General features: G+C 56.4%; 11 protein-coding genes across 28 annotated transcripts; 8 read left to right on the top strand and 3 right to left on the bottom strand.

The window, feature by feature from the left end:
- Positions 1-18,442: 18,442 nt before the first annotated feature.
- Positions 18,443-86,096, top strand: DNAJC4 (DnaJ heat shock protein family (Hsp40) member C4). Of its 3 annotated transcripts, none has more exons than XM_077821616.1 (7): positions 18,443-18,607; positions 27,527-27,665; positions 29,862-29,955; positions 63,513-63,718; positions 65,233-65,403; positions 83,918-84,000; positions 85,881-86,096. In XM_077821616.1, the coding sequence occupies exons 1-6, from the start codon at positions 18,577-18,579 to the stop codon at positions 83,964-83,966; spliced, it is 690 nt and encodes a 229-aa protein (XP_077677742.1). In that variant the 5' UTR covers positions 18,443-18,576; the 3' UTR covers positions 83,967-84,000; positions 85,881-86,096. The 3 variants fall into 3 exon arrangements, with proteins under 3 accessions (XP_077677742.1, XP_077677740.1, XP_077677741.1); XM_077821614.1 differs by having other exon boundaries at positions 18,460-18,607; positions 83,914-84,000; XM_077821615.1 differs by having other exon boundaries at positions 18,466-18,607; positions 65,236-65,403; positions 83,914-84,000.
- A 3,123-nt stretch (positions 86,097-89,219) lies between these two features.
- VEGFB (vascular endothelial growth factor B) lies at positions 89,220-93,947 on the top strand. The gene is given in 9 exon segments (XM_077822255.1): positions 89,220-89,291; positions 90,477-90,519; positions 90,868-91,064; positions 91,540-91,613; positions 92,011-92,043; positions 92,191-92,271; positions 92,632-92,757; positions 93,828-93,853; positions 93,856-93,947. Coding segments are annotated over 9 exon segments (744 nt in total).
- A 4,148-nt stretch (positions 93,948-98,095) lies between these two features.
- FKBP2 (FKBP prolyl isomerase 2) lies at positions 98,096-104,744 on the top strand. Of its 3 annotated transcripts, none has more exons than XM_077821418.1 (6): positions 98,096-98,289; positions 99,937-100,105; positions 100,379-100,491; positions 103,679-103,725; positions 104,270-104,305; positions 104,623-104,744. In XM_077821418.1, exons 1-6 carry the CDS (start codon positions 98,111-98,113, stop codon positions 104,682-104,684), a joined length of 606 nt encoding a protein of 201 aa, XP_077677544.1. In that variant the 5' UTR covers positions 98,096-98,110; the 3' UTR covers positions 104,685-104,744. The 3 variants fall into 3 exon arrangements, with proteins under 3 accessions (XP_077677544.1, XP_077677545.1, XP_077677546.1); XM_077821419.1 differs by lacking the exon at positions 98,096-98,289 and adding an exon at positions 98,800-98,974; XM_077821420.1 differs by lacking the exon at positions 98,096-98,289 and adding an exon at positions 99,361-99,500.
- Positions 104,745-106,582: 1,838 nt separating this feature from the next.
- On the bottom strand, positions 106,583-110,508 carry PPP1R14B (protein phosphatase 1 regulatory inhibitor subunit 14B). The gene is made up of 4 exons (XM_077821741.1): positions 109,512-110,508; positions 108,089-108,172; positions 107,400-107,432; positions 106,583-106,952 (listed from the first exon to the last, which is right to left on the bottom strand). The coding sequence occupies exons 1-4, from the start codon at positions 109,728-109,730 to the stop codon at positions 106,884-106,886; spliced, it is 405 nt and encodes a 134-aa protein (XP_077677867.1). The 5' UTR covers positions 109,731-110,508; the 3' UTR covers positions 106,583-106,883.
- Positions 110,509-116,216: 5,708 nt separating this feature from the next.
- PLCB3 (phospholipase C beta 3) lies at positions 116,217-139,047 on the top strand. 2 transcript variants are annotated; one of them, XM_077821686.1, is made up of 33 exons: positions 116,217-116,372; positions 120,146-120,223; positions 121,684-121,752; positions 122,468-122,608; positions 123,204-123,283; positions 123,530-123,583; positions 123,905-123,980; positions 124,063-124,163; positions 124,534-124,700; positions 124,866-125,012; positions 127,152-127,309; positions 128,655-128,737; positions 128,851-128,935; positions 129,273-129,459; positions 130,634-130,747; positions 131,063-131,133; positions 131,403-131,499; positions 131,787-131,871; positions 132,113-132,237; positions 132,547-132,701; positions 132,917-133,078; positions 133,240-133,339; positions 133,863-133,967; positions 134,188-134,279; positions 134,589-134,721; positions 135,070-135,105; positions 135,304-135,520; positions 135,739-135,883; positions 136,215-136,291; positions 136,378-136,467; positions 136,895-136,952; positions 137,197-137,283; positions 138,105-139,047. In XM_077821686.1, the coding sequence occupies exons 1-33, from the start codon at positions 116,274-116,276 to the stop codon at positions 138,258-138,260; spliced, it is 3,630 nt and encodes a 1,209-aa protein (XP_077677812.1). In that variant the 5' UTR covers positions 116,217-116,273; the 3' UTR covers positions 138,261-139,047. The 2 variants fall into 2 exon arrangements, with proteins under 2 accessions (XP_077677812.1, XP_077677813.1); XM_077821687.1 differs by lacking the exon at positions 130,634-130,747.
- Positions 139,048-140,839: 1,792 nt separating this feature from the next.
- Positions 140,840-148,290, bottom strand: LOC144267707 (sodium/calcium exchanger 1-like). 9 transcript variants are annotated; one of them, XM_077821900.1, is made up of 6 exons: positions 146,540-148,290; positions 144,117-144,223; positions 143,859-143,983; positions 142,886-142,985; positions 142,406-142,678; positions 140,840-141,216 (listed from the first exon to the last, which is right to left on the bottom strand). In XM_077821900.1, the coding sequence occupies exons 1-6, from the start codon at positions 148,288-148,290 to the stop codon at positions 140,840-140,842; spliced, it is 2,733 nt and encodes a 910-aa protein (XP_077678026.1). The 9 variants fall into 9 exon arrangements, with proteins under 9 accessions (XP_077678026.1, XP_077678031.1, XP_077678035.1 ...); XM_077821905.1 differs by having other exon boundaries at positions 143,859-144,007; positions 146,540-148,155; XM_077821909.1 differs by having other exon boundaries at positions 144,108-144,223; positions 146,540-148,128.
- Positions 148,291-155,908: 7,618 nt separating this feature from the next.
- Positions 155,909-157,812, top strand: LOC144268094 (glyoxal reductase-like). The gene is made up of 2 exons (XM_077822684.1): positions 155,909-155,948; positions 156,359-157,812. The coding sequence occupies exons 1-2, from the start codon at positions 155,923-155,925 to the stop codon at positions 157,221-157,223; spliced, it is 891 nt and encodes a 296-aa protein (XP_077678810.1). The 5' UTR covers positions 155,909-155,922; the 3' UTR covers positions 157,224-157,812.
- A 2-nt stretch (positions 157,813-157,814) lies between these two features.
- On the bottom strand, positions 157,815-159,795 carry BAD (BCL2 associated agonist of cell death). Its single transcript, XM_077822685.1, has 4 exons — positions 159,691-159,795; positions 159,292-159,449; positions 158,783-158,955; positions 157,815-158,186 (listed from the first exon to the last, which is right to left on the bottom strand). Exons 2-4 carry the CDS (start codon positions 159,413-159,415, stop codon positions 158,058-158,060), a joined length of 426 nt encoding a protein of 141 aa, XP_077678811.1. The 5' UTR covers positions 159,416-159,449; positions 159,691-159,795; the 3' UTR covers positions 157,815-158,057.
- Positions 159,796-160,257: 462 nt separating this feature from the next.
- GPR137 (G protein-coupled receptor 137) lies at positions 160,258-167,510 on the top strand. 4 transcript variants are annotated; one of them, XR_013346646.1, is made up of 7 exons: positions 160,258-161,651; positions 162,638-162,687; positions 163,385-163,610; positions 163,926-164,075; positions 164,483-164,611; positions 165,485-166,424; positions 166,796-166,835. XR_013346646.1 is itself a non-coding variant. In XM_077821804.1 (7 exons), the coding sequence occupies exons 1-6, from the start codon at positions 161,286-161,288 to the stop codon at positions 165,629-165,631; spliced, it is 1,068 nt and encodes a 355-aa protein (XP_077677930.1). In that variant the 5' UTR covers positions 160,258-161,285; the 3' UTR covers positions 165,632-165,675; positions 166,318-166,422. The 4 variants fall into 4 exon arrangements, 3 of the variants coding, with proteins under 3 accessions (XP_077677930.1, XP_077677929.1, XP_077677928.1); XM_077821804.1 differs by lacking the exon at positions 166,796-166,835 and having other exon boundaries at positions 165,485-165,675; positions 166,318-166,422; XM_077821802.1 differs by having other exon boundaries at positions 160,263-161,651; positions 166,318-166,424; positions 166,796-167,510.
- Positions 167,511-175,915: 8,405 nt separating this feature from the next.
- LOC144267800 (uncharacterized) lies at positions 175,916-178,710 on the top strand. 2 transcript variants are annotated; one of them, XM_077822106.1, is made up of 5 exons: positions 175,916-176,426; positions 176,618-176,804; positions 177,102-177,248; positions 177,907-178,062; positions 178,179-178,710. In XM_077822106.1, exons 1-4 carry the CDS (start codon positions 176,298-176,300, stop codon positions 178,047-178,049), a joined length of 606 nt encoding a protein of 201 aa, XP_077678232.1. In that variant the 5' UTR covers positions 175,916-176,297; the 3' UTR covers positions 178,050-178,062; positions 178,179-178,710. The 2 variants fall into 2 exon arrangements, with proteins under 2 accessions (XP_077678232.1, XP_077678231.1); XM_077822105.1 differs by having other exon boundaries at positions 176,576-176,804.
- A 4,286-nt stretch (positions 178,711-182,996) lies between these two features.
- KCNK4 (potassium two pore domain channel subfamily K member 4) lies at positions 182,997-190,250 on the top strand. Its single transcript, XM_077822371.1, has 6 exons — positions 182,997-183,200; positions 184,195-184,309; positions 184,464-184,624; positions 185,688-185,874; positions 188,679-188,818; positions 189,789-190,250. Exons 1-6 carry the CDS (start codon positions 183,012-183,014, stop codon positions 190,248-190,250), a joined length of 1,254 nt encoding a protein of 417 aa, XP_077678497.1. The 5' UTR covers positions 182,997-183,011.
- The last annotated feature ends 11,707 nt before the right edge of the window (positions 190,251-201,957 follow it).

Here is a 201,957-nt window from a genome sequence, read left to right as displayed (position 1 = left end):
AGCTCCTCATGGTCCTGCTGGCTCGGCCTGTCTGGGAAAACACAAGCGATTTTAAAAATAAAGCAGTAGAAAGAGAAAAAAAACCCACTATTCCACTCATTAGCAGCTCCATTCTGTCCCCCATTCCCAGCCAAGGTCCCCGGTCTGTGTTTCCCACTGTGATTAACGCTAATTAGTACCAATTACAAGTCAGATTAGATACAGCTTTTCTGGGGCAGATCTCTAATGAATGGAGCCATTGCAAACCTGGGGAGGGGACCTGCATGTGCACACACATGCGCACACGCACACCTCTCCTCCCACCGCTGGTGAGAGAACCCAGGAGTTCTGTTTCCTAGCCCTCCTGCTCTAACCATTAGACCCCACTCCCCTCCCAGAGCTGGTGAGAGAACCTGAGTCCTGACTATCCAGCTCCTGGGAGAGAAAAGTATCTTATGGTCAGCGGTGGGATAGTGAGAGCCAAGACTCCTAGGTTGTATCCTGGACTGTGGTCCAGTGGGCTAGAGCAGGGGGGATGGGCGTCAGGACCACTGGATTTTATCCCCACTCTGAGCGAGGAGTCAGGTCTTGTGGTTGGAAGGGGCCCTTTGAGTCATCCTGCACTCTGGGTGTATTTCTGCCACATCGTTGCCATGGGGACACAGTGACTAGTGTGACTAGTGTGACCCCTGCCCCAAATGTTCATCCTGGGGTGGGTGGGGTGAAGAAGTGGGAGCTCTGTCCCATCTGAGTCCATTGTCTATTCTCCCTAATCCCCCCCCACCTTTGGTGGCGGGGCCACACAACCATGAGACCTAACACCCCCCCACACACACACCCACACACCTGGACTCCTAGGTTCTAATCCTGGCTTTGCCAGCAACTCTGGGCAAGTGATTCCCCTCTAGGGCTAACTCTCCCTCCAGGTGTGTGTTCGTGGCTGGGGAGATGGACCATAGTGAGAGCTTCAAAGCTCCCAGATGGCAGGAAACCCCAGCCCTCTCCCCCCTGCATTTATTAACCTCCCTGTCACATTGTGGGGGGCCAGCTCTCCCTGTCACCCCCACTCCATGGGGCATAGCTGCCCCGCTCCCCTGGCTCCACTTCCGCTTGCCAGCCCTGACTGGGCTCATTGTCGCGGATCCCCCAGCCAGGGAACACGGGGGGCATTGTCCCCCGGGACAGGATGAGGTCATCGCAGCCATGCTGACAAAAGGGGGATTGTTGCCAATGGTCTTGTGCCCCCCCTCCTGGTCTCATTCCCACAACACCATTGAAGCTGACACAGAGCCCCAGATCTGCTTAGCTACTGCCTCCCCCCTTAGAGTCCCTGTGTTGGCTTTGAGCTGCTTTGCCTGGGCATTTTGCCTCATGTCAGCCATTGAATGGGCACATGCTGGGCATGGCAGGTCCCTTGGGAACTCAGAGCAGGCCCTTCACAGCCATTAAAATCAGTTATCTATGTGGCTACTTCAAATGCAAATGAGAGGAATGACTGTGGTGTGGTTAAGGTGCTGCATTGGGGTACAGGACATTTGGGCTCAATATCCATCTCTGCCACAAACTACCTATGTGACTCTGGACAAATCATTTTGGTCAAGATCCACAAAGGGACTCAGGTGTCTGCCTCTGTAGGTGCCTAAGTTCAACATTTAAGTGCCACTGACATTCCCAAAATCCCCACTCAGCTGCCACCTAACTCTACAGACAGTCACTAAGTCCTTATGTCACCCCACAGCTACTGAGAGCCCTTGTTCGTTCCTCAACTGCAGTGGGATTCTCAAACTTTACTAGACATTCCCCTGAGCAGGGTCCCATCCAGCAGGCGTGCTCAGAGCACACCTATCAGGCAGCGTGTGTGTAAAATAGCCAGGAGCTCAGTGGTCAGTGCACACGCCTGAGATGTGGGACACTCAGGTTCAGCTTGGTCTCCCACAACCCAGCAGATCACCCTGACCACTGGGCAACAGGTAGGCTTGGAAGGACAAGATTTTGATCAGCAAATATGGCCAGACATCGATTTCACCTACACACACAAACTTACAAAAATATTTCTATTGATAATAACTGCAATGTACAGACAGGTGAAGTAAGAGAAATGTGGCTTGAGAACTTAGAAGAGTTTGATTTAAGTATATTTACTTGGTATATTTGGACATGTGATGTTGACAATTGGTGTTTTAACAGTTATAAAGCTTTAACTTTTTGAAACCCAACGTCTGTTGCCATTAAATAATTATTGTCTAACCCCCCCACCCATTGTCTGATCTCTACCCATAATTTCCTGCAACTGTGAACACTTACATTGATTTTAAAAAAGCTTACAAATAAACATGGATATTATCTGTCAAACTTATATAGGAATTAGGCAGCAGAAGATGTATATATACGCATGCAAAAATCACACTCTGCCAAGCCTAGCTCTAGGGTACTCTTGGATGGGTCTCTCTCCATCATTCTCTTCTGTTAAAGCTGTTTCACTTTGAATAAATATTAAATATTTCTTGGAGCAGGGACCCAAACCTGCCTCATCCCAGGGGAGTACCCTAACCACTAGGCTATTAGGTATGATGGAGTTTCTGTGCTTTTATTCAAGAAAGGAATATCCTGGCTTAGTTGCCTGGCTGCAGGAGAGGATTCGTGGCTGAGAATCCCAAGCAGAGGGAGGTGCGTAGAGGGCCAGCTCAATGGGAGTTAGGTGCCTAAGTATCTTTGTGAATCTGGTCCCTAAGCTCCCCCCGTTTCCTGTGCACTTCACTCCTTGCTAACTTAGATGGGTCCCTGCTCACCCTGCTGGCTTCTGAGAATTCCTGTCCTCTGCGCTTAACTCTCCCCATATAGTGCATGGATTCCCAACTCAAGATTCAGGATGCCACTAGACAGCAAGAGTTAGGCATTGCAACACTCAGCATATGTCCCTTATTGGGTCTAGCCCTTCAGTCTCTCTGTGCTTCCATTTCCCCATCTGTAAAATGGGATAATAATCTGTCCTTTGGACTGTAAACTCTTTAGGGCAGGAACAGACTCTCGCTGTGTGTCTGTGCAGTGCCCGGCAGAATAAAGCACTAATGTTGGCCTGGTCCATGAAGCACCTGGCACAATGAGGGCCCTGATCTTAGTCAGGTTCTGTGCAGCATCCACCACGACAAGGGCTTGATCTCAGTCAGGGTTTGTGCAGCGCCCACAAGGCCATGGTCTCAGCTGAGGCCTCTAGCTGCTACAATCACACAGGCAGTAAAAAAGATGTTTACTTTTAAATTGAAGCCAGGAACTTCAAAGAGCAATGGGGCATTTGCAGGGCTCACCACAACCTCCAGAGTTCTCGTAATGAACAGTTTTACAAAAGGATTGGAAGGGACATAAATACTTGTGTTTCAGGGTTTAAGCCAGTCCCTATTAGGGGTTGGATCAAACCTTCATGAGGGCAGATTACTCTGTACCTGCCCACTGTGTGATTCTCACACCTTCCTCTGAATCATCTGGTTCCGGTCTCTGTCAGAGACAGGACATTGGACTTAAATGGGCCAGGACTCTGATCCAGTCTGGCAATTCCCATTTTTCCGACTGTTATGGGTGAGGTGAAAGATTGCTCAAATCAGTGGGTGTAAACACTGCCCTTCATTTGGGACACATGTAAAAGCAATTACACTCCTGTTCAGGTGGCTGAAATGAGTCAGGAAGGAATTTTACCCCCAATGCACAATTGGCCTGGTGTGTTCTAGGTTTGTTTGGCTTTTTTTGCATTCCTCTGAAGCATCAGGGATTGGAGACTGGACACTAGAGAGGGTAGGCCAGGCTCTGAGGTGGTTCAGAATCCAGTTAATCCTCTGTCTAGCTGCCTGGCTGCTTGCTCGGGATCCAGCTGATCATCAGATTTGGGGTCAGGGAGAAATTTCCCTCTAGTCAGATTGGCAAGGACTTTTGTGTTTTTTCACCTTTCTCTGCAGCATGGGTCACTGTGTGTGTGTGGGTCATCTGTCTTACCTCATCAATTCCCTGCCATCACTGGGCCCTCGGGCATGGGTGGCCGTTTGGTTTCTCCTGTTCTTTGCCTGCAGCACACAACCGTTTAGTTTCCTGAGGAGGACCGAAATGCTCTGGGCAAACTGAAGTCATTGGGCTCAATATAGGGGTAAGTGAGCAAAACTAAGTGGCCTGTGCTGTACAGGAGGACTGATGGTCCCTTCTGTCCTTAAAACTGTATGAAACAATAGGGACCTCCACCCCAACCACAGGCATATGTCACATTGCCCAAAACAAGGTGCACGTGGGCAGAGGTGTTTGATGGGTATCATTTTAGCAGAGGTGTGCATGAGAGAGAGAAGCTGAGAAGGATCAGAAAGCCAGGAGCTCAGCCTGGACAAGCAGGGAGAAAAGCCCAGTGACAGCGAGAGCTTTTTGGGTTAAGTGCTACCTGAAAGAGGCTTGGGACTGTGAGCAAAGAAACTGTCTCCAGCTTGATTCCTCCTGCGTTCAGGGAAGCAGGACTTTGTGCAATCTTTTTAGACAAACAGAACTGCACCAAAGATACCTGACTCCACTATCAATTTTTCCTCCACACAAGAGATGGGGAAACAATTGATTTTCCAGTTTGCTGACCATTCTGAAAAATTGAAGACAACTAGGGTTGACTCGAACTGAAAGTTTTTCAAATTTGTCGGTGAATCAAAAAGTTGGGGAAAAAAATCCTGTTTCAATCAAACCATTTGGTTTCCAAACTTTATGCATTCTCTGAATGTTGTTAAAATAAAATCAAAGTAAAGTTTGAAAGGACAAGTCATTTTGAACTGGAAAACCTGAAATCTTTCCTTTCAAAAATTACAACATATTTTGGATTTTTTAAAAACCAAAGCAATTTGGCAAATTTGACACACATTCACAAAATTTTTCAGTCAACCTAAATCTGCATTTTTGGGCGCAATGTTTTGGCTGAAAAATGTTGCCCAGCTTCAATCCTAACTGACATTACCCTGAATTTTGGCTAACTGAGGAGGTCAGAAGGGAGTAATGCTACACTACACTCTATGCATGGAGGCAGCAGCTGAATTCCCTGGCATCTGCCCATTGCTACTTCCAGCTGGTGCACCGTCATTGAGGCCAGGGCAGTGCAAGGGAACAAAGAGGTGCTCAGCTGCCCAGTGAATCCTAACAGTGGAGGGAAGCAGCCATGCAGGGAAGGGGGCCAGGTGGGGAAACAGAGGTTGATTTAACAGTTGTTGCCATTAGTGTCTGTTCCGCGCTGGGGATCCTGAATGAAGGTGGCGAGGTGGAAGCGGCTGAGGGGAGAGCCTTGGAGGGCTCCAGCAGGCTAGAGAAGCGTGAGGGCAGCACTGGGGATCATGGGAACCGTATGTGTTAGCGCAGGCAGGGAGCTGAAGTCTGTGTTCCAGCCCCCACCCTCTCATAGCGGGTCCTGAAGACGGTTTTGGGGGCTAGGCGGCAGAAGAGCCCGACCTCAGGGGTTTACAGGCTTGTGCTGCCTTACAATGGGCAGCAAGTCAGCGGTGGGCTGGCGATAGAACCCAGGCGCCCTGGCTCCCAGCCCCCACTGCCCTCCCAGCGCTGGGACAGAACCCAGGCGCCCTGGCTCCCAGCCCCCACTGCCCTCCCAGCGCTGGGACAGAACCCAGGCGCCCTGGCTCCCAGCCCCCACTGCCCTCCCAGCGCTGGGACAGAACCCAGGCGCCCTGGCTCCCAGCCCCCACTGCCCTCCCAGCGCTGGGACAGAACCCAGGCGCCCTGGCTCCCAGCCCCCACTGCCCTCCCAGGGCTGGGACAGAACCCAGGCGCCCTGGCTCCCAGCCCCCACTGCCCTCCCAGCGCTGGGACAGAACCCAGGCGCCCTGGCTCCCAGCCCCCACTGCCCTCCCAGCGCTGGGACAGAACCCAGGCGCCCTGGCTCCCAGCCCCCACTGCCCTCCCAGCGCTGGGACAGAACCCAGGCGCCCTGGCTCCCAGCCCCCACTGCCCTCCCAGCGCTGGGCCAGAACCCAGGCGCCCTGGCTCCCAGCCCCCACTGCCCTCCCAGCGCTGGGCCAGAACCCAGGCGCCCTGGCTCCCAGCCCCCACTGCCCTCCCAGCGCTGGGCCAGAACCCAGGCGCCCTGGCTCCCAGCCCCCACTGCCCTCCCAGCGCTGGGCCAGAACCCAGGCGCCCTGGCTCCCAGCCCCCACTGCCCTCCCAGCGCTGGGCCAGAACCCAGGCGCCCTGGCTCCCAGCCCCCACTGCCCTCCCAGCGCTGGGCCAGAACCCAGGCGCCCTGGCTCCCAGCCCCCACTGCCCTCCCAGCGCTGGGCCAGAACCCAGGCGCCCTGGCTCCCAGCCCCCACTGCCCTCCCAGCGCTGGGCCAGAACCCAGGCGCCCTGGCTCCCAGCCCCCACTGCCCTCCCAGCGCTGGGCCAGAACCCAGGCGCCCTGGCTCCCAGCCCCCACTGCCCTCCCAGCGCTGGGACAGAACCCAGGCGACCTGGCTCCCAGCCCCCACTGCCCTCCCAGCGCTGGGACAGAACCCAGGCGCCCTGGCTCCCAGCCCCCACTGCCCTCCCAGCGCTGGGACAGAACCCAGGCGCCCTGGCTCCCAGCCCCCACTGCCCTCCCAGCGCTGGGACAGAACCCAGGCGCCCTGGCTCCCAGCCCCCACTGCCCTCCCAGCGCTGGGACAGAACCCAGGCGCCCTGGCTCCCAGCCCCCACTGCCCTCCCAGCGCTGGGACAGAACCCAGGCGCCCTGGCTCCCAGCCCCCACTGCCCTCCCAGCGCTGGGACAGAACCCAGGCGCCCTGGCTCCCAGCCCCCACTGCCCTCCCAGCGCTGGGACAGAACCCAGGCGCCCTGGCTCCCAGCCCCCACTGCCCTCCCAGCGCTGGGACAGAACCCAGGCGCCCTGGCTCCCAGCCCCCACTGCCCTCCCAGCGCTGGGACAGAACCCAGGCGCCCTGGCTCCCAGCCCCCACTGCCCTCCCAGCGCTGGGACAGAACCCAGGCGCCCTGGCTCCCAGCCCCCACTGCCCTCCCAGCGCTGGGACAGAACCCAGGCGCCCTGGCTCCCAGCCCCCACTGCCCTCCCAGCGCTGGGACAGAACCCAGGCGCCCTGGCTCCCAGCCCCCACTGCCCTCCCAGCGCTGGGACAGAACCCAGGCGCCCTGGCTCCCAGCCCCCACTGCCCTCCCAGCGCTGGGACAGAACCCAGGCGCCCTGGCTCCCAGCCCCCACTGCCCTCCCAGCGCTGGGACAGAACCCAGGCGCCCTGGCTCCCAGCCCCCACTGCCCTCCCAGCGCTGGGACAGAACCCAGGCGCCCTGGCTCCCAGCCCCCACTGCCCTCCCAGCGCTGGGACAGAACCCAGGCGCCCTGGCTCCCAGCCCCCACTGCCCTCCCAGCGCTGGGACAGAACCCAGGCGTCCTGGCTCCCAGCCCCCACTGCCCTCCCAGCGCTGGGCCAGAACCCAGGCGCCCTGGCTCCCAGCCCCCACTGCCCTCCCAGCGCTGGGACAGAACCCAGGCGACCTGGCTCCCAGCCCCCACTGCCCTCCCAGCGCTGGGACAGAACCCAGGCGCCCTGGCTCCCAGCCCCCACTGCCCTCCCAGCGCTGGGACAGAACCCAGGCGCCCTGGCTCCCAGCCCCCACTGCCCTCCCAGCGCTGGGACAGAACCCAGGCGCCCTGGCTGCCAGCCCCCACTGCCCTCCCAGCGCTGGGACAGAACCCAGGCGCCCTGGCTGCCAGCCCCCACTGCCCTCCCAGCGCTGGGACAGAACCCAGGCGCCCTGGCTGCCAGCCCCCACTGCCCTCCCAGCGCTGGGACAGAACCCAGGCGCCCTGGCTCCCAGCCCCCACTGCCCTCCCAGCGCTGGGACAGAACCCAGGCGTTCTGACTCCCAGCGCGGGGCAGTGGCTAGACCCCCGTCCCGCAGAGACCCCGCTGTCCCGGCCTAGCGCCAAGCGGCAGCGCAGAGCTCCACCCTCCTCGGCCAGCCCGCCTCCGCCACGGCGCCCAATAGCCGTGGCTGGGGGCGGGGCCCGGCCGTCGCCCCGCCTCCCCGGCGGGCGGGGCCGGGCAGCTGTTGCAGGAGGAGGCTGGAAAATGGCGGCGGGGGCCCAGAGTGTGAGTCTCTATGGCAACCGGTCCCCCTCCCCCCGCAGGCCCTGCGCCTCCAGGGAGCTCCTTTGTCCCGTCCCCTGAGCGCCCCCTTCCCCATCAGCCTGGCCCCCCTACTTCGCCCCCTTTTTATCCCTTGCAGCCTCCACTGTTGCCCACCCGCAGCAAGTGACCCCCACACTAATGCCCCCGCCCCCTGTAGTAACTGCCCCCCTGCAGTATCTGCCCCCTTCCCCGGCAGCAACTTCTTCCCCCCGTGACAACTCTGCCCCGCACACACCGTTGTACCCTCCCCTGTGGCACCTGCACCCCCCCACCTCTTCCCCCCTGTACCCGCCCCCCCACTGTCACCCATTCCCCCTCCCGCATCATGTCCCCGACTGGTGAGTGTACCCCCAGCCGCAGAGCCCTTTCTCTGGCAGGGCGTGGCTCTTCCGGGGTGGGCAGAGCTGTTGGTTCACGCTGTGATTTACCCCTGTTCCCAACTGGCTGGTGAAAGCTAAAGTGATTTAATGGAAAAGGCCCTTTCAAGTTAGGGGGCCAAGCTGGACACACCTGGGGGGCTGGGCTTGGGGCCTAATCAGCACCCAGAAGTCCAGGGAGCTGTGGGTGCTCAGCACCTCTGGGCCTCTTCAGTCAGGCACCAAAAATCTCCAGCCACCTTTTGAGATTTGATCTTTAATTCCCATCTGACTATTTATTATTATGTGTATTACAATAGCGCCTAGAGGCCCCAACACATTGTGCTGGGTGCCGGACGGCCGTGCTGGACAGAGATCAGCCCCCCATTGTACCAGGCACTGTACAGACCTGTCTGAGACTGGAGCCCCCACTGTGGTGCTGCACAGACCCTGACCAAGAGTAAGGCCCCTCCATTGTGCTAAGTGTCACACAGGGAAATACAGTCCCTACCTGCAAAGTGCTTACAGTCTAAACAGACAGGAAAGATCATCCCCTCACCAGCAGGAGAGTGAATTTGTGTGGGGGGGGTGGAGGGTGAGAAAACCTGGATTTGTGCTGGAAATGGGCTAACCTGACGATTACTTTAGATAAGCTATTACCAGCAGGACAGTGGGGTGGGAGGAGGTATTGTTTCATATTCTCTGTGTATATATAAAGTCTGCTGCAGTTTCCACGGTATGCATCTGATGAAGTGAGCTGTGGCTCACGAAAGCTCATGCTCAAATAAATTGGTTAGTCTCTAAGGTGCCACAAGTACTCCTTCCCTCTTTTATAGACAGGGAAACTAAGGCCCAGAGAGACTGAATTACTTTCCCACACGGGGAGTCCAATGGCAGAGCCAGGAACTGAGCCCAGATCTCCTGGGTCCCAGTTCAGTACTTCAATCTTGGGTGACATTGGGCAAGTGACTTCCTCTCTCTGTGCCTCAGTTTCCCCATTTGTAAAAAGGGGATAATGATGCTGACCTTCTTTGTAAAGTGCTTTGAGATCTACTGTTGAAAAGTGCTAGATAAGAGCTAGGGATTATTATTTAACCACAAGACCATCCAATGTTTAAATGATTGAAATCTTTCCTTTAACAGTCTTCCCTCTTATAAATTATTTCTATTGTGACCTGAATCAGTATCAGAGACATGTGAACAGCATTCTTTGTTCATATGGGTGGGAGGCTGATCGGGTGTGTGTGTGGATATTCACCCAAAGAATCTAGTTCTATTTGATTGTGTTGTGGGGGTTTTTAACGTCACAAAGACATTTATTACTGTGTTTGGTAAAACTTAAAAAAAAATTAAACAACACTCTGAATTTGGGCCTTAAACTCAGGGAATATTAAGTTATATCCAGGTGTGGAGCAGAGTTTGTCATTTGGTCAAAGTAGCTTTGGTTATGTTGCATGCAGAGAAGTGCTTCTAGGCTGATCAGGGGAATGGAGAGCCAATTTTATGAGAGGAGACTGAAAGAGTTGGGCTTGTTTAACCTGACAAGATGAAGGCTGAGAGGGGATCTGGTTGCTCTCTATAAATATATCCATTCCGGAAGGGATCCCAGGGAGGGAGGAAGAACTATTGAAGCTAAAGGACAATGTTGGCACAAGAACCAATGGGGATAAACTGGGCAGGAATAAATTTTAGCTGGAAATGAGAAGAGGGTTTCTGCCCGTCAGAGGAGGGAGTTCTGGAGCAGCTGAGGGCAAACAACAAAACTAGTTCGAGCATGGAATTTGATAAATTTATGTCCGGGATTATATGATGGTGTTGCCTGCAGTAGCTAGGACTAGACTCAGTGACCCCACAGGTCCCTTCCAGGACTATGTCCTAGGTGTAATTGACTGATGCTGATTTTGTTGGTCCAGACTGAAGGGCTAAGAATCAGATTTTAAAAGAGATTTAGGTGCCTAAAGATGCAGATAGGTCCCCTGGTAGGATAGTGAAATCTGTCTAGGTGGTAAAATTGGGAGCTAGGTTAGATGCTTTTAACATGTGAGCTAACACTTTCTAATGCCATCCCTTTTATTCTAGTCCAGCAAGGCCTTGGTGTGAGGGATTCCAGGAGGGCAGTGTGGTCTAGTGGCCAGAGCACTGGACTGGGGGCTTGGGATACCAATGTTCTATTCCCAGCTGTACTACTGGCCTGCAGAGTCACCTTGGGTAAGTCTCTTTACTTCTCTATGCCTCAGTTTCCCCATCTGTAAAATGGTGAGAATGATACTGACCTTTTGTAAAGCACTTTGAGCTTTACAGAAGAAAGGTGCTGTAGAAGAGCTAGGGTTTATTAGCAGTATCAGCTATTCTGTATAAAGCAGTGGTTCTCAAACTTTTTTTTCCACGGACCCCTTGAAAATTGCTGCGGGTCTCAGTGGACAACTTAATGATCTTTCTAAATGTTGTTTGTACCGTTAGCTAACTATTATAAAGCGCTTTGGATAAAAGCGCTCTATAAAAAAACCGTTAATAATAATTATTGTTTTTTGTTTTACAAATAAAAGCACACAACTCATATTTTAATATCAGTAGCCTTACCTTTCTAATGTGATGGATGTGCCCTCTTTCCCCCGTTGCGGCAGCCCCCAGGCTGGGGCTGGGAAGCAGGGGGGCTCTCCCTCTCTCCCCTGCAGCAGCCCCCAAGCTGGGGCTGGGAAGGAGCGGGGTCTCTACCCGGCAGCCGCAGCCCTGGAGCTGGGGAAAGTTGCCTTTTGCTCTGGCCGCTGCAGCCCTGCACATCCCAAATTCCCCCCATCCTTCTCGTGTAGAAGCAGTTTATACTGAAAAAAAAGTATTTTTGCCAATATAGTTTAGACCAGTTCCCCAAGTGAAATAATCTATTACAGCAAAAACTGCATCTTCGCCAGGGTTTTCGCTGGCACAACTGCGTCAGCAAAAACTCACACCCCTAGGCGTAGCTACGCCAGCAAAACTTCTAAGCATAGACCAGGTCTAGATGACCTAAAGTTTCTCATGCCTTTAAAATCTATGGATCTATGTTGTAGCTATATCCCAGCAGGCCTCATGCAGTTTGGCTGTACTACTGGGTGTTATGTTTGCCACTCACCCTGCTGAGGGTGCTCGAAAGCAATAGGATTCAACTGCTGGGGAACTCATATCTGTGGGCCACGTAATGTTCTCTGTAGCCTGGGTTCAGTGTTCCTGATCTCTGGAGCTTGCAGTAATAAATGTGAGATTTCTGAGGCTGGATAAGGTGGTGAGGGCTGGAGGGAAGGCCCCCTCTCTCACGAGCAGGAGGATTGGCAGTTGCTATGGCACTGCAATAATGGCTTTTTGCTGAGAGCCAGTGCAGCCAGTAGGCAACCCTAGGTGTAGGATGTAGCAAAGAGATCTCCATGTTGGCAAACAGCCTGTCTAAAGTGGGCATGTTTGGATTGATGTAGCTAAGTGGATGTAAACCCCCAATGCACTGCTGCAAAATGCAGTTTACACTGGTCCCACTTACTCAGCTTCCAACCCTGACGTTCCACTGGTGCAGTGGGCATCATGAGGCATAAAATCCCCATGATAGAGAGAGTGCGCGCACAGAGGAGGCCCTTATGCAAGTAGCTGCGGGCATGCTCCAACAGAACAAGCAATCTACCAGGTGTATCACTGAGCTGTGTTGGTATTTCCATCCAAGGGCCGCCGTAGCTCTTCCATTGCATGCCCCTGTGTTTGGTAGTAAGGGCGCTCAGAATGGATCCCTGCTGGGTGCAGGCCAGCTGTGTAAATGCTCTGCCCCTCCTTTATGAAATAGGCCACAGAAGGTCTAGTCTGGGATATAGCTACACAGATGGGCGGGCCCTGTGGCTGGGCTCTGGGAAGGAGGGGGTGAAGGTATCTGGGTTGGGAGGGCACTGCGGCTGGAGTCTGGAGGGGAGGGGGTTCGGGTGTATTGGTTGTGGGGGGAGGGCTCTGATGGGAAGGGGTTATGAGTGTCTGGCCCCTCCAGCTGGGCTCGGGGTGGTGCAGAGAAACAGGAACTGGGTTGTAGTAGGGGTTTCTTTAACTCTCTACTCCTGGGGGAATTTTTGTGTGTGTTTGTAATATTACAGACATATTTGCTGACAGGTATTTTGAAATAAATTTCCAAATAATTGAAACTGGCATGATTATGTAGTGTTATTTTGACAAATAAAATTTGCAGAATTTTAAAATATTGTGCACTGAATTTTTATTTTTTTGGTGCAGAATTTTTATTTTTTGACACAGAATTCCCCCAGGAGTAACAGTTAGTGGATGAGAACCAGGAGTCCTGATGCAGTCCCCCTCCTATGTTAACCTCTAGAGCACATTCCCCACTCAGCTGGGAATAGAAGCCAAGAGTCCTAACTCCTAGACCCCCTTCCCACTAGACCTCACTCCTCTCCCAGATCTGGGAAGAGAGCCCAGGTGTTCTGTCCAAGTCTCCTATGCTAACCACTAGAACCCACTTTGTTCCCAGAACTGGGAACAGAACCCAGGAGTCCTGGCTCACAGCCACCCTGGTTTAACCACCAGACCACCTACATTTCCATCATGTGGTAAATGCAAAATTATGGTCCCTCGATACTATATGCTACACAATTCTGTGCCCTGATCTCCAGTCCCTGGAGCTATTTCAGTGCTGCTTGCTTTTAGCAGCTTTCCATTCAAGTTGCTTTTTGGTGTGAAATTTTTGCTGCCTCAGTCCCTTCTGTTCTAAATTCCTGCTTTCCGCTCAGCTGTGGCCATTCTCTCTGGGATGCAACTTGCGAGGTCCGGGCAAGGAATGGATTGATAGTCAGAGCACTCTGTATACTACAAGATTACTGAGAAAACAAATGGACTTGTGTTTTCCCACTGCTTTGTCTGCTGGTTAAAAAATAGTTTGAACAGTGAATTCATAGCTGGATTGAGTCTTGTGAGGGTGTTTTGGCTGAAAGGGACCAGGGTTTCAAAATCAGCTCTGTACTCACAAATCAGCATTGTAATATTATCTCTTATTGCTACTACAGTAGTGCATAGAGTTCCCAGCTGAGGTCACAGCCCCATTGGGTTAGGGTTGCATAAGGGCTTGTCTGTATGCAAAAGCTGCACCCGTGTAGTTAAAGCAATCCAGGCTCTCTAGAGTGGCTGGAGCTATATTTGTGCTGATTTCCTTAAGCGAAGGGGAATAAGCTATACTGGTGTAAGGCACTTTTATCCCAGTGTAACTGCGTCCACCCTAGGGGTTGAACACCGGTATCACTATTATCAGTAAAGAAATCACTGCCTTAACCAACAGTGATATTGGTACAAAATCAATGTGTAGATCAGGAGTCCCTGACTTTGCTCTGGACCCCATTGTGCTAGGTACTGTACACACACATATCAAGAGCTTATCTAAATGAGAAATTGCTCTGATTATATTTAAGGTATGATGTTAAACCGTAGCAAATATCCACATTGGCCCTTTTATTTTTGGTTTAAAAGAGGTGTATTTTGGTTTAGTGTAGGGATACAATTTTCAAAAATGCCTAAGTCCCATTTTCAAAAGTGACTTAGGAGCCAAAGCCACATTGAAAGTCACTGAGGACTTGTTTACTTGGGGAAATTGACCGTTGTAGCTCTACAGAGCACTAGACAGAATTCCCTGTGAGGATAGTTTATTCTGGAATAAAATCCCTTTCATTCTAGAATAGAGTGTCCACTTGGGGGAGTTATATTGGCATAACCACTATAGTGAAATAATTATTCCTCTGTAACTATGCTGGGAAATTTCTCTGTGTAGCTGAGCCCTTAGTACCTTCGTAGGGAGAAAATCCCAGGTACAAAAGGGCTCTTTAACCTAGCAGAGAAAGGCAGAACAAGAACCAATGGCTGAAAGTTAAAACCAGACGCATTCCAATTAGAAATAAAACACCAGTGTTTCACAGTGCAAGTGATTGAACATTGGAACAAACTCCCAAGGGAAGTGGTGGAGTCTCCATTTTTTGATGTCTGCGAATCCAGACTGGCTGCCTTTCTGGAAGATGCTCTAGTCAAACCCAAGTTATTGGGCTCAGTACAGGAGTAACAGGATGAAATTCTCTGGTGATCAGACTGGATGATCTAATGGTCCTTCTGGCCTTAAAAAGTATTAATCTTTTATTCTCCCCTCCCCTCTGATTTGTTGGGAATTCTGGTCCAAAACTGGGGATCCAGCTGTACAGGCAACTGGATAGGGATGTAAAGAAGCACTTTACCCCAGTCTTGCAACAAAGGAGTTAGCCTGGGTTCCTGTCCCGTGCAAGCATGACTTCCACCCTCCTGGGCTACACATGCATTGAACTTGGAGCCTCCAGAGTTCAAAGTATGAGCTCCTACAACTTGAGCCGAAGAACCAAGGCTCTGTAGCTGGCATTGTAACAGACTCATGCCCACCCACTGACCAGTGGGTTAGACAAGCGTCTGTGTCCCTGCCGTGGGCAGAGAGCAGTGGTCTTTTTGTCAGAGTTCCACCTGCTTTGCAGGGGCTTCGATGAATGGGATGGATTACCCACTAGCTTGTCGAAGTGCCGGCTGTGTCCTCTGCAAAAATGGTGCAGTGTTCCATCTGACAGCAAGGCCTCATCTAAGCATGAGAGAGGTTTGTGCCACTCCTTCGGCTACCATGCCGTGCGGTGCGCTGCCAAGGCAGAGGGCTTCAGCTGTGTGCTTTTTATCTTGCATGGGAATGACGCCACTGCTCTTAAGCAGCATCTTGAGCTAGGACTCCTGAATTCTGTTTCTGACCCTGAGAGGAAGTACTGCCTAGTGATTAAAGCAAGGGCCCGGGAGCCAGTTCTGTTCCTGGCTCTGATAGAAAGCAATCTCTTGAGGTTATAAAGGGGGCTGTGGGAGCCAGGACTTGGGGGTTCCCTTTCTTGGCTCTGGGGGTGGAGTATTGTCTAGTGAAGGGGTTCTGGGAGCCAGGACTCCTGCGTTCTCTTTTTGGCTGCAGTGGTTAGAACAGTTCTTTTCCCAGCTCTCTCCTTGACTTGCAGTTTGACATTGTTTGAGACACTTATTGTTGTCCAAATCTCTGATTCATATCGCACATTGGTGGAAAATGGCAAATACATGTCTATCCTTGGGAAGCAGTGTTGCCAAGTGGCTAAAGTTCTGGATTGGGTCTTGAGAGACTGGTTCTGTTCCTGCTCTGCCACTGCCTAGCTGGGTGTCCTTGGGCAAGTCACAGCCCCACTCTGTGCCTCAGTTTCCCCACCTATAAAATTCGGATAATAATACTGCTCTCCTCAGTAAAGGGCTTTGAGATCTGCTGATGAAAAGCATTACTAGAGAAGGGCTAAGGACTATTTGAGATGGGTTGAATCCAGGTCCAAACTCCTTCCTAAATTAGATCCAGTGGCACTTTGCCTTTACAATGGCGTCTTAAAAATGCGACCGCTACAGCATATGAAAGTTCCTGGTGGTGTGACACTGCTCTGTCCAAAGAGCTGGGGAATTAACCTTGTGAATTTAGTGTCAAACCACATCTGTTGTCACCAGTCTTTGTTACCTTTGGCAGCAGTGCTATCATGATAGGAATAGCCACAGCGGATCAGACCGGGGTACGTCTGGACCAGTATCCTGTCCTCTGCAGTAGCCAGTACCGTAAGCTTCAGAGGAAGATGCAAGAAGTTGGGAATAATTCCCCCACCCCACAGAAAATTCCTTCCTAACCCTTGTCAGCTAGAAGTCAGTTTATGCCTGAAATGTGAGAGTGGGAAGGATGGTTTTGTGGGCTGAGATTCAGGAGCTCTGCCGCTGACTCCTCATTTGAACTTGGGCTAATCATAGCCCTGCTCTGTGCCTCAGTTTCTCCATCTGTAAAATGGGATAATGACCCTGATTTCCTTTGTAATCCACTTAGATAATGCTCCTGCCACTCTCAAAGACGTTGGTGTTGTAAACATTTCTAAAGGAAGGATGGTTTTTTGAAGTGAAATGGCACTTAGGACATTCTCACCTAACTCTGCCCCTGTGAAGAGCAGTGCTTTTGTAGCTAAGGCACTGGACTGGGATTCACGAGATCTGGGTTCGATTCCCGGTTTTATCACAGACTCCCCATGACCTAGGGCAAGTCACTCCCCCCTCTCTTGCCTCAGTTTCCCCATGTGTAAGATAGGGAGGATGGTACTTTCCTATCTCATAGGCCAGGGGCAGTTGTGAGTGACTATGAGATGCCCAGATATGATGCCGATGTGAGTAAGTAGATAGAACCTGAAGGGAATGCCAGGTAATTGTAATTGTCCTCATTGTTATTTATTATGCGTATTGTGGTTGTGCCATGGGCCAGCACCTCATTGCACTAGGCACTGTACAGACACAGATCAAAAAGCCTCATCCCTCCTTTCTTTCCAATAGGTCCAGTAGCAGTCATCAGGCTCTTTACATGAGTGGACTGTGACGTCTTAAAGTCACAAGTACCTGCCCTTTGGAAACTTCGTGCCTGGCATCTTCCCTCTGTTTGTTTTTGACACGGCTAATGGTGCAGAATGATTTAGTGGTCTCTGTGCAGTAACCAGCCAGATGGTGTTTTTGCTAACTGCACAAATAAACACGCAGGCTGTCGAGTAGGCGAAAAGGGTAGTGACTCTCCCTCACCTCCCCGACATTTACCCAAGGGCTGGATTGCAGGCTCAGCGCTTCAGCAAACACGTCTGGAAACAAATGCCAAGTGCAGGTGTTCTGCCAGCCATGCAGCAAGAGGCAGGTTCAGTGGTGCCCGCTGGAGGGGACAAGGGATGGGTATCACATGAAAGGCACTTGCTGTTTTCCAGGAGAATTCACGTATACACCGTGCAGTTATTTACAGCAGGGCAAAGCAGGGTGTAAATCGCTACCCGCTCGGACTGGGAGCTTTTCTTGCTCTGATTTCATTGGGTACATCTACACAGCAATTAAACGCCAGCAGCTGGCCTGGGTCAGCTGACTTGGGCTTGCAAAGCTCAGGCTGTGGGGCTGTAAAATTGCTGTGTTGATGTTCGGATTCATGCCGGAGCCTGAGAGGGGGAGGGTCCCAGAGCCCAGGCTCCAGCCAAACCTGAATGCCTACACGGCAGTTTTTAGCCCGCAAGCCCAAGTCAGCTGACCTGGGCCAGCCGTGGCCAGTGCCCTGGGTCTTTTATTCCAGTGTAGATGTACCCATAGATTCCAAGGTCAGAAGGGCCCACTCTGATCATCTGGTCTGACCTCCTGTATAACACAGCCCATAGGATTAATTCCTGATTGAACAGGAACAGATCTAGAGCACAGTGTAAGGGAGTGTGCAAAGTGCAGGGTATTGTTTCTGTTCACTTCAAAGAAGCAAAGTCAGACAAATGGTGGGAGAAAGGGAGACAGCCTGTAGAGCAATTAGAGGGATCACCATGGCATGCAGTCTATTAGTTATTATGGGTATTCAAGTAGCATCTAAGAGTCCCAGGGCCTCTGTTGTGTCAGGCACTGCACGGAACCCCCCGACTGATGTTGAGAACCCCCCACTATGCTGGCCGCTACACTGATACCTCCAGCTAAGATTGGAGACCTTGTTTTGCTTGGCACTGCACAGACCCCCTAGAATTATCTGGGCCATCCTGTTTACCCTTTTTAAAAATTGGTCCAACATGAGGTTTCTTCTGGTTTTCTGGAACTTCCCCAGTGCTCCTAGACTTATTGAAAATCAACATTAATGGTGCGGCAGGCTCCTCAGCCAGCTCTTTTAAAACCTTTGGATGCAACTTATCTGGTTCTGCTGATCTAAAAATTTCTAACTTTAGTAGCTTCTGTTTAACATCCTCCAGAGATACTAGTGGAACGGAAGGAGTGTTATCATCACCATGTGATATGAGTATATAATCTGTTTTTCCCTCCAATACAGAACAGAAATATTTATTCGGAACCACAGCCAATGGGAGCTGCGGGGTCAACACCTGCTGGCAGAGCTGCGGCTAGGCGGCTCTGCACGCTGCCTCCACCCCCAGGATCTGCCCCCGCAGCTCCTATTGGCCACAATTCCCGGCCAACGCGAGCTGCGGAGCCAGCGGTCAGGGCGGGGTGGGGCAGCACGCAGAGCCGCCTAGCTGAGCCTCTGCCTAGGAGCAGCAGGGATGGGTTGCCCCTTGCGAGGAGCTGCCCGAGGTGAGCACCGCCCAGATATGGCACCCTGCACCCCCTCCCACTCTCCAACTCCCTGCCCTGAGCCCCCTCCCGCACCCAAACTCCCTCCCAGAGCCTGTGCCCCACACCACTCCCGCACTCCGAACCCCTTGTGGCTGTTCCTCCGCCTAGGAGCAGCAGAGACATGTTGCCGCTTCCGGGGAGCCACGTGGAGCCCGGTAGGGAGCCTGCTGGCCCCGCACCAACCGGACTGTAAACCGGACTTTCAGTGAAGATCAAAAATGCCAGTTTATAGAGCTTTCCGGTTGGTAAAGTGTAGGATAACACAGCTTTTACTATATTTTATTTTTTATAGCTGCCTTCACTTCCCTCCTAAACCAGATTGGTTTTCTAACCACCACAGTTCTGCCTCAGTTGTGAGATTGTGGCTTTTTGGGCATCAAGTGAGGTGTTTTTAAATGATTCCCAATTATCATTCACATTTTTTGATTGCATTCTCTACCCAGATGTTTTGGCTCATAATTGTTTTCAGCTTTGTGAGATTGGCCTTGTTAAAACACCAAGTATGTATATTTATTCTGCCTGCGCTTTATAAATGTACCTAAGCTTGTACCATTCATTTTTATTTCTGTGATCAGTTCTTTATCTGTTAGGACAAGGTCTAATAAGAATTCCCTCATGTTGGTTGCAACACTTCATGTTAGGAAATTTTCCTCTGTACTGTTTAGAAGTACTGTGGATGTTTTAGTACTGGTAGCATGAGACCTTCAGCATGTGTCACTCAAACTGAAGTCCCCCATGATCATGCAAGTTTTTGCCTTACACATAGTAGATTGATGAGTACTGAGGCAGTCATCCTGTTCCCTAGTATGATTTGGTGGTCTGTAGCAGATACCGACCAATATCCATCTTCTACTTTATCTGTTAGGACATTGATCCATAAGCATTCAAAATAATTTTCTTCCACATTTTCAGTGACTCGGAAACAGGCAAAGCCATTTGTGGCATAGAGTGCCACTCCCCCTCCCTTTCTGCCCACTCGATCCTTCCTAAATAGGTTATAACCATTGATTTTAACATTCCAATTATGTGAATCATCCCATCAGGTTTCAGTAATAGCAACTAGATCGAATTTATACCCACAAATGAACCATTCCAATTCCTCGTTTGTTACCCAGGCTCCTAGCATTGGCATATAGCAGGGGTGGGCAAACTTTTTGGCTTGAGGGCCACATTGGGGTTGCGGAACGGTATGGAGGGCCGGGTAGGGAAGGCTGTGCCTCCTCAAACAGCCTGGCCCCCTCCCACTTCCCGCCCCCTGACTGCCCCCCTCAGAACCCCCGATCCATCCAACTCCCCCTGTTCCTTGTCCCCTGACCACCCCTCCCCGGAACCCCACACCCTATCCAACCCCCCAGCTCCCTCTCCCCGACTGTCCCGACCCCTATCCACACCCCTGCCCCCTGACAGGCCCCGCCGGGACTCCCACGCCTATCCAACCCCCACTGCTCCCTGTCCCCTGACTCCCCCCCGGGACCCCCATCCCTAACTGCCCCCCCAGGACCCCACCCCCTATCCAACCCTCCTGTTCCCTGTCTCCTGACCACCCCCCCCCCCGAACCTCTGCCCCATCCAACTGCCCCCTGTCCCCTGACTGCCCCCCCGGGGCCTCCTGCCCCTTATCAAGCCCCCCCCCGCCCCCTTACCGTTACCATGCCACTCAGAGCAGCAGGACAGGCTTATTTGAAAGCTTGGGCGGTGGGCAGGTGCAAGCTGCGCTACCCGTGTGAAGGCATTGCTGCGGGGGAGAGGGGACAGCTGGGGAGGGGCTGGGGGCTAGCCTCCCTGGCCGAGAGCTCAGGGGCTGGGCAGGATGGTCCCATGGGCCGGATGTGGCCCGCGGGCCGTACTTTGTCCACCCCTGGTATAGAGGCAATTCAAAAATTTCTTCTCCATGTCCTTTGGTTCCTTTATTTATTTTGTTTCCCCCATCTTGATTTTGTGCTAGGTGCTTATATCTTCCCTCTTTTTACCCTCCCCTTTTGTTATTAGTTTAACCCTGTGCTGACTGCTCAAGCCAGCCTGTCCTCAAAGAGATTGGTCCTCCTCCTACTGAGGTGGAGGCCATCCAAACTATACAGCTTCTCTCCCATAAAAGTTTGACCAACGTTCCACAAAACCAAAACCCTCCACCACTTACCTAGCCAGCGGTTCACTTCCTGAATCTTCTGCCTTCCTTCATTCATGGGAAGGAAGGATCTCAGAGAAGATAGCTTAGATTTTCTTTTTCTTCAGCACACTTCTGAGTTCCCTGAAGTCATCTGCTATATGCGAGATACCCTGTGACACAGTGTAATTAGTGCCTATATGAACTATCGCCAGGGGAACCTTGCCCGTCAACTTCAGAAGCCTATCCAATCTTAGAGTGACATGCAGCACATTGTCCTATTGTCTTCCAGTGCCTTGCAGAATGTTCTTTCAGTTCTTCTGAAAGAAGATGGAGTTGGGGGAGGATTGGGGGAGCCTTATGCCAGGCACTGCACAGACTGCTCCCCAGGTGGAGATCGGGGCCTCCCATTATGCTGAGTGCTGCACAGATACAGAGAATATATAATCTAAATAGACAGAAGGTGTGGGGGGAAACTGAGGCACAGAGCGGGCGGTGACTTGCCCAAGGTTACTGAGCAGGTCAATGCCAAAGATGAGAATAACTCAGGTGTTCTGAGTCCCAACCCAGATTCAACCTTCTTCTCTTCCTTCCCACCTGACTGAAGAAGACTGTGTTCTCACAATCATATGTCTCATATATGAAATGCAGTTGAACACTTTGAGATTTGTTCCCCAGGGCACAGGACCGGCCCCAAATATCCTCCATTTCTGAGCTCTGCTTGTTACAGGAAGGGGCTTGTGGGGAATGCACCTACCTGTTAGACTGGGTGTGAAAAATTCCCCTATGCATAGGGTTGGCACCAGGTCTAGGCATCATCCCCTAGCGCAGAGTCCTGCAGAAACACCAAAGGTGTGAGGGGCTGTTTGCTGGAGATCTGTTTTGACTAACATTCACAGGAGATCTAATCTGACTGGTTTATGGATAGCCAAGGTTAAGAACCCATCATCCCAGATGGCACGAGCAACCAGGCTTTATGCCTGGCACAGCAGTGTTATGTACAGGAATCCCTTTAAATAGGTTGTGTCCCCTCTAGTGCCGCTTACTGTGTTCTGGGTCTCATAACCCAGCCAAAGCAGCAGTGTGTTTAGGCTTTGACCATTATATAGAGTGAGCAAACGTGATTACTCTGCGTGAGCCCCATGCTTCCAGTACCATCGCTGCTTGCATTATAACCTTTCTCCTCCTCCCCTTCCTGCTCCCAGGGTTAATGCTGAATATCATTTTGCAGCATCCCACATCCTTGGCAGGTCCCCTTCTCCCTAGTACAAAGGAAACAGGTGAGGACGAAAGGGAAACATCAACGGGATCTATGCTGTGCTGGCGAACCACAGCTGTTTCCTGGTGCTGTCACTTTCTGATATCCTGTCTAAATTCCCCTCTTTTCTTTCCTGAGCTGCCAGTGTCCCACTGCTCATGGAGGTTATTTTTAACTTCACAAGACCCAGAATTATGAAATTCCAGCTATGGGGCTGCCTCAGACTTGTGATGGGGTGGGGTGAGGGTGGATAGAGCCTGCGTGACTCTAAGGAGCTTTGGAAAGTCAAACAGACGGCAGCTCTGCTTTTATCTGTAATGGCAAAGAAATGACACCATTCATAACCTCCTTGACAGGCGGGTCTCAGACTGTACAATGCATGCTGCTAGTTGGAGACTCTATGTTTGTTTGGTATAGAAATACATCTGCCAAAACAAACCAGGCAGATAAGTTTGTATTACGCCGTGCTAATTTTCTGTCTCTCCAACGAGTGGCTACAGCTAGCTGGCTTGCTTTCAGAACGGGAAATCGTTATAAAAAAAGGCAGGAAAGCATTGATTCCTTTTCAGAGTTGGATATATGATGAGAAAGGGTCCTGGCTCAGTTACCATGGCGATGAATTTAACTGTTTGATGGGGATGCATATTGAAAAATTAAATTATTGTTATTACGGTCGTGCTGCACAGGTCCCACAGCTGGGATCATGTTATGCCAGGTGGTGTACAGGCTCCTGGCCAGGATCAGGGTCTCCTGTTTGTGTGTTGGGCACTGGCCAGTGTTGGGGACCCACATCATGCCAAGCACTGCACAGACCCTCTGACAGATCGAGGCCCCCATCATGCTGGGCGCTGCACAGAGTAGGAGACAGTCGCTGCCCTGTAGAGCTTACTGTCTAAACAGGCAAAGGAAAACTTGACAGAAGGTCGCTCACTTTGTTGCTTCTGTCAGCCGAGCTGATTGCACATATCAGAAGCTCCTTGCCTTCCTCTATTTGCAGCTCCCAAGCTACCTGGGTGCCACCTTTTCATCCCCCTCTATTTCAGGGACTCCCCACAACTCCCTCCACCCTTTCCCCCATGCCAGGGGCTCTGTGTGCCCCCTTTTCATCTTCCTCTGTGCCAAGGAGTCTGTAGGCCCCCATTCCCCACTCTCCCCATATCAGGGTCCCCCATTCTCTCTGTGCCCTACCTTCTCCTCTCCAGGATTATTTATTGAACCCAGACCTCCTGAGTTCTTGTCCAGCTAGTTAACAATAAGATCCTTCTCTAGCCCAATGACTATGCACCATTTAAGTTCTATAGAGACGGATTCCGTGGTGCATAGGCCACACTCTGGACCTTTGCACAAGGGTAAATTTCACCCAAAGTGCATGCTGGGACATGGTTACAGTCCACGGCTGGAGTCTGCTGCATGGGTCAGTCCAGTCCCTTGCCTAAAGGCTGCAGTGGGAGGTTCTGGAGGTGAGACCTGGCTAGGTGTGAAGCAGACAATTGTCTTTGTTGATGTCTCACAAGGTTGTGTCTTGCAAGCAAACTGCGTTCCCCAGAGCTTGCACAAGCCATCGATTCTCAGACCATAAGGCCAGAAGGGACCACTGACCATCTAGTCTGACCTTCTGTATAACACAGGCCATAGGCCAGCCCTGAATTAGTTCCTGTTGGAACTAGAGCGGATCTTACAGAAAAACATCTAGTTTTGAATGGAAAATTGCCAGTGATGGAGAATCCACCACAGCCCTTGTGAATTTGTTCCAATAGTTAATGACTCTCTCTGTTAAAAATGTTTGCCCTGTTTCCAGCCTGAATTTGTCTAGCTTCAACTTCCAGCCCTTGGATCTTCTTAGACCTTTGGCTGCTAGACTGAAGAGACCTTCATCTAATTTCTGTTCCCCACATAAGTATTTATAAACTTATAAGCTCTTGGAGTCTCTGACTAGCAGGCCTGTTTCCAGCCCTTTAAGTCATTCTCCTTCGCCAGACCTGCAGTCAGTGCAGGGTTAACACGTGCACGGCAGCACTCAAAACGTTTGAGCCCAGGAAAGCTGCTGATCCCTCATTTCACAAAGCCCAACTCCCTCATTTGAAGCGTTTCACAATTCTCCTTCATGTGCTGCTAGCTCGGGTGATTAACGGAGTTTTTTATTTAACACTGGGTGGCCCGGCCGCTGTTTTGTTGAACAGCTGAGTGGGGGTGGGGTGGAAAGCTACGCTTGTAGCCTTTCAAAGAACCAAGAAAGCAGGATTCCATAAGGTGTAATTCACTGCGCTACATTGTTGCCCCAAATCGCAGTCTGAGGTTTTCACTATCTTACTATTTATAATTTGGTCTTATTATTTATGGTAGACCCCACTGAAATTAGAGCCCCTATTGTACCAGTTGCTGCACAGCCACCTCTCCCAACCCCCCCAAACCTGACTCCCAGCCCCCCTGCCCTAAGCAGTAGACCCCACTCCCGTCCCAGAGCTGGGGATAGAAGCCAGAAGTCATGACTCTCCATCCTGGACTCTTACTACGAGGCAGTCCTTCCCTGGGCTGTCAGGTCCATGCCAAGCTGAGTTCACAGGAAATTTGCCTGTGAGAGGGAGAGGGGTCACTGCTGGGCCAGGGTCACCAGCACATGTGGAGGGCTTGGCAGAATGGCACAAACTGCCCTCCACCCCATCCTTCCAGCAGCTGCCGCACGAGGGTCTGGAATGCGACCGTCGTGTTATTCTTGGCCACTTATGACGTGAATGCCTGCCTGTTTGTTCTGGTCGGCAGAGTCTCCTTAACAGGAGCCTCACCCCCCCCTCCCCCCGCTCTCCCCATGCTCTGAACACTGATCTCCCTGCACACTCTCCAAACTCACACTCCCATTTCCCCCTGCTCTGCACACTCATATATTAGCTCAGTGCCGCTTATCTCTGTCAGGGCATGCAGGCTCTGGCATCCCACAGCGTGTACCTCTGCTTCCATCCCCATGAGCTTGTCTTATCCTTGGCAAATTTCATGTCCCTCCAACGTTGAGCTGCAGTGAAATTAGCTGTGGGCCTTTCAGGGTTAAACCTTGGGAGCATGGGGGACACCCCCTCACACAGAGGGGAGCTGCCACTCTCCCTACCTCCTTCATCCAAATCCTTATCCACTGGGAGAATCTGTAGCTGATATCCTGTTCTGGGCTCTGTCCTGGAGATAGAGGTTGGATAGGATCCATAGCCCAGCGAGGGAGCAGAGATCCAGCTTACAGAGAATGGAAATGACTAACACAAGCTCACTGAGCTGGGGATAGGACCCAGGTATCCTAATTCACAACCCTCCACTCTAACTCATTAGACCCCACTCCCGCTCCACAGCTCGGAATAGACCCCTGGAGTCCTGACTTCCAGGCCCCTATGAACTGTGTAACACCCAAAAGTGTGCACCCTAAAGGCTCAAAAACCAGAATGCAATTTTTTTAAACACTGTCATGATTGTGAAGTCAATCTTGTGATTTTTGGTGCCTGGCTCATTATCTCTGGACCGCTCAGTGTTGAATACACTATGAAGGCAGGTGTTTGGATGCAGCCCAAGCATCAGCGCCCGGGCTGTGCACCAGTTTGGCAAGCAACAGTGGCTTGTCCGGTGAACAACATGTTTCCCAGCCCTGCTTCTGCTTGGCTCCTGTGCTGACGGGAAGCGAGGCTGTTCCCTTGGGGATGCATGTGGGCTCTGGGTTCTGTGATGAATGTTCCCATCTATTGTTATTTGTTGTTGATGATTGTAGGCATCTTTCCCCCAGTTTATTCAGGAGGGGCAGCTGGGGTTCATAGATTCCATAGAGTTCAAGGTCAGAAAGGATCATGTAGTCTGACCTCCTGCGTAGTACAGGCCATTAAATTTCATCCATTTACCCCTGTATTGAGCCCAATTACTTTAGAAGAGTAAAGCATTTCAGTCCTCAAGAGACTAAACTATTGTGTGCCCCAGGTAGAGACTGAGGGTCCCCCATTGCCTGAGGCCCCTTCAGTGGCAGGGACTTGATGAGGCCCCCAGCAGGCGACCTGCGCCCCATCCTGCAGAGGAAAGTGAAAAACCCCCAAGGTCCCTTCTAATCTGACATGGGGTCAGGTTAGGAATTTTCCCCAGATCTGGCAATCAGTTGGACCCGAGCATGGGATCAAAACACACCAGCCAGGCATCCGAGGCAAAGGATTCCCTGAACCACCTCAGAGTGTTGGTCCATCCCAGTAAGGATCCCAGCTCCAGCTGTGGCCAGTCCCTGATGCTTCCGCGGAAGACAAACATACCAACCCAGAAGACAGATGGACACCGGGGATAAAATTAACCCCTGCGGGTGACCAGCTGAAACCCTGAAGCATGAGATTAGATTTGAGTCATTGGTTTAATGCAGAGCTGCGATTGCTAGGAGCGTGTTGTGGGCAATGTGGGGTTTTAGGCCTGATGCTACAATTGGGTAAAAATCCCTGCTTGACATCAGTGGGAGTTTTGCCAGAGCAAGGCCCCCAGTGTTGTCTGTCCACAAGACCCCCTTCCGTTCTGTATTTAAAACATTGGGTGGGGGTGCAGGAGACTTGGGTTCAGTTGCCAGCTCTGCCACAGACTCCGTGCATGACCTTGGGCAAGTTACTGCCTCAGTTTTCCCATCTGTAAAATGGGGGGCATAACCCTTTTTTCACCTAGTCAGACTGTGAGCTCTTCAGGGCAGGGACTTCCTCTTTCTGTGTGCCTCTGTGGTCAGGAGGCCCTTTATGGTGATGGCAGCTCCTGATCTTGGTGTAGGGGTGGGGGGCTGGTGCAGTAATAAATGAAAGGTGACATGGAAAGTTTTACTTTTTTTTTAATAGAAAATTGGGGGCTTTATTAAAATGTTTCCTGAAAAGCATCTGCCTCCTGTCAAAATACCAGCTGCCAAAAAGCCAAAATATTTACATTTGGAGATGCTTATGCTTCAGGTGCATCACGTCCCCATTCTCTTCTGTGGGCTGGGGTCCTTGGTCAGAGTACATCTCCTATGATGCACCTGACCAGGGACTCCCATAGTGCCTTTCCAGGAGGAGAGACCACCATGCATCCTGGGAGATGTAGTCTGACCAGGAAGTCCAGCCCACAGAGCGTGGGAACATGAGGCACCTGAAATATAACTGCCACGGGGCGCTGCAGCAGCTCAGCAAGAAGGAAGACCATGGTGCATTATGGGAGATGTAGTGTGACCAGGGACAATAGCTGGGGCCAATGCACATTGTGAGTGAAGGCAGAGAGCTAGCACAAAGCCCCCGACACCAGGGCCCTGATCCTGCATTAACTTACGAAAGTGCATAACTTTACTGCCACATGTAGACCCAACATGTGCATAAGTGTATGGAGGGTTGGTACCCAGGTAAGCAGGGCTTAATTGGTGCCTGACCTCTTATTTGCCCCTCTTGGAAGTTTATCCTAGGCTGATAAATGACCAATGGCTCATTTCAAAGAGCCAGCACTTCATCAGTTGTTTCCATATGCTTTTCCAATATCCGTCTTTTTCTCCCCATCCTTACAGATCTGAATCACCTCCAGCTCTCTGCGTGCTGCTTCCTGGCTCTGAAAATGCCTCTGTCCATCCCCCACCTAGTCTGCCAGTGCTGCTTTCGGTGCAGAAGTGCCACACTGCGGGCATTTTCTACCACACTTTCAAACTGGTGAGTGAGCATAACGTGGTGTTGGGGCACCATCTCCTACTGTGTCTCTCTTTGAGTATCTCTTTTTTGGGTTATGCTGCCTTACTCTGCTTTTGGTGGAGGGATGAGAGTAAAGTGACATGCAGCATAACACAAGTCCTTCCCAGGGGCTGCACCTGTTTAACTAAAACCTGATTGGCTTGCAAAGACTCCAGCTAAATTAACAAGATTTATATCACAAACAAAAGGGCAATGGGAGAAGACAGTAAAAACATCAGTGTTTCATCCCCCTTCCGGGCCTGTGCAACTAACAACGGAAAGGGGCTTATGTCTGCAAGTTTATGGAGATGACATATACACAGCTGGGTAATGTTAGACACACATGCGCACACGCCTGGTTCAGCGTGTTACTAATGAATTACTGTTCTAGAGAGAAAGCGACTCACACATACACTCTGGATTGTGTGTGCATACACTTGCTGTCTTGCACACTCACACTGGGTTACTAATAAGTCTCTTCTTCAAGGAGGACCATCAGATTCATTCTCTTACCCATGCACTTGCTTGCTCAAACTATTACACATTCACTTACTAACTCATTTGTTCACAGTTTCTTACCCCTACACTCACTTGCTCTTGCACATGCCCACACATGCATTTGCTCGCTCAGACACATACTCATTCACTTACACGTGTGTTCCCTCACAAATATTCACACATGCATTGGCTCACTTACTCACGTTTGCTTGCATTTGCTTATTCTGACCCACACGCTTGTTTACTCACTCTGACACATGAACTCATTTGCTTACACACACACACACATACACAGAGGCCCTGACCACTGGGTTATTAATGAATCTTCTGCATCTCAAGAAGAACCGGTACGCACGCACACACGCTCTCTCTCTCTCTCTCAAGTAGCACGATCCAGTTAGTTTCCCTGCTCCCTCGGAATGACCTTGCTCAATACCTATCACTTTGGAAATCCCAGAGCTGTATTTCTTTTTCCACCCAATATCAGCTCCATCTGTAAATGCCTCACACCAGTAGCCATGGCCCTGTCTGCCAACCTAGCAACAAATAGCCCTGGCACTTTCTGCCAGAAGACAGGCCGTGCCCTCTCCCACTGCTGTGCCCTGGGTAGCGATGGTGTAAAGGTGGCAGGGTGTCCTGAGACCCACAGCAGCGTGGGACATAGCCAGGGATGGTTTGGGTGAGAGGTATGTATATTTAGGCTAGGGTTTATGTACCCCTGGAAATTCATGGATGTCGGGTGTCTAATTACCGTAGGTTCCCTGGTATTGTTGGCAGGCCAGAGCTAAGCCCTGTAGGCTGAAGGGGTTCCTGAGTTGCAAATGCAGGCACTGGGAGATCAGTTGCAGGCTGTGTGTGTCAGAGACAGGTAGCCAGGGGAAAGAGTCTTGAATGGGACCCTGAGAGGGAGCAGAGATACAGAGCTTCTTGGGCACAGAGTCCATGGGAGGGGCAGACGTGGGGATTTTGTGGCAAGGAACCAGTCTACTGTTGGTTGTATCTGCTGCATTCAGGACTTTGTGCCCTTTCTTTGCAAATAAGCCAGATTGCATCAATTATTATAATAATAATAAATCCCTAGCTCTTATCTAACTTTTCTTCTATTCATCTCAAAGTGCTTTGCACAGTCGATCAGTAGCATTATCCTCATTTTGCAGATGAGGAAACAGGCACAGGGAGTGGAAGTAACCCCACGGTTACTCAGCAGGCCCAGGGCAGAGCAGGGAATAGAACCCAGGTGTCCTGAGTCCCCACTCCAGTACTCTGTCCACTAGAACACACTGCCTCAGGTTCCAGAACAGACCGGACTTGTAGCATTGACTTCTCCTAACAGAAATAGCCCTGTGGGGCTCTGGAGAGTGGAGAAGCATTTGGACTGAAGGGGCAAGAGCATCAATCTTTACTATCTCATTCCAGTGTCCCCATCACCAGCAGTCTGGGGGGTTCCTGGCAGAGAGCCGTGGGCTCTGACCTCCCCTGTCCTCCCCATACAGTCCCTCTAGCACAGATGTATGGGGGCTGGGGGAAGCTTGCCATTCCACTGTCCCTGTGCCCCGGAGCTGTCAGTCCAGCCCCGGTGGCAGGTCTGTAGCCCGGATCCTACACCCTGCTTTGGCTGAATGAGGAAGGAATTGGAACTGGCTCAGAGAGATGAGCGTACCTGTACCTTTTTTCACCTAGGTCTGGCCTCAGCAATTACTATGACCTGCTGGGAATCAAGAAAGATGCCACCATGGAAGAGATCAAACAAGCCTTCTTCGCCAAGTCAAAGAAGGTACGGGATGTGACTCTTGCTATGCCAGTGTTTGTCATTCTGGGCCTGGCCTGGATAACAGGGTGTGAGAGCTGGCAAAGGCTGGGGAACTGCATCCTGGCACAGCGCATGGCTGTTTTAGTGGTTAAGCTTAAGGCCCAGGAGTCAGGATGCCTGGGTGATGTTCCTGGCTTGACAAGGGGAGTGCTGGGAGTCAGTTTCTGTTCTGGCTCTGGGAGGGAGTGGGTTAGAGTAGTAATAAGAAGAATGACAGTAAAACCTTATCTAGCACTTTTCATCAATAAATCGGAGCTGGAAGTCAGAACTCCTGGGTTCTCTTCCCAGCTATGGGAGGGGTGTGGGCTTAATACATGGTACTGGTAGACCCTGGCCAGTTAAACAAATGTGGTATGGGGCTTCCCCACGTCTCCATCCTTCATCTAGCCCTTGGCGTCTCTGCTGCCAGTTCCCGTCAGCCACCAGAGCAAATAAATGATGATCGATTCTGCTTGGGATATTTGACCATCTGTGACCTCCGCTCCCACTACTAATGGGGCCCCTGTGTTACGCAAGCAGCAAATGGTACTGGGAATGCGGGAGCCTGTGCTGAGCTGGGGGAGGATCCCAGCCCAGCCAAGGCAATTGTCAACACCCCATCTGTTTGGAAATCACATGGAACTTCCTAGCAAAAGGAGGCCTGAAAAAACATTCCTCCTACCATTAACTCTTTATATCCTGATGTCTTTGAGCGTTAGATACATTTTGCCATTCCCCTTCCTCCCTGAAGAGGGCACTGCTGGGAAGGAAGTGTGTAGAGCAGGAGAGGGACCCTGTGTTGCATTCCCAAAGGGAAGAGGCAACATTTGAGTTGGGTTTTCCAATCTGGTGCAGAGTGAGTGTGTGTGTGTGTGTGTGTGTGTGTGTGTGCGTGTACGCATGCGTGTGTGAGAGAGGGAGAGAGAGACATCAAGAGACACAGAATAAGACTGGAATTAAGATGTAAATTTTTACCAGTGAGGGTAGTTAACCACTGGAACAACTCCCTAAGGGCTGTGGTGGATTCTCCATCGCTAGGAAAGTTTAAATCAAGATTGATGTTTTTCTAAATGATCTGCTCTTATTCAAGCAGATATTAATTCTGGGCCATCCTATGGGGCCTGTATTATAGAGGAGGTCAGATTAGATGATCACAGTGGTACCTTTTTGCCTTAAAAATCCATGAGTCTGCCACTTCCCATGGAAGTTTGTTCCAGCGGTTCGTCACCCTCCCTGTTAAAAATTTGTGCCTTTCTTATTGGAAATTGTCTGGCTTTAACTTCCAGCCATTAGTTCTTGTCCTGCCTCTCGCTGCTATGTTAAACAGCCCTTTAGTACCCAGGATTTCCTCTCCGTAAAGGTCCTTATATGCTGTAATCAAGTCTAGTCTTGATCTTTTTGATAAGTTAAACACATGAATCTCCTTAAGTCTTTCACTGTATGTTTTTTTTCCTTGCCCTCCAATCATTTTTGTGGCTCTTCTCCTCCGCCCTGCTCTGACGTCAGCCCAGTTCATTGTTAAGCCCCTCAAAGCGCCTCTGACCTTTCCTGTTAGAGGATGCGCAGACACTGCTCTAAAATATCCTCCTGTTTTGGGCACCAGCTATGGCTTTAACATTTGATGCCTGCTCCACTGCTCCCAGCTGGCCGAGGAATTTCCTCCTTGGCTATCATTCCCACACACACCTTGTGAACACTCAGCCCAGTTGTTAGCCAGTTCATCGGAGGAAATCTGGCTGAACCTTATCACAGCCGCTTGCATGCATTGTGTGTCCAGACGACGCTTACAGCAAGTGTGTAAAGATCCGGCTGTGTTGGAGGGGCGGCTGTGTCTCAGCTGGATGTTAGCTTGAGAGTGTAGGCTCAAGCCTGAAGGCAAACATACACAGAGAGTCTATTTGGTATGTCTCTCTATCTATGGTGCTTATCTGGCCCTCATCCCCATAGCACCTGAGCACCTCCCAATGTCTCTCTCCCTATACCCTCCTGTAAGGCACGGCAGTGCTGTTATTCCCATTGTACAGTTGGGGAACCAAGGCACAGAGAAGCTAAGTGACTTGCTCAGGGTCACTCAGGGAGTCTGGGGCAGAGCAAGAATTGAACACAAGTCTCCTGAGTCCTAAAGCAGCGACTTAACCACCAGGCCATCCTTCCTGTGCTTGCTGCTTGTAGGTATTTAGGTCTCAATCCTGCACATTACTGAGAACTCTGGGCCCAGGCCCATACAGAACTTAAGCCTATGCTTGCCTTTAAGTCCTGGTGGTGTCCATTGGAACCACTCGTATGCTTAAGGTTGAGCATATGGTGTGGAAGCTGTCTGGGACAAGGACTGTCTTTGTTCTGTGTTTGTACAGCACTTGGAACAGTGGGGTCCTGGTCCATGACTAGGGCTCCTGGGTAGTGGCATTTAACGGGACTTCTGCTCCTAAATCAATTAGTTGGTTTCATAACTCCCACCCCATGAGTTTAAGAGGAGGGCCAGAACCCGCATGCTCTCTTATTTCTGTCAAAGTAGCCCCTGGTGAAGATTGTGGCTCCCTTCATGTTGGGTGCTGCACGGAGCACCAGCTGAGATCAGGACCCCAGTCATGCTGGGCACTGCATGGATCCCCAGCTGAGATCGGGACCCCACTTGAGCCAGGTGCTGCATCGATCCTCAGCTGAGATGCGGACCCCAATTGTGCTGAGTGCTTCAAAGACCCAGAGTCGAGATCAGGGCCCGCAGTGTACCAGATTCTGCATGGATCCCTAGCTGAGATCAGAGCCCCAGTAGTGCTGTGTGTTGCATGGATCCCCAGCTCAGAATGGAACCCCCCTCGTGTTGGATAGTGCACAGACCCTCAGCCAAGATTTGAGCCCCAGTCTTACCAGGTGCTGTGCAGACACACAGTGAGACAGTCCCTCCCGCAAAGAACTTGACATTTAATGATACAAACCTGTGGGGGTCGGGGAGGGGAACTGAGCCACAGAGCAGAGAAGGAATTTGCCCAAGGTCCCACATCAAGTCAGCAGCAGAACTGGGATAGAACCCATCTTCCCTACACCCCCAGAGATGCAACCGCCTCTGGGGTAGTACACAGCAGCTGTTGAACAGCACCACTCCACAGTAGCTGGGAATAGGAAGCTGCCAATTCTGAGTTGTCTACATGGCAAGTCCAGAAGAGTGGAATCTTAATTAGAAGAGGATGAGGTGACTGGTTTGTTTAATGTGAAATAACTGAGAGAAGATGTTAAGAAATAATAATAATGTAGTCATGCTCCTACAGAAATATGCTCTGCTTTGCGTCTAGCTGGGTGCCTTGTGTATTGTCATCAGGGCTGCTTTAACTGGTTGTTTATGGCTTTATTTCCCCCCCGAAAAAACTTTTCCCAAAATAGAAAGTTACAAGTATACAAAGTAGAGCAAATGTGAGCTAAGCAAACCCGGCCAAGTTTTGTATTACATCCAATCTCTTGCCAAGCCACTGGGATGAGGGGAGAGGAGGTAACTCTACAGGAAATAACCTTACAGTATTTTGATGTCCCCATCATTGTTGTAGGTTAAGACATTGAAAAGCGGCTAGTGATTTTTTCAGCACCCCAATTTAAGACACCTGAAAGGTACTAATATTCTAAATAAGATTGAGAATTGGAACTCTGAAGTTGAGGCCTTTTAAAGGTGGGACAGGGTCTGTCTCTTTGCTCAGTGTTTGTACAGTGCCTAGCGCAGTGGGGTCCTGCACTGGGGCTGGAACTTCTGGGTGCTGACTTTTCACTTGTGCTTCTAAGTCAATTAGTTGGTTTAAAAAAATCTCACCCCATTGTCCAGGGGCTACTTTGATGCAAATAAATAAGAGAGCAGGCAGGTTCTGGCCCCTTCCTTGAACCTCTGGGGTGGGATTTTTGAAACCAGCTAATTGACTTAAGAGCATCAGTCCAGTTAAAAATCAGTACGCAGAAGTCCCCTAGAAAATCATGCTTTAGAAAATCTTGAACTTACTGTTTAATGTTTTGCAAATTTGTTGCTATGTATATTAAAGTAGGAATTTCAGGCCTCAGCTGAGATTTGGGCCTCCATTGTGTCAGGCACTGCACAGACCCTGACCAAGATCGGGGCTCCCGTTGTGCCGGGTGCAGCACAGGTACAGAGCAAGAGACAATTTGAGTCCCAAATTGCTTACAGTCTAAGTGGACAAAGGGTCAGAGGGGAAACAGAGGCACAGAGCTGAGAAGGGACTTGCCCAAGGTCCGGGGGAGATTTGGGGATAGAACCCAGGTGTCCTGAGTCCTAGGCCATGTGCCTCCCATAAATACCTAAAGCACAAGGCAGAAATGTATTCAGGATATTATTATTTATTATTTGTATTACCATAGCGCCTAGGAGCCCCAGTCATTGTGCTAGACCATGTACAAACAGAACAAAAAAACAGTCCTTGCCCAAAGAGCTGACTGTCAAAGTAGCAATTCACACACAACTAGGGAATCTAGCTTGACATCTCCTTAGCATCGTGGTGTGTGGATGGCAGACAAGAAGCAGGTGAGCTCAGAATGCTACTATATAGAAATATCAGTGGCATGAGAACTGTTTGGCTTGGTCCTACCTGATTCCCAGCATAAACCCTTGCGTTGTAAGCAAATATCATCTGCTTTCAAGAGCTCAATCTGTTCAGCTTCTCAGAAAGATCAAGAGGTGACTTATTATTGTATGTTGTATGTAAGTGCCTTCATGTGCAGAACATATCAGGTACTAAAGGGTCTTTAGTCTAGCACAGAAAGGCCAAATGAGAGCCAGTGGCTGGGAGCTAAAGCCAGGCACATTCCAATAAGCCACAGATTTTTAACAGTGAATGTGATTAACCACTGGAACAAGCTGCGAAAGGAAGTGGTGGATTCTCTATCTCTTAGTGACATCAAATCCAGCCTGGCTGCCTTTCTGGAAGAGGCTTTCATCATACACAAGTGACTGTGCTCAATACCAGGGGAAGTGGGTGAATTTCTCTGGCTTGTGCTATCCAGAGGTCAGGCTAGGTGCTCTAATAGTCCCTTCCAGCGTTTGAACCTATGAGGCAACGCAGGCCCTTTGATGTGGCTGGAAGATGTTCCCCAGACCATTCTATGCATCCGATGAAGTGGGCTGTTGCCCACGAAAGCTTATGCTCAAATAAATTTGTTAGTCTCTAAGGTGCCACAAGTACTCCTTTTCTTTTTGCGGATACAGACTAACACAGCTGCTACTCTGAAAACTAATCCCTATGTTGTTTCTTCCTGGGGCTTCCATGTTAACAAGACGAGAAGATCCTGTCTCTGCCAGTATCTGGGGATGTATGTTGATTTTTAGGGGAGAGGGGGTGTGTGGTGGTGGCTTCTGAAGCCAAATACTTGTTTTAAACCTCCTCCAGCTTAATAGATATCAGGTCAAGGCCAGAGAATCCCTCAGGGATTCCTGCCTGCAGCCCAGAGACACTGTTTGAGCTAGAGCATCATTTACAAAGAGCTGCCCAACCTTGATTTCAGGACGTTGTGTCCCTTGGTACTGTTGTCCCTTGGCCCAAGCAGAAATATGCAGGACCTTGCTGGCGTGTTCTTGATAGGGGGAGAAGCATCTTTTATGATAATGGAGTGACTGATCCAGTACTCAATTAATAATTTAATAAAAGGAGGGGAATATAATTAATGCCAATTAACGTGGGTTATGGAAAATAGATTCTGTCAAACTAACTTGATGTCTTTTCCTGCTGAGATTACAAGTTTGATTAATAAAGATCATAGTGCCGACGTTATAGATTTCTGTCTGGCATTTGACTTGGTCCGGCACGACATTTTGATTAAAAAGCTCAAATGATACAAAATCAACATGGCACATATTAAAGGGATTAAAAGATAGCTAACTGATAGGTCTCAAAATGTAATTGTAAATAGTCAATCCTCACTGAGCGGGTGCAATCTGATGGGGTTGCACAGGGATCAGTTCTTGGCTCTAATCTATATACCATTTATCAGTGACCTAGAAGAAAACATAAAATCATCACTGGTAAGGTTGGCAGATGACTCAAAGATTGGGGAGTGTTAAATGGTGAAGAGGACTGGTCACTGATAGAGCAACCTGGATCTCTGGTAAGCAAAAGCTTGGTAAACTGGGCACAAACAAAGAATATGTATTTTAATGTAAAGCTATACATCAAGGAACAAAGAATGTAGGCCATATTTACAGGATGCGGGGCTCTATCCTGGGAAGCAGTGACGCTGAAAAAGATTTCGGGGGTTGTGGCGTATAATCAGCTAAACATGAACTGCCAGTGTGATGCTGTGTCCAAAAGGGCTAAAGCAATCCTTGAATATATGAACAGTAGAATCTCAAATAGGAGTAGGGAGGTTATCTTACTTCTGCATTTGGCACTGGTGTGACTGCTGCTGGAAATCTGTGTCCAGTTCTGGTGTCCACAATTCAAGAAGGATGTTTATTAACTGGAGGAGGTTCAGAGAAGAGCTACAAGCATGATTAAAAGGGTTGGTAACCATGTCTTGTATTGATTGACTCAAGAAGCTTAATCTGTTCAGTTTAACAGAGATGGTTACTTGATCCATCTGTAAGTACCTACATGTGGGACAGAAATTTGATAATAAAGGGTTCTTCAGTCTAGCAGACAAAGGTCCAACAAAATCCAATGGCTGAAAGCTGAAGCTTTGACAAATTCAGACAGAAAATAAGGCTCAGTTTTTTGCCAGTAAGGGTAATAAACCATTGGAACAGCTTCCCAAGGGCTGGTTGATGCTTCCTCACTGACAATTTGTAAATCAAGATTAGATGTTTTTCTAAAAGATCTGCTGTGGTTCAACCAGGAATTAATTCAGGGCCTCCTGTTCTATACAGGAGGTCAGATTAGATGATCACAGTGGTCCCTTCTGACCTTATTATCTATGAAACTGTGAGTCAGATATTTCTTTAATGCAAACCTGTATATTTACAAAGAATGTCACAAAGTCCTGTTTCCTGTAGTCAGTAGAAATAAACAGTAGGAGGCAGTTTTCAAGCCTACCATTCCAGCCAGTCCATGCCCAAAAGAAGCACTCTCTCTTGGCTTCCTTTCAGAGTCGTAAGAATGGCCATACTGGGTCCATCTAGCCCAGTATCCTGTCTTCTGACAGTCGCTGATGCCTGATGCTTCAATGGAAATGAACAGAACAGGGGAATTTATCAAGTGATCCATCCACTGTCATCCAGTCCCAGCTTCTGGCAGTCAGAGGTTTAGGGACACCCAGAGCATGGGATTGTGTCCCTGACCATGTTGGCTAATAGCCATTGATGGGCCTGTCCTCCATGAATTTAATTAATTCTTTTTTGAACCTAGTTAGATTTTTGGCCTTCACAACATCCCCTGGCAACAAATGCCACAGGCTGACTGTGCGTTGTGTGAAGAAGTACTTCCTTATGTTTGTTTTAAACCTGCTGCCTATTAATTTCATTGGGTGACCCCTGGTTCTTGTGTTATGGGAAGGGGTAAATAACACTTCCCTATTCACTTTCTCCACACCAGTCATGATTTTATAGACCTCAATCATATCCCCCCTGAGTCGTCTCTTTTTCAAGCTGAACAGACCTAGTCTTTTTATTCTCTCCTCAGATGGAAACTGTTCCATATCCTACCCATTTTTGTTGCCCTTCTCTGTACCTTTTTCAATTCTATTATATCTTTTTTGAGCTAGGGCGACCAGAACTGCACGCAGCATTCCGTGTGTGGATGTACCATGGATTTATATTGTGGCATTATGATATTTTCTGTTTTATTATCTATCCCTTTCCCAATGGTTCCTAACATGGTTAGCTTTTTTTATTGCTGCTGCACATTCAACAGATGTTTTCAGACAACTATTCACAGAGACTCCAAGATCTCTTTTTTTTCAGTGGTAGCTAATTTAGACCCCATCATTTTGTATGTATAATTGGGGTTATTTTTTCCAGTGCTCATTACTTTGCATTTATCAACATTGAATTTCATCTGCCATTTTGTTGCCCAATCATCCAATTTTCTGAGATCCCTTTGTACCTCTTCACAGTCTGCTTTGGACTTAACTATCTTGAGTAGTTTTATATCATCTGCAAACTTTGCTGCCTCACTGTTTACCCCTTTTTCCAAATAATTTATGAATAAACTGAACAGCACTGATCCCAGTGCAGATCCTTCGTAGACCTGGTATCTACCTCTCTTCATTGTGAAAACTGACCATTTATTCCTACCCTTGTTTCCTATCTTTTAACCAGTTCTTCATCAGATGCATGCAGTGGAAAATACAGTAGGAAGATAGATAGATAGATAGATAGATTAGATTAGATTAGATAGAGAACATGAAAAAATGGGTGTTGCCATACCCACTATAACAAGACTGATCAATTAAGGTGAGCTATTATCAGCAGGAGAAAAAAAGCAAAAACCTTTTGTAGTGATAATCAGGATGGCCCATCTCCAACAGTTGACAAGAAGGTGTGAGTAGCAACAGGGGGAAATAGTTTTACTTTGTGTAATGACCCATCCACCCCCAGTCTTTATTCAAGGCTAATTTAGTGGTGTCCAGTTTGCAAATTAATTCCAATTCAGCAGTTTCTCTTTGGAGTCTGTTTTTGAAGTTTTTTTGTTGTAATATTGCAACTTTTAGGTCTGTAGTGGAGTGACCAGAGAGATTGAAGTGTTCTCCGACTGGTTTTTGAATGTTGTAATTCTTGACGTCTGATTTGTGTCCACCACTGCAACCTACTCTGTCATTCCTGTATATTTTATACCCTGGTATCACCATTCCACCAAGTTTTTGTGTTGCCTCTAATAGCAATATTCTCATTTAATTCTCATTTAATCTCAAGTTCACCCATCTCAGTATTTGGACTTCTTGCATTTGTATACAAGCACTTATAAATTTGGTCAATGTTTAGTTATCTGCCTTCATATGATGTAATTGATTGGGACTCTTTTTTCATTTGACTGTTTCTCTTCAGTGCCTCCCTGTACTTTATCAACTTCTACCGTCTCCTCTTTCCTAGGATATAAAGTATACCCTTTAATAAATCCTCCCCTAAGGGATGTGCCTATCTGAATCGTGTGCTCCTTCGCACCTGTCAGATTTTCCCCATCCCTTAGTTTAAAAACTCCTCTACAACCTTTTTAATTGTACATGCCAGAAATTTGGTTCTCTTTTGGTTTAGGTCGGGGTGGCCAACCTGAGCCTGAGAAGGAACCAGAGTTTACCAGTGTACATTGCCAAAGAGCCACAGTAATACGTCAGCAGCCCCACATCAGCTTCCGCCCACCACCCCTTTCCCAGCACCTCCCATCCACTGGCAGCCCCACCAATCAGCGCCTCCCCCTCTCTCCCCGCACCCCACGATCAGCTGTTTTGGGGTGTGCAGGAGGCTCTGGGGGGGAAGGAGTGAGGGCACAGCAGGCTCAGGGGAGGGGGCGGGAAGAGGTGGAGTGGGGGCAGGGCCCTTGGCAGAGCCAAGGGGAGAGCAGTGAGCACCTCCCAGCACACTGGAAAGTTGTCTGTAGCTCCAGCCCCGGAGTCGGTGCCTAAACAAGGAGCCGCATATTAACTTCTGAAGAGCCACATGTGGCTCCGGAGCCATAGGTTGACCACCCCTGGTTTAGGTGGAGCCCATCCTTCCTGTATAGGCTCCTTCTTCCCCGAAAGATTCCCCAATTTCTAATAAACCTAAATCCCTCTTCCAAAAACCGTTCTCTCATTCATGCATCGAGACCCTGTAGTACTACATGTCTAAATGGCCCTGCATTTCAGGGAATGCTACCATGTGCTTCTCTCCCTTGCTTCCTTTCTGATTCCTTTCACACACACTCAGATAGCTGTAACCAAACCAAGGCTCCAGCCCCCCTGTTTGCAATCAGTCTCCAGGGAAACCCCTCAAGCCACATGACTCAGCTTCTTCTCAGGCCTTCCCATGATGGTCCATGCCTTGGACAGTGGCTTCTATTGTTTCAGCTGTCACTATACAAAGGGGCATTTAATTGCTCCCTCATTTAGCCTGAGTGAAAGGTGCTGGAATGCCCATCAGCTTTACCAGGATCTGTGATTGCGCAGAGATCAAAGACACACTTGCTGGCAGCCACAAGCACCCTCCATCATAACAGCACATCTCTGCAATGGTTAATTGCTCTCTCTGTTAAAAAAGATTTGCCCCAGTCTGAATTTTTCCAGCTTCAGCTCCCAGCCCTTGTATCTCATTCTGCCTTTGTGTGCTGATTGAAGAGCCCTCTGCTCTCAGAAAGCTCCTCTCCATGGAGGTGTTTATAGACCAGGGTCAACTCACCTCTTTATCTTCTCTTCAATAAGCTAAATAGATCAAACTCCTTCAGTTTCACTTCAAGGCAGGTTCTCCAGACCTGGAATCATTTGTACCCATCTTGTTCATGTCTGAAGGACCTGTGGGGCTGATTTTAATGCCCTGTGCCAGAGGAGGAGAATGGCTCAGATGTTAGGTGCTCAGATGTTAGGGAGACCTGGTTTCAAGCCCCTGCTCAGCCACAGACTCCCTGTGTGACCTTGTGCAAGTCACTTAGTATCTCTGCGCCTCAGTTTCCCCATCTGTAAAATGGGGATAACAATCCTTCCTTTGTCTGTTTAGACAGTGAGCTCTTCAGGGCAGGGACTATCTCACAGTGTGCAGCACCCAGTATGACGGGAAGCCCCAATTCCGGGCTGGAGCCCTGTTTCTGGGCAAGGGTCTATGCAGTGCCTGGCACAACGGCAGGCTCAGTTCTAGTCAGGGTGTCTTGTGCAGCAGCCAGCACTGTGTGGTGCCCTGATCCCAGGCATCTGTGCATCGCCTGACATGATGGGAGCATCACAGGGGATTACGAGGATCAATATATTAAAGACTATGAAGCATTGAGATACTACAATAATGGGGTCATATAAATAGCTAGATTGGAGGGGTGATGCACTCAGAATTGCACGTGGGGGTGTGGGAGGGTTGCATTTGGGCCACCCAGCCCAGTGTGTGTCAAGATCTGCTGGTGAGGGGAGATCTCGTAGAGCATCAGTGGCTGCAGCATCAGTGGAAACTAGTCTGCAGTTGGGAAGCAGAGCCTCCTGGGAGTCTGTCCCTGCTCCAATCACTCATGTCTCTCTCAGTGCAGTCTTGATGGGATTCCCAGGCTGGGAGGTCTCTGAGATATGCTCTGCATTTAAAATTACTAGGAGCAGGATGACAGCAGGGAAGTGGGCATGGGCTGGGACACTGAGATTTTAAATGTCTGGTTGAAATGCACCCTGGGAAATCTCTCTGCGCAAAACAGGAGAGATGTGGGCTTGTGGGCGAGGCAGTGGAGTGGGGCTTAGAACACCAGGATTCAGTTCCAAGCTCTTCCACAGACTCCCTGAGTGACCTTGGGGAATTCACTTCATCTCCCTGGGAATCAGTTTCTCCATGTGTAAAGTGGGGATAATGATCCTTCCTTTGTTTCGATTGAGAGCTCTTTGGAGCAGGGACTTCCTGTCACCCTGTGTCTGCACAGTGCCTGGCACAATGGGGGCCCTGATCTCAGTGAGGGTCTGCACAGTGTCTGGCACAATGGGTCCCTAATCTCAGTGGGGGTCTGCGAGATGCCTGGCACAATGGGGCCCTGATCTCATTTGGAGTCTGTGCAGCGCCTAGCACAATGGGGGCTCTGATTTTGGTGGGAGTCTATGCAGCACCTGGAGTGATGGGCCTTGATATCAGCCTGGTTTCTATTACTGTAATCATAACAGTCAACACGTTAAGCCAAGTATCCCATTGGAGCAAGGAGTTATATCCTCAGTCACCCACGTCAAAGGAGCATGCACACTGACACATCCCTGACCATCTGTGTACAGCTGTTTCTGTCCCCTCCATGTGTGCAGGAAGCAAGAGTTCAACCCTGGGGCCCAGCCTTTAACAAACTGCTTCCAAGCAGCACACAACTCTCCGGCCAGCAAGCAGTTGGAAGAAGCTCCCAGCTTCTTGGCAGGGCCAGGAGCAGCAGCCAGGAGGTCTGTAGGAGGCACATGAGCTAGGGACATGGTTTCAGGGCTCAGCTCCCTCACTACATGAGGAACTTCCTGGGAGCAGAGGGCAAAACACTTGGAGACTGGCCTGGAAATGTGGGGACTGCTCCTCAGCTGAGTTCTGTCTCTAGAGCTGTAGCTGAGGATCTCGTCCAAATGCTGTTGGAGAGTCCCTTCCCTCTGCCCCAGAGGGGGGCCATTCCCAAAGATCCTGATTACCTCCTACCAAATTATTCCACCCCACCTGCGCCTAGCAGTGATCTCCCCTCCAGCAGCTGTTGGTTTGCAGGGAAACTGATGCAGTTTAGAATGTCGAGCATGTCCTCTATTTCTGCCCATTTTCAAGTGAAATAAACGTTGGGGGAATTTTTCGGTGGCCGTTTTCCAATGTGGAAAGGACTCATCTGTGCTGGGCATGTTTTGGGCACATCCAGCAGGGACTGTCTCATTGTTATTTATATGACAGCAGTGTTTAGAGGCTCTGACTGAGAGTGGGCCCGCTGTTGTGCCAGACCCCAGCTGAGATGGGGACCCACATTGTGTTGGGCCTGCCCAGATACCTAGTGAGAGAGATTCACTGCTTCAGACAGTTCATAGTCTAAATACACAAAGAATTAGTCTCCCTATTTTACAAGTGGGGAAAGTAAGGCACAGAGGTGATGTGACTTGCCCAGGGTCATGGGGAGTCTGTGGCAGAGCCGGAAATTGAACCCCGATCTCTTTACTCCCAGCTCGGTGTCTTACCCACAAGGCCTTTCCCATCCCTCCTGTGTTTCAGTTCTTTAATCCCTGTTCCGTTAGCATCTGGTGTTGCTTGGGCCTATGCGACAGGCCCCACTCGTCTGGGTGGTGCTGGTGTGGGAGGGCTGCTCTTAGCTCAACCTCTCCTGATCAAGGAAACCACTGACTCCTTCGCTTCCGGTAGGAAACCTAAGCTGCCTCTCTGCCCAGCCCCCTGCGCAGCTGGGCCAGGGAATCTTTTCACGGCAGCTGCCTTCCAAGGTCCAAGTTGTGAAATGGTTGGTCCCAAAAAAGTGTGCCTCCCCTTCCTAAGAACACAGTTTGCCAGGAAGGAATGCTGTGGGTGTGCATGGGGGTGTGTGTGTGTATGTGTGTGTAAAGGACAAGAATGCTGTGGGGCTGGGGGAGGCATTCAGAGCAGATTGCCTTGGCACATGCATTAGCTAATGGGAGCTCCAGTCTCTGATGCAATCTCTGGGTACTACTATAGTCTGTTTTAGGATTTTCTCCTGCTTCACCGTCACCATCACATCTGGGTGCCTTCCACCTAAAATCAGTGTTGATAGCAAAGTCATGTCCTGTGAGTGACAATACTAACCTCACGTCCTCTCTCTTGGAATCCCTTCTAGGAACAGCCACGTGCCTTGTGCTATCCAGGCCCCACCTCAGGGAAGAGTTACGTATGTGGCCAGCTCCCGCCAACCCCGTCTCTGGCCTCCAACGCCAGGCCTGAGCTATTGTTTGCAATTGCTGAGAGTTTGGCTGGCCGGCAGGGCCGCGTGCCTGGAGTGTTCTCCCTCCAGCCAAACAGGGCTCCATTCGCTTGTTGCTCTAACACCGGGGAGGGGCGTGTGTCATAAACTGGCAAGAGCGAACACAGCGATGTTGAAATGTCTTTGGAGACAGCCAGCCTTTGATCAATCTTTAACTGAGCCCTTTCCCACTCCCTGTTTGACTTGGCCGCGGAGATGGTTAACATTGTGTTAGTTATTGGGGGCACATTCCTCTGCTCTATTACCCGCCTTTCCCTGACCCCAGCTGGGTGCCAGGCGGCCGACCTGCGCGAGCTTGTGGACTCATGCACACACACTCACCCTCATGCACTCTCACATGGGCAGCTCACACCCTTGCACACACTCATCCTCACATGCTCCCATGGGCACCTTGAACAGGCACTCTTGTGCACTCACGCTCGCATGGACACCCTTGTGCACACTCACAGCCCACTCTCTGCAGCACAGCACCCCTTAAAGCTGCACTGTGGCATTGGGGCCAGCACTGACTTTAAAGGGAGAGCGCTCTTACCCCAAACTTTCCTTGCATTAAACCCCAGTCTCCCATCCTGATACCAAACTAGGGTGACCAGATGTCCCAATTTTATAGGGACAGTTCTGATATTCGGGCTTCGTCTTATATAGGTTCCTATTACCTCCCCACCCCCTGTTCCAATTTTTCATACTTACTATCTGGTCACACTATACCAAACAGGCCCTGTGCTTTTCAGCATGATTGGCTGATACCCCAGTGGCATGGCTGCAGGGCGTGGTGTTTGGCCCGGAGGCTTTAACACTGACTCTCCTGCTACAGCATAGTGAATGAGCGTTAAGTCTCTGGCAAGCCATAGTGAACACGAGGACTGTAATCCCGCTCCTTAGAGGTTACCTAACACAGGAAATCTCCCTCAGCCAGGAGGGGAGCAGCACCCACTAATGTCCTGCAGAGCCCCTTGGGTCTGAGTATCTGTCCCCAATTGTGCCCACACATCTATGGGACAGTAACCAAGCAGCTCATTGTCAGTAATCAGATGCCTGGGAGGCAGGGAAATACAGGTGGGGAAACCGAGGCATGGCTTTTCAAAAGCAGCTCACGTGCAACAGAGGCCAGATTGTCAAAGGAGCACTGTGAGGGGCTGAGGTCTCCTGAAGATCTATGCCTTGTTTAGGTGCCAACCTGAAAAGCTTGGGTCCAATGGTAGGTGCCAAACCATTGGAAATCCACCTCCAGAAATCCCTGCACCTAACCCGGGCTACTGCAGCACCAGCGTGGGCTAGTTCCATTGGTGTGGCTACTTGCAGGAGGGTGTGACTAACCTGGGTTCCCAGACCCAGGTGCACTCTGCAGTGGAGATACACCCACAGCAGATCACTCCACATGGAGGCTGGAGCAGGGAAAGGAACCCAGGACTTGTAAGTCCCAGTTAGTGCCCTGTCCACCAGGTTGTGCTGCAGCTGCTAGCTTGCTCTGTCCCGTGAAGGGGAAGCAGGGAGGAGTTTAACCTGCTGCTTAGGAAGTGGCACTTTTGCAACCTTGGATGTAATAACAGGGAAGTGGGTCAGCCCTGGACCTTGGCAGCCTGGCTGTCAGGGGCAGCCTGCACAGTGCCCAGACTGCAGGGTGCTCCCTGCAGCTTCTCAGTTGGGCTGTAGGGGGCAGCCTTCCAATGCCCAGACTGTGGGGTGTCTCCTGCACCTTGGCAGATGGGCTGTAGGGGGCAGCCTTCCCAGAACCCAGGCTGTGGGAGGTATGTTCCAACGCAGCAAAGGGGGGCTTTCCTGAGCCTGAGGGTCCCTTCCCAAGGACTACAGAGCCCCACATCTGATGTTATCCCCAAGAAGGCACTGGGGCTGCACCACAGATGGGCTGCAGAGATGGGAGCCATGATGGCTTCTCATACCCCAAGGCCTTAGACCTGTGCTCTGAAACCTCAGCTGGAGCCCGGGTTAGAGACAGTGATATAGAAAGGCCTCTTTATTTGCTGCTTATTCCTATTAAACTACCTCAGGACTCCTGGGTTCTGTTCCTGGCTTTGGAAGAGGATTGGGTGGCTGGGAATCAGGACTCCTGGGTTTTAGTCCCAGCTCTCTCACTGACTCCCTGTATGACTTGGGGAAGTCCCATGGCCACTCCATGCCTCAGTTTCTCTATCTGTGGATTAGTGATCTCCCTCTCCACATGCACTGAGACCCCTTGAATGGAGTGAGAGCTCCCTGACTGCTGTTTCTCTGCCACAGTCTGGGGAGGCCCTGGGTGGGGGAAACTGATCAGCAGTAGAATGCGCCAGGGACTGGTCTGCAGCGGCTCAGATGCAGGCGAAAGGGGAACAGCTGGAAGCAAAGGGGAGGAGAGGGACTGGCACCAGCAAAGCAGGGGAAGGTTCAGCTGCAGGCATTCAAGAACTCCCACTGCTCTAACCCAGCTGCCAGCAGAGCCACCCGCTGGCATGGACAAGCAAGGTGCCAGGCACCTGACTGTCATTCAGAGAATTGCATGCTGGGAGTCCTCCTGTTAGAGACAAAATCACTATTGAACTCTGTAGCTGCACCTTGACCCAGATCGGGTCTGTGGGCCTAGCCACCCTGCTCCCCTCTGCCAGCTGAGTCTCCTTGACAACCTGCAGAGGGTGCTCCAGCCAAGCCCAGCACTGTTGGCATGCCGGGATGGATTACAGGCTTGGCCAGCCTGGAGCTGCCCATTAGCTGTGGGTATAAACGTAGAGCAGCCTCAGAGAGCCCAGGTAGGCTCTTTCTGCATGTTTCTGTGGCACAAGGGCATGCAGCCCTGGTGCCACTCACTTTTTTATGGCTGCAGCACACTTTCACCAGAAGCCTGGCTGCACTTGTGCACCTGCTCACATTGTGCAAAGTGCTTCCACTCTGACTGGGGTGTAGGTCACGCTTGCAGCTGTGCAAAGGTGCTGGCGAATCAGGCAAACATGAAACATGCTGCACTGCTGTAAAATATGGCTGGCACTGGCGTGGCTCATGCTGGGGAGAGTTGCTTGGTCCATGAGGGGTTTGCACTGGTGCAAAAGTGCAAGCTAGGACAGATGAGCCATATTTGTGTGTGTGTATATGTATGTGAATGTTGTGAGTGCGCATGCTCAGCATCCAGTGTGAGTACACACGCAGTGTGGATGTGCATGCAGTGCGGGTGTCAAGTTCTATGTATGGTGTGTATGCAGTGTATGTGTGGTATACAGGATCCCCTCCAAGTCCATTCCCCATAACTGCATTGTGAAATGTTCTCATGGCTGTTGTGAATTGCCCTCCTGGGGGTTCAGTGTATGGAGTGATTGTGGTGCGTCGGCTGAGGGAGTTTGGAGGGGGGACAAGAGAGGGAAAGGCTCCAAACACCAAAGAAGTGAAGGAGCGTTCCAGTCCCATCTGGATCTGGGGAGCTCAGCCCTGGGACTGGTGATGGGGCTGGGTGCTAGTGGACTCCGAATCTGATCCATCAAGAGGGAGCCGCCCTCTCCCTGCCTGCCTGCCTGCCTGCCTGGCTGGGACAGTTAATGAGATGGGAAGGTCCATCTGTCGGCTCTGACCTGTTGCTTTGAAACAACAACCTCAAGGCCCCATTTCTTGCATCAAATCGTTTAACTAGCGAAAAACCCCTTAATGAGGATTTATAGGCTTGTCAGGCGCGCAGGGGTGTCTTAACTCCTTAACGTCTGCCAAATCTTTCCTCCTCCGTGCTCTAATGAGGTGGGGCCACGTGCATCAACTGGGAGCGGGGGGTGGTTGGAGTGCCCTGAGATGTGGCAAATAGCCAGCAGTGCAGATCTGTCCCCTCTGTCACCTAGGTGTCCCAGTGGGGAGAAAGCAAAATGCTGGAGATGCCTGTTCTGTTCCCAGCTCTCTAGGAGGGAAGTGGGGTCTGGTGGTTACTGCAGCCGGCCTCGGAGTCAGGACTCGAGGATTGTGTCTCTGGCTGTGAGAGGGGAGCGGGGGTCTAATGGTCAGGGTGGTGGAGGTTTGGGATTTAGGACTCCTGGGTTCTGTCTCTAGCTCTGGGAGGGGAGTAATGTCTAATGGTTACAGTGGTGGGGGCTGGGAGCCAGGATTCCTGGGTTCTATCCTCAGCTCTCAGAAGTGCAAACATCAGCTCTCTGACTTACGCTGGGGAGTTTGTTCTCTTAGGAAATTGATGATGTGAAGAGCTGGGGAAGGCAGAGTTTCATGCCTTTCTGTGCCAGGCTCTTCAAATGGGGCTGGGCAGTGAGGGACACTCACCCGCCACAACAATGGGCAACACTAGGGCATGGAGATGCTGCCAAAGAGACTGCCGCCACATCCTGAGTGGAAAGGCAAGATGTGGGGCATTTCCCACTCAGAAACCCCCAAAGGAGGTTGAACAGAGTCCCAGGTCAAATGCACTCCCATCACAGTCATCCCTAGGAGCACATGGTGCATGGCAAGGTCAGCTGGGTTGTAGCCTACTCTGGGTGGAGAACAGTAGCAAGGCACTGAGGCAAAGTCCTGCTCTTCCAGGGGGTGCACCCACGCTCAGGGACTGATTCTGCAAGGTGCTGAGAGCACCTGTGACTCCCAAAGGAAGCAACTGATGGCAAACTGACCATGGGAGGGACCTTGGTGGCCATGGCATGGCTGGTGGCCTTGCGCCACACCTGCGCAATGGATGTACCAATGCATCCTGGAGCTCCATCCATGCTTGCACTAATGCCTCCCATAATGCCCAGCTGTAGGAGCAGGAATGAGCTAGCCACAAGTAGCAGCTACTGTAGCAGTGATTCCTATCTCCACCAGCTCAGCCAAAGCTACAGGCTTGGCCCCCAGCCACCGGCACCCTTGCTGTGGACAGCAGCCGAGTGTGCATGCAACTTACAAGCATTGCAAATGGAAGCCACTGCAGAAGCAAGAGTGAGCTGTGAAAGAGATGGCGTAGGACAGCGTCCTCGAGTATGCCCCTCTGCTGGCAGTTCTGGGGCCAAAAGAAAATCCATCCTGGACGAAGGGGCTGCATTCTGTGCAGGCTTCATCACCCACAGTTCTGTGACTCCCAAGACACGCCACTCAACTGGGTCAGAGGGGGTGGTAGCCTCGTGCTTCCATTCTCCTCTATGGGCTGGATTCCTCAGCTCAACCACATCTCCCAGGGCACAGTGGGGGCCCCAATCTCAGTCAAGGTCTAGTGCCAGGCACAACAGGGCCCTGATCTCAGTGGGAGCCTTTAGGCACTACCACAAAACCTACAATAAAGGGGCTGTTTTGTCACTGATTTCAGCTGAAGCTGGATCAAGCCCTTAGCTTTTAAACAATAAAGCAAGCCTTTGAATCACCAATGAAATTGTACAAAACACCCTGTCCATGGTAATATTTTTGTGCCTGCAGAGTGTCTGTGGCTCACTTACAAACCCGCTCTCCAGAGCGATGCTGGCATCACTCAAGGGCTCAAAGAAAGATGTTCAGGGGGATAAGGGTCTGAAAATTGATGCTGTTATTTTTTCCTTTCGGAAGAAAAAAGGCCTCGTATTAATTCCAGCTGCATTAGGAACGGAAAAGGAGCTGTAATTCAGGCTGGGCAAAGAGTGTATCCGCTTTCTATGTGGGATCTGATTCCCATTTCCACCAGTTTGTTCCTTATTCCTGATTGCCCTCACACATATAGTGGGGTTCAGGGAGAAGCCTCTGGACAGGCTATTCTGTAACTATCTACTTTATTGTTGTTCATATTACAGTAGTGTCTACAGGGTCAGACAGAGATCAGTTCCCTGTGATGCTGGGCACTCCGCAGTCATGTAGTAAGACAGCCTCTGTTCCAAAGTCATTTACAGGTGAGGGGAAATGAAGCACAGAAAAGGGGACTGTCATACAGGGAGTCAATGGCAGAGCCAAGGATTGAAGCCAGGAGCCCTGATTCCAAGCCATCCTGCTCTACCAGGAGTAGAATCCAGGACCAGGAGTCCCGACTCCCTGCTCTAACCACTAGACTCCACTTCTCTGCCCAGAGCTGGGACTAGAAGACAGGTGTCCTGGCTCCTGCACAGTTAATCACTTATAGCAAGCTGGTTCTGTTGTGGGAGGATCAGAGGGGAGTAATATCTAATGGTTAATCAGAGGATCAGATGGGCCCCTGTGAAGTCGTAGCATTTGAAGGTCGTTCCAGCTTCGGTATTTCTGGAAGGCAAGCCAGCAGCCCCTGCTTTATTTGTGTTGCTCTTCCTACTGCAGCTACTGCTTAGCAAAGCTTCCCTTCTGGACCATTAAGAAACCGGCTAGAATATCAGTAGCAGGCGTGACGCATGCCAGCCAATGGGATAGGCACACTAGGTCAGAACCTGAGCTGGCTGCCAGGCAATCGTAGAATCATAGAAATGCAGGGCTGCAAGGGACCTCAAGGGTTACCTCGTCCATCTCTTCGTGCTGGGGCAGGACTAAGTAAACCTAGACCATCCCTGTCCAGCCTGTTCTAAAAATCCTCCAAGGACACAACTTCCCTAGCTAAGCTCTGTTCCAGTGCTTCACTAGAGAAAGTTTCTCCTAATAGCTCCCTTGCCGCAAGGTAAGCTGATTCTTTCGTGTCTTGCCCTCAGTATTTGAAGACTTATCATGGCCTCCCTCAGCCTTCTCTTCCGTAGACTAAACATGCCCAGTACTTTCAATCTTTCCTTATTGGTTTTCTAAACCACTGATCATTTTTTATGCTCTCCTCTGGACACTCTCCAGTTTATTCACATCGTTCTTAAAGTGCAGTGCTGAAAACTGAACATGGTACTCCAGCTGAGGCCTCCCCAGTGGGGAGTAAAGCGGGACAGTTATATCCCATGTCTTACGTGTGACACTCCTGTTGATACATCCCAAAACGACGTTTGCCTTTTTCGCAACAGCGTCACATTGTCAACGCATATTCAATTTGTGATCTGCTAGAACCCTCAGATCCTTTGCTTCAGTACTGCTTCCTAGCCAGTTATTCCCCGGTTTGTATTTGGGCATTTCCTTTTTCCTTCCCAAGTGTAGTACTTTGCCCTTGTTTTTATTGAATTTCATCTTCTTGATTTCACACTTATTCTGCAATCTATGAGTCAGGAGGGGGCCCCAATCTTGGTTGAAGTCTGTGCAACACCCAGCACAATGAGCCATATTCTGTCCAGGTCTATGCAGTGCCTAGTACAATGGGGCCCCCTATCTCAGTCAGGGTCTGTGCAGCACTGTGCACAATGAAGGTCCTGATCTGGGTCAGAGTCTGTGCAGCATCCAGCATGACTGTGCCATGATCTTGGTCAGGATATGGGCAGCATTGGACACAGTGGGGGCCCCAGTCTCGGTTGGGGTCTGTGCAGCACTCCGCACAACAATCTCAGTTGGTGTCTGTGTAGCACCTGATAAAATGAGAGACCCAGTGCCAGTCAGGGTCTGTGCACACTGGGGGCCCTGGCCTTGGCTGGGGTCTGTGCAACGCCCAGCATGATGGGGCCCCAATTTCAGCTGAGGTCTGTGCAGCACCTAGCACAGTGGGATACACATAATTTTAATAGAGTCTGGCTGCAAACTCTGCCTCTGCTGGGTCCCACTTATTTGAGTCTCCCAGCCTGAAGTGCAGGGATCCAAATCAGCCAGGATCCTCCTCTCCCATCTGGCCCGCCCTATGGAGCAGCCAGGACAGCCTCTCACTCATCCCAGATGCCATTACCCAGCAGGGAGGAGGCTCACCTCATGCCCCCCCTTCCCCAAGGCTGGCTCTTGTCACATGAGTGGAGAGCTGGGCAGCTAAGCTGAGCTCCAACCCACCCACTCCCCTGGATTGCAGCTCTGCCTAAGGCTTCCCATTACTAACCCATGCTGGGGCTGGGCTGGCTCCAAGCTCCAGAGCCAAAGCGGAGAGCAGGAGCCCAGTGAGTCAGCAGGAGCCAGAGCCCAACATCTGTGCCCCAGCTGTCGGGGGTAGGAGTCCTCAGAGAAGGATCCCTGCAGCCCCTGCTGTCTGCAGCCTGGACTACTCCCTGTGGCTCTTTGCAGAAGGGCATTTTGGAACAGGGCCAGCTGGGCCCATGACTCCTCAGGCCGAACCCTCCCCCTGTCTGTGGGAGCAGGCTGCAGCTCACCAGTTCTGCCCCACTGCTTGGGCAGGGGAATGGCACATAGGGGAGCATCCTGCACTGGGTCCTGCTGTGGTGTCTCTTTCTGTGCTGGGCAGGGGAATGGCGTGTAGGGGATGATTCTGCCCGGGGGGATGGGCCCTGCTGCTGCTGGGGTGTCTGTCTCTTATCTCCCATGCCTCTGTGATAAATATTCCAATTTAGCCCCCCATGGAGGGATTTACCTTTGGAGAGAGCCCTATAGAACTGAAGTGGGGATAAGAGCTTCTATCTACAGGGGTTCTCTCTTTTCCTATTCATCCCCAGTGGGTGGTTCCCGACCCCCTATAGAAAAGGTCTGCTTCTTCGTTGTATCCTATCAGGTTCTAAAGGACCCTCTTGGCTTCACTCTCAAGGGTTTTTCCATGAGGGACTCAGAGCTGCTCTTCCCTGTGCTATCAGATGGGGGGACATCAGTGATGTCTGGGCTGCAGAATCACAGCTCTCACCCTTTTAAATAGGGAGATGGCGTGAGCATCTCACCCTGGGGTGCTGTCAGAGCGACGAGCCAGGTGGGGAGTGGCATCAGAACCCCCCTCCACACTGAACAATGAGTCTCCCTGAGGACAGCAGTTCAAAAGGAAATTGACTGGGTCTGTCTGGAAAACGAGGATTCTCCATCGTAAAAAATGTCATTGTTTTGACATCTGTTTCCATTCCAATATGGAACTAAACCGAAACCCTTCTCTGGTTTGAGAATGAGTCACCCCGGCATAGGCTTTCGGCTGAGACATTGGAGATCCAGGTTCAAGTCCTTGCTATATCTGATTCGAATCAGGGATTGAACCTCTGTCTCCCACATCCCAGGTGAGTGCTATCCTGGGGTGTGGCAGGGGAATGGCATGCAGGGGTGATGCTGCCCAGGGAAATGGGCCATGCTGGCGCGTCTCTCTCTCTCTAAGACGAGAAATCCCATCCTGAGCCTGGAAAATCTTCCTGACTAAAGCTTCCTCAAAACTGATGCATTCCTGTCAAACGGTTTGGTTTTGGCGAGCTGGTGTTTTCCACAGAAAAATTCCTGAGCATCTCGACAGCTGGCTTGGCTAAACAGCTGGAAGGGGGAGCATGTTGGGATGCCTGGGACACAGCCTCACTGCTCTGGATTTCTCCATTTCCTATTGCTTAGCTCCATAGCCAAGAGGAGTGATATCAGTGAGGTCTGGCCAGGCCTGAGTTGCGTCGTTCTGGAACAAAGATGATTGCTGGTCCGTGCCAGGTGATAAAACCTCCAATGGGGCTTTGGCTAGCCCTGTCCATCCCATCCTCCCGCCCCACTGCTGGATCAGCATCACAGTGCTCTGTAAAAGCTTAGGCAGCTGACTTGGGCGGGGGCTGGGAATGGAAGACAGCTGGGAGGGAAATGTTAATACCGCTTTCTTGAGTCAACAGAGCAACAGCTTTGGAAGACCTCTCCCGAGAGGTATAGAGAGTAACAGAGTCATTTCTAGTATGGATCTGCTGGGAAAGGGTGGAGAGATTAAATTAATGCAGTAAAGACACGTTCAAAGCTCTCCCTTAGGAAGGAAAAATCAATGCCCAAATACAAAATGGGGAATAACCGGCCAGGCTGCAGTAATGTGGCAAAGGATCTGGGGGCTAGAGCAGATCACAAATTGAATTTGAGTCAACAATTTGATGCTGTTGTGGAAAAAGGCAAATATCGTTCTGGGGTGTTGTGACAGAGTGCTGAGGGCTGGCACTTAAGCCTGCACTCTGGTCACTGTTAGTACTAATTAGGTTCTCCTGGAGAAGGCCTAATTGGACAGAGGTATACCTGACTACCAGGCCAGATTGGGGCTGCTGAGTAAATATGCCGATTTACCCGTTCCCCAGGACACTGTAGAAAAGAGCACTGGAAGGAGTGCTCGGGGAAAGAGAAGGAGAGAAACAGAAGGCTAGGGGAGCCTGACAATGAAAGTCTTCTTCTTTGAATAGTCTCCTTGTGGGTGCTCTGCTTCAGGGGCACTCACTCCCTTGTCCTTTAGTTGGAGATTTTTGGTAGCTCGGCCCGGTATGCATCCTATGTTCCTTCACGCCCTGCTCAGAGGCTGTATAGGGCTGTGTGGGTGAACCACCCTCAGTTCCTTCTCAACCATCTTGGCCTGAGATGGAGCAGTCGCTTAGCCTTGTTACCCTTTGTTGAAGGATTTAGAGAGACTTTCTCTTGATCCTCTTCCCCTTTGGGGAGGGAGACTTTCCCCTGCTACATACTGTTGCCCTGAGTTATGCCAGGCTCTCTGGGCTTCAAGGAGTGCTTCTCTTGCCAGGAGGCCCTCCTGGTCAGTGACAGGTATTCCTACTGTATCCGCTGCTTGGGAGAGCATCATCTCCCGCAAAAGTGTTCCCATGTGCGCCACTTTTAAGGGCAGGGTCATTAAAAATCAGGAGCTAAAACTGAGACTTATAATGAGGACTATGTTCTCCCAATCTGGTTTGAGCACCAGTGAATGCCACCCCCAAAGCCTTTTGGACCTCCCCAGTGGCCAGACTGGGATCCTTGGGCTGTATATCATCAGCAATTTTCCCATGCCCCTAGTCTCTCTCGTTGGGAGTACAGGGGGAGACACTCCACTACTCCAACTGTTCCGCTGTTACCTCAGACGAAAGAATCCTTTGAGAGCAGGAGGCCTGGTCAGATACAGAGGTTACTCCCCAAATAGATATTTCTTCATCTTTCCCAGATGAAGTGGTTATGCCTCCCCCACTGACTGTGGCTGATGACGTCTGACACTTGCAAGAGTTAATGAAGTACACTGCCGATTCCCTCCAGATTCCTTTGGAAATGGTCAGGGAATCACAACTACTCAGGTTGCCCTGCCCATTAATGAGGCCCTGTTGGATCCTGCAAAATCCATCTGGCAGAGCCCTGCGACAATTCTGCCAACGTGTAAATGGGCCTATAAGAAATATTACACACTGGCTAAAGATTCTATTCACCCATCCAACCCATCCCTGGTTGTGGAGGCAGTGAACAAACATGGCAGACAACATCATGCAAAACCCACACCGTATGATAAGGACCAAAAATGCCTTGATCTATTCAGCAAAAAGACCTACTCATCCTCCACTCTTCAGTTTAGGATCCCAAACTATCAAGCTCTCATGGCTAAATACAGTAACTCAAATTATGCCAAATTTACCACCTTTATTGAGCATCTGCCGGCTGACCAGCATGAGCAGATTCAGGCTATTATTAAGAGGGGTCACCTGGTAGGTAGAACATTGATCTGCCTAAGAGACGTGACTACACATCAGCCTCCTCAAAATGAGGGCAGTCAGGACTGTCTGTATCCACTTCCTGCCTCTAGCCAGGAAGAAGTCCATAAAAATTCTCACAGACAACATAGTTTGCATGTTCTATCTCAACCACCAGGGAGGACTCAGGTCCCTTTGCCTTTGTGCCCAAGTGGTGAAGTGCTGGAATTGGTACATAACCAGTTCCATCCTTATTTTGGCCACTTACCTTAGGTTTGGCCATTTCCATCCAGAGATTCTCCAGGTGGATCTCTGACTGTATCCTGTTGTGCTATAAATCTTCAGATATGCAGCCTCCTTCTAGGATGTTGGCCCATTCCACAAGATCCCTATCAGCTTCTATGACATTACTCAAGAATGTCCCTATTCTGGATCATTTGTAATGCTGCCATTTTGCTCTTCCATACATACCTTCTCCAAGCATTATGCAGTGGTCCAGTTTTTAGATCAGATGCTGCCATTGGAAATGCTGTGTTGTTTTCGGTCTTGGTCTCAACTCCGAAGACTATCTTCAGCTAGGGGTGCTGCTGCTGACCTCACCTGAACTGGAGCATCCATAGAGACACTGTTGGAAGAAGGAGAGGTTACTCACCATGTGCAGTAACTGGAGTTCTTTGAGATGTGTGTCCCCATGGGTGCTCCACTGTCTGCCCTCCACTTTGGAGTGTCCTCTGGGGACTTTGTGGTAGAGAAGGAATTGAGGGCGGATCATCCACACAGCCCTAAATAGCCTCTGAGTGGGCATGAGGAAGCACAGGGCACATGTACGGGCCAAACAGGCATTATTACCAAAAATCTCAGATTAAAGGCACAAGGGGGCACACATCTCAAAGAACTCCAGTTACTGCACAAGGCGAGTAACCTCTCCTTCTGAGTAGACACACCTCACACACACACACCCTTTTGGAGAAGGGGTCAGAAAGTTGAGATACAATGTGTAAATTTGTGGAGACACTGCTGTGCATTGATGGAGGGATTAAAACACTAATCAACTACACAATTTACAAGCAAAAAGGTCTCTGTGTTTGTGGAAGAGGTGTGTTAACAGGAGTGGTGTATATAAGACATGGGAGGTAATTGTTCCACTCCACTCGGCACAAGTGAGGCCTCAGCTGGAGTACTGGGTACCACAGTTCTGGGTACCACAGTTTAAGAAAGGTGTGGACAAATTGAAGAGAGTCCAGAGTAGAGCAACAAAAGTGATCAGAGGTTTAGAAAACCTGACCTGTGAGTAAAGGTTAAAAGAATTGGGCATGTCTAGTCTGAAAAAGAGAAGACTGAGGAAGCACATGATAACAGTCTTCAGATGTGTACAAGGTTGTTATAAAGAAGATGGGGATCAGTTACTCTCCACGTCCACCAAGGGCAGGACAAGAAAGAATCATCTTAGTTTGCAACAAGGGAGATTTAGGTTTGACATTAGGGAAAATTTTCTAACTCTAATACTAGTTAAACTCTGGCACATTTTACGTAGGGAGGTTGTGGAATCCTCTTCCCTGGAGGTTTTTAAGAACAGGTTAGACAAACACCATACAGGGATGGTCTAGATCAGGGGTGGGCAAACTTTTGGGCCCGAGGGCCACACTGGGGTTGCAAAACTGTATGGAGGGCTGGGTAGGGAAGGCTGTGCCTCCCCAAACAGCCTGGCCCCCACCCCCATCCGCCCCCTCCCACTTCCCCTGACTGCTCCCCTCAGAACTCCTGACCCATCCAAACCCCCTGCTACTTGTCCCCTGACTGTCCCCCTGGGACTCCCCACCCTTAACCCCCCCCGGGACCGCCCCTCATCCAACCCCCCTGCTCCCAGTCCCCCTACCCCTATTCACACACTCCTGACAGGCCCCCCGGGACCCCACACCTATCCAACTCCGCCCTGTTCACTGTCCCCTGACCGCTATCCACACCTCCGCCCACTGACAGGCCCTCCAGGATCCCCACGCCTATCCAACCCCCCCGTCCCCTGACCACCCCCAATCCCCCGCAGAACCACGGCCTCATCCAACTGCTCCCTGTCCCCTGACTGCCCCTGAGACCCCCCACCCCTTATCCAACCCCCCGGCCTCGGCCCCCGTACCATGCCGCTCAGAGCACCATGTCTGGCAGCCGCAGCTAGACACACTGCCGCGGGCCAGAAGTGGCCTGCGGACCGTAGTGTATCCACCTCTGTTCTAGATATACATGGTCCTGCCTCAGCCCAGGGGGATGCACTAAATGGCCTCCTGAAGTATCTGCCAGCTCTATATTTCTATGATAACCTCACCGCTCTCACCAGCCTGCAAGAGACAGCTGGGTCCTAGCAGAGTCATGGAGAGAAAGCAGCATGGGGGATCAAGGACTGGAGAGCAGAGAAGTTCTTGAGGTCCAGTAGTCCCACTGCACTGAGTGCTGCCCAGGGCCTGTCGTTGTGCAGACCCATGACCAAGATTGGATTCCTTGTTGTGCCAGATCTCAGTTCCAGATCAGTCCCCCTTTCATGCGGGGCACTGTACAGACCCCAGACCAAGGTTGGGGCCTCTGTCGTGGTGGGTGCTGCACTGGTCCCAGACCAAGATTGGGGCTCCCTATCTTTCTGGGCACTGCACAGATACGCAGTCGAAATCGAGGACCCTTGTCATGCCAGGTGCTTCACCAGCTCGTAGCAAGATACATTCCATGCCCTGAAGGGCTGCCAGTCTAAATAGACAAAGAGTAGGAGGGGAAGCAACCTTCCCAAATTCAGTAATGGAGCTGGGAATAGCAGTCGGGTCTCCTGATTCCCAGTCCAGTGCCCCAACCACTCCACCCTGCTGCCTAGGTACTCTGATACCTTTTGCAGCCATCCCTAGAGAGAGACTGACTAAGTCCCGGAGCTCCTACTTATGCTAAGCTGGGAGGGTTCTAGGTTTAGAACACAACAGGGGCTGGCAGGCATGGATTCTGATGTTTGCGGAGTCACCAGTCGGTCCCAGTCTGTCCTCAGGAATGCCAGGTAGGGGCCAGGGTCTCGTTGAAAGCACCTGTAAACTCCTCCATGTGTCTAGGGCTGTTTGCACAGTGTCTGAGGCCAAGGTGTCCCCTGGCCTTTGAGAATTGGGGCAAAGGGACTAGCGTTGCGGGGAGACGCTGGTAGATTTCCAGCCAAGGCAAAGAAGCTTAAATCAAGAGTTGGTTGGAAAACACAATTCCATTCGGTGGGAAATTCCAAAATTTTGGAAAAAAATCAGTTCCAAATTGTAACGAAAAGCCAAAATTTCCAAACAAAAATGTTGATTGGGCAACATCAAAGTGTTTAGTTTCAAGAAGGTCAACATGTTTGCTTTGGGCTTTTATAGTCTATTAAACTATTAAATAGATAAACATAAATCTAATAAAAGAAAAGGAGTGTTTTGACCCCTAACTGCACAGGGCTTGGATTTTAGCATGAGGGGAGTAGGCATTAGCAGGGGTGGCTGGGCCTCTCCATACCTGGGTTCGGTCCTTGCTCCACCACCAACTTACAATGTGATCTTGGATGAGTCTCTTCCCCTGTCCATGTGTCTCAACTGAGGCAGGTTTGGGAGACTGGATTCCCTGTGCTCTGAGATCTTTGCATGCAGGCAAGCAAAGGGTTAACCCAAAGAGGTGGCCATAGGCCATTGGCACGCTCCTGGGTCCAGCCTGGCCTGGCTGCTTGTACAGAGCAGGACCAAATCACAGCTCCCAGAGCAGACTCCTGGCCAGTGGGTAGCCACCTGGATCCTCCACCCCTTCTCCTCTTCATCCCAAGCATGAAGTCAGCTGCTCTGATGAGTAGAGCCGACACGCCCAGCTGGCTGGGAGCAGGTCCCTGCACACCTGGGGATGGAGGAGTCTGCAGGAACAAAGGAGTCATCATCTGCTGGGGACGGAAATCGTTGGCTGTTAACTTTGAAAGTATCCAGCGCCCTTTCTTCCGTCCAGTTAAAGGCAATTGCAGCCCTAACCGGGAGCACTGGGGCCTATGAGTCAGGAGTGAAAGCATCTCCATCCGCAGGCAGTGAGCCCAGAGGAAGGACCTTGGCCAGCGATGCTTGGACTCAGCTGAAGCTAGAGCAATTCAGACTAGAACTCAGGTGCCAGTTTGTACCAGTGAGGTAATTAACCAATTGAACAACTTCCCTAAGGCTGTGGTGGATTCTCTATCACATGCTGTGTTAGATCTGCTCTAATTCAACCAGGGATTAAGAACATAAGAACGGCCATACTGGGTCAGACCAAAGGTCCATACTGCTCAGTATCCTGTCTTCCGACAGTGGCCAATGCCAGGTGCCCCAGAGGGAGTGAACCTAGCAGGTAATGATCAAGTGATCTCTCTCCTGCCATCCATCTCCACCCTCTGACAAACAGAGGCTAGGGACACCATTCCTTACCCATCCTGGCTAACCTCCATGAATTTATCGAGTTCTCTTTTAAACCCTGTTATAGTCCTAGCCTTCACAACCTCCTCAGGCAAGGAGTTCCACAGGTTGACTGTGCGCGGAGTGAAGAAGAACTTCCTTTTATTTGTTTTAAACCTGCTTCCCATTAATTTCATTTGGTGGCCCCTACTTCTTATATTATGGGAACAAGTAAATAACTTTTCCTTGTTCACTTTCTCCACACCACTCATGATTTTATATATCTCTATCATATCCCCCCTTAGTCTCCTCTTTTCCAAGCTGAAAAGTCCTAGCCTCGTTAATCTCTCCTCATATGGGACCTGTTCCAAACCCCTAATCATTTATTTGCCCTTTTCTGAACCTGTTCTAATGCCAGTATATCTTTTTTGAGATGAGGGGACCACATCTGTACGCAGTATTCAAGATGTGGGCATACCATGGATTTATATAAGGGCAATAAGATATTCTCTGTCTTATTCTCTGGCCCCTTTTTAATGATTCCTAACATCCCGTTTGCTTTTTTGACTGTCACTGCACACTGTGTGGACGTCTTCAGAGAACTATCCACGATGACTCCAAGATCTTTCTCCTGATTAGTTGTAGCTAAATTAGCCCCCATCGTATTGTATGTATAGTTGGGGTTAATTTTTCCAATGTGCATTACTTTTCATTTGTCCACATTAAATTTCATTTGCCATTCTGTTGCCTAATCACTTAGTTTTGTGAGATCTTTTTGAAGTTCTTCTCAATCTGCTTTGGTCTTAACTATCTTGAGCAGTTTAGTATCATCTGCAAACTTTGCCACCTCACTGTTTACCCCTTTCTCCAGATCATTTATGAATAAGTTGAATAGGATTGGTCCTAGGACTGACCGCTGGGGAACATCACTAGTTGTCTCTCTCCATTCTGAAAATTTACCATTTATTCCTACCCTTGGTTCCCTGTCTTTTAACCAGTTCTCAATCCATGAAAGGATCTTCCCTCTTATCCCATGATAACTTAATTTATGGAAGAGCCCTTTGGTGGGGGACCTTGTCAAAGGCTTTCTGGAAATCTAAGTACACTATGTCCACTGGATCCCCCTTGTCCACATGTTCGTTGACCCCCTCAAAGAACTCTAATAGATTAGTAAGACATGATCTCCCTTTACAGAAACCATGTTGACTTTTGTGCAACAATTTATGTTCTTCTATGTGTCTGACAATTTTATTCTTTACTATTGTTTCAACTAATTTGCTCGGTACTGACATTAAAACTTACCAGCCTGTAATTGCCAGGATCACCTCTAGAGCCCTTCTTAAATATTGGCGTTACATTAGCTATCTTCCAGTCATTGGGTACAGTAGCGGATTTAAAGGACAGGTTAAAACCATAGTTAATAGTTCTGCAATTTCACATTTGAGTTCTTTCAGAACTCTTGGGTGAATGCTATCTGGTCCCGGTGACTTGTTACTGTTCAGTTTCTCAATTAATTCCAAAACCGCCTCTAGTAACACTTCAATCTGTGACAATTCCTCAGATTTGTCACCTACAAAAGATGGCTCAGGTTTGGGAATCTCCCTAACATCCTCAGCTGTGAAGACTGAAGCAAAAAATTCATTTAGTTTCTCTGCGATGACTTTATCGTCTTTAAGTGCTCCTTTTGTATCTCGATCATCCAGGGGCCCCACTGGTTGTTTAGCAGCCTTCCTGCTTCTGATGTACTTAAAAAACATTTTGTTATTTCCTTTTGAGTTTTTGGCTAGCTGTTCTTCAAACTCCTTTTTGGCTTTTCTTATTACATTTTTACATTTAATTTGCCAGTGTTTATGCTCCTTTCTAATTACCTCATTAGGATTTGACTTCCACTTTTTAAAAGATGCCTTTTTATCTCTCACTGCTTCTTTTACATGGTTGTTAAGCCACGGTGGCTCTTTTTTAGTTCTTTTACTGTGTTTTTTAATTTGGGGTATACATTTAAGTTGAGCCTCTATTACAGTGTCTTTGAAAAGTGTCCATGCAGCTTGCAGGGATTTCACTCTAGTCACTGTACCTTTTAATTTCTGTTTAATGAACCTCCTCCTTTTTGCATAGTTCCCCTTTCTGAAATTAAATGCCACAGTGTTGGGCTGTTGAGGTGTTCTTCCCACCACAGGAATGTTAAATGTTTTTATATTATGATCACTATTTTCAAGCGGTCCTGTTATAGTTACCTCTTGGACTAGATCCTGCGCTCCACTCAGGACTAGATCGAGAGTTGCCTCTCCCATTGTGGGTTCCTGTACCAGCTGCTCCAAGAAGCAGTCATTTAAAGTATCGAGAAATTTTGTCTCTGCATTTTGTCCTGTGGTGACATGTACCCAGTCAATTTGAGGATAATTGAAATCCCCCACTATTATTGAGTTCTTTATTTTGATAGCCTCTCTAATCTCCCTTAGCATTTCATTGTCACTATCACTGTCCTGGTCAGGTGGTTGATAATAGATCCCTACTGTTATATTCTTATTAGAGCATGGAATTACTATCCATAGAGATTCTATGGAACATGAGGATTCATTTAAGAATTGTATTTCATTTGATTCTACATTTTCTTTCACATATAGTCCCAACATCCCCTCTGCACGACATGTTCTGTCCTTCCGATATATTTTGTACCCCAGAATGATTGTGTCCCATTGATTGTCCTCACTCCACCAGGTTTCTGTGGTGCCTATTATATCAATATCCTCCTTTAACACGAGGCACTCTAGTTCACCCATCTTATTATTTAGACTTCTAGCATTTGTGTACAAGCACTTTAAAAACTTGTCACTGTTTATTTGTCTGCCCTTTTCTGATGTGTCAGATTCTTTATGTGAATGTTTCTTGTCCAATCTGTCCCATACTTTATTCTCTTCCATCCTCTCCTCCTGACTAAAATCTAGAGAATCTCTATCAATAGACTCTCCTCTAAGAGAAGTCTCTGTCCGATCCACGTGCGCCTCTGCAGCAATTGGCTTTCCTCCATCGCTTAGTTTAAAAACTGCTCTGCAACCTTTTTAATGTTAAGTGCCAGCTGTCTGGATCCACTTTGGTTTAGGTGGAGCCCATCCTTCCTGTGTAGGCTCCTCTATCCCAAACGTTTCCCCAGTTCCTAATAGTTCAGGGACGTCCTGTGGCCTGTGAGATACAGGAATCAGACTAGCCTCTAGGGCACTCTAGTCCAGGCCCTGCTATCTCAGCCAGCCTGGCACAGAATCCTGGTCGCTCGTGTGCATACGTGCACATACCCACATGGCACACACCCACCCTTCTGCACAAGCATGCGCACATTCTTCTCTTAACGATTGTATTTCCCCTCCCCGGCCTAGTGAAGTACCTGTGGAGAAAGGTAGGCATGAGAGGCAGGGCACTGGGGTTCTACGCCTAGCTCTGGAAGGGACCCCCTCGTCTAACGACTCCCCAGGAGTCCTGACACCTACTTCAGTGCCCTGGGCACAAGGCCAGGCTGTCACACACACTTTGTCTCCTGACTGGGCCAGTGACGTTTGAAATGTGGCCTGAGAAAGACCCAATGAAACTCCTGTCACCAAACAAGTGCCCCCTGCAGTTTGCTCCTGGAGGGGTGGGGTGAAATGGGCTCTCCCTCTCCAGTCACCCGGGACCAACACACAAGCTGGCAGGTATACAAGCCTCTAGCCAGGCCCTTTGTGTGACCTCATGGCAGCATGGCCCCCAGGGTACTTGCGTCAAGCGGGGGCAGTGCAGGTCTAAGAGCGAGCGGCGGGGTCTTAACCAGGAGCCTATTTACATTCCAGGGGGATTTGCACCCCATAAACGTGAGCCATGGGCCAGCTCTGACGAGAGTGGGGTAGGCACGCAGTGTTGGGGGCAGGTTCTGTAGCTCTGTGTTCTCCTGAGCCTGCCGGCCTGGGCCCTAGGATTGGTTGTGGGGGACGGGACGAGATGTGTGTTGTGCGGAAACGGGGCAAATGTATGAGTGTGCATGTTGGGGATGCATGTGCAGGTGTGGGGTGCTTGCATGTGGTAGGGGAGGGGTGCGTGGTATGGGGGTGCATGAGTGTGCATAGGGGGCAGTCAGGCCTACACTAGCACTGCTTTGCTGTTGTGGCTGCCCTGGTGTACTAGGGCTCGTGTATATGGCCAGTTAGTGGACAGCTAGTGGGCGTACTGTAGATTCACACCCTGGCTGGCCCTGCACTGGCTTGCTGTGTAAGCCCCTCTGCTGGCTCCCTTGGGCTGGTAGATCCTCAGTCCGATGCTGTTGCCCAGGCCCTCACCCTCCCCTCTGTCTCTGTGTCCCCCAGCTGCACCCTGACATCGACCCCAAAAACCCCGACCTGCACAGCCAGTTCGTCCAGCTGAATGAGGCCTACCGGGTGCTGAGCAAGGAGGGCAGCAGGAGGCTCTATGACAGCCAGCGGGCTTGGCACGCAGCCAGGCCCAACACAGGCAGCAGCCCCAAGCACAGCCCCTTTGACTTCACAGACCTGGGACCCAGGCCTAATACCAGGTAAGAGCACCAGGGCCATGGCACAGGGCACAGAGGTGATGCTGGGGTAAGGGATCAGAGCCTGGTATCCCCCCACCTGTCAACGTGATTGACTGACTCTTCTCAACCTTCAGCCCTCACTACCCAGCTGCCCCCCCCCACCATGTCTGCACCCCCTGATCCCACACTGGTTCTGAGCCAGTGAGGAGACCCAGGCTGGCTCCAAAGCCCAGGCTGTGTTGAGCCCCTGCTAATCCTGTGCAGGTTTGAGCTGAGAAGGGCCAGCACAGGGACCTCAGGACAGCGCAGAGGTGCTGGGAGCTGCAGCTGAAACGTGAGCAGCTGCCACTGACAAGCTGTTGAGCATCAAGCTGTCAGGAAGCTGCTAAACAGGAAAAGGCCACTTGGCCCATCCTGCCCTGGCCGCCCCCTCGCCCCATAACAGCTCGCCACTCAGTCTAACGATCTGGCTCCGTAGCTTGCTCCATCTGGGCCGCTGTCTCCATAACACAATGGAGACCAGCCCCCCGCAAGACTTGTTTGAGATATGGTAGCTCACTGTCCTCCCAGTGCTGGCTTAGACCAAGGGGCCCATTCAGCTCCATAACCCCCACCCCACAGATCAGACAAGGGGGCCCATCCAGCCTGGTAACCCCCATCCCTCAGATCATACAAGGGGGCCCATCCAGCCTGGTAACCCCCACCCCCCAGATCAGACCAGGGGGCCCATCCAGCCCGCTAGCCCCCACCCCCGGGTCAGACCAGGGGGCTCATCCAGCCCAGTCACCCCCATAACCCCCGGATCTGACCAAGGGGCCCCTGTAGACCGGTATCCTGCCTGCCACCCTGGATCAGACTAATGGGTCCATCTAGCCACGTATCTGCCCCACCCCAGATGGGGAAATGGGGTCTGTGGACTGCAAGGCTGGGTTGGCTGCATTGGCTGCTGAGTCCCCTGCAGCGGCCCCAGGCCCCCCAGAAGGGCTGGCAGCTTGCCAGGGTAGGGCCATCCCCACAGCTCACATGCCATCACGTAGGCATTGCTGGGGGGAGGTGTCAGGGGAGTGAGTGAGTGTGACCCCAGCAGACACACTGTGAGGCGAGCGCTCCCAGCTGGCGCAGGGGTCCCCAGGCTGGGACATCCCTCTCTGCATCTCCCAGCCCTGGGAAGAGACCGTTCCAGAGGGGCTGCGTGTGCTGGGGCAGGGCCATTCTCTGGGGCAGCCCAGAACACCCTGGGCTCGTGGACCCTGCATGGAGGGGCAGGACGGCTGTGCTGAGTCTCACAGACCGCCAGAGCAAGGCAGCCCTATCAGCACTGCAAGGGACATGTGGCCCTGATACTCTGGGAATTTCATAGGTGACTGGTCCAACGGGCAGATAGAAGCCAAGAGTCCTAATTCCCGGCCCCCTGCCCTGATCCTGAGGCTCGATCCTTGGGAGACACCCCAGGAGTCCTGTCCAGGGCCAGCAGTCCCCTAGGGTCAGACCCTTGCCCCCAACACAGCCCGCATCAGTGCCCCTTTGTCTCCCAGCAGCCGAGGGCCCGACGAGAACGTGCGCTACTGGGAGCAGTTCCGCACTCACCGCGCCGAGGCCTTCTCAGGCACCCAGGCCAAGCAGAGGCAACACTGGAACCGGAAGCTCTTTGGCTACTGCCTCCTCCTCATGCTGGCCAGCGTGGCCGCCCACTACGTGGCCTACAGGTAGTGGGGGCAAGGGGTTGGTGGGGCACTGTGTGACAGCCTGCCTGGGAGAGGGCTCGGGGCCTTCAGAGTTCAATCCTCTGCCCGAGGGCAGGGTCATCCCATGCACTACACAGTGTCCCCCACCAGAGCAGAATCATTGCCTCCAGGCAATTCCCCCCCCGCCCAGGAGGAAGGCTCACCAGATCCCCAGGACTCTGGTCTTAGCAGTTCACTCCTCCACCCTTGGAAGAGACTGTTGCTCAGGCTAGAGTACTCTCACTGTTAGAGGTCGTTCCCCAAGAGCCAATAGAAATGCCCCTTTCCCCAGATCGTCCTTTGAGCCTTCCGCACAACTCCCTCTCCCAGTGCCTGGAGATAGTCCCTGGGCCCACACAGGGGGCATGGGATCCTCAGTGGGATGGGAGGAATGGGCTTCAGGGAAGGGGCAGCTGGTATGAAGTGTCCTTCCCAGGACCGGGATAGCCCCACCCCTCCATCCCAGGAATCCCGCCTCCACTGACTCCTGGCCCCACTCTGTGACTCAGTTTCTCTCTCTGTAGAATGGGGGATAATACCCCTTGGCACTTCCACCCATAACCCTGGCATGGCAGATCAGCACCAGCATGCACCCTCAAGGTCCTAGCACTGACAGGGTTATAGAAAACTCAGCTGGGGTGGGGGGTTGTCCTGACCCTTACTCTGGTTGTGGGGTGAAGTCTTATCTCATTGCGTTTCCTAGAAGCCATCCAGTGCTGTCCTGACTGGCCTCTGGCCTGCTCTGTGCCATCCCAGCATGCCTCTGCGAGGAGACCCAGAGTCAAAGGGTCTGGAGTTGTGCTGCGTGGGGTGTGGTTGGGGGCCTCCGTGCCATCCCTGTGCCATAGTGTCCCCACCCCCACCAACCCAAGCCCCCTCTAATGTCAGTATCTCCCCACCCACGCCCATTAGTGCAAGCCCCCCATGATCTTGGCCTCCCACTCACATCCCCACGGGCCCCCATGCCTCTCTCCATGATCTCAGACTCCCACATGGCCAGTGTCACTCTTCACATCTCCTACACGTACACCAGCCCATGTCCCTCCCCCCACAATCTCAGCAGGACCCCTGGCACCCCAGCCCAGCTTCCCACTGTCCAGCGCAGCTGGGCGCACATCTGTAAGGCATTATATGTCTGAGCAGCTATTGCAGCGTAGCGAGCCAAGGGGTGTGGGGGCTGACAATGTGGTTTGTCATAACCCGAACACCAGTCAGGGCCCAGTCCCCTGGAGGAGCCAATGTCCCAGGGCATCTGCTGACACTTGGAGCAGCTCTCCCCGCACCCTCAAGGCATGGAGCTTATGCCAGCTGCCCTAGGGAGGCATCGGGGTCACCCTTCCCAAGAATGTGTATCCTGCCAGAAGTATCAGCAGCTGCCCAGGGCTTCCATCGGGGCCTTTTGTTTCTTATTAATGTTTTAGCACATTAGCGATTCCCACAATTGAACAGTGAACAGCTGCCAGGCTGGGGGCATGGCCTAGATCACCGCACTGAGGGCGCTAGATAACTGTATGGAGGGGGGGCAGTCTGGGAATCCAGGTCACTGTGCTGAGAGGCAGTCTGGGAATCCAGATCACAGCACTGGAAGGGGGCCAGTCTGAGAGTCTAGATCACAGTGCTGGAGGAGGTGCCAGTCTGGCAGTCTAGATCATGGCATTGGAGGGGTGCCAGTCTCGAGTGGTCCAGATCACAGTACTGAAGGGGGTACCAATCTTGGGGGTCTAGATCATAATGTGGGACAGTATGCCACCCTGGGAGGGTCTAGAACACAGAATTAGAGAGGATGCCAGTCTTGGGGCATCTAGCTCACAGCCCTGGGGGATGCCAGTCTTGGGGGGTCTAGATCACTGTTATTCACAGCCACCACAATGGGCACCCTTACTCAAGGCAGCCCCTTGCTGTTGGGTGTGAATTTAGTGCTGGCGGGATGGTGCCCAGATCATGGGTTGAATGCAATGAGGACAGCAGCTCCAGCACCAGTTTCCCACCCCTCCCCACAGCCCTTCCTGGGTGTGGGCAAAGGGGATTCAGTCTCTGCGGGGCCTGATCCCAGGATTCACGGCAGGCAGTGTGGGGGAATCAGAGCCTGGTATGGGCTTTGCTCAGGCCTGCCACGCACTCACCGGACTCGAAAGGATGTGAGTCGCAGTGAATGGGAGCACATACGCAGATAGCCACACGTACACAGAGAAAGCCACAGACATACAGTCATGTGCACTCCACCCACAGACTCCCTGGCATCCTGTGCATGGCACAGACTCCCTGGCATCCTGACTTCCAGCCCCACCTGTGCTCTAAGCCAGAGGTGGGCAAACTTTTTGGCCCGAGGGCCACATCAGGAATAGACATTGTATGGCGGGCCATGAATTCTCACAAAATTGGGGTTGGGGTGTGGGAGGGGGTGTGGGCTCTGGGGATGAGGAGTTTGGGGTGTAGAAGGGTACTCTAAGCTAGGACTAAGGGGTTTGGAGAGTGGGAGGGCGATCAGGGCTGCGGCAGGAGTGCGGGAAGGGGTGCAGGTTCTGGCTGGGGGTGTGGGTTCTGGGATGAAGGTGGGGATGAGAGGTTTGGGGTGCAGGAGGGTGCTCCGGGCTGGGATCGAGGGGTTTGGAGAGCGGGAGGGGGATCAGGGCTGGGGCAGGGGGTTGGGGTGTGGGGAGAGGCTCAGGAGTGCAGGCTCTGAGCAGCGCTTACCTCAAGCGGCTCCCGGAAGCAGTGGCATGTCCCTTATCTGGCTCCTACCCTGAGGTGCAGCCAGGCAGCTCTGCATACTGCCCCATCTGCAGGCACTGCCCATGCAGCTCCCATTGGAGGATGTAGGAGCCAGAGCGAGGCCATGCCGCAGCTTCTGGGAGCTGTGTGGTGCGGCTCCCGACCCTGTACCCTGGCCGGAGCAGGGCTGAGCCGCGTGGTCCAGCCCCCGACCCAGCGCCCCAGCTGGAGCAGGGCCGAGCCGCGTTGTGCAGCTCATGGGCCAGCTTAAAACGGCTTGCGGCCCGGATGCAGCCCACAGGCCGTAGTTTGCCCACTCCTGCTCTAAGCGCTAGACACCACTCCTCTTCCAGAGCTAGAAACAGAATCCCTGCATCATGACTCCAAGCCCATTCTGCTCTAACCACTAGGCATCATAGAGATGTAGACAGGAAGGAAGCTTGAGAGGTCATCAAGTCAAGCCCCCTAGACTGAGGCAGGACCAAGTAAACCTTGACCATCCCTGACAGGTGTTTATCCAACCAGTTCCTAAAAACTTCCAAAGATGGGGATTCTGCAACCTCTCTTGGAAGCTTGTTCTAGCTTAACTACCCTTAGAGTTAGAAAGCTCTTCCTACTGCCTATCCTAAATCTCCCTTGCTGCAGATCAAGCCCATTACAGCTTGTCCTGCCTTCATGGGCCATGGAGAACAATTGATCCCTGTCCTCTTTGGAGCAGCCCTTAACATATTGGAGGACTGTTAGCAGGTCCCCTCAGTCTTTTCTCATGACTAAACAAGCCCAGTGTTTTTAACCTTTCCTCCTAAGTCAGGATTTCTAAACCTCTTAGCATTTTCATTGCTCTGCTCTGGACTCTCTCCAGTTTGCCCGCATCTTTCCTAAAGTGTGGTGCCCAGAACCGGACACAGTTCTCCAGCTCAGGCCTCCTCAGTGCCAAATAGAGCAAGACAGTTACCACTCTCCCCACCCCTGTATCTTACATACAACACTGCTGTTAATACACCCCAGAATGATATTTGCTTTTTTTGGCAACAGCATCACACTGTTGACTTATATTCTGTTTGTAATCCACTGTCACCCCCAGATCCTTTGCTGCAGTATGACCACCATCCAGTTCTTCTTCATTTTGTAGCTGGGCATTTCATTTTTCCTTCGTCTGTGCAGTGCTTGCACTTGTCTTCAGTGAATTTCATTCTGTTGATTTCAGATCAATTCTCCAATTTGTCAATGTTGTTTTGAATTCTAATCCCCCTCCCAGCTTTGGGTCATCCACAAATTTTATAATCATACTCTCCACTCCACTATCCGAGTCCTCATTCCCCTCCCAGAGCCAGGAATGGAACCCAGGAGTCTTGACACCTAGTCCTGCCTGCTGTGACCCACTGGACCCCACTCCCCTTCCAGAGCCAGGTGTCCTGACTCCCAGCTCTGCATTCTTTCCTGCAGCCCATGATGCCTGAATTGGGCATAGGTAGGGGTGCGTGAATCCCTGTGGTGGCCCGCTATGTGTCAAGGCCTTTCAGACCTAAGCAAGTGTGTTTCATTGCATTAGGCCTGATTAGGGTGTTAATCCTCCCCTTGGCAACAGGGATCAGAGCTGGGGAGGGTGTGCAGGCAGAATCAGAGCTAGTAGGGCTGGCAGCAGCAGTGCCCAGGCTGGGAACTGGCACAGCCAAGCACTGTTAGATAGTAGGCAGCAGCCAAGCAAGACCCCCCAGGCAAGGAGACAGATATGGTTCTGTCAGGGAGGGAGACTTAGGTACATGGCCCGTGACATGAACCCCAGCAGGGCCACGCTGGGTCTGCTCCTGCACTCAGTTACACACTTGTAACATCAGCCACTCCAGCTTCCCAGCTGAATCCTCCAGGGGGTGGGGGGATGGAGGTAATTGACTCCCTGCATGGAGCATTCAGGAAAGGGGGGAGGGTCAGAGGGTCAGAGCAGGGGGGCTGGGCATCAGGACTCCTGGGTTCTGTCCCAGCAGTCTCTCTGGCCTCAAGCACATCACTGCTCATCTGTGCCTGTTGGTTCTGCTAACCCATCAGTAGCTCTGCACTGCAGTCCGTGTTTTACCAAGTGTGTGTGTGTGCCTGCTGGAATCGGTCTCTGGAGCCCAGCTGCGGGAGACCCAACTGGAGCCTACCTGTGCCATCGGGTTAATGCTCTGCCGGTGGGTGGAAGGCAGAGGTTTGCTTGGCCTGTGTGTGCTCTGCCACCATTGTTCCGTGTCGCTCTATGTCAAGTACCCGCCTGTCTGTTTTGACATATGCTCCTCCAACACAGACTGTTATTAAGATACCGTGAAAGGAAGCCGAGCTACAGGATCAGACCCTGAGAGACCAGGAAACGGAGAATCCCCCTCTTCAGACCTTCCTCCCTGCTTCACACTCCCCAAGAGACTAAGGCAGGACTGATCCCTGCAGAAGCTTTGTCAGGTTTGCTTTAGCCCTGTCCCAGCTCTCTGGAGCCTGGACTCCCCTGGGTGAAGGGACTGCGCTGAGTGCATGCTCAGCACCGATGGACAAAGCACCGTGTGTTTGCGGGGGAGCCAGGGCACAGGGGAAGGGGCTGCAGCCTGCCTGATCAGCAGCTGGAACATTTCCCCCACCCCCATTTCCCTGTGATCCCAGGCTCCTGGCAAACAAGATCTGGTGCCATGTGTTAGGGAAATGGCACAAGAGGCAAGAGAGACTCGTCAGCCTGTCCCTGCTCCGGGAACTCGCACAGCAATCAGTGATGTGACATGCAGGCTTGGTACAACTCCCCCAGCCTCTGTGGAGGGCTCGGAGACATGCCGTGCATGCCAAGTGACCAGGAGCAGGGGAGGCACAGCAAGGGAATTGGCAGGAGTTGTGTCCGGGGTTGTGACAAGCCTTCAAATGGCTCATTGGAATGGGCCTAGCAAAATCCTGCTCTGTCAAATGGGAGAGGCACAGTCCTGCAGTTAAGGAGCAGGGCTGTGGCTCAGGACACCAGGGTTCTGTTCCTGGCTCTGCCACTGTCTCCTGGGTGACCTTGGGCAAGTCATGTCCCCCCTCCGGGCCTCAGCTTCCCCATCTGTAGAATGGGGATAATGATCCTTCCTTTGTCTATTTAGATAGTGAGCTCCTCAGGGCAGGGACTGTCCCTGTGTCTGAACAGCACCTGGCACAATGGAACCCTGATCTTGGTCGAGGCCTCTAAGCACTACCGTAGTGCAGATCATATTAACAGAGGGTATGAAAAGCATGCTAGCACTCAAAGGCCCCAGCTGAGATCGGGCCCTTATTGTGCCAGGTGCTAAAGAGAGATCAGGGCCCTGCTATGCTGGGTACTGCACAGATACACCATGAAAGACAATTCCTGATCCAGACAACTCACAGTCTAAACAGCCAAAGGGTGGGAGGGAAAACGGAGGCACCGAGATATCCCAGAGCCAGGAATAGAACTCAGGAGTTCTGACTCAGACCCCCCTTTGGGCTTTAAACTCTCTGAAATGTCCCTGTGACTGGGTGAGGAACCCTTTAAACACGATTCTATGTGGCACTGTCTTTGCATTGTCAGTAACACACCCGTGTCACAGCGGGGGCGCACTGTCCTGAGCTCCATCCATTAGCATCTCCACATGAAGACAAAGAGGCACCTAGGTCTGTATAAGTACCTTCACAGGCAGAAACCCCAGTTCTTCAGCTCAGCAGACTTAGGCCTGGTAAGAACCAATGGATGGAAGTTCGGTTCTTCCTCAAGTAGATGCAGCCATGTATTCGCACCCAGCGCACCAGAGCTGGAGAATTTTGCCTAGCAGTACCTGTAGGGGCGGTGCTCACACCTTGTGGTCGTAGCCCTGAGTCTGGCTATATAAGGTGGTTCTGCCCTGACCCTCCTCAGTTCTTTCTCAGTGCCCGTGGCTGGCATCGGAGCTCTGTGTGATTATCACATTTGTCTGAGTGTTTTTTCTCTGTGTATATAGTTGTTAGATAGTTAGCTAGATCGTATTACTTACGTTAGAGTTAGTTAGATACTTATTGTCCTGTGGAATGCCCTCACCAGGGTTCAAGCCCTGACCATCGTGGGGGGAGGGGACGAATCCTAACAGCGATCCCCACACAAGGGGCTTGTGATGAGGCAAGAGACACGCTCAAGAGAGATGCTCTGTTTGTAAGCTGATTATCAAAAGAACTCCGATGGCTAGAGACTTACCTCTGAAGCAGCACCTTCTCAAGCAGGCCCTGAGGCCTGTTTCAGTACTGAGTCCCGCATCTGATGGCGGTGACCTTTGGACTCCGTGAACAAGGCCGCTCCACGTTCCAGTGCTGGTGTTTCCCCCAAGGAGGAGCTGTTCGCCCTCTTCAGGGGCACAGAGGAAGAAGTCCCATAAAACTAATTGGGACCATCCCAGGGTTTGTGGAGACTCTTCCTCCTTCTCTAAAAAAAGTACAGATTGACTCTGTACCACTTCCAGCATGTAGGAGATCTATCAGATCACTCTCCGGTATCGTGCTGAGACCACCAAGAGTCAATAACATTGACGCCGGTTCCGGGAGTGGAGCATCTGCTAAGTCTGGTACTGATAACATTAACCCTGGCACAGACCATATGCCGGTGGCATACCAGGCAGCAGCAGATTCACTCTCCCTATCTGTTCCAGACTCTCCGCTCAACCAGCACTTTGCCAGGGCCATGGCCTCCACCTCATTGTTGACGCCGTCTGGTCATGTTGTAGAGAGACAGTGTCTGTAGACACAGCAGCCTGGTCCTTCTGCACTGCAGACTATGGAGTTGAGGTCAGTGCCAGACCTGGCCCCAAGGAGCATTAGTGCACCCCTCAGCGCCGACATTGTTTTGTCGGCAGATCCTGCCTTCTACTTCAGTTCCTCCGCTGACCTCAGTACCAATGCCTTCCCCAGCACTGGGGGTGGGTGCCACATATTTGGTATAGGCTATGCTGATTCCTCATTCCTCATCGGCATAGGAACCGCTTCCCAGTTGGGCTACAGACAAGTCTGTGTGCCCATCGGGACTGGCTCCGCTGCTGTCACAGCCACCAGGGACTCTTCGGGATCTGTGTTGGTGTCCTCCTCCCAGTCTTCATTGCCTGATTGGTGCCAGAGACTGTTCTCGTAGCAATATCGGTACCAAGATCAACACTCTCTGCATAGTCGGGACATAGTGCTAACTGGCCACCAGGGCTTTATCTGAACACACTGTGGCCTCCTGGTCCCAGAGATCACATTCTCCATCCTGCTCCAGAGCAAGATCACCGGTCTGCTTGGTGGCTAATGTTGGTGACCCACCACAAGCTCAAACAATGGTTGAGCCTCCTCTCTAGGGGCCTCCAGACTTGTCTCATCTGGCCCAGCGGTTCAGGAACAGGATTTGTTCCTGGTGCACTTGACAGCTTGTCTTCTCCTGATGATTTGATGGTACCAGGTTCCTCTTCTCCTTTGGTGCCCGAGGATTTCAAGGCATACCAGGACCTTTTGTGGCATATGGTTGCTTCCTTAGGCATCCAGGCAGAATTTTTACAAGAGAATACACAGAAGTTGCTTGACATTCTCTGACCATCTGCTCTGAGGAGAGTAACCCTCCCTATTAATGACACTCTCCTGGAGCCTGCAAAGGCCCTCTGTAACATTCTGGCTTCAGTGCTGTCCACAACAGAGCGTTCAGAGAAGCACTGTTTTGTCCCTCAGCAAAGTTTTGAGGGTTTCTATTCTCACGCAGTCTCTAATTCTCTTATTGTGACTGCAGCGAATGACAAGGCTTGGCAGGGTAGGTATAAATCTGCTCTCAAGGAAATGAAGTCAAAGAAGATAGATTTGATGGGGAGAATGATTTATACCTCCTCTTCCCTGCAAATGCGTATCACAAACCAATAGGTGTTGCTATCCAAATATGACTTTGTTAATCCAACGGCCATGTCTAAATTTGCAGACAAGTTGCCAGAAGCCTCTAGAGAAGAGTTTATAGTTTTTGTGGCTGAAGGCTGTTCTGTGGCCAAGACGTCTCTTCATTCAGTGTTGGATGCGGCAGATTCATTGGCCAGAATTATGGCCTCAGCTGTGACTATGTCTAGTTGGCAGCCGGTATCAAGTGGAGTGCCCCAAGGATCGGTCCTCGGGCCGGTATTGTTCAATATCTTCATAAATGATCTGGAGGATGGTGTGGATTGCACCCTCAGCAAGTTTGCAGATGACACTAAACTGGGAGGAGGGTAGATACGCTGGAGGGTAGGGATAGGTTACAGAGGGCCCTAGACAAATTAGGAGATTGGGCCAAAAGAAATCTGATGAGGTTCAACAAGGACAAGTGCAGAGTCCTGCACTTAGGACGGAAGAATCCCATGCACCGCTACAGACCAGGGACCGAATGGCTCGGCAGCTGTTCATCAGAAAAGGAGCTAGGGGTTACAGTGGACAAGAGGCTGGATATAAGTCAACAGTGTGCCCTTGTTGCCAAGAAGGCCAATGGCATTTTGGGATGTATACGTAGGGGCATTGCCAGCAGATCGAGGGACATGATCGTTCCCCTCTATTCGACATTGGTGAGGCCTCATCTGGAGTACTGTGTCCAGTTTTGGGGCCCACACTACAAGAGGATGTGGAAAAATTGGAAGGAGTCCAGCGGAGGGCAACAAAAATGATTAGGGGTCTGGAACACATGACTTATGAGGAGAGGCTGAGGGAACTGGGATTGTTTAGTCTGCGGAAGAGAAGAATGAGGGGGGATTTGATAGCTGCTTTCAACTACCTGAAAGGGGGTTCCAAAGAGGATGGCTCTAGACTGTTCTCAGTGGTAGCAGATGACAGAACAAGGAGTAATGGTCTCAAGTTGCAGTGGGGGAGGTTTAGGTTGGATATTAGGAAAAACTTTTTCACTAGGAGCGTGGTGAAACACTGGAATGCGTTACCTAGGGAGGTGGTGGAATCTCCTTCCTTAGATATTTTTAAGGTCAGGCTTGACAAAGCCCTGGCTGGGATGATTTAGTTGGGGATTGGTCCTGCTTTGAGCAGGGGGTTGGACTAGATGACCTCCTGAGGTCCCTTCCAACCCTGGTATTCTGAGATTCTATGAGGGTGTCATGGCTGCAAAGCTCAGGCATTGCTCCTGATGTGCAACAGAGTATTGAGGACTTGCCCTTTCATGGTCGGGTACTATTCTCAGACTAGACTGACGAGACTTTGCATTCTTTTAAAGATTCAAAAGCCACACTGCGTTCTTTAGGGTTGTATACTCCAGCAATCCAGAGGCACCATTCTGTATGTATGTATGTATGTATTCTGTATGTGTTGTATACTCCAGCAATCCAGAGGCAGTCAGCAGCAGCAGTACCTCTCACAGTGCTTCATTGGGAAGTCCTTCTTTCCCCCAAGGCAACAGGGGTATCCCAGAAAGGGTCACAGATCCTGGAGGCAAAGGCCTTCTGGTTCTCGTCCCAGCCAGTTGACTTGTGTCCCTCCCATTCCAGGGGGAGGGTGAGGCTCGGCGGGGAGGTCTGGGTATGGGGCGGTCCGGATGCACAGGAGTTGGGCAGTCAGGGGAGCAGCTCCCCGTACAGTGACCCCTCTCCCTGCAGCTGAGGAGTGATGAGGGAGAGTACGGAGCTTCCTATAGCCAGGGAGGTTTCTGGGGGTAAGTCTGACCTGGACCTAGCTGCTCATTGCAGAAGAAGAGGAAGCTCTGTCCTCCCCCAGCCCAGCTGGAACTAGCAGCTGAGCCCGGTGCAGGGTAGGAACCACCAGCGAGGTCGTCCCCAGCCGGGTCCTCCCCACAGTGATTTACCTCTCCATTGGCTGCTCCAGGCACCCAAAATGATGTGCCCACACTGCTGGGGAGGAGAACGTGACTGCTCTTGCGGCTTCCCTGCAGAAAACGATGGGAAATCTGCAAGGGACATGAATTCTGCATGTGCGCGGTGGCGCAGAATTCCCCCAGGAATAATGCAGGTGGTCCATTTTGCCAGATTGTGTCTTCACCCTCTCCAAATGTGGCTGAAGTCAGTCTTTCATCTGACCCATCATCCCTTGGACAAACTGATCTGATTTCCTCCGCTGATCTTGGATTCCTTATGGTGGTGAATAGTTCAGGACAACATATGCCAGGGTGTTCCTTTCGCTCGGGCCCTAGCAACCAGGATGGTTGTCACTGACATCTCCTGGTAGACTGGGGAGCACATCTGGGGTCGCTGAAAGTTCAGGGCCTGTGGTTGAAACAGGAAGCTTCACCACATATCAACATCGTGGAGCTTCAGGCCACCACACTTTCCAAAATTACATTAAGGACGCAGTGGTTCACACACTCGCCGACAATATCACGATGATGTACTATGAGAACAGACACGGGGGAGCACACTCAAAAGGCCTGGTTCAGGATCAGGCTCTGGCAGTTTTGCACTGGGAGGAGCATTATTCCGGTGGCCAGTCATTTACCCAGGGTCCAGAATCAACTCACAAATCACCTCAGCAGGAATTTTCCCCTGTGACACAAATGGTCCCTGAGGCTCAGTGTCCTGTGGTCTGTCTTTGTAGCGTGTGGCATCCCAGCAATCGACTTGTTCCCCATGAGAGACAAGAAGAATGCCAGCTGTTTTGATCTCGAGGGTGTCTCAGCCTGGGCTCCCTGGCCCACACTTTGTGCCTGAATTGGTATTTGCCATTCCTGTATGCTTTCCCTCTGATTCTGATCATCCCACAGGTCATCATCAAACTGAAATTGGACTGTGCCACGCTTATCCTCATTGCTCTGGCCTGGCTGAGGCAAACTTCATTCTCCAACCTTCTTGCATTATCAAGTTGGCCTTCCATATCCCTTCCTTTCCATCCCAACTGCTTGACTCAGCATCACAGTCAGATTTTCCATCCTACACTCAGATCTCTCCATCTCATTGCATGGCTGCTCTGTGGTTAAATGAGGAGGAAGAACGAGGTTTGGAGGCTGTTTCTACTCAATAGAAGGAAGCTCTCTCTGTATGACTGATTTAGCCAAACGGACGTGTTTTTTAATATGATCATTGGCCTGCAGAGTTCAACCAAATGTGGTTGGTAACCAGGACATCTTGGAGTATTTGTTACATCTTCAGTTGTCAGGTCTCCTACTTAGCTCATTGAGGGTGCATCTGGCTGTGACTTCAGCGTTTCATCCACCCGTCCATGGGAGGTTGGTATTTTCTAATACCATGGTAACAAGATTCTTGAAAGGATCCTTTGTCTCTACTCACCATTGAGAGAACCAGTTCCTTTGTGGTACCTTAATATGGTCTTAGTGGCTCTGATGGGACATCCATTCAAGCCTCTGGCATCATCTTCTTTTTCTCTTTTGTGTCAAAAAACTGCATTCTTGGTGGCAATAACATCTGTGAGGAGAGGGTGAGAGTCGCAGGCTTTGATGTCAGAGTCTCCTTACACACACTCCTCCAAAGACAAAGTGACCTCGCAGCCGCACCCTACATTTTTATCTAAAGAGGTTTCTCAGTTTCATTTCAAGCAGGTGGTGTATTTCCTTGTGTTCTTTCTTATGCCACATTCAACCCTGGTGGAGCAGCGTCTTCACACGGGTGTCAGGCGATGTCTAGCATTCTACCTGCACAGGGCTAAACCTTTTCGTGCCTCGCTTCACCTGTTTGTGTTGTATGCAGACGGAAGGAAGGGACAAGCAATCGCTTCGCAGACGATCTCTAGGAGATAACTTCCTGTATCAGGACAGCATACGGCTGGCTGACTATGCCTCCACAAGGCTGTGAGCTCATTGTACAAGAGCACAGGCTGTGGCGATGACATTTTTAAGTGATGTTTCAGTATTGGTCATCTGCAGGACTGCCACTTGGTCATCTGGACATTCGCCTATGAAACATTATGCCGCTACCGCAGCATCCAGAGTAGATGTAAGCTTTGGGAAGGCAGTTCTGCAATCCTTGTTTAAAATAGATTCCAACCCCCACCTCATGCAAATCCTACTTGAGAGTCACCTTCTTGGAATACATGGTTGCATCTACTCGAAGAAGAAAACATGTTTACTTACTTGTGTTGTGAGCGTCCTTCGAGATGTGACACAGACGTGTATTCCACAGCCCACCTCCATCCCTTCTGCCTCGAACTCTATGCTCCTGACGTTCAGCGTGAAGGAAATGAGGGGGATCGGGGCGGCACTGCCTTATATAGCCAGAGGTGGGCTGCAGACATGAGGTACGAGTGCCCGCCTCAGGTACTGCTAGGCAAAATTCTCCGGCTCCAGTGTACTGGGCGTGCACACACCTATGTGGAATACACGTCCACGTCACATCTTCAAGAACAACAGTAACAACACAGGTAAGTAACTGCTTTGTCTCAGTGGACAACCAGTTGAACATGAGCTCCTGGTGTGATGCTGTTGCCAGAAGAGCCAATGCAATCCTTGGCTGGATAAACAGGGGAGTAGCGAGTAGGAGCAGGGAGGTGATTTTACCCCCATAGATGGCATTGGTGAGACCCATAGTGGAATGGTGCATCCAATCGTGGAGTGCACATTTTAAAAAGGACGTTGAAAAACTGGAGGAGGTGCAGAAAAGAGCCAGAGAAATGATCCGAGGGCTGGAGAAAATGCCTGACCACGAGAGACCTGGGAAGCTCAATCCGTTTAGCTTCTCCAAAAGAAGATCAAGAGGTGATTTGATCAGTGTGTGTAAGCAGCTTCACAGGGAGAAAACACCAAGAATTAAAGGGCTCTTGAGCTTAGTGGAGAGAGACAGACCAAGAACCAGTGGCTGGAAGGTAAAGCCAGAAACATTCTAGTGAGAAACAAGGCACCAAGTTTTCACAGTGAGGGTGATTAACCATTGGAACAAACTCCCAAGAGAAGGGGGAGGGTAGATTCTCCATCTCAGTGGCTTCAAATCCAGCCTGGTGCTTTTCTGGAAGATGCCATAATCAGTCACAAGTGACTGGGCATAATCCTGGGGTAACTGGGTGACAGGCTGGACACTCTATACAAGATGTCAGGCCAGATGATTTGATGGTCCCTTCTGGCCTTAAACTCTGTGGCTCTCTCTAACAGTACCGAGCAGACACAAAGCCGTGGGGCTGAGGTGATCATTCGTGTGGATTGGGGTTTCTTTTTGCCTTTCCAGCTGGTCCCAGTTCAGTGTTGCTGCCCCTGGGACTGGCTCCCCTCTCTGGTTTACTCTTGTGAAGTTGTTATTGGTACTGGAGTAGCAAAGAGGCCAGAGTTCCATTGTGCATATACGGATGGACGGTCCCTGCCTCAAATTGCTCACAACCTGAGAGCTGCTCTCCAGGGCAAGTCTTGGATCAGTAAAGAAACAGAAATAGTTATATTGGGAATGTCCCCTCCAGCGCAGGACGTGAATCGGGGGATACCCCCTCCAGCACAGGACGTTGATCGGGGGACGTCCCCTCCAGTGCAGGATGTGAATCGGGGGACGCCCCCTGCAGCAGAGGACATGGATCGGGGGACACCCCCTCCAGCATAGGATGTGGATCATCGGATGCATCGTCTGGCGCAGGACGTGGATCGGGGATGGCCCCTGCAGCGAAGGATGTGGATCGCGGGATGCCTCCTCCAGCACAAGACGTAGATTGGAGGACGCCCCCTCCAGCACAGGACATAGATCAGAGGACACCCCCTCCAGCGCAGGACGTGGTTTGGAGGACACCCACTCTAATGCAGGCTGTAGATCGGGGGACACCCCCTCCAGCGCAAGATGTGGATCAGGGGACGCCTCCTCCAACGCAGGACATAGATTGGGGGATGCCCTCCCCCAGGCAGGGGGCAGATCAGGGGAGCCCCCCCACACCTTCCCAGGGCAGGATGCTGCTAGAGTCTCTTTGTTCAGAGGAAGGGCCTGCACTGGGGTCACAGTGATTTCCCTGCAATGGTGCCGGTACCAGTCAAGTTAAAATGGTCTCCAGTCTGTATGCAGAGTAGCCCATTAGTACATGACAGCCAGACAGGGGAGTGTGAGCATCTGGGGGAGGCAGCTCCTCAGCTCCTCTTTACCCTGCTAGATTTGTCATCAGCAGTGGTAAGGTCAGAAGCGACCATGAGATCATCCAGTTTGGTGCCTGCGTGTCACAGGCCAGAGAATCACACCCAGTTACCCCAGCACTACACCTAGTGACTTGTGTCTATCTAAAGCATCTTCCAGTTCCCCCAGCCTCCTGCCCCGCTCTAACCCACTCCTACTTCCCTCCTGGTGCTGAGGTGGGCTGGAAGCCAGGACTCCTGGGTTCAGTGCCTGCCACTCCCCAGCTGGGGAGGTAAATCCCCCCTGTCACCTCTGGCAAAGCAGCTCTTGCAAGCAGTGCGGTGCAGGGGGAGCAGAGGCCTGGCTGGGGGTGGGTGTCCTGCCCATCCCTCACACTGGGCACCCTGGTGCTCGTGCTGCAGACTAGGGTTACCATATGTCCGTATTTTCCTGGACATGTCCAGCTTTTTAGTTCTTAAATCACCATCCGGGAGGAATTTTTAAATATCTAAAAACATCTGGGAAAGTAGAGACGTATGGTAACCCTAGATGGGAGCTGCTGGAGCCACGGAGCGGGGCTTGCAGGCGCCGGCAGCATGCAGAAAGCCCTCTGCCCCCTCAACCCGACCTGACCCTTAGAGCCAGAGGGACTTTGGCGGGGGGCGAGGTGGGGAGTCCTGGCAGTGCTTAACTGGGGCGGCTCCCAGGAAGCAACCGACAGGTCCCTCTGGCTCCTAGGGTAGGGGCGGGGAGGAGGGTGCCTCCCTCTGTGCCCGCCGCCGGTGCCTGCAAGCCCCGCCCCCCCGCCCCGACCCAACCCTAGGAGCCAGAGGGACTTGCCGGATGCTTCCCGGGAGCCGCCCCAGGTAAGTACCGCCAGGACTCCCCACCTCACCCCCCCGGCAGGTCCCTCTGGCTCCTAGGGTAGGGTCAGGCCCGGTCGTGGGGGGGCAGAGGGCTTTCTGCGTGCTGCCGGCACCTGCAAGCCCCACTCCGCGGCTCCAGCAGCTCCCATTGGCGCTATTCCCAGCCAATGGGAGCACGGAGCTCACGCTTGTGGCAGACGCAGCACGTGGAGACCCCTCGGCTGCCCCTGATCCTAGGAGCCGAGGGACCTGTGGCAGGAGGGCTGAGTAGGCGAGCGGGCGGGGGGGAGTGAAGAGTCGAGCGGCAAGGGAGCCAGTGGCTGGCGGGCGGGCGGGTGAGGGGGCGGGTGGCAAGCCAGAGGCAGGTAGGGGGGTGAAGAGGCCAGCAGCGGGCAGCAGGGGTTGAAGAGGCGAGTGGCGAGGGAGCCAGCGGCAGGTAGGCGGGCGGGGGTGAGGAGGTAAGCAGTGAGCCAGCAGCAGGCAGGGGTTTTCAGGGCGGGCATGGGGGTTTCTGGCAGGGGAGTGAGGAGATGAGTGGCAGTGGGAGGAGGCGAGCAGTGGGTGGGGGACTGAGGAGGGACACAGCAAGTCAGTGGTAGGTGAGGAGGGGTGAGGGGGCGGGGCTGGGTGGGGAGGGGGCGGGACCTGGGGTAGAGTGGGGGCGGAGCATGGGAGGAGCAGCGGTGTACTGTGGGCGGGGCTGACAGCACCCCAATGTGGAGTGTCCTCTTTTTTGAATGTTCAAATATGGTAACCCTACTGCAGACGCTGTTACATAAGGAGATGGCAGCTTCTAGGGGAAGGTTGGGGCTGTCGCTGGCCCCAGAATCGCTGAGTCAGTCTATCCCTGGCTTTTCACCCACTCACACCCCTTGCCCAGCGCCCAGTGCATAGAATCATAGAATCATAGAATATCGGGGTTGGAAGGGACCTCAGGAGGTCATCTAGTCCAACCCCCTGCTCAAAGCAGGACCAATCCCCAATTAAATCATCCCAGCCAGGGCTTTGTCAAGCCTGACCTTAAAAACTTCTAAGGCAGGAGATTCCACCACCTCCCTAGGTAACGCATTCCAGTGTTTCACCACACTCCTAGTGAAAAAGTTTTTCCTAATATCCAACTTAAACCTCCCCCACTGCAACTTGAGACCATTACTCCTTGTCCTGTCCTCTTCTACCACTGAGAATAGTCTAGAACCATCCTCTCTGGAACCACCTCTCAGGTAGTTGAAAGCAGCTATCAAATCCCCCCTCATTCTTCTCTTCTGCAGACTAAACAATCCCAGTTCCCTCAGCCTCTCCTCATAAGTCATGTGTTCCAGACCCGTAATCATTTTTGTTGCCCTTCGCTGGACTCTCTCCAATTTATCCACATCCTTCTTGTAGTGCGGCGCCCAAAACTGGACACAGTACTCCAGATGAGGCCTCACCAATGTTGAATAGAGGGGAACGATCACGTCCCTCGATCTGCTCGCTATGCCCCTACTTATACATCCCAAAATGCTATTGGCCTTCTTGGCAACAAGGGCACACTGCTGACTCATATCCAGCTTCTCGTCCACTGTCACCCCTAGGTCCTTTTCCGCAGAACTGCTGCCGAGCCATTCGGTCCCTAGTCTGTAGCTGTGCATTGGGTTCTTCCGTCCTAAGTGCAGGACCCTGCACTTATCCTTATTGAATCTCATCAGATTTCTTTTGGCCCAATCCTCCAATTTGTCTAGGGCCCTCTGTATCCTATCCCTGCCCTCCAGCGTATCTACCTCTCCTCCTAGTTTAGTATCATCCGCAAATTTGCTGAGAGTGCAATCCACACCATCCTCCAGATCATTTATGAAGATATTGAACAAAACTGGCCCCAGGACCGACCCCTGGGGCACTCCACTTGACACCGGCTGCCAACTAGACATGGAGCCATTGATCACTACCCGTTGAGCCCGACAATCTAGCCAACTTTCTACCCACCTAATAGTGCATTCACCCAGCCCGTACTTCTTTAACTTGCTGACAAGAATACTGTGGGAGACCGTGTCAAAAGCTTTGCTAAAGTCAAGAAACAATACATCCACCACTTTCCCTTCATCCACAGAACCAGAACCAGCAGTCCGCACCTCCAGCTGGCTGGGCCCAGCAAAGGGGACAGTGCCCTGGGGCACCCTGTCAGCCGGCACTGGGCAGCCAGCCCCAGCTGCCACGTCGGGCCTGGTCTCATGCACTCAGCATTCAGCCTGGTAGAGCGCGGCCCGGAGCAGAGGGAAGGCGGGAGCACACCACACATACACCTCACACGCACACACACACCACACAGAGACATACACACCACACGCACACACACCCTGTTCAGACACACACTGCATGCACACATACGTGCTGTACAGATGCACACTGCGCGCACACATACTGCACACACACATACATGCTGCACAGAGACACATACCACACATGCACACACACTGCACAGACACACACCTTGCACACACACATTCTGCGCCACACATGCACACTCATGCTACCCGGACGCATGGATACACATACACACTGCGAGGACACACACACATGCTGCACAGCAGCACACACACACTGCACTGAATAGTCGCGCCATACACCCCACTCCTTAGAGATACACACACATCATACAGGTTTCAGAGTACCAGCCGTGTTAGTCTGTATTCACAAAAAGAAAAGGAGGACTTGTGGCACCTTAGAGACTAACAAATTTACCTCAGCATAAGCTTTCGTCACTTCATCGGATGCAGAGACACCCACATCACATCCACCATGAACACACAACACAGAGACAGACACACACACTCAATCCATATAGACACAGACCACACACAGATCTATCCATCCGTCCCCAGTCATGCGGTTGCATTCATCTTTTGAACTCTCCATCCCCACCCGCCCCCATCCATCTCTCCACCCCTCGACACAGGAGGGTGCAGGGAAAGGTGTGTAACCCTGCCTTGTGTTCTCGGCAGGAAGCTGGAGGAGGTGCACACCAGCTTCATGGACAAGAAAGACAAGCTCATAACCAGCATCTACAATGAATCCAAGGAGCGGGCCAGGTTTGTACAGCTCCCCAAGCCCCTGCCTCAGTTTCCCTCTCCATACCTGGGGACAAGGATTCCTCTCCCAGAAGGTTTGTTGGTTGGGCTGGGATAAAGTGCTGCTGCCAGAACCCCTGGGGACCCTTCCCTATGTTCACCCCATGCTGGGGCCCCCTGCTCTCTGGGGCCTTTCCCCTCTTCACCCCATGCTCCCCCCCCCCATTGTCAGGGGAGTCTGCCCCCTCATTTAGCCCATGCTTCCCCTCACCCTCTGGGAAATCCCATCCCCCTCCTTCACCTCGTGGGTGTCCCCTGCCTTCTGGGAATGCCTCCCCTCTGTTCACCCATGTTGCCCCCCACCCTCCGGGGATCCCTCCCACCCAGTTTACTCCTTGCCAGCTTCCACCAACCTCCATTGGTGGAATCTCTCCCTCCATTCACTGCCTGCTGGCCCTCAGTGCCCTCTGGGCATTCCCCTTTCCCCCACCCCACATGCGCCCCAGCCATCGCAAGGGGAGCGATGAGTCACTAGCCAGGGGCCATCAGCTTGAATGGGTGGGCGCACGCTCACACGCGTGTTGGAGGGTGTGGATGAATGTGTGTTAGTGTCCAACACCAGGTGCACTAGTGTGTTAGCGTCCGTGTGTGCTAGAACATGGGCAGATGACACATTGTGTGTGTTCACCAGCATGGGTTGGAGCGTGCCTGTGCCCTGGGACATTTGAACGAATGTGTTAGAGAATGGGCATGTGCACTAGAGCATGTGGTACTGGGCATGTGAACACAGACACAAACCTGTTCCGAGGAATGGAAAACCTGTCTTATGAAAGGAGACTCAAGGGGCTTGGCTTGTTTAGCCTAACTAAAAGAAGGTTGAGGGGAGATATGATTGCTCTCTATAAATATATCCGAGGGATAAATACCGGAGAGGGAGAGGAATTATTTAAGCTCAGTACCAATGTGGACTGAAGAACAAATGGATATAAACTGGTCACTGGGAAGTTTAGACTTGAAATTAGATGAAGGTTTCTAACCATCAGAGGAGTGAAGTTTTGGAATAGCCTTCCAAGGGAAGCAGTGGGGGCAAAAGACCTATCTGGCTTTAAGACTAAACTCGATAAGTTTATGGAGGAGATGGTATGATGGGATAACATGATTTTGGTGATTAATTGATCTTTAAATGTTCATGGTAAATAGGCCCAATGGCCTGTGATGGGATATTAGATGGGGTGGGATCTGAGTTACTACAGAGAATTCTTTCCTGGGTATCTGGCTGGTGAATCTTGCCCGTATGCTCAGGGTTTAGCTGATTGCCATATTTGGGGTCGGGAAGTAATTTTCCTCCAGGGCAGATTGGAAGAGGCCCTGGGGGTTTTTCGCCTTCCTCTGCAGCATGGGGCACGGGTCACTTGCTGGAGGATTCTCTGCTCCTTGAAGTCTTTAAACCATGATTTGAGGACTTCAGTAGCTCAGACATAGGTGAGAGGTTTTTCGCAGGAGTGGGTGGGTGAGATTCTGTGGCCTGCGTCGTGCAGGAGGTCGGACTAGATGATCATAATGGTCCCTTCTGTCCTTAGTATCTATGAATCTATGTCTGCAGCTGTACAATAGCATGTACCCCCATGTTCTGGCACGTGTTTGCAAGTTAGTGTGCGCTTCATGCACTAGCATGTGTTCCATGCTCCCATGCAGTAGGTTGTCTTAGCGTGTTGCCCTGTGTGCCCCCATGAACTAGCGTGTTAGCATCCTAGTGCATGCACATGCCCATGCTTTAGTGTGTAGCTGCGCTGGCGTTAACGTGTGCATGTGTGCACAAGTGCATCTCAGAGCATGTGCATCGCTGCCCCCCCCCCCGCTGTCCCAAGTGTGACCCGGCCCCTGCGCCTCTCCTCCCACAGGGCCAATGGCTTCCAGAAGCAGCAGGAGCTCCTGCGCCAGAAACACGCCGAGTTCACAGAGCGCTACCGCATCCGGCACAGCGGGGACAGCGCCCAGAAGTGACAAGTGCTCTGGACAATATATGGGGGGGACTGTGTGTCACGGATGCTGTATGGGGAACACCTCACACACACACTTGTCCCCTCCCTTCAATAAATCACTGCCCATGGCCTTGGTGCCGTTAGTCTTCCTGGAGGGCTCCCACCACCGCTTCGGAGAGGGGGACATGGGATTCGTCTGAGCTCTCCAGCTCCCAGCCTGCACTTCCCAGTGTCACCACACGGGCTCTTGGAGCAGGGATGAGCCCCGGGGACCTCTCCTGTCCCCACTGCCCCTCCCTGTGGAAGTAGGAGTGCAGCAACCCCTCTGAACCAGCCGGGATCCCAGCGCGCAAACTTCTCTGCAGCAGTGTCCGGGAGGGCACTCTGGTACTGAGAGCTTCCTCACCGCAATGCCATGCCAGGCAGTAGTCTCCATCCCTATGAGCTGGGGCCAGGGGCAGACACTGAGAGAGGGAGACTGCCTGGCACATATCCAGCCGCCACCAGCAGGAGCAGAGACCAGAGGAGCCAGTGTAGCCAGGACGGGGATCAGAGAGTTGAGGGGAGCACCTCCCCCCCCCCCCCCGCAGAGGCAGTTGCTTGGCCAAGCCTCTACACAGCCAGGGCTCTCGGCTGAATCCCCCCCATCTGAGTGGGGCACTGGGAGTGCCAGGTGGGAGCTGTGCTGGTGGATTTGGGAGGGGTGGAGACACCAGAACCTGGGGGAGGGGGGCAGGTGAACCACCCCAATGATAATTAGCCATGATTCCAGACTCTGCTCCACGCTCCCCAGGAAACAGCTAAACCCACAGGGCATCCAAAAGCCCCAGTGCCAGGGCAGCAGATAGAGCCCCAAGGGCTCCTGCACACCCCTGAATTCCCTTCTACATCCCTTTTTGTGTTCTTATATGCATCGATCGCCACCACACTCCTCCCTCTATCTCTCCATCCACAACCATACACAGCTCCCCATAGACACCTCTCTGTATCTGTCCATCCATGAATCCCCACACATCCCTATCTCATCCATTCCCCTTTCTCTCTCTGCTACTTCCGATGCCCCTTTGTGACTATCTGAGCATGATACTCACGCACCCCAGGTCCTTGTGTGGGGTGCATGCAAAGGGACGAGTGGGGGGAGGATTTGGGAAACACACACACACACCATGCTGGGCAGGCGCCAGATGGGGAGTGCGGCTTTGTGGCCTGTGCATGAAGGAGTAATTCTGGCATTTCACACATAGTTTCCGTCCAGCACTCTCCGCTAATCCCCCGCCCGCGTCACAGCTTTACCCGCCACAGCCCGCACTGTGCCTGCTGGGAGGTAGGCTGCTGCATGGAGCTCCCTGCTGGGAGGGAGAGCCCCTTGGCGCTGTGAACTTCCCCACAGCAGTGCCCAGCCAGGATCTAGGAATTAGCAGGGAATTAACCCTTCTGGGTACAATAAGTGCCCAGTAAGGAAGTGCTCCCAAGCCCATCTCATGCCAGGCAACACTGTGAGCTGTGTATCCTCCCCATCAGCACGCTGCAGCCCACCCCAGGCACTCTGCTCTGCCCCCCTGCCCAGGATGGAGTTGGCATCAAATCTGCTTCCCCTGCAGTTGTGTAGCTGAGGAGTTTAGCTCTGGTGGTGCTGGGGACCAGAGCCCGAGGAAGAAGAGGCATTGATGGCATTTTCCATGACCCCTCTCCCATCTCCCATCCCAGCAATTCCACCCTGTAGGGGTGGGTCGTGGAAACCCATCTAACCCATCCCTGCCCCCTCACTCTGCCCTATTAGTCTCCCCTGCCCCGGGACCCCAGGTCAGATTCCTGAATTTCCCCGCCAGTGCACCTCATGCTACAGCAGGTCCCAGCAGCATGTGCTGGCTTCTCCTAATGGCTGGCGTAGGGGGCAGCTGGCTACCCAGCTCAACTCCTGCTCCACTGGCCAGAGATGGAATGGGTCCAATCTAGATGGGTGACTCCCCCTGCAAGCTCCCCATGGCCAGCAGCTCAGCTGCTCCTGCATCCCTGCAGGGGGCACTTCCCCAGCTGGGCTCAGCAGCCACCACCAGCCCAGCACCCTGAGCTGCCCCTGCACAGTGCTGGACATGGGCACGTGGGCCACAGCTCAGCAACTGCTCAATCCTTCCCCAGCTACCCCTCCATCCTTCGAACCATCCCCAGTCATCCGTCCTCATCCACCCCTCCATCATAGAATCATAGAATATAAGGGTTAGAAGGGACCTCAGGAGATCATCTAGTCTAACCCCCCTGCTCAAAGCAGGACCAGTCCCCAATTTTTGCCCCAGATCCCTAAATGGCCCCCTCAAGGATTGAACTCACAACCCTGGGTTTAGCAGGCCAATGCTCAAACCACTGAGCTATCCCTCCCCCTCCCTCATCCCTCCATTCTTCCAACCATCCCCACCTACCCATCCTCACCCCTCCCTCCTCACCCACCCCTGCATCCTTCCAACCATCCCCTCATCTGTCCTCACCCACCCCTCTATTCTTCCAACCATCCCCACCTCTCCATCCATCCATCCCTCCCTACTCATCCATTCTCACCCACCCACCCTTCCTTTCCTCTTCCATCCCCATACCCCTCCACCCATCCCTCCCCACACACCCATCTACCCCCCCACCCTTTCCCCACTATCACCACAAGGGCTGTTCCCAGCATCCTCCACCCCGGGTGGAAGCCCAAGTACCATCCATTCCCCCTGCCAGCTCCCTCCTGCCTCCCTTCCCCTTCTCGCTGCCCATCACCCCTCTCCTGCTCCGCCCTGCTGCCCCCCGATCCCCCCGCGCTCCCTCCTCCCGCTGCCTGCCGCCTCCCTCGGGGCCGGGCTGGGCCGGGCTATCAGTCACTCCCTGGAGCCAGCCCCGCTCCCTCTCCCTGGCCGACCGCGGCCGCCTGGCTCACTCGGAGCCGCTCGCTCCTGCAGGCGCGCTGGCCCCGCGGGCTCCGATGCACCTGTAGCCGCCCCCGGCAGCGGGGCCCCCTGGGGCCGGTCAGTGCCCGGCCTGATCCGCGCGGGAGGGGCCCGGTCCTTGGATTTACCTCCCCACGGACTGCGGAGCGGGGCTCCCGCGCTGCCTTCGGGGGACTCCCAGGGCCGAGGGGTCCGTGCCCCGCATCCCGCCAGCCCAGCGCTCGGAGCTACCATGCGAGTGCCCCGGACTGCGGGCGCTGCCGGAGGTAGGGGGCAGCTGCCGGCCAGGCGCCCTGGGCACCAGCGCTAGGGGACCGCCACACTCCGGCTTGGCACCATGAGAGCCCCGCGGGAGACCCTGCACCTCCTGCTGGCTACAGCCCTGCAGCTGATCGGCTGCGCAGCTAAGGTAGGGGGGTTGGGGGGAGCGGGGCACTGGGGGGCGGGGAGGGCTGGGGGGAGCGGGGTACCTGGGGGCTCGGGGCAGGAGGGCACTGGGGGGAGCCGGGCACTGGGTGAGTCGAGCACTGGGGCCTGGGAGAGCGGGAAACTGGGGGAGCTGACACTGGGGGAGCCGGGCACGGGGGGCTCAGGGAGCCGGGCACTGGGAAAGGGACCTGGCCCTTTCTCCCGTACCAGTGGAGGACGCACTGTGGGGATGCCGTATCCCGGCAGGGGGAGGCACAGGGGGTCTCGCTGGGTTAGCGCCTAGTACTGGGAGAGGGGTGGGGGGAGCGCACCGTCTGGCCTTGCTGGGGGCCCCGGGCGGGAGCCAGCGCGCAGGCTGGGGACTTGTAGCGCTGGGGCTGAGCTGCAGTGTCTGGGGTAGCGCCCAAGACAGGGGGAACCAGGACAGACAAGCGCCCCTCGCCCGCCTGGGATTCCCCCTCTCCAGGGTCTCCCTAGCGGTCCAGCCCCTCCGGTTCCTGCAGGGATCCACCCCCTCTGCCTGGCTCCTGCTGCCCTGACCTCTGGAGCTGCCAAGATTCCACTCACCCCTGCCCCACCGTGCCCCTCCCCGCCCCTGAGCATGGGGGGAGGGGCTGGGCGCCAGGACTCCTGGGTTCTATTCCCAGCTCTGGGAGGGCAGCGGGATCTAGTGGATTGGGGGTGCGGGGCTAAAAGCCAGGACGCCTGGGTTCTATTCCTGCTCGGCCAATGACTCCTTGTGAGTGAGCTGTGGGGGTGGGTCCCCTTTCTGCCCTGCCCAGGACGGGACAGTTCCTCAGGCTCATCCAGCCAAAGATTGTTCCACTGCCCCTAATCCCACACACACCAGGGGGAACTGTCCCTCTCAACTTCTCCCCCAGCTGCTGATTTGTTATTGTAGGGTCTCTTGGGGGTGTACCTAGTCTGACTGCCTGCAGGTTAGTGGAGCTTCTCTGGGTGTGGGGGGGCGACAGTTATAAGAGGGGAGGGGGGTCTCTGAGGCTGGTGTGTAATGGAGTGGGGAGAAGGGGGGAGTGGGGTGGGAGCTCCCCCAGAGCTAGATGAAGGGGGAATGGGGCTCAAGCGAGCCTGGGGAGCCAGCCTTCCCCCCTCCCCACATTTCCTAGGACTCTGAGCCTGATTGCCTACATCTCCTCCTTTCCAGGCACCACAGCCCCAGACGAAGGGGACCCACCCGCTGGGGGAAGGTAAGAGACTGGAGTTAGGTGCGGATTGGGGGGCTGCTGCCACAAGGCAGGGAGACGTGTTCGAGGATAGCAGTGCTGAGGGGGCACATTTGGGGGTTGTTGGGGGTACAGCACCTCACCCCAGAGGTGGCTGCATCTCAGTACTGGGTGAAGGATCCCTATATAATCAGCCCTCACACCCCACCCCAGAGGTGGCTGCATTCCGGTACCTGGCAAGAGCCTGCTGTGTCTGTGTGTGCAGGATGTCAATGGGCACACTGCGGGGGGCGGGGGGGATGCCTTGGCCATGTCAGTTGCCATTGTCAGGGCATGCTGAGTCCTGGCACTGGCCCCCTCTGACCCCTGCAGTGATGCAGTGGATGGAGGTTTATAACCGCAGCTTCTGCCAGCCGAAGGAGATGCTGGTGCCCGTGAGCGAGGAGCACCCGGCCGAGGTGGAGCACCTGCTGGCACCCTCCTGCGTGCCCCTGCGTCGCTGCGCCGGGTGCTGCGCCGATGAGGGGCTGCAGTGCGTGCCTACCCGCATGCATGTGGTGGTGATGGAGGTAATGGGAGGGAGGGCAGGGGAGAGAGGAAGGTGGGTGAAGACCCAGGGACTGGCAATAGGGGAATGCCAGGAGTGGGCAGACAGCTGGGGGAGGGGAATGCTGGAGGGGGAGGGGGAGCCAGGCACTGAGGGGAGGAGAAAGCTGGGGTGGGAGGGAGCTGGGCGTCAGGGGTAGGTGAATGCCATGGGGTGGCCTAGGAGCCAGACACCAGGAGGAGAGGAATGCCAAAGGGCAGGGGGTAGCCAAGCACTGAGGGTGAGGAATGCCAGGGGATGGAAAGAGCAGAGATAGGGGAATGCCAGGGGCTGGGAAGAGCAGGTATCAGGAGTAGGGGAATGCCAGAGGGCGGGGGGAGCTGAGGGGAGGTGTATGCTGGGGAGTTGGGCCTTGGCACCACCCTACATAAGGTGTGCTGATCCCCAATCCCTTGGCACTTGGTGCCCCCCTCACTCACCCTTTCTTTGCCCCCCAGGTGATGAAAACCCGTTACCTGCACAGCCACCTGGGCCAGCTGGCCTTCGAGGAGCACAGTGCCTGCGAGTGCAGGTGAGGGGGGTGTTCATTGTTGAGAGTATGGGGGCACTGAGGGGGGTCCCAAAGCATCTCTGCACCCACAAGACTCGGTCTTCCCCAAGTTGTGACCCCACTGGTCCCAAGCTTAGCCAAAGCTTGAACACCCCACTGCAGCCAGTGACCCCCCCCCACCTCAGGCAGCTGGCCCCACAGAGGCACATGGAGGGGCCGTGAGCTCTCCGGTTCCTAGGGTGACTGCTGTGGTCTTTCCCCCTTGGCATTGTGCCACCCCCCCATTTCAGGGGGCACCCCTCCCTCCTCCTAGGGCATCGCACTGCCCCCCATGGGTTGATCCCCATTCGGGGGCGGGGGCAGTTCTCAGCAGACCTCATTTCCCTGTTAACCTGGCGTCCCCTTTTTTCTTTTGCAGACCAAAGACAAATAGAAAAGTAAATCCAGAAAGGTAAGGACCCCCAGCGCCTCACCCTGCTGCTGGGAAAGGCCAGGGCAGGAGCAGACCGGAGCTTCTCCCACAGCCAGCGCTCCCACCCCATTTCCTACAGCGCCCCCTGCTGGCTGAGAGGGGAGCTCAGTCTGATTCTCTCCACAGGCCTGAGCAGCCCAAGGGGAAAAACAGCATTGGACGTAAACACAAAAGGAAGAGACCCCCTGAACGAGACTCCCCCTACCTGTATGTCCAGGGACCCTCACGCACCCTCCAGTCCCTGCATGTCCTCCACTTCCTTACTAACTCTGCTTGCATTGGGGGCATTGAACTGGGGTGAGCAGGGGGGATCAGGTCAATGCTCCCCACACCTTATGGGGGTTCACTTCTAACTGGGGGAGCCGCATGCCCCCCACTCCTGTACCTCATGGGGGATCAAAGGAGGAGTGGACTACCCAGCCCAGCAGCATCAAAGCCCCCTCCAGAACCATGAGGGTTGGGGCAAAGGGGATCCCCCCTCCCCTATGTGGAGACCCTCTTGAATTGGGGTGAGAGGGGGTGCTGTTCTATAGGGGTTCCCTATACACTCTTTCCTCCCCCCCCCAGGCCCTTCTGCCCACCCTGCCCAGACAAACGGAGGCGCCAGGATCCCCAGACATGCCAGTGCCGCTGCCGGCGCAGGTCCCAACACTGCCAGGCCCGGGGCTTGGAGCTCAATGAGCACTCGTGCAGGTGAGACCCCCTGGCTCCCCCCTCCTCCCTCCAGGCCAGAGACAGGCCAAACTCCCTCATGGACCAGACAGACCCACTGACCTCCCAATGGACCAGAGATCTACCCGAACTCCTTCACGGACCAGGCAGACCCTCCAACCTCTACCTCAAACAGAGACACCCCAAACTCCTTCATGGACCAGACAGATCCCCCAACCTCCCCCTGGACCAGAGACCTACCCAAACTCCTTCACAGACCAGACAGATTCCCACCTACATCTCCCCATGGGCCAGAGGCAGCCATGACCCCCCCCCCACATACAGACAGACCCCATCTCCCCTGTGGGCTGGAGATACCCCCTGAACTCCCATCACAGGCCAAACAGACCCTCCCCAATTAGTGCTGCAGGATAGAGCCCCCAACTCCTCCCCCATCAGGCTTTGAGACAAGGGAGGTGCTTCTGGCTGGGGGAGTTGGGGGGGTCCTGGGGTTGGTGTCCCTGAACCTGCGTGGCCCCTCCAAGTGCCCTGAGCCACTCTGTTCTCCCCTGAGGTGTGAGAAGCTGCGCAGATGATCTGACGGGGGAGGGGGGTGACCTGGGACCAGCCTCTCCCCCCACAAGCCCAGCTCTGCATTGGAACCAGGACAAGACTCTGGCCCTGAGCGCCCCCTGCTGGAGAGGAGCACAAGGAAGACAAGCAAGGCTGCCCAGCAATGGACCTGATGAGAGGACTCCTGAGACCATGTCGGGGGTCAGACCCCATTATCCACTGCCTGGACAGGACCTGTCAGGAGGGGCTGCATCTTGCACGGCCTCTCCTGGACTGGGGCAGCCAGATCCTGGGCCCCTCCAGGACTAGGGCAGATGGATTTCAGGGCCCCTCCAGGATTGGGGACCAGATCCTGTGATCCCTCCAGGACTCGGGCCCCCAGATTCCTTCAATGCCCACCAAGACCGCCCCAGCTCTGCTGGCCAGACTCTCATCCCCTCATCGTTATTTAAAGTTCCACACACACCCCTCACTGCCCTGCTCATCCCCAAGCCCCTTTAATTTAATGCTTGCCCTCACCTTCCTCTCCATCCCCCCAGATCAAACCCCGTTTCCCTGCCAGAGCCAAGGGAGGCTGGGCACCAGCTCGAGGACCCTCCCAGGGCACGTCCTGCTGCTGTAACTGCCCGCACATTGGTATCCGGCTCCAAAGCTATTAAATGGATAAGACACGCCGGCCCACAGAGCTGTGAGCGCACGACCCCCACAAACACCTATAGGAGGTTGAGGGAGCATGCCCCACTCTCAGGACTTGCTGGATTGGACGGGGCTGCTGTTCTGTGGGGTGCCCTATATACTGCACCGGCTGGGGAGTGCCTCACTGGAGGGGGTCCTCTGTTGTGTAGGGGAGCAGGGGTGGAGAGGGAATCCTTGAGGATTATTGGCCTTTCACCTTTGAGCTGGTGCCTTTGTTTATGCTCCACAAAAGTGTGGCAGCCTTTACACCCACGAGCTCTTCACCCCAGGGCTGAGGGCTCCTTCATGCTTGGTGTGTGTGGAAAAATTACTGCTCCATCCTAGAGGCGGCTGCATCTCAGCGCCAGGCAAGGGATCCCTATATAAAGAGCCCCGCCGCGGCGCCCCAGTCTAGAGGTGGCTGCATCTCAGCACGAGGTGAGGGATCCCTCTATACACAGCCCCTGCACCCCACCCCAGAGGTGGCTTCATCTTTGTACTGGGCAGGGGATTCCTGTCTGTACAAGTGCCATATTATGGAATCCTTTGGAAACACAAGGTGCTGGAAAAGCATGAGATACAGTTGATGTTCTGTGTGGGGATACTGGAAAAACAGGTGGGCTGGGCAACAAGGGGCTGTGGGTCAGGATTGAGGGGCCTGGGCAGAGCTGTGGGGGTGGGGAGCCCAGAGCTGGGCTAGCAAGGGGTGAGGGGCAGGGGCAGAGCCGTGGGGAGCCCAGGGCTGGGATAGCAGGAGGCTGTAGGTCAGCATTGAGACCCATCAGAGAACTGGATGGAGGGAATATGTGGGGGATTTCCTTCCTGGCTCTGGGGCCTGTCCCCCTCCCTTGGGAGCATGCAGAGCTGTCACTCTAATGCCCAGCACCAGTGAATGGGCCGGTGCTGGCATTGCCCACAGAGACGTGCTGCACTTCATGACCAGGCAGCAGCTCTGGGAAAAAGGGAGGGGGTGGATCCTGGCAGAGCCAGCACCTGCCTGTGTGAGCCACATGTAACACAGGGATTGGGGGCAGCTCAGGGATAGCCCAGCTCCACTGCCCCCACCCCCTCACATCTTGTGCCCAAGAGCAGGCTTCCTAGGTACCAGGGGGAGGGGCAGGGATCAGGGCACATCATGCATCTACAAGGGGGAAGAGTGCAAGGGTTAGAGCTCCTGGGCTCTATCCCCAGCTCTCGGAGGGGACTGGGGTCTAGTGGGTTAGAGCAGGAGGGGCTGAGAGCCAGGACACCAGGTTCACAGCTCTGCCTGTGCCACCTTGGCCTGTTCTCCCACTATATGTGCCACTCGCCCAGCCTGCCTCATCTGCCCTGGGCTTCTTCAGGTGCTGAAATGGCTCCTATTTCAGCAAAATGTGGGTCTAAACCTGCTTCCTGCATATTTGCACAGAGGAGGCAGGGTGCCCTCGCCACCCAGCAGGGGAAAATGAGGCACCCAGCTGGGGGAAGGATGGCCCAAAGTCTCACATGGATGGAGCTAGGGCTAGAGTTCAGGAGTTCTGACTCCCAGTTCCCCTGCTCTAACCACTGGACCCCACTCTCTGGCTCTGATGTGTTGATTCCAGCTGGATAAAACTCCCAGGATCCAGTGGCTGGTCAGGAGGGGGATCTGAGGGCAAGCCTCTGCCCTCCCGCACATGCCATGGCCTCAGGGAGCCTGGGGGTGGTGGGGGCATGGCCTCTGGCTGATAAGGAGCCACGCAGCCTGGCAGAGGGCCCATAGCTGAGCGCTCGCTGCCAATCTCTTATCAGTCCATGGCTGTGGCCTCCTGCTCTGGTGCACGTAAGCTGCTTGGGATCGGGGAGCGGGGGAATAGGCAGGGCCATAGCGCAGGTGCCATGAGGACCTGGGGTCCGGGGGCAAGGGGTCAGGAATCCTCAACAGGTGGGGTCTGACTCCAGAAACAGTGCAGCCTGGATGCCAGGGTCCCAAGCCAGGCAGGGGGCAGGGTCCTGGATGCCAGGGGCTCATGCCAGACCAGAGGGGTGCTGTTGCCCTGACATGGGCTTCAAGCCAGACGGGGGTTCCAAGCCAGTCTGGGGGCAGGGCAGCCTGGATGCCAGGGTCCCAAGGCAGGATGGGAAGGTGTGAGGCAGGGAGCTGGGGAGGCAGGACTGCTTGTTTGTCCTGCACCCACTTGTTTGTCCTGCACCCGCTGCCTCCAGACTTTGTCCCCACCCAGAAGCTCCAGGAAATGGCAGGGGGAGGGGTGGAGGGGCGACTTTGACCCCAGAGGCACAAAGTGCAACCTGAGACATAAACATCCCCCAGCCCTCCCAGCATCCCATGAGCAAGGGGGCAGAGAGAGATGGCACCGTGCCCCATTGGGGGTGGACTGGGAGCCAGGACTCCTGAGTTTTATCCTGGCTCTGGGAGGGGAGCAGAGTCTAGTGGTTGGGGTCTCAGGACTCCTGGGTTCTATCCAGGGCTCTGGAAGGGGTTGAAGACTGCCAGGGCACTGGGCTTCCCCCCACGGCTTCTGCCCAACTGATTTCCATTCTGGCCGCACTTTGGTCCCAGTCAGAGCCCTCAGGAAAGTCAATATTTGGAGAGTCCTGTGGGGGGCTTGGCTGGCTCCCCAGGCAGCTCCCTCTGACGCCCCTGAGACACAACCCCCCAGCCCCTGGCCAAGGCCAGTGGGGAAATGAGCCAGGGCCTAGGCATTGGCACTGCTGCAGATTGTACTCCATGCTGGGCAAGCAGGGGTGCCATGCAGCTGCCAGGGCACAGAAATAGAGGGCTACCCTCCACCCCAGCTGTGCCAGTGTTTCTCAATCCTGACCCACAGCCCCTTGCTAACCCAGCCCTGCCCTGCCACCCAGCTCTGCTCGTGCCCCTTGATCGTGACTCACAGCCCCCTGCTAACCCAACCCTGGGCTCCCCAACCTACACATCACTTGCCTCCTGAGGCAAGATCCATGAGTGAGGGGGACAGGGCTCAAGAGCCTTGGGATCAGAAACAAAGGGGGCTGGGGCAACAGCCCTTGGCAAATGGAAGAGGTCGCAAGCCAAAGCAGCAGTGTCCAAAGCCAGGACAGAGGTGTCATGACCCAGATGCCAGGGTCCAAAGGCAGGATGGTGTCATGGCTTGGATGCCCCAAAGCCAGGACAGGGGTATCATGACCTGGATGCCAGGATCTGAATTCAGGTTGGGGGTGGTGCAGCCCAGACATAATGCTCTCCAGCAATACCCAGGGCCAGGGGAGGGTTGTGTTTGGCTTACGTCAGCTATAATTACCACCACCCTAGTTTGCAACTGGCACATAGCCATAGCAGGATACCTCAGATCTCATCTAATCACCCCATCTTCTGGCAAAATGCCCCCTGGGATTCCAGGAGGGAGCACACAGCCCTGCAGGCCCCAACGATGCCAGGGACAGAGCTGGATGGTGATGTTAACCCCTTTGCATCAGGGACCTCTCAGGGCAATAATAGGACTCCCCCCATAAACCCCTTGCCATCCTCTTACCACCCCAGTCAGCCACCCCCAACTGCCGCCCTGGGCACTGAGTGAATGGTGCCAACAGCCTCCCCAAGGCAGGAGAAGCATCAGATCCAGCCCCGTCACACCTGTACAACTAGCAAGCCGGGTGAGCACTTGGCACTGGAAAAGCAAAGGGAAAGGAAAAGATAAAGGGGGGGAACCCTCCCCTCCCACCAAGCCCGCTCCCTCCAGCGCTGTCATGGGGCACTGGCACCCCCTAGTGGGGATAATGGGCATGGCCATGTGGGGAAGGTGCCATCTCTCCTCTGGCCCTGGGACAGACTGATAGGGGGAGCCCCAAGTGTGTGGGGTGAGGGGGTCAGGAAGGGGGCCTTGGGGGGTCGCAGGAGCTGGGGCAGATCCTGGGAGATACTGATGGATGCCAGGGGTCACTAGAGATGGGGGTGCAGAGCGGGGGAAGGGCTGGGCCAAGGCAGGGGAACAAGGGCGGTGGGGGAGCTCTAGGGCTGGGAGGGCAGGGGTCGCCATGAGCCATCGGGGTCCTGGGGTCAGAGGTGGGCACTGGGGAGGTCACATGGGGTCAGGGGTCACAGAGGGTCAAAGGACCATATAAGGTTATCTGAGGTCACAGAGCGTGTCCCTGAGGGGTGAGCCCCGCCCATAGCAGAAAGGACCCGCCCCCCATGGACGCCATTTTGCGCCGCCAGCAGCCAGATCGGAAGTGCGGTTGCCCCTGGTCACGTGACACGGAGCCGCGCTGTTCACGTGATGAGGAAGATGGCGGCTTCCGGCCCCGGCCAATCAGGAAGTGGGAGCAGTCGGCGGCTGCGCAGAGGGGTTTGGAGCAGGGTCTGGCGAGGAGGTGAGAGCGGGGGATGGGGGGTCCCGAGGGAGCCCAGGGGCGGGGGGCCCCAGCAGGGGACGTGGAGCCCCAAGAAAGCGGGGGTCCAGCGAGAGGGGCGAGGGGCCCGGAGAGGGAAGGCCCAGGTCATGGGGGTGCAGGGAGGGGGGACTGCCAGGGTCACGGCGGATTGAGGGGGGCTGGGGGGTCCCAGGAGTCTGGGGGTGCAGGGAGGGGGGACTCCCAGGGTCACAGCGGATTGAGGGGGGCTGAGCTGGGGGCTGGGGGGTCCCAGGAGTCTGGGGGTGCAGGGAGGGGGGACTCCCAGGGTCACGGCGGATTGAGGGGGGCTGGGGGAAGCCAGGAGTCTGTGAGGCAAGTGGGGCCCAAGCGGGATCTACCCCTGAGGAAAGGGCCGCAGAGGGTCCCAGTAGGGGGTGGCCAGGGAGAGGCGATCTGGATCCATAGGGAGTGGAGGCAGGGGGCCCGGGCAGGGGAGCAGGGCCCTGTTGAGGTTTGGGTGCCCCGCAGGCATATCAAGGGTTCCCCAGTGACTGAGGTGCCTCCCTGGGGTGCCCAGGACAGGTGGGCATCGAGGGGAACCCGTGGTGGAAGAGGGGAGAGCCCCACAGATCCTGACCAAGTGTGGATCCCCAGGGAGAAGCCAGCTCCTGCAGGGGGGCCTGGGGACATCTGGGTGCACAAGGTGAGGGACCCTGCAGGAGCTGGGGAGGTGTGGGTCTGGGCCTGGGAGGCCACAAAAGGCGAGGAGGACCAAGGGGAGGCACAGATGTGGACCCTCCAGAAAGCGGGGGACAGAAGAGTTGGGCAGGGAGAGGGGAGGCATGAGGCACCCTAAGTGGGCAAAGGCAATGTGCATCGCATGGGGCCTGATATTGGGGGGAACTGCAAACGCACACTGTTAGGGGAGCAGATATCACTGGGGGGTGGGAATGGGGGGCACAGGTAGGGAGACCCCACTGAGGTGCATTGGGTGGGTGGGAATGGGGGGCACAGGTAGGGAGACCCCACTGAGGCACACTGGGGAGTGGGAAGGGGGATACAGATGGGGAAATCACATTGAGGAGAGCTAGACTAGGGGATGCAGGTGGGGAGACTTGGTGGACTTAGGGAGACCCCATCGTCCACAAGATTCTCTGGCTGGCACACCAGAGGGCAGTGGTGCTACTAGGGAAGGGAGAGGAGGAGAGGCTCCTTCAGCTGGAGGACAGGTAAGTGGGGCATCCAGAAGCTCCCAGGCCGGGACAGGGGGGGATCCGGACGGATGGACAACGCACCGCTGCATGCCTAGGGTAGGATCTGGAGGGGCGGGTAGCAGTATGAAGGACCAGTGGAGGGCTTAAAATATTTACAGCATGTCACTGTGTGTTTGAGTTGGGGGGGAGGGGGTATGGGGTGTCCAGAGGATTGGTTCAGGCCCAGGGCATGGGATGACAGCACCTTCCTTTCTAGGGGATGCTGGCTCTGAATTGGTCCCAGGGCAAGGGTACTGGATGGCTCAGGGGGAGGGAATAGGATATGGGGACTTTCCTCTTTAGGGGGGCTAGCTCCAATCCAGCTCAGTGGGGGGGGGGGCACTGGTTGGGATTGAGGGCAAGTCTCTTGGTTTACCCCCACTATCTGGGTTCTTGTTGCATGTCCTTCCAGGATGCAGTTGAGCCAGGCCACAGCGCTACTCACACTCTGCCTGTCGGCGCTTTGCCAGCCAGCGTTGGGCACTGAGGGCAAGAGAAAACTGCAGATTGGTGTCAAGAAGCGGGTGGAGAACTGCCCCATCAAATCCCGCAAGGGAGATGTGCTGCACATGCATTACACCGTGAGTGCTACCCCATGGTAGGGAAGGGGGCAGTGCCAACCAGCTAGGGCCAGGGGGTCTGTATGCCAGCAGGCACGGGAGGCACCAGCTAGCCCAAGGTTCTGGGGCCAAGGAGAGACCTAGCCAGCCGATGTCACTGGTGCGCCATTAGTGCAGGGGAAAGGAAGGGCACAAGTATTTGCCAGTAGCTCCTGGGGCAATGTTTGTGTGTTGCAAGAAAGGAGTGTCTAGCTGGGGGCAGGCCCCTCCATCTCACCCCCTCCTTTCCCGCAGGGCAAGCTAGAAGACGGGACCGAGTTTGACAGCAGCATCCCACGTGACCAGCCCTTCATCTTCTCGCTGGGGACGGGCCAAGTCATCAAAGGCTGGGACCAAGGCCTGCTTGGGTAAAGTCCTGCCCTGCAAGTTGGGGGAGGGGGTGTTCAGAGAGCAGTCCCCCCACATTGAGCCTGGCCTCAGCTCAAGCTGTGGCTGGAATCACAGAGTGAGGGACCCAGGCGTCCAGGTCGTGGTGGGGCATGTGGCACAGTCCCCTTTAGCCTCTCTCCATATGTCACTTGGCCTCCCCCTTCTCTGGTGTTAATCACGTTTATTACAGTAGCCCCTGAGGACCCTCTGCTGTCCCAGGCACTGCACAGTCAGGACCGGCTGCAGCCCTGCCCTCCCCACCCAGCTCCTACTCGACCAGCGGGAGGGGCAAACGGCTCCTGTTCTGAGCCTTGGCATGGTTGTGCAGAGCGATCCATGCCCCAGCCTTTGTACGATCTTGGAGCATCCACTGCACTGTGCTACAGCCTAGAACCACCCCCTTTGACAAAGGGTGAAACCCGCTGCTCTGAGACGGGGCCCTTGGGCTCCAGCACCACCTCTTTCCCTGTGGCTGCCCAGCTAGTGCCTGGTAGACACTTCATCCCTTTAGGGCGTGATGCAACCAACAGGGATTTGCAGCGACCCGGCACAGCCTTTCCAAAACAGGCAGGTGTTTATTAGTCAATTGGCCTCCATTGTTAAAGGGGCCATCTTAGAATGGAAAACAAAGCTGAAATATGAGTCCATGCTGGCAGCATCACCTGCCACTCTGGTCCAAAGCCTGGAGTCCCTCTGTCTCCCTACACTGAGTGCTGGCAGCTGAAATCTGATCACAGTGACCTCAGCCTCTTGGTGCCCAGGTGCCGCCCTGCTGTGTCTGGGTCTCCTTCTCCCTTGGCTGGTAGTTGTGGCCAGCCAGCAGGACTCCCAGTGTTTCTCCAGGGCTCCCTGCCTAGGGACAGTTCTTGATGCATCAGCCCCCCGCTAGAGAGACCAGCAGCTGTCCCTTCTCCCCTGCACTAGAGGGGAAAGTAACCCCTTCCCACCAGGGGGTGGCAATCCCAAATGGGTGGGGAAACTGAGTCATGACTATGGTTCATACGGATATGACCACAATTCCCACGCTCTCCACATGCCTCCTGATCCTTAATTCAGACTTCGCTCCACCTGCCCTGTTGGCAGTGATCTTCCTGATGCTGCCAGCCAGCCATCGATCGCTGGGGCTGTCCATTCTGTGTGACTTCACAGCAAAGAGATTAACAGCTTCTTCTCTTTGAAAATGGATGCCGCCTAGTCCTACTCTGGGTCAGCGGCAGAGCTGTAGACAAAACAGGAGTCCTGGCTTCCAGCCTCCGCTGCTCTAACCCACTAGACCCCACTCCCCTCCCAGAGCTGGGGATAGAATCCAGAAGTCCTGGGTTAGAACAGCCCCTTCTGTTCTAACCTCTAGACACGCTGAATATTATGCCATGGTGCTCCAGTTACGTTATTCAACTGTCAGTGGCCATAGCCAAGCTAGTACCACACGCTGTTCCATCCCTAGTGGTGGTTACAGGTGGATACCTGGATTTATTTTTTCCCCATGGGGGGCGGATACACCACATAGCCCAATGAGCAGCAGCTCTTCTGACACTACTGTCTTCCCCACTATGACTGTCTCCTATGCTTCTCAACCAATCTTGGTTTTTAAGCCTATTGTCGTTTTGGTTTGGGCTGCCCTGTTTGCTTTTGGAGCCAGCAGTGGTTCACGGGGTGGATGAGCTTATAACCAAGAGCTGACTGACAGTGTGTAGCAAGCAGAAAATGGATTCTCATGCATGTAAGCCACCCTGGGTCAAGCAACAGGGTTGGTAGGGATTCCAAACCTGCCAGGGGGTGGTCAAGTGCCCCAAAAGTGATCACCACTGGGGGAGGGTGGTATAGTGGTTAGAGCTGCTTAGATCGCTAGTTCTCAGAATGGGGCTAGCTCCTAGGTGCTACTGTAAGACAAATAGGGCCCTAGCCTAGGGCTCTGGAAGCCCTGGTTCCATTCGCTGCATGGGCAGGTCACTAGCTTTCTCCATCAGCAGGTGAGGATAATAGCTCTGCCCAGCCTCAGACCTGTCCTAAAGATTGAGGTGCCCAGACCCAGTGGGGATGGGGGCCAGAGCAGTACCGAAGATAGGTCTAGAACTGAGTCTTTCCTGCGCACTCATCTATCCCAAGGTCAGAAGAGCCCACGGTAACCATCTGGCCTGACCTCCTGTCCCAGGCCATTGGACTCATTCTGGCCGAACTAGAGCAGAGCTGTTAGAAGAACATCCCATCTTGATTTAACAATTGCCATGATAGAGAATCCACTGCAGCCCTTGGGAAAGATGAGTCCAAGCAAGGGAAATTGGAGACTGGCAATCCCACTGATGCTCACACTCCAATTCCTGGGCTTAGAGGTCCAAATGCAGCCATTACACCATACACCTTCCCTGGATCAGCAGCAGGCTTTGAGCCCCTTCACCTTCAGATCCCCATGAGGCCCTTATTGATTGAGGTACAATGGAGGTGGTTGAACTCTGCCAGATTTCAGCATGTGCAATACATTCATTCTGTTAAATACCTGCTATTTGTGTTACTAGGGTTAGCCAGCAGTCTGTGCCAGTGGGGGATTTCTAGCTGTCATGTGCAGTTGAAGGTAGATAGTCCATTGACAATTTTGGCCTCAGACATTAGGAATCTGGGCAATATTGACTCTCCCATAAACTTGCCCATGATTCATTTTGCCTGCACAGACGATCAGCGGCAGAGGTGCCCTGAGCTCTTTGCCATTGTGAAGTGGAGTTTTCCTGATGGCAGAGAAGGGTGTGGGGGTGACTTCCCCAAGATCCATAGAGTGAGTCAGTGGCAGGACCAAGAGTGGAATTCAGGAGTCCTGCCTCCCAGGCCCCTGCTCTAGCCCGCGAGACCCATTCCCCTCCCCCAGGAGTCCTGACTTTCATTCCCACGGCCCCCACACCTTATGCTAGCCCACAGGGCCCCACTCCCCTCCCAGAGCTGGGGGTAGAACCCAGGAGTCCTGCCTTCCAGCCTTAGCTTTTTGCCCCGGGAGAGGGCTCTGAGTGGTGGCGTAACAGGGAAGCTGCAGGGGTGATGTTTGCTGCAGTTGGGCTACAATAAGCAGATGATCCTGTCTTTGCTTCCTTAAAGGGGCTTTGTGGAGGGGAGCGGGGGGGTCTGATGGAGAAGTCTGGCGCTGTTGACTCAGCAAGTCTCACTGCTGTCTCCTTTCAGGATGTGCGAGGGTGAGAAGAGGAAACTGGTGATTCCCTCCGAGCTGGGTAGGTAGCCAGGGATTGGACTGACCCCCTCTGCAGGGGGAGCAGGGTACAAGGCCTTTCTCCTCTAAGGGACACCAGCTCTGATCCAGTCCTAGCAGGCAGGGACCAATGATCAAACTGTTGGGTCTCTCTCCAGTTTCCACATCTTGCTAAAGTCAGCTGCCCAGAACCACCACCAGAGGGGGCTGTGGGTGGGAATTGAGGGGCATCAGTAGAGGTGGGAGCCTGGGGCTGGGATAGCAGGGGGCTGTGGGTCAGGACTGAGAGGCATCAGGATGTTCATTCCTAGGCCAGTCCCCTGTGGGAAAGCAGGTGGGGGGGAAGGAGGGGCACTGCTTTGGGTGCCCAACAGACACTGACATTTAGGGGAGGGTGCTCTTTGTGCCAGTCTGGCCTCTTTCCCATTGCTCAGCCCCTGCCCGAAACCTCTCCTCCCCCCAGGAGTAGTTGTGTGTCCGTCCCATCCCCTCCATGCCCCGCCGCATTGGGCTGGGGGGGGGGGGTGTCAGTTTCTTGCTTTAATTTTTCTCTGTTTCCTCCCAAGGCTACGGGGACCGAGGGGCTCCACCCAAGATCCCAGGTAAGGCCACCGTGTCCCCCATGTGCTTGGTCCCTGCCTGTCCCTTGGGGCAGTGGTGCCATCTGTGTGAACTGCCAACCCTGCAGATCTCCACAGCTTCCCTCCAGTCTCTCACTAGGGCAGCCCCTCCCCTATTGCTCCCCAGGCAGCAGGGCCCCTATCTGGCCATCGGGCAGTGAGGTCCTCCCCTGCTCCCCTCCCCCACAGCAACATAGGGTCCCCGGTGTGCAGAATGGCTGGGGGGTTCCTGCCTGGGTGGGGGAGGAGTGGGGCAGGATTGCATGATGCCCCCCTGACTTTGCCCTGCCCCCCTCCAGGTGGTGCAACACTGATCTTCGAGGTGGAGCTGCTGAAGATTGAGCGGCGACCGGAGCTGTAGGCAGGCGGCGTTGGCTGTGGGTGGGTGGGGAAGAGGTCTGGGGGACCTGGGCTTGGTGGGGGGAAGGATGGTGTGTGCACACAGCCACACGGGGGAGCAGCGGGGTGTTCAAAAGAAATCCTGGAAGATCAAAAATAAAAGCACAGACTGGAGCTGCCCAGTGTGTGAGGGGAGTGGGTGCAGGGGCAGTGCAAGCCCAGAGCAAAGGAAATGGAGAGCTGGGACTCCTGGGTGCAATCTCGGAGGGAAGCGGGGGCTTGTCAGAGCAGGGAGTCCAGGCTTCTGGGTTCTCCCCTGCCTCCAGGCAGGTGCTGTGAACCGTCCTGCCATGGAGCAGCACTGCCTGCCTTCGCCACATGGTGGCACCAGGTGCCTGGCAAGAGCTGGCAGCCCCTCCGCCTGTGACCCGCTCTCCCAGACAGGGGTGGGAGGGGCTGCTCACTCTGGGGCGGGGCTGTGCCTGGGACAGCATGGGCAGGGCAGAAGGGAGGCCTAGGGCACTGGCAGTGGCTCCCAGAGGGCATTGGCTTGGAGCCGAGGAGCTGAGCTGGGGGCAGGCCTTGACCTGCTGCAGGCCAGCTTCAAAGGCAGAGCGGGCAACACGTGGGAACCAGCAGCAGTGACTCAGCCTGCTCCCAGTTCCACCCTGTGACACAGCAGCCGCACCCTGTGCTCACAAGGGCCTCGGGACAGGACAGCAGGGGCTGCGGGTCGGGAGCGAGGGGGACACGGGGTGGATAGCAGGGGCTGTGGGTCGGGAGCGAGGGGCACTGGCAGACCTGGGGTGGATTGCCCAAGGAGAGGAGGGAGGGGCAGTGCCAGGCCCATCTGGTCAGCCCCATCCTCCATTACTCAGCAGGGTGGATCGGGGAGCCAGCTGGGTTGCTGCTGGAGGGCAGGGAGCCGGGCTGGGGTGTGGTGGAGTGGAGGCTGCCAGCACACTCGTCCCCACCACAGTGGGGTGCTGGCCCCAGCCCTGTCCTGCCGGCTCCCAGCCGCCCGGTGACCTCAGGCCGGAAGCACGAAGTGCGGCTGCCGCCCGATTCGTTCCAGGAGCCAGGGACATTCTTTCCGTGCTGAGCTCAGCCCTGCCACGAGCGGGGGAGGGGAGGGACTCAGGCTGGCCTGGATAGGGCCTAACTGGCCTCCTGGGGCATGGACGTCACAGGGCCAGGGAGCCCCCCCTGAGCACAGCCAGCCTGTTGCCAGTGCTGGGACCCCCCTTGTCACCCGGTTGCCACAGCAGCTGCCTCCCACAGGAGGGAGGGCCTGGGGAGTGCAGAGCTGGCAGTGGCTGTGCGTGGGGAAGAAGAAGGGCTGCTCTGGGGGTGCGAGGTGGTACCATTGGCTGGCGCTGGGCACCCCAGTACTTGGCCAAGCCCCTGGGTGGGGCTCAGTTGGCCCTTCCTCTGCCTGTCTTTCCCAGGTGATTTGCAGATGCTGACGGCTTCCCTTAGCACTGATGACCCCCACTCCCCATTAGCATCTTGGCTGGGCCTGCTGGCAGGAACAGTGTTACCCTGCTAGGGATCCCACCACCCCTGCTGGGAAAATGGGGCCCAGTCTGGACCTGCCCCCCATTCCGTTCTTCAGATGGGGGTATCTACCCACAGTCCCCCTGCTCCCATCAAACAATGCTTGGGAAAGGGGGTGGTCATCCCAAGACGGAAGCCCTGCTGATTCCCATCCCACATAATGCCCTTCAGCCCCCCCCCACTTGGGAGTGTCCCCCACACATGCACCAGTGCCCACTTATACCAGTGGGTCCCACCCTCTGGCCCCCAACCTGCCTGCAGCAGTTTCCCCCCTTGGTCCTGCACCCCCCAAACCACTCACCTTACCCCACTCCAGCCCCCCCCATGCAGAACAGCAGTCCCCCCAACTCTCAAACTCTTTTATTAAATTCATATAAAAACACAACAGAAAATTCATGTAATAATTAAAAAATCCTTAAAAATATCAAATCATAACCCCCCTAGGGCCCCCCACTACCAAAAAAGAGGGGGCTCACATGGGGGTATTGCTAAGGAGCTGTCCAGCTGGCTAGTGATTATCAATGCGCTGGGGAGGTTAAGGAGGGGGGGCCCCTCCCTCTACACCCCCAAACTTTAGAGGGGATTCCCCCACCCCAGCCTGGTGCCATTGGTTGCTTTCCCCACCCCCTCAGCTGGAGGAGGTGGGTCTGAGGATGTGGGGGGGTCACTTCTTCTGGGGGGTGCTGAGCTTCTGCATGCCTCGGATCTTGTCGAGCAGGTCCCCCACAAAAGCCTGGTGGGGAGGAAGAGGAGAAGGGTTACAGGGGGTAGGAGGGGAATGCCCTTTTCCTTTCTGATAGAGCGCTGGAGGACTCCCACCTACCCTGCCCTAACCCACTTGACCTTGCTCCCCTTCATAGACAGCCCCCACCCCCTCCCAGGCTGGTTCCTTCCCTCAGCTGCCCAGGATCCTCTAAGGATACAGCCCCACCCAGCGGTAGGTTTCAGAGGGCCCCAGAAACCAGCTCTGGAGAGGAAGCCCACACCCCAAAATGACAGGTGTGCAGGGGGGAACTGGAGAGGGAATAGCAGCTGCTGACACCCCCCCCCCCACCCCAGACTGATCACAACAACTGCGGGGGGGCGGGCCCAGAGCCATCCACCTCCCCTCCCACTGTCCAGGGGGCGGGTCCCAGTGTTTCTGGCTCCTGTGTGAGATGGAGGGGGACTTGTCACTCACCTCTGTGGGCTTGTAACAGTCAACCAGGAGCTCCTGGGGAAGGGAAAGAGAGGAGGGTCAGGGCTGAGGGGGGGCCTCCCATGGGGATCCACCTCTAGGTCCAGTTGCCACCCCCAACATAACAGTTCTTGCAGTGCAGCTATCCTGCCCCCCCCCCCCATCCCTGCCCCATGGTTCACACCAGGATCTCGTACCCCAGCTCCTCACCTTATATCCCCCTTCCTTGTAACTCCCAGCCCTGCTTCCTCCCCTGCCAGCTCCTGCCCCATGGCTTCCAAGACCCCACCACCACTCTGTCCCTCGGGTTCCCCGCCCCCTCAGGCTGCATGATCCCCAGCCCTGTATCCCAATCCCTCCCCTCCTAGGCCAGCTCCTCCCTCATCTCAACAAGGTGGCATGAAACCTCACCCCATGGGTGGCTACTACAGGCCCCTCCCTGCAGCCAGGTCAGTGCTGTCCCAGATTCTACCCCCACCAGGCTGGCTACCATCCCCTACAGTGTGGTGCTTTGCTGCCCCAATCTTTCCCCTCTAGCCTGGCACTCCACCAACCCCCTGCCACCATCCTAGGCACCACACTAGTCCCAGCCCCACCGTGCACTCCCCCCCCCCAACCCCCTGGACTGCCAGCTGAGCCCCACGGGAATGACAGCGTGCCCACTGGCAGGGGGACCCTGCTGCACCCCCTACCTTCACCCTGGCTCCCCGGGCATCATCGCTGCCCATGTCCAGCAGCTCATCTACATCAATCTCCAGCTCTGGGATCTCCTCCTCCTGGGGAAGGGGTGGAAATGATGTCGGGGGTTAGTGCACTGGGGTAGCTCCCCAACTAGTTACCTCCCCACAGACACAGCAAAGAACAGACCAGCCCCCACCTTGGACTGAGACTGAGCAGTGCATGCTGGGAGCAGTCACACCTACCCCCATCACCCAGCTTCCCCCCACCCACACTAAACCAGACTGGGAACCTGGGGGGGGGGGGATTAGCAGTTGGAAGAGTTTTAGCAGCACAACAGAAACGGCCTAATCAGGTCACCCGCCACTCCAGAAGCCAGGCTCAGACCTCCTCTCCCCCGCAAAAGAACCCCGACTAATCAGCTCCCTGGCTAATTATATTCAGAAGTTGGGCTCTCCCCCGCGGGGGGGGGGGCACGGCAGACACCAGTCTGAACAATAGATTCAGCCCCTCAAGCAGCTCCAGCTACTTACAGCCCCATTAGCCATCTCAGAGACAAGCTCCATATGGCGCATGGGGCCCTGTACAAACAGCCCTGGCACCTCCCCCCAGAGGTGGCTGCATCTCAGCCCCTGGGAGGGATCCCTGCGTGCGCCCCTCCCCCCAGCGCTGTGTGCAAGCGGGAGTCACCGAAATCCCCACGGAGATTTGGAAACAGGAAGCAAGTCAGCTGGAAGCCAGGGAAGAGTCAGGCCGCCCTCCCCCCCACCGCTGCCCCACCCCCTTTTCTTGGGGGGAGCGTCCACATACACTAGCCTGTGCCCCCCCGTGGGGGGATTCCCCCACCAACATCAAAAACTGATTAATTCCAGCAACCCGCCCCCAAAGCTTCCCAAATGCCCTGGACCCCTCACCAAAGAGGGCAGAGGCAAACGGGCGGGGTAATTCCCCCCCCCCGGCAATTTAGGAATTAACTGTTTAGATTCCATCCAGCCCCACTGACTTTGGAAACGGGGGCAGGGTTGCCAGGCTGCCTGTTTGTCCCCCCGAGACTTTAAAGCGGTTACCGCCCGCAAAGGAAATCCTTGGAACTAAGCAGCGTGAGAAACTTGGGGGAAGTTGGAGGACCCCCTCCCGCCCCAATGCGGGGGGTTAGCAGCTGTCCAACCCGACCCCCAAATCCACCGGCTACAGAGCGAATCTGGGGGAGACCTGGCGCGCAGGGTGAAGGTCGGAGTGGGATGGCGGCTCCCAGCTGGGGGTCACAATCATGTGACCGGGCGAGATCTGGGTTTTGGGGCCTGGAAGGGGTGTCCTCGGGCGAATGGGGGAGGGGACTCCCCTAGTTTGGCTGTGGGGGTGATAGGGAAGCTGGGGGCTCGGGGGTCCCTGGCAGGCAGAGATGGGGCTGTTCCAGGACCCGGGGGGATGGGGTACCTGGCAGTCGTACAGCTGCGTGAGCTGCTCCAGGATCCACTCCTCCAGGTTGAGCCGCTTGCGAAGCTCCTTGCGATCGTATTTCACCGTGACCTTCCCCTGGCGCCGGCCCGGCCCCTCCTCCTCCTCCTGGCCCGGCTCCCCCGGGGGGCTCTGGAAATACACGCGGGGGCTTGTGGCCCCCGCCCGGCCGCTCTCCGGGCTGCAAGGCGCTGCCATCCGCCGGACCGGGGACCCGAACCGGGTCAGAACGGGCTACCCCCCGAACCGGGCCCACGTGGGCTCAGAACCTCTGGCTGCTGATCCCGGGAGCGGCTCTCAGGTGGATCCTGCGGATGCTGCCTCAGCCCAGACCCCGGCCCACGTGGGTCCAGAACCGAAGCCGCCTTCAGCTGCCTATACCGCGATGGAAGGAACCAGGTCCGCCTCCTGCCCTCGCGGGAACCAGAACCGGATCCTGCTATTACCGGCTCGGGGCTCTGCCTCCAAGGAACCAGGACCACGTGCAGTCTGGGCCAGATCCTTCTACGGCACGGAACCGGGCCCAGGCCGGAACCAGAACCGCCTTCAGCCTAGAACTAGGTGCTGGGTTGAGATTCACTTCTTGTCTGCACCGAATCAGGACCAAACACGCATCCGTCCTGCCTGTTCTGGGACCACGTGCAAACCGAACTGAGGCCGATCCTCCTCCCGGACCCTAATTCGCTTCTTGCCAGAACCTAGTACGACCAGAACCGGGTCATGCTGCTGCCTTGGCCCGAACTGGGTCCGGATCCCCTCTTCTTCCTGGTGTTTCCGGGCCGGGATCAGAACCAGAATATGGAAAAGCCCCGTCTCCTGCTGGTACAGGATCCGCCCGGTGCTACCGCTACCGGGTCTTCTCAGCCCCAGTTCCTAGTACCGGCTCCGGCCAGCGCTGTCCTGGGTGCTAGGGCCGGGACCTCTGGGACTCACTCGCGCCAGCCGCAGTACCGGTTCCTCCCGACTCCGGTTCGGTTCCGATCCGCTCCCCCCGACGGCCCCTTTGTCCCGCTGCTGCTGCTATCGCTCGCTCCTCGCCTCCCTCCCCCGCCCCCTCCCCGCCCCCTTAAAGGGGCCGCGTGTCTGTCTGTCTGTCCGTCCCCTCCCCCCGTCCTTCTGTCCGTCAACACCCTCCTCACGAGATGGGAAGGGAGGTCAGGCTGCGCCCCCGCCACCCATTGCAGGGTCTGTCTGTCAGTCCGTCGTTCCCTCACCTCTTGTGTCCGCCTGTCTGTCCGTCATTTCCCCCCCCCCCCCCCCCCACTGCAGGGGGTGGAGTGAGGTCAGCCTGCTCGGCCCCAACCCAGCGACTTTTTGTCCCATCCAGGGTCTATTCCCCCCCCGCCCGCCCCGGTCCCTCCGTCAACCCTCCCCCACGGGACAGGGAGCTCGGCCTACCCCTCCCTCTAACCCAAGGTCGATCGGCCTGTCTCTCTGCTCCCCCCCCTCCCCGTCTGTCCATCCCGGAGGTATCCCGCCCCTAAACTCCCTCCCCTCCCATACCCAGGGGCTGTCTGCTCCTTCCCCATGGGGTTCTGCCTGTCTGTCACAGACGCGGGGGGCGGCGGGGGGGGGCGGATTCTGCCCTTCCCCTGCACATGCTGTGTGTCCAGGCCACAGGGTTTATTCTTGGTGGTTTCTTCCCTCCGCCCCCCGTTTGTCCATCCATTCCCCCATCTAATTCCCCCACCATATCTTGCCCCTCTCTGGCCTCTCCAGGGCATGCCCATTTGTCCTTCTGTCTCACAATGGGGGGGAGGGGGCATGTCTGTCTGTCCATAACAAAGGAGCTGTCAATTTGTCCAACCCGCCTTCCCCCTCCCCTAGCTGTCCCCACAGACAGCCGAGCTGCCCCCCTCATGTCTGTCCCTGTCTATGTCTCCATCCTTCCTGTTCTGCTGTGGGAAATCAGCGATGGTTGGGGAGGAGCAGCTCCCTGCAGCCTGGGAGATAGCAAGGAAGGAACCCCCCTTCCCATCTGGCTCAGGCTGCAGTTTGTGAGGGGGTAGGGGATGGGGGGGCATTTGGAGAGGGACTAGGGTAGAGACAGTGAGAGCTGAGTGGCTGGGAAATCTAGTGATGGCTCCTCATGCTGGTGGGGCAGGGGGGCTGTGTACCCAACCCAAGCATCCCTAGCTTGGTGCTGAGATGCAGCCACCTCTGGGGTGGGGCATGGAGCTGTTTATACAGGGATCCCTTGCCTGGTGCTGAGATGCAGCAGTCCCTGGAGAGGGCTGCAGGACCAAGGATCCCTTTGCCCCTGCTGAGCTGCAGCTAGTGCCATCTCTGGGGTGGGGCACAGGGGCAGTACAGACCAGTATTATGCTCCCTGCAGAGAAGTTAGTAGAGCTAGAGGTATGGGGGAGAGGGCGGCGGGGGGGGGCCGGATTTACAGGGGTGGAATGGAAAGGCCTGGAGGCCTGGGTTCACATTCCCCTTCTCACATGGAAAACTCTAGGGCGGGAGGGTGGGCTGGGGCATGTTTTCCTGCTTGCTAACAACCACGCTGGGGTGTAGCCCCCCACCTGCCCAGGGGGCGGAGGAGCGGGTCAGCAGAAGGAGGGGTGATGGTAGAGACGTTTCAGCGGGGTTGGGGGGAGGCTGCTGTGGAGAGGGGATGCGGAGCTTGGGGGATAACGGGATACAAAGGGACAGCAGGAGCAGCGCTTCAGTAGGTTCCATCTCCCCTGCCCCCGCCCCAGTCCATGCACGCACACCCCCTGACCCCATTGGCAATTTGCGGGGCGGGGCCCTGGGGGGTGGGGACCTGGGGGCCGCTGTCCCTTTAAGAGCTGGCTCCCTGCGGCCGGCCTGGCCCAAGGCGTCGGGGAAACACGTGGCCGGGACTGAGTAACAGAGCCGCGATTCAGACGCTTCCTGGCCTGGCCAGGGCCCCGGAGCAAGCGCGGCAGCTGCGCCCGGCTGTGACACCCTCCGTGGCCTGATCCGAGCCTACCTCTGTGCCTGCGCCCGCAAGCGACTCTGCCAAAGGGAGCCCCCCTTGCACTCCTGTGGCTGGCATCACCTTGGGTGGTCCTCACAAGTCCCCCAGCTATCTGCCCCCCCATGCTTCCTACCACACTCCCCCAGCATGATGCAGATCATACCCTTCCGGGCACCACGCTGGCACTGCCCTTGTGCCCAGGATGCTGGGGCAAGGGCACCGGTTAAATGCCCCCCGGGGGGGGTCCCCAGTGTGGGGAGCTGGAAGCCAGGACTCCTGGGTTCTATCCTTGGCTCTGGGAGGGGAGTGAGGGTATCTCCTTGCAGCCCTTCAGTTCTGTTGTGTTTCAGGGAGGGGAGACTAGTGGGTAGAACGGAGCAGAGGCCTGAAAATCAATGTCTCCCCAGAGACGTCCCAGCCACCATGGTAATGGCTGGGGATGGTGGGTGCTACCCCACAATCTGCATCACACGGCATGCACACCGCGGCAGGGTGCTGAGCATGCAGCTGTATCATAATCCAGTCCCATGCACTATCCCCATGGGACAGACAGGGACGTGTGGGGGGTGACTGCAGCACATGGATGCCGCTTGTGAGCAGGCACTAGGGTCAGTGCAGCCTGCGGTGGTCCAATGCACTATCCCCATGCAACATGCAGGGGGGCTATGAGCATGCTGGGTGTGTGCAGCAGCAATGCAGCCTATATGCATGCATTGGAGTCATGCAGCCTGCATCATTCCCATGCTGTGACCACATGCAGCTAGCACAGAGTTTGGGGCACATTGATACAGATAATCATGCACTAGGGTCAATGCAACCTTGCAGGAGTCCTATGCAGCTTAGAGCCACAGAACGCTGCAACAATGCACCATTCCATTGGACTGCCGCTGTGCAACAGGCGGGGAGGCCGTGCAGCACACGGATGCAGCCTCTGGGCATTAGTGGCAGGGCCACCTCTACTCTTCCCATGGGCTGTCCCCATACAGCAGGCAGGTGTTCGGGGCTGCATCCAGCCCATTGCCACAGCCTGTGAGTATGCACTAGGGTCGGTGCACACTGTTCCGCTGGCTCGTAGGGCCCTTGGGTGCAGGAAGCGCCGCGTGGCACCTGCGACGGGGTGAGATCCATTCATGGAGCCAGGGGTAGGTTTCAGGAACGTAAAGACTCTGGCACACAAAGGCTGCTCCCTGCGCGGGTGCGGCGGGCTGCAGGGACACTGCCACCTGCTGGCTACTCGTGGAGTGGTCGCAGCAAGGACAAAAGGGAAATGGTATTCGCCCATAGATGGAAGGGGTGGAGCTGCTAGTCTGGATTGAGGGCCACTGGCAGAGGTGGGGTGAGGAGCCCAGGCCTGGGATAGCAGGGAGCTGTGGGTTGTGGCTGAGGGGCACCAGCAAAGCACAGGGCTTGGTAGCAGGCAGAGAGGAATATCCAGATAGATACCTTGTAATTTGAGACCCAAACACTCTCTTTAGCTTACATCAGTACTGTGCTCCCCGCCCCCCATGGCTCCCACTCTGCCCCAGACCCAGGCGCTGCCCTTGGTTCCAGAGCTGCCCCCACAGCCTGTTTGCTCTCATTGCAAATTCCCCCAGCTCCACCCCCACCAGGTTCCTCAAGGCACAGCCCTCTCCCCCTTTTCCCCCTCCCCACATTATTTATTCCCCAGAAAGGCTGGCATGGGGCCCAGGGGAAGGAGCAGAGGCAGATGGGGCCTGGCAACAGGAATAGCCCCAAAGGGGCTCTGTACAGACAGAAAAGTATTGCCTATTTGTGGAAACTGCAGGGGGGGGCAGGTGAGGCATTGCTGGAGTGGGGGGTTAGAGAGGGGTGTGCAATAGGCCCCCCTTCTGCTGCTCCCCACACTAGGCACTAGATGGCTAGATTTCCCTCACAGCATCCCAAGGACCCCAAGTGGCAGGTGCACGGAGGTGGGGGCCCTGCTGCCTGGGTCTGATCCCATCTCTGGTGAATCCTGTTCTCTCCCCATGCCTCTTTGTTTGCCATGCTGGAAACTTCCTTGGGATCCCCTTGCCTGATCCGGTGCTGGGGGGCGCTGTGCTGCAGGCAGCAGGGTGGGTGGGCTCAGTAGAGGGCTCTCTCTCCTTTGCAGTCAGTGCTGGCCGCTCTCCCCACATAATCAGTATTGGCTCATATGGGGGTTTAGGGGTCTGGAACTGGCTTGGGTCAAAGGCCTGGTTGATGGCAGTAGTCAACATCTTCCAGCTCAGTTCCCCAGCCCAGCACTGCTTGTGTCCCAGTGGAGTTTAGAGACCCTGAAAGAGAAAGAGAGGAGAAATACGGGGAATAGGAAAGGTGAGGGGGATGGGGGTACATGGGGTCCCTGGCAAGAAGGGAATGGGGGACCCTGGCATGGGGGGGAGAATGGGGGATTCTGGTATGGGAATAGGGGGCAAACAGAGTCCCAGGGAAGAGGGATGGGGTGGTGGGAAATGCAGTGAGTTCCTGAAATAGAGGAGGATGGGTGCGTGGTGCCCACCGAGCTTTGGGGATGGAGGGATTTGAGGAGCCTTATTGCGCTACACAGTGTCTGACCCTTTAGTATTAGCTGAGATCTAAAGCCCAGCTCCTGAATCATTAACCCTGGCATCAGGGGCACATCCCCACACAGTTCCCCCATTAAATCCCAGCCTTCCCTACACTTTTACACACATCCCCAAACACCCCCTTTGGGCTGAATCCCTAGAGGGGCTATTCCAGTAGGGGGAAGTTGTTGGCGGGGGTTAGTTTATATGGAGTGTAGCTCCCCATCCCATTCCAGTGGCTCCCTACCAATCCATGCCCCATAGAATTAAAAGTGTTGTTTACATAGGACCTACAGGAAGTAGGGCCCAGTACAACTGGCATGGGGAGGGAGGGTGCTATTGCAAAGGAATGGAGTTGGGGGATTGCAAGCCTGGGCTGGATATGGAGGTGGGGGCAATAGGAACCCACTTCTTCCCTTGCTGCTCTTTACGTGATCCCAGCCCTCAGGAAGTTGAAAGTGAAGGCTGTATCCTCTCTGGCAGCTGGCCAAGCTGGCTTATGCAATGATCATGTTAAATATCTGACACTCTGCGGGGTGGGTTGGGGCGGAGCTGGGATGTGGACAGGAGTCCTCTGGGGGTCTCGGTAGGAGGCACTCTCCCCTCTCAAGCAGTGGTGACCCCAATATCCCCGCACCGTGTTGCGGGCGCTGTGCAAGCTCAATAGGGGGGCACGTTTCCCACGCAGTCAGTGTTGGCCCCAATGCCCCAGTTTGGCACTAGAGGGCGCTGTGCTGCAGGGATCAGAGCTGAGGTCTCATTGGAGCACCAGATGGTTTGTTATTGTAGGGTCTCTCTCCAGGCCCCACCTCTGGAAGGAGGTGGGGGAGGGAGAAGCCTTTCTGGAGGCTGGTACTTCTGTGATGCGCTTCCAGTCAATGTTCCTGAGCTAATAACGCTGCAAAACCTTCCCTCTGTTCCGGGGCGGCTGTCCCTTTAAGAAGTTGCCCCTCCCTAGGGAGGAAGAGGATATTTCTTCCCCCCCCCCGCTCCTCCGCCAATCTCTTAAAGGGCCTGTCGCTCAGTCCTCGCAGTCTCTTAAAGGGCCAGCGCCCCACCCACCCCCATTCTCTGCCCCCTCCCTTTTCTTAAAGTGGCAGCACCCCCTCCGGAGGGGTTGGGGGCGGTGGCTGTTTCTTTAAGGCTCTCTTCAGCCAGCCCCACCCCCGCGCCTGTGCCCGCCCCTCCCGCAGCCCTTGCAGGAGAGGCCGAAGTAGCTAGGCTGGGTGTCCCGGGGCGCTGGGTGCAGCCATGGCCGGGGCGCGCCCGGGGGTCCACGCGCTGCAACTGGAGCCGCTGCGGGTCCCCGAGACCCTGATCCGGGGCAGCAAGTTCATCAAATGGGACGAGGTGAGTCGGGGGAGAAAGACACCCTCGCCCGTCCCAGGAGAGTCCTGTCCTGTCCCTTCCCGGGAGATCCCTGCACCCGCCCTCCAGGCCGGGAGACCCTTGCAGCCGGAGATTTCCCCCGGAGAGACCGCCCCCCAGCCCGGGAAACTACCTGCACCTGATTTCCCCCCACCCCCCCGCGGGAGATAGCCACACACACCACCCACGTCCCTCCCTCCACCTCTTGCTCCTGACCAGGGAGAGAGGTTTCCGACAGCCCCTGTATTCCTCCCAGCATCCCTCTGGAGAGTTCCCCTAGGCACTTCCCTCTCTGGAGGACAGATCTCCCCCTATGTACCTAGATCCCCCTGCACTCCCTTCCCCTGAAGAGGAGAGCCCCCATGCACCTCCTGTCTCCTTCCTGGGAAGTCCCCCGCGAGGAGGGAGATCCTCAACATCACTCCCACCAGGAGAAAGCCCCTCAAAATCCTGAGTACCCCATATAGCAGCCTGGCAGTAGTGAGGGACATAGAGGGGGAGGAAATTATACTGGGGGGAGCCCTTGACATTTTGGGGGAGACACTCCCATCCTCCCCAGCCCCCAACGCAGCTGGTCTTTCTTGCCTCCCTCCTGCATCCCCTTTGGGGACAGTGCATTGCCATGTACCCCAGATCTACAGAGGGATCCCTCTGTGCCCCTTGTTTAGCTTCCTAATGCCCTGCTCAGGCATCCCAGACTCTGCCCTGTGCCCCCCAAAAGCCTCACTCAGCTACCCAAAATTGCCATACCTGCCCTCTGAAGCCCCCCTGCATTGTACTCCAAACTATCCAGTCGGCTTGCAAGGAAAGGACTCTGTTGAGCCCCCCCAAACTTCCTATCACTGCTGCCCCCTGGACCTTCAAATTTCTCTGCTTGACCCCTACAGACAGCCCCACCATTCACTCCCAGCACATACCCCCACACTTTGTACACCAGTTCCTTCCTGCATCCCTCCAGAGGGGGTCCACCGAGCCCCTGCATCTTAGGAAAGGGGAGGAATTTTGGGGAAGACCCCAGGCATGGGTGTAGTTTGATTCTAATTTTGGGGGAAACTTCAGTTAGGCCAATGGGACTGCATGTGTGGGGGAGAATTTTGTGCCTGTCCTGAGGCTTGCAGTTTGGGGGGACAACACCCACCTGCTCCCTGACCCCAGGGTGGTGATAGGATCTCACTGGCTCCTCCTCCCCACACCAGCTGGATTCGCAATCTCAGGCCCAGCAATTCCCCAGTGGCTTGGAGCTCAGCCCCCAAAACCAAAGAAGGAAGTGGGAGGTGGAAAAGAGAGGACCCCATCAGGGGATAAAGATGTGGGGGGTAAGAGACCCCCATCTAGTGAGGCATAGAAACAGTCCTGACTATCCCTCCATCCTGACCCTCCTCCCTTTGCTATCCCAGCCCTGGGCTCCACCCAGCTCTGCAGGAGCCCCTCAGTCCTGACCTGTAGTCATCCCCCCACGGGTTGGTTTGATTGAGTTGAGCACTGCTTTGGAACCCTTAGTGACGGCAGCAAAGGGTCCCAGACACCTGGGTTCACATCTCCATGTGCATCTGTCCTCGTTATTGGGAGGTGGAAGAACAGCAGAGGTTATGCAGTTGAAGGTTAACCTCCCCTGCCTTGAGCACCCCACCCCATAGCAGGGTGCCCCATTCACCCCTGACATCCTGGGGTGCCCAGCTCACACTGTAATTGGTGTTGCCAGGGCAAATTCGGATGGTGTGAAGGAGGCTGAGAGCTGGCCTTATCCAAGCCCCCCCGCACACACGTGGGCTTAGTACTGAGGTGCAGCCGCCTCTGGGCTGGGACATGGCAGCAGGTTAGAAGCCCTTAGAGCCAGGACTGAGAAACCCCTTTTCCCTGGAGGACCAGATTTAGGGATGGAGGTGGGGAGGTGTCTCCTGATCCCAGCCCTCTTGTTCTCTGACTCCCCCTCCCCCAGCACTGGCATCCCCCCTTCTTTTTCGCTCTGGGATGTGAAATCCTAACTGTGTTTGCGCAGCTCAGAGAAACAAGCTCCCAGGTCCTTGGCCAAGCACTGCTCCACCCCCCAGCCACTTCCCGACTAGCTGTGAGTGTGGCCAGGCCAAGTCCACAAGGTGCCTCCCAGGGCCCCTCCCTCCCAGTGCCCCAGCTCTGCTGGTACCCCTCAGCCCCGATTCTCATCCCCCTGCAATCCCAGCCCTGGGCTCCCCCACCAAGCTTTGCTGGTGCCCCTGACCTGCAGCCCCTGCTCTCTCAGATGTGCAGCTGTGTCAGATCATGCCTTGTAAGTTCAAAGCTAGGCAGGTGCCAGGCAGTGCTGGGGACGGGTGGTACTAGGAAGGCTGGGGGGTTGGGCACTCCCTTTGCACCACTCTGGGGCAAAGTCCTGGGGCATGAGCAGCTTTGTGATGCTGTTTTATTGCAGCTGAATCTGGGGTCTAAGGTCTTTCCCTTGTGAACAGGTGCTGTCTGAGCCCCCATCCCCTCAGCAAATGCTCCCGTCTGCATCCCCCGCTGGGAGGGTCCGGGCTGGAGCAGCTGGGAGCTCCCCCCACAGCCACCTCCTGCCCTGCTTCCTACAGTGCCCCCTGCTGGATGATTCTGGCCTGGAGTAGCCAAGAGCTCCCATTGTGTCCCAGTCTCTCTCTAGTCTGTTTTGGCTCTTGACTCCCCCTCCCCCGACTCTCTGCATTTAAGCCAGCAGCACAGAGGGGCCATTGACCAAGAAGCACATCAGGTCTCCATTGATTTCCTACCCCCCTTCACACTTGAACAATGCACTGCCTAGGGGGAATCCTGGCTCCTGGGGAGCCAGGATGGGAGCCAAGGGGCCTCTCCAAAAGAGAGGAGTTAATAACACCCACCATGTCCTCCCAGTGTCTGATCCCTTGGGTAGGGCTATAAGATGCTCTCATGTGGGGGAGGGAGACCTAGTTAGGTCTGGGGGAGTGCCCTGCCTTGCTGGGGGAGGGGTGACCTGGGATAGGTAGTGCTCTCTGCTTAGGATGCATTCACAGCTCCATATGGGGGGTGCCTGGGCTTGGAGAGGCCCTCACTGTGGATTGCCACCAGCACTGCAGGTCCTGGACCCCCAGACCAGGGTTCACCCACCCCCTGCTCATGGCTAATTTCCCCCCTCCTCCCCCCCCACACTCTAGAACTCCCAGGCCAGGGCTCCCCCACCCTCTTCCCATGGCTAATTCCCCCCACTAGAGCTTCCAGGCCAGGGCTCCCCTGTCCCCTCACCCCGGCTGATACTCCCCATGTGCCCACCCCTGCCAGAAATACCTGCATGTAAAAAGATCTGGGACTCCACAGAGCTGAGGGGCACTAAGCATCCGGAGGGATAGGCATGTGCAGGAAAGTCACCAGAGTAAGCTTTGGCCTCAAACCAGCCAAACTACATGGGGGGCAGTGGGTAGGGATTGAGGGGCATAAGCAGAGCTGGGGCCAGGGAATGGGGGAACCAAGGCCTGGGATAGCAGGGGGCTGTGAGTTGGGGTTGAGGGGCACTGGCAGAGCTGTGGGGGGAGGGGGCCCGGCAGGGCTGGGATAGCAGGGGGCTGTGGGTTGGGATTGAGGTGCACTGGCAGAGCTGGGGGTGGATAGAGCCCAGGCCTGGGGTAGTTGGGGGCCATGGGTTGGGGTTGAGGGGCACCGGCAGAGCTATTTGGGGGAGGGAAGAGCCCAGGGCTGGGCTGGCAGGGTGGGTGCGGGTCAGGATCAGGAACAGAGCCAGTTGCACTGACACTCCTTCGTCTCTCTGTCCCCAGGAGCCAACAACCCAGACCCTGGTGACGCTGCGGGTTGACCCCTTGGGATTCTTCCTCTACTGGAACGCACCCCACATGGTAGGGCCCTGGCAGCACTTGTATCGCATGGCCTGAGCTGAGGCTGGTTTCTGCCTCCTCCCCCCCCTCAGCCCCCCCCGTCCCCATCGAGCCCTGCTGAGATGACAGAGCCCGGAAACACTTGGCACTTTCCCTGCCCTTATCGAGGTCAGCCAGGGAGCAAGACGGGAAAGGCCCCATGGCCGGAAACGTCTGTCAGCCATCCCCCACTTCTTCCCAGCCAGTCCTTCCTATGGCGCCCCCTGCTGACAGAGGCCAGCACTGGATGGGAGCACCCCCCACAGCTGGTGGTCCCACCCCATACCCCACAGTGCCCCCTGCTGGGACACGCTGGGGTTGTAATATCCAAGAGTTCAGCCAGCTTGCTGCTGCTCTCCTGGAGCTGGCCTAGGAGGCTGGGTCACTTGCTCACCAGGCCTGTTTAGCAGGAATTTGCTGGGGTGGTGCCAAGGGGCGGTCACCTGCCTGCCCCCTCCCTCGCCAGGTTCAGTTTGGGGGTGAGCCCTCCTTCCCCCAGTCTTGTCTCCCCAGCGTGCCCCACCCCCACACTCTGATTTATGGTGTTGATACATTCTTAGGAGGGGGTGGTACTTGCGGAGGGGGGGAGGGAGGCAGAGGGTTGGGGGTAGTGGGATGGGGTGGGGGAGAGAGTAGAGGTGGGAAGGGCAGAACTGGGGGGTGCTGAGTGGTGGGAGAGTCGAATTTGATTCAGTCTGCATTCCAGGTTTCCCCCCCACCCTGCCCCTTCACTCTTGCTGCTCTCCGGCCCCTGTGTTGAATTACGTTGGTTTCCCAAGGGCTGGTTTCCCAAGGGCGGCTAGTTTTGAGACACCTCCTGGTGGCTGGCTGGGGGGTGGGGGGGGCTGCAGTAGGTCCCCTCTGAAGGGACTGTGTGGAAATTCTTGTACTTCTCTCAGCTACAAAGGGTGGGCAGGTTCCAAGCTTTGCTGTAGTTTCTCTCTCTCCCCCCCCCCCCCCCCGCACGCACGCCATGGGTGGGGATGTGGGGGAGAGCGTTTCTGGCTTGGCCCCTCTCCCTCTCTGCCCTTTCCCACGACCCTCCAGCACAGCCACCCAGGCCTCACACAGGAAATGCCCCCCCACTGCCGCCCGCACACCCCAAGGGGTGGGGCTGTCTCCCTCCTCCAGGCCCCAGATGGTCCGTCTCCTAAGCTTTCCTTACTCCTGGATCCACATAGCCCCCTACCCTGTGTCATCCCCCCATTTTCTGTCCTGGTGTCCCTGCCCTCCTGTGCTGAGAGTGCGTACAGGATCGTGGAGGGAGGAGGAGATGCAGCAGGGATTCCCCCAGCAGCAGTTCCTTGGCAGCTGCTTTACATGTGGCTGGGATTGGTGCCCAGAGCCTGGACCGTTAGGCAGGAACTCCTCCCCACCCCACCTCTGGCACTGCTCCAGCTCTAAGGGGCATCTTCCCCCACCCCCCTTTTTGTCCCTGGCAGGAAGTTGACATCTTGGACATCAGCTCCATTCGAGACACGCGGACTGGGCGCTATGCCAGAATTGCAAAGGTGAGGGAGAGGCTCTGCCAGGACCTGCTGAGAGTGGGGGTGAAGAGACCCTACAATCACAAACTGGTGCCTGTAGCCCACCCTCCTCACATGCAGGGAGATGCCCTACGACAACAAAAGAGAGGGGATGGAGGGAGACTCTTCAATAATAAACTGGTGCATGCCGCCCCCTGCAAGGGAGACCCTACAATAAGGAACCTTGTCCTCCATTCCAGCTTCCCCATGGCCAGTGTGGGTTGGCTGGGGAGCTGAGTGATCCCTACCAAGCTCCACCCCCTCCCTCTTTAGGTTCCGGCCCCACCCTGGGCCCCAGTTAGGGAGCATCTGCAAATTCCTTGTCATGGGAAGAGAGCTTCCAGGACGGAGCTGGGAGAGTGAGGGGCAGGGTTAGGTCTAACACTCCCCTCACTTCTGTGGGGGAGCCATGCCTGATGTGGGAGAGGAATAGGGTGCCTGGGAGATCCTACCATAATGCACTGGGGGCCTAATCCTGGCCTGCGCTGGGAGACCTTACAAAACACAGCGGGGGCACGGCAGGGGAGCCGGGCACTGGCTCATGATCCCAGAGATGGCCTGGAGTGGGGGGTGGTTTTAACCCTGATTGGCTGAGCTGCCCAGTGTTGCTCCTCATAGGGGGTGGGGGGTGATGTTACAGTACTCTCTGCTGGCAGGCAGAGCATTACTGGCTCACACCATCCCCCTCAACCCATGGCAGGACCCCAAGTTGCGGGAGATGCTGGGATTGGGGGGCTCAGAGCCGCGGCCCGAGGAGAACCTGCTGACTGTGGTGCATGGCCCAGACCTCGTCAACATCAGCTTCCTGAACTTCATGGCAGTCCAGGAGGACGTGGCCAAGGTGGGTGCGTGGTGGGTGAGTGGCAGCTGGCAGGGGACCAAGGTTGGCAGTAGCGAGGGGGAATGAATGGGGAGTGTTGCCAACTGTGGCGTGGGGGATGTTGGAGTGGGGGCTGACAGGGGTGGGTGGAAAAGGAGATACTGGGAATGGGGGGACAGTTGAGTGCCTGGGGGAATGGAGGGAGATGTGGGTGAGGAGGGGGACTGGCCAGTGAGGGAAGGTGAGTGGGGAGCAAGCAGGAGTAAGCAACGGGGCATGGGGGGGGGGCAGGACACGGGGGACAGTACGGGGTAGGGGGGAATGGAGGGGAGTCCATGGGGGAGGGGGTTGGCCGTGGAGACCGAGCAGGGTAATCAGCAATGTGTGAGAGACCCTGGAAATGGAGAAGGGTAGGGTAGTGGATGGCTGGGGGTTGTTGAGACTGGAGGGTGCGTCTCAGATGGGGTCAGGCAGGGTGGTGCCTAGAAACTGTCCCATGGGAGTGCACCCTGTTGGCTCACTGATGGGTGGGGGAGAGGGCATCCTTGACACAGGGAGGAAGGGGGCAGCAGCCCTACAGTCTCTCATCTCTTTTCCCCCACACTGTTCCCTCCAGGTCTGGACTGAGGAGCTGTTCAAACTGGCTATGAACATTCTGGCCCAAAATGCGTCTCGCAACACCTTCCTGCAGAAAACGTACGTCTTCGCATTGGGCAAGGGGTCCCTATATAAATAGCTTGTGTGCCCTACTCTAGAGGTGGCTGCATCCCAGTACCAGGAAGGGGATTCCGATACGCAGCCCCAGAAGCATCTGCATCCCAACACTGGGCAAGGGATCTCTGTATAAACAGCTCGTGCACCCCACCCCAGAGCTGACTATGGTGAGTGGTGTCTGGCCAGGCTTTGCTGCTCTGTAACCTCTGTCTTGTTTCCATCCCTCAGCTACACCCGGCTCAAACTCCAGGTGAACCAGGAGAGCCGGATCCCAGTGAAGAAGTAAGTTTCCCGCCCTACCTCCTGCTCCCTTTACTGTAGTAGGGAGCAGCCAGGGCCCCACCAGGCCCATGGGTGTTGTTTCCAAACTCCCTGACTGAAGATGAGCTCTGCTGGTGCCCCTCAGTCCCGACCCACAGCCCCACTCCAACTACTGCTCTGCTGGTGCCCCTCAATCCTGACCCACAGCGGCCCCCCCCCACACACACAACTTGAGCGCTGCTGGTGTCCCTTAGTCCCACCCCACAGCCTGCCCCTCCAACCCTTGCTCTGCTGGTGCCCCTTAGTCCGAACCGCAGGATTCCCGCTCTCCTGTCTCCCCAGCATCCTGAAGATGTTCTCGGCTGATAAGAAGCGTGTGGAGACAGCTCTGGAGTCCTGTGGCCTTAACTTCAATCGGGTACGTCCCTCCCCACCAGCCACCCGCCCCAGCTGCCTCGTGTCCCCCAGTGACTGACGTGCACCCTTGTTATTCCCCTCAGAGCGAGTCAATCAAGCCGGACGAGTTCACCCTGGAGATCTTTGAGCGCTTCCTGAACAAGCTCTGTCTGCGGCCTGACATTGACAAAATCCTGCTGGAGATGTGAGTGCCGGCCCCCCCGGGGTGCTGCTGGGAGGGTGGGCCCGTGTCTGGGGCATGACCTTGGGGCTGCAGCAGAGGGTCCACTGTCAGGAGCAGGAGGAAGTCTGGGAATCGGGGGCAGGGTGGAACCTGCTGAGGGTATCTGGAGAGGGTCCATTGTCTGGCGGGGTGGCACTGGGGATGTTGCAGGGGGTGGGCTTATGTGTGTTTGTGGGGTGGAGAAGGAAGGCTCCCAGCCACCAGGGAGGTTGGAGGAGGGGGGTTCAGCAGCTAACTGGGACAGCAGTGATCTGTCAAATGGGGGGTGCTGTGGGGGTGAGGTTGCCTGTGGAGGGTGTTGCCTGGTGGGTAACATCTCTGCCTCCCACAGTGGGGCAAAGGGGAAACCCTACCTGAGCCTGGATCAGCTGATGGATTTCATCAACCAGCGGCAGCGGGACCCACGGCTGAATGAGGTGCTATACCCCCCACTTAGCTGTGCCCAGGTGCGCCAGCTGATCGACAAGTACGAGCCCAACCGCCAGTTCCTGGAGCGTGGTGAGCCCCGCGGGAGCGGGGAGAGCTAGTGGGGAGTGGCAGGGTTGGTGGGGAACCCTGGCACAGAGCTGAGGGAGACTGGGGAGGGGAATGGCAGTAGGGGGGTGGGAAGGACTGGGCACCCTGCTGTGGGCTGGTCATCCTTACTAGCCTCCTGCCCCCCAGACCAGATGTCCATGGAGGGGTTCGGGCGCTACCTGGGGGGGGAGGAGAACAGCATCGTCCCCCCTGAAAAGCTGGACCTGAGCGACGACATGAGCCAGCCACTGAGCAGCTACTTCATCAACTCCTCCCACAACACCTACCTCACAGGTACGGCCCCCCCAAAGCACTCCCCATCGACTCCTCCCACAACACCTACCTCACAGGTACGCCCCCCCCCAAAGCACTCCCCATCGACTCCTCCCACAACACCTACCTCACAGGTACGGCCTCCGCCCCCCCCCAAAGCACTCCCCATCGACTCCTCCCACAACACCTACCTCACAGGTACGGCCCCCCCCCCAAAACCACTCCCCATTGATCCCTCCCACAACACCTACCTCACAGGTACGGCCTCCGCCCCCCCCAAAGCACTCCCCATCGACTCCTCCCACAACACCTACCTCACAGGTACGGCCCCCCCCCCAAAACCACTCCCCATTGATCCCTCCCACAACACCTACCTCACAGGTACGGCCTCCGCCCCCCCCAAAGCACTCCCCATCGACCCCTCCCACAACACCTACCTCACAGGTACGCCCCCCCCCAAAACCACTCCCCATTGACCCCTCCCACAACACCTACCTCACAGGTACGCCCCCCCCCCCAAAACCACTCCCCATCGACTCCTCCCACAACACCTTCCACACAGGTACGGCCTCCGCCCCCCCCAAAGCACTCCCCATCGACTCCTCCCACAACACCTACCTCACAGGTACGCCCCCCCCCACAAAACCACTCCCCATTGACCCCTCCCACAACACCTACCACACAGGTACGGCCTCCCCCCCCCCCAAAAAACCACTCCCCATCGACCCCTCCCACAACACCTACCTCACAGGTACGGCCCCCCCCCCACAAAACCACTTCCCATCGACTCCTCCCACAACACCTACCTCACAGGTACGGCCTTCCCCCCCCCCCCAAACCACTTCCCATCGACTCCTCCCCCAACACCTTCCACACAGGTACGGCCTCCCCCCCTCACCCCAAAACCACTTCCCATCGACTCCTCCCCCAACACCTACCTCACAGGTACGCCCCCCCCCAAAAAACCACTCCCCATCGACCCCTCCCACAACACCTACCTCACAGGTACGGCCTCCCCCCCTCACCCCAAAGCACTCCCCATCGACTCCTCCCCCAACACCTTCCACACAGGTACGGCCTCCCCCCCTCACCCCAAAACCACTTCCCATCGACTCCTCCCCCAACACCTTCCTCACAGGTACGGCCTCCCCCCCCCCCCCAAAACCACTTCCCATCGACTCCTCCCCCAACACCTACCTCACAGGTACGGCCTCCCCCCCCCAAAACCACTTCCCATCGACCCCTCCCACAACACCTACCTCACAGGTACGCCCCCCCCCAAAAAAACCACTCCCCATCGACCCCTCCCACAACACCTACCTCACAGGTACGCCCCCCCCCCCCAAAAAAACACTCCCCATCGACCCCTCCCACAACACCTACCTCACAGGTACGGCCTCCCCCTCCCTCAACACCTACCTCACAGGTACGGGGCCCCCAGACTTCCCCCCATCAACCCCTCCTTCACAGGTACGGGCAACCCCCATCGACCCCTCCCTCACAGATAGGGGTGCGGGTCCCCGAACCACCCCTCCATCAACTCCTCCCACAAAACCTACCTCACCGGTGCGGGGGGGCCCAAACTGCCCCCCCATCAACCCCTTCCACAACACCTACCTTGCAGGTATTGGGGAGGCTATCCCCTAGCACGCTCTGAGCTCTGCAACTGCCAAGATGGTCTGGGGGACCCCCGGCGTCCCTAGGGATGGCCCTAGCACATCCCCCCTCATAGACCCTTGTTCCTCCTCCCTGTGGTGGTAGTTGGCGGGGGAGGGGGGACAAGCATGCGAGGTGGGTGTGCACGTGGAAGGGTCTGGGGGTTGGGGATCAATGGGTTTGTGTTTGTGTTGTTTGGGCGGGGTCAGGGCTGTGTGCTGGGGGGTCTGTATATATGGACGGGGCGGGGATCTGTAAATTGAGTATGGGGTTTGCAGGGTCAGGACTGTGCGCTGAGGGTCCGTATGGGCGGGCTGGGGCGGGGGGGGGTCTGTGAGTTGAGTATGAGGGCTGGGTGGGGGTCTGTGGCATGGGTGGGTTTACGGGGTCAGGGCTGTGTGCCGGGGGTCTGTATGTATGAGCGGGGGTCTGTGCGTTTGGAGTCTGGGAGGGTCAGGGCGTCCATGGGGTGCTGATGCTGACACCTGTCCCTCCCTGCCCCAGCGGGCCAGCTGACGGGGAACTCCTCGGTGGAGATGTATCGCCAGGTGCTGCTGAGTGGCTGCCGCTGCATCGAACTTGACTGCTGGAAGGGGCGGCCCCAGGACGAAGAGCCCTTCATCACGCACGGCTTCACCATGACAACCGAGATCCCTTTCAAGGTGCTGACCAACGCACCCCTGGGACCCTCCCCTGCTCCCAGAGTTGTGGGGCTGGAGGGGCCACAAGAGGCCACCAAGTCCGGCCCCTTGTGCTGAAGCAGGACCAATAAACATTGAACCTCCCTGGCAGGAGTTTGCCCAACCGGTTCTTAAATACCTCCAGTGAAGGGGAGTCCAACCTCCCTGGGAGGCCTGTCCCAGAGCTGAGGTACCCTTAGAGTCCGACAGTTCTGTCTCGCATCTGGCCTAAATGTCCCTTGCTGCAGATCAAGCCCATTAGGGTCCTGCCTTCAGGGGTGATAGAGAACAATTGATCCCCATTCTCTTTATAGCAGCCCTTAACATATTGGAAGACTGTTAGCAGGTCCCCTCAGTCTTCTTTTCTCATGACTAAACAAGCCCAGTGTTTTTAACCTTTCCTCCTAGGTCAGGGTTTCTAAACCTTTTAGCATTCTTGTTGCTCACCTCTGGACTCTCCAATTTGTCCACATCTTTCCTGAAGTGTGATGCCCAGAACCGGACAACTGGACACAGTACTGCAGCTGAGGCTTACCCAGTGCTGAGTAGAGTAGGGCGGTTACCTCCCATGTCATACATACGACATACCTGTTAATACCCCCTCCCGCCAAATTATATTAGCCTTTGTCACAATAGCATCATGTTGTTGACTCATTCAAATTGTGATTCACTATCAGCCCCAGCTCCGTCTCAGCTATACAATCACCTAGCCAGGTCTTCCCCATTTTGTAATTGTACATCTGATTTTAGTTTCCTAAGTGCAATACTCTGCACTTGTCTTTATTGAATTTCATCTCATTGATTTCAGACCTCTTCTCTAATTTGGCAAGGTCGTTCTGATTTCGAAGCCTGCCCTACAAAGTGCTTGCAATCCCTCCCAGCTTGGGGTCATCCGCACATGTTATGAGCACACTCTCCACTCTACTATCCAAGTCATTACTGAAAATGTGGAATGGTACTGGACCCAGGACTGACCCTTGGGCGAGCTGTGGGACCCCACTGGATACTTCTTTCCTCTTTCTCCTCCCACTCCCCGGTTTGACAGCAAACCATTGATAACTGTCCTTTGAGTAGGGCCTTTCATCCAGTTTGGCACCCCTCTGCTAGTAATATAATCGAGACCACGTCTCCCTAATTTGCTTATGACAGCTTCACCAGGATTGTGACAATCCATTAAGATACTAGGGCCCCCGCCCCAGTCCTGAGCTCCTGACCCACGGTCCCCTGATGTTCCGGTTCTGGACTCCCCCAGGTCTGCTGGTGCACTAAGTCCCAACCAGCAGCCCCTTGTTATGCCAGCCCTGACTCTGATCTCCCCCGGCTCTAGGAGGTGATTGAGGCCATTGCTGAAAGCGCTTTCAAGACCTCCCCGTTCCCTGTCATCCTGTCCTTTGAGAACCATGTTGACTCGTGAGTAATCCCCATGGCCCCCCACCAGTACTCCCATCCTGCTCCCTGGGGCATGTCCTGCTGGGAGAGGCTGGGGCTCCATAGTTCTAATGGCCCCTTCACTCTGCCCTCAGGGCCAAGCAGCAGGCAAAAATGGCCGAGTACTGCCGCAGCATCTTTGGCGATGCACTACTGATCGATCCCCTGGAGAAATACCCGGTGAGGTGGCTGAAGTGGGGGGCAAGGAAGGGGTATCAGGCATGGGGGTGAGGTACCAGGGGGAGAGGAGGAGGAGGGGTATCCAGGAATGGGGGACGGGGCAAGTGTATCAAGAAGCTGGAGGTCAGGGTTGTGGGTATTCGGGAGAGTGTGGGGAAGTGGGGGGAGGATTGGGGGGTGGATAAATGGGTCATGAATATCTAGGCATGGAGGAGCAGACAGGGAGTCTGGAGGAGGGAGTTGGGTCAGTGGAGTCTGGGGGGAGAGAATGGAGGTGTCCATAGGGTCTCCATCCCCCATGGCTGACTGGCCTTGTTCTAACCCTTGTCCCCCCCAGCTGCAACCAGGCGTGGTGCTGCCCAGCCCCCAGGAGCTGATGGGCCGCATCCTGGTGAAGAACAAGAAGCGGCGGCAGCGGCGGGCGAGCAAGGGCCCCGAGGGGAGCAGCATCCGCAAGCGCCTGCTGGAGTCCACCGTGAGCGATGCGGGGCCAGGCCTTGGGGATTTGCCCTCGCCCCCGCCGGGTACGTACTCCTCCCCAGCCAGTGCGCCCCCCCCCCCCCGCCAGGTACGTACCCCTCCCCAGCCAGTGCCACCCTCCCACAGGGTGTGTACCCTGGATCTAAGTTCCCTCTAAGTTGTGTGGCTGCACAGCTGCCTATTAAGCACCTCTCCCCAAGCCCCAGACCTGCCATGGCGCCCGTCCACCAGCCCCAGCCCAGCCCCGGACCTGCTGCCGTTGCGGGACAGGAGCCCTTCGTCTGGACCTGCTGCGGACGGGGGACAGGTGTCTCTCCCCTTCAGCCCAGATGCTGCTGCGGGGAGAGAGAGCTGTGGGGGGAGTCTTCTATCCCCACTGTATCCCGGGGGAGCCCCACCCCAGAGCCCGCACACCCAGCCAGAACCGTCACTTTCCCCACACCCCAACCCTCTGCCCCAGCTCTGAGCCCCCTCCCACACTCTGAACCGCTTGGCCGCACCACATGAATTTTGTTATATGCACCAGTATGGAGGTGATATGTCACACATCATCTCCATATTGGTGCACATAACAAAATTCATTCCGTACATGGATGTAAAAAATGAGGGAGAGAGAAAAGACTGTCCTGGATCTGCCTCCACCGGGTACATACCCCTCCTCAGCCAGTGCGCCCCACCCCTGACAGGGTATGTACCTTGGATCCGCCCCCCACTGGGTACATACCCCAAATCCGCCCTGGCTCCCATGGGGTATGTACCCCTTCCCAGCTAGTGCCAGCCTCGGCCAGGTACTTCCCACTGGATCTGCGCTCACTGCCCCTGTGTCCAGTGCCACCCTCATTCTCCCTCCTGCCAAGCACCCTGGGCTTTGTACTTCCTTTCCCCACCAACCTCAGGGACACCTTTGGCGTAGACAAGCCTGGCCCCCATCACAGCTGATGAGAGAGGAATCAGGCAGTGCTTCCCTTCCAGGCTCTGGCCACGATCTCCCCTCTCCCTGCAACCATGCAGCATGTTCCCCGCCCATGGAGCTTTCCCCTTGTGGGTGGGGCAGGAATACGATATCCCCCATGGGTGCTGTGGGCCTGCCGTGGGGTCTGCACAGCAAAACATCCCTTCTAGATGTGGGGTCTGCCCTCCATTTCCTGTGTCACGGGGGAGCTGGGGGACAAGGTGCCCCCCCTCCGCTCTGTGGTGCTCACACCCCTCCCCCTCCAGGCTCCCCTTATGTCGAGCAGCACAAGGGGGCCACCCCTCCGGTCATTGCCAATGGGGAGGAGAAGGCGCCACCGGAGAGACTGGCCAAGCTGGCAGAGCCCCGTAAATCCATTGGTGAGTGGGGAGGGAGGGAGGGAGGCATGTCCCATCACTAACATCCCCTCCCGCCACATCAGAGCCCAGGGGGGTGTTGGGAGAAAGGGTCTGAGCGACGGGGCGCCTGTGTATGGAAGGGGACTGTAGTGGGGTTTGGGGCTAGGGCATTGGAGTGACAATCCCATGCAAGGCAACGTGGGGAGGCTGGGGGGCAGCGAGGTTGGGTCTCCCTGGTGGGGGGCAGGGGGTGGAGTGACTCTCGGGGGGGGTTAAGGGTGAGTGTGTCCGATGGTCTGGGATCTCTAACGCTTCTCTCCCCCACCCCACCCCCAGACCGGGAAGCTGACAGCGAAGAGGAGGAGGAGGAAGAGCAGCCAGATCCCAAGAAGCCCACAACAGATGAGGTAAAGGGGGGCCATGGGGCTCCATTTCCAGGGGTTGCCCTGAGGGGGGGATCTCCCCTCCTGCCCCCTGCTTTGTAACATGGGTGGGGGGGTTACTAGGTGGGGGTGACTAGGATGTGAGCAGCACTGAAATGGCAGATGTGGGCGGTCGATAGCCAGGTGTGCCTGCCCAGCCCCTGAACCTTTGCAGAGAGGACTTTACTTCTTGGGAAAGTGGCCTTGGGACCTGCAAGTTGGCTGCCCTGACCCTTCACCCCCACCCCGCACAGGGCACGGCCAGCAGTGAGGTGAATGCCACCGAAGAGATGTCCACACTGGTGAATTACATTGAACCCGTCAAATTCAAATCCTTCCAGGCCGCCAGCAGTGAGTGTGGGGGGCTGTCTGGGGGGGCAGAGAGGTGCGGGGCGCTGAGATCTGAGAGGCTGGGGGGTAGGAGGGATATCTGTGAGGATGGATGGGGTGTGATGGTCTAGGGGGAGGGGAATTTGAGGAGGGCTATCTGGTGGGGCTGGGGGGGAGGCAGGGCTGTCTGGGTGGGCTCAGTGGAGGGTTGGGTGTTGCTGACCATGGAGGTGTGGCTGGGGGCTGATGCTGCTGGAAGGGGTTTCTCCACAGGGGGGCACTAATGCACTCCCCCTTACTGCCCATAGAGCGGGACAAGTCCTTCGAGATGTCGTCCTTCGTGGAGACCAAGGGGCTGGAGCAGCTCACCAAGAGCCCCATGGAATTTGTCGAGTATCCTGCCGGGGGCAGTACTGGGGAGCAGGGAGCTGTGGTGGGGGTGGGGGTGTCGGGGAAGGCAGAGGTAGATTTGATGGGGGGGGCAGGGAGCGGTGGGGGGATAGTGGGGCAGGCAGGAAAAGGGAAGGTTGGTTCATAGGAGATGTTGAGCTGCAGGGTAGGAGCAGGTGCTCCGGGGGGGGGGCTGTTGGCCACTGTCTCCCACTACTACCTTGACACCCCGCCATGCGCCCAGATACAACAAGAAGCAGCTAAGCCGCATCTACCCCAAGGGCACACGGGTCGACTCCTCCAATTACATGCCCCAGCTTTTCTGGAACGCTGGCTGCCAGATGGTGGCACTCAACTTCCAGTCCCTCGGTGAGGATCCCCCTCAGTCATGACCCGTAGCCCCCAGCTATCCCGCAGCTCTGCCAGTGCCTCTCAATCCCTGGTGCAGGGGGACCCCAGTGCGATTGGAGTCCCTGGGAGTCGTTACTGTGTCATGTTCCCTCAGCACCTCTCTTAGTGCCATTAATTTGGCACCCCCTCCCCCACTGAGGCTGTGCCAGTGTGTCGGGGTGGGGGTGAATGAGGAGTTCCCCATCCCAACTCTCTAGGGCTCCCCATAGTCTTTCAGTGCCCTGCCCCTAATCTCCACCTCCTCATGAGGGTCCTGTTACCCTCCAGACCTGCCAATGCAGCTGAACCTGGGCATGTTTGAGTACAACCGGCGCAGTGGGTACCTGCTGAAGCCCGAGTTCATGCGGCGTGAGGACAAGCCCTTTGACCCCTTCACTGAGAACATCGTGGATGGCATTGTGGCCAACATGGTCAAGGTCAAGGTGAGAGCTGGGGGGCTGATGCCAACCCATCCTGGTGGGCATGACGGGGGGATGGGGTGTATTGTGGGCACATGGGTGTGTGGGGCATGGGGGCAAGTGGGGCTGGAGCTTGTTGGGGGCACGTGGGGGTGTCAGCTGGGATCAGAGGTATGTGGGCGGTCACTAGTGACTCTGACCCCTTCTCTCTCTCCCTCTTCCACCCCCCCCGCCCACAGATAATCTCGGGGCAGTTCTTGTCAGACAAGCGGGTGGGCATCTACGTGGAAGTAGACATGTTCGGTCTCCCCGTCGACACCAAGCGCAAGTTCCGGACGCGCCCGTCCCAGGGGAACTCCTTCAACCCCGTCTGGGATGAGGAGCCCTTCGTTTTCCCCAAGGTAAGGCTGCTGGAGCAGCAGTGGGAAGAGACGGGGGCAGCTGATAACACTGGGTGGGCAGGGCCGGAAGAGTGTCCAGCCTCTGCCCCAGCCCAGGTGTGGGTGATCTCCCTTCCTGTGGGTCCCAGGGGCAGCATCTAACACCTGCTTTGCTCCCCTAGGTGGTGCTGCCCACGCTGGCGTCCCTGCGCATTGCTGTCTTTGAGGAGGGGGGTAAATTTGTCGGGCACCGGATCCTGCCTGTCTCAGCCATCCGGTCCGGTAAGTGGAGCCGCCTGAGGTCCCTGCCCCCATCCCACCTGTCGCCAAGGCAATGGGGGGATGGGGGATGTGCTGGTTACCCCACAACCTCCCCCCATGAGCGCTAGACCTGGTCCCATCAAGCATTACTCTAGGCCTGTCACTGAGGCAATGGAGGGGATTTGTGAGATGTGAATTACCCAGAACCCCCTGCAGTGGTCCCCATCATGCACTTTTCCCAGTGCAAGCAGGGTGCAGGAGGTGCTGCGTTCCCCTGCTGTGCCCCATGATGCATTGCTCTTGCCCCCTACAGTTATTTCTGCCCCTACCCCCACCCTACCCCCAGTTCTGTCAGCTCTCCCCTCCTTAGGACCCTGTGGGCAGCCTTGTCCCCGTCCCCTGTGGATGGTGATCTTGGCATGGGGCACTCCCTACCCAGCCCCCAACAATGGAGTGGCACAGTGCCCCCATAAACCCCAGGTGCTCCCCCCCATTTGGTCTGGTCTGACCCCTCCCCCCCCCATCTCTGTGACCTCCCGACCAGGGTACCACTACATCTGCCTGCGCAGTGAGAGCAACCAGCCTCTGAGCCTGCCCGCCCTGCTGGTCTACACAGAAGCCAATGACTATATCCCAGATGACCACCAGGGTATGGGGGACAGATGGGAGGGTGTCCTGCTGTGGGGCTGGCTGGAGGGGAGCTGGGGCTGATGAGGTGTCTCTGGAAGAGGGTGTCTATTTGGAGGGATGAAGGAGCGTGGCCTGGGATGTGGTGGGGGTGAGAGGGTAAACGGGGGGGGGCTGTGGTGGGGACTTGGGTGGGAATTTCCCTCCCATGCATCTTTCAGCCTCCTATTTCTACCTCTTAGACTACGCAGAGGCCCTGATCAACCCCATTAAACACGTCAGCCTCATGGACCAGCGGGCAAAACAGCTGGTGGCACTGATTGGAGACAGTGAAGTGAGTGGGGGATGGGGGCCAATGGATCTGGGAGAGAGAGGGTGTGTGCAGTAGTGGCTCTGAGGGAGAAGCGGAATGGGGGATCAGATGGGGGATGCTTAGGGCTAGTTGGGGGGCAGTGGATCTGAGTCTGAGGATAATGGGGTACTGGTGAGGGGCGGGATCTCACTCCGTCTAGAGGTGTGGCTTGGTGGGGGCTCTAGGAAGGAGTCAACAAGCGTTTTGGTGGGCGGTGGATCTTGAGGATAGGTTGATGGGAGCCCTCTGTCTCCCCCACTGAACCCATCCTCGAACCCCTCTCTTCCCCAGGAGAATTCAGAGAAGCCGCGGGAATCGTCTGGGAAGCAGCGAGCTGATGTGGTGGCCGAGCCCCCCACGGATTCCCGACAGCCACCCACTGTCCTGCTGCCCCCTGCCGGCAGCCCTAGTGTCGCCAGCCCAGGCAAGGGGGATCCCTGAGTCCTGTCCCCGTTGGAGGGCCGGGGTTATAAGCTGGGGGAGGCACCCTCTGCTGGGTAGGGCTTTCCTTTAATGTGGGGGAGGGAGTGTCCCCTATAGAGGGAGGGGTTCTCATAGGCTGCATGAGGATGGGGGGTTCTCCTGTGATGGGGAGTACAGAGTCATGGTGCAATGGAGCCAATCCCAGTGGCATGTGTGGGGTGCATAATGGGAGAGACCCCTGAGATCCGGTCCAGTCTTCAGAACTGTAGCCCTTTGTGGGGGCTGAAAGAGATTGGGGTGAGTTTTCTCCTCATGCCTCCCCCTAACCACTGCCTCCTCCTCCCTGCAGGGCAAAGGGATGACCTCATTGCTAGCGTCCTCGCAGGTAAGGACTGCGCCCAAGCATGGGACACTGCCTCCCACTGACCCCACATCCCTCCGCTTGGGGGTGATGGGAGGAGGCAGCTTTGTTGTTACCAGCCCCCTGTGCCCCTCCCCAGAGGCAGCTGCATCTCAGCACTGGCTTTCCTGTGTATGCAGGATTGGGGGATGCTGAGACCTTCCTTCCCTCACTCTGTTCCAGAGGTGGCTCCCCAATCCCTGGAGGAGCTGCGGCAGCAAAAGGGCTACATCAAGCTGCTGAAGAAGCAGTACCGGGAGCTGAAGGAGCTACGCAAGAAGCACATGAAGAACATCTCCAGCCTCAACAAGAAGCAGAGCACCCAGGCTCACCAGCTGCACAGCGACAGCCTCCGGCGCCGCTCCCAAGTGGAACGGAGCCTGCGCCGTGGGCACCAGGAGTGAGTGTCCCCTCATGGCTCTGCTGGTGCCCTTCAGTCCTGACCTTCAGCCCTTACTACTGCCTCTCCCACAACCCCCTGTTATTCCAGCCCTAGGATTCCCCCCCGCAACTCTGCCCCTCAGTCCCCATCCGCAGCCCCCATTATCCCAGCTCTGCTGGTGCCCCTCAATCCCGACCCACAGCACCCACCGTGCTGACAGTCTCTGTCCCTTGCAGTGCCAACGGCTCACTGGAGGCACTGGAGCAGGAAGTGTCTCGGCAGAAGCTGGAGCTGCAGGAGGGGCAGCTGCGGGGACTGCTGCAGCTGCGGGAAACCCAGCACCAGGTGGAGAGAGCCCGCAAAAAGGAGCACCTGCAACAGGTACCTAGGAGGGCGGGCAGAGGAGCATCAGAATAAGGGGCAGCTGAAACAGGTGCCCTTCCGGAGGAGGGCACAGGGCAGCTCCCAAAGATCCCCTGCAACCGCGGGGGAACTACACATGGGTATCTGAGGAAGGGGCTCTGGAGCTGGGAGGGGAGGGGATGGGGGCGTGGAATGCAAGGGCAGCACTTTGGTGGGGGGCAGCGCAGGATTGCTAGCTGGGAGGGGAGTTTGGGGGAAGGGAGGGTGCCAGGGTCACGGATCTAACAGCAAATGCCCTGACACTGCTCCTGTCTGTCCCCACCCGCCCGCCCTCCCTCCCACCCACAAGGCCCAGCAGCGGCTGCGGGAAATTGCCCAGGACTGCCAGGCTGCCCAACTGAAGAGAGTCAAGGAGACCAGTGAGAGGTGGGTGCTGGGGGTGGGGGCAGGTGATGGCAGTTTCCCCGGGACACTGCTCCCCACAAGTCTGATAGATCTGTGCCCCTCCCCAGGGAGAAGAAGGAGCTGCAGAAAATCCTGGACCGCAAGCGGCACAACAGCATCACAGAGGCCAAATCCCGGGAGAAGCAGAAGAAAGATGTGTGAGTGGCAGGGGCAGGTGGGAGCTAGCGGCGTTGGGCTAGTGTGGAGAGGAGGGGAGTGAGCTGCTGGGGGGGGAAAGGGGTTAGTGGGGGGCAGGGGCTAGGGGTGGAACAGGGAAGGAGGGAGCTAGCAGGGGTGGGGCCAGTGCTGGGGGAGGTCACATGTCCTGCCACTCCTGGGGCTGGGGCTGGGCTAGGGCTTTGGACCGCAGTGCACATGGGGGCAGTGGGGACAGGAGGCAATATGAATCCTGGGTCAGGGATCCCTGTGTCACTGGGGGATAGATGGGGCATACAGATCCCTGTGCTGGGAGGGCAGGGGGTATGTCCCAGCCAGTTCTGAGTGTGGTCAGGCTGGAGTTGACCCTTTGTGGGAAGGGGCTGTCCTGCATGATGGTCTGTCTCTTCCTCCCCCATATCCCTGCAGGGAGCTGACTGAGATTAACAGGAGACACATCAACGAATCAGTGAATTCCATCCGCAGGGTGAGTGCCCCCCACGTTGCCTCGCTCTGCCTCCCACATTGACCATTCCGGGGGGAGAGAACAGCCAGCTGCCCCACTTGTGCTTCCGCAGACACATGGGATCCCTGTAAGATCTGAGCATTAGTGGGGGCAGCTCTCCTGCTAGTCCTGCCCCTCATTCGTTCCTTGGGCACTGACAGGCTCGCAGCACCCCTTTCCCTTGGTCTGCTCCCCCCAGAAACGCTCTCTTGCCCCCTCTCTGCAGCTGGAGGAAGCCCAGAAGCGGCGCCAGGAGAAGCTTGTGGCGGGGCACCAGGAAATCCTACAGCAAATTGAAGAGGAGGAGCCCAGGGTGAGTATGGAGGGGGTGGGACTGGTAGTGCCAGGGGGTGTCTCCCATGGGCCCAGTTGCCCTAGCAGGGGAAACCCTGCGGGAGTGAGTGCCACAGGTGGGGGGCTGGTGCTGTTCTAGGGTCATCCCTCGGAGAGCCCTGGATGCCTGCAGTGTGGGGAGGAGCTGTGGGCCCATCATGCAGTGTAGAGGAGAGATTGTGCAGCTTCAGGCCCTAGTACAGTCGTGGGGGGTGGGGGTCTTTCCCATTGTGTCCCCCACCAACCCCCCTCTCCCCTCCCCTGCAGCTGGGGGAGGAGCTGTGGGCCCATCATGCAGTGTAGAGGAGAGATTGTGCAGCTTCAGGCCCTAGTACAGTCGTGGGGGGTGGGGGTCTTTCCCACTGTGTCCCCCACCAACCCCCTCTCCCCTCCCCTGCAGCTGGGGGAGGAGCTGTGGGCCCATCATGCAGTGTAGAGGAGAGATTGTGCAGCTTCAGGCCCTAGTACATTCGTGGGGGGTGGGGGTCTTTCCCACTGTGTCCCCCACCAACCCCCTCTCCCCTCCCCTGCAGCTGGGGGAGGAGCTGTGGGCCCATCATGCAGTGTAGAGGAGAGATTGTGCAGCTTCAGGCCCTAGTACATTCGTGGGGGGTGGGGGTCTTTCCCACTGTGTCCCCCACCAACCCCCCTCTCCCCTCCCCTGCAGCTGGGGGAGGAGCTGTGGGCCCATCATGCAGTGTAGAGGAGAGATTGTGCAGCTTCAGGCCCTAGTACAGTCGTGGGGGGTGGGGGTCTTTCCCACTGTGTCCCCCACCAACCCCCCTCTCCCCTCCCCTGCAGCTGGGGGAGGAGCTGGAGCGGGAGTGCGAGCTGGAGGCACAGGCGCTGCCCCAGGAGATCCGCTGCTTCCTCCAAGCCGAGCTGGAGGTGGGGGTGAGAAATGGGCACCCCCGGGCTGCCCCTCAGGAAGAGGAGGATGAGAGCACTGTGCTGTGAAGCAGCCGGGGGCCTGGCGCGGAGCTCCTGCTGCGGAGAACGCCGTGCTGGTTGACACGGCCTCCCCAGCCACTCCACGAGGGAGACCACTGCTGAGACGTGGGGTCGCCCTGGCACCTCCACATCCTCTACAACCAGCATGTGCTGTGGGGGGAGAGGGAGGTGGCACTGTGCCCCCTCCGTGCACTGGGCCAGTGGGGCACACAGTTTCTGCTTTTGGGGTGTTCTAAGAGGTGGGGGTGCAGGGGTGGGGGGCTACATGGGGTGGGGCCACTGCAAATACACTAAGACACACTTTTTTATACATTTTTACTTTTTTAATCAGCAACCCCCACCTTGATGCCTCTGGGGAGGCTGCCCCACAGATTATTCAGGGGGCTTGATGCTGCCAGGGGGCTGCCTCATTGTGAAGTGGGGGCTGTTCTCTGCCCTGACAACCCCCACCCTAAGATGAGATTGTGGGGGGGTAACCTGTTGTGCCCCCCCCATGACCTGGGGCTGATCCTTGGGGGAACCTCAGAGCAGGATAAAAAGGGTTATTTTTATATAAAATCTTTTTTAATCCTATTTTTTACTGATTTGTATCTTTGTAGTTTTTTTGTGGGGTGGGGGGGGGCAGCTGGGTGTGACACTACCTCCTTCCCCAGGGACAGATGTAACATAAGAGCCTTTTATTCTTCTACAGATTATTTTGTATTGGGGGAGTGGATAGGGGGTAAAATGCCCCTGACTAACTTTTTTCCTGGCTGTCTGTAATGTGGAATTTCAATAAATCTGCCTGCAGGGAGTGACTAGCCTCTTCTCTGGTGTGGGGAGTCCTGCCCACAGAGCAGCTCCCCCTGTGAACCCAAGGTGCAGTGCACCTGCTGTGGGCTGAGCTAAATCCCCCCCCCACCCCCCCACAGCCCAGCAATGGGGGCGGGGGACCTGGGAAGGTTCTGTGGGTGGGAGGAGGTGTCATCCCCCTACACAGCTGCTGCTCTGCGACTCCCAGCTGGCACTTGGGAGTGTGAGAGGAGGGTCCCTCCCTGTTCAACTCCCCCACCCCCTTCACCAGGTTCACAGCCCACTGTAGTGCAGAGGTAAACACTGGTGCCTGGGTTGTCCCCCCAGTTAAGGGGCATGTCCCCGCTGGGCCAGCCCGTAGAGCTCTGCCAAAGGCCAAGGAATGTTGGTGCCTGTTGAAGCCAAAAGAAATGGCCCTCAGACCTGGTGAAGTGGCGGGAAAGGCCCCGTATCCCATCCCACGCTCCCCCAGCCAGTCCCCCCTGCCCTGAAGCACAAAGACACAACACTTTTAGTACAAAGTTTTATGTTTCTCTTTTTTTTTTTTTTTTCCAAACAAATGAAAGATGCAGGCACTGGGGGTGTGACGGGGAAGGGGGAACTACTAGGAGCAGGAAACACTGGGGGTCTAACTAGCCAGCAACAGGCAGACACAGACGGACAGATGGACAAGTGCAAACACATATATTGACTCACAAATGCTAACAAAAGGCAGACGCCAGGACAAGAGACCATGCACCGGAAGGGGGGTATGGCTGCATCAGTTATCTCCACAGCCCAGTTCTCCAGGGAGGAATCTGGAGCGTGGGGCTCTGTTGTTGTTGTTAAATACAAAATAAAATATTCTTTTCTATCTTTTTAAATAAAATCAACAGAATAGAAATCTGGGTTCTGTATGGGATGGAATGGACAGGAGGGAATAAACCCCAATTTGTTGCTATTTTCATTAGCAAGACTTTGTGCTGTTTTGGAGGGCAATGAGGGTGACCCTAATATTGAATTTGGAGCCTTTTCCCCCACTGAGATCCCGGGGGTCATCCCTTGTCCCAGTGAGAGTCCCTTAATAATGGTGCTTTTTGGGGGGACACAAGATTCCCTGTGCTTGGGAGCAGGGAGGTTTAAAAACAAAGTGGACGAGAGAGAGACTGACCCTCTTTCCCCTGCCCCCTCTCCAATCTGTGTGCTGACCCTTGCAGCCCTGCGGGTGGGGCTGCTGCTGTGTGCCAGCCCGCGCTAACACAACCCCCCCAACTATCCTGCCACCTACAGGCATAGTTACCCTCTCTTGTGTCCTTGCTACCTCATGGCATAAGTGGGGAAACAGCTGGTGGCAGGGGCTTGGGGCAGGAGGGCCTCTTGGGCGTGGATGGAATGACCTTTGCCCCCAGCTAAATCCAAAATGCACTGGAGGGGACAGTCTACACTTGGAATGTCCTTTGTCCCCTTTTGAACTGAGTGGGGGCTGGGGATTTCCCCAGAGCTGGAAGGGTGTCAGGGTGGGGAAAGGGGACTACAGTGTGGGAGGCTTCCCCAGTTTGAGGGGGGGCAGGCAATGGGGGAGGTTGGAATGTCCTTTGCTCCTGCAGCAGCTGTAATGTCCCCTCACCCCCGAGCACTGAGCCGGGGGCATAGCCTCCCAGGGGTTGTGAGGGGCTTTCCCCAGAGCTGGTGAGTACTTCCCACCCCCAGCCAGAGGCCTCGCCTCCCAAGAACTGGGGCAGGACAGTTCTCCCCACCCAGAACTGAGGCTGGAGGGGGTCCCACCAGCCAGAGAATGGGGGTCTCCCCACCCCTCAGAAGCCCTGGATGTGGCAGTAAGCCTCCAGAGCAGCCAGCAGGATGTAGAGGAGCCAGAAACAGAAGAAAAGCAGGGCAGTGAGGATTTTGGGGGTGCGGGGACCCCCCAGCTCGCCCCCCACGGGTGCTCGGCGCCGGTACAGCAGCACAGCGATGCTCAGCAGGGCAAAGATAGTGAAAAGCGTGACGGAGAAGGCCAGCGTGCCCGGTGACACCACAAAGCGCTGGCCCTGGCTGGCCCAGTACCCGGCCGCAATGGTCCAGGCCACCCCTATGCCCAGGAAGACGTTGACTGCATTACTGCCCGTCACGTTGCCGATAGAGGCATCCGCGTATTGGTCCTGGATTGCCGCTGCCCGACTGGCAAAGGTGTCTGCAATGGAAGAGGGCAGGTTAGTGGGGAGGGGGACAGGCCAGAGTGAAGTGTTAATGGCGGGAGAGGAGCTGATGGGGGAGGACAGGGTGAAGCGTTAATGGGGGGAGGGGTTAATGGAGGCAAGACAGAGGGACAGCGATTAATAGGGTCAGGGGAAATAGAGTCAGTGAGGGTGCAGGGGGAGGGTTTGAGTGAGGCATGGGGGGTTACTGGGGCAGAGTTCAGTTAGATCATTGGAGGAGTGAGCAGAGGGGAAGAGAAAAGTTAGTGGGGGGGTGATGCAGGGGGTGACATGGGGAAGGGAATTAGTACAGCACCCCACCCAATGCCTCATTCCCTACCACCCCCTGCTAACCAAGCATAGAACCCCCCATCTGCCCCACTCCACCCCAAAACAGAGACCCCACCCCGCATGCAACACCCCCCTCCCACCACACGTAACAAAATGGGGATTTTCTGTATTATTTTTATGAAGCCTATGCGTGCCTCAGTTTCCCTCTGCACTTTGCATTGTAACAAATAAGTGTAAGTCTCCTGCGAAGATAGTGCAGGAGGCATGAGATGTGGGTGTTGCCTGGCTAGATGGGTGGAACAAACAGGGCCATTAAACAGGCTGAAACTGACCCAAATCCATGAGCATCCCACAAGACAAAAAGATGCCCAAGGACTGAACCATCAACACCTAACACTCCAGGAAGACAGACAAGGGGGAGAGGGAGAGAGAGAGAGCGCCAGAGCTGCAGTCCAGCACAGCTTGGCTGTCCCATCAGATTTGACATGGGTAAGCTATGGCTTAACCCCTCCTCTGTGCTAACCTAGGTACTTTTAGCTGCTGTAGCAGCCAGGTGACTCATCGATGGGAACCCCATTTAGAAAAGGCTGCCTTTTCAGTGCCCGGGGAGCATTGCAACTGGAAAGGGGCACAGTCCAAGCCTCCTGCTGGCTTGGCTGGACCTGCTGCAGGGAGTCCCAGAGAGATACAGGGAAAGCTCTTGCCAAAAGGCCCAATCTCGGAGGCCACAGGCCTGCCCCGGTGGAGCTGTGGGTCCCTGGGGCCCAGCCTGCTAAAGAGGTCACTCCCAGAAGACTGGTTATAGGCTTGGGCCATAGCCCTGACTCCGTGACACCAGGCACAGAGCCCCTCGCCCCATGGAGCCCCTGTGTGGAGTCCCCCTGCCCCACTCACCAGGCACGGAGGTGCCAAGGGCCACGAAGACCACGGCAGTGACTGAGTCCTTGAGGCCGACGGTGCAGCCGAAGTGCGAGGCCAGGTCACCAGTGAGCGCAGTGAGCACCCCAATGAGCGCGATGGAGACAAGGAAGCAGGCCCAGCCCCCCCAGTACTCGGTGGGGGGCACGAAGGCAAAGAGAACCTTCCAGAACACCGTCAGGAAGTGCATGATGTAGTCGAAGCAGGATGGGAGCCGCTCCTCGCCTGTCTCGTCCTCGTCCTCATCCCCTGGCGGGGGGGGGGGGGAGAAGAGGTAAGAGTGGGATAACCCCCTGTACCCATTCCCACTGCCTCCCTGTAGCCCCCCAGTGCTCCTCACCCACCTCCTCATTGTGCCCTGGGGCAGGAGAGAATAGGGTCCCCCCCAAGTCCTGCCCATCCCTGGGTGGGGTGCACTCCCCCAGCCTCTCCTCCTCCAGCCCCACCTCTTCGTACCAGCGCTGACCGTCACGGCACTGACGAATTGCTCCCTCCAGCTGCTGCTCCCCACAACCAGTGCCAAGTTGGTTTTCTTGATCAGTTTGTCCACAGTACTCTGTGTGTGGGGGGGAATAAAGAGGGCTGAGATGGTGGGCACAGCCCTAAGCAGGGCCATCTCTAGGGGGTGTGGGGCCTGGGACAAATCAGCCCCCGCCAGCTTGGGGGACCCACTGTGCATCAGTGGCAGCCCCCACGCCCCTAGTTCCTGCGCTATGTCTTCCAGAATCGACCGCACTCGCCAATTGCACCAGCCCACAGGACCCCCCAAAGCGCAGGGCCCGGAGCAGTCGCCCTGGTTTGCCCTACCCAAGGGACAGCTCTGGCCCCAAGGCCCATTGTGGGAGCTATGGCAATATAGGGGCAGAGCGGAGCAAAGCCCAGAGCCGAGATGCTCAATGGGGGGAGGCTGGGAGCTGCAGGAAGATGTTGGGGGCTGGTGGTGTACCTAGGGAACCGCCCCCTCACACCTGGGCTCTATGTGTGCCCCTCAATGGCTTCCTGACTTGGGCAGCCTTGTGTGAGGTATGTGGGGGGCAGAAGGACTCCTGGGGTAAGAGAGCAACTGTCCCTGAGTCTGGTGCATCATCCCTCTGCGCCCCATTCTGCTGTGCCAGAAAGGGCACTGGAGCAGACAGCACGTGGGGGGCAGGTATGGAGTGTGGGAGATGTCCTCTGGGGAGGCTGGTGGACTTGGTCTCTGGCCCAGCTAAGCAGGGGAAGGGAGGCTGGTGGGGTGCCTGAGTAAGGGGGGCAGGAAAGGTTGCACGGAATGCTGTGGGGTCTGGGGGAATGGGGCACCTGGGACATTGGAGAGGGGTGGTGTAGGGTGGGGGGGGCAGAAGGGGCACATGGGGAGCCAGAGGGATGGGGCAGAGGGGGCACAGGTAGTGCATGGGGGAGGAGGGAAGGGACACACTTGAGCACTTACCTTGAACTCATAGGACTCCTCAATCACCACCTCAAGTTTGGGGTGTTCCCCAAGGCTGGGACACCCCATCTTGGCGATGGCGGTCCCCTCCTCCCCCTCAGTGGGGCGGTTCTCATTAGAGTCACCTGTGGTGAGAAGAGGCAGAGGGACTGTTAGTCTCTGGCTTCCCCCACCCCACTTCCCTGTGCTGCCCAGCGCCCCATCCACATTGCACCCCCCAGTACCATGGACTGTGCCCTCCCCCCCCACCCCCCGTACCATGCCGCAGCCCCATCTCCAGCAGTTCAGGGGGCCCCAGCTCCAGGTGGAAATTCTTGTTTTTCTCATATTCCTCGTCATCGATTATTTTAATCTCGATGAATTTCCTAGAGGGAAAAATTGGGAGGCGAGGTGAGATGGGGGTGCTGGCTGTGGGGTACAGGGTGAGATTGGGGTGCTGGTTGTGGGGCACAGGGTGATAAGGCCGCTGCATGTGAGGAGCAGAGGGTGCTCATCCTGGGCTGTCTGCTCCAACTGGAGCAGGTAAGGGTCTGGGGCCCCTGATTTGGGGGGGGTGACCTTGCCCCATAAGGAGGGGGTTGTGCTACCATCTTAGCTTGTACACAATCAGCCTGCTACCCAGGCTGCCCCCCCCCCACTATCCCCTGCCCCTAGCTGGCATCAACTCAAAGCTAATTTGGGGCAGGTAATTACAAAAGGGAACAGCTGGGAACACCACCCCTCTGCTCCCTTCCCCCAACCACCCACTGAGCCCCTCCACTGCGACACCTCCCTGCCCACCCATCACCCGCCCCTCAAACAGATCTCTGTCCCCCCTCATCGTTCCCCTCCCTTCCCCCAAATGTCAAGCAGCAGGTTGGGGGTTAATGGATGCTGCAGAGCTGAGTGCGGGAGAGGGGGATCAGCCAATAGGCTTGGGCCATTTGGGGAGGCGGCTCCAGGCCCCACAATCCCATTGGCCTTTAACAGAGCACAGGGGAATCGGCTGCTTCACCCCATTATTGAACCGGGGAGTCCCCCCAGCTCTGCGGGTGCCCCTCGATCCCACCCTTCTTGCTCACCCAGCCCTAGGCTCCCCCCACAGCTCTGTGGTGCCCCTCAATCCCAGTCCCATGCTATCCCAGCTGTGGGCTCCCCCACACCCCACATAGCTCTGTCTGTGCCCCTCAGTTCTACCCCACAGTCCACTGCCCTCCCAGCTCCGCTAGTCCCCCTCAGTCCTGATCCCCAGCCCCCTGCTATCCCAGCTGTGGGCTCCCTGCAAACCCCACCCCCCCGGATGTGGTCACTTGGGGATCAGGCCCTGGCAGCGCAGTCACTGGCTGTACCCGCCCCCCCGCGCGCCATCTGTTCTGCTCTCTAATTATGAGCACAAAGGGCCCTTCGCTCTGGCGGTGCTGGGAGCAGCTGGGGCGGTGTGGGGGGAGAAGAGCAGAGGGGGAGCAAGGGAGGTTTATCTGCCAGCTGTAGGGATCTCAGCACAGAGCGTCTCACATCCTCAGCACAGCCTGTCTCACATCCTCAGCACAGCCTGTGGCCTCCCCATACACCCCAGCTGGCCCTAATGTTCTCCCTGATCTCCACTATCACTGACCCCCAATACAGAGCCCTAATATCCCCCACTCCGCACCCTTGGCCTGAGCTACCCCGCTGCAGGCCGGCGAGCTCCTGGGGCAGCCCATGGCTGTGCCCCATTGATTTGCACCCACCTCACCTGAGTACTGGTGTGCTGGGCTCTGCTCCCGCCTGGGGGGCATGACCGCTCTCCCACCTGCTCACACTCACTGGTTCACCACCATCACATGCATGCCCCTCCCCCCTCATTGCACTGGTGAACAGGAGATTGAGGGCTCCCCCAACCCCTTGTCTGGGCTCATGTCTGGGGGGAAAGCTCACTGTTGCCATGGAGACACCGGGAGGGGTGAAGGGGGGGGAATTTATCCTTCTCTGAAATTAGTTTTCCATTTTCAGTGCAGTTGACTGAATTGGGGAGTGGGGTCGGGGGCAAGGGATGGAGGAGGGGAGCCCATGTACAGTGTGGGGAAGGGGACTCGGTGCCCCCTGCTTTCCATTTCACCTACCAGTTGCCCAAGGAGGTTGGGGTTGAACCCCTGGTATCTGGAGCTGCAAAGTAGCTGCAACAAACATCCCCTGCTCCCAGCTCTGCTGAAGTGAAGATGCTCACGCACCCCACATGGGCTCCAGGCTCAGCCATTGGGGAGAATGGCTGCTCCAGCAATTGCCTCGTTCAGCCCCCTGCCAGTGCCCCTCCACACTGATGTGCAGCCCCCGGCTAGCCCAGCCTTGGGCTCTGCCCTCCAGCTCTGCCGGTGCTCCTCAGTCCCCATCCATGGCCCTCCTGTTATCCTTGGTTCCCTGCCAGATACCTGCTCCTCTGACCGCCCCACACGCACTTTGTCCTTGACCCACCTTTCCCTGGCCGTTGTCCCCCTCACATACACATCAGGTGCCCTTCTCCCTGCTATCCAGCACCCTGATTGCCCCCTCAGCAGCTGTCCCCTCCTCCCACTGCTCCCCCAAAGCCCTGCTGCCTGATCCTTGTAACCTCCCCCAGCCCCGTTCTCCCTCACCTTGCTGTCCCTGCCCTGACATTGTCCCTTGCCCCTTTGTACCTGCTCCCCTTCGGCGCTCCCCCATCTCCCCCCCTCCATGTCTCTCACGTGATCTCGTCGTTGAGGAACTCCACCTTGCCCTCGGCCTCCTCATAGTCCTCCCCAGCCTTTGCGGTACCCTCCACGGTGCGGTAGGGCAGGGCCACGCAGCCCCGGGCCCCTGAGGTGCGCAGCACCCGCACCCGCACGGCCCCCACGCTCTCGCTGACCCGCACCGAGGCGCCCTCAAAGGTGAAGATGCCGGCATGATCGTCGTCGAAGATGGTGACGGTGGCAGTGGCGGCGGGGCCCAGGCAGGCCTTGGGGGGCGGCTCAGCGCCCGGCTCGGCCCAGGCAGCCTGCACGTTGCTGAGGTGCACGCGGAAGTACTCGTCCTCCTCAAAGATGTCATCGTCGATGATGCCCACGCGGATCTCGCGCTGCGTCTCTCCCGGCTTGAAGAGCAGCGTGCCCTCGGCGTACTCGTAGTCCGAGCCGGCATTGGCCGTGCCGTCCTCGGTGCGGAAATCCACGCGCACGGCCATGCGGGCCACGTCGCCACCGCGCCGCTCCACCGTCAGCACCACGGCGCCGCAGTTCTCAAAGCACTGGTACAGCGCCGGCTCGAAGGTCACCCTGGTGAGCGAGGCATCGTCCTCGGGGCGCACCTCCGGCAGACTCAGCGCCTTGCGCGCCTGGTCGGCTGCGTGCTTCTTCAGGATGTTGCCCGCTCCGATCATCATGCGGGTAGCCTGGATGCGGTAGAAGGCCCGGCTCTTTTGCTGCTGCACCAGCACATGGTAGTTCGCCATCTCAATCAGCTGCTCCATGTCCTTCTCTGGGTGCTTCTGCCGCAGGTCCCTCAGGGTGCGCGCCATGTCACGCCGGGCCTCCTCGTCCCCGTCCTTGCCTGCCTCGCCCATTCCGCTGGCCTGGGCGCTGTCCAACTCCACCTCCAGCTTGGGGAGGGCTGCGTCGCCTTCTGTCTCAATGATCAGGCCCCGGGCCTTGTCGGCGCGGTACTTCTTCTGCATGTACCTGTAGAAGAGGAGGCGGCGGTCGGCCAGCCAGGCCTGCACCACGCAGATGGGGAAGAAGAGGAAAGTGAGCAGGCCTTCCCACACCTCCACCTCACCGGGGGAGAAGCAGGCCAGGATGAGGTAGAGCCAGATGTAGGCGAAGATGCTCCAGGCAGCCGTAACAAAGAAGACGCGCAGGTGCTTGATCCTGCGCGTCTCGCCCTCGGGCACCACGTGCACGCACACAGCGATGATGACAAACATGTTGAAGGCGGCACTGCCCACGATGGTGCTGGGCCCCATGTCGCCTGCCTGGAAGTTGTGGCCCACGATCTCGATGATGGAGAGCATGATCTCGGGCGCTGAGGAACCCAGCGCCATGAGCGTCAGGTTGGAGACTGTCTCGTTCCAGATGCGGATAGTGGTGGTGCTGGTCTCACCATTGGCCTTCTTCACAGTGATCTCCTTCTCCTGCGAGGTGATGACCTCGATGGAGGCCATGAAGCGGTCGGCAATGATGGACATGCCCAGGAACATGTAGATCATTGCCACGAAGTACACGATGGCCCGGGCCACCTTGTCGCCCACCGAAGGGTTCTGGGGTAGCCACACGGGCAGGATCACTCCCTCCTGGCACTCTGAGGCCTCCTGGCACAAGGTGCTGACATTAGCCCCATCCAGCGATGATGCTCCCTGGGTTGGACTCCTCAGCCCCTCCTCCACCTTGGCCTGGTGCAGCGGGAGGCTCAAGGCCAGGAGGAGGAAGAAGGTAGAGGCCCCAAGGTGGGACAGGTGAGGCATGGTGGGAGTAGGGGTGGGCAGGCAGGACCTGCAAGAGAGGAGGGGGCATAGTGAGGAATGAGGAAGACACATGGTACCTAGTGGGGCTGGTGGGGAGGAGGGCTGGGAGGTCATCCCCTTCCTTGTGGGCTGGAAGGGGATGGGTGCGGCTGCTTCCTTGTGACGTTGGGAGGATCTGGGGTAGAACGGGGTGCCCACTCCCTCATGAAGTGGAGGGGCAAGGCTAGGAAGAAGTGGTGGGTGTTCTGGATGGCACAGGCAGACCTGGGGCCACAGCATCCATCCATAAGGAGCAGCGGGGCCAGCCCCCCTCTGGGGTACTTCCCCCAGGGTCTATTCCTCCCCATCTTTCCGTCAGTTCCACCACCATGGCAATACCCACCCTGACCCTTTAACACGGGAGGCCGCAAAACATACTGCATCCAGCTCAGCCTCCATTGCCCACTGCGTCTCCCTCCCCTCCTGGAGACAGGGCGTTGGTTAAAAACCCAGGAGTCCTCAGCTACTGGACCCACTCCCCTCCCAGGCTGGAAATGGAACCCAGGAGTCCTGGTTCCCGGTCCTCTCTGCTCTTTGAGTGCGGGAGGCAGGAGAGGAAGAGGAGAATGCTGGGAGCCAGGACTCCTGGGTTCTCTGACTCTGTGCCCCATGATCCATGCCAGTGGTTCAAGGCAGTGCTGGTAGCTGGTTCACAGGACCCATCTGTGCTCAATGGGTCAAGAGACAGCACCAGTCAGACATAAATGATGCTTGGGCCCAGCTGGGCACCACAGGGCTGGTGCTTGCCCCAGGTGGCTACTGAGAGGAGGGGGGCCCCTCGTGCCCTTTCCAAGCCCTGCTGAGCACCAGCTGCCCCATCAGGCTGCATTAGGGGGCTCTAACCTCCCCGCCATGGGGCAGCAGGATTGTCCCCATGGCAGGGTCAGGGGGAGCAGTTGGGAGTGACCCCCCTCAGCCAGTTTAGTATACAGAGCCCAAACCCACACCAGTGCCCGTCCAACCAGGTGCTGGCAGAGCTTGTGAATGTGGTGTCTGCCCCAACTCCAGCCCCTCGCTCGGCCTGTGTCCATGTGGGGGGGGGTGTGACTCCTTGGTCTTGGGGCTGGAGATACTGCAGGGGTTGACTCTTCCTCTGCTGAGTTTAATGGATTTTTAGGAGTCCCCATTAATTTGCTCAGGCGGTGAGGTTTGGTGTGGACACTCCCCTCCATCCCGGTGGGTGCCCACAGCTCAAGAACCCCCCATGCTGGCCCCCTCCTCCCCCCAAACTCCCTTCAGCTCACACTCCTCCCCTGTGCTGGTTCCTCACCCCCACAACCACACACACCCCTGCATCAGCACCAACTGGGGACCCCCCAGAGATGGGGCTGGGGACCAGTGACTGGAGGAGCCCTCCACCCCGGGCCCTCCCTACCCCACTGAATGTCCCAGAAGCCCCCACTCTTCCTTGACTTCCATTCCTCCCACCCCATCCCCAGGGAGTTTGTGCCCCTTGCAATCCCCCATCCCATCTCCAGAGTCCCCCCCATTCCCGAGCTGCCTTCCTGTCCCTGCAGCCTGTGGCAGGCTGAGCTATACCAGTGATCTCCCCATGACTTGGGATACAGGGCGGGTGGGGGGACTGGGAGCACTTTACACCCTGCAACTCTCCTCTCTCCCAGTTTGGAGGTAGGAGCCTCCTCCCCATGAGGGGAGATGCCCTTTGCCAAGCGGGCTGCAGTCCTGCAAAACAACACACAGTGGGAAGGGGTTGCAATTCTCCCCAGAGTAACATTCTGCAAGCTAAATGTGGCCGTGCGACGGTTGCACTAAGGGACAGTAGGGTGAGCAAGGAGAAACTCAAGCGAGTGTAGCAGGGTTTCACTTGTAGAGGGGTAAGTGTGCAAAGACTGTGCTGGTGAACATGCACAGGACCATCTTCCCAGGACCATCTTCCACAGACCTGGGGGCTAGGATTGCAGGAGTGGGTGGGGCTGGCTGGGGGGGCACATGAACTTCACCTCAGACCATGCCAGGTACCTCCATACTGAACTCTTTGGCGGGGGGGTGTCTCACCAGAGTGTGAACAGGACTGTGGAAGAGTATGCAAGGCACTGCTCTGGGTGCACGGGGGCCACGGGTGAGCATGCGAGGCGATGCATGGAGACCATGAGTGTGTGTGCAAGGCACTGCCCTGGGTGCACGGGGGCCACGGGTGAGCATGCGAGGCGATGCATGGAGACCATGAGTGTGTATGCAAGGCACTGCTCTGGGTGCATGGGGGCCATAGGTGAGCGTGTGAGGCATTGCTCTGGTGCATGAGGGCCATGCATGAGCATGCAAGGCACTGCTCTGGATGTGCAGGGATGTGGGAGCGTGTGCAAGGCACTGCTCCAGGGACCATGGATGACCATGCAAGGTGCTGCTCCAGGTGTGCAAGAGCCGTGGGTGAGCATGCAAGGCACTGCTCCAGGTGGGTCGTGGCTGTGGCTGACTGTGGGTTGTCAGTGTGTGACCCCATGCACGGGTGTGCACAATTAGTACAGGCCCAGGGTCCCTGTACATGCAGGGCTGGGTGGATACATGCACCATACTGTTGTGTGTTGCACATACATCCCCCATGCAAAATGTTGCCCATGCATCCCCTCCTGTCCGCCCATGCAAGGCACTGCATGCATGCCCCCATCCCCTCAGTGCAAGGCACTTTCCGTTTGCTGTCCAGTTCTCATGCATGACCCTAGGCCACCCCAGTACTGGGGATGGCAGGGGAGCAGGGGGCGGCGATTACCCTGCCCTCCAATGGAGAAGATCACCTCCCTCACCAAACAGAAGACAGCTGAGCCCAAGCTGTTTCAGGCAACAGAATTTCCTGGAGAGCTGGGGGAGGGGAGAGCCCCAGGGGCAAGATGACAGCAATGTGGGGGGCAGCGAGACCCGGAGTAGAGACTCAGTGCCCCAGGTTGGGGGAGATGTGGGGATGGCTCTGTGGAGGGGGAAGAGCCCCAGGTGGGGGGTCTTTGGGGGGGTAGGGGGAGCTCCCCAAGGTTGGAGGGGGAAGTTTGGTGGGGGGGAGCATCAGCTTTGGGGGGCAGTTCTATAGGGCAGGGGAGGGGCAGCCCCCTGCTGTCTGGAATATTTTTTTTAAATCCACAAAAGCCAGAGTCAGGCCCCTGCAGCCCAGTGCCATCTCCCCAACCCCCCACCCCTCTTGGGGCCAGGTCTCCTGTGCCCCCAGCCCCCCATACCAAGACACACACAACACATCCCAGCAATCTCACCCCGCCCCTTCCCTCCCCCCCGCCCTCCCCCATGTGGCTGCCCTGGTGTCTGGGTCCTCCCCCTCCAGCAAGACAGCCCAGGAATGCAGAATTGGACACATACAGACCAGCTCCCTCCATCCCCCCCAAATTTTACCTCTCCCAACCCCCCCCCTTTTTTTTCTATGCACCTTTCCTCGATTGGGGGGGAGCTGCAAATAAATTCAGGGGGATTAAAGATGTAAACGAGGCAGGATTCCCCAACACCCCCCACCCGGAACCCCCGGGGGGGGTCTTCCCTGGGCATCAGTCAGGGCAGGGGGAGCAGTCGCTTCCCCCTCCCCCCAAGGCAGAGTCCACACACCTCCCGGCTCAGATCCATGGGAGGCAGCTTTCCCCCGCAACCCCTCTCCCCAAGCTCCCGCTTACCGGACTGTGGGGTCAGGTGGCAGCACCACCTCCCCTCTGGGGCGGGCTGCACAGACGCTCCCCGCGCAGCTGCTCAGATCTGTGGGGAGCAAAGGAGCGGACCCCCGTTAGCTGGCGTTCGAGGGGGCACAGGGCTGCTCCTGGAGTCACTGGTCCATCCGCAGCTGGGAGAGGAGGGGGGGTCTGCACGATCCCCTCCACACCCTGTGCCTCCGCCCCTTCCCGCAGAGCCCCCCAGCTGAGCTCCCCCCCGATCTGGGGGGGGCCGGGGTCCCCTCTGCCGCCAGGCTGCGGGCACCAGCAAAACGGCGGAGCGAACCCGACTGCCGGGGACAGGCTGAGGATGCTCCCGCTGGCAGCTTCATGCTCCACCCTGGCGAGGGATGGCTGGCTGGGGAGGGCACCGTGTGCAGCCTGCAATGGGGATGGGGGGGTGGGGGCTCCTAGCACGGCCAGCTAAGCCGGGAGGGGGCCCCCACTGCAAAACAGCAGCACACCCTCACCCTGCCGCCGGAACCGAGATGGGGGGGGAGCTCAGTGGGCGGGGGTCCTCATACGCTTCATTGCAAACTAGTAAACCCCCCAACCCCCCGCACCCACGCCTGCAAGTCAGACACTGACGAAGGGAGGAGGAAACCTTCCAGCTGCGCCTCTGCTGCTCCCCGACCCCAGCTCCCTCCCCCCCAATCCCTCTCTTCCAGACCCTGCCCCCCCCCAAGCTCCATCCTATAAACGCTCTTCGGCATATGTCCTCAGACGCCAGTTCCCCCTCCAAACGCTTCCCCACCTGCCCTCAACCCCCTCTTGTTCTCCGGGGGATCCCCGCAACCCCTCTCCCAGCAGGGGGCGCTGTAGGGAGTGGTGGGAAAGCCGGCTGCGGGAGGAACTCCTGGCTTCTCCAGACCCGCCTCTTCCAGCAGGGGGCGCTGTAGGGAGTGGTGGGAGCGCTGGCTGTGGGGGGAGCTCCCAGTCACCCCCTTCCCTCTCCTATTCTGTAGTCCTGTCTGGCTGTTCCCCTCGTCGCATTCTTCAGACACCCCCATTGTCTGCGGCTCCCAGACGGAGGGGGAAAGAGTCCGTGTCCTTATCTGATCCCTTCCCCCCTGCTACTCCCCCATCTAGCCAGCTCCATTGCAAACCACCCTGGAGCTCCCAGCCCTCGTCCCACCCCAGTGAGTCGGGTGCGGAGGAGGGGGCATCTTCCTTCCTCTCCCCACTGTGAGGGAGCGGTCCCGGGAGTCCCCCTCTTCAGTGGGCGTTTTCCAAGCGTTTCATCCGGCGCGTGGCGGGAGGGCAGGATTATGCCCCCATACAGGTTTGTGGCGGTACCGGTTGCGGGGGTGCCTCAGGTATATTCCTCTGCTAGATCCGGCGGGGGGGGGGGGGGAATTTGGCCGATGGGGGCAGGTCAGCATTGAAATCTGGGGTTGCAGCGGGGGGGGACGACTGAGAGGGGGCACAGGGTGGGAGATACAAGGCTGGAAGGTGAGGGGGTTCCATTGGGGGGTGAGGGAGATGTGGAGTGTGGAGGGGCTCCCAGGCGGGGGGGGGGAGGTGGGAGGTGGGGGCTCCCAGGCAGTGGGGGAGGCGCTGTGGGGATCGGTATGAAGAAAACTTCCGAGAGGGGGAAGGGGTTGCTGGACTATGGTTTCAAGCGAGGATGCCCTCCTTGTGCTTGAGGGGCGTCTATGGGGTTAGGGGTCAGGTGTTGCTTTGGGGGTCTGAGATGGGATCTGGGGGCCGAGGGGACACTCAGGGCTGAGGGGTGGTAATGGGGTCTGGAGCTGAGTCATGCGTGGGGAGTCTCCCTTGGAGCGGGAGGTGATTATGGAGTCTAGGAGCGGATCGGGGTGGGGGGCGAGGGGGGAGCGCTGGCTCGGGATTCATTCACTCCTGCGCCGCCCCTCACCCCAAGCTGCTACTTCCAAACCAGCGTCCAGGCAGCGATGCGGGGCGTCCTCTGCTGGTCGTTGGCTGGTTCTGCACCCTGCAGGTTCATTCAGACTCCGCACCAGGGAGTCCAGTCCTGGCCCCCTAAGGAGAGCGGGGGCAGCAGATTTGGGGGGGACGGGAGGGGAGGCTCCCTTGGGGTGGGCAGGATGAAGGGGTCGGCGGGAAAGGGATTCCCCGGGGTTGGGCAGGGAGGTAATGTGATCGGGAGGAGAGGGGACTACCGAAGGCGGGGGGTGGGGGGGGAAACAGGGAATAAGGGGTCCACCAGGACAAGGAAGGAGCAAGGGGCAGGGGCTCTCCTAGAGGCGGGATGGTAACATGGTCGGGGGGAAGGTTTGGGCAGGGGAGGGGGTTCACCCAGGGTCAAGGGAGGAAGGGGAAATAAAGAGTGGGGGTTCCATCTTCCACAGAAGATGAGGGTTTAATGTGACAGTGCTGGGGAAGGGGCAGTTCCCCAGGGTCAGGGCTGGTGGCTAACAGGGTAGGGTGGGGGGAAGATGTTGCCCATGGGATTGGGAGGTTAGCATGGTTGTTGTTGGGTCCTGGGGCTGGGGAGATTCTGCCCAGGTGTGGGGCTGAGTGCTGTGCTAGGGGCCCCCAATAAGGCAGAAGCTCTACCACAGGAGATGCCCACAGCAGAATGCACATGTCACAAATATGTTGCCATGGGTTGTCTGTTGACCCATAAGAACAGAGACATAGCAGGCGGCATGCAGGTAGAAACCATGCAGCAGTAAAAGCTCATAGTGCACATACTGAGCATGCACCTTGAGGTCCAGGCATGCAGTATGGGTACATGCATGCTGTTGTGCACCCTGGTTTATAGCTGAAGCGCAGGGATGCAGTGTGGGGTTGGTGCATGCACCATGCTCTCTGATTTATTACTAAGATGCAGGAGTGTAACATGGGGGTACATGTGTGCACCAAGGATTTATACAGGGGTGGAATGTGGGGTATATGCATTCACCCTTCATTATTTGTATTACTGTGGCACCTAGGTTTCAGAGTAACAACCGTGTTAATCTGTATTCGCAAAAAGAAAAGGCGTACTTGTGGCACCTTAGAGACTAACCAATTTATTTGAGCATAAGATTTCGTGAGCTTGAAGTGAAGCTCACTTCACCGATGAAGTGAGCTGTAGCTCACGAAAGCTTATGCTCAAATAAATTGGTTAATCTCTAAGGTGCCACAAGTACGCCTTTTCTTTTTGTGGCACCTAGGAACCCTAGTCATGGACCAGGACCTCATTGTGCTAGGCACTGTACAACTGGAACAAAGACAGTCCCTGCCAAAGCCCTTCCAATCTGAACAGATGAATATAAACAGATGAGGGAGTACAAAGAAACAGAGGCAATATTGGCCAGCATGATAGCAGCGGTCTCAGCAAACTCTGCGCTCTGAATTATGCCCATGGGGCATGCTCTGTGTGCCACAATTTATAGCTAAGCCTTAGATACAGTATGGGATACATTCATGCACCTTTATCCCCGAGGGACAGGGGGTGCAGTGTGGGGTGTGCACATGCAGCATGCACCCCAATTTATACCAGGGTACAGTGTAAGGTACATACATACACCCTGATTTGTACCCAAGGCACAGGGATACAGCGTGGATACATGCATGCACCAGGCAAACTGATTTATAGCTAAAAGGCAGGGGTGCAGCGTGGTGCACCCCGATTTATGCCTGGCCCGGAGGGATGAAAAGTGGAGTATTAGCACCCCACTTTATTCGTGAGGCGCAGAAGTGCAGCGTGGGGTACGTGCATGCACGATGCAGCCGGACAGATCTAAAGCCCCAGGGTTGCATGTGTGCACCCGGGGAAGCTGCATGACTGCAGCAGCGCACCCCGCCCGGCCCCGCTCGACAGCAGCCGGACAGCTCCCTAGTGCGAGCGGCGCGCGCTCCCTCTGTTACTTCTTCCAGCCCTTCCACCAGGAGCTCCGCCCCCCGACGGGGATTGGAAGGTCCCGGCTCCGCCCCTTGGGCACGTGGGGGAAGTTGCGCCGGAGCCATGGAGGAGGCGGGGGCGTCGCTCGGGTGAGTGAGTGTGTGTGTGTTGGGGCAGCGCCCCGGGGGTCGCCGCCGGCGGGGCGGCGCCTGGGCCGTGGGCGGCCGGACTCTGGAGGTGGGTGCACTGGCTCCCCGGGGCGAGGGCGGGGCAGGGTCAATAAGCGCATCCCCTCCACCTCGCACGGTGCGGATCTGCGCTGGCATCTCGTGCACCCTCGCGGTGCAGGCTAGGGCGAGTCCCGCATCCCCCTCGCGCACTTGCGGCGGGCAGGTTCGTACGCATATCCCCGTGGATGCTCGTGGCGCAGACGTGCATGGGCGTCCCCTCCCTCTCGTGCAGGGTTGTAGCTCGGCTTTGCATGCACACGCCTTCTCTCCAGTCACTGCCCTGAAAGCGGCGGTGGCGTCCCTAACACCTGCATTTATTCCTCCCGTAGACCCACGGAGCAGACTGTGCAACTGAACAGTGGAACCCGAATGCCCCTGCTTGGCATGGGCACTTTCCGCCTGCAAGGGGCTGAGCTCGTGTCCCAGTGTGTGGACGCTGCCCTAGCCCATGGCTACCGCTCCTTTGACACAGCTGCTGTCTATGGCAATGAGGCAGCGATTGGGCAGGCACTGGGTGCCCTGCTGCCCCATCATAGCCTAGCACGCTCTGACGTCTTCCTCACCACCAAGTTGGGTCCACGGGACCAGGGCAAGGTCGAAGCTGAGGCCGCCTGCCTGCGCAGCCTGGAGCAGCTGGCCTGTGGCCACCTGGATCTCTATCTCATCCACTGGCCAGGCACACAGGGCAAGCCCCAAGGGGACAAGGGCAACCGGGAGCGGCGCTGGGAGAGCTGGCGGGTGCTGGAGCAGATGTACCACGCTGGGCACCTGCGGGCGATAGGCGTTTCCAACTACACCCTGGGACACCTGCAGGAGCTGCTGGCCCACTGTCGGGTGCCGCCAGCTGTGTTGCAGGTGGAGTGCCACCCAGAGCTGCCCCAGCGGGAGCTGTGGGACTTCTGCCAGCAGCATGGCATCCATCTTCAGGCCTATGCCTCACTGGGCTGTGGGCAGCTGTTGGGGCGGGCAGAGGTAGGGCGGGTGGCGGAGCGCCAGGGACGTACCCCTGCCCAGGTTCTTCTACGCTGGGCCCTGCACCAGGGTGTGGGGGTGATCCCCAAGTCTGTCAACCCCACCCGCCTGGCTGAGAATGCCCAACTTTGGGGCTGGGACCTCAGCCCGGAGGACATGGCTGAGCTGGGGGCGATGGACTGCAGCAGGCACTACTGCTGGGACCCCAGTGGAGTGACATAAAGTGGAAGGTGCATGTGTGTGGGGGGAGGCATGGTCAGGTGTGTTGTTGCGGGTAAGCATGCGTGGCAGGGGGCAGTGTTGCAGGGGGGAGGGAAGATGGAAGGAACTCGGAGGTGGTGGCAGGCACATGTGGCTGGAGAGGGTGGTGCTGCTACAGAAAAGGGACAGGGTAGCAGTTGTGTGTGGCCAGGGGAGGCGGTGCTGCAGGCAGGGGACAGGGTGGCAGGCATGCTTGGCTGGGGGGGCAGTGGTGCAGGAGGGGAACAGGCTGGCAGATGCGTGTGGCTGTGGCCGGGGGGGCTGGGGACACTGCAGGAGGGGGACTGGTTGGTACGCGCATGTGGCCGGGGGTGGTACTAAACAAGGGGAGTGGGTAACAGGCGCATGTGGCTGGAGGGTAGTGCTGTGGATGGGGGAGGCAGTGCTGCCGTGGGGAAGCGCAGTGGCAGGCGTGCATGGTTGCGGGGACGGTGTGGCTGGGGCGGGGAAGGCAGTGGGGAGCATAGGTGTCTGTGCCTAGGATTTGGAAGGGGGGCACCTGTGACGGTGGCTGTACCACCACAACAGAGATGCAATAAAAACTAATAAAGGTAGCCATAGAAAATACCTGTTTTTTATTACAGCTTCCCCGGATAGTGTAAAAAACCCAGCCTCTTTCCCCCTGTCCCCCCAGAGATATATCTCGGGAGTCACCCTATGGAGAGACAGGCAGCTGCCTACCCCCAGGGTTGGGTAGGGGGGAGTTTGGGGGAATATGCTCCATACAGAGCTCCCATACAGAGACACTGGCATCCTGCAGAGTTCGGTTCCATCACCCCAGCAGGGAGGCTGCAGTCACTTGGAGCTCCTAGGGGGGGCATCACGGGCAGGTCTGTGCCCCAACCAGGCCTGGAGGGTCTCTTTCCAGCTGTTCCCCTGGTGCATCTGGGATGTCGTGCCTGCACTCTTGGGGCGTGGAAGCACCTGGAGGGGGAGGGCGACAGTGAGAGCCCAGTGGGGACACCCCCCTGCAAGTGCCTCCTCCCATTGCAGATGCTGACCCTACATAGCAAGCCCTCCCATTAACACCCCCCACTGCTCCTCTGGCAGCTCCCCACCTCTACTGCCCTCCCTGATGCTCCCCCACTTTCTCCCTGCTCCCTCTGCAGTGCTCCATGCCTGCCCCTCCCTTGTGTGGGTGAGCCAGCTGGCTGCCTCTCTGATGGGCACTGCATGCTGATGGCCCTGGCCAGGTGAGCAATGCCACCCCACCTAATCTGTGTGTGGGGGAGAGAAGGATGGACCCACCTCCAGTGGGTGCTGGAAGGGTTCCTCTGAGGTGAGTGAGGAAGTCTTTTTAGCTTCCCAAATCCTCCCCACCCCTGCCCCTCGGTCCCCAGCATCTTATGGGTCCCTTCCCAATGCCAGCCACAGGTCTCTGGCTTGAGACCGGGGAGCCCATTGGCAGTTTGAGTGCAACTGCCCCCCAGGGATTGTGCCCTCCTTTCTCCCCTGTTTCATCTTCCCATGGGGGTCATCCCCTCTCCATGTGCCCCCTGCCCCTTCTAAACACACCTCACCTGCAGCGCCACGTCAAACTCATCACTCATCCTGCGCAGCTCCCGCCCATAACGCATGGCAGCCCAGAGGATAGGGGGGGCTGAGCGTGAGCGTGCCCTGAATGCCCCACCTGGCTCATCCTGCACTTCTGGCTCCAGAGATGGGGGGTCTGACCCTATCCGGTTTCGCAGCTCTGGAGGGGCAGGGGGAAGAAATTGAGGGGTTGGAGTTCAGGGACTGATACACCCAAACACACCCACAAACCTCGAGGGGAAGGCTGGAAGCCCTGGCATTGGTGGGGAAGGGGCAATGCTTTGTGAGGATGGGGAATTCCCCCAGAAAGGTCTGGAAGCCCCACGTAGGGGATAGCTAGGAGAGGGGGACTCCCCCGAGCTGTGTGTTACAAGGGGCAGAAGCTCCTCCCCATGGAAAGATCTGTGACCCCATTGTGGACAATGCTCGGGGGTGGGAGGATGAGCATGCTGAGACTAGGGCTGCCCTCTCCAGTCCGGACGCGGAGGGGTCTCACCAGCTGTGGGGGTGCCTGGCTGCTTGGAGCCGGGCGTGTGTGCCTGCTGCGACTCCGGGGGAGCAGCCGACTCCTTCCCTCGCCCCGGGAACACCTCGTCCGGGAACTCCTGGATGCGAAACATGCTCAGGGGCGGGGCATGGCGCCCGGGCGCCGCGCTGCAAGAGAAGGCGGGGATGTCAAGGGGTGCATAGCCCCGGGCCCCTCACTCGGGAAAAAGGGCTCCCCGACATATACCCCCGGGACTGCCTGATCTCCCTGGGCCCCTCCGCACCCCGGGATCTACCCCCCTCAGCACCTGGGATTCCCCTCTCCCACCCTCCTGGGGTTGTATCCCGTCCCACCTCCAGCCCCCCCAGTCTCCCCCTCAGCTCCTGGGATTTCCCTTCCCTCACTCACCCGCGGGGGGGGGGGGGATGCTATCAATCAATCAATCCTTCCTATTTACACCCGGGATCGCGGACCCAGCCACAGTCACCCGGGCAATAGGGACTGACACCACCCGTGCCCAATCACAGATTCCCTACATCACGGGGGGAAGCCCTGCCCCTTAATGACCTCAGTCGGCCCCGTCTCCCGCCCCAAGTTCATGAGGCTGCCTGCGCCAACCAGCCCGTCAATCTCCCCGCGAGCGGGGCAACTGGGGTGTGGTCGCTGAGGGGGGCGCTAGGGTGGGGGCACAGGGGAGTGCAGAGGCGGTGGCGGGCACTGGGCTGGGGGGAGTGACATGGCGGGTGCAAGGGTTCTGGGGGGCTGTTCAGGGGTCACTAGGGTGGGGGCGCTTCATTTGCCCGTAGCTAAGATGGCGACAGGAAGTGGCGCTCTCGCCCACCTCACGGCTCGTTCTCTATGGCCGGGGCTCTTCCCGATTTGCCTCACGCCGCTTGCGCGGGGGGTGGAGCCGTCTCCAGCGTGGGGGTGGGGAAGGTTACGCACTTCGCGTAGCTAGTCGCTGCCGGCTGCTGTCATCGCCGCTGCCGCTGCTGAGGCTGCGGAACCCAGGCGTCCGAGGACTCTAAGGCGGGGGTCTCTTAGTGGGAGGCGGTGAGGGACCCTGGCGTCCGAGGACCCGGGGGAGGGAAAAGGGAGTGGGGGAGCGTTAGGGGACCCCCAAATTGCGGGTACTTTGAGGAACCCTTTGAAGAGGATACGCCATTGGGGTGGGTCGGGGGACCCAGGAGTCCGGGCACCTTTGTGCTGCGGAGCCCTTAAGTGAGGGCCCCCAGGCTGGGGAGAAGGAGTGGGGGACTCTGTAACCTGGAGACCCTGGTGTCTAGTGAGGCTGGGGAGGGAGCAGAGAAGAGCCCCATAGAACAAGGGGAGTATTAGGGTTGGGGGCATTCCCCTCACGCCCGGCAGGCCCAAGTCCTCCGTATCGCCCTTTAACCTGGGCTGCCCCCTCTCCCCCCATGAAGCAGCCTGAGCCTGTCGGGCCCCCCCCGGCCTCTCTTGCCCGAGGACTTTGCCCCTTCCTGTGGAGGAGGCTGTGATGTCCACAGCCGGTGCTGCTGTTGGGGAACTGTCGTGGGGGGGGGGGTGTCCAGGGTGGGCTGGACCCCCCCCTCCACATACATCCGCGGGAGCTGGTTCTCCCTCCCTACATGCTGGACTCAACACTTCAGAAAGGGAATTGATCTCTTGACACGCTGTTGTCCCAGATAGCAGCGGTACCCCCAGCCCAGGACACATTGTGCCCCCCCATAGCACTGGCACCCCCTGCTCAAGACAGACAGATTTCCCCTAGGGAAATACCCCAGGACAAGCTGTGCCCCCAGCAATAGCACCCCTGAGCCCAGGATAAACTGTTTCTCGCTGTAGTAGGGCATCCCCCTTGGCCCCTCAAACCCACTCTGCTACAATCCACATCCCCCTGGCACCTTTATTTCTCCATACCAGCCTTGCTATATCCTCCCCTGGCTCTCAGGGGATGCCTCCCCCCATAGCCCTCTTCTAGCTGGGGTCCGCGCGCCCTCCCCTCAGAGAGACGGCTGGGCATGGAGCAAGCTGCCAGCAATCTGACGGTGATTGTGCCAGCCCAGCGCCTGACACCAGCTTTCCCCCCGGCCGTCAAGCTGGGGCTCACGGCGCTGTACACAGCGCTGTACGCCCTGCTCTTCCTCTCAGTCTATGCCCAGCTGTGGCTGGTGCTGCTCTACCGGCACAAGAAGCTCAGCTATCAGACCGTCTTCCTCTTCCTCTGCCTGCTCTGGGCCACCCTCCGCACCACGCTCTTCTCCTTCTACTTCAAGAACACTCTCAAGGCCAACCAGCTGGGCCCCTTCCTCTACTGGCTGCTGTACTGCTGCCCTGTCTGCCTCCAGTTCTTCACCTTGACGCTCATGAATCTCTACTTTGCCCAGGTAATCGGGGGGCGGGCACTGCACTGCTCAGCCCTGTGAGTAAAAGCCATCAACTAAGGTTTCCGCACAACTTCACTTTTCCTTGCCTGGCACTTCCCAGAGCTGGGGATGGAACTCAGGAGTGCTGGCTGCCAACCCTTTCTCTAACCACCAAAACCCCACTCCTCTGCCAAAGCTGCGGACAGAACCCAGGAGTCCTGGCTCCCGGCTCTAGCCCGCTAGACCTAATTCCCCTCTCAGAGCTGAGGACAGAACCCAGTAATCCTGACTCCCAACCCCCTACCTGCTCTCTAACCCACTAGTCCCCACTCCCTTCATATGCTGCTTGCGTAAATATATGTGGAGGTGCCCAGACACCCCAGTGGTGGGGTCACAGGAGTGTCCAGACTCCAGAGAGTTGTGTCCTGCTATGCTGAGTGCCTGGTCCCTGCCCCATGGAGAGGACTTCAGCATCGGCCAGAAGATCAGTTGGGGGGCTAGGGGGAGGGAGTGGAATGGAGGGAGGGGACTATTTGGCTATGGGGTTGAGGAATGGGAAACAGGGTCTTTCCCCTCTAGGGTGCACTTGCGCCAGTCTGTCCCTAGACAGGGCAGGGAGGGGAGGAGGGAGGGGGAACTGGCTTGTTGAGAGGTGTGAGGAATGAGATATGGGACCTTTCGCCTCTAATGAAATCCTGGCATTAGTGGTGAGTCTTGTGGGGGATGAACAGGCCTCAGAGACCCAGCCTCTCTTCCTTTGGAGTGGAGGGGCTGCACATGGGGGGTTGCTGCCATGGCCCCAATTTTTCCTGCATCCCTGCTGGCTCTGGTGCGCTCTGACCGCAGCTGGGTCTGGCTTGTTGGGAGCTAGAGGGTATGTTCTGTTTGTTGATGTTTTGCAACTCATCTCCCTTGGACTCTGCCTCCTCAGCCATGCTGCGCGGGGCATGCACTGGTGGAGGGGTGCCCGTTAGGCTGTGACCCTAACTCTGCCCCCCCTTCCCTAGGTGGTGTTCAAGGCTAAAGCTAAGTACCACCCGAACATGACCAAAGGGCTGTGAGTATCTCCCCACACTCCCCCCCGCCCCATATCTATGCGGTCACTTACAGGCCCTCCACGTCCCAAGCTGGGAATAGAACTCAGGTGTCCTGACACCCCCTCTCCCCACTGGAACCCACTACACCACCTCCCCTTCCAGACCCAGGGATAAAACCCAGAAATCACTCAGCTGAAATGGGGCCATCCCACCCCCAGCCTGATTCCGTCTCCCACATTCCGTGGTGCTGGTGGTTTTGGCCTAATGGGCATAGAGGCTCTGTGCTCACCCCCCTTCCCTGGGCATGGCTGGAACAAAGGCTGGTGGGGGGAGTGGGATTGGGCTGGCTCCCTGCGTGGGCACTCCCCCCCCCCCCCAGTAGCATCCTCTGAGCCCAGCAGCAAAGCTTCTTAGGGGATTGAGCTGGGGGGAAGGAGAGGGAAGCTGGAGAGATGAGGGAGGGGCAGGGATGGGAGACTGTGGTGAGAAGGGGATCTGGGGAGAGTGGGAGGGGCAGGGAATGGAGTAGGAGAGCTGCACTGAGTGGGGCAGAGGGATCTGGGGAGGAGGGAGAGCTGTGCAGAGGGATCAGGTAGGGACGGGGCAGGAGAGCTGGTGGGGAGTGGAAGGGACCTGGCGGAGTGGATCTGCGCCCCCAGGGCAGGAGGGGAGCAGTACGTCTCTAGGCTGGCCCTCCAGTCTCAGTTTCTCCTGCAGGCTGGCTGTGCGGGGGGCCTGCCTGGGTGCCAGCCTGCTGTTCCTGGCAGTGAATGTGGCCTGTGCTTTTGTGGTGCGGATGGGGCGGGCCGAGCCCTGGGCTGTGGTGCTGACCCGTGTCCTCATCAACGACTCACTCTTCGTGCTGGGCGCGATCACCCTGGCTCTCTGCCTCTGCCTCGTGGCTCGCGGCTCACCAAGCACCAGCCTCTATCTGCAGGCCAAGGTGGGACACATCCTTCTCCTCTAGGGAGCGCTGGCTCCAATCCAGCCCCAGAGCCGGGGCACTGGCTGACTCGGGGTTAGGGATGGTATACGGGGCCCTTCACCTCTCGGAGGCGCTGACTCCAATCTGACCCCAGGGTTGGGGGGAACGGGACACGGAGCTTACCTCTAGGGGGTGCCATCTGGCACTGGCCAGAGACCATGCTACCTGGGTGGGTTTGGGGGGGCCCACAGGCCTGATAGGAATCCTGTGGGAATGGGTTGGGGAGGTTGGGTCCCAGGAATGGTGCCTGCATCTGTCTCCCTCCCTCCCCAGGGCACCACAGTGTGCCAGACAGCAGCCATGGGTGGCACCATGGTGCTGCTGCACGCCAGCCGTGCCTGCTACAACCTGGTGGCTCTGGCGTTGAGTTCCCACACCCGGCTGGACTCCTTCGACTACGACTGGTACAATGTTTCAGACCAGGTCAGTGCAGACAGGGAGGGGGTTGGCACCGATGGAGAGGCGGGGGGGGCCTGCAAGGTGTTGCGGGGTGGAGGTGGCAGAGCCAGGGGAGTGAGTGGCTCCAGAGGGCTGGGGGGATGGTGCATGTGGGGGATAGTTGGGGGGAGGCTCCAGGAGTTGGTGGAGGGTGTGGTTCAGGAAGGTTAGGTGACTCGGTGGGGCTGCCCTTCCATGGAGACTGGTGTCTCTAACTCTTTGTTTGGGGGAGTTGGGCACAATCTCTCCCCACTGTTTGCTCTCTGTCCTTGGGGAGCAGCACCTCAGCCTTTCTGCAGGGCCCCATTTTGGCTGGTGAGGATTTAGGGGGCACCCAGGGCTGGTGGCCAGACCCCCAAAGGAATCTGAACTGTCTCCCGCAACCCCTCCAGGCGGATCTGATTACTGACCTGGGGGACCAAGGATACCTGGTCTTTGGCCTCATCCTCTTTTTGTGGGAGCTGCTGCCAACTGCCCTGCTGGTGGGCTTCTTCCGGGTGCACCGCCCTCCCCAGGACCTGGTGAGTGGGGCAGCGGGAGCACAGGATTGTGGGAGTGGAGCAGGGCCTGCTGGGTTAATTTTGGAGGAATAACTGGACACAGAGAATCAAGGATGTTTGCGTGACCCTGGCACTGCCTAGCTCTAACCAAGGTTTAATTGGGGTTTTGAGTACAGAGACCTTGGTCTGCTCAGCCCCATGGCAGCCACCCCATTAAACACCCTCTGAACCTTGGGTGCCAGATACAGATAAGGGAGGCGAATCAGTGAAAGTGTTTGAAATGTGAAGAGGCCAGACTTGTAACTGCAGCCCTTGTGCCCGTTCCCCTCACGGGGGAGTTTCTGGAAGGGCAAAACCCGTCTGGCGGCCTCTGAGGTGCCAGTAAAGGTGTAATAATGCCCCGTGGTGGGGAGCAGAAATTAGTGCAGACAGGCTGGGCTGGTGTCGTTGCTAAGGTCCCACCCTGGTCCCTAGAAAACAAAACAAGACAAACACACAATAGGAAATTAAAACTCCCGGCCAAGTGAGAAACGTGCCCTCTGTGGAGCCGACTTTCACCTGCAACCTCTCTGCTGGAGAAACACAGGCTGGGCACAGGGCCCCCCCCAGCTGCTCCGGGCTCCTCAGGCCACTGCTTTGAGCTGCCTCTTTGGTCATAGGTGTGTGGCAGAGTTGCAAAATATGCAGTGTGGGCTGGCTAAGCCAGCCACTCATTAGACAGGAGGCATAAGGAGAGGGAGGGGAAAGAGAAGAAATAATGGGGGAGGGGGAGAGGAGAAGGACACATGGGGTGGGGTGACAGTCTGTCTCCCAGGAGGTGTTTGGATTTAATAAAGCTGGTGGAGATGTCATCTGGGTCCGTCTTTTTCCCGGTCTGATGAAAGTATCTCCTAGGGTCAGGATGACAAAGGCCCAACGGTGTCATGGTGGATCCAGAGGTCCCAGGAGATGGGGGAGCAGCCAGCCTCTTTTCCTGATCTCCTGTCTCAGTCCCTCGGTGTTATCAGCCTGTTTCTTCCGTCCCCAAAGTCTTTTCTTTGAAGGGCCCCAGAAGGGAGTGAGGGTCAGGACAGCCCAGCCCCTCGGTATTTTGTCCACCAGTTAGGCCTAATTTCCAACACACCCATTTTGGTCCCTTGATTTCTGGGCCGACAAGTCTTCTGTTTAGCAGCCCTTGTGTTAAATCTGTTGGCCTACTGCTCCGTTTGCTCCTTTCCCGTCAGCATTTTCTGGCCCCAGCTCTTGTGACGTGTTCTGAGCTTGCGCTCCCTTCTCGCAGTCAGGGTGGGTTTGCAGGTCAACTTGTTATGCCAGGCTGGGGAGGAGGAGGCGTAGCCTGCTGAGATGTCAGTTAGCAGCTTCTGGGGTCAGGAAGGGCCCACCCCCCACAGTGTGCCGCCCAGCAATGGGGGATTCCCCAACCCACTCCTCATGGCACAGTGTGCTGGCGCAATATAGGGGATCCTCCTCCTCTGTGGGGCAGGACTGTTACAGCACAGCAGGTGGGGGGCAGGTCTGATAGGAGTGGGGGACCCCCACAAGGTGTCGCAGGCCTCAACCTGGTAGGGGGGATCTACACACACACACACCCTCACAGAACAGCCTTTGTCCTGTGGGTCAGCCTGGTGGGTCACAACCACCTGGGGAAGGGGGAGGGCTGTGAAGAGAAACCTGGCCTCCCCCCTCCAGTAATAGCCTCTCTCTTCTCTCCTCCGCCCCCCCGGCAGAGTGCCAATCACATCATCAATGGGCAGCTCGGGGGCTCCCGGTCCTACTTCTTCGACCACCCCGGGCAGTATGAGAACGAGGGGCCCCCCCGCAGGAAGGGAAGCAGGTAACCCCCCCCCCAACTTTCCAGTCCCCCAGGCAGTACCAGAGTGAGCCCCTCCCCAGGGAGAGCAGCAGGTAACACCCCCTGGGGGGGAGACTAAATGGGTGGGAAGGGAGCCCCAGGGTCCTCCTCCCTCCAATGGGGTTTAAGGCCCGTGGAGGAGAACTGACCCCCAATGGGGTCTCACTGCTGGGGTGCTGGAGCACTGCATGCTGGGAGCTAACCCCTCTGGATTTGTGCCTGCTGGGGCTCTGCATGGGGTGGGGTGGGGTGGGGCAGATGGGGGGGACCCTGTTCTGGGGAGTGGGATGGGGGGGATGGTACTTTGGGGGTGGATCCCCCACCCCATGTAACTCCCCCCCTCTGCCTTGCAGCCTGGCAGGCCGACTGGGCAGCGGCAGCTGGTATGGAGCCATTGGCCGGACTGGGAGGGATCCGGACTGGCTGGGGGGGCAGCCCCCCACAACCCCCCTGCTCTTCTCCCAGGTCACTGTGCAGGCCAGCCACCACCACAGCCTCTACTCCACCCCGCAAACATAGGTGCGCCCCCCACCCCGTGCGTCACAGGAGGACGTTGGTGAAATGCGGGCATGAGGACTCGACAGTGTGGAGGGTGGTGGGATGTGGAGGGATGAGTTCAGAGTGCAGGAAGTGGAGGGGACCCAGCTCTGTGCACCCTCCAGCTGAACATTCCCCAACCAAACCGCGCCCCCCCATTGCACAGGGATGGCTCTGGCACCACCCCACAAGCTGCAGCCTCTGAGGGCGCAGGCCAGTTTGGGCAGGGATCCCAGTGTCCCCCCGTGGGACAAAGGAAGAATGGACTGTTTCCTCCCTCTGCCGCTGAATGTGCTGCAGCATTGCATGTCAGGAGTTCCCCCTCTGGATTCATGCCTACAGCTGAACCATCCCTGGGGGGTCATGCTGTCGTGGGGTGCCAGACTGTGGCTCAGGTGCCAGTTCGTACCCTCCGATGCACGCCAGCTCCTGGCTTCTCCGAGAGCTCTCCCCAGCGCTGCCCTCGCTTCCCAAGGCTTTGGTGCTGTCCTGTCCCTCCACCCCAGGCTCAATAAAAGGTTTGTGTTTGTGGCACAGCCTCTGTGTGTGGCTTTTGTGGGTGCGGGGAGCCAGGACTCCTTGGTGGTTCCCAGCTTGGGGAGAGTGGAGTCTAGTGAATAGAGTGGGTTGGGGCTGAGAGCCAAGACTCCTGGGTTCTGTTCCAAGTTCTGGAAGGGGGAGTGGTGTCTAGTGGTTAGAGTAGGGTGGGGGCTGGGAGCCAGGACTCCTGGGTTCTGTTCCAAGCTCTGCTACAGACTGCATGAGCTGCAGCAGGTAGTTTTCCCCGGCGCCCCACCCCCCGTTGGCTGGCACAAGCAATGTGTGTGACTGGGCTACATGGCTACCCTCACTCCTTGGACTTTAAACCCCCATCCTGATGGGGTTAATCAGCAACCTGTCCCCACATTGGCCCAGCATAGGTGGTTGGGGTGGGGAAGAGAGCCATGCCCTGGCAACCCTCCCCACGTGGCTGGAGCTGCCTGTTAGTCTGGGAGGAGCATTGCCCCCAGAGCTGCCCTGTATTTATTCCATCTCAGCCCCCCTTTATATTGCCCATCCTAATCCTTTCTGCCTCTCGCCCTGCAGGAGTGGCACTGTTCCTCCTCCACCGCAGGGCAGGTGCTGTTACCCTGCCTGCCCCTGCTAATCCCTCCATAAGCTGATCCAATGCTAGAGCCAGCTCAGCCAGGCGCAGGGGTTAGAGGTCACTGAGGACCAGCTCTTGCCCTAGTTTCTTGGGTTCCGAGGCAAGCCCTGTCCCGGATACCTGGGTTCTCTGCCTGACTGAGGCCTGCCCCTTTCTCCATGTTTACCCCACGCATTTTGGCAACGCCTAGATTGATGCAGCTGCAGCACTTGCAATGGGGGCTGGAAGCCTGGGCTCCTGGTTTCTATCTTGGCTCTCGGAGGGGAGAGGGTCATAACAGGTGTGCCTGGCCTTGATGTCTCAGAAAGCCAGCTTCGCCCCAAGCCCTCTGGGCCTAGCTGAAGAAACACAGGCAGAACTCCCTCAGCTTCCTTGACCTTGCCCGTTGTTCCAGCAGCCTCTATAAAACCAGCTCCTCCTTATAACTGCTCCGGGCTGGCTTGCAGGGAGGCTAACAAGGCCTAGCTGCTTCTGAGCAGGGGTGGGGAGTGTGCTCTGCTGGGTTCAAGCAGGGAGCACTGGGAGGCAGGATGCCTGGGTTCCATTCTCTGCTTTCGGATGGGGTGAGGCAGCTGGTTGGAGTCATGCAATAAAAGCACAAGAGTGAAGGACAGGATGGGAAGGAAATCTTGTTTGCAAGGGAAACTGCTGAAGGGAGGGGGCGGGCTGGGGGCCTGGAATGGAGTCACCCCTATGAAAAACAGCACTTCCTGTGGCCCAGCCCCCAACCCTGCTCAACCCTCCCTGTGGCCCAGGGACCTGCAGCCCAGAATCCCCTGCTGAACCCCCGCCCCACTCCTTGTGGCCCAGCGTCCCCCATCCCGCTCCCTGTGGCCCCCTGCCCTGTTCCCCACAGCACGTACCCACCTGCCCTGCCCTGCTCTCTGAGGCCCAGCACCCCCTGCTGAGTCTTGCCCCCCACACTAACCAAGCCCTGCACCCTGCTCCTTATGGCCCAGCACTCCTTGCTGAGCCCCTGCCCCACTCCCTGCAGCCCAGTGCCCCCCGCCAAGTCCTGCCCTGCTCCCTATGGCCCAGCACCCCCCCACCCTGCTCCCTGTGACCCAGCACCTCCTGCTGAGTCCTGCCCCGCTGTCTATGGCCCATCACCCCTTGCCAACCCTCCGGTCCCAACTCCCTGAGGTCCAGCACCCCCTGCTGAACCCTGCCCCGCTCTCTACTGCCCAGCACCCTGCACTGACCGAGCCCTGCACCCTGCTCCTTATGGCCCAGTGCTCCCTGCCAAGCCCTACCCCGCTCCCTGGGGCCCAGCAACCTCTGTTGAGCCCCTGCCCTGCTCCCTGGGGCCCAGCACCCCCTGCTGAGCCCCTGCCCTGCTCCTTGCAGCCCAGTGCCGCCTGTTGAGCTCCTGTTCCACTCCCTGTGGCCCAGTGCCCCCTGCCAAGCCCTGCCCCGCTCCCTGCAGCCCAGCGCTCCTGATGAGCCCCTGCCCCATTCCCTGTGGCCCAGTGCCCCCCGCCAAGCCCTGCCCCGCTCCCTGCAGCCCAGCGCTCCTGATGAGCCCCTGCCCCATTCCCTGTGGCCCAGTGCCCCCCGCCAAGCCCTACCCCACTCCCTGCAACCCAGTGCCTCCCCCCGCCCCCCGAGGCCTGCCCCACTCCCTGTGGCCGAGTGCCCTCTGCTGAGTCCCCGCCCCGCTCCCTGAGGCCCAGCGCCACCATCCCACCTCAGGCCTTGTTCCTTGTGGCCCAGTGCCCCCCACTGAGCCTGCTTCCTGCGGCCCAGTGCCCCCTACTGAGCCCCTACCCCACTTCTTGCGGCCCAGTGCCTCCTGCTGAGTGCCCGCCCTGCTCCCTACAGCCCAGCGCCCCCCACCTCTCTCCCTGCGGCCTGGCTGTCCTAACGCATCCCCACCCCGCTTCCTGCAGCCCATCGCCCCCTGACGTGTCCCCGCCCTGCTTCCTAAGGCCCAGCGCCCCCCACCCTTCTCCCTGCAGCCCAGCGCCCCCTAGTGCTCTGGCTCTCTCTGGGCTGTGATGCCTAATCCCTGCTAATCCCTGCTGCATCCCGGCAGTGTCTGTCCTTGGAGCAAGCAGCAGGGGCTGGAGGGGCCTGGCCCTGGGCAGGGGAGAGGGCGCCATGAGCTGGCCGGGCGAGACTTGGCAGGAGGGGCTGCCGGCACGGGCACTGCAGGGGGTGAGGGAGCTGGAGCAGCGCCTGGAGTGGGCCCACAAGGAGCGGCTCCAGAAGCAGGCACAGCTGGACACACTGGAGGCCGCACTACACAAGCAGAGGCAGAAGGTATATGGGTGGCACCCACACCCATTCTCACCCTGCTGGGGGGTGGCACTCAGGGAGGGCAGCCTGTGGCTCCCAGCAGGCCAAGCACCACTATGGCTGAGTCAATGGCTGTGCTGCAGGGCATTCGCCCATGCCCCCTGAGCCAGCCAGTTCTCCCTGCCCTGGGCCAGAGCAGAGTTCGTGTCTCCATGCCCAGTTCATGCCCCCAGCCGGTGCACACACCTCTGGGCTGTGCACTCTTGGGCCTCTCCTCCTGGCCTTGCACACTCACACCCCATCCCTTGTAGCATGAGGAGGAGCGTGGCACATGGGCGCTGCTGGCCCGGGAGCGGCAGGACCTGGCTGAGGCCTGCGAGCAGCAGGAGCGTGAGCACCAGCAACTGAGCCGGGAGCTCCAGGCCAAGGGGACGCAGCTGAGCCAGCTGGAGGGGCAGCTGGGTCGGGCCGCTCAGCGCATTGAGGAGCTGGAGGAGGAGCTGCGGAGGTACCGGCTGGAGAATGGGAATGCCAGCGAGACGATGGGGGGTGTTAGAGGGCTGTGGTGCCTGGCACTGAGGGAGGGCACTGCCTGAGACAGGTCGGGGGACAGCACTAAGTGGGGTGCTGCCCAGGAGCAGGTGGAGGAAGTACACAGGGGTATCTAAAGGTCAGGGTTGGGTGTTGCCCAAGGGAAGGCTAGGGGATGTGTGGGTGCAGTAGGTGATATTGTTGGGGTAGGGATGGTATGATGTGGGGGTGGGGTGCCGGGGGAAAGGTGAGGGAATCTGGGAGGTACAGTGTTGGGATAGTGGTGGCAGGGGGCAGAGTGAGAGTGGGGGAGGGTGCCCAGGGGATGACGAGGGGCACCACGGGGAGTGGTTTGTGGTGTTGGGGTCGGGGAACACTGTACAGGGTGCAGGATGGGGTTGAGTGAAGTAGTGTTGGGGTGAGGGGCACCAGGAGAGCTATGGGGCTGAGGGCACTGAGGCTGGGTATGAGGGGCCACTGGGCAAGCAGCACTAATCTCTCTCTGGGGTCCCCCAGGTGCCAGGCAGAGCTGGATAACCTGCGGTCAAGCACCCACCTGACCCATTGCTGGGCCCCCCGGAAGGAAGGTAAGGAGGGCAGGAAGGAGGGGGCTCATTCCCATCCCAGGCTGATGGGGAATTAGAGCTTGTGACAGACTGTTGAGGAGGGGGTGGGGGGGGAACAGTCGGATCCCCTTGGGGAGTTGATCATCGGCCCTGCAGAGCTGACCAGGTCTGTCTCCCCACAGGGGCTGAGCTGGGCACTTGGGAGCAAAACCCCAGGCTAGAGAACAGACCCCGAACACCCAGCATGAGAGTGAGTACAGAGGGTGCCCCTTAACCCCAACCTCCAGCCCCCACCATCCCACCCCAGGCTACCCCACCTCCAGCTCGGCCAGTGTCCCTCAGTCCTGACTCCCAGCCCCAGGCTCCCCCACACCAGCTCTGCCAATGCTCCTCAATCCCAACCTGCAGCCCCCTGGTATCCCAGGCCTGAGTTCTCCCACCTTGATCTGCTGGTGCCCCTCACTCCTGAGCTGCAGCCCCTGCCCCATACAACTTGGGTGCATTTAGTAAAGGCCCGTATCCCTCACCCCCATATCGCCCCTTCTCCAGTTGCAGCCCAGCAGCCCCAAGTTGGGGGAGGAGCCGCTCGTACATCGAGGGGCTGCCTGGCACAGTGTCCCTCCTGGTGGCCCTGCCCCCACAGAAGACAGTCAGAGGATCCCATCCCATAGGGAGGAACCTAGAGAGGAGAATTCAGGTAAAACTGCAATGAGGTTGGGAGAGACTTTTCATGCCCAACCTAGCTATGGCAGTTTCTCCTTGTAAGCATGTCACCAAGCCCGCCAACCTGACCCTGCCCTCCCTATAGTGGGGATCAGGATGGGTCCTGGGAAGGGCTGGGGCAGGGGAGGGGTATTAGGGGAAACCCCCCTGTTCTCACCCCTGAGATCCAGGCTGATCTCCAGGTCCTGAGAGTTAAGCATTCTGGGTAACTTGGTTACACAGGGGCTGATGTCCAGTCTGGGGGGAATGCAGAGAACTGGTTGAGGACTGCAGGAGGAGCTGGGCTCAAGACATATACAGGGGTGGGGAGGGTGCCATGTCCAGGGTCTGCACAGGAGAGAACTGGGACTGGTGTCCAGTAATGGCTGGGGAGGGGGATGAGCCAAGGGCTGCGGCAGGGGTGGAAGGAATTAGACTCAAAGACTATGGGGCCAAGGCAGTCCTTGGTGCCAGTGGTGGAAGCCCACACGGCTCATGATGGTGGAGGAGGGCAATGGCTCCAGGCCATTGAGGGCAGCAGTGCCATTTCTCACCCCACCCTCTCCCCCGCAGGGCCAGGGCGCGGACCCCCTGACGTGGAGGCCTGGGAGTTGAGGGGAGGACTGCAGTCAGTGCAGCAGGAGTTGGCCCAGTGCACAGAGCAGCGTGACCAGGCAGTCGCTAAGGTGAGCATGGGAGAGTCGAGAGGGAAAATGGGTTAGCCTCATACTGGGTGGGAAGGGCCACTTGGGGGCTCATGGAACGGCTGCAGGGTGCAGTACCGCCTGCTGCTCCTAGGGGGCATGGAACTGCTGCAGGGTGCGGTACCTCTTGCTGCCACGGGGGAGGGGGGGCGCATGGAGATGTTGCAGGGTGCGGTACTGACTGATGCCACGAGGTGGGGCTCTAGTCCTTGGAGCACAGGGGCTGCGGGGATCAGAGTGGGGAGGCCTAGAGCAGAGGATGCAGGTCTCAGTGGCACTGTGCAGGCCCTCTCAGAGGTCCAGAGAGGCCCGGGCCACTTCCAGCTTTTGAGGCCCCTAGCTGTAATAAAAATAAAAAATGATGACACATGGTCTAATCTTGTCTCATCAGAACTGATATATTTTTATTAATATTTATGAACATTTTTTATTCTTTGATATGACAAAATCCATATCAGTTAACAAAAACATTATGTCTTTTACCAAATCACATCTCTTATTTGCTTAAATCTGCAGCTCTAAGCGGAGAGAGTGTGTCACATTTTGGTCTGATAGGGATGTGCATAAAAACAAGTTGCGAAACTTATCAAATGCCAAAAAATTAACAAGTGTCTAAATTTGAGGCCCACTTTGAGCTTGGGGCCCAGGCCAAATGGCCCTCCTGGCCCCCTCTCTGATTGGTCCTGGTGCTATGAGGGAGCCCCACAGGGGAGGGATCATGCCCCCAGTCATATTCCTGCTGCAGGTCCTCTTCTTCCCCCCCCCCCCAGCTGTGTTGAACAAGCAGGACACTGGTACTTCTGGAGGGGCTAGGTGAGGGATGTAGCCCTTGGGGTGTGTGTTGGTTCTTCATGGGTGGCACAGAGCCATTCAAGGACTTGCCCAAGTCTGACACGTTCCCCCCAGGTGAGTGCCCTGGAACGGCGGGTGCAGCAGCTGTTGGAGGAGTTGAGAGGCCAGAGGCAGAGAGCAGGGGCCACGCAGCGCCGCCTGGAGCAGCAAGAAAGGGAGCACCGGCAGGTGGGAGAACCCCTGCTGCGTGGCCCACCCCCTGCTACCCCCTTCTGCAGCACAATCCCCCCAACTTGGCATAGGCCCCTTATCCCATCCCCACCTCACAGTCCCTCCCCTGCACCTGGCACAACCCCTCCTTCCTAACAGTACCCTGCCACCCTCCTCCCCTCCCTTCGGCCCCTGACCCTACTGCACCAATCCCCCTTCTGTGCTACAGCCCCCACACTGCTGTGGCCAGCCACCCCCCCCGCAAACACCCAAGTGCTTCCCCAGCCCAGAACAGCCTTACAAGGGGGCCCGAGGCTGAGACCCCACTCACCACAGGGGGGCCCCTTGGATCCCCTCCACCCCCACTTGGGGCTCCAGTGGTTGTGATGATGCATATCACCCCATCTGTTGCAGGAGCTGGCAGAGCTGGAGAGGCACCATCGGGAAGTGCTGGAGCAGCAGGGTACCCGGTCGGATATCCCTGCGCCCCTCCACTGCCCACCAAATAAGGTGAGGGGGATGTTGGTGCCAAGGGACAGAAGGGTCCCAGCATCCTGTGGCAGGGAAAGGTCCATATCCCATTTCTCACCCTGCCCTATCACAGCCCACGTCACTCACACACCTGTCTTCAGCAGGGCCTGGGGGGATCAGAACGGGAGCGGCGCCCCCCAGGCTGTGTCCGGCGCAGCCTCAGCACCTCCCGGCTGGAGCGAGTGCCTGAGAAACGAGGGACAGCTGGGAAGGTCAGAGGTGAGATGGGGGAGTGGGGTAAGGGTGAGGCTGGGGAGCAGAAGACAGGGCCTGGGGAAAGCAGGGGTCAGAGGTGGGGGGAGGAGGGGATGCTGAAAGGGGGGCAGTGGACAAGGTTGGATGTTTGGCCTGAGGCTGTGGCGGGGGTGGGGGCCCTGCAGGGGAGTAGGTGTATGGGTGGGAGGGGTGGTGTCTGTGAGTATGGGGATTTTGAAGGGGGCTGGGTGTGTGTCTCAGGGACTATAGGGGGCCTCAGGGGAGGTCTGGGGGTCTCTCTGTACCCTGCACCAGCCCAGTGTGGGCCCAGGGGAGCCCCCTGGCACCTTGTCCCCCTAACCGCTCCCTCTCTGCTCTGTTTGTCTTTCCCCCAGGTTCCTCAGCACAGGGTCCCCGAGCCGTGGGCAAGCTGGTGCCCGGTGGGGAGCGGGGCCGGGAGCCAGAGCCCCCCCCAGAGCTGCAGGCCCTGAGGGCTGAGGTGTTGGGGCTGCGCCGGCGCCTGACTGCCTCTGAGAGCCTGCGCAAGGGGCTGCTGGAAACCTGCTGGCAGCTGCGCCAAGGCGCCTGGGACCTGGCTGGGGAGCGCCGGGCACTGGCCGAGATGCTGCCGGCCCAGGATGCCACCATGCAGCGCAAGGAGGCGGCCCAGGAGCTGCATGGGGCACCAGGGCCCAGCCCGGCCAAAGGGGAGGGGAGGGAACTGCAGCCCCTGGCTGTGGAGTTGGAGGCTCAGGTCTGGGGGGCACCAGGGCCCGGCCTGCCTCGGGGGGATGCTCAGGAGGTGGGAAAGCTGCAGGTGCTGCGGGGGGAGTTGAGGGCCCTGGCCCTGGGCAAGGCTGAGGCAGAGGCCCAGGCGGCCCAGGCCCAGGAGCGGCTGCGGCGGCTCCAGGAGACATTGGGGTTGCAGACAGAGCGGCTGGCACTGGCCTGTGAGGCCCAGAGCCAGCATGTGGCAGAGCTGCTGACTGAGGGGTATGAGCGGGAGCGGGAGCTGGAGCGCCTGGGCCAGGCGCTGGGGGAAGCGGGCCGGGTCCGCGGGCTGCTGGAGGCTGAGGTGGGGCACCTGCGGGTGCTGCTGGGTGGGGAGACGCCTCCCACCCCTCTCCCTGAGCCACCTCCCACAGTCCCAGAGCCTGGCCCCATTGAGCCAACCCCCACAGTCCCAGAGCCCGGTCCCGCTGAGCTGCCCCCCACAGTCCCAGAGTCCAGCCCCCCTGAGCCACCTGCCACCAGCTCCGCTGAGCCACCCCCGACAGTCCCAGAGCCCGGCCCCGCTGAGCCGCCCCCCACAGTCCCAGAGCCTGGCCCTTCTGAGCCGCCCCCCACAGTCCCAGAGCCCGGCCATGCTGAGCCGCCCCCCACAGTCCCAGAGTCCGGCCATGCTGAGCCGCCTGCCACCAGCTCCGCTGAGCTGCTCCCCACAGTCCCAGAGTCCAACCCTCCTGAGCCACCCCCCACAGACCCAGAGCCCAGCCCCCCTGAGTCACTCCCTACAGTCCCAGAGCCCAGCCCCCATGAGCTGCCTCCCACAGTCCCAGAGCCACTTACTGCCATCGCCTCTAAACTGTCTCCCACAGCCCCAGAGTCTGGCCCCCCAAGGTTGGCCACCCCCACCCCTGCTGAGCTGCCCCTTCCCCCGGAGTTGCCTCTCAATGCCCTGGAGTTGGCTGTGTTTAGCAGGATGTGGGATCCCTCCACAGACCTGCCCCTGCTGGCGGGGAAGCAGGCCTGGCACAGTGAGCGGGCAGAGCTGCAGAATATCCTGTGGGAACTACAGAAGTCGACAGGCCAGGCTGGAGTGCAGGAGCAGGTGAGTGAACTTGGGGGAGGGCAGTTCTCCAAATTCCCTCCCCCATGCACCCCTGCCTGACCCAGGGCTTCCTTGCCCCCCTCACCCCTTTGCCCCAGGGTCAGGCTGGGGTTCTCTAGGGCTGAACCCTGCTCTTACTGGGATAACAGGATCCATTTCCTTTCTCTTCCCCCACCCCCGTCTCTTCCCAGCTGGAGGAGGCGCTGTCCCATCTGCTGCAGGAGAACCGGGCCCTGCAGGCTGAGCTGGTGCTGTGGCAATCTCATGCCCGAGAGGAATGTACCATGCCTGCCACTGGAGACGGACAACATCAGGGGACCTCAGCCACACCCACTGCAGCACCTCTAGGGGACGGAGGCCAGAGGGACCTTGCTTATGGTAAGGGGGGGACATGGAGCGTTGGCTCGTTTTGGGGGCTGAGATCAGGGCTTTTGCCCCAACTCTGCAAGGGAAGGGGGCTGGGCATCAATGGGGTGCACTGCCTTTCGGGAGGAGGGGTGGCACCTGCCTGCAGGTCGGGGGCAGGGGCCTGGGCAGTTGTGGGAATCATGGGGGGAGAGAGCCCTGGGTATTTGGGGAGGGTCACTGGAGAAAGGGGGGTCATGGGTGGAGGCCCAGGCATCAGAGGGTCATGGGAGCAGACCCCTAATCTGTATCCCCATCTCGCTTTCTCAGTTCTCCGGACTGCCTGGCCAGGGGCACAGGATGCCCAGACCCAGACGGAGGGGCCGGTGCGGGGCCAGCAGCGCAGGGAGCTCATCTCGGCAGCCTTCGACCACACTCAGTATGAGCCCTATGGGCTGCCTGAGGTCGTCATGAAAGGTGCGTGGTGGGCGGCTGGACCAGGCACATAGTGTAGGCACTGCCCATGTCTGGGGGTGCTGATGTGTGGGGGGCAGTTCAGGGAGTTATGGAATGGGCAGCATTTGAGGGGCACTATGGGGCAGGTTATGGAGCAGAGGGGTTCAGGGAGGAGGTATGGGGCAAGGGGAGCAGCAGACTGTCGGGGGTATGGAGTGGAGGAGATACAGAGCAGAGGGGTACAGGGCAGGGGAAGCCCCAATTTGGAAGGGTTAGTGCTAGGGGAGTAGGGGGAGGCATCCCAGATTATGCCTACATGAGAGTCCCATACACCCCCCGCCACCTGCAGCCAGTGACCGTGCCCAGGCTCGGCTAGGAATTCTTCCCCCCGCCCCCTCGCCGCCCCAGTTGATTTTCCATCCTGCTCAGCAGCTCTGAGCTCTGCAAGGAGGGGCAGGGGTGCAGTACTGATTCTGGCTCTGATCCCTCCCCATGCAGCTGCCCTTCCCCCTAGCAGGACATTGGAGCGAAAGTGGGGGGAGGGGGGACTACTAGCAGTGCTCCCAGCCCCCAGGGAGTGAGAGATTGGGACCCAGGTGTCCGGGATGGGGGCTCACTCCTAGCAGAGCTCAGCCCCCACGTTACTCAGCCCCAATCTCACTCTGTGCCCCACCCACAGGTTTTGCCGACATCCCCTCCGGCCCCTTCTGCCCCTATGTCCTTCGGAGGGGGCTCCTGGGCAGCACTCCCTTGGCCCAGCTGGCACCCAAAGCTGAGCCGGAGGAGGATCCCGCTGAATCTGATATGGGCACCAGTGTCTGAGAGCATCTGCTGGGTGAGCAACCCCTGTATGCACCCCTGAGCTCCACCCCAGAGGCAGCTGCATCTTTGCATTGGGGGTGCCAATATGATGATTTCTGTGGTTCACATTCTTTTCCATTCTCTTTCCAGCTTGGGTGGCAGAAATGTGCCCGCCCGTCCCCCTCCCCCCGCTACAAAGATTCCTGAACTTGCCTGGAGCTCCCAGCTGCTATGTGGCACCTTATGGCTGAGAAGGGGAGTCCTTCCCCGGTTCCCTTCACAGGCTGGACATGCGTAACCCTCTGGGATTTATTTTACAACCTGGCTTCCTTAAGGTGCTAAAAATTGTGGATACTACAGCTCAATGGGCTCAGAGCTGCTCAGTGCCCCCCTCCCTGCACACAAGGAATGGGGCAGCTCAATGAATGGGGTTAATTGGAATCTCTGTCACCTCTCCCCCCCCCCCCCACGCACACAGTTTGAAGGGAGTTAAGCCCTCTCTTCATGGCTCAGGGAATCAAAGGGCGGGTTGTGTCCACCCACCCAAAGTTTGGAGGAGCTACTGTGTTGAGTCATCCCCCTTGAGAGGGCCACAGCAGAAGTGCCTCAGAAAGGGGGTGGTGCAGTGCAGGGAGTTTCCCCCCAGCCCCCAGCTCTGGGGTTTGTATGTAACTCTGTCTCCCCCGGCCCCAATAAAGTTCCTTGCCTCAGCTCCAGGCAGCTCCTGCCTGCTTCTTTCCACCTTCGGGGGGTCTGGCAGCTGCATTGCTCCCAAGCTAGTCTGGGCTGGAGACACCCCACTCCTGTACAGGTCTCCAGCACTTCAGGGTGAGAGAGTGTTACATCAGCCCCCATACAGAACCCAGACATCTGCAGGCAGAGGGACAGTAGTGCCCCCACCCCATTCTGCAGGGGGGAAATGGGCACAGAGAAGGGACATGGAGCAGCTGAGAATTGAACCCAGGAGTCCTGCCACCTCCTCTGGGGCCAGGGAGGGAGCAGTGCAGCGGGACTTGGGGGCTGCACCATCCCAGGGAACCCCCAGCAAGGGGAACCCCTCTATCCTAAAAAATCATCCCAGAATCCCATGGCAAAGGGATGTGTCCCCACCTCTGTCCCCCTGGGTACCCTATGCTGGTACCAGCCTGTCCCCTCTCTGTGCACTCCCCCCCCAAGGGTTAACAACCCCCCCCCCCATGCTATCTGCAGTTCCTGCAGCCTGAGGCTCCGGCTCCCTCTGGCTGTGGCTGGGCGGAGGGGGGGAGGCTCCTGGCAGCTCTTGGGCCAAGGGGGGGTGGGGGGAAGGCAGGCCAGCAGCTGCCCCATCCTGGGGGGTGGGGGGGAAGGAGTGAGGGAGGGAGGAGGCTTCACCTGTCTGCTGGATCCCAGTGCAGGGAGGAGCCGCTGCTGCTGCTGCTGCTAGCGAGTGAGTGAGTGATACAGGGGGAGGGGGGGTGCTGGGGCGGGTACCACTCCATCCATCCATCCCCTTCCCCCGGAACCCTGGGCCCCACTGCCCACGCTGGGCAGGGAGACGGGGGCTGAGGGACCAACTGGGCTGGGCGACAGTGGCTTTATCTGGCGTGTGTCAAATGTGCGAGAGACGTGTGTGTGGTAGCATGTGACATGTCAGACAGCCGGGGATGTGTGTGAGATGGCGTGGGATAGTGTGCGTGTGATACAATGTGTGATGCTGTGTGAGGCAGTCCAAGTACGAGATACAGACAGGAGAGAGGGGATGTGTGTTAGATGGGCTGTGACAGTGTGTGAGCTACAGTGTGTGACAGGGTGCGTGAGACAGTTCGTGTATGAGACACAGACATGGGGATGCATGTGAGAAGGGCTGAAACAGTGTGTGTGTGTGATACAATGTGTGGTGTGTGAGAGTCCAAGTACAAGCGACAGACATGGGAATGCGTGTGAAATGGGGTGTTACAGGGTGTGAGCTAGTGTGTGTGACGGGGTGTGTGAGACAGTTTGTGTATGAGACACAGACATGGGAATGCATGTGAGATGGGATGAAACTCTGTGTGTGTGTGTGTGTGTGAAAGTGTCCATGTACTGGAGACAGGCACTGGGAGGCGTATCAGATGAGGTGGGACAATGTGTGTGTGATACGTGTGATGCTGTGTGAGACAGTCCAAGTACGAAAGACAGACATGGGGATGCGAGTGAAATGGGGTGGGACAGTGTGTGTGTGATACAATGTGTGACAGAGTGTGAGAGACACGTTGTGTATGAGACACAGACACAGGGATGTGTGTGAGATGGGGTGTGACAGTGTGTGTGTGATACAATGTGTGATACGGGGGTGCATGAGAGGCACCATGTGTGTCTGTCACCCCCTGCTGGAGAGAACGAACCCAGCTCTCTGTGTGAGACAAGTGTGTCTAGGTGTGTGTGTGTACACCATAGAGGGCAACAGAGGGCCGTGTACATCACCCCCTACTGGCAGAGGTCAGGAATGCAGCAGCTGGGTGCTCCCCCTGCAGCTGGTGCTCCTGCCCTGCTCCCTACAGCCCTCCGCTGGGAGAGGCCGGGCATGGACGCTGGCTGGCTGGCGGCCCTGTGCAGTGCCAAGCCTGCGGTGACGGCACCAGGGTTTGGCGGGGCAGAGCTAATTGAAAGCTCCCGTTAATTGGGCTCTGGCTGACAGGTTGGATGGGGGAGGGCTGGCACAGAGCCAGCTGTGCACCAGGCAACTCCCCCCCCCCCCCGCATCCAACCGGGACTGGGAGGGGCCGGGAGACTCAGCCCCCCTCCGTCGCTCCCTGGAGCCCAGCTACTGTAGGGTCTGGCTCTGCACGGCACCCAGGTGAGTGAATGGGGCAGCCTTTCCCCCGGGGGGGGAGGAGACCCCAGCGCCCAATGCAAGGGGGGGTGTACAATCCCTATGTGTGGGAACCCCGGTCCCGGGGTTAACTCCCCCAAGACCCTCCCCACCTGGGACCCCTGGGATTGGGGTTAACCCCTCCCTCCGACCCACCGCATGGCCCCCGGGGACTGGGGTTAACCCCCGCCCCCTGTGGGGCCCTGGCCCGGGATGGGGGGGGGTTCCCCCCGCCGCCTCCATGGGCATCTGAGCACACACCCGGCTGCTCCTGCCCCTTTAAGCTCAGCTCCTCCAGCGACAGCATCTCCTGGCAGCAGCCCCGGCGCCGTCTCATTGCCCTGCCCGCCCCGCCGGGTGCGCACTGCGCGCTGCTGCCCAGCTGGGGCCCGGCCGGGGGAGGCAGCAGAGCGCCCCCCTCCGGAGCTCCTTGGCCCGCCCCTCTGTCCGTGGGGGAGCGGGACGGGCTGGGCCTGCGGGGGGGGGACCCACTGGGCAGAGGTTCCGGCTCCGAGCGGCGCTGGGGGGATCCCAAGGGGAGGGGGGCCGAGCCGGGGTGTCAGTGCAGCTGCCCTCCCGCCGAGCACCGTAAGGTATGGAGTGGGGGAGGGGGGTCTCGGCGTGATGCCCCCACTCCCTGTCACCCCCTTGCAATGAGCAACCTACCCTCCCCCCCACATGGGCACGCTGGGGGCTGAGGCAGAGCGGGGGGGGGGGGTGGACGGGGCGGCAGAGGGAATGGGGATGGGAGGGTATCACAGTGGGAATGGAGGGAAGGAGGGGGTATATCCCCACACCCCTCCTCCCGCAGTATCATGGGCATTGGGGGGTATTTGGGAGAACTGAGGTTGCTCTGTATTATGGGGGTGGGGAAAAGGGGTGTCTCTTCTCACCCTGCCAAGCTCCATGGGGTATTTGGGGGTGGAGGATGGTAGGTCTTTGTGTGGTGGGGGTTGTTGGAGGAAGATGGGTGTGGTGCTGGGGAGTGGTCTCCCCCTGCAGTGAGCTACGCCCAGCCACACCACATGGTATTGGGGGGTGGGAGATGGCATAGGGGGACGTCTGTGCAGTGGGGGATATGGGGAATTGGCAGAAGGAGGGTGTCTTTTCTGGACTCTGCCTCTGTCCCCTCCCCCCAGAGAGCTACCCCCAAAGCCCTCTATGCATGGGGTATTGGGGTGGGGGCATGGGGGATATTGGGGATATGCGGGTGTAATGGGTATCTCTCTGCAGTAGGGACTATGGAGGGTAGGCATTTTGCCATACTCCTCCCATCCCCCACCCCAGTGAGCCACTGCCCCAGAGCACCATGGGCTACTGGGTGTGGCATATTGAGTTGGGGTTTTCTAAGTAGGGGGTTTATTGGAGGGGGCAAAGGGAGCATATCAGGGTGGAAGCTTTGAGCAGTACTGGGTATAGTGGAGGGTCTCTGTGTAGTGGGGTTATTGGAGATATGGATGGGGTGTATCAGGGTAGGGACTATGAGGGTCTCTAAGCAGTAGGAGTTATGGGGGGTATGGGTAGAGTGTATTGGAGTGGGACCTATGGGGATCTCTATGCAGTGCGGGTTATTGGGGGTATGAGTAGGGTATATAGTGATATCAGGGGTGTACGGGGACGGGGTGTAATGGGGTCTCCGCAGTGGAGGTTAATGGGGTATGGGTGGGGGGCTATGGATGGTATTGGGATGTACTGGGCGGTCTCTGCAGTGGGGGTGAGTGGATTATGGGTGGGGCATATTGGATGGGGGTATGGGTAGGGTGTATCAGAATAAGGGGGCCATGGGTAGTATTGGGGGTCTCTGCAGCAGGGGCTATTGGTGTATGGGTGGGGCTTATTGCAGTGGGGGGCTGTGGGTGGTATTGAGATGTAATGGGGGACTCTGTGCAGTGGGGCTATTGGGTTATGGGTGGGGTGTATTAGGGTGCAGTGGGGGTCTCTGCACTGGAGGTTATTGGGGTATAGGTGGTAATAGTGTGGCCTCCCCCCACACTCATCCCTGTCTCCTCCCTGCAGTGAGCTCCCCCCTGACCCCTGCAGCCCCCCACCCTACCGAGAACCATGGGACACTGCCTCTCTGCTACTCGTCTAAGGAGTCAATCCTGAGTGGGGTGGGGGTGGGGCAGACACCCCTTAGTGAGCGGGGCAGCGTGATGCGACGGGCTACGGTGCTGGCCCTGCTGACCGTGGTGCTTGCCTACCTGGTGAGTGGCGCCTTCGTCTTCCGCCTGCTGGAGCAGCCGCATGAGAGCCGCCAGCAGGAGGCACTGCAAGCTGCCCGTGAGCAGTTCCTGCAGAGATACCGCTGTGTGCCCAGCCAGGAGCTGGACGCGCTCATCCTGGTGAGATGGTGGGAGAGGGGCATGGAGGGGGCAGGTGTGGGGCATGGATGGGGTGGGTGTATGGGGGAAAGAGGGGAGCAGGGGTAGGGCATGGGGGAGGGGGTAGCAGGCATTGGCGGGGGGGGGGATGGGAAGTGCTGTGGCCACCACTGAAAGTCCCCTTAGTTACAGCGCTGCCAGTTCCTAGAGAGAAAGAGGCTCTCACTCGCTCAGGGATGGTGCAGAGCCTCCAGCTTTTCCTAAAATCCTAATGAATTAATTCTGAGTCCCCCAGTCCAGAAATTAATTCTCCCCCCCATACATCTGCCCCCCTCCTCTTGCAGCTCCAGGGGCTTGTCACACTCCCTCAGTTTGGGAGGAACAGGGCTGGAGGAGGGAGCAGGGCTGGGTTCTCTCTCCTCTCCTGGGAAATGCTGTCCATTGCTCCTTCTCTCTCTCTCCCACCCCCCCAGCTGATATCTCTTGTGGGGGAGGGAGAGCATCACCTGCCTCCTGCAGAAGCCCTGATTGGCTGCCTTCCCAGGAGGTGGAGAAAGTGGGAGAAGGGCAGCCAATCACAGGGGCTTTTCACCCTCACCTTTGGGCCAGGCTGGAAAACACCTGAGACTGGCCAAAATCAGAGTTGTCAATGTGGGGAGGGGACGGTTGCAAGGGGTAGGTGGGGAGGGACAGTGCTGGAGGCATGGGAAGGGTGTGGGGGGCAGGTATCATTGGGGTGGGGCAGAAGCAGATGCAGGTTGGGGTGATTTGGGGGGCAGTGGGGTGGGATGAGCCTGATGAGGGATTTCCAGGGGGAGATGGAAGGAGAAAGAGGGGAGAGGTGGGGGACAGTCAAGTGTCTGGGTCAACAGCCGTGGGGCAGTCAGGAAAGGGTTGGCAAATGTGTACTGGGAAAGCCAAGTTTGGGGGTAAGGATGTGGGGAGGGGGCAGCAGGAGCTGGTATTGGGTTCCCCCCATCATGCACTAGCATTAACTCTTTCCCGTCTCCCCCAGCATGTCAGAGATGCCATGGGTGCTGGCGCTGACCCCACAGCCAACAGCACCAATAGCACCAACTGGGACATGGGCAGCGCCTTCTTCTTCGCTGGCACCATCATCACCACCATCGGTACTGGCCCGTGGGGGGGGTGTGTGTGCTGTGGGTAGGTATTGAGGGCAGAGCTGGTGGGGGTGCTCAGGGCTGCGATAGCAGGGAGCTGCAGTTCAGGATTAAGGGGCAGCAGTTCTGCCCCCTCCCTGCTGACTCCATGCCCCTCCCCCAGGGTTCGGTAACACATCCCCCAAGACAGACGGGGGGCGTCTCTTCTGCATCTTCTACGCTCTGGTTGGGATCCCGCTCTTCGGGATGCTGCTGGCTGGGGTGGGCGACCACCTGGGCTTCTCACTGCGCCAGGCCATCAGTAAGGTGGAGGATGTCTTCCTGGTGAGTGCCCTCTGCGTCTCCATCCCCCTGCCCCTGCAGAGCCAGGGCCCATGTACCCAGCAGCTCCAGGGTCCCCAGTGCTTCCCCCTTTCCAATCCCTTATGTCCAGCAGCTATAGTGTCTTCCACTGTCTCCCTTGGTCTCCCAGCCCCCTGTGCTCCCCCAGCAGTCCCCCCACGTGCCCCCTGCACCCACTCTCCGGGCTGTGTGCAGAGCAGGGGTGCTGCAGAGGAGGGGTCAGAGAGTGGGTCAGGGAGCCTGGCTCTGCTCCCCTGCACTAGATCTCTCCCATTTGTGGGGCCAGCTTGGTTGGGGGCTCCTGTCCCAAGGGGCTCCCCAGTCTGTTTCCTCCCCCAACACTCTCTGCCCCCACCCCATGGGTTCCAGGGATTCCCTTCCCAGAGGTGGTGGGAGGGTCCTTTCCCTAGTTCCCCTCCTGGGTAGGGTGGCCACGTCCAAGGTGCAGAAAACCCAGCCTTTGGCTGCTCCACCACCTAACAAATCACAGCCCCTGGCCGTCACCCCATCAACCAATAACAAAGTCCGGTCCACGGGTCACACCACCACCAGAACCTGGCCACTGGCCGTGCCCCCCATTAAGAAAAAGGGTCCTAGTGCCCATTACAGGTATTACTAGAATGTGTTAGGGAACCGTTTTACAAATCAAACAAACAACCGCCCCACAATCTGTATATTTGTATGTTATTTTATCATTTTTCTTACCTCATTCTAACACGGGCCACAATCCAAACTACAAGGCATGGATTGTAGAGTGCTTTAACATCCCAAGTGAAAAAACCCAGCACAGAAAATCTTCTACCTGGCAAAGCAGTACAAAACTCATCCAGGTGGCACCTCTGCTGCCAGGGGGCTGTGTGAGGGGGTGCAAAGGAGTGTGTGTTGGGAGGAATCAGTGCATGAGAGGGGCAAAGGGGTTGGTGTGTGTGGTGGGGGGTTCCCCTCCCGGAAGTCAGAGTGCGCATCGGAGCGGGGAGGGCTGGGACAGTTTGTGGGGAGGGGGCTTTCCCCTCGTCCTCCCTTGATGCTGTCTCCTCCCCCCCAGAAATGGCAGGTGAGTCCCACCATTGTGCGAGTTCTCTCTGCCCTGCTCTTCATCCTCATTGGCTGCATCCTCTTCGTCACCATCCCCACCATTGTGTTCCAGCGAGTGGAGGGCTGGACGCTGCTGGAGTCTGTCTACTTTGTGGTTGTCACGCTGACTACCATCGGCTTTGGGGACTATGTGGCAGGTAGGCATGGGGGGAGTTACATGGGGGAGGCTGTTGGTGGTGGGCAGGAGGGGGACTCAGTGAAAGCTGGGCTTCACGGGGGACAAGGGAAGGGGTGGGGAGCCTAGTGTGTGTGTGGGCTAGTGTGAGAGAGCCCCTGGTGGGACAAACTGTGGGAGGTGTGGGGAGCGGGAGACAGGGAAGGTGGGTGGTGGGGTGTGATGTCCTAAGTGGAGCAGAGGATGTGGTACAAAAGCTAATTATAGCACGACTGCTCAGTAATAGCGACCATAATGTAATTAAATTTAGCATCTCTGTAGGGAGATAATACACACACACACACACACACACACAAAAATCCCACTACAGTAACATTTAATTTTAAAAAGTGGAGCTACACAAAATGAGGACACTTGTTAGATGCAAATTAAAAGAAGCTGTCACAAGGGTAAAATGCCTGCAAGCAGCATGGGGACTATCTAAATACCCCATAATACAGGGTCATAGTGAATGTATACCCCAAATCAGAAAAGACAATACGAGGACCAAAAGAATACCACCATGGCTAAACAGCAGAATAATGGAGGCTGTTAGAAACAAAAAAGCACGCTTTAAACTTTGGAGATCAAATTCCAATGAGTTCCAACAAACTCAGGTTGGTTAAGGGTACACGTGTAATAAGACAGGACAAGAAAGAACTTGAGAAGCAACTTGCTAAAGACGCAAAAACTAAGAGCAAGAATTTTTTAAAACACATCAGAAGCAGGAAGCATGTCAGATAGGCAGTGGGGCCAGACCACAAAGGTGTTAAAGGAGTACTCAAGGAAGACAAGGCCATTGCAGAGAAGCTAAAAGGATTCTTTGCATCAGTCTTCACTCCAGAGGATGTGGGGGAGATACCCCCATCAGAGCTATTCTTTTTGGGTGATATATCTGAAGTACTATTACACAGATATGTCAGTGGAAGAGATTTTAGAACAAATTGATAATTAAACTGTAATAAATCACCAGGACCAGCTGGTATTCACCCAAGAGTTCTGGAGGAACTCAAACATGAACTGGCAGAACTACTAACTGTGGTCTGTAATCCGTCACTGAAACAAGCCTCTGTACCAGATGGCTGGAGGATCACTTAATGTAATGCCAATTTTTAAAAAAAGGCTCCAGAGGTGATCGTGGCAATTACAGGCTAGTGAGCCTGACTTCAGTACTGGGCAAACTGATAGAAACTATGGTAAAAAAACCTGAATTATCAGTTAACACTGATAAACCCACTTTGTTGGAGAAGAGTCAACACAGCTTTTGTAAAGGGAAGTTGTGGCTCATGACTCTAAGAATTCTTTGAGGGGGGGTCAACAAGCATGTGGATAAGGGCGATCTAGTTGAAATAGTGTACTTGGATTTTCAGAAAGCCTTTGACAAGGTCTCTCACCAAAGTCTCTTAAGCAAAAAGGAGTCATGGGATTAGAAGGAAGGCTCTCTCATGGATCAGTAACTGGTTGAAAGATAGGAAGCAAAGGGTAGGAATAAATGGTCAGTTTTCAGAATGGAGAAAGGTAAATAGTGGGGTCCCCTGCAGACTGGGACCTGTGCTATTTAACATATTCACTAATGATCTAGAAAAGGGAGTGAAAAGTGAAATGGCAAAGTTTGCAGATGATAAAAATTTACTTAAGATAGTTGAGTCGAAAGCAGACTGCAAAGAGTTACAAAGGGATCTCACGAAACTGCATGAGTGGGCAAGAAAATGGGAGATGAAATTCAGCGTTGGTAAGTGCAAGGTAATGCACGCTGGGAAACATAATCCTAGCTACACATCCAAAATGATGAGGTTTAAATTAGATATTGCCACTCAAGAATGAGATTTTGGAGTTATTGTGAGTAGTCCTCTGAAAACTTCAGCTCAATGCGCAGCAGTGGTCAGAAAGGCTAACAGAATGCTAGGAACCATTAGAAGAAGGATAGAAAATAAGACAGAAAATATTATTATACCACTATATAAATCCATGATGTGCCCACACCTTGAATGCTGTGTCCAGTTCTGGTTGTCTCATCTCCAAAAGGGTATATAGTGAAACTGGAAAACATTCAGAAAAGGACAGCAGAGGTGACCAAGGGTGTGGAATTACTTCCATATGAGGAGAGTCTAAAAAGACTAGGACGGTTCAGCTTAGAAAAGAGACAATCAAGGGGGAGTATGATGGAGGTCTACAGACTCGTGACTGATGTAGAAAAATAGAGAAGTCTTATTTACCCCTTCCCACACTACCAAAACCAGGGGGTCACGGATTGAAATGAACAGGGAGCAAGTTTAATACAAACAGGAGGAAATACTTCTTTGCACAGGGCACAGTCAACCTCTCATGAGATGTTGTGAAGGACAAAAGTACAACAGGGTTCAAAAACGAATTAGGTAAGTTCATGGAAAATAGGTCCATTGCTGGCTGTTGGCCACAATGGTCAGGGATGGATGTACCCCATGCTCAGGGCGATCTTAACCCTCCAACTGCCAGAAGCCAGGCGGGGAAGACGGGTGGATCTCTCCAAAGTGCCCTGTTCTGTACACTCTCCCTGAAGCTCTGGTATGGGCTGCTGTCGGAAGACAGGATACTGGGCTAGATGGACCATTGGCTGTTCTTTTGTGGCCTGGGGGGCCTGGTACAGGGAAAGGAGGATAGGGAGGGGGCAGAGGGAAGCAGGTGGAAAGGGGCTGGCAGGAGGATTGGGGCAGTGGAGTGATGGGGGAGCAGGGCAGGGAGGGCACAGCTGGTGCAGCGCGGAGGTTGTGTGTGTTGGGGAGATGCTGAGACACTGCCCCCTCCCAGGTGATGGTATGGGGGATGACCACCCCTGGTACAAGCCCCTGGTCTGGTTCTGGATCCTGCTGGGCCTGGCCTACTTCGCCTCCATCCTCACCATGATTGGCAACTGGCTGCGAGTGCTGTCCCGTCGCACAAGGGCCGAGGTTGGTACCCCACACTTCCCCCCACCCCACCTCTCTGATCCCCTCACCCCTCAGACCCCCGCATTGCCCCCATCCTGCCCCTTACCTTCCCACAGAACCCCACTATCCTGCCCCTCTGACTGCCCCCTTTTGCATCCTCTCATGGACCTCTGACAGACTCCCCTCTGCTGTGCTCCTCTGCCCCCCACTTCCCTAACCCCCCTACTTTCTGCTATCCTGCCCCCATCCCTCTAGCTCCCGCTACGGAACCCCCACACTGTCTTGCCTCTCCGTCCCCCTTACTCCCTCCCCTTTGTATCCCCCCATGGACTCCCCACTGTCTCCTCCTGACCCAGCACACGTGGGCTGACATGCGTCCTCTGCACCTCCCAACTGACCCCTCCCTCTGACCCCTCCCACAGCCCCTGCATCCCCCTGTGGACCCTGTCACTGCTCCACCCCACCCCCACAAGATACACCCACTGGTGGGTGCTGTCCTGGCACACACAGGCCATGTTCCCACCCTGCACAAACCCCCTAGCATGCACCCCCTCCAAAAGAGCCTCAACCCACATCCTGTACACATACCCCAGGGTGTGCCTACAGGTGAGGGAGTGGATGGGGGGTCAGCCTGATACCCCACCCCCAATCTAGCAGAGTGTGTGGGTGGGGAAGGAGATGGGAGGGGTGGCTCATGTGGAGAGGGGGCATATTAGTGGGAAGGTATGGGGTGGGGAGGAGTAAGCATGTGGGGGGTCAGAGTGGAAGTGGAGGGGGGTCAGTGGAAGGACTTGGACAGGTTCCCTGACCCCCCCCACTCTCCCCACAGACGGGGGTCTCACCCTGCAGGCTGATGAGGGCTGGGGTGTATGTTGGGGGGGATCAGTGGAGGGATGTGGGCAGGGAGGTCAGTGGGGAGGCTCGGTGATGTATGCGGTGGGATCAGTGGGAGGTTTCCTTGCCTGTCCCTGATTCCCCTCTCAACCTACAGATGGGGGGCCTCACCGCTCATGCTGCCAGCTGGACAGGGAATGTGACTGCCCAGCTGCGGGTGACAGGCATGGGGCTGCCCGAGAAGCTTCAGAAGGTGGGAACGCTGAAGGGACACCCGCCCTCCCCTATGCCCCCGGAGCTTCCACCCACCGTGCCTTCTCCCTCGCCTCGCCCGGAGCCCCCCTCTCCCAGCACCGCCCTACAGGTGGCACAGCTCAACGCCCGCAACATGGCTGCTTCAGCGGGGGGCGGCTTGTGCCCTATAGACTACATGGGGGAGAACCTGGCCTTCATCGATGAGAGCTCCGACACCCAAAGCGAAGCACCCAGCGAAGGGGGGCTGCAGGCCAAGCGCCCCCGCCAACTCCGCCGCCTGCGTACCCGCCACACCCACGGCCAGCCCCCCGGCCTGCCCATGGACCTGCTGAGCCGCACTCGCCACAAGGGCGAGGCGGTCTAGAGGGGAGTGGAGCAACCCCAGCACGGAGACTGCCCCCCTGCAGCATGGTGCTACCTGTCCCCCCCAACAGCACGGAGACTGCCCCCTGGCCGTCAGCTGGGCCTACCTGTGGTACCAACTGGGCCCCCCTACACTGCCAATGGGGGCCCCCTAACACAGACCTCCCTTCCCTCCTGGTACCAACTGGGCCACTCAGCATGGAGACATCCCATCCCCTTTGATGCCAACTGCCCCCCTGCTGCCAACTGCCAACCAAGCACTGAGACTGCCCCTCTCCCCTGGTACCAGCTGAGCACCCCTGTCACAGAGACACTCCATTCTCCATGGTCTCCTCAAGGTGCCAACTATCCCTCCCCAGCACCAGACCCTACCCACACCCAGCAAAGGGATTTGCCCCCATCCCCTTCCTGGTACCAGGAGACCCCCCAGTACAGGGAATCCCACTACACAGACACCTACCACCCCAGCTCACAGACTAACTTCCTCCCCTGGAGTGTCTGCGGGGCAGCTTGTGGGGGACACCCCTACCTCCCCTTAAATCTGTGCCTCATTTGCCTTGCAGGATGGATCCTTAACCCCCCCCAAAAGGGGGCGGAAGGATCAACCTGCCAAATGATATTCTGAACCCCCAAACTCCTGGGAGGTGACCCCTCCCCAAATCAACTAGGGGGAGTTTATTGAACCAAACAAGGGGCTATGCTGTTCCCTGCTGCCTCCCCCCGTGCCGTAGGGAGTGGAGGTTTCCACCCAGCGATCCCCCTGTGTGTCTGTCCTGTTGCCACCCCCCAATCCACACACACAAAGGTGCCTGTTTGACTCGGTTCGATGGATGATTTTTTGTTTTTGTTTTTTATTTTCCAGATTAAACCAAAATCTGAATGAGAGACACCGCATCCATGTGTCTGTCCAGGGTGGGGTGGCTGGCACAGTGCCTCAGAGAGGGGGTGCTCAGAAGGCACTAGCCCAGGAGGGGTGGGGGAGCATGGAAGAGATGTAGTGGGGTTCAGAGGCAAGGGGTTTGATGGGGGACAGGAACTGGGGGGGGCAGTGCAGAAGGGGTGCTGGGAGTGGAAGTAAGTGGAGCACGATGGAGGTGAGGTCACAGAGTGGGGGGTGTCACCCTTCCCAGGGGTCCTCCAACCCAGGGGACATGTGCAAGGTGTGGTGTAGGGGATTGGGGACCTTGGGGGGTGAGTCTCCTCCTCCCCCAGCTCTGCTGGGGGCAATGAGGGATTCTGGGGTCCCTGGGATGGGATGTGGGGGCCTGGAGACCGTTGCCCAGCAGGATTCTCCTGTTGCCATGGCATCACCTCAGGGCACCACGGCGTCCTGGTCTGAGTGGAGTGTCTGTGAGTCCATCCTTTCCTTTGGGGGGGAGTGTGCATGATCATTGTGGTCTCTAACCCCCCAAACTCCAGCTTCTCTCTGTGCCCCATAGTGGAAGGGTATAGGGGGGCACAAAGTAGGTGGGGGTCATGAGAGAGGGGGAGTGGAGGAGTAAATGGGGGGCAAAGGTGTGTGGCTGGGTTTGGCGGGTTAGCAGGTGTGTGTGGAGGGGTAGGCAGATGTCGGGAGGAGTGACCGAGCCGCAAGGGGCATGAAGGATGTGGGGACTCAACAGGAGTGCTGGGGTGGGTATGATTGGGTACCAAGGGCATGGGGGGGGCTAAAAAGGGGTGGATTGGGTGGGGGCCGCTGGCTCTGACACTTCCTCTCCCCTTGGTGTCTCAGGCACTGAGCTCACCCAAGTCCCTGGGGCATCATGAAGAGTGGAGATGAGCCGGACACAGAGCAGGTAACAGGACATGTGAGGTGACACCCCCAAAATCCCTCGGGGGTGTGTGCAATGGAGGATGCAACATGGATAGGAAGGCATCTGGGGACACTACGTCTCAGTTTGGGGGGGCCTGTCGGGGCACTGGATCCTGATTTCAATGGCAGGTGCATCTGGGGCACTGGTCCTGGTTTCGAGGGCAGGAATCTGGGGGCACGAGGTCCCCATTCAGGAAGGGGCTCTGGGTCTCAATTTCAAGGAGGGTGTCTGGGAGAGCTGGGCCCCAATTCACAGAGGGGTGGCAGTGGCATCTGGGAGAGCTCCAGTCCTCTGGATAACCCCCTTCCAGCAAAGGGGCTGTGAGGGAAGGGTACCCCATTAATGGCTTCCTGGTGCATTGCAGGGCAAGGCAGGAATGGAACTGGATGGCGAGATGGAATTGCGCCGATGGTGAGCACAGAGGATGCTGGGAATATCACCCCGAAGGTGTGGGGTACAGGGCTGCATGGTTCCCTGGGGGAGCCAGGATACCAAGTTAGCAGGGGAGGATACCGGACTAAACCCAGGGTGGGGGGGTGTGTGTGTGTGGCATCACGCTGTGGAAAATGTGGGAATTGCTGCCATATTTGTAAGAATAATAGGTATGACTCAGTTTCCCCATGCCCTTGGGATTGCCGTCCTATGGGCGGGAAGGGTTACTTTCCCCTCCAGGGCAGGGGAGACGGGACAGCTGCAGCTCTCTCTGGCTGGGGGTGGGTGCACCAACAAGAACTCTCCCTAGGAACAGAGCCCTGGAGTGAACCCGGGAGCCCCGAGGGGTGCACCTGGGCACCAAAGCCTTGTCTACTCAGGAGCTATTCCTCATTAATGATTCCTAACTCCATTTGTGGACACCCTAATTTCAGAATCAGAAGTGCCTTATCTCAAATTATCCTAATCCAGATTAAACTAATCTGGAACAAGGCACTCTGCTCCTGGTCCAAGAGCATCCACATATGGAGTTAATCAGGAATAGTTAATCCACTTAAAATTCTCACCCTGCCTTAATCTGGAGGACTGTTTCCATGTAGGCACAGGGGCAGCTATCAGGTAATAATGCCTTACCTGATGCCTTACCGGCAGAATGCTGTACGGAGAGAGACTGCAGGACTTAGTTGCTGTCATTTAACCAAGAGAAAGTGAAGAGGTAACTTGCTCCCAGTCTCTAGGCACCTGCCTGGAGAACAGACATGATAACAGAAGGTTCTTCAGTCTAGCAAAGGGCCACCAAAGTCCAGATTTGCCCTAGTTCAAATGGGAATTAATTCAGGGCAGCCCTATGGCCCGTGGTGCCGGAGGTCAAACTGGACAATCACACTGGGGCCTTATGAGCGACGAATGTTCGTGTAAAAACAAATGGGGGATAACCTGGCCAGGAATCCACTGAGGCTGAATGTGAGGAGAAGGTTTGTGACCAGCAGAGGAGGGAGGGTCTGGAGCAACCTCCCAGTAGGAGGAATGGTTGGCAAACGCCCCAACCGGCCTGAGGATGGAGCTAGGTAAATTTCCAACCAAGATCCTATAACAGGTTGGCTGCAAGAGCAAGGCCGGGACTCAGTGGCCCAGCCCTATGTTCCTAAATTGCTGGATTAGGAATCTGGCTGCCCAGGCCGGGGGGCAGAGAGCGAGGCTCTGGTGGGGAAAGGAGGAGGAGGCAGAAGTAGAGTAGGTAGTTTCCAGCATGGACTCCGGGCTGAGCCTGGCTTTCTGTGCTGCGCTAAGGACCCTGCGATGTTGGAACCCAGGGGACTAGTAAACACTGGCTTGCTCTGAACAGGCTGCACTGGGTCGCTTGCAGGACGCTGAACTCAGGGGAACCACTGGGGAGATACAGAGACACATGGGGCGCTGGAGAGCCCAGGGCCCTGCCTAGGCATGCTGGAGTAGGGGTGCTCGCTCTAACCCCATGGCCTGGCATGCCCACGGGGGCATTCCTGGACATGCTTGCCAGCACAGTGCACCCCGGTAAATCTGTGATGCTTCCGCTAAGCCCTGCCTCTCTCCTCAGTTCTGCGTGGAGCCTCTCCCGTGACCCCAGCACTGCCCAGGAGGTAGGGGATGGGACTGGGGTGTGTGGAGGGGGGAGGAGTGGGCTTAGTTAGTGTCTCGGAGGCACCCAATCCCCTACAATGCCATCCCTGTATTAGGGGGAGGCTAATACTGGGGATCCCTGTATGGTGCCAATACTGATGTGGGGTGCTGGCAGGTGTCACTGCAGAGTGGGGGGACAGAGACTGGGGTTCTTGGGGGGTCACCACAGTGTTGGGAGAGGGACTGGGGCTCTCTGGGGTGTCACTGAAAGGGATGCAGCTGAATCTGCTTTAACCCACTCTGTTGTTGCAGGAGAAGGCGCTAGAACAGGGGCAACAGATGATGGATGCTGCTGAGGGGTAAGAGTGGGGTGGTGGAGTTGGCATCTGGGCCTCTCCACCTCTAGTGACTGTGGGTGGAGGGACAGAGTTGGGGGGGGTTAATCTGTAATACTGGATCCACGGGGCAATTGTCCTCTGGGGGACATGGCTGGGTTGGGGGAGGTCACAACTAGACTGGGGCATGCCCAGGAGTCAGGGACCCATGGGGGGCAGACAGCTCAGCCCCATTGGGTGGGGGTTGATCTGCCATGTGGGGCGGCAGCAGCCGCCTCTCCATCCTGGCTCCCTATCTGCCCCGGGGATGCTGCTTTCCCCATTCCATCCCCCCACTGGCTCCATGCCCCCCCAGGGGACTCAGTCTCATGCCCCTAATGGAATCCACCCCCCCTCACAGAAGCTTTTAGCTGATCAGTGCTAAAGGAATTTCCACTCCAGCCCCCGGCCCCGCCCCCGAACACAGCCTGGCCTGGAGCCGGGGGAGGGAGATACCGGGTTGGACGGGCCCACAGGTCTGCTCCTGGGCAGGGAGAGGGGAAGACAGGATACTGCGCTAGATGGGCCCATTGGTCTGATGCGGGGAGGGGCGGGGGATACTATCCTCTCACCAGGATGCCCTCCCCACCCGCAGGTCACCTGGGGGCACCTCCCCTCCACCCCACAATGACCCAGAAGAACCAGACAGTGCCTGTCAGGAGGTAGGAGGGCTGGGGGGTAGTGGGATTTGGGCATCTGACCTGCACACTCCCCCACTCCAAGGAAGGGGCTGCCTGTGGGGGAGAAGGTGGAAAAGGAAGCCGCCTCTTAGATGCAAAGCCACAGGAGGAGGGGAAGGCCTGGAGATAGAGTTAGGAGGTATCTGGGCTCTAAAGGGATTCCTCCCACCAGGAACCTGGGCCTGTCGCTGAAGCCTTAGAGAGCTCAGACCATCTCTCCCAGCTGGAGTCACGCACCACCCTCTCAGGTGAGTTCTCAGGGGGAGGAATCCCTGTGTAAACAGCCCCCGCTCTCCACCCCAGAGGTGGCTGCATCTCAGCACCACACAAGGGATACCTGTGTGCTTTTGGATCTGTGGTGGGTTGGGGTTATAGACTGAGCCCCCCCTGCTACCTTCAGCTCAGCCACTCTGCCCCCTCAGGCATGGGCAGCACTGTGTGGACCATGGGGTGTCACATCAGCCACTGGAGACTGGCACACCAGCAGGGTTACCACGTGGACCAGCTGACACAGGTGGATACAGCTGGACTCCCCATCTTGGATCTGTAGGTACTCTTACTGTTCCTTTGGGAGGAGCCTTATTATTTGTCAGACCCTGGGCTCAGCATTTCACCAGGGCAAGTCCAGGGGCTCTACCCCCAGGGCTGGGCCTCTGGGCTCCAGCACCCTCTGAGGCTCCACGGCTGGTCCCAACAAGTTCAGACTCCTGGCAGAGCCTTTGCTCCTTGGGAGTGACACGGCTGGGAGGATCTGCAGGGACCCCGCGCAGCCTGCTCCGAGCAAGCCAGTGAGTCCCCTGGAATCCAGTATTACAAAGCCCCTAGTAGGATGGGGAAGCTAAGTTTAACCCAGAGAACCTGGGAACAGCTTGGCCTGGCCCTCCCGCAGGCCTCCTCCCCTTCACCTCTCAGCTCTCTCTGCATGGGGAGTATCATGGTTCCTTCCCCACTCTGAACTCTAGGGTACAGATGTGGGGACCTGCATGAAAACCCCCTAAGCTTATTTTTACCAGCTTAGGTTAAAACTTCTCCAAGGTACAAACTATTTTACCTTTTGCCCTTGGACTTTATTGCTGCTGCCACCAAGCATCTAACAAATATATAACAGGGAAAGAGCCCGCTTGGAAACGTCTTTTCCCCCCAAAATCCTCCCCAAACCCTACACCTCCTTTCCCGGGGAAGGCGTGATAAAAATCCTCACCAATTTGCATAGGTGAACACAGACCCAAACCCTTGGATCTTAAGAACAATGAAAAGCAATCAGGTTCTTAGAAGAAGAATTTTAGTTGAAGAAAAAAAGTAAAAGAATCACCTCTGTAAAATCAGGATGGTAAATAGCTTACCCCTCAAAACATAGAGGCTCCCTCTAGGCAAAACCTTAAGTTACAAAAAGACACAAAAACAGGAATATACGTTCCCTTCAGCACAGCTTATTTTATCAGCCATTTAAACAAAACAGAATCTAACACATATCTAGCTAGATTGCTTACTAAGTTCTAAGACTCTATTCCTGTTCTGTCCCTGGCAAAAGCATCACAAGTGAGCTGTAGCTCACGAAAGCTCATGCTCAAATAAATTGGTTAGTCTCTAAGGTGCCACACGTACTCCTTTTCTCTTCACACAGACAGAGACCCCCTTTGTTTCTCCCCACCTCCAGCTTTGAAAGTATCTTGTCTCCTCATTGGTCATTTTGGTCAGGTGCCAGAGAGGTTATCCTAGCTTTTTAACCCTTTACAGGTGAAAGGGTTTTTCCTCTGGCCAGGAGGGATTTTAAAGGTGTTTACCCTTCCCTTTATATTTATGACAGGGTGGAAGCCCAGGATAGCTAGAGTGGGGCTAGCTAGGAAGCAGGGATGGGGGGCATGGCATTGAATGGTCTTAGGCAGTCAGGGTGGATGCAGGGTGGGGGTGGGAAGCAGGGGGTGTTGGGTGGTCCCAGGCAGTCAGAATAGGGTGCTGGGTGGGGGGCATTGGGTGGTCCCAGGCAGTCAGGATGGGGTGCTGGGTGGGGGGCATTGGGTGGTCCCAGGCAGTCAGGATGGAGTGCAAGATGGATGTGGGGGGCAGGGGGGTATAGGGTGGTTCCAGGCAATCACGGTGGGGTGCAGGGGGTAGGGACATTGGGTGATCCCAGACAGTCAGGGTCGGGGTGCCGGGTGGATGTGGGGGGCAGGGGGCATAGAATGGTCCTAGGCAATCACAGTGTGGTACAAGGTGGGGGTGGGCAGCAGGGGGCGTTGGGTGGTCCCAGGCAGTCAGGGTGGGGTGCAGGGTGGGCATGACAGTGTTTGCTCCCATCTCACGCTCTCCTCTCATCCTCAATGGTCCAGAATGAATCTTACAAGCACCGGCTGAGGAAACATGAGCAGGATTGCAAAGCAGCTGTGAGTCTGTCCCCCACACTCCATGGTTTATGGGGCCCTTCTCTCCCCTCCGATGGTATGCCCCCACCCTGCCCAGACCTGAGCCTCCTGCCAGCTCCCTCACATCTCACCTGAGCCCTGACCCACTCAGTGCACCTGCCCCCAGCCTCTTCTGACTACCTCTCAGTACCCCTACCCTGAGACCCTAGAGTGTCCCCCACAATCTCCCTGACCCCCCATGATGGCCTGTCTTCCAGCCTTGATTACCCCAGGCCCTCCTGATGCCCTCTTATGGGGCTCCCTCCCACTGAGTCAGTCCCCCCATGTGATCCCCCATCACCTCTGATGCTCCAGTTTGGGGCCCTCATGGGGAACTCCAGCCTAGGCATGTCTCATGATCCCCTGAGTTCCCTCCATTCACCCCCAGGGAACACACACAAAGTTAACTGCCCCACCCGAGTTCTATGTTAATGCGGAAGGGGCCTCTTTGCAGTGCCCTCCCCCAGTCTCAGGGCACCACTAAGAACTGAGACTCTCATCATGTGGATGAGTGCTTGGAAATCCCCCCAGAGAGGGTCAGGGCTGCAGGGAATCACCACCTGGACACTGAGTTCCCCCACTCCAAGGGGGGATACCCCCTCCCAGATCTGAGAGCCTCCAGTGGTAAAGCCAGCCCCTCCCACCACAGGTGCCCCTGCCCCTCCTGGGGCTGATGGAGGAGGAGGTGCTGGCGACCATAACAGAGACCCTGAAAGGTGAGGGGGGCAGGGGTGACGGGCGGGGGGTAAAGCTGGGGATGTCAGCTCAGCGGGGAATGGGATCCCACCCTAGCCAGCACAGTGTAATGCAGCAGGGTGACACCATGCAACCTACCAATGCAGCATGGCAGCCCAATGGAATCACCCAGTGCAACTCAATACAGCACTATGTGACCTCTCTGTGCCAGGTGACACACCCCCAGCAACACCAAGCAACCATCCATGCCGCGTGACACCCCCCTCCCCCCCCATACAGTGTAACACCACACAACCACGCTGCGTCGGGTGAAACAGTACAATCACACTGTGCTGCGTGAGCCCCCTGGCGCAACATAATGCGACTCAACAACGTTATACCACATGACCCCCCCTCCATGTGGCAATGCAACAACACTGGGCAGCACAACAATGTCCAGAATCCAAGCCTGTCCAACCCTCCCCCCAGTTCCAGGACCCTGACTCCTTCCCTTAGCCAATCAGCATATGATGTGCAATGCCAGCCGATAGATGGGAAACCGTGCCAAGAGCTGGCCCGAGGGTTACGTAAAGCTTGCCATAAAACACTGGGGAGTGGGGGAGGGAAGGTGGCTTCCCAGCATGGGGCTAACTCCTTATAGGGCAAGGAGGGGGTGAGCCTGTGATGCAGCTACTTGTGCCCACTAGGTGGAGCCCTTGCACCTACAGTGCCCCCCTCCTTCCCTATGGCAGGTCCTTAGGGCAGGGTGGACTGTGAGCCAGTGTTGATCACCAGTTTTTTCTCCCAGATTACCGGCGGCATCTGGGAGCAAGGCACCCACTCACTCACCAGATGGAGCAGCGCATAGAGCAACTGAGGCAGCAGCTGGGCGCCAGGAGCCCTGGGTCAGGAGGGGTTGTTCAGACGGTCCACACCCCATGAGCCCCCAAACTCCCCTGCATCCCATCCTGTCACCCCCAATTCCTGACCTTGGCACTTCACTCTCTCACACCAATGCCTGACCTCTGACTATCCTAATGCATGACCCCATCTCTCTCCCAAGCACCTGACCGCCCCTCACCCCATCCCAGAATGAGATTTGGAACTTTGTAGACAAAATTAAAATGGATCTCTCCTTTGCTCGGACCCATTGCCTCCTGGAGAGCAGAACGAGGGGGGCTGTGCTGTAGGGAGCGGGCTTGGAACTCAGGAGGGGACACTCCCCGGCAGCCAGTGCTAACCCCAATGCTGTAGGACAGCTCTAGGGAGTCGAGGGAGTCGTTGTATGGGGGGAGGTGTTTGGTAAGGGATGTTCTCCTTGGACCGCGGTCCCTATATAAATAACCGCACCCCAGAGGTAGCTGCATCCTAGGCTCCTTCCCCTGGCTCTGTTATGAACAGGGTCAAGTCCACACACATACATACATGGGGGCTGCATGGGAGCTAGAGAGCTGGGATACTAGGGAGGGGGAAAGCAGGTCCAGTTGTCAGGGGGGTAAGGGGACACTGTGGGTCAGGACTGAGGGGCACTAGCAGAGCTGGGGCAAGGAGACTGGGTCAGGATTGAGGGGCATTAACAGCTGTGGGGGAAGGGCTAGGACAGTGGAGCGGAAGCTGCAGGTGCTAGGCCATTCCCTAGCACCCACTCTGCTATGTTTGCAAGGTGTTTTTTAAATCCTCAGTCCCCTCCACACACCCCCACCTAGACACCAAAACTCTGCCACCTGTTGGCCTTAGGTGAGAAGGGCAACCTCACTCCCCCAGCTCCCTGTACCAGATAGGGCTTCCCCCAAATCAGACACAACAGACAAAGTCTTTCAAGTTGTGCCAGGGGCATAAGGGTTGCAATGGGCCTGCTAGTGAGTGGGGATGAAGGGCTGTGAGCAGCCCCTAACCCTGTGGGGAACCCTGGCGCTCTTTTCTCGCATTCGTGTTCCATTGTAAAGCCCTCTGCAGACGCTAGAATTTGCTCAGATTTTAGGAGTCCCCTGTGAACTGAGTTTGTTGCTTCTTGGCTTGGTCTCCTCTACCTTCCTTATCCCATAAACCCAGCAAAAATATGTCTGGGAGGGGGGCAGGTCAGGACTGAGGGGCATTAGCAGAGCTGGCTTGGGCCGGGCTGAGATGGCAGGCGTCTCTGGGGATGATGGGGCCCTGATCTCAGTTGTGGGTCTGTGCAGTGCCCAACAAGCTTGGTCCCTAGTATAACAATATTGTGATAACATTGCTATGGCAGGATGTGCTGTTCAAACAGTCTTACTGCAAGCAGTGTTCAGTCTTGAAGATTTGCTTCCTTGTTAGTTTTGTAATGCTCATTCATTTGGGACGTAGCTGTTGCAAGCAGCTAGAGTTTGCTTCCTGCCTTTATCTCTCTAACTGGAGACCTCCCTGGGACCCAGGCATTAGTGTTCTGTCTGAGATCTCTGAGAAAAAAGATCATCCTCTGCGCAGTTTGCAACCACCTCTCTTTCAGGACTGGTGCATCTAGTGTAAATAAACAGCTGATACTAAGAAAATCTCCACATACATTATAAGGGACCTCTATGATTATCTAGTCGGGCCTACTACATAACAGGCCATAGGATGGCCATGATTAATTCCCATTGGGACTAGAAAAGAGCTGGGAGAAGAAACATCCCATCTTGATTTAAAATTTGCCAGTGATGGAGAATCCATCACAATTCTTGGTAAGTTGTTCCAATGGTTAATTACTTCACTATTAAAAAATTGGTCCTTATTTCCTCTCTGAATTTGTCTAGCTTCAACTTCCAACCCTTGGCTTGTGTTAGACCTTTGGCTGCTAGATGGAAGAGTGCATTATTAAAGGCTTTTTTCCCCATGTAGGTACTTATAGATTGGGATCAAGTCACCCCTTAACCTTCTCTTTCTTCAACTAAACAGATTAAGCTCCAGGAGTCTTTTGTTATAAGGCATGTTTCCTTTATGATTCTTCTGGCTGATAACTGTGTTCGGGCCCTTCTAAATCAGTTTATCATCCAGCAAAAATCCAGTTCTTTTAATGTTGTCTCTGCTTACTCTGCAGTCTGGTCCTTGTGTTGGGACCTTGCTTTAAGTGACAGCAACCAGGAGATGCTCTGCAGCTGTGTCCCATTGATCTGAGGCTCCTGAAAGCATTGATTGGCTTGCTGGTGAAATTCTCAGGCACTGCTAACCCTAGAGCTTTGTTGTTCACGTGTGCCAGCATCTTAATTAAAACTGGTTCCCTCTCCTTTTATATTCAATGGGCTAGTGGGAAGGGTTGGGGGAGCAGGCCATGGGATTGTGCGTGTGTGTAACTAATACAGTGATGCCTACCTGGGTTTGCAGAGGGCCTGACCAGTGCTCTGAGAGGGAGGAACTATTGACCAGGGGATGAATAGCAACACAAAGTTGTTGTGGTAGAGTTGTGATGGCAGAGGAAATGTTGGGAAGTGATCCTGGTTCCATGTATCTGTGGCTGCGATAGGTGTTGGGTCACTGGAGGGACCCTGAATCAGAGCTGAGAGAACACTTCACAGAATTTGACACACTACCATCTCTGGGCAGCTCCGACCATGGGACCAGGATGGCACCTGCTGGGGTACAGGGACAGTTACCTGGTTACCAGGAAGATGCGGTCTTGGTTACTGGGGAGATGAGAGAATGGTTACCTAGTTACAGAGGGGATGGTTACAGCAGGCCACTGTTGTAGTTACCGGGGGTGGGGTGGGGGTGGGGTGGGGGAATGATTAC

This window comes from Eretmochelys imbricata, chromosome 7 (genome assembly GCF_965152235.1).
Source record: "Eretmochelys imbricata isolate rEreImb1 chromosome 7, rEreImb1.hap1, whole genome shotgun sequence".
Classification (NCBI taxonomy): domain Eukaryota; kingdom Metazoa; phylum Chordata; order Testudines; family Cheloniidae; genus Eretmochelys; species Eretmochelys imbricata.
The sequence above is the reverse complement of the archived record's forward strand: the minus strand, read 5'-3'. Positions and strand labels throughout refer to the sequence as shown.

What these genes read in the sequence shown, in the direction of transcription:
- LOC144268094 (XM_077822684.1), top strand. Translation starts at nt 155,923, where the DNA reads ATGGAGGAGGCGGGGGCGTCGCTCGG. An exon ending in GAGGCGGGGGCGTCGCTCGG is followed by an intron (nt 155,949 to 156,358) that starts GTGAGTGAGTGT and finishes TTCCTCCCGTAG; the next exon opens with ACCCACGGAGCAGACTGTGC.
- BAD (XM_077822685.1), bottom strand. Translation starts at nt 159,415, where the DNA reads ATGTTTCGCATCCAGGAGTTCCCGGACGAGGTGTTCCCGGGGCGAGGG. An exon ending in GCCAGGCACCCCCACAGCTG is followed by an intron (nt 158,956 to 159,291) that starts GTGAGACCCCTC and finishes CTGCCCCTCCAG; the next exon opens with AGCTGCGAAACCGGATAGGG. An exon ending in AGTTTGACGTGGCGCTGCAG is followed by an intron (nt 158,187 to 158,782) that starts GTGAGGTGTGTT and finishes CTCCCCCTCCAG; the next exon opens with GTGCTTCCACGCCCCAAGAG.
- LOC144267800 (XM_077822105.1), top strand. Translation starts at nt 176,298, where the DNA reads ATGTGGGATCCCTCCACAGACCTGCCCCTGCTGGCGGGGAAGCAGGCC. An exon ending in AGGCTGGAGTGCAGGAGCAG is followed by an intron (nt 176,427 to 176,575) that starts GTGAGTGAACTT and finishes CTGGGATAACAG; the next exon opens with GATCCATTTCCTTTCTCTTC. An exon ending in CCAGAGGGACCTTGCTTATG is followed by an intron (nt 176,805 to 177,101) that starts GTAAGGGGGGGA and finishes TCGCTTTCTCAG; the next exon opens with TTCTCCGGACTGCCTGGCCA.
- PLCB3 (XM_077821686.1), top strand. Translation starts at nt 116,274, where the DNA reads ATGGCCGGGGCGCGCCCGGGGGTCCACGCGCTGCAACTGGAGCCGCTG. An exon ending in TTTGAGAACCATGTTGACTC is followed by an intron (nt 128,738 to 128,850) that starts GTGAGTAATCCC and finishes CTCTGCCCTCAG; the next exon opens with GGCCAAGCAGCAGGCAAAAA. An exon ending in CACTGATTGGAGACAGTGAA is followed by an intron (nt 134,280 to 134,588) that starts GTGAGTGGGGGA and finishes TCTCTTCCCCAG; the next exon opens with GAGAATTCAGAGAAGCCGCG.
- DNAJC4 (XM_077821614.1), top strand. Translation starts at nt 18,577, where the DNA reads ATGGGTTGCCCCTTGCGAGGAGCTGCCCGAG. An exon ending in GGACCCAGGCCTAATACCAG is followed by an intron (nt 63,719 to 65,232) that starts GTAAGAGCACCA and finishes TTTGTCTCCCAG; the next exon opens with CAGCCGAGGGCCCGACGAGA. An exon ending in GCCCACTACGTGGCCTACAG is followed by an intron (nt 65,404 to 83,913) that starts GTAGTGGGGGCA and finishes TGTTCTCGGCAG; the next exon opens with GAAGCTGGAGGAGGTGCACA.
- PPP1R14B (XM_077821741.1), bottom strand. Translation starts at nt 109,730, where the DNA reads ATGGCAGCGCCTTGCAGCCCGGAGAGCGGCCGGGCGGGGGCCACAAGC. An exon ending in CGCAGCTGTACGACTGCCAG is followed by an intron (nt 108,173 to 109,511) that starts GTACCCCATCCC and finishes CCCCTTCCCCAG; the next exon opens with GAGGAGGAGATCCCAGAGCT. An exon ending in ACTGTTACAAGCCCACAGAG is followed by an intron (nt 106,953 to 107,399) that starts GTGAGTGACAAG and finishes CCTCCCCACCAG; the next exon opens with GCTTTTGTGGGGGACCTGCT.
- KCNK4 (XM_077822371.1), top strand. Translation starts at nt 183,012, where the DNA reads ATGCGACGGGCTACGGTGCTGGCCCTGCTGACCGTGGTGCTTGCCTAC. An exon ending in AGCTGGACGCGCTCATCCTG is followed by an intron (nt 183,201 to 184,194) that starts GTGAGATGGTGG and finishes CGTCTCCCCCAG; the next exon opens with CATGTCAGAGATGCCATGGG. An exon ending in CACCATCATCACCACCATCG is followed by an intron (nt 184,310 to 184,463) that starts GTACTGGCCCGT and finishes CCCCTCCCCCAG; the next exon opens with GGTTCGGTAACACATCCCCC.
- GPR137 (XM_077821802.1), top strand. Translation starts at nt 161,286, where the DNA reads ATGGAGCAAGCTGCCAGCAATCTGACGGTGATTGTGCCAGCCCAGCGC. An exon ending in ACCGCCCTCCCCAGGACCTG is followed by an intron (nt 164,612 to 166,317) that starts GTGAGTGGGGCA and finishes CCCCCCCGGCAG; the next exon opens with AGTGCCAATCACATCATCAA. An exon ending in CCCCGCAGGAAGGGAAGCAG is followed by an intron (nt 166,425 to 166,795) that starts GTAACCCCCCCC and finishes TCTGCCTTGCAG; the next exon opens with CCTGGCAGGCCGACTGGGCA.
- FKBP2 (XM_077821418.1), top strand. Translation starts at nt 98,111, where the DNA reads ATGGACGCCATTTTGCGCCGCCAGCAGCCAGATCGGAAGTGCGGTTGC. An exon ending in TGGGACCAAGGCCTGCTTGG is followed by an intron (nt 100,492 to 103,678) that starts GTAAAGTCCTGC and finishes GTCTCCTTTCAG; the next exon opens with GATGTGCGAGGGTGAGAAGA. An exon ending in GGCTCCACCCAAGATCCCAG is followed by an intron (nt 104,306 to 104,622) that starts GTAAGGCCACCG and finishes GCCCCCCTCCAG; the next exon opens with GTGGTGCAACACTGATCTTC.
- LOC144267707 (XM_077821900.1), bottom strand. Translation starts at nt 148,290, where the DNA reads ATGCCTCACCTGTCCCACCTTGGGGCCTCTACCTTCTTCCTCCTCCTG. An exon ending in TTCCTCAACGACGAGATCAC is followed by an intron (nt 144,224 to 146,539) that starts GTGAGAGACATG and finishes TTTTCCCTCTAG; the next exon opens with GAAATTCATCGAGATTAAAA. An exon ending in AGGAGTCCTATGAGTTCAAG is followed by an intron (nt 142,986 to 143,858) that starts GTAAGTGCTCAA and finishes CCCCACACACAG; the next exon opens with AGTACTGTGGACAAACTGAT.